The sequence below is a fragment of the Macaca mulatta genome, chromosome 13 (assembly GCF_049350105.2).
Source record: "Macaca mulatta isolate MMU2019108-1 chromosome 13, T2T-MMU8v2.0, whole genome shotgun sequence".
NCBI classification, from domain to species: domain Eukaryota; kingdom Metazoa; phylum Chordata; class Mammalia; order Primates; family Cercopithecidae; genus Macaca; species Macaca mulatta.
The window spans coordinates 70,317,204-70,547,469 of record NC_133418.1 but is presented as its reverse complement, the minus strand read 5'-3'; the positions used below and the strand labels follow the sequence as shown (position 1 = coordinate 70,547,469).

Genomic DNA, 230,266 nt, shown 5'->3' with positions numbered 1-230,266 from the left:
ACTTTCATATTTAAGTCATCTGTTGAGTGAAGGGTCCTAACAGCAACTAAACTGCCTGTCATTTAGGGGTTTAGCATGCACCTAAAAGTATTTTCGAAGTGTGTCACTGAAATGAGAGACATTTAGGTGGCACTAGCTTCCTGAAGACTGAAAGAGTAACCCTACCCACGGGAACTGCCTTGCCTTGGATAGTTGGTAGATGGCAGCAACAGATCAGAAATTATGGTTTGTTAACTAGAGCGCTGAAAGTGTTCTTTTTAAAGTTAGTCTTTCTTTCTTTTTTTTTTTTCCAAAATAAAATGATATAGCTGCAAACCAAGTAGATAGTAAAAATAAATAAGTGTGATGTGACTAGCTTGCAGAATATAGACTACCTAAGCCTTTATTTATTCTATAATCTTTCAACGGCAATTTATTTTTCAACAGCTCTAGGCTTGGTTTCATTGCTATTCTTAACTTGTTTTTTTTTTGTTGTTGTTGTTACAATCTTTATTTCTTCTCTTTGTAAGTATTGAGAATTTTAATGCCCCTCTATTGACAGAAAGGGGTGGCATATTTGAACTTTCATTCTGCCTAACCTTTGTTATATTCCTATTGTGAAGATTTTGCCCCAGACATTGCATTGGTCATAGTTCAGTTACTGAAACAATAATCCATTCCAGACAGTTTAAACAGAAATTGTTTAACACTGGGCATTAAACGGCTTATGAAGTTGTTGGGAGGGCTAATGAAAGAAGCTCTTGGTCACTTACTCTCAATCTGAGCTTCGTATCACAGGCATCTGGGTTGCTTTTCTAGAATATCCATTCGGGAATCCATTGCTGACATAGTGAATCAAAACCTTTAGGAATAAGCTCCCCTGGAAATTCAAATGTTGAGATCAGAGTTGCGATCCACTTTGAGGCTGAAGTTTTAGGATGGACTTTTACTGCAGAACTGGGCCATCGAAGGATCTACTGATTCTGCAGTAAGAAACCATTTGCTTAATTGGGAAGTTGTTGCTATGGCTGCTGGATTCCAAACAATGCATCCCCTGCCACCATCAGAAGCTGCCACGGTCCGGAAACTGCCACATCCAAAAAGCTGCTACTCCGGGACCCACCAAACTTGCTATGATATTAATTAGTAAAACAAATGTCCCGTGCCCTGCCTCTTAGTGCCCCACAAGCCAGTGAACAGTCAGTTAACAATGCCACAGAATAACTAAACTCCCCCGCGACTATGCTTATCACAGAACCAGCAGCAGATGGCCTCTGCCTCACTCATCCCCTCCCTCCCCACCCTCCATATCTACAGTGGTAGTTCTGCTGGTGGAAACTCTATCACATAAGGAATCTTAATTGCAAGAATGTCTAGGGGTTGTAGCTTTAAACTTTCCAGCCCTACGGAAACAGGAAGTCCAGCTAGAAAGAGACTGCAATGGATGTATGTACCAATCCACTGTTTCACCAAGGACATCATGAAGTAGATAAGTTATTTCAAAGACACAAAGGCCGTTGTTGTCACACTATCCCAGACCTGAGGGTAAATCTGAGTCAAGCCTTTTCAGGAGTAAGTGTGTGTGAACTAAGAAGAAATCAGGACAAATCTCTTCCCTGATAGGCTCCTTGCTTCCACAGGAAAAGCAAACCTGTTACCTGCTTAAGTCCACGCCTTGGGGGTATTAGGAAGGGAGGGGTCTGTGGTGTCTACTTTTTGTCTGAGTGGTACCTGGCCCTTTCTCCCCTTCCTTATCTTGGTGCTATAGCTTGGCGTCTGGGCACACTCTGTTCAAAATCTGACTTTGCCATTCGTTGCCTCCTTGATGTGTCCAAGCAGTGGCATCTGTGATTAGTTTCCTCCTTATGTAATCATAACTTTACCTTTTTCTCACTCAGTACCTTCAGATGCATATTTCCTGTTTTCTAAAGGACTCAATGCTAATTATAATGATATTTTCCTTTACTTTTCCTTACTTCTAGATATATTCTTATGCATTTTGTATTATTTCTTCCTCTGGAAATGAAGTATTTCTGTAACACATTCTCTTCATTAATAAAGGTTTTAGTATATTTGATTATCTCCTTGTTCTTCTTTATGTCAGTTAAGATATGCTTTAGTGCTTTGAAAGTAAAGTGTTTGGTCCTGTCTTTGCCTGAACATGACTTCAGAGTTGTCTAGAAATTTAAATTATATGCCCACAATTCACAATTGCAAAAATAAGGAACCAGCCCAAATGCCCATCAATCGAGTAAATAAAGAAAATGTGCATATATATATATGTATATATATGTATACAACATGGTGTATGTGTATGTATAAATATATACACATATACCATGGAATATACACACACACACACACACACACACACACACACACACACACCATGGAATACTACTCAGCCATAAAAAGAAAGGAAATAATGGCATTCACAGCAACCTGGATGGAACTGGAAACTATCGTTCTAAGTGAAGTAACCCAGGAATAGAAAACCAAACATCATATGTTCTCACTCGTAAGTGGAAGCTAAGCTATGAGGATGCAAAGGCATAAAAATGATACAATGGACTTTGGAGACTTGGGGGAAAGGGTGGGAGGGGTTGAGGGATAAAAGACTACATATCGGGTACAGTGTATACTGCTTGGGTGATGGGTGCACCCAAATCTCAGAAATCACCACTGAAGAACTTATTCATGTAACCAAGCATTACATGTTCCCCCAAAACCTATTGAAATAAAACATAAATTGAAAAATAAAAAAAATTGTGTGCCTGTATACTGAAATAGTGAATCTGCTCATGCACCACATTGAGAAATTTATTTTGAAATGTTATTATGAAAGCATATAATAGGATACTAAAATAAACTTTCAGAAAGTAAAATTTTAGTTTTAGAAGTTATTGATTAAACAAAATTATTGTGAATATAGTACAGAGTTCACATATGCCCCATATCCAGTTACCCTATTGTTAATCTTAATATTAATAAACAGTATTTTGTACCATTGTTAATTATAAATGTATATTTGTTGCAATTAATGAACCAATATCAATATCTAATTATTAACTAAAGTTTACACTTTATCCAGATGTCCTCAGTTCTGAAAAAAATAACTTCAAGTTCTTTTTCTGTCCCACGATCCTATCAAGGATACTAACATTGCATCTAGTCATCAGGTCTCCTTAGGCTCCTGGTTGATGCTTCTCAGGCTTTCTGTTTCTGATAACCTTGACAATTTTGAGAATTACTAGTCAGGCATTTTGCAAAGTAAAATTAAATTCTCTTCAATTTTTAGTTTTATTTTTAAACTTCACATAAGCATTTCAAACATACACAAAATTAGAGAACAGTATAATGAATCCCCATCTACCCAAGACCCAGCTTCAAAACTATCACCATTTCCAAGTTTATTCTGTCTAAACTGTCCTACCCGCCAACCCCTGAGGATTTTAAATCAAGCCCCAAATATTATATCATAGTACCCTTATGTATTTCAGTACATGCCTCTAACAGTTAACGCCTTTAAATACCCACGATGCCATTATCACAGTGACAAAGTTAATGATGATTCTGTAATGTTTAGTAGTCAGCCTACATTCAAAGTTCTCCAGTGGTCTAAAAAATGTCTTGTTCAGATTTACATACTCAAATCAGGATCCAAACAAGGTTTATGTATTGAATTCTGTTGATTTGAAAAACAGGACTTTTGTCTCAGCTTCAGCTGAGACCTGTGACCGAAAACAAAACCGTAGTTATAGCTATATTTTGAGATGAGGTGCTAAACTCCCTGTGTTGTACAAAAGGGGCATTTTAAAAGAATTTTAAGATTTTTAGTCCAACACCCACCTGAGGCTCCAGAGTATTTCTCTGGGGAAATGCACTGGGGAACTGTAGCTTTTTCCTCCCACCATGTGAGAGAGAAGCAGGGTGTCTCCTCATCACCCCAAGCTCAGTGAGACAGTCTTTAAGAAAACCTCTCTGAGATCTCGGTGTTTACTCCTCAGAGCTAGAAAGACAGGTTGACCCATACCTGAGGAAAGGCAAGAGGAAAGGCTGTAGCTGGAGATGTCTGAAAAATGACTGCGAAGCAGAGCAAAGAGACGTGGTTGAGTTCAGCGCAATCTGTGACTTCTATCACTGGTAGGGCAGAGATATGAGTCTCCACAACTAGGATGTGATGGGAGAAAGGGATGTGGTCCTGTGGTCAGTTTAAAATGGATCCCACCCAGATGGCCTTCTTGCTGGGGGCTAGTCTCTTTCAGCAGAAAGAGGTTGAAGGTGTAGCATTTAATACAGAAGCTGGGCCAGAGCATTTAATACAGAAGCTGGGATGGGGCTGCAGAGAGAACTGGCATTGCCTTACAAGGGAGCAGCAGTCAGGAATTCCAATTAGGGTGAAGTTCTGAGTCCCCACAAAAAGAATCCTGCAAAATAAGTAATCAGCTTTGGATATTCACCATTCCCAGAGAGCCCAAATGGATTTCAAAAGTATGTTGTGTCTTTCCATTTTCAGCTAGGTAGGGGGAAATGAAGGCAAGGGCAGGGACCAACCATGGCCTCTCCTCACTTTAGCATACTTAGTACCAAGCTGGGAGAGGGAAGATGCTTTAATGTTACTTATCCTTCTGACTTTTTACTATTAAATTGGACAGTGACAAAGAAAAATTGGTTCAAACCTCGGACAGAATATCCTTCTGGAAAGAAATATGCTTTGCTGAGAGAACGCTTAAGCAATTTTCTGATAATTTGTAATAAGATTAAAGCCTCTTCTGGGAAACCAGCTACTTACTCAGTCGATCAACAGTTGCTGTCTAATAATTTTGAAACCAGTTAGTAACAATTATCTAAGCATTTATTTTGACCTATAAAGTGTTCCTTCCACAGGGAATCATTGAATGGCCTGTTTAGGCCTCTTGCCTTGTGGAAGTTAACAATTTGTATCCTGTTGGGTCCTGTACTTTCACCATAATGATTACAAAAATATTTCAGGGATAGAAATGTGTTGACAGATAAAGTAATTTTGCTTGTCCTTGAAATCAATCATATCTTAATATCAAATTTCTAAGAAATAACTAGCAATCACTTTCAAATGACCCCATGTGGTGATGAATTCAAGAGTTACAGGCAGCACCTCTTCAGTTCAAATGTCATTTGGACACAGAGTTTTATCTATCCTTTTTTCACAGGTTCTGTGTATTATCTATCCTTATTAGATATACACATATATAGATGTGTATTATCTATCATATTATCATATGTATTATTATCATATGTATTATCATAGATAGATAATACATATCTATATATGTGTATTATTTCACAGGTTCTGGTGCTTGGTCATCTTTTACAGTCATATTATATAAGCAGGATTTTCCTTTTCTATGTATTACCTTAAACATAATCCTAGATCACAAACAAATTGTCTTAAAGGGTTCAAAGAAGGGGATTGACAGGTTTTAATTTCAACCAGTAGTAACACAAAGCCTAGTTATTCCAAAGCTGTTGCTCAGGTTACAAAACCAAAGCTTCATATAATTTAATCACACATTGTATGTGAAGGACCTGCATACATTTGTTTGTATAAAAAGTCAAATAATCATATACAGTGTTGGTGGTAATATATTTAAATTGGCACAGCCCTTTGAAAAACAGTTTGGCAATATACATCAAGAACAACACATGCTTATATCCTTGATTTGATATTCTAACTTCAATTAAAAATATGTGGGAAGGAAGCTATATGCACAAATATTTTCTTTTCTATGGTAGCCAAAAATGAGAAGCAGCCTGAAAATGTAACAACAGGGACTCACAGTAGGTACATGTGTGGTTTATCCACCTAATGTGATTTATTAAAATATTCATTGGAAAGATAACAACATGGAAAAGAAGAATAAAAGTTGAATTCATATTATAATTACTTAAAACATATATTAGAAACATTTGCTTAAATTTTCTAAAGACTTAGAATCACATATTATTGGCAATCCATGCTGAAATGGTACATAAAAATTTCCGTTTGCTAATGTTAGACTGCTGGCAGACACAGCAAATTTTTCAGCTAAGCAAATGTCAATTGTTGCTACAGCACTTCTAAAATTCAAATAAACCCTACCTAATAATTGGCAGGGGTACTCTTGGGTAAATGTGGAGAAAAGTCAAAGATTGATTAAGAAAAGGAAAATGTCAACCTTCCCAGTCAGTGACTACTTAGAAGCTACGGTATAGTTGTCCTTTGTTATCTGCAGGGGATTGGTTCCAGGACTCCCCTTGGATATAAAAATCCTGAATGTTCAAATTCCTGATAGAAACATACGTACACATATTGTCTTGTATATTTTAAGTCATCTCTAGACTACTTATAATACCTAATGAGATGTAAATGCTATTATATTGTATTGTTCAGGAAATGATGACAAGAAAAAAGAGTCTGCATGTGTTCAGTAGAGATGCCTTTTTTTTTTTTTTTTTGAGAAAGGGTCTTGCTCTATCACCCAGGCTGGAGTGCAGTGGCCCCATCTCAGCTCACTGCAACCTCTGCCTCCTGGGCAAAAGTGATCCTACTCCCACCTCAGCCTCCCAAGTAGCTAGGACTACAGGCACAGGCCACCACACCCAGCTAATTTTTGTATTTTTTATAGAGGCGGGGCTTCACTGTATCGTCCAGGTTGGCCTCTAACTCCTGGGCTCAAGCTATTCGCCAGCCTCGGCCTCCCAACGTGTTGGGATTACAGGTGTGAACCACCGTGGAGGTCAAGATACTTAAAAAAAAAAAAAAAAATTCTGTTTGAGGTTGGTTGAATCTATGGATGCAGAACCTGCTAATATAGATGACCGACTGTACTAGTGGGGAAGGCACACTAAATAACTAGGATAAAATCTGGTAACCACTCGCAGAGGTGACTGAGCGGGATCGAGGAAGATACTGGAGAAGGGGAAGGCATTCCAGATACAGTAGATCCAAGAGAGGAGGTTCTTTGTTTTAAACCTCTCTATTGAAACAGCGGAATAACCGAGAGTGTCTTGACTATAGTTTAAACGCAGGTAGTGGAGGCTGAAGACCTTAGGTTCTATTTTGAACGTATTAAGAAGAATGACTTAAAATTTATGTTGATTCTAGAGTCTGCATGGAATGAACTGGGAGATGGAAGAAGTAAGTTGTGAGGTCTCTGCAGTAAACCAAGACCTTCACTACATAAATTAACTGCATTAGCATTTCTGTAATACATTTTACTTTAAAAGTGATTTAACCATATTCTAACCAAGTTTTAGGTGATTTTTGGTGTTCTCTAATAGAATTGGCACAGTATATTGAATCAGATTGCAGTGGATTATTTTAACTGTGTGGCCAGATGCAGAGAAATATGTAAAGGTATTGAGGCCAACAACTACAGAAATGCAAATTCTCACAAGTAAACATATTTGGAATTCTAGAAGGTGGCAGATTATCAATAGCTGTATCCAGATCCCTTGGAGTGGTGGATGGTTTTATATTAAAACTTTATAATAGCTCACTAGGAAATAAAATCCAGCCTTAACCTTCTAGGCAATTGGGATGTTGCTGAGAATAATCAAGATCATTAAAAAAAAAAAAAAAAAAAAAAGATTGGGTGCGGTGGCTCACACCTGTAATCCCAGCACTTTGGGAGGCCAAGGCAGGTGGATCACCTGAGGTCAGGAGTTTGAGCCCAGCCTGGACAACATGGTGAAACACCGTCTCTACTAAAAATACAAAAATCAGCTGGGTGAGGTGGTGCTTGCCTGTAATCCCAGCTACTTGGAAGGCTGAGGCAGGAGAATCTCTTGAACCCAGGAGGTGGAGGTTGCAGTGAGCCGAGTTTGCACCACTGTACTTCACTCTGGGCGACAAGAGCGAAACTCTGTCTCAAAACAACAACAAACCCCCCCACACAAAAAACTGTATGACTGAACAGCAGACAAGATGACTACAGTGTTTTTCTTTTGTCTGTTTCCACTAGAATAAAATACTTCATATTTTTAAAAAGTTTCTTATCCCAGAAAAATATCACAATCCATTTAGAATATGAGTTCAGGCTCAGCTACTTCCTAACTCTACAGAAGAGTTCAAGATGTTGCAGACCTTATCTTAAAAGCTGGCTCAAAATCGCCGGATTTGGTAGTCATCTAAACATTTCATAAATAATTTACTAACTCTCAAAACACTAAACCAGCAGGCCCTTGATTTCAAAAGCAAATCTTGCCGGGATGGAGTAGGGCGGGGGACCTGGGATGGGGGATGAAAGGGGTTGGAAATGGGCAGATATTGGTCAAAGGGTACAAAGTTTCAGTTAGTGTGAACAGGAAGTTCTGAAGATCTGATGTGTAACATGGTGACTGTAGTTAATGTATTGTGTCCTTAAAAATTGATGAGTAGATCTTAAATGTTCTCTTCATGAAAAAATGGTGCAATGGATATGTTAATTCCATTGATGTAATCATTTCACAATGCATACATATGTCAAAACATCACCTTGTACACCACAAATATACCCAACTTTTGTCAATTACACTTTAATAAAGCTGGGGGAAGCAACTTTTTTTGGGCACAGCATCCGGCTTTTATTTACTAACTTTGGGAACAGAGAACCTTGATCAATTAAATGGTAGGGAGCGCTGTGGAGAGAGCATCCTCCCCAGTCCGGGAAGACAGGCAGAGAAAGGAGGCCTAGGATGCCTGGGGCCCAGCTGCCTCTTCCCTCCTGGCGTCCCCGGCGGCCCTCGCTCCCAGGCCCCGCAGTCTCATTTGCCGCGTCCGACGCGTGACCCCGGCGCGCTAGCGTCCGGGACCGGTGACAGGCGCGGGGTGCGCCAAGCGGTCCCATGTGTCCCCTCCCTCTCGCGGCCGCCGCAGTCGCCGCGCCCCGAGCCCTGCTCCGGCTCCTCAACAGAGGGCTCGCCGCAGCCATGTCTACCGCCGGGCCACTCAAATCCGTGGACTACGAGGTGTTCGGGAGAGTGCAGGGTAGGAGGCCCCTCCACAGTGGGAGATCAAAAAGGTTATGGGAGGAAGGGGAGAAAGCTGTGAAAGCGCCTCCCACCTATAGTATGCCTTTTCCCGTTGTGGCTGGGACTTCCGCTCAGCCATGACACAGCAGCCGCGATGGGGAAGGAGGCGAAACGCGCATGCGCCCGAGGACTTGGACGGGCGGAAGTAGGGGAATAGGGAGGGAAGTAGGGGAATGGGGAGGGAAGTAGGGGAATGGGGAGGGAAGTAGGGGAATGGGGAGGGAAGTAGGGGAATGGGGAGGGAAGTGGCGATGGGGAGAGAAGTGGAGAGGGGTTTGCTGAGGATCAGAAGCGGGCGGCTGCCGGGTGCGGGAGTAAGCGGCACAGAGGGAAAGGTTGAAGTTGGGTAGGAAAAGAAGAGGGTCTTTGAACTAGTGGTCTCGTTGCTTGCCACTGAAGCTACCTGGTCTTGACTTGGGTTTTAGGAAGGACGCTTAGATGGTTTAAGGTTACCTTTTCAGAGGTCAAACCTTTTTTTAGACCTCTTTGTAGCTCTTAAAAGAATTAAATTGTTACCTAATTTTTGTTTCATCCTAAGTTTAAGTAGTTGCAAAGTTTGTAACGTCTGGCTTATTTAAAATATTGATATTTATAAATGAAAATATTAAGTCACTCTGAAATGTATTCAATGGAATGTAAATACGGTAATGATTTAATATCCACCATCTTAATTTGAAATAAAACTCTTCAACAATGGGAAATTTTACTCATTTCTTTTCCTCTTTGACTTTGATTTACATTCCACTTCTCCCACAGAATTACCCCCTTGTTTCGCTTGAGGGTTTTTTTTCCTTGCTCACCCTATCATACTTTTCTGCTATATGTGTGTGTATATGTATATATATATATGCACATGTATGAATAAGTATAATGCTTTTTCTTAATTTCCTTTGACAATAAGGCTTTGTTAGAAACAAATGATTGTTCCTTGGTGCAAAAACTCAAATAATTTTTTCAGCAAGGCAATTTTACTTCTATAGAAGGGTGCGACTCTCGGATGGAACAATGGCAAGAGCACACCTGAACAGGGGAGGGGAAGGGGAAGTTCTTATTCCTGATGCAGGTAGCCCCTACTGCTGTGTCTTTCCCCTAGTGGCTAGGGTTGGACCGCACAGTCTAAGTTAATTCCGATTGGCTGTTTTAACCAGCCGGGGTGTGAGCTGGAGTGGCGGGGTGGGTAGTTTGGCAGGAAGGGTGGTTACAGAACAGGTGACTCAGGATGATTCGGGTCAGAGCAGGTGACCACAGGTGACTCAGGACGGAGCAGGTGACCAGGGGTGACTTAAGATGGAGCAGGTGACCAGGGGAATAGATGTGAACTACTGATTAAAACTGGTGGAAAAGGTTGTTTACCGAAACTAGGGGTGAGGAGAACGAGGAAGCTAGACTTTAAAATAGAGCACAATGAACCGAGCATACTGACATACTGATTCTTTGAAGAGAAATTTAGAAGTCATTGTATTCAACAGCTCCAAGTATTAAATTTTTTGTCTGGATTGAATTATTATTGAAATTATTATTAGAACACTAGATGAAAATAATATGAAAAGTATGATAAACATTATTAAAATTTAAAGGTAAATTTGTGTTAGAAGTTTATTTTTTTAATTCTATTTTTTTAAGAGAAGGAGTCTTGCTGTCACCCAGGCTGGAGAAAGTTGAGTGGCACAATCATAGCTCAATGCAGCCTGGAACTCCTGGGCTCAAGTGATCTTCTGCCTCAACCTTCTAAGCAGCTGGGACTACAGGCCCGCGCCACCGTGCATGGCTAAGTTTTAAATTATTTTATGTAGAGAAAGTGTCTCTGTTGCCCAGGCAAGTCTCGAAATCCTGGCTTCAAGTGATCCTCCTGCACTTGGCCTCCCAAAGTGCTGGGATTACAGCGTGAGCCACTGTACTCAGCCAGAAATTTATTATCAATGAGAAGGCTGGGGATATTTATTTAACCTTGGTCAGAGGAAGAGTTGAATTATCCTTGTATTTGGAACTCTAGAGGTTTTTACACTTTGGTGCAGTGTACCAGGGTAAGATTAAGAATGGATAAAAGTGTGCCTTTTGTAAAGAGATCTTTCTTTTTTAAATTTAATTTTATTTTTATTTCCAATAGGTCTTTGGAGAACAGGTGGTATTTGATTACATGAATAAGTTCATTAGTGGTGATTTCTGAGATTTTGGTGCAGCCATCACCCAAGCAGTGTACACTGTACTCAGTGTGTAGCCTTTTATCCCTCACCCCCTCCTACCCTTTCCCCCTGAGTCCCCAGAGTCCATTGTATCATTCTTATGCCTTTGCATCCTCATAGCTTAGCTCCCATTTATGAGTGAGAACATAGAATGTTTGGTTTTCCATTCCTGAGTTACTTCACTTAGGATAATAGGAGACCTTTCTTTCAAAGGGTGATTGTGCAAAGGGAGATAGGAAAGCAGTCTCAGGTCAGTTTTGGGAAAGAATGTATGTGGAAGTTGAACATCTGGAAATTAGTTCCCTGAACATTATGCATGGATCTGAACAAGGCAGAGAAGAATTTTACTGAGTGACAGAAAAGCTCTCAATAAAGAGAGGGGACCTGAAGTGGGTAGGCCTCTGTGTAAGAGGGGGCCTGAAAGTGGATAGCCATCTGTGAGGCTGAGTCTGGGGTTTTTATGGGCTCAGAATGGGGTGTATGGTAATTGTTCCATGGTTGGGCTGGGAAAAAGCACCATTCAGTTGGCTAAAAGACATCGAGAAAATTCTCACTCTGGTTGTGGACTCCACCTGGAACTGGAAACTCAGTTTCAGGTTTCACCTGAAGGTTGGGTTTCACTAGAGACCCATCCCTGTCTACCTAGGGAATTTGTCTGTCTCCTACTGCTGTCACTGAGATGAATACCATATTTGTTAAATATTGCTTAAAATGAAAACTGGGATGAATTATTAAATGACTTTGTCAGATAATGCATGATTTAGATGTACACATTTTTTCTTATGTAGACAAGTAAATGGAAAAGCTGTGTTTTAGAGGCTGAAAATATAAGTACACCATTAAAATCAAGAAACATAAATATGGTTAACTCTAATTCCCTCTCCTGTCTTTGTTCCTATAGCATTTTATTTATAGTTGTTACACTTAGTGTTTTTCCTTTTAATCATTCTGCTTTCAGCTACAATTATCTGTGTACACTTGTGTCTCTCACTAGAAAATAATGACAATATTTTGAAGGTCAGGCTGGTGGCTTGTTTTCATATCTCCTACGGGGCTACACCTCTTGGAGAATAAATAGTAGTGTGATGGCTGTCTTAACTGTTTGAAAGATGCCATGGTGTATGGCTCCAGGGAAGAGACCCTGGACTGATGGCGAAAGGTTAAGTAAGGCAGAATTTTATTCCACATAAGGAAAGCTTTGTAACAATTAAAGATATTTATAGCCATTAAGGTCTGCTTTGTAAGGCGGCATATAGATCACTTCCTGCATTCAAAATTGACACTGCAGTCAGATCCCAGGATGAAATGGTAGGTTACAATATAAAAAATATGATTTTACGTGAAAAGCTGCTGACATTTAAAACTCATCACAGGTTTCTTTAAATATCAGTGTTTGTTTGTCAATTCGAAGTATGATTTACTTTGCAAATATTCCCCTCAGGGTTTCTCACTGACACCCCTTTCTACAAAGTGAGGTACAGTTGTAGTGGACTGGACCTTGACTGAGCAGCATATTGTGCTGGAGTCTTTTATCACCAAAGGGGCTGATGTCTGCCCCAGTTTCCAGATCAGTGTATCTGTGAAAAACCTGCATGTGTTATATCAGCTTTCCTTCTGTTCAGCAAGTGAGGTGGAAAAAGTATGGGGAAGCCACGAAAGCCCATAGGTAAATCTCCTACAGAAGCCCTGTCCCAAGAGGGCTGTGTTCCAGCCAACACTGATAAAGTACAGAAAAATGTCTCCATGTCCGCCTTTTCTTTCTATATAGATGTCTATTACTTCATACTAGGAATCAGGACTCTCAGAAAGATTCTGGGAAGATTCCAGGTGGCATATCAACTTCGAGCAGTTGATTCCTGCATGGTTCACTGCCTTGCAGAGTTAATGGGCTAGAAGTCTTGAGGCTCCTTGACATACATTCCTCCCAAAGCTTTAAAATAAGGGTTGTAGTTCGAGGGGCCCAACAAATAACACCTCTCTTCATTGTGTGAGTTACTGACAAGGAAGACAAAGAGTAAAGCAGAGTTTTAGGAATGTGGTGTCTATCTGCAGGTAAGTGGACTTTATAATGACCTGTACTACAGAATTAAACACTGGCCACCCCCAACTCCAGGCACAGGGAGGCTGCTCTAGGGCAGAGCCAGAAGTATGATCCCCGTGGGTAACTTGCTTCCAGCGGGAGGAGGAAGAGGACCTGCCTGGGCTATGCATGTTTCTCCTTCTAAATTTACCCAGTAGATGAGTCACTGCTTGTCCCTGTGACAAGGGCAGGGTAGAAAGTAGCCAGGAATGACACACTAACGATACTCCTCCTCACAGAAGGAATTTCTGCTAGAGAGAAAGATGCTTTCTCCTGCAGAAATAAGTTACAAAATCTAGAGAGATCTTAGTCATTTAATTCTACTTGCAGTACTTCAAGAGGATCTTCACTGCAGTTGTTTTGGTATGGAGTGATAGGAAAAAGTCAGGGAGGTTGAATGGTAAGCAAAATTGGAGAATGACTGCCCTTGTTCTACAAATAGAGGTAGGAAGGACTACATCATAGTCCTGTTTTCTGCTTTCCTTTTTTTTTGTGTGTGTGTGGCATTAACAAAATTGAGATGTAATTTACATAACACTAAATACACAGTAGTTTTTAGTATATTCACAATGTTTTGCAGCATTAGCATTAATTCCAGAACATTTCCATCACCCCTCCTTCCCTTTACCAGTTGTTTCCCATTCCCCACCTCATTCCCCCATTCCCCACTTCTTCCTCCATCCCCTGGCATGTTAAAGTGCCTCAGGGAAGTCAGGGCCAATGTCTCTGATGTTCTTGGCCTCTCCCTTAAGGTTTCAAGGTTGCTGCTTAGCTCCAGTCATAATATTCACACCACGATTAGAAGAAGGGGTACCAGTGCAATACCCCAACATGGAGAAACCATCACGCCAGGCCAAGTCAGCCCCTATTGAAGAGTTATCTTGAAAGTCCTAACCAGTGACTTGGCTTACATTTCATTGGCCATTCACACTATAAGGAAGTCTGGGAAACATCAACTGGCACATTGCTGCCCCAAGTAAAATCAGAGTTCTGTTAGAAAGGAAGAATGGGAGAATGGATTTGGGGTATGTGCCTGTCACAGTTGTTCATATATTAAATAAAATTCTAAACAATTATTACATTTGATTTTTTTCCCCAAGTAGTGACACAAAAGGACACGTTACAAAAGATCGTGATCTTGTGTCCATGACCTCTTCCTCAAAACATTGAATCCATAACCAAAACCACCTAAATTTCTGTTAAGTTGATATTGAATCTTTTTTTTTTTTTTTTTTTTTTTGAGACAGAGTTTCATTCTTGTTGCCCAGGCTGGAGTGCAATGGTGCTATCTTGGCTCACTGCAACCTCCACCTACCAGGTTCAAGCGATTCTCCCGCCTCAGCCTCCTGCGTAGCTGGGATTACAGGCATGTGCCACCATGCCCAGCTAATTTTTTGTATTTTTAGTAGAGACGGGGTTTCTTCATGTTAGTCAGGCTGGTCTTGAACTCCTGACCTCAGGTGATCCACCTGTCTCGGCCTCCCAAAGTGCTGGGTTTACAGGCGTGAGCCACCATGACTGGCCCATATTGAATCTTTTATATATGATTTATTTCAGCCTTGTTTATTTCCATCTATCACTGCCTTAAGCAATGGGTAACACTTTTATTATCCACCCAGTTCATCAAGAAGTATGAATTTAACCAAAAATTATGCCTCAAACTTAAGTGACATCCTGTAGCTCCACTGTTTTAAGATTTGATAAATCCATGTGTGTATCGTTACCATTCATAGTTAAAAATGCTTTTATTTGTTTATTTATTTGAAACAGAGTCACCCAGGCTAGAGTGCAGCAGTATGATCACAGCTCACTGCAGGCTCAACTGATCCTCCCTGACTCTATCCTCCCTAATAGCTGGGACTAGAGGCATATGCTATCATGTGCTATCTAAGCACATGTGCTATCATGTGCTATCTAAGAGGCATGTGCTAACTAGAGGCAAGTGCTATCATGCCCGGCTAAGTTTTGTATTCATAGTTTTTGTAGAGATGGGGTTTCACCATGTTGCCCAGGCTGATCTTGAACTCTGGACTCAAGTGATTCATCTGCCTTGTCTTTCCAAAGTGCTGGGATTACAGGCATGAGCCACCATGCCCTGCCCCAAATGCTTTTAAATTTACAACTTTGAAAATATAAATCAAATGAAGATATACACATGGATTTTTAAAAAACTCAAATAGTATAGAAAAGCTGGTAATTAAAAGCAACAGCCACCATATCCTGCTCCAGTTTCCAGCCCCAAGTCCTGTATATTCTATAAAACAACCTTTTTTTAAAGTCTTTTGGGTTTTTAAAATTATTATTATTATTATTATTTTTAGACGGAGTCTCGCTCTATTGCCCAGGCTGGAGTGCAGTGGCATAATCTCGGCTCACTGCAAGCTCCGCCTCCCGGGTTCATGCCGTTCTCCTGCCTCAGCCTCCCGAGCAGCTGGGACTACAGGTGCCCACCACCACGCCTGGCTAATTTTTTGTATTTTTGGTAGAAATGGGGTTTCACCGCGTTAGCCAGGGTGGTCTCGATCTCCTGACCTCGTGATCTGCCTGCCTTGGCCTCCCAAAGTGCTGGGATTACAGACGTGAGCCACAGCACCTGACCAACTCTTGTGGTTTCTATGTCTTTATAATGTATATGCTATATGTGTTTGGGCCATAATCCTGAAAGATACAATTGCAAACGCCATAATCTTGCATGTTGAAATTCCAAAACATCAAAATCCCTAAAGTCTAAAATCCCCCAAATCACAGTTTTGAAAGATCAAAATCCCAAAAATATAATCTGGAAAAAGTCATTCAAAGAGTATTTAAAATACTAATTTTTGGTCAGGTCCGGTGGTTCACACCTGTAATCCCAGCACTTTGGGAGGCCAAGGCGAGCAGATAACTTGAAGTCAGGAGTTTATGACCAGCCTGGCCAACATGGTGAAACCCTGTCTCCACTAAAAATACAAAAATTAGCTGGACGTCGTGGCAGGCGCCTGTAATCCCAGCTACTCGGGAGGCTGAGGCAGGAGAATCGCTTGAACCTGGGAGGCGGAGGTTGCAGTGAGCCGAGATTGCACCACTGCCCTCCAGCCTGAGTGACAGAGTGAGACTCCGTCTCAAAAAAATAAATAAATAAATAAAAAGGAGATTTATTTGAGAAACACATACAAACATAATAGAAACTTCATAAGCCAGTTTGCACAAGAAGATAGGTAATAATAACATGTATTTTTGTGACTGTACATACTGCGGTATACTGATGACAGTCACATAGGTGTAATAGTTACAAGCAGATGAACTATATTCATAAGCAAGTAGGTCAAAAAGCAAAATGTATAAATGCGTATCACCACGGTTGGTAATTGTGTGCAACCAGTTTTGTAACTGGTCATCTGACATACCTTGATGGACAACCTAAGTCTTTGATGAGATTGATCAAAAGTTGTGATGGATCACCACTGTATATGCAGTCACTCAAAAAGCCAGGATGTCAAGAAATTTTATCTTTCACAGATGTACATATACAAGAAGGACATCTCTTTATTTATTTAGGAAGTTTCCACATTTTTACATACATACACAATAGTTACTAAGTCAGCGTTACGGTGACACACTTGTAGGGTCAAATTTGCCAGAAAAAAAAAAAAGCCTAAAACAAATTAGAACTCTAAAAACCTTTACAAAGTTTATACCTCTGGCCGGGTGCAGTGGGTCATGCCTATAATCTCAGCACTTTGGGAGGCCTAGGCGGGTGGATCACCTGAAGTCAGGAGTTTGAGACCGGCCTGCCCAACATGGCAAAACCCTGTCTTTACTAAAAATGCAAAAAATTAGCCAGGCGTGGTGGTGTGTGTGTGCCTGTAATCCCAGCTACTCAGGAGGCTGAGGCAGGAGAATCACTTGAATCCAGGAGGTCGAGGTTGCAGTGAGCCGAGATCGTGCAACTGCACTCCAGCCTGGGTGACAAGAGTGAAACTTCATCTCAAAAAAAAAGAAAATTTGACATACAAAAAAACTGTATTACAGTGATAGATTATAGGCAGTTGCACGGAGATAGTCCATAAGAATTGGCCAACTTTTCACAATCGTTACCTATATTTTGGAGTCTTCCATCATGATGAATAGCTGCTTTTTTTTTTTTTTTTTTTTGAGGACTTGGCTCTTTTTGGAAAATACATTTATATCCATATTCTACAGGGCACTGCTCTTTTTGAAATTCTTCTGTGATTTGATATACACTGACGTGAGCATCCCCTATTAAGGTTTTCCATCTTCAGTGCTATGCTTCTATGTTTTACATACATGAAAATTCATTCTGCATGCACTCATACAGATTACAAATTTAGTGTAGATGATACTTGTGATCAAACAACAACACCGTTATATGTCTTCTAATCCTACCATGTGCATAATTGTTTTTAAACCAGTCAGTAACTTTGCTGGTTTCTTCAGGCAAATGCAGATTCAATACATTAAAAGCTGGGCCGGGTGCGGTGACTCAGGCCTGTAATCCCAGCACTTTGGGAGGCTGAGTTGGGTGGATCATGAGGTCAGGAGATTGACACTATCTTGGCTAACATGGTGAAACCCCATCTCTACTAAAAATAAAAAATTACAAAAATACAAAAAATTAGCTGGGTTTGGTGGTTTGCGCCTGTAGTCCCAGTTACTCTGGAGGCTGAGGCAGGAGAAATCGCTTGAACTTGGGAGGCGGAGGTTGTAGTGAGCCGAGATCGTGCCACGCCACTGCACTCTAGCCTGGGCGACAGAACGAGACTGTCTCAAAAAAAAAAAAAAAAAAAAAAAAAAAAAGCTCCTGGAATTTCATCAACTGGAAGGAAAGCCAATCCAGACAAATGACACATTTTTAAATTGAAGTTTTCGTCATTGTCATATCTCACGGCCAATCGACTCATCTAAGTTTTCCACTAAATGCATCAGAGTGAATGGAAAAAACAAACTTTGTTAGTGACATCTTGAAATTCACTTTAGAAGCTTTGATTGCTCCTAATCTGTCATTATGATTTGGGGATTCAGTTGAATCCATTTTCTTTTGCAGCATCCACCAAATCTTCAAGTAAGTATTTTACAAAGTGCTTCCCTTTTGTCCAGTCATTCGTACATAAATGAGTGGTTAAGTTCTAGAATTTTGAGATCCCACAGGGGGATGAATTGTACGCAACTGGTAAAAAATAGGGTGGTTTTGAAAGTGCCACACATTAGCCAAAATGAAGCATGCACTGGTTTTTCTTTGTTAGATTGAGTGGTTTAAGAAATATAAGAAGTCTATCTTCTTTGATGGACAGATCCCTAATCAAGAATAGTTCATCATTTAATGTGTTTTGTATCACCGGAGGAACCTCTGTATCAGCAAGGTCACTGAGCTTTTCAATTCATTCAGAAGGTCACTGAGCTTTTCAAATTCCATTTTTTTTTTTTTTTTTGGCTGGACATAGTGGCTCATGCTTGTAATCCCAGTGCTTTGGAGGGCTGAGGCAGTTGGATTGAGTGAGGCCAGAAGTTTGAGACTAGCCTGAGCAACATAGTGAGACTCCATCTCTACAAAAATTTTAAAATTATCCAGGCATGGTGGTGTGCACTTGTAGTTCTAGCTACTTGGAATGTTGAGGTGAAAGAATTGGTTAAGACCAAGAGTTTGAGACCGCAGTGAGCTATGATCACACCACTGCACTCCAGCCTGGGCAGCAGAGCGAGACCCCATCTCTTAAAAAAATACCTTTTATTCTCCGATGAAAGTCATTTCTTTTTTCCTTCTTCCACCTTTTTAAAAAAACATTTGGTTGGTACAAAAGAAGGACATTTTTTTAAGGCAAGCGTGGTACTATGTGTGAAGATGCAGAAGTCATACACAATTAAGTAATTTGGCAGGGAAGATTTCTTGTATCTTTTGCTTGCATTTTCACTTCTCTGAAACACTCAAAACGTTGAGGGCAGATCTTCCCCACTTGGTCTACTCAGACTCAGTAATCTCTGGAAACACCCTTACAGACACACCCAAAATAATGCTTTATCAGGTTTCTAGGTATTCCTTAATCCAGTCAAATTGACACCTAAAATTAAGTTCACAAATCCAGCCCTTGTCAATTTGGCACCCATATGTGTCTCCTTAAACCATAATTCACTTCCAAATAAAGACAATAACAAGGTAATAGTTCTGTTTAACATGATGCAACTAACATGATGCAACTGTCATGCACACAATCAAACGTATACTAATCCCATCCCCAGAATTAGGCTTTCTAGATTTTACCATTCAGAATTTTAATCTTTCAGGATTGTCATTTTCAGGCTTTTAATCATTAGGGATTTTCGACTTTAGAGATTTTTAATTAAAATTTTTATTTTTCTTTCAGAAATGAAGTCTTGCTATGCTGCCCAGGCTGATCTCGAACTCCTGGACTCAATCAGTCCTCCTGCCTCAGCCTCTCAAAGTGCTGGGCTTACAGGTGTAAGCCACCATACCTGGCTGACTTTAGGGATTTTGATCTTTCAGGATTTCAACATTTAGGATTATAGCATTTGAGATTATGATTGGCACTAATACTATGTATATGCCTAATGTTATGTATATGCATAATGTCAGTTTAGCATTATTAGTAACTTCTTGCTATCTGTTATGGTATATATACTATCTATTATATATAATAGATATGTATTATAGGGATATATGTGAGCATATAAGCATATATGTGTACATAGATATGTATATTATATATTCAGTCACTGTATATTATCACTGTGGAAAGTTCTGCTAGAATCAACATAGAACTATTGAGATTCTTTCCAGAACTTTGAATGCTGTAAATTTAGCATCACCACTTTGAAAGTAAACTTAAAGCCTAATAAATATGATTATATGTATATTCACAATATATGTTAACAATAAATATAATATATAATCAATATGTTAATATTAATGATACATTATATTATAAATGTGTAATATATATAACAAACACATAATAATTTATATGATAAATTATTATAGGATAGTTAAATATTTCACATAAATATTTATCAGCTGGTTTTTAAAAATTCATTTATTCAACAACCATGTGCCAAGCTCTGGTCTAGGTGTTGGGAACACAGTAGTAAACAAGACAGAAAAATTCCCGTTCTTCCGGAACTGACAATCTACTGTAAAGATAGGAAATGAAAAAGTAAACAATGCATGTGCAGGAAACATGGGGTGCATTGCTGTTTTAGATAAATTGGTTGGGGAATATTTCTTTAAGGAAGTGACATTTGTATAGAGAGATGAATAATGGGAAGGAGCCAGGAATGAGAATATCAGGGGACAGAGGATTCAGGCAGAAGGAATAGTCAGTACAAAGGCCAGGGAGCTTGGCATGTTTAAGGGGCCAAGGGAGGCATATCTGGCTGGAATGGGGTGAGTAAAGAGGGAGAACTAGGATATGAGGTAGAGGAATTAGGAGGCTGTGGCAACCAGAATACATTTCATTTCCAGTGTAATGGGAGCCCCTGCGGGCTTTTAAGCTGGGGAAGGAAATGATTTGATTTTACTTGAAAGAAAACCATGTTGGCTGCTTTATGGAGAATATGCTATAGTGGGGCAGAACTGGAAGCAGGGAGGCTAGTTAAGGAGGTTCTTGTAGTAGATGAGTTGAAAGATTATGGTAACTTTAAGTATATAAACATTATCACCCATTCTTCTAGATAAAGTTGGAACAGAATTAAACTATTTTTCAGTAAATCTTCAGTAATGACAGGGGCCTAGAAATAATTTAGAAAATGAGTACAGTGCATGGGTTTGAATATTTAACTATGCGTGGTATCCAGATATGCCCTGATCTGAAACCTCGGGCCTTTGAGCATGCTCTTCTATCTGTAATGTTCTACTCTCATCATACTAATTTTTGCTCATCATTGAAGTCTCAGCTCTAAGACTGTTTTTCAACAAGCCAGCCTTAAAATCACCCAAGAGTGATTGTCTGTCATGTGGCTGTCTCATGAACTCTAATTTGTATCAAGGTTTATGGATTTTACAGCTCCAAATTGTCCGTTATTTTAATTGCAACATTTAATTGCCAGTTTACTTGTCCATCTTTCCCACTAGATTGTAAACTCTTAGATGCAGGGACTGTGTCTTACTCATCTCATTCTTTGCACTTAAAATTAGACAATTGAAAAATGCTTGTTAAGTGAATAATCAATGTTTACCTGTGTGCCTGTTAGATTTACCTGAGTTACCAGATTCTTAGATTATGTTAGTGTGAGTAAAATATTATATCAATAGATTGGAGTAGGTAATTTCCTTAACACTGCAACACATAGTGGAATATCTGTGTTTGATTCCACTTTAAAAATTTTCTCAAACCCCATCACCATAAGCGAATGGTCTTTGACATCATCAATGAATAGATGGTGGAAGGGCTGCTCGAGATTCGGAAATGTTGAAAGGACGTTGCTCTTCACTGAGGGGCATGTTGTCAGTTTCCCTCTTTGGGCAGCTCCAGTATTTCTAGTAGTAAGTGGTACAGATGGAGGGGGAAATCTACGTGACAGGCTGCCTAGGCTCTGCCAATGTCAGGTCCCTTTAGGGTGCAGGAGGGGAGAGTTGCCTTTTTATCATCCATGGTTTCTTTCATGTAATGCTTCTGAATTGTGAAAAGGTGAGGCAACAATGACATGCAAATGCATGAGTTATTATCAACAGCAACTTGAACAGTGTGATGGAGCGCGCATCAGATCTTTGGTACCCTACGAGATTTTAATTTTCTTCTTTTGATGCAATTCTTGACCTGAAATATAAACCCTTTTCAAATCTCTCCCAGACTTTTCTTTAAGGGGGAGTCAGCCATTGGCTGTAAACATTAGTGGGCATAAGAATTGCCTGGAAAGCATGTGAAAACAGATTACTGGGCTCCACCTGAAGCATTTCTGTTCCTTGGAGCAGGGGCCCAAGAATTTTATTTTCTAAACAAAACTCTCAGGTGCTGCTGTTTCATGGACCACTCTTTAAATAGGAAAGAGATGGACCACATGTTTCTAATTTCTGCTTACTGCCATTGCACGTGCTTTCTCTTTTCATAACGCTCATATTTGGGCCTGTTAGTGGTTGAGGAACTCAGCGGGCATATACACAATACAGCCTAGACCAAAACTTTCAGTCTACTTACTTGGTCAGTGTCTTACTGTGTTCTGGGATCCCCTGACTCTTATGATAAAAAGACTGCACACTTTTGCCTGCACAGTGCAGCCTGTCTTCTCTCCTGTTTTCTCTCTCTCTTCTACATGGTCTGGTTGACCTGAAGTTTCTGGAATTTTCTGCTAATTCCTTTTATATCTACTAGCTAATGTCTTTCTCTCCATCTATGTAACAGATTGCCTTTCTGATTCTCTTTCAGATCAATACTTCCCACTCATGTTATCTCCACATTGAACATCTATCTTTTGAAATATTTTATAGCCTTATAAAAATTCCATTTGTGATACTATCCTGTCTTTATTGCTTTGCTGCTTTTTTTCCTTCATATTTGTTGGGTACCACAGTATACTACCATCAGGAAATTATCAATCTGCTTGCAAGACTGCATAAAATATCTAAGCTACCGATCCTTTCTTCTGTATCCTCTTAACCAGACTCAACTGCTGTATGTAGAATCAACACCTCTTGGACTCTTTGGAGATTGATCCATCCCCTGTGACTTCCCAATGTGTTCTTTTATAATTAGTTTTCAATTGAGATAGAATATAAATTCAGCAACATTCACCTTTTATAGTGTACAATTGAATGAATTTTTTTTTTTTTTTTTGAGACAAAGTCTCACTCTGTTGCCCAAGCTGGAGTGCAATAGCATGATCTTGGCTCACTGAAACCTCTGCCTCCTGGGTTCAAGTGATTCTCCTGTCTCAGCCTCCCAACTAGCTAGGATTACAGGCACCCGCCATTATGTCCAGCTAATTTTCGTATTTTTGTAGAGATGGGATTTCACCATATTGGTCAGGCTGGTCTTGAACTCCTGACCTCAGGTGATCCACCTGCCTTGGCTGTGGAATTTTCTGCTAATTCCTTTTATATCTACTAGCTAATGTCTAGTAATCTTTGGGATTATCTAGTAATCCCAAAGGGATTACAGGTGTGAGCCACCACGCCTGGCCCAGTGAATTTTTAACAAATGCATACAGTCATGTAATCCTCACCACAATTGAGATATAGAACAGTCCCATCACCCTGAATTTCTTCACCCCCCATTGTAGCACTCTCGCCTCTACTCCTGGCCCTTGGCAACTGACAATCAGTTTTCTGTCCTTACAGTTTTGCATTTTCCAGAAAGTGGAATTACACAGTATGTGTGAGTCTGGCCTCTCTTACTTAGCATAATGCATTTGTGATTCATACATGTTGTTGCTTGTATCCATGGTTCATTCCTTTTTATTGCTGCAGCTGCATGGTATTCCATTGTGTGGATCTACCACAGTTTTTTATCCATTTCCAGTGTTTTTTAATTGCTATGTCCTCTCCTCTAAACTGAAGTGTTTTTTTTTTCTCTCTTTGTCATTTGGCTTCTTGAGTACTGAAAAGTAAATTTCCAAATTTACCATGTGTTCTAGGTAGAAATAAAAACTAAGTTGCAATAGGTACTAACAAGCTCTGAATTTCTGCACCTGATACATTCCTGATGTTTCTTTACTTAGGCCTATTTTAGCCAACTCTCAAGCAGAAGCTGAGATGTGGGGGCGTATCTATCCCAAAGAAGCCTGTTCTAATTCATCCTTTTGGATCAAGAGTTTTCCAACTTGCAATTTGAAGGACTGACTTGAGATCTGTTATTTAGGGTCATTGCTGCAATTCCCAGGAGAGATGTAAGAAGGCCTTCCCTTTCCCTCAAGGGGTCCCATATCATAAATACATATCCCTGATAATTTGGAACCAGCTTGCCTCTTGTGTCACCCCCACTCTAGGGCCCAGTTCTCTATGTATCAATGTTTGGTTCCAAACAACCCAAGGTATGAAGTCCCATAGTGTTCTTGACCTCTGTCTGAGATGAGACTCTCATAGTTTTGCAGGCTGGGTAAGCAAAGTATAAGATACCATCATAGTTGGCCAATATAGAACAGCTTATTATGGTCTACATAGGGCAAACATAACCAAGACCAACAATACTTCTCAACCTACATGGTTCAAAGTCTGAACATAATGTAATCTACACTATAGAGATTCTAAGAATCATTTCCATCTCAGTAAGTTTCCATTAGTACTGAGGCTTCAGAGCCAGGGACAGTGGCTCATGCCTGGAGTCCCAGCTACTCAGGAGGCAAGGCAGGAGGATTCCTTGAGCCCAGGAGTTCGAGGGGGCAGTGAGCTATGATTGCACCACTGTGTTCCAGCCTGGGCGCAGAGCAAGACCCTGTCTCTAAAATAAATAAGTAAGTAAGTAAATAAATAAATAAATAAATAAAAGGACTGAGGCTTCAGAAGCCAAGTTATGGTCAAGCATATCATTTCATGATATGTTTCATTGGTTCTGTAACTAGCAATAAAATACACGGATGTTTTATTACATTTAAATTTGTATTTAGTCCTTACATTTTAAGAAGATATCTTAAAAGTTGAGGACAGCTAAATTTTATGCCAAGTATACTCAACTGTACCTGTAATAAGTATTTTGTTTTATTTAGCATTTAAAAATAGAGTGAGGCCGGGCGCGGTGGCTCAAGCCTGTAATCCCAGCACTTTGGGAGGCCGAGACGGGCGGATCACGGGGTCAGGAGATTGAGACCACCCTGGCTAACACGGTGAAACCCCGTCTCTACTAAAAAATACAAAAAACTAGCCGGGCGAGGTAGCGGGCACCTGTAGTCCCAGCTACTCCGGAAGCTGAGGCGGGAGAATGGTGTAAACCCGGGAGGCGGAGCTTGCAGTGAGCTGAGATCCGGTCACTGCACTCCAGCCTGGGGGACAGAGCGAAACTCCGTCTCAAAAAAAAAAAAAAATAGAGTGAATATGTGCTTCAGCATTTTATTTATTTGGGTTCAGAATATTACTATTTTTCTCCAAAAAGTCTTCCTTTTCACATTTCATTTTTAAAGAAACTACTTTTCAAAAACAGTTTCTAAATACATTCAGATATTAAACATTTTACTTATTTCATTTACTTACGACATAATAAATACAGGGGTTCGCCCTTGTTCTCGGATCGGGATGCAGTCCAAGAACCCCAGTGGATGCCTGAAACTGTGGATAGTGTAGAACCCTAGATATTCTAAGCATTTATCATTCACTGTGGCCATAACTTTTACAGTTTGAGGTGTAACAGCAAAACTAGCACAAATTTCTTTTTCCTTCTTCTCAGTTTCACAGACAGAAGATTGCTTTACTTTAGATCTTAGCAGCGTCAGCATACAATGTTTTTCTTTCCTTATCAAGTCGAGAACTTTCACCTTTTCACCTAAAGGAAGCACATGATGGTTTCTCTTTGGCACATTTGCCAGCATCACTACTCTTGTGTTTTGGGGGTCATCGTTAAGTAAAATAAGGGTTACTTGAACATGAGCACTGCAGTACCACCAAGTCAGTCGATCTGATAACCAAGAGGGCTACCTAGTGACCAACGGGCAGGGAGTGTCTACAGTGTGGATCTGCTGGACAAAGGGATAATTCATGGGTGGGACAGCGTGAGATTTCACTATGCTACTTAGAAAGGCATTCAATTTAAAACTTATGAATTGTTTATTTCTGGAATTTTAAACGTAATATTATAGGACCGCAGTTGATTGAGGGTTAAGTGAAACTGCAGAAGGTGAAACCAAGGATAAATGGGGACCACCTAGATAAAAGTTAAGTCAGGAAATACATAACTTTTTAAAGGCGGACAAGCTGACAATTCTTTTTATCTTTCTTTTTTACAGGAGTTTGCTTCAGAATGGTAAGTCAATACAGTCTTTATTATTTTGCCATTTTTTCAACTGTTATTCCCAATTACAGAGATACGGCACTTTTCTACTTGGCGCCAGTCTACTATTTACTCCCTGTCCTTGACAGCAAATGAAGAAATATGTGTATTTCTTTGAAATTACTGATTGAGATTTTTATTAACGCTAAAAACATTGTACCCTTCTTCGTATTTACTTAACATTTTCTACATTCAAAAGTACCTCTCTTTGGGTGATTTTAATGAAACGCTTTGATTAGGTGTATTGAATACAAAGTATGGGATTTTCTACATGTTCTGGATGGAAGAAATCCTATAGGCCAAGGTACATATGTCGCACTGCAAAACAAAACACGCTGATGTTGTATAATGAAGTGGTTCCCAGGATTTAGCAGATTAAGCTCCATGTTGCGTTTTAAAATTTATTTATCTTTTTATTTATTTATTTAGTTCGGAGACAGAGTCTTGCTCTGTTGCCCAGTCTGGAATACAGTGGTACGATTTCAGCTCACTGCAGCCTCCGCCTCCCAGGCTCAAGCGATTTTCCTGCCTCAGCCTCCCAAGGAGCTGGGATTACAGGCGCCTGCTACCACATCCAGCTACTTTTTTATTTTTAGTAGAGATGGCATTTCACCATGTTGGCCAGGCCGGTCTTGAACTCCTGGCCTTAAGTGATCCAGCCACCTCAGCCTCCCAGAGTGCTGGGATTATAGGCATGAGCCACCATGCCCAGCTCAGCTAATTTTTTTTTTTTTTAATTTTTGTAGAGACAGGGTTTCACCATGTTGCCTAGGCTGGTCTTGAACTCTTGACCTCAAGTGATTCACCCTCGTTGGCCTCCCAAAGTGCTGGGATTACAGGCTGAGCCACCATGCCTGGCTCCATGTTGCTTTTAAAATTTTAACTTTTTTAAAGTACTCCTTTCCTACAAGTTAATTGTGGCATGCATTTTCACCTACTATCTTAGCTGGGTCACTAGATTAGGTCCCTGGTTCCCAACCCCTGAGGGTTCCAATATTTTCCCATCAGTAAAGTCTCTATTATGAGGCAGCCCCATCCCCCAAAATTCAGATTGTCTCCCTTTTCATTATTATCTAGTAAGAAAGTGACTTATTTTCAGGGCCACCTCTTACATCAGTCTTAGCTGTTAGCATTTTGATTTATGTTGTTTCATACAGCTGGGGCTGTGGAGTGTAGAGATCTTGATCACCCTGGCCTCCATACAGGAGAAGAGTATGTTTTTGAAAAGTTCTAAGGCTGGGTGCAGTGGCTCATGCCTGTAATCCTAGCACTTTGGGAGGCCGAGGCAGGTGGATCACCTGAGGTCAGGAGACCAGCCCGGCCAACATGGTGAAACCCTGTCTCTACTAAAAATATAAAAATTAGCTGGGTGTGGTGGCACATGCCTGTAATCCCAGCTACTTGGGAGGCTGAGGCAGGAGAATCGCTTGAACTTGGGAGGCAAAGGTTTCAGTGAGCCGAAATGGCACCACTGCACTCCAGCCTGGACGACAAGAGTGAAATTCCATCTCAAAAGAAAAAAATAGTTCTAGTAGACTGGATTGATAGGAATTTTAGTATGATGCAGTTAAAATAATTCAAAATCAAAATGTTGCTACTTACATAGCATAACTGAATTTGGATCTAGAAAAAGGAAATTTTAAAAGACTATTAATAATAATAGGAGAGAGAAATCTACCCATAGACAATTATAACATTTCTGTGCCAAGTCCAGAGCCAACAGAAAACATCAGAATCTTTTAGTCTTGTAATAACTCTGCAAACCAGCATGTTTATGCTAGTGTTCTTGCTAGTTTAATTTTCTTTCTTTTTTAAAAAAAAATTATTTTAGGTTCAGGGGTACATGTATAGGTTTGTTATGTAGGTAAACTTGTGTCATGGGGGTTTATTATACAGAGTATTTCATGACCCAGGTACTAAGCCTAGTACCCAATACTTATTATTTTCTGCTCCTCTCCCTCCTCCCACTCTCCATCTTCAGGTAGGCCCCAGTGTCTGTTGTTCCCCTCTTTGTGTCCACGTGTTCTCATAATTTAGCTCCCACTTATGTGTAAGAACATGCAGTATTTGATTTTCTATTCCTGTGTTAGTTTGCTAAGGATAATGGCCTCCTGCTCCATTCATGTTCCTGCAAAGGACACGATCTCATTCTTTTTTATGGCTGCATGGTATTCCATGGTGTGTATGTACCACATTTTCTTTATCCAGTCTACCATTGATGGGCATTTAGGTTGATTCCATGTCTTGGCTATTGTGAATAGTGCTGCAGTGAACATATGTGTGCATGTGTCTTTATGATGAAACAATTTATATTCTTTTGGGTATATACCCAATAATGGGATTGCTGGGTCGAATGGTAGTTCTGTTTTTAGCTATTTGAGGAATTGCCACACTGCTTTCCACAGTGTTTGGACCAATTTGCACTCCCACCAACAGTTTGTAAGCATTCCCTTTCCTCTGCAACCTGGCCAGCATCTGTTATTTTTTGGCTTTTTAATAATCACCATTCTGACTGGTGTGAGATGGTATCTCATTGTGGTTTTGATTTGCATTTCTCTAATAATTGGTGATACTGAGCTTTTTTTCATATGTTTCTTGGCCACACATATGTCTACTTTTGAGAAGTGTCTGTTCGTGTCCTTGCCTACTTTTTTAATGGGGTTGTTTATAATTTTCTTATTAAAATGATTTTCCTCATTTTTTACTGGAAATTTCAAACTGTTTTAGTCTCTATTTCTGCTTATCAATACTCTATGCTGATCACAATTGTATATTTTTTTCTCAGTGATTGAGAATCTTGGATCGATTATCATTTGGAACTCAAGTTAACAATGTGATTTAGTGTTAGCAGTCTTAAGGGCAATACAGCTAAATTTTATGTATCCAAAAACACATCATAGAAACTGTTACTGAAATAATTCTCACTCTAAGCATATTTTTTCATAATGTTTTTATCAAAGTGGAATTGTTTTTACTGAAAGTGGAATTTAACAAAAGATACCATTTATGTGAAGATTCTTTTATAAATAGAGGTGTTACTGTAGGTCATCTATACAATTGTTGGCATAGACTACAAAGAATGATTATTAGGTTAGCATTTTTTGGATATTAGAATCAAGTATGTTATGAATTCAGACTTTTGATGCTGTGCTTTCTTCTTCTTGTTTTTTCCTGAAACCAGTATACAGAAGATGAAGCTAGGAAAATAGGAGTGGTTGGCTGGGTGAAGAATACCAGCAAAGGCACCGTGACAGGCCAAGTGCAGGGGCCAGAAGACAAAGTCAATTCCATGTGAGTAGTAAAATTAATAACATGTACATGAACTTTGTGAGGTTGCTCTTTTTTAGTTTTTTAAGACATGGCCTTGCTCTATCGCCCAGGCTGGAGTGCAGTGGCATGATCTCGGCTCACTACAACCTCTGCCCAGTACAACCTCTGCCTTCCAGGCTCAGATCCCCCCAACTCAGCCTCCCAAGTAGCTGGGACTACAGGTGTGAGCCACCATGCCTGAACTTATGAGGCTATTTTAATGTTTCATTGGACAGTAAGAATAGTATTGATGGACCAGATTTTGTTTGTAGACTTATAATCAAACTAATATGTTTGTAAGCAGGCCTGTGAAGAAATTCTGAGTTGGGAGTAGCATTTCTGTGTTTAGGAATGGATTTCCAACTTGGACTGGCCTGGAGAAGAGTTGTGGCTTTACTCTCCAATCTGTGTGTCCTGTTGCAACTCCTCCAGTGTTATGGAGATGTCCAGGGCCCAGGTAGTTCTCATTTGAAGTGTTGTGACAGATGCATAGTGCCTCTGGATGGTTCGTGAAGTTCTTAGGGTAGCATTCCAGGCAGAAAGATTGCCATCTCCTTTTTATTGTTAAGCGCCTTATTTGTCTAATTGTAATTTTATTTTTCCTGCCAATGAGAATGTGTTTAATGAGCTGGATGGTTACCAAACTATGAATCCTGGAAGTCCAAAAGAGTCCAGATTCAGGAATATGGGGGAAAATGCCTTGTGTACACGATGTCATTTTCAAAAGCCTTGTGTTTTCAGCTTCATAATTTCCACTGCTCTCTGTAGTCTTTTTTTAAAAAAATTAAAAAATAGCTAACATTTATTGAGCATTTACATGTTAGGCAATATGCTAAGCACCTGACATGAATTACCTCACTTAATCTTTACAACAGATCTTATGAGGTAGGTACTAAGTAACACTCAATTTATTTTATTGTTTGTAATTTATCTTTGTTTTCATTACTTAATATTTTTAGATTTCCAAAGCAATAGTTTTTTGCTTATTATAGTAAGTGAAGTAACATAACACCCAGATGTATAAAGGTAAAACTTGTAATGTGTACTTTTCAATTCCCTTCCTTTATTAACCTGTGACAAGGAATACTTTCCACAGCTTTCTCTTTCACTTAAAAATAGTTAAGTATGCATTTATAACTAAGGTTTTGCTGATTTTTACTGAAATGGAATACCTTATGCATATTTTTCCATAGTTTGTATTTTCATTTTCTGGACATTTCAGTAAACAGTAAATATATAATTAATCAACTCCTTATTTTTCTAATTTTTTAATGTTTAGGTACATACTTGCGTTTGTGTGTAAAACTGCACCTCAAATTGAAAAGTGGGGTCCAAAAATTCAGTTTGATAAACTGTGGGGTGACTGTTAATGAAAAACAGTATTTTTAAGTAGAATCGTCACAAAATGTACAAGAAATTTTGGGACTTCCGTTGTACAGAACTGACAGTTCAATGGAAGAGAATATGCCAAATGATTGTGACGAAGTTTTAAAGTAGAGGCTATGTCCCATGATGGGAGGGAGCCTAGAAAAAAATAATAACATAGTTTTTAAAAACTGGGGACTATGTGGAAGATAGAAGCTCATACCAATCATGTTATATTCCTAATCCACATTATAGAGGGTCATTGATTAATTTGCTTAACATAAATGAAATAGTTTCATACATTGTGCTCATGTTTTCTTTTCAACCCCTGCATTCTCCACCACCCTTCTTAAGTAACTTGTGTCAGCAAGCTAGTGTGTATTCTTCTGCTTGTCTCCATGTTCACATTCTGTCTCTCACATACACATGTCTGCACACACACACATTTATGGGTTTTGTTCAATATTTGCTTTTTTAAAAATGGGATCATGGTGTATTCCCTGCTCTGCATCTTACATTATCACTCAAAGATACATCCAGGAAAATCCTTTCAAGTCAAACGGTAATCTCTAATTCATTCTTTTTATTGGCTGCTTAATATATTCCACAATATATAGATTTATTATTACCTTATTGCTGGAAATTTATTTTTTTCTTACTTGTGTTTTGCAATAAGAACAATGCTGCAATAAACATTTTATTGGCGATTTTATTTTTGTTGTATAGATTCCCAGGAGTGTGATTTGCTGGTTGAAGTGTCTGTGTATTTTTAATGTAAACATATTTGTCAGACTGCTTTACAAAACAGCTGTAAACAATGTACATTGTTTTCCTCCTCATCCTGTCAGCAATTGTTATTGTGCTCTCTAATTTTTCTTTTATCTGATTGGTTGTGGTGATTATTTTTTGCTGTAATTTGCATTTCTCTAATGACTAGTTCGCTGGAGCCTCTTTATGCTTATGTCTGTCGATTTGTTCTCGTGAACTCCCTTTTCACATCCTTTACCCATTTTTCTATCGAGTTGCTTGTCTCTTGCCCATTTTTAAAAGCTCTTTGTATATTGGTCATGGTTACTAACCCATTATCTGTTATCATTTTGCAGGTATTTTCCCAAGTCTATAATTTGCCTATAGTTTCATCTGTGATAGCTTTGCAACATCAATTGTTTTTCACTTTTATTAACTCAAATATGGCTATTTTTTCTCTCTGGTTAAGAAACAGATTGTAAGTATTGTCTCCCAGGTTTTCTTCTAACTTGATGCTCTATTTATTGCGTGTAAGCATTTACTCCATCTGGAATTTGTTTTTTATTTATAAGATGAGATATTGGACCAACTATTTTCTACCAGATGAATAGCCAGTTGTCCCAGCACCTCTTACTAAATAATCACTCTTTCCCCCATTGCACTGAAATACATTTTTGTTGTATGTTAAAATCTCATATAAACTGGGTTTTATTTCTGAATTCTCTACTCTGTTCCCTGATCTATTTCTCTGTTCCTACATCAGTATACCGTATTGATTTAATTATACTATCTCTACAGTATATTTCCTCTCACTGTTCTTTTTGATTCTTTTACTTGCTTTCTTGGGCATTTGTTTTCTCTCTAAACTTTAAGATACTTTTACTTATTTAACTGGAATTCTATTCTGTTTATTAAAAAAAACTTACGTGATTGTCTCACACATATGCTTTTGAGGTAAACTTTATGTATTTATTTACTTTTTGAGACAAGGGTCTTGTTCTGTCTCCCAGGCTGGAGTGCAGTGGTCTGATTAGACTCTCTGCAGCCTTGACCTCCTGGGCTCAAGTGATCTTCCCACCTCAACCTCCTGAGTGCACATGCTGGCTAATTTATATATTTAAAAATATATATTTTTTGTACGGATAGTGTCTCACTATGTTGCTCAGGCTGCTGTGGGACTCTTGGCTTCAAATGACCTTCCTGCCTCGGCCTCCCAAAGTGCTGGGATTACAAAAATAAACTTTATTTTTCAGAACAGTTTTATATTTACAGAAAAACTGTGAAGATAGTACAGACAGTTTCCATATACTGCCCACATAGTTTTCCTACTATTAACATTTTACATTAATATGATACATATGTTAACAATTAATGGACCAATATGGATACATTAGTATTAACTAAATCCCTACTTTATTTAGATTTCAATTGTTGCCTAATGTCCATTTTATGTTTTAGGATCCCATTATTGTATTTGCTTTTTAATTGGGCATTCTTGTGAAATTAAGACAAGTGACATTTTGGCCAGGTGCAGTGGCTTATGCCTGTAATCCCAGCACTTTGGGAGGATGAGGCGGGCAGATCACTTGAGGCCAGGAGTTCAAGACCAGCCTGGCGAACATAGTGAGATCCTGTCTCTACAAACAATACAAAAATTAGCTGGGGTTGGTGGTACACGCCTATCGTCCCAGCTACTTGGGAGGCTGAGGCAGGAGAGTCGCTTGAGTCTGGGAGGCAGAGGTTGCAGTGAGCTGAGATTGCACCATCACACTCCAGTCTGGGCAACGGGAGTAGCCTGTCTCAAATAATAAAAAAAAAAAAAAAAGAGAAGTGACATTTTTATGATATTAAATCTTCCCATTCAAGAACACACAGATGTTGTTCCATTTGCTTAGATTTTAAAATTTATCCTTCAATATGATTTTACGGTTTTCTTTATATAGATTTTTGCACTTTTCTTGCTGAGTTTATTTCTAAGTATCTTAATGACTTTTCACGATTGTATGGATTTCTTTCCCATTTATGTTTCTAGTTGTTCATGCTTAAATATGGAATATCTAATGACTTTTGTATATTAATTATATATCATGGTATTACCTTATCAAATATTCTTATTAATTCTATCAGTTTTTAAAAAGCTATAGTTTTTGGGTTTTTAAAAATATAGTTATGCAATTAGTAAAAATGGTGTATCTTTTTTTCAATGACTTTATTTGTCAGACCTGCCATGACAATGTTGAATAATAATAGCAATAGCAGACATGCCCGTTTGGTTTCTGATTTTATTTGAAATAGTTTTATTGTTTCACCTGGTAGAAAGATGTTTGCTGTTGGTTTTAGGTAAATATACTTTATCACAATACATTTCACTCTTGTATTCCTTGAATTAAGCTTTGATTGGTTACAGTGTGTTATTCTTTTGAATTATTGCTGAATTGCCAAGTACTGCTTGCCAATATTTTATTTAGAACTTTTGTATATATATAAGTCATGTAAGGTTTTTTTTTGTTTTGTTTTGGTTTTTTTTTTTTTTTTTTTGATGGAGTCTCGCTTTGTCGCCCAGGCTGTAGTGCAATGGCACGATCTCGGCTTACTTCAACCTCTGCCTCCTGGGTTCAAACAATTCTTCTGCCTCAGCCTCCCGAGTAGCTGGGACTACACATGCATGCCACCACTCCCAGCTAATTTTTGTATTTTTAGTAGAGACAGGGTTTCACCATATTGGCCAGGCTGGTCTCAAACTCCTGACCTCGGCCTCCCACAATGCTGGGATTACAGGCATGAGCCACCGCACCCAGCCGGGTATTTTTTGGGTATTCTATTATGTTTTGATTTTCAAGTTTTATCGTCTTCATAAAACATATTAGGAAGTTTTCCATCCTTCTCTTCATTCTGGAATAACATTAAAATATCAGAATTACTGTTCTTAGGTTAGCGGAAACAAATTAGGAAATCACCTGGTCCTGCCTCCTTCTCAATGTTGACCTTTAACCACCTTTTCAATTTACTCTGTGGTAACTGGTATGTTTGTTTTTTGAGAAAACATTTTGCTCTGTCACCCAAGCTGGAGTGCAATGCACAATCACAGCTCACCACAGCCTTGACCTGCTGGGTTTAAGTGATACTTCCATCTCAGCCACCCAAGTAACTAGGAATGCAGGGATGCACCACCATGTCCAGCTAATTTTTAAACATTTTTTTGTGGAGGTGAGGTCTTATTATGTTGCCCAGGCTGGTGTTGAACTTCTAAGCTCAAACGATCCTCCTGCCTCAGCCTCCCAAAGAGCTAGGATTACAGGTATGAGCCACTGCACCCAGCAAGTAACTGATATAGTTGAGTTTTTCAGATGATCTTGGATTCTTTTTTATTTTGCTGGGAAATTATCCAATTTTTCTAGGTTTTTGAATTTGTTGTGATACATTTTATAATTTTAAAAATATCGTCCAGGTGCAGTGGCTCACTCCTGTAACCCCAGCACCCTGGGAGGCCAAGGTGGGCGGATTATGAGGTCAGGAGTTTGAGACCAGCCTGGCCAACATGTTGAAACTGCATCTCTACTAAAAATACAAAAATTAGCTGGGCGTGGTGGGGTACACCTGTAATCCCAGCTACTGGGGAGGCTGAGGCAGAAGAATCGCTTGAACCTGGAGCTGGAGTTTGCAGTGAGCCAAGATTGTGCCACTGTACTCCAGCCTGGGCTCCAGAGCAAGACTTTGTCTTAAAAAAAAAAAATCTCTTTTGTATCTGTGCTTACATTCCCTTTGAAAATTCCTGATTTTGTATAACTTCATTTTCTCCTCCTTTTTCCTTAATCAGGCTCTGATAGAATTTATCTATTTTATTGGTATATTTTTTAATAACAGCTATTTCACTTTTTATTTCGTCTTTGAACTAATATTGTAACTAATGGGATTCTGAGTTTGTGTTTGTAAAATTCCCAGTTAAAACTTTTGAGGTAATTTTTTATTATTTATTTCTATTTTTATTTGATTATTATCGGAGAATGAGGCCTAGAAGATTTCTACTTAAAAATTTTGTTCAATCCTTGTGATAAATGACATGATATATTTTGGATTGATCAGTTAGGATCTATGATTCAATTAGGATGCTTTAGGCTGCATGTAACAGGATACCTGATTAAAGTGTTTGAATGAAGGAACTGATTTTTCTCACTTTCTAAACAGGCTGGGGCAAGCAGTCCTAGGGTTGGTTCAATGTCTGAAAGATTATTGAAATGTACATTTTGGTGTTGCCATACTTTTCTCTTTTTATATTTTTTTATGATGGGATTTTCAAACACATACATGAATAGAGAAAAGAGGACAGTGAAGCTCATGTGCCCATTACCCACTTTCAATAACAGTATACTTTCAGACATTCTTGTTTCATATATTCCTCCAACTTATTTTTTGTCATTGTTAGAGTATTTAAAGCAAATTTCCAGCATTATATTATTCACCTATAAATTTGGTCAAATGATGTTAAACTATCAATACCTGACAAAATTTTAACCTATAAAACAACAATTTCATGTTCTTCAATCTAATGTTTGATTATATACAGAAAACAGAAACTCTATATACCCATCAATATGTATTCTAAATCCCACACAGATCTATGTGCAAATGTCAAAGTGCATCACACAAGCTGTCTGTCATGCTTTTTCCTGGAGGCCTGTCTTCCAGTCTGGGTCTGGGTTTGCTGCACAGGTGTCACTCTGGTGTTTCTCTTTGCTGCTTTCTTGTGGAGCAGACTCCTGTGTCCTTAATCATGTGTTTTAATCTTTCTTGATTCATTCTCTTATTTTGCAGAAATGTAATTCTCTATAGCGCTTCCCAAGGAAAGGTGTATGAGAGACAAAAAGTTTGCATTTCTGCATGCCTTCATTTACCCTTGTGCTTGACTGATTGACTTACAGTTTTCTATGCCAAAAATAATCTCTCACTAAGAATTTTGAAGGCATAGTTCCATAACTTACAGTGTTGCTGTTGAGAGGTTTGATGTCATTCGAATACAAAGTATTGGGAGTTATACCTGTTTATTCCCTCAGGAAGTTTGTCAGATATTCCACTTATCTCTCTTCTCCATTTTCACAACCATCTGCCTTTGTGCATGTTTTAATTTTGCTTTAAATGCACTTGGAGGAGAATGTTTTTTCTTTGACTGTTTTCTTCTCTATCTCTTTTGGGCCCTCTTCTTTTAGAACTTCTATGTGGACCTGATCCTCTACTTTATTTTATTTTATTTTATTTTATTTTATTTTATTTTATTTTATTTAGTAGAGACTGGGTTTTACCATGTTGGCTAGTCTGGTCTTGAACTCCTGGCCTCAAGTGATCCACCTGCCATGGCCTTCCAAAGTGCTGAGATTACAGGTGTGAGCCACCGTGCCCGGCCCCTGATTTTAAACTTTTCTCATCTAGTTTCCATATGTTATTATATGGGAAATTGGCTCAACTTTGTCTTCCTACCTTTCTATTATTTGTATTTGTTTCTGCTGCTGTATCTTAATTGTTTCTCTTTCATAGCATCTCATTCTTGTTGTTTTCCCCAAATCTCTCTGAGGATATTATGTGTATGTTTCTTTTCAAAGTATTGTTCTGCTTTTTGCATTGTCTCTCTCTCTCTCTTTTTTTTTTTTTTTTTTTGAGACAGAGTCTCTCTCTGTTGCCCAGGCTGGAGTGCAATGGCATGATCTCAGCTCACTGCAACCTCCACCTCCCAGGTTCAAGCAATTCTCCTGCCTCAGCCTCCTGAGTAGCTGGGATTACAGGCATCCGCCACCATGCCCGGCTAATTTTTGTTTTTTTAGTAGAGATGGAGGTTTCACCATGTTAGCCAGGCTGGTCTCGAACTCCTGACCTCAGGTGATCTGCCAGCCTCAGCCTCCCAAAGTGCTGGGATTACAGGTGTGAGCCACCATGCCCGGTTGCTTTTTCCATTGTTTCTATTTCCCCTAAATTACTTTTCTTTTCCTTCTCTTCTTCTTTCCATTTTTTCCTGTTTGCTTGTTTTGCTTATCTTTTATATTGCCGGCTTTCCTTACAATCATATTTTCAGTAACTTAGTTATAAATCGAAACAGCCAACAATAAGCAGAACTTAAGGAAATTTTCCAACATGTAGACTTGTGGACTTGAGGAATGGTGGTGACTGGGTGGGGAACTGACAGTTTTGTTAGTGAATCTCCAAATGTCAGATCTATGTGTCCTGTCTTCTGCAGTATGTGGTGTCTCCAAATCCTAAGTCTTCTGTGAGATCCACAGGGGTGAGCTGACTTGCTTCTCATTATTTTTGCAGGCACTTAGTTTGTAACATCCTTTGGTTTACTGTATAGTTATTCCTCCTCCACTTGCTTTCCTTCTTTATTTTTGTTTTTAGGCAGAATCTTGGTTTGTTGCCCAGGCTGGAGTGCGGTGGCGTAATCATAGCTCACTGCAGCCTTGCTCTCCTGGACTCAAGTGATCCTCTTACCTCAGCCTCCCGAGTAGCTAGGACTGCAGGTGTGCACCACCATGCCCGGCTAATTTTTTAATTTTTTGTAGAGACAGGGTCTTGCTATGTTGTCTAGGCTGGAGTTGAACTCCTGGCCTCAAGTGATCCTTCTGCCTCGGCTTCCCAAAGTGTTGGGATTATAGGCGTGAGTTACCACACCCAGACCCTCTGCTTTCCTACTAATTATTTGTTGAAACTTCTTGTTCAGGTTATAGTTCTGTACCAGCTAGGAATATTTTCAGCTACAAGTTAATAGAAAACTGGACTTAAACATGGATCTAAAAAAACAGGTTCGTTTTTCTCAGTAATAAGAAGTTTGGAGGTAGATGGTTACTGGCCTTAGTTCAGTAGCTCAATAATGTCTGGACCAATGTCTCTGTGATTGTCTTGGCCTTTTCCTCATGTTCAAAAAAGGAAAAGGGCAGCTGCACATAATATCCACAGTTAAGGCAGGAATAAGTAAAGGATTGTGTTACTTTTCCTGACCCACCCCCAAACAGATATCTACTTGTGTTCCATTGGCTCAAACAGGGTCATATGGCTACTCCTTGCTGCAAAGGAGACTGGGAAATTGGCTTGGTTTATTGATGCCCTGAAAAAAAAAATTCTCTTGGCCAGGAAGAAGGGGATGGGGATGGGTGTATACTAGGTAGTCAGTGAACAATGTCTGTTACATCTTTCATATTTTGATGCTATCATTTTAATGGGGCTTCAGGTAAAAGAAGATAAACATGCCATGTATAACTGCATGGTGAAAATTAAGTGAGAAAATCCATATAAAGCACTTAGTGCAGTGCCTGGCATGTAGTAATAATCAATAAATATTTGCTACTATGTTATGACCCATATGCTCCACTTTGTACGTGTTGTCTTGTGGCAGTTGGACTGATCAGGTAGAGACGCCACTAGGCTCCTAGATAAATGGGTCGTCCCTGCAGAGAAATTGGGCTAGAGAAATTAATTTTGTTGTCATCAGTATGTGGATAGTATTTGAAGCCACATACATGGATGGGATTATCCAGGGAGAAGTTGTGTAGTGACAAGCAAGCAGGAAGAAGACACTGGAGAACGTAAATTAAGCTTAACCGCGACATGTTTAGGTTTTAAAAAATGAATTTGTTCCTCTAGTGCAATAGATTGTTTAAGGTACTGAATTATCAAGAAATTGAATCACAATAAGAGATGTTACAAAAATAGTTGCAAAGTCGACTCAGTGTGGCACATTTGCAGCTATATATTAGGTTGGTGCAAAAGTAATGGCAAACACCGCAATTACTTTTGCACCAACCTAATAGTGCCAGGCCGGGAACGGTGGCTCACACTTGTAATCCCAACAATTTGGGGGGTGAGGTGGGTGGATTGCTTGAGCTCAAGAATTCGTGACCAGCCTGGGCAACATGGTGAAACCCCATATGCACAAAAAATACAAAAATTAGCCAGGCATGGGCCTTATTTTCTTATAGCTATTATTAAAAAGAGAAAACTTTTTTTTTTAATGCAATGACAATAAGTTGAGAAATCTGAATTAAATTGCCTTTAAAAAAACCACAGGTTTGTTTCTTCCCAAACCATGAAAATGTGGAATACAACAGGGACCATCATTTAGAGATGGCCTGGCTGTGATTATAGCAGCCCTGCTCTGTCTTTACTAACAAGCCAGCAGCATCCAAGAACACACTGTGGATGTGTGTGTTTTCTTCCCCTTCCGTGTTTTATTTTCTCAGAAAGAATGACTGATGACTTTCTTTTGCAAATTGTACTACATAATTCCAATTGCAGAGGTAAGTTCTGCCAACATTTTTTGATGCATAAGGACTGTTTTGAATCTATCGTTTTATTATGTCTACCTTTTTTTTTTGCAAAATTAAGAATATTTTCTGTTTCTTAGTAATCATGTTAAATTAATGTACAGTGTTATGACACTGAGCATAAGCCTTTGAATAAGTCCTCAGAACATATATTTTTCATAAAGACCCAATGGTAATTTTGTAAAACAAAACACATTTGTATTTGGAGACAGCCAAATTCTAAAATTAAAATTACATCTTGATTGCTATATATTTTTTAAACCATATGTCACGTATCAGTCCTCTGCACTTCAAAGGATTATTAAAGGGCTGGTATATGTATACAAGAGGATGACCAAATGGTTACATGGCCTGGAAAACTATGTCATAATACAAGGAATGCTTGAAGGCATTGGGGATATTTAGCTGGAGAAAAGAATACTTGGAATCATGATAGCTTCCTTCAAGTATTTGAAAGGCTGATACATGGGAAAGAGTAAATGTTCTCTTTTGTTCCAGAAGGCAATAATCTTGATTGGAGCAATGGGTGAATTTGCTGAATTTGCTTATTTCAGCTCACCCTGACAACAAATTTTCCTGAAAAGTCATCAAATGTATATAATGGTGGAATTTTATCAATACCTAGGAGTAGTCTAGATCAGGGATTGGCAACCCACGGCCTGTTTTGTAAATGAAGTTTTATTGGAGCACAGCCACACCCATTTATTTATGTTTTGGCTATGACTGCTTTTGTGGTACATGGGCAGCATGGAGTTGTTGCAACAAAGACTGGATGGCCTCAAAGCCTAAAATATTTACTACCTGGCCCTTTATAGAAAATAGTTTGCTACCCGCCGTGTAACAGATGTCAGACAAGCCAAGAGTGTGGTAGAAGATCTAACTCATCGAATGGTATGTTAGACTAGATGACCTCTGAGGTCCTGTCTAGCTAAGATTCTGTTTCTTTTTTTTTTTTTTTGAGACAGAGTTTTGCCCTGTGGCCCAGGCTGGATTGCAGTGCCATGATCTCGGCTCACTGAAGCCTCTGTTTTCCTGCCTCAGCCTCCCGAGTAGCTGGGATTACAGGCGCAGGCCACCATGCGCAGCTAGGTTTTGTATTTTTAGTAGAGACGGGGTTTCACCATGTTGGCCAGGCTGGTCTTGAATTCCTGACCTGAGGGGATCCGCCCATCTCCGCCTCCCAAAGTGCTGGGATTACAGGTGTGAGCCACCGTGCTTGGCCAGATTCTGTGTTTCTATAGTTGATGATTGTGCATGTACTTAAAATATGTTCAGAGTTCAAGAGTTAGAATTAGAATAGAGGTATTCACTAATAGTTGTGTTTACCTCTTCCACAGATATTAATTCTTGACATTTGTGTGAAATATGAAATTTGAACAGCTTTATGCCTTAACTATGAATTGACATTTTTTTGAATTTCCAGTTGTTACAATAGTAGATTGAAATGCAACAGTGGATTTTGTGAACAATTAGGTGGTGTCCGATTCAAAGTTATTTAGTATTTTTAAAAATAACTTTTCTCCAGCGGACCATTAGTGGCATGAATGCGCAACCAGAGTAGCTAGCTTTTCCTTGCTTTTTCATCTGAGAAGCTCAAAGCGCTTTGCGAATATTTTTATACTTTATTCATCAAGTTCCTTCTTACACAAATAGATGGGGTTATTAAGAAAGGTTCCATTGGATGTTCTATTGAAATATAGAAGGTATTTTTTTTAGGGGAACAAAATTCATTGAGGAGCTATAATTTTGGAAAAAGAATAGGTTAGTCTAATTGATATAAATTAATGGGAAACTAGGAACATGTAAAATATCTACAGTAGAGTTGGAATTCTAATACCAGTCTTTATACCTCAAATACTAAATCATTTATTTTCCTTTAGAACATAACAGATCTATATTAAAATGATTTAAGGGTATAGCTTTTACTTTAAAGTTCACATTTAATGTATGTATATTTAGTAAGATAATCATTTAATAAAAGAAATGTATAATGCAGTACTAATTACTTTTATTCTTTTTTTTCTTTAATCAGCTTTCTCAGGTAGCAACTAATTACTTTAAAAAATTAATAGACTCTCTCTTTTAGAGCAGCTTTAGGTTTACAGAAAAATTGAGTGGAAACTGCAGAGAGTTTCCATATATTCCCTCACACCCACTTCCCTAGGTCCCTCAGTTTCCCCCATTCTTTTTTTTTTTTTTTTTTTGAGACGGAGTCTTGCTCTGTCACCCAGGCTGGAGTGCAGTGGCGTGATCTCCACTTACTGCAAGCTCCACCTCCCAGGTTCACACCATTCTCCTGCCTCAGCCTCCCCTGTAGCTGGGACTACAGGCACCCGCCACCGTGCCCGGCTAATTTTTGTATTTTTAGTAGAGACGGCGTTTCACCGTGTTAGTCAGGATGGTCTCGATCTCCTGACCTCATGATCCACCCGTCTCGGCCTCCCAAAGCGCTGGGATTACAGGCGTGAGCTACCGCGCCCAGCCAGTTTCCCCATTCTTAACATCTTGCATTATGTAGTATATTTGTTAAAAGTGATGAGCCAATATGGATACTTTATTAACAGCTAAAGCCCATAGGTTACATTGGGGTTAACTCTTTTTTTTTCTTTTTGAGACAAGAGTTTTGCTCTGTTACCCAGGCTGCTGTGCAGTGTCATGGTCATAGCTCACTATAACCTTGAACTCCGGGGCTCAAGTGATCCTCTCTCCTCAGCCTCCTGAGTAGCTGGGACTAAAGACACATGCATGATGCTCAGCTAATTTTTTTATTCTTTATTTTTTGTAGAGATGGGATCTTGCTGTGTTTCCCAGACTGGTCTCAAACTCCTGGTCTCAAGCAGTCCTCCCACCTCGGCCTCCCAAAGTGCTGGGATTATAGGCATGAGCCACTGTGCCTGGCCAGAGTTCACTTGTGATGTTGTACATTCTATGGGTTTTGATAAATGTGTGATGGCATGTATCTACCATTACAGTATCATACAGAATTGTTCCACTACCCTAAAAATCCCATGTGCTCTGCCTATTCATCTCTCTTTCTCTCCCTCTAGCCGCTGACAACCACTGATGTCTTTATTGTCTTTATAGTTTTGCTTTTTCCAGAATGTTATGTAGTTGGAATAATACAGTATGTAGTCTTTTCACACTGGCTTCATTCACTTAGATATATGTCTTTAAGGTTCCTTCATGTATTTTTGTGACTTGACAGTTCATTTCTTCTTATTGCTGAATACTATTTCATTGTGTGGATGTACTACAAGTTGTTTATATATTCACTTATTGAGAGACACCTTGGTTGCTTCCAAATTTGTTATTTTATTTGTTTATTTTTTCAGAAATAGGGTCTTGCTGTGTTCCCAGGCTGGTCTCAAAACCTGGCCTTAAGTGAGTCTCCCACCTCAGCCTCTCAAGTAGCTGGGATTACAGGATCAAGCTACCATATTCAGGTGGTTTCTTCCAAGTTTTGTCAATTATGAGACTGATTACTTTTTAAAAATTGTATTTTTTCAAAATTATAATCATATATAATTATGGGGTACATAGTGTTCCCCCTATGTTTTCTTCTGGTATTTTTTTTGGGGGGGGGGCCAGTTTCAGGTCTTGTGTTTAAGTCTTTAATCCATTTTGAGTTGTGTTTTGTGTATGGTATGACATAAGGGTCACATCTCACTCGTCTCATGTGGATGTCTAGTTTTCCCATTACTGTTTATTGAAGAGACTGTCTTTGCTCCATGGTGTGTTCTTGGCACCTTTGTAAAAAAATAAAAAACAATTGACCGTAAATATGTGGGTTTATTTCTGGGCTCTCTATCCTGTTCCACTGGTTGATGTTTCTATTTTTATGTCAGTGCCATGCTGTTTTAATCACTATAGCTTTGTAATATAGTTTGAAGTCAGGTAGAATGTTGCCTCCAGCTTTGTTCTTTTTGCTCAAGATTGCCTGGGATACTTAGGGTTTTTGTTTTCATGTGTGCATGTGATTCTATATAAATTTTAAAATTGCTTTTTCTATTTCTGTGAAAAATGTCATTGAAATGTTAATAGGGATTGCATTGAGTCTGAAGGTCATTTTGGGTAGTATGGACTTTTGAACAATACTAATTCTTCCAACCCATGAACGTGGAATATCCTATTTATATGTGTCTTCTTCAATTTCTTTAATCAATGTTATATATTTTTCAGTGTATAGAGCTTTCATCTCATTGGTTACACTTATTCTCCTAAGTTTTTTTTTTTTTTTTTTTTTTGATAGCTGTTGTAAATGAGATTGTTTTCTATATTTCTTCAGCTTTGTGTGTTGATTTTGTATCCTTCAACTTTACTGTTTGTCACTTCTAACAGTTTTTTGATAGAGTCTTTAGGGTTTTCTCATCAGCAAACAGTGACAATTTTAACTTTTTCCTTTCCTATTTGAATGCCTTTTACTTCTTTCTCTTACATAATTGCTCTCACAAGGGCATCCACTACTACATTAAATAGAAATGACGACAGTGGGCATCCTTGTCTTGTTCCTGATCTTAGAGAAAAAGTTTTCAATTTTTTACCATTGAGTATAATGTTTGCTGTGGGCTTTTCATATATGGCCTTCATTATGTTGATGTACATTTCTTCTATACTTAATTTATTAGTGAAAGGATGTTGAATTTTATCAGATGCCTTTTCTGCATCTAATGTGGTGATCATATAGTATTTGTCCTTCATTCTGTTAATATGGTGTTCTCTATTTGTAGATTTGCATATGTTGAATCATCTTTGTATCCCTGAGATAAATCTCACTTGATCATGGTGAATGATCCTTTTAATGTGCTGTTGAATTTGGCTTATTAGTATTTTGTTGAGGATTTTTACATCTATGTTCATCAGGGATATTGGCCTGTAATTTTCTTTTCTCATAATGTTCTTGTCTGGCTTTGGTATCAAGGTAATGCTAACCTCATAAAAAGAGTTCAAAAGTGTTTCCTCCTCTTTGATTTTTTGGAAGAGTTCAAAAAGGATTGATATTAGTTCTTTAAATGTTTGGTAGAATTCATCAGTAACACTTCCAGTCTTGGGCTTTTCTTTGATGGGAAACTTTGTATTATTGATTCAATCTTTTTGAATGACCAATTCAATTATTATTGGTCTGTTCAGATTTTCTATATCGTCTTGATTTAGCATTGGTAGGTTATATGTGGTAGGATAAATTCTAGGAATGCCTCCATTTCTTCTAGATTATTCGATTTATTGACTTATGGTTGTTTGTTCATGGTAATCTTTATGATTCTTTGTATTCTGTGGCATAAATCACAGTGTCTCCTCTTTTATTTCTGATTTTATTTATTTGAATCTTTTCAATATTTTTCTAGGTTAGCCTAACTATAGGTTTGTTGATTTTGTTTATCTTTTCAAGAAACCACTGCCGGTTTCATTGATTTTTCTTTTATTGTTTTTCTAGTCTCTATTTTATTTATTTTAGCCCTGATCTTTGTCATTTCTTTCCTTCTGCTGTATTTGGGCTTTTTCTTTTTCTGCTTCCTTGAGGTATAACATTAGATTATTTGTGATCTTTATTCTTTTCTGATAGACTGCAGGGGTCCCCAATCCTTGTGACCTGTTAGGAACCGGACTACGCAGCAGGAGATGAGCAGCAGTACCGCCTGAGCTCCCCTTCTTGTCAGATCAGTGGGAGCATTAGAGTCTTATGGCGGAGCGAACCCTATTATGAACTGCTCATGCAAGGGATACAGGTTGTTCACTCTTTATGAGAATCTAACTAATGCCTGATCATCTGAGGTGGAAGTTTCATCTTGAAACCCTACCCACTCCATTCCTGTCTTCCACTGGTCCCTGGTGCATAAAGTCATTTATTGCTATAAGTTTCCCTCTTAGAACTGCTTTTGCTGCATCCCATAAGTTTTGGTATGTGTTGTGTTTTCATTTTTGTCTCAAGATATTTTTAAATTTCCCTTTTGATTTCTTCTTTGACTCATTGATTGTTTAGTAACATGTTAATTTCTACATATTTGTGAATTTTCCAAGATTTCTCCTGTTATTGAGTCCCAGTTTCATAGCATTATGATCAGAAAAGATACTTAAAATGATTTTACTTCTCTTAAATTTGTCCAGACCAGTTTTGTGGCCTAACATAGATAATAAATGTATGTATTTTTCATTTATTAAACAATTATATATTTGATACCTTTTATTTATGCCAGGCACTGTTTTTGGTACCCGGCCTGGAGAAAGTTCCATGTGCTCTTAACAATGTGTATTCTGTTGGTGTTGGATGGAAAATTCCACATATGTCTGTTAGGTCTATTTGGTCTAAAGTGTAGTTCAAGTTCAGTGTTTCCTTATTAGTTTTATTTATTTTTAATATAATCTTAAAGTTTGCCTACAGTATAAAAACTTTAGCATGAAATATATATATATTTTTTAATTTAAATTCCAGGATATATGTGCAGAACATGCAGGCTTGTTACATGGGTAAACATGTGCCATGGTGGTTTGCTGCACCTATCAACCCATCACCTAGGTATTAAGCCCCGCATGCATTAGCTATTTATCCTGATGCTCTCCCTCCCCTGCTCCCCGACAAGCCCCAGCGTGTGTTGTTCCTCTCCCTGTGTCCATGTGTTCTCATTATTCAGCTCCCACTTATAAGTGAGAACATGCGGTGTTTGGTTTTCTGTTCCTGTGTTAGTTTGCTGAGGATAATGGCTTCCAGGTCCATCCACGTCCCTGCAAAGGACATGAGTTCATTTCTTTTTATGGCTGCATAATATTCCATCGTGTATATGAGCATGAAATATTTTCATTTTTATTTATTTATTTTTATTTTTTTGAGATGGAGTCTTGCTCTGTCATCCAGGCTGTAGTGCAGTGGTATGATCTTGGCTCACTGCAACCTCTACCTCCTGGGTTCAAGCAATTCTTCCTGCCTCAGCCTCCCAAGTAGTTGGGATTACAGGTGCCTGCCACCCATGCCCGGCTAATTTTTGTAGTTTTAGTAGAAATGGCGTTTCACCATGTTGGCTAGGCTGGTCTTGAACTCCTGACCTCAGGTGATTCGCCTGCCTCAGCCTCCCAAAGTGCTGAGATTTACAAGCGTGACCCCACTGCACCTGGTCTGAGCATGAAATATTTTAAATAAATATTTTTTTAAAAGATATCTCAATTTTCCAAAAACTTGAAATCTGTTTTAGTTTATCAGTACAAAATAAATGTGATCTTTTAAAAAAATTTACAAAAGATTTACATGGTTGTTCTAAAATTTAAATGATGTGGATTTATGTGGAGTAAAAGATGTAAGTTCTTTCTGTCCTCTTAATACCATAGTCCTATACATTTTTTCTAAGCATATAACATATATATATTGAAAATACATATAATATAATCCCTTATTATTTAAAAAACCCTATACATTCCCATGTAGTTACATTTATCTCTGTCATTTATGAAGATGGGATCATGCCACACATATTATTCTGCAACTTAAAATTTCATGATATTGTATATTGTGGATATCTTCTGATGGCAGTAAGTGTTCTTTTAAATCCCTGCAGAATATTCTGATTTATAGACGAATTATAATTTATTTAATCATTCGTCTATTACTGGGCATTCAGCTTTCTGCAGTTTTTTGCTATTATACATGTTGTTGCAGTGAGTATCCTTGTATACATATATATGTATATCTTTTTCATTTATGAAATGATTATATATTTGATACCTTTTATATATGCCAGGAACTGTTTTAGGTACTAGAATTCAGCAGTGACCAAGAAGTAAGGTTTCATTTCTTGTGTGGGAAGACCCTCAATAAACAAACAATAAACTCGGTATTTTCAAATAGTGGTAAGTGCCAAGGAGGACATAAAGAAGGTCTTGTAGAAGAGAGTGGTGCTTTTCCAACTCTACATGGGATAATCAGGGAAGGGCTTTCCGTGGAGGTGACTTCTAAGCTAAGAGATGCATGGTGAAGAGGAGGCTGCCAGTGCAGAGGGTCTGGGAAGAGCTTTCTGTGCAGAGGGAACAGCAAACAGCTGTGCACCAGTGCAGGTAGTGGGATCATCTGCCTGCTGCATTATGGGCACATTGTATATAGGGAATTTGAAAACAACAGGAAAACCAACTAAAAGTTGGCCTGCTTTTCTTCCTTTCCTTTTTCTTCTTTTTTTTTTTTTTTGAGACGGAGACTTGCTCCATCGCCCAGGCTGGAGTGCGATGGCACAATCTCCGTTTGCTGCAACCTCCGCCTCCCAGGTTCAAGCAATTCTCCTGCCTTAGCCTCCCAAGTAGCTGGTATTACAGGCACCCACTACCACGCCCAGCTAATTTTTTTTTTTTTTTTTTTTTTTTTTTTGTATTTTTAGTAGAGACAAGGTTTCGCCATGTTGGCCAGCCTGGTCTCAAATTCCTGACCTCAGGTGATCCACCTGTTTCAGCCTTCCAAAGTGCTGGGATTACAGGCATGAGCCACCATACCCGGCCTGCTTTTCTTTTCTTTTTTTTTTCCTCTTTTTGCCCTTATTTTACTTTTGTAGAGATGGGGTCTCACTGTGTTGCCCAGGCTTTTGTCAAACTCCTGGCTTCAAGCAATCCTCCAGCCTTGACCTCTCAAAGCACTGGTATGACAGGCGTGAGCCACTGCGCCCAGCATGGTCTGCTTTTGATTACCACCATGCCTCAGCAATTCTAACCAATAAAATACTGTGCCTTGTTTCCCTTGCGCTCCATGCCACTGACGTGAGGTATGTGCTATTCCCCATATTTTTGAAGTGTTGATTCCTGGATATGGGTCAAAGGCTGTCTGCAATTTAAATTTAAACTTTGGATTCACTTTTAATTATAAAAAGTATGAAGCGTTTTTCAAAACATACTGAGTAAACTAAGGCCTCGTGGCTGAAGAAGTTTTGCTCTCCTCTGTGCTTTTGTAAGTAAAAACATTGTATTGATTTAAGTAATTTGAGTGAATCAAGCAAATTATAAAATATTAAGAAGTGGAAATTAAATAAAATCACCCATAAACCTACCGTTTGAAAACAAATTTGGATAATATTTTGATGCATAATGGAAGTTTCTATTTCTCTTCCTCTTTTTTGGGGCAAGGGTCAGCTAACTAAACATTTGGTTTGATATTCTTCAGAGTCAGATTGTAACTCTGTATATACATAGTTGTATATATACTTTGTATATATAGTGTAGGCTTACTACTATAAAACCATATATACTACTATAAAACCACTCCTGGTTGGACCTTCATCTGTAGCAGGTACTTTTGACTGGGCTGCTAAAGTCAAGCTCCCTGTGCTTTAAAAAAAAATAAAAAATCAGTAAATATTGCCTGAGATCACCTGTTTTAACTCTAGTAAGGTTCTACAGCAAGCATCTCATTCAGTCATGTGAAGGTGGCATACCTGGGTGGTGGTGGAACTCAGTTACAGAACTGGGCTTCAAAAACATTCATAAGTCAGCCCTCATATTGGATTATGACTTTTTAGGATTTTTTTTTTTGTTTTAAACGAGACAGGGTCTCACTATGTTGCACAGGCTGGTCTCGAACTCCTGGGCTCAAGCAATCCACCTGCTGCTTCGGTCTCCCAAAGTCCTGAGATTACAGGCATGAGCCACCGCGCCCAGCCAGGATACTTCTGGATAGTGAAAGTATTATATGATAATGTTTTCATTCAATAAATGTTTATTATGTGTATTTCCACGTCCCTCTGCTAGGTGCCAAGGGGCATAAGATGATTAAAGGGGTTGTGAAAAGTCCAGTCTAACTGGGGTGAAAGAGGTAGGCAGGTAAATTAGAGCAGGGTGGAAGGACAGGGGTAGAGTTTGGGGATGAAGCTCTGGGGCAGCACAGTGGGAGCAGTGTTCCTCCTGCCTTGGGGAGCAGGACAAGCCTTGCCTCTCCTTCCGGCTTCCTCTGTTGCTCCTCATCTTGCAGGCTTTTCTGTCCTCTGCCACAAGAGCTCTCCCTCCCTGAGGACTTTTGCAGAAGCTCTTTCCTCTGCCTGGAATGGATGCTTCCTTCTTGCCTCCACGCCTTGCTGATTGCTCCCCACTCTTTCATTCCCCACTCGCTGTGTTGTAGCCTCTCACTGTGTGCCCTGCTTCCTGACATCACTTAGCACAGCTGCTGTGAAAGGATGACTTGCTGGATATTTCCCACCTCCACCCCAAGAGAATGATTTCAGCTGTCAGTAACAGAAAACCAATAAACAAGTGGCTCAACAAATGGTGGTTTATTCTCAAATATAAAGGAGACTGGAGGTCAGTGGCTACTGGCGCTTGTTGAGCTGATCATCAATGTCAGGACCGTGTCTGTAGGTTTCTCTTGTCCTTTCCCTCATGGTTGTAAGATGGCTGTCCCAGCTTCAGGCGTTGCACCCACACTCAAGGCTGGGGGAATGGATGGCTCTGGGTCTTTTCCTTTTTATCTGGAAAGCAAACCCTTTCCCAGAAGCCGGCAGCACATTTCTATGTATGTGCTATTGTCCATCCCTGGCAGTAATTAGCTTTTTCAGCCACTCATAAGGATGAAAGGGAGAAGGGGGAGAGGTATTAAGACTAGTGTTGGGTTTGCCATTCAACAATGCCTTCTACACTTCTCAAGACTGTACGCTCCTTAAAGGCAGGGATTGTCTGAACTTCTCTTTGAATTCCCAGTGCCTTGCACAGTACCTGGCCCATAGAGTGAATGGTGACAAGTATGTCAGAAAGAGAAGGTGGAATGAGGACCTTTCAGGAGAAGAGAATGTCAGATACGAAGGCACTGTGCTGACAGAGCCTTCATTGTGTTTTTGGGAACATGTGACTGGAACATAGGCAGATGACAGATTACTGGAAACTGAAAAGCTTTGCATGTCATGTGAATTTGTCCTTGTGTCAGCAATGGGGAGTTGTTGAAAAGTTTCAGGCCAGGGAGTGACACAATAGCATTTGTGGGTTAGGTTACTAACTGTTGAAAGGATGGGCTAAGAACTGGAAGAAGGGAGATTGGAATCAAGGAGATTAATTAACCATATCATACTGTGGCTTCATCAAGGAGAGTAAGAATAATTTGGGAGATTGGCAAATGTGATTTTGAAATAGTCTAGAACAATGATCTCAAAATAGGACCTTGAATCAGTAGCATCAGCATTACCTGGCACCTTGTTAGAAACGTAAATTCTTGGGGCCTACCTTGAGCCTACTGCATCCGAAGCCAGTGGTAAGGTCCAGCTGTGTGTGAGTTCACACGCCCTCCAGGTGACTGTGATCCACATGAAAGCTTCAGAGCCACTGAGCTAGAGCTATAGACGCTTAAGGGTGAAAGACAGCTTGGAGATCACCCAATATGGTACAGCCAATCTGCATGTTAGAATCACCTGGGGAGCTTTTACAAGGCAACTAAATTGCCCACACCTCCTACTCCACACAGCAGAACAATTAAATCGTGATCGTGGGGGCTGGGACCCGTGCATCAAATTATTTCCAATGATCTCAAGTGTTTACAATGAGCAGCCGGGTCTGAGAACCACTGGTCTTACTAACCCCTGTTGAGGCGAAAACTCAGGATTCGAAGAGGAGTTACTCAAGGACATACAGCAAGCTCAGGTAAGAACTGGGTTCTTGAATCAATTTCATAAACTGTCATCTCCATGAATTCCTTAAACACTATCCCAACTTTTTAATTTTTAATTATTTAAAAAACTTTTGTGGCTACATAGTAGGTATATATGTTCTATCCTAACTTTTTAGTGATTTGCCTGAAGATAATCATTCACAGTGGCAAATACAACTGCCAAATTCTTAGAAGAAAAATAGGTTACAGACATGAAAAAGTCAGTTCTCCTTTACATTAACAGTATTACACACTTTAAAAGGTTATCCTTTTTGTAAAGATTTTGTAAGAATACATATTTTTAACAGTAACGAAGAGAATATAGATACAATAGGGTAGCTAGTGCTTTGTTACTTGTGTGTATAAGTAATAACCCTTTTTTCAAACTCTAGGTGGAACTCTTTGGTTTTTATATATTCTTTTATTTATAGTTTGGAAACTCTTTGTTTTAAAAGAAGAAGCTATTTTGGGATTTTTAAAAAAACATTAAAAATTTTATAATAAGTATTCTCAACATTTCTCAGCTCTCCTTTTCTTGTTGTTTCACAGCCATAAAGACTTACTTTTATTTTTGTTTTTGTTTAATTGCTGGACCAAATCCAAATTCAGGCATCACAGAGTCATTTTTCAAATCCATCTTAAATTTGTATTTTATCTCATAGTGTTTGACGAATGGGATGAGTTTCCCATGTTTATTGTTTGTGACAGGTCTCCAAGTTGAAATAGAATTCGTGTAAGATGGGTCTCCCTTTATGAATAATGCCAGGAGAGAAAGTCTCTAAGGATATTATAGCTGTTGCTATAGTAATTCCTTCAGCTATTTTTACCCCACTGTGTACAAAGGAGTGTTAACAGCTACCTTCTTGTAACATAAATGAAACATTTTGCTGCTGCCTCTTTTTCTTTTCTGTTTTACTAGCTCAGTATTCTCTCTTGTATTGGAAGTGCACTTGGAGTAAAATTCCCCAAAATACGAGGCCTGTTGTTTTTAATGGTATAAACCTGTGGTGTGGTTCCTAGGCCAGCAGCAGCACCATGGATATCATCTAGAAGTTTGTTAGAAATGCAGATTCTTGGCTCCCACCCTAGGTGTACTGAACCAGAAACCCTGGGGATGGGGACCAGTGACCTGTGTTGAACCACTGGTATAGGCTGTTTTGAAAGGATAAAAATCCTGTACTCACCGGAACCTACATAAAAATATTTCCTCCGGTGCAGGCTAGGCATGGTGGCTCACACCTCTAATCCCAGCACTTTGGGAGGCCAAGGTGGGAGGATTGCTTGAGCCCAGGAGTTGGAGACCAGCCTGGGCAACAGAGGGAGACGCCTGTCTCAAAAACAACAACAACAACAAAAATAAAAAAGTTAGCCGGGCGTTGTGGTGCACACCTGTGGTCCCAGCTACTTAGGAAACTAAGGTGGGAGGATTGCTTGAGCCTGAGAAGTCAAGGCTGCGGTGAGTCGTGATCGCTGCACCCCAGTCTGGAGCCAGAGTGAGACCCTGTCTCATAAAAGAAAAAAAAAATTCCTCTGTACAGTCACTTTTGATCATTTTGCGTTTGTCCAGTGCTTTTCAAATCACCCAGGGCTTTTGTTAAAAGAAATAATTCTCATTCAGTAAATTTGAGGTGGAGCCTGATATTCTGCCTCTAATGAACTCCCAAACAGTACGGATTTTGCTTGTCCCTGGATCACGTTTTGAGTGGTGAGGCCACATAGCACATAGTAAGGCCATACCCATGCCTGCATGTGAGTTATCTGTGATTTATGTGTATATGCTTTTGATTTAGTATACCTAAAGTCAGTTTTTCCTTTTCAATTACAGTGGGAAGAGACAATTTCTAGAATGTAATGCTTTCTTGTCTAATTGAAAGTGACTCAATCATATTAAATCCTACAAGATGGTATTGTTGCCAGGATCTGTCTCTGAGACCGTCTATTATAGTCAGCAGTGGGCACCCTTGAAAATTACATTATTTTAAAAATCGAGACTCATTCATAGCATTATGAAGTCAGAGAGAAAGTCCTGAAGTTTGAAGATGTTTTCAGACAAAATAATTTGAGACAAAAAGAAGTGGTTCATAATGTTTGTTATCGGCTGGGGGCAGTGGCTCACGCCTGTAATCCCAGCACTTTGGGAAGCCGATAGGGGTGGATCACCCGAAGTCAGGAGTTTGAGACCAGCCTGGCCAACGTGGTGAAACCCTGTCTGTACTAAAAATACAAAAAATTAGCCGGATGTTTTGGTGGATGCCTGTAATCTCAGCTACTAAGGAGGCTGAGGCAGGAGAATCGCTTGAACCCAGGAGATAGAGGTTGCAGTTGGCCGAGATTACACCACTGCACTCCAGCCTGGGCACCAAGAGCAGAACCGTCTCAAAAAAAAAATGTTATTCACTTATTTTCATTATTTATTGAGCATCTGCCATGGGGAGCATTGTGATAGGCACTTTAGGACATTTTTTAAAAAAGAATAAAGTCCTTGACCTTGAGGAGATACCAGTCTAGCTGCGGCAATAAAACTTATGCTCGTGAAAGTTAATTACCAATATAGGGGGTATTCTGTGAAATGGTAAAGAAGCGTGGTAGAACCTCAAAAGACCAAAGGATAGCTAATGGCTGGTACGGCTGAAAGAGGGATCTGACTTGGGCTTTGGAGCATGTGTAGAACTGAGACATTCAGAGGAGAGCGAAAGAGGGGGACTGCTTCATGGAAGAGAGATGGCATGGGTCAGGGTACAGCTTCTAGGAGTGAATCATGGATGCATACAGGAACTGGGGAGAAGTTCAGACGACATGAAGCTTAACTTCTTGTCTAAGAACCAGACTGGTGAGGATTTAACTCCCAGGCTTTTGAGTTTTGACTTAATCCCTTGTGCACCAAGGAATCATTGAAGAATGCTTTCAGCTGGGGGCAGGGTGACCCAATCATAATGATGACTTAGGAGGAGTCATTAATGGAATATTTAGGATGAATTGAAATGACAGACTAGAGGCTGAAACACTTGTTGGTAGGCACCTGCACTGGGTACATAGGGAGGAGAGAAGACTGCAGGAAATACAATAAGGAAGAGAACTGGCAAAGGGGCACTATAAACTGAAAATATAACAGATTAATGAGAAGTTAAGAAAGATTAATTCATATAAAGGGGAACCAGGGGTGTTTGGAACCACATGTCTGTCCTTTTGAGGTGCCTCTGTGGTAAACAGCCTTTCTTTCTTCTTTTTTTTTTTTTAATTTAAGTTCTGGGATACATGTGCAGAACGTGCAGGTTTGTTACATAGGTATACATGTGCCATGATGGTTTGCTTCACCTATCAACCTATCATATAGGTTTTAAGCCCCACAGGCATTAGGTATTTGTCCTAATGCTCTCCCTCCCCTTGCCCCTTACCCCTGTGACAGGCCCGGGTGTGTGATGTTACCCTCCCTGTGTACATGTGTTCTCATTGTTCAGCTCCTACTTATGAGTGAGAACTTGGGGTGTTTGGTTTTCTGTTCCTGTATTAGTTTGCTGAGAATGATGACTTTCAGCTTCATCCATGTCCCTGCAAAGGACATGAACTCATTCCTTTTTATGGCTGTATAGTATTCCATGGTGTATATGTGCTATATTTTTTTTTATCCAGTCTATTATTGATGGGCATTTGGGTTGGTTCCAAGTCTTTGCTATTTGCTATTGTAAGTAGTGAAACAGCCTTACTTTCTAACTAACCATCTTGGAGACACTATAGACTAGTTGATTTCAGTGGTATTACCTTGCTAATGATTTGAAGTTGATATATTATTTCACTCACGTTCACCTTTTTGTTTTTGTATCTCTCTTTAGGGTCCTCTGCCTTATTTCCTGCAATCATGAATATGTTTTGAATACTGCTAGTCACAAATTCCAAAGCTGGCGATTCATTGTTAGTACCTTCAAAACAACTGTCTTAAAATTTTAGATCTAGAAGGGACCTGAGAGGTCATCTGGTCTCTGTCTGTCTCCGTCTCTTTCTGTCTCTCTCTTTCTCACACACACACACACACACACACACACACACACACACACACGAGACAACCAAAGTCCTCTAAGACTTGAGGCAGAGGAAAGTACACTTGAAGGCAATACCACCTGATGCCCCATCTATGTTAAGATTGTTCACAGAGCTGATCTGAATTGGTCATTAGTGCCTTAGACTGGAGAGGAGACTGGGTGCCAGGAGAGCAAACCAGTCTTCCTGTGAGTTTCCTCCCTACCCCTGCCCCGCCAAGGGAAAGTCAGTGCGTCTTGGACTCTGGATGAAGGAATCTTCTGGTAGGAAATCCAAGGAATATATATGTGTGTGTGTGTGTGTGTGTGTGTATATATATATATATATATATATATATATATATAAAATGAATGATTAGTGGCCGTTTTGCAGAGGGTTATCTCTCTAAAAGTCCCAGAAACCCATGTGAGCATATTGAATCAGAGCTATCCAGCCTGACATGTTGCAGAAAACATACTGCCTTAATCCACCAAAACATACTCATGTGACACTGTGATCTAAAAGTTTAAAGTCTTACATTCAGTTTAAACAACCATCCAGCAATATCAGACCCTGGTCCATTGGCTTAGTGATGCATCATTCTTAATGCTCTTATCTAGGTGCAGCCTCAATTACTGCCTGGTTGGTCAGTCAAGGAGATCAAAGTGTGCTCCACTTGGCCATGCTGTTGTCGGAAAGCACCCAGAGGGCTATGTAGTCTCCGATACAGCATGAGCTGATGCATTTGATTGTTACCTGTGTCCTCTGGGCAAGCATTGATTCATTCCACAAATATTATAAAGTATCTGCTATATGTCAGGCAGAGTGTTGGGAACTGTGGATACAAAGATGAGTAATATAGTCTCTGCCCTCAAGAACTTGAGGAGAGATGGATGGGTAGACACAGAAGAGTATACATAGAGAATGAAGCAAGACATGGAGGATTTGATTCAGAAAACTCTTCAGACTAAATAAAGAATTTTAACCTTTGTACAAACTGAGATCCTTCTGTTTCCCTTGTGAATGCCAAGGTGATCTCCATTCAGATACTATGACTTTTAAAAAATTGCTCATTAGCATGTCTGCATCTCCAGTTTGGCTGACACATCTGTCCTTGTGAAATACGCCAAGCACAGGATAAGATATTCTCTGAATATCTGAATATCAGTTTAGGTGCTTGAATTCGATGCCAAGATGGTTAGTCTACCTTGCTACTCACCTTGAAGATTTCCCGTAACGATGGAAACTTCCTTCAAGATTCTGTAGCAATTTGGCTTTTGTATCCCCACCTTTCATGCCCCTCACCTCCATTTCCTAGTCTCACATTTGCCACCTCAGTTTGCTGGCAATGCTCATCTCACAAGGCTGACAGATGTAGCTCACAGGCCAGGAGGGCAGCAGGCCCTCTTGATAAAGGACTCTATTTTAAAATTTATTTTAATTGTTCTTTTTTTGTGTGTGAGGTATTTTCCAGTAAAAACCAGAAAACCTGCTGGACAAATTCTGAAAGAGCTGTAACTTTATTATTATTATTTTTAAATGCTTCAGGCAATTCCATTTGACCTGGCCATCACCAAAGCTACTGGTAATCCGTAGGACCCTTCCTCATTACGGCATCTATCGACCTGTGACCTTTTGCCTCCAGCTCTTACTGAACATAAAAAGGCATCCAATGTATCGCCACTCGTTTCCTCAGCAGTCTGCTATATTTAGTTTGTCAAAGTGTTTTTGGCTCTTGATTCAATTATCTAACATGTTCATTATTTCTCCTAGCTCATCAAATGAGAAATTTGATAAGGATCACGTCTATATCATTGTCCAAATAACTGAGGACAGCTTTGAACAGGACAGGGCCCAGTAGCACAGTCTAGACAATACCCTCCTCTGTTACATTTATAATCATATCTGAAAAGATATAATGGTGTCAATCTTTTGGACATTGTATTACAAAAAATCTCAAATCCAGAGAAAAGACAGGGAATAGTGTAATACACACATTTAGATTTCACAGTTGTAGTATTTTTCTATATTTGTATCACAAATATTATATAGACGCAGATTTTTTTTCTGATTTGGATAAACTTGCTGTAAGAGACATTTGGGGGAGGAACTATTGAGGCATTTGAATATGACTTGGGTATGAAAGAACATTAAGGAATTAGTATTACATTTGTTATGTGTTATATCATCATGGTTATGTAGGAAAATGTCTTTATTTTTTATAGCTGTATACTGAAGTATTTGGGTGAAATGTTATGATATCCATAATTTTATTTAAATACTTTGGGCTTTCATAAACAATAATCCAGTGGGAAGAGAGTTATGTAGGAGATACCTAAACAGGTTCAGAGAGAATGGCTAATTGTTTATCAGTCTGTGATGGAATTGTTTTGAGTCTGGAATATTTTGATAAGTTCTAAATAATAAGCCAATTTAAAAAAATTACCACATAATATGAAAGATAGAAATCTTCATCCTGTTCTTGGACTCCGTGCCACCCCAGAGCCTCATTCCATCCCATTTCCCCATCCCAATTATTACTGTGGTTTTTTATAAAAATTGTTTCTATATTTTGATGTACATTTCTCCAAACTGTTCTGTCAAAATACTCATTTTTCTATTGTCTTCAGACAAAAACCATGGTGTCAAATCTGCCATATCCAGGCCAGGCGCAGCGGCTCACGCCTGTAATCCCAGCACTTTGGAAGGTTGAGGTGAGCATATCACTTGAGGTCAGGAGTTCAAGACCAGCCTGGCCAACATGGTGAAACGCCGTCTCCATTGGGGGAAAAAAAAAAAAAATCAGCCAGGTGTGGTGGGACACGCCTGTAATCCCAGCTACTCGGGAGGCTGAGTCAGGAGAATGGCTTGAACCGGGAGGCAGAAGTTGTAGTGAGCTGAGATCACACCACTGCTGTACAGCCTGGGCCACAGAAGGAGACTCAGTCTCAAAACAAAACAAAATAAAATAAAATGGAATTAAATAAAATAATCTATGTCCAAATGTCCAATAAAGGAAAAAAGCCACATGAATGGTGAGTTAGAAACCATAAAAAGTAATTAGATATTACCAAGAGAAGTGTTACTAATATAATTTCAGATACATTACTGGGATAATATTTAGACAGGTATAGTAGAGCCATTATTGTTATATATCAGCTGAGTTATTTTAAAATAGATATAATAGTAATCATTTAATTAAAGAAACTCAATGAATTTTAAAAAGAGAGCAGTGAAAATGAACATACGGTATCTCTTGGGAAAATGTAAAATGGATGATAAAACAGGAGCACTGTAGAGGGTGTATTATAGATAACACATTAATTGTAATTCTATTAGAAATAGAATTTTAAGTATTGCCATTTCCTGGATAGCTGAGGATGACAAAGTCAACATTTTTAGTCCATGCTTTCACTTAAATGGCCTATAAAATAGACAATTGAAGTGAAACACTGGTAAGATAAGCCAAAGCTTTATTTTTGGCATCATTTTCCTTTAAACCTGTTGGGATTTGTAAAGCTTGGTTTTGCTGCCCAAAGAGCCGATCAGGAGTGTTACAGAAGAATTTTTCTGCCTAAATAATTTTGAATGCTATTCTTTCTAAAGTACATTATACTTACCGCTTCCTTTTCCCCCCCACAGGATGGAAGCTATTTAGCAGAGGTTGCCCTTTTTCTGATGACTCCAGTAGATAATTTGAGCAGTGAATCTTCCAGGGCTAATTAGCATGTGTAGTGCCATTGGAGTTGCAGGCTTGCGTTCTTGGGTCCTGGCGTGTTGTTTCTCTTTCTTAGGTCTGATTTTGATTTGTTTCTTTCATGCTTGGAGTACACCCATGAGAGCCTCCCTATCCCCCTTTGGCTTCAATTTCAAATCTATGGATGTTACTGAAATAAATACACACATTCTCACCTTCATTTGGATCCTACATCAAAATATGTGATAAACAATCCTCAGCCTCTGGAATTTTTTTTTTAAGAGAGAGGAGGTCTTGCTATGTTGGCCAGGCTGGCCTCATGCAACCCTCCCACCTTGGATTCCCAAAGTGCTGGGATTACAGGCATGATCCACTTCGCCTGGCCAACCTCTAGGAATTTGATGTAAGTCTAGCTACTACTTACCAGCTGTATCCATGTACTCTAGACAACATTTCTGACAAACACCGCACAGGAAAGGCCCATGAAATTTGTGTTTTTTTTTTTTTTTTCCCTAGAGAAAAATACTGCCTTCTATAAGTTAATTTTATTTTTAAATAATTCTAATAATTAATGAAATAATACCTGCATATTAAGAGTCAAACAGTGCTAAAAATATTTAAAAACCAGCAACTCCTGCCTCTTTAACCCATCCCATCCCACTCTTCAACAGTAGTTTTAGTGATTTTTTTGAGTATTCCTCCTAATTTCAAAATAACTGGTATCTCTTATATCATTAACTTTAGATATTATCTAGTGACTTTTTACTGTGATAGACAAATCTATTGATGTCCTATTATGGTAGATGAAGATGTGACTCTTACACTACTCTTTCCTTCCCTCATTTCCCCATTATGCTTTTATATGACTTTTGGTTAATGCATCAGCAGTCAGTTTTTATATTTTTAGAACTATGTAAGTTGTGTCCTAAGGTGCCCTCTAGGAGCAGTCTGGCTCCAGTTGTTCATTTCTTCTTTTTATTTTGAGACACACTCTCACTGTCACCCAGGCTGGTGTGCAGTGGCGCGATCTTGGCTCACTGCAAACTCCACCTCTTGAGTTGAAACGATTCTCCTGCCTCAGCCTCTTGAGTAGCTGAGATTACAGGTGTGTGCCACCATGCCCGGCTAATTTTTGTATTAGTAGTAGAGGTGGGATTTCACCATGTTGGCCAGGCTAGTCTCAAACTCCCAGCCTCAAGCCATCTGCCTGCCTCCGCCTCCCAAAGTTCTTGGATTACAGGTGTGAGCTACCATGCCTGACCAGTTCATTTCTTCTTTTAGCATTCAGTGATACTTAGTGATACTTGGTTGCCAATTCTAGGTGATAGAAAAAAAGCTTTACTTCCAAATCCTGTTACAAAAATTTTTGTTTAAATAGTTTTTTTTTTTTTTTTTAATCACAGAATAGACACAATCTCTTAGGCGGTTGGAAGCATATTCATATCTCCACCTAGATGGGAAAGTCTTGTGGGCAGGGATTGTAATATGACTTCATAAAGCACAGGGATTTTTAAAAGGAAAGATTAGGTTTTGGATAGGCAAAAGGAAGGAGGATATGCTTTATACTTTCGGTCTCTGGACCTTAATATCTGAAGGCCTGGAACTCCTGTAATAAAGTAGTTACGGAGTCAAAGGTGGGAGGAAGGTCTCTTAGCATCTGATTTTAGTGCCCTGCAGACCTCGCTGCAGGTCTCAGTCATTCTCCACTGCCTGACACAATCACCTCCTCACTGCCCCGTGAGGTGCAGCGCCATCCAAGTCCATCACAGGGAAATGCCAGGGCTCACTTTGTTTATTTACTGGAGTGGCTGGTTGTACTGGGAGGCTATCAAGACTATTGGGAGGGCAGGGCTGGGCATTTCATACTCTTTGGGCTGCCTTCTGTGTGTATGTGACAGATCCTGGGCTGGGACCTCTGAGCCAGAGCTCCTCTCAAGGTTAACCTTGTACATCCCCCTCCCCATATGTGATCAGCAGGGGAGAGGCTGGAGTGCTTGAGCCAGAGTGCACATTCCCAAAGGTTCATGCTGGCCTTCCTTCGTGTCTGCTGTCCAGCCCCAAATATGACCATTTTAATCTCATAAAACTACTCAGAAGGGCTTCAGACATAAAGAAATACAGTCCACAGGTTTCCTCCCCATACCGAAGATACCAAATGGAATATGGGAATGTTACCAGGGGACAAGCTGTTACCCATCTACTAAGAGCTTTAGTTCCTGATGGCCAAATGCACATCTTCTCTATTAAGCAAATTTATCTGCCAAAAAGCTATGTTATGCCAAAAAGTTAAGTCCACAAATTTAGGAGACTATCTTGTGTCATTTGTGGTTGTATAAGAATCACAATGTGGTGTTGGTTGCTAAATATATTATTAACCTGTTTGAGAGCAACTCTGTTGTTTTCTTTGCTCATGAAGGTCAATTTTCACTAGTAGAAGCATTTAACTGGAGGAACTTAGTTTTTTTCCTGTAAGAGCTTTTTTCACCCCTTTCATTAGTAATTCTAAAAAATTTTGAACTGGAAATTTTAATAATAGAGTAAGTAAATCTAAGCTTCTTTGGAAGTTGTACTTGTCAGTTCTATTTTTTGGTTTCTTAGGAAACAAGTTAAAAACGGCTTTTTAGTTCTTAATACCTTTCTAATTACAGTTCTTTCTCCTCTCTAAGGGGCTTTTCTTTAAAAAGGTGCAGTTTTCTTTCCCTGTACTAATTGGAATGTTGGTTTTAAAAATTGATATTCTTGGGTTGGGTGTGGCAATTCACACCTGTAATCCTACCACTTTGGGAGGTTGAGGGAGGAGGATCACTTGAGCCCAGGAGTTCAAGATCAGCCTAGTCACCATAGGGAGACCCCATCTCTACAAAAATAAAAAATACAATTACCCAAGGATGATGGGATGTGTCTGTAGTCCCAGCTACTCAGGAGGCTGAGACAGGAAGGATCCCTTGAACCCAGGAGTTTGAGGCTGCAGTGAGCTATGATTGTACCACTGCACTTCAGCCTGGGTAACAGAGTGAGACCCTTTCTCTAGAAAAATAAAAATTATATTCCCTCTAACCATGGTCATTAAAAAATATGTATATAAATATACACATGTGTGTGTGTATGTGTGTGTGTGTATATATATATGTATTTGCTTGCTAAGAGACAAAAGTCAGTTACTTGAGGCAAAGCTTTTAAAATTAAAGATGTTTCATATGATCATGTGCTTTGTTTATGAACACATTTGTACCAACTGAAGTGTTGGCCTTGGTTGAATTTCCTCCTTTTCCCTGATTCATCAAAATTGATGAAATGTCAATCATGCTGACTGATTTTTCACAGCAATGTGTGTAACCTATGACAGTGAAGGGTGTGGAGACAAATTTAGCTTCCACATCTGGAGTGGGAGCAGTATGTAGATGAGTAGAATAAATTGAACTTTACTAATCTCTTTTTTCTTGTATTTAATAAGTTCTCGGGTACATGTGCACAATATGCAGGTTTGTTACATAGGTATACATGTGCCATGTTGGTTTGCTGCACCCATCAATTTGTCATTTACATTAGGTATTTCTCCAAGTGCTATCCTTCCCCCAGCCCCCCACCCACTGACAGGCCCCAGTGTGCGATGTTCCCTGCCCTGTGTCCACGTGTTCTTGCTGTTCAGTTCCCACCTATGAGTGAGAACATGCGGTGTTCGGTTTTCTGTCCTTGTGATAGTTTGCTGGGAATAATGGTTTCCAGTTTCATCTATGTCCCTGCAAAGGACAGGAATGCATCCTTTTTTATGGCTGCATAGTATTCCATGGTGTATATGTGCCACATTTTCTTAATCCAGTCTATCATTGATGGATATTTGGGTTGGTTCCAAGTCTTTGCTATTGTGAATAGTGCTGCAGTAAACATACGTGTGCATGTGTCTTTATGGTAGCATGTTTTATAATCCTTTGGGTATATACCCAGTAATGGGATAGCTGGGTCAAATGGTATTTCTACTTCTAGGTCCTTGAGGAGCCGCCACACTGTCTTCCACAATGATTGAACTAATTTACACTCCCAACAACAATGTAAAAGTGTTCCTATTTCTCCACATTCTCTCCAGCACCTGTTGTTTCCTGACTTTTTAATGATTGCCATTCTAACTGGTTGTGAGATGGTATCTCATTGTGGTTTTGATTTGCGTTTCTGTGATGACCAGTGATGATCATTTTTTCATGTATCTGTTGGCTGCATAAATGTCTTCTTTTGAGAAGTGTCTGTTTATATCCTTCACCCACTTTTTGATGGGGTTGTTTGTTTTTTTTCTTGTAAATTTGTTTAAGTTATTTGTAGATTCCAGATATTGGCCCTTTGTCAGATGGGTAGATTGCAAAAATTTTCTCCCATTCTGTAGGTTGTCTGTTCACTCTGATGGTAGTTTCTTTTGCTGTGCAGAAGCTCTTTAGTTTAATTAGATCCCATTTGTCTATTTTGGCTTTTGTTGCCATTGCTTTTGGTGTTTTAGTCATCAAGTCTTTGCCCATGCCTATGTCCTGAATGGTATTGCCTAGGTTTTCTTCTAGGGTTTTTATCGTTTTAGGTCTAACATTTAAATCTTTAATCCATCTTAAATTAATTTTTGTCTGAGGTGTAAGGAAGGGATCCAGTTTCAGCTTTCTACCTATGGCTAGCCAGTTTTCCCAGCATCATTTATTAAATAGGGAATGCTTTCCCCATTTCTTGTTTTTGTCAGGTTTGTCAAACATCAGATGGTTGTAGATGTGTTATTTCTGAGGACTCTGTTCTGTTCCATTGGTCTATATCTCTGTTTTGGTACCAGTACCATGCTGTTTTGGTTACTGTAGCCTTGTAGTATAGTTTGAAGTCGGGTAGCATGATGCCTCCAACTTTGTTCTTTTTGCTTAGGATTGTCTTGGCAATGCAGGCTCTTTTTTGGTTTCATATGAACTTTAAAGTAGTTTTTTCCAATACTTTGAAGAAAGTCATTGGTAGCTTGATGAAGATGACATTGAATCTATAAATTACCTTGGGCAGTATGGTCATTTTCACAATACTGATTCTTCCTATCCATGAGCATGGAATGTTCTTCCATTTGTTTGTGTCCTCTTCCATTTTGTTGAGCGGTAGTTTGTAGTTCTCCTTGAAGAGGTCCTTCACATCCTTTGTAAGTTGGATTCCTAGGTATTTTATTCTCTTTGTAGTAATCGCGAATGGGAGTTGACTCATGATTTGGCTGTTTGTCTGTTACTGGTGTATAAGAATGCTTGTGATTTTTGCACATTGATTTTGTGTCCTAAGACTTTGCTGAAGTTGCTTATCAGCTTAAGGAGATTTTGGGCTGAGATGATGGGGTTTTCTAAATATACAATCATGTCATCTGCAAACAGGGACAGTTTGATTTCCTCTTCCTAATTGGATACCTTTTATTTCTTTCTCTTGCCTGATTGCCCTGGCCAGAACTTCCGCCACTATGTTGAATAGGAGTGGTGAGAGTGGGCATCCCTGTCTTGTGCTGATTTTCAAAGGGAGTGCTTCCAGTTTTCGCCCATTCAGTATGATATTGGCTGTGGGTTTGTTATAAATAGCTCTTATTATTTTGAGATACGTTCCATCAATACCAAGTTTATTGAAAGTTTTTAGCATGAAGGGCTGTTGAATTTTGTCAAAGGCCTTTTCTGCATCTATTGAGATAATCATGTGGTTTTTGTCTTTGGTTCTGTTTATGTGATGGATTACGTTTATTGATTTGCATATGTTGAACTAGCCTTGCATCCCAGGGATGAAGCCCACTTGATTGTGGTGGATAAGGTTTTTGATGTGCTGCTGGATTTGGTTTGCCAGTATTTTATTGAGGATTTTTGCATCCATGTTCATCAGGGATATTGGTCTAAAATTCTCATTTTTTGTTGTGTGTCTGCCAGGCTTTGGTATCAGAATTATGCTGGCCTCATAAAATGAGTTAGGGAGGATTCTCTCTTTTTCTATTGATTGGAATAGTTTCAGAAGGAACGGTACCAGCTCCTCTTTGAATTCTGGTCAAATTTGGCTGTGAATCCATCTGGTCCTGGACTTTTGTTGGTTGGTAGGCTATTAATTATTGCCTCAATTTCAGAGCCTGTTACTGATCTATTCAGGGATTCAACTTCTTCCTGGTTTAGTCTTGGGAGGGTGTATGTGTCCAGGAATTTATCCATTTCTTCTAGATTTTCTAGTTTATTTGCATAGAAGTGTTTGTAGTATTCTCTGATGGTAGTTTGTATTTCTGTGGGATCGGTGGTGATATCCCCTTTATCCTTTTTTATTGCATCTGTTTGATTCTTCTCTATTTTTTTCTTTATTTGTCTTGCTAGCAGTCTATCAATTTTGTTGATCTTTTCAAAAAAACCAGCTCCTGGATTCATTGATGTTTGAAGGCTTTTTTGTGTCTCTATCTCCTTTGGTTCTGCTCTAATCTTAGTTATTTCTTGCCTTCTGCTAGTTTTTGAATTTGTTTGCTCTTGCTTGTCTAGTTCTTTCAATTGTGATGTTAAGATGTCAATTTTAGATCTCTCCTGCTTTCTCTTGTGGGCATTTAGTGCTATAAATTTCCCTCTACGCACTGCTTTAAATGTGTCCCAGAGATTCTGGTACATTGTGTCTTTGTTCTCATTGGTTTCAAAGAACTTCTTTATTTCTGCCTTCATTTCATTATGTCCCCAGTAGTCATTCAGGAGCAGGTTGTTCAGTTTCCATATAGTTGAGCAGTGTTGAGTGAGTTTCTTAATCCTGAGTTCTAGTTTGATTGCACTGTGGTCTGAGAGGCAGTTTGTTATAATTTCTGTTCTTTTACATTTGCTGAGGAGTGCTTTACTTCCAACTATGTGGTTAGTTTTGGAATAAGTGCGATGTGGTGCTGAGAAGAATGTATATTCTGTTGATTTGGGGTGGAGAGTTCTGTAGATGTCTGTTAGGTCCACTTGGTGCAGAGCTGAGTTCAATTCCTGGATATCCTTGTTAACTTACTGTCTCGTTGATCTATCTAATGTTGACAGTGGTGTGTTAAAGTCTACCATTATTATTGTGTGGGAGTCTAAGTCTCTTTGTAGGTCTCTAAGGACTTGCTTTATGAATCTGGGTGCTCCTGTATTGGGTGCATATATATTTAGGATAGTTAGCTCTTCCTGTTGAATTGATCCCTTTACCATTATGTAATGGCCTTCTTTGTCTCTTTTGATCTTTGATGGCTTAAAGTCTGTTTTATCAGAGACTAGGATTGCAACCCCTGCTTTTTTTTTTGCTTTCCATTTGCTTGGTAGATCTTCCTCCATCCCTTTGTTTTGAGCCTATGTGTGTCTCTGCATGTGAGATGGCTATTCTGAATACAGCACACTTGTGGGTCTTGACCCTTTATCCAATTTGCCAGTCTGTGACTTTTAATTGGGGCATTTAGACCATTTGCATTTAATGTTAATATCGTTATGTGTGAATTTGATCCTGTTTTTATGATGTTAGCTAGTTCATAGCATTGATGGTTTCTACAATTTGGCTTGTTTCTACAGTGGCTGGTACCAGTTGTTCCTTTCCATGTTTAGTGCTTCCTTCAGGAGCTGTTGTAGGGCAGGCCTGGTGATGACAAAATCTCTCAGTATTTGCTTGTCTGTAAAGGATTTTATTTCTCCTTTACTTATGAAGCTTAGTTTGGCTGGATATGAAATTCTGGGTTGAGAATTCTTTTCTTTAAGAATGTTGAATGTTGGCCCCCAATCTCTTCTGGCTTGTAGTGTTTCTGCCAAGAGATTTGCTGTTAGTCTGATGGGCTTCCCTTTGTGGGTAACCTGACCTTTCTCTCTGGCTGCCCTTAACATTTTTCCTTTATTTCAACCTTGGTGAATCTGGTAATTAGGTGTCTTGGGGTTGCTCTTCTCAAGAAGTATCTTTGTGGTGTTCTCTGTGTTTCCTAAATTTGAGTATTGGCCTGCCTTGCTAGGTTTGGGGAGTTCTCCTGGTTAATATCCTGAAGAGTGTTTTCCAGCTTGGTTCCATTCTCCCCGTCACTTTCAGGTACACCAATAAAATGTAGATTTGGTCTTTTCACATAGTCTCACATTTCTTGGAGGCTTTGTTTCTTTTTACTCTTTTTTCTCTAATCTTGTCTCCTCGCTTTATTTCATTAATTTGATCTTAAATCACGATGACCTTTCTTCCACTTGATTGAATTGGCTATTGAAGCTTGTGCATGCATCATGTAGTTCTCGTGCTATGGTTTTCAGCCCCATCAGGTCATTTAAGGTCTTCTCTACACTGTTTATTCTAGTTAGCCATTTGTCTAACCTTTTCCCCAGGTTTTTAGCTTCCTTGTGATGGGTTAGAACATACTCCTTTAGCTCGAAGAAGTTTGTTATTACCAACCTTCTGAAGCCTACTTCTGTCAAATTGTCAAAGTCATTGTCTGTCCAGCTTTGTTCCATTGCTGGCGAGGAAGCGCGATCCTTTGGAGGAGAAGAGACGCTCTGGTTTTTAGAATTTTCAGCTTTTCTCCTCTAGTTTCTTCCCATCTTTGTGGTTTTATCTACCTTTGGTCTTTAATGTTGGTGACCTACAGATGGGGTTTTGGTGTGGATGTCCTTTTTGTTGATGTTGATGCTATTCCTTTCTGCTTGTTAGTTTTCCTTCTAACAGTCAGATCCCTCAGCTGCAGGTCTGTTGGAGTTTGCTGGAGATCCACTACAGACCCTGTTTGCCTGGGTATCACCAGTGGAGGCTGCAAAACAGCAAATGTTGCTGCCTGGTCCTTCCTCTGAAGGGGCACCTGCCTGTATGAGGTGTCTGTTGGCCCCTACTGGGAGGTGTCTCCTAGTTAGGCTACATGGGGGTCAGGGACCCACTTGGGGAGGCAGTCTATTCTCAGAGCTCAAACGCGGTGCTGGGAGAACCACTGCTTTCTTCAGAGCTGTCAGACAGGGACGTTTAAGTCTGCAGAAGTTTCTGCTGCCTTTTGTTCAGCTATACCCTGCCCACAAAGGTAGGCTCTGTGGAGGCAGTAGGCCTTGCTGAGCTGCAGTGGGCTCCGCCCAGTTTGAGCTTCCCGGCCACTTTGTTTACCTACTCAAGCCTCAGCAATGGTGGACGCCCCTCCCTGTGCCAGGCTGCAGCCTCACAGGTCGATCTCAGACTGCTACACTAGCAGTGAGTATGGCTCTGTGGGCGTGGGACCTGCGAAACCAGGCATGGGAGAGAATCCCCTGGTCTGCTGGTTGCTAAGACCATGAGAAAAGCATGGTATTTGGGCAGGAGTGTCCCATTTTTCCAGTTACAGTCTGTCACAGCTTCTCGTGGCTAGGAAAGGGAAATCCCCCTATCCCTTGCACTTCCCGGGTGAGGCAACTCCCTGCCCTGCTGTGGCTCACCCTCTATGGGCTGTCCAACCATTCCTAATGAGATGAACCAGGTACCTCAGTTGGAAATGCAGAAATCATCCGTCTTCTGTGTTGATTATGCTGGGAGCTGCAGACAGGAGCTTTGGCCATCTTGGAACGGACCTCACTAATCTCTTAGCTCCCTCCTATGCCAAGAGCATAGCTCATGGACCTTGCATTGTGCAAGGGTTACAAGTTACCAAACTGATTTCCACTCAGTTACATCTTTTCTCAGATACTTTGAAGAGGAAAAGTGGGGAGATAGAAAGGAATTTTGCAGATTAATTGCTACTTCTTCTAGGGTATGAACTGAGAGAAATGGTGCAATCTCTCAGCCTCTTCCCTTCTGATGCTGTGTCGTTTACACTGACCAAGTGGTTATTAATAACTCTTCCATGGCTTTTGCCAAGTTCCAGAAAGATTTGTTACTGTGTCTGACAATCTATAGAGGAATGAAGAGTAAGCATATTCTTCTGTCAGTCACCCCATTTCCCACCTTCTTGCTTCCCTACACTCTAAGCTTCAGGAGTTCCCTGAGGGACTTCATTTGGAACATTTTACCTATCTTTACATGGTAGCCTCCTTCTCATCATTCAGGTCTTAGCTGAAATATCACATCCCTAGAAAGGACATTGCTGGTGTCCCTATCACTTCATTCTTATTTTCACCATAGCACTTACTGTTGTTGGATATTTTCACATCTATTTGTTTATCATCTGCCTCCCGCAGGATTCTAAGCCCCATAAGAATTGAGCCTATATGCTGGCTTGTTCAGTGGTATATCGCCATCATCAAGAAAAGGGCCAGCAGACTTTTTTCTATGTGAGGGATCAGATAGCAAATAGTTCAGGTTTCGGGGGCCAAACATTCTCTGTTGCAAACTCAGCTCTGCCACTATAGCACCAGTGCAGCCAAAGACCTATGTAAACAAATGGATGAAACTGTGTCCCAAAAAAACTTTATTAATGGATGCTGAAATATGAATTTCACATAATTTTCCCGTGTCGTGAATATTATTATTTTCTAATCATTTAAATATGTGAAAACCATTCTTAGCTTGTGGGTTATAGAAAAGATGAAAGGCAGATTTAGTCTGTGGGTTGTAGGCTATTGACCTTGTTGAAGAACATCGATTTTCTGGCACTTACTGCAAGTTTATTATAATGAACGAATTGATAGAGTGAAAGGTAGGAATTTTACCATGAAGAAATTAATGTATTTATTCCCAAAAGTGGAATAGTAAAATATTCCCCTAAACTAATTCTGAATAAATAGATTATTCTGGAAAGATAAGAATCATATCTTCTCTTTTGATATCCCCCGGATTTGGCCTGGTTAGCAGAGTGTGTGTGTTGCAAATTGAGACTAAACCAATTTGGCATGCATAACTCAGGTTCTTTTTGAGGAGTAAGAATAACAATCAAGGTTTGAGGGAGCGTGTTTAGCTACTCTCTCACAAACCAGCTACCAGGTAATAATAAAAACAAGATTCAGGCAAAACTCAGTCACACATACAAGCTTTATTTTTTGTATTTAAAAAAAAAAAACAAAAAACTGTTAGTGCCTGTAATCCCAGCACTTTAGGAGACCAAGTTGGGCGGATCACGAGGTCAGGAGATCGAGATCATCCTGGCTAACACGATGAAACCCCGTCTCTACTAAAAAAATACAAAAAACTAGCCGGGCGAGGTGGCGGGCACCTGTAGTCCCAGCTACTCGGGAGGCTGAGGCAGGAGAATGGCACGAACCCGGGAGGTGGAGCTTGCAGTGAGCTGAGATCCGGCCACTGCACTCCAGCCTGGGCGACAGAGCAAGACTCCGTCTCAAAAAAAGCAAAAACAAAAACAAACCTGTTAGTTTCAGGGATACATTGGCGGGGGGAGGGGGGGGTTCTAGAGATAAATTGCATATCGTGGGGGTTTGGTGTACATAAGATTTTGTCACCCAGGTAATAAACATAGTACCCAATAGGTAGTTTATTGATCCTCACCTTCCTCCCACTTTGCATCTTGAAGTAGGCCCCAGTGTCTGTTGTTCCTTTCTTTGTGTCCATGTGTCCTCAATGTTTAGCTCCCACTTACAAGTGAGGACATGAAGGGTTTGGTTTTCTGTTCCTGCATTAGTTTGTTTAGGAAAATGGCTTCCAACTCCATCCATGTTGCTGCAGAGGACTTTATCTCATTCTTTTTTATGGCTTTGTATTCCCTGGTATATATGTACCACATTTACTTTATCCAGTCTACCGTGGATAGGCATTTAGGCTGATTCCATGTCTTTGTTATTGTGAATGGTGCTGCAATGAACATACATCTTTATGTGTCTTTGTGTTAGAAAGATTGATATTCCTTTGGGTATGTACCCAATAATGGGATTGCTGGATCAAATGGTAGTTCTATGTAAGTTATTTGAGAAATCTCCAAACTGCTTTCCACAGTGGCTGAACTAATTTACACTCCCACCAGCAGTATATAAGGATTCCCTTTTCTCTGTAACCTCACCATCATCTGTTATTTTTTGACTTTTTAATAGTCATTCAGAGTGGTATGAGGTGGTATCTCATTGTGGTTTTGATTTGCATTTCTTTTTATTTATTTATTTATTTTTTGAGACTGAGTCTCGCTCTGTCGCCCAGGCTGCAGTGCGGTGGTGCGATCTCGGCTCACTGCAAGCTCCGCCTGCCGGGTTCAGCCGTTCTCCTGCCTCAGCCTCCCGAGTAGCTGGGACTACAGGTGCCCGCCACCACGCCCGGCTAATATTCTGTATTTTTAGTAGAGACGGGGTTTCATCGTGTTAGCCAGGATGGTCTCGATCGCCTGACCTCATGATCCGCCCGCCTCAGCCTCCCAAAGTGCTGGATTAAAGGCGTGAGCCACGGCACCGGGCGATTTGCATTTCTTTAATGATTAGTGATGTTGAACATTTTTTCATGTGCTTATTGGGTGTGTATGTGTCTTCTTTTGAGTAGTGTCTGTTCATGTCCTTTGCCTACTTAGAAAAATTTTTAAATAGTTTTTGAGGATACAGGTGGTTTTTGGTTACATGGATAAGTTCTTCAGTGGTGATTTCTGAGATTTTGGTGCACATATCACTTGAGGAGTATACACTGTGCCCAATATGTAGTCTTTTATTCCCCACCCCGCTCCAGGGCTTCCCCCTGAGTCCCCAAAGCCCATTATATAATTCTTATGCCTTTGCATCCTCATAGCTTAGCTCTTCCTTATAAATGAGAACATACAGTATTTGGTTTTCCATTCTTGAGTTACTTCATTTACAATAATGGTCTCCAGCACCGTCCAAGTTGCTGTGAAGGCCATTATTTCATTTCATGGCTGAGTAGTATTCCATGGTGTATCTATACCACATTTTCTTTATCCGCTCATTGGTTGATGAACTTTGCCCACTTTTTAATGGCATCAGTAAATAATAATTTAAATTCCTTATAGATTCTGGATGTTAGACTTTTGTGAGATGCACAGTTTGAAAATAGTTTCTCCCATTCTGTGAACTGTTTACTCTGTTGATAGTTTCTTTTGCTGTGTGGAAGCACTTTAGTTTAATTAGGTCCTATTTGTCAATTTTTGGTTGGGTTGCAATTGCTTTTGGCGTTTTTGTCATAACGTCTTTGCCAGGGCCTGTATCTCGAATGGTATTTCCTAGGTTTTCTTCAAGGGCTTTTAGAGTTTTAGGTTTCAGAAGTAAGTCTTTAAGCCATCTTGAGTTGATTTTTGTGTGTGGTGTAAGGAGGAGGTCCAGTTTCAGTCTTCAGCATATGGTTAGTGAGTTATCTCAGCAACACTTATTGAATAGGGAGTCCTTTCCCCATTGCTATAAAAACATTTATTAATCAAGCATTGATTAGCAAGTGGCCCAAAGAAGTTCATTCAAACTTTCTCCAGAGCAGTGGAGTCCCAGTGCTCTGGATGTCTTAATTTATTTGTGCTGCTCCAACAAAATACTTGAGATGGAGTAATTTTTAAAGAACAAAAATTAATTTTCTTACAATTCTAGAAGCTGGAGAGTCCAAGATCAAGGTGTTGGCAGGTCCAATGTCTGATGAGGGCTGCTCTCTGTTTCCAAGGTATACCTTGTTGCTGCCTCCTCTGGAGGGGAGGAGTGCTGTGTCCTCACAGGAAGAAGGTAGAAGGAGCAAGAGCTCTGAACTCTGCAAGAAGCCTCTTTTATAAGGGCCTTAATCTCACTCATGAAAGAGGAGCCCTCATGGCTTAATCACATTTTAAAGCCCCCACCTCTTAATGCCATCACATTAGCCATTAGATTTCAACACCTGAATCTGGGAAGGGACACATTCAAACTATAGTATTTATGTTATATGCAAAACTCATTGAAGGTAGACATGACATTCTAGGAGCAAGAAAGATCATCTAGTCAGAACTTCTTTGAAACCAATAGCTGGTTATGGGACCAGTTAGAGTATGCACCTTCTGATGTTATCCCTTATGGTACATGTTATAAGCATCTCTGGCTTCTTATACCATGTTTGTGAAAGGATTGGTGAGTGTTTCTAAGTCTTTGGAGCCAATCCACTTTTTTTTTTTTTTTTGAGATGGAGTCTTGCTCTGTCACCCAGCCTGGAGTGCAGTGGTGGGATCTTGGCTCACTGCAACCTACGTCTCCTGGTTCAGACCATTCTCCTGCCTCAGCCTCCTGAGTAGCTGGGGATACAGGCGCCGACCACCATACTTGGCTAATTTTTTAGTAGAGACAGGGTTTCACCATGTTGGCCAGGCTAGTCTTGAACTCCTAACCTCAAGTGATCTGCCTGTCTTGGCCTCTCAAAGTGCTGGGATTACAGGCATGAGCCACTGCGGCCAGTGTAATCCACATATTTTGAATACTTTTAATTTCACTAGTGATAATCCATTTCGAACATTTATTATGCTAATTAATAAGTCAAGAAAAATCTATTTTTGATAAGATAGCATGCCAATTAGCAAAGCAGAAGGATTTATAGAAGCTGCCTCTGGAATGTGGCTTTTTAAATATAATGTTAGCTGACCCCCGTGGACTATGATTCTTGACAGCAAATTACCTGACCATCTGAGCATTAAATGTTGAACCAACTGGCAACTACTTAATATCACACTGATTAAACTGCAGTATTACTAGACATTGTAGCAGTAGCCTTTGCCCTGACTTTGGTCCTTACACCATTCTATGGAATGTATACACAAGGGGATAGATCTCTCACATCTGCATCCCATTAGGAATTACAAGGAAAAAGAATAGTTTTTTCTAAGCCTGCTGGGAGTATACAGATTAGCAAACAACTGTGTTTTTTGTTTGCCTGTTTGTTTGTTTGCTTTTGAGACAGAGTCTCGCTCTGTCAGCCAGGCTGGAGTGTAGTGGCACGATCTCAGCTCGCTGCAACCTCTGCCTCCCGGGCTCAAGCAATTCTCCTGCCTCAGCCTCCTGAGTAGCTGGGATTACAGGTGTGTGCCACCATGCCCAGCTAATTTTTGTGTTTTTAGTAGAGATGGGGTTTCACCATGTTGGCCAGGCTGGTCTTGAAATCCTGACCTCAGGTAATCTGCCCGCCTTGGCCTCCCAAAGTGCTGGGATTATAGGCATGAGTCACCGTGCCTGGTCTGTTTTTGCTTTTTTACTGTAAATTTACTGATTGTCAAACTAATACATATTGTGGTAGAAACTGCCAGTTATTTCCCAACGTGCAACTGTTCCCTTCTTTATTTAGTCATAGAAGCCCTGAACTTAAGCTTGTATACATGGTCCCTGCTATGGTCTGAATGTTTATGTGCCTCCAAAATCATATGTTGAAATCTAGTCCCCAATGTGATGGTATTAGGAAGTGGGGCCTTTTGGTAGATGATCAGGTCCCAAGGGCAGAGCTCTCACAAATGGGGTTAGCACCCTTATAATAGGCCTTGGAGGGCTCTCGCACCCCCTTTACCATGTGAGGATACATAGAAGGCACCGTCCGTGAGGAACAGGCCCTTATCAGGCACTGAATCTATTGGTGCGTCAATCTTGGTATTCCTGGCTGCAGAATTGTGAGCAATAAGTTTCTGTTGTTTGTAAATTACCCAGTCTAAGGTATTTTGTTTAGTAGCCCAAACCGACCAAGACATCCCCCTAGCATAAGGACCATATTTCTTAGCCTCTTTGAAGCTTGTATGGCCACCAATGAGATGTCAATGAAAATAATGCATTCAGTGTCTGGGTTATGCCCTTAAAGGGCAAGGGTGTGCCCACCACTGTTTTCTTTCCCCTTTCCTGCTGAAATGTGAAGACAGGAATTGGAGCAGCCATCTTGAACCGTGAGATGGAAGCCATACATTGAAGGTGGCAGAGCGACCAGATAGAAGGACCAAGTGTCCCTGGTGGTGGTTGAGCTGTCATGCCAGCTGTGGACTGCTGTCTGAACTTTTGCAGGACAGAGGAATACACTATTTAAGTCTCTGTTGTAACATCTGAATTGTTCTGTATTCTAATATAATACTTGTTTTAGAACACTTGGAACAACAGAAAGTTATTTATGTTAAGGCAGGAAAAATCTTAGGTGTAATTCTATCACCCAGAGTCAGTCATGTATTAACTGACATCTTAGTGGATGTTGTAGCATGCTTCCCTCAGCCTCATCCCCACCTCTACCTTCACGATGACTTGCTCAGTTGCTCAATGCCTGGAGCATTAGCTGCTAATGGGTCCGTCCAGGAATTGACCTTGGCCTCACGGGGGCAGCCTGCATCCAAGAATCTGTTGTTGAGAGGGTACCAAAGTCCAGTCTTCTTGCTTCAGTTTGGACAACTCTGAAGGGCCATCTTAGCTCTAGAACTCGATGTAGAAATGGCCAAGGTCTCTGTTGCAACCGCATTACAGTTCACTTCTCCCTCTGTCAATCCAGCCTCCCTCTCCTCTCACAGGCACTGTTCCCAAGGGTGCTTCACAACAAACCCACATGCAAATCTCAATCTGTGTGCTAGGGAACCTGACCTATGACACATATAGATTTAGAGATTTGGGATTTTAATACTTTGTTTTTCACTAAATATTTTGCTGGGTAGTCTCCATTTGCCTTGCCAGACACATTCCACCGCCTTCCATCCACCTGTGTTCTGGGAGGCTGACCACGATGGGCTACATTACTGAGCTCCTTTGCCCTCTGCCTTCCAGTCGAATGCTGCCAGTGGAAGGCACTGATAGGAGATCAGACGGTGGGAGGACAGAGCCTGGGATATCGCTTGTCACCAGGCTGTGTGTTGGAAGAGGCATCATCCTTCTGCTAAGTCCACAGCTCGTGGTGTGAGGTCTTCTCCTAGAGCTACAAGTTTTATTGTGTTTTGCTGGTAGTTACTTCCTCTGGCCCTTTCATGCCTAGGAATGGAAAGAAATCCCCAGTGCTGCCAGCCCTGGGGTGCTTCTTCAGCTCTCCCTGGTTTCTTATCCCTGCCCACACCTTTGCAATTCGTCACTCTTCTCAATCACTCTGTTTGAGTATGTCATCACTTTCCTAGCAGGACCAGGACTGATACACAGATGAACTGAAAGCATTTCCCTATTTTATTTATTTATTTATTTTTGAAACAGAGTCTTGCTCTTGTACCCCAGGCTGGAATGTAGTGGCAGGATCTCGGCTCACTGCAACCTCCGCCTCCCAGGTTCAAGCGATGCTTGTGTCTCAGCCTCCCAAGTAGCTGGGACTACAGGCATGCGCCACCATGCCTGGCTAATTTTTTGTATTTTTAGTAGAGATGGAGTTTCACCATGTTGGCCATGCTGGTCTTGAACTCCCAACCTCAGATGATCTGCCCTCCTCGGCCTCCCAGAGTGCTGGGATTACAGGCATGAGCCACTGCGCCTGGCCTCCTACTTTTTTTTTTTTTTTTCTTTTTGAGACACAGTCTCACCCTGTTGCCCCGGCTGGAATGCAGTGGCACCATCTCGGCTCACTGTAACCTCTGCCTCCCAGATTCAAGCAATTCTCCTGCCTTAGCCTCCAGTGTAGCTGGGATTAAAGGTGCGTGCCACCACACCTGGCTATTTTTTATATTTTTGCTAGAGACAGGGTTTCATTATGTTGGCCAGGCTAGTATTGAGCCTCCTACTTCTTAATGTTTCTTCTAAAACATGATTTTTATTGGTCATGTATAATTTCATCATGTAGACTTACAAGGATTTCTTTAATTCCCTATTGTATATGTACACTTTTTATATTGATTTTTATCACAATATATCAAAACATTTATTATGCCATTAAAAACTTCCAATAAACACATTTTTAAATGACGGTTATGGCTAGACCATGAACCTTGAGTTGTTTATTCAGTAGTGGTAAGAGATTTGTTCTAATCCACCTGATTTCTTTTGTGCAGTGTTTATAGTGACTAAAGAAATGTATTTTCAAGATGATTGGGCTGGCTATACTGTGTAGCTACCACAGAAGAAAGCAAGGCTGTGCCCCAGTCCCACCACATTAAGATCCCCAGTTCAGGGTCTTCATTAAAACAGCTAAACAAACTGGTGTAAACAGTACTTTTACTTGAATCTAACATCTTTTATGTTTTCTGGGCCAGACTTTGTGCGGATATTGGATAATAGGCTTGGTGGCCCTTTTATATTCCTTGTGTACTTGCAATTCCAGGAAAAATACAAAGCATTTAGTGGGAAGGATTTGAAAGAGAATACAGTTTGATCACCATGTAACTTGAGTAAAAATAGCACCATAATTGAAAACACTAAGAGTAGGGTTTTAAGGAAAGAGAATAAGACTGGAACAAAGTAACCATGAACTTTTCAATTCTGGGCTGCAAGTTCTCTTCATTATTCAGTGACCCTTTGTGAGATCTTGTCTTAGTCCATTCAAGCTACTATAACAAAATACCATAGACTGGGTGACTTGTAAACAACAAAAATTTATTTCTCATGGATCTGGAGGCTGGGATGTCCAAGATCAAGGTGCCGGCAGACTCAGCGTCCTGTGGGAGCTTCCTTCTTGGTTTGTAGACAGCTGTCTTCTTGCTGTGTCCTCACATGGTGGAAAGGGTGAGGAAGCTCTCTAGGGTCTATTTGAAAAAAAATGAAGTTTTTTTGAAAAAAAACTCAAAGTGCTTTCTAAATTTCTCTCACTCAACAACAATCAATGCAGACCTGTGACCAAGTGTAAGTGGTGTGAGGGGTGGGTGGGTGGCTGGGGGAGGAGCGTCTCTCCACCAACAAGCAAGCAGTTAGTTTTGTGACAGATACCAACTGGGTATCCTCCAATTAAATTCTGACACTATCTACTTGGAGATAGCATCTGATGGTTACCGGAAAGCGGTCCTGATCCAGACCCTCAGAGAGGGTTCTTGGAAAGAATTCAGGGCAAGTCCACAGAGTAAAGTGAAAGCAAGCTTATTAGGAAAGGAAAGGAATAAAAGAATGGCTACTGTTGCCCATTTTTCTTATGATTATTTCTTGATATGCTAAACAAGGGGTGGATTATTCATGCCTCCCCTTTTTAGACCATATCGGGTAACTTCCTGATGTTGCCATGGCATTTGTAAACTGTCATGGTGCTGGTGGGAGTGCAGCAATGAGGATGACCAGAGGTCACTCTCATCACCATCTTGGTTTTGGTGGGTTTTGGCCGACTTCTTGACTGCAACCTGTTTTATCAGCGAGGTCTTTATGACCTGTATCTTGTGCTGACCTCCTGTCTCATCCTGTGACTTAGAATGTCTTAACTGTCTGGGAATGCAGCCCAGTAGGTTTCAACCTTATTTTACCTAGCTCCTATTCAAGATGGAGTTTTTCTAGTTCAAATGCCTCTGACAAGATCCCACAGGTTGGAGGCTCAGTCCCCAAGGTTCCCTCTTAAGCCCCAGAAATCAGTAGCAAGTCTGAGCCTCTGGAACTTCTGACCAAACTGGCTGGGTTCCAGTGGAGGTTCCCGTGACCCCCTCTTTGAAATCAATTAATTTTCTAGGGCAGCTCATAGAACTTGGAAACTTATATTTACCAGTTTATTATAAAGGATATTACCAAGGATACAGAGTTAGAGATGCATAGGGCATGGAGCTTCCATGCTGTCCTGGGCATACCACCCTCCAGGAGTTTCCAGGTGCTTAGCTGTCTGGAAGTTCTCCAAACCCTGTTTGTTTATTAATTTCTATTTTCATTTTCAAAAACCTTTTTTATGGAGGTTTCATTCTTATAGTAGGCATGATTGATTAATCATTGGCCATTGGTGATCAGCTTAACCTTTAGCCTCTCTCCTTTCCCTGGAGGTTAGTGGGTGGGGCTGAAAATCTTAAACCTCTTATCATGCCTTGGTCTTTCCAGTGACCAGCCACCATCCTAAAGCTACCATCTGGGGGTTGCTGGGCATCAGTCAATCATTAGCATACCAAAAGACATCACTTTGGAGATTGTAAGGATTTTAGGAGTTCTATGCCAGAAAACTGTGATCAAAGACCAAATATATATTTGTTGTTTTTCTTTCTTTTTGAGACAGGGTCTTGCTCTCCTGTCCAAGCTAAAGTGTGGTGGCATGATCATGGCTCACTGCAGCCTCAACATCCTGGGCTCAAGCAATCCTCCCACCTCAGCCTCCTGAGTAACTGGGACCACAGGCATACACCACCATGCCAGGCTAATTTTTGTATTTTTTTGTAGAGATGGGATTTTGCCATGTTGCTCAGGCCTGTCTCGAACTCCTGAGCTCATGCAATCGTCTGCCTCAGCCTCCTAAAATTCTGAGATTTCAGGCATGAGCCACTGCGCCCAGCCAAAATATGTATTTGTCAATATCACAGACATTAATCCCACTCATGCAGGCTCAGCCCTCACAACCTAGTCACTTCTCAAAGGACCCACCTCCAAATACCCTCACATTGGGGATTGGATTTCAAGACAGGAATTTTGGAGGGACATAAACATTCAGACCATAGCATATCTCTTTACTTAGGTTAACCTTGTTTTAATGTTACAAAAAGCACTTAAGTGTGTTCATTCATTCATTGTATTCAAAATATATTCATCAAGAACCTACTATGTTCAAAGCACTAGGATATGGCTGTGAACGGCTGGAAAAATTACCCACTCTCATATCAGTAATATTTCTCAAGGGAGTCAGATAACTAACAAATAAACAAGATAATTGTGAATTGTGACAAGTCCTAGAAGGAAATAAACAGGATGATGAAAGAGAGTAAGTGAGGCAGGACACTTTAGATTGGATAGTCAAGGATAATACAAACCTCTTATGCGTTACGGAAGGTAGTGTGTTAGAAGGAGTGAGAGAGAATTAGAACTGAAGTCCAGCTTTTTGACCTTGTACAAGTTTCTTAACCTTGCTGAACACCATGACAGGCTGAATATATAACAAGAACGTAATAATAATCGCTACTACTCATAGTAGTAGCAGAATTAAACCAGAGAAAACTCCTAGCATTGTAACTATGACTTTCCGCCAGGCCCCACATAAATATTAATTTCCTGTTAACTTTCCTAAAATTACGTGTAATCTGAATTCTGTAATACCCATTTCCAGTGATGTAATTTTAAGAAACTGTTTTACACATCTTTGAATCAATTTAATTCATCAGATATTTATTGAGCACTTACTATGTGCCAGTCTCTGGTGACATGATGGAGGATAAAATAAACACTATCCCTGCATGGTCAGGGTTTAATTATTGATCTTATTTGGCTCTGACTCACAACGCCACTTCTGGCCACTGGTTCTCCTGACTAATAGTAATGACTTTTTACCCCACTGGTATGTACATTTTATATTAAACTTATTTTTTGTTGGGAAATAAAATAAACATTTAAAAAGGTTCATACAACATAGGCCATAAATCTTAAAATCTGATGGACCCTCTCTTACAAAACCCTATATACTTATTTACGTGTCTAATAGAAACTTCTACCATTCTGCCACTAAAAATAGCAAAGAAAACAGAAAAATAGATAATTTTTTTTTTTTTTTGAGATGGAGTTTCGCTTTTTCACCCAGGCTGGAGTGTGGTGGCACATCTTAGCTCACTGCAACCTCCGCCTTTGGATTTCAAGTGATTCTCCTGCCTCAGCCTCCTGAGTAGCTGGGATTACAGATGCCCGCCATGACACCAGGCTAATTTTTGTAGTAGAGACGAAGTTTCACCATGTTGGCCAGGCTGGTCTCGAACTCCTGACCTTTTGATCCACCCGCCTCGGCCTCCCACAGTACTGGGATTACAGGGAAGATAAATTTTGTTGTTGTTGTTGACAGAGTCTCACTCTGTTGCCCAGGCTGGAATGTGGTGGCACAATCATGGTTCACTGAGCCTTGACCTTTCAGGCTCAAGCACTTCTCCCACCTTAGCCTTCTGACTAGTCGAGACTACAGGCATGCATCGCCATGCCCAGCTATTTTTTCTATTTTTTTTTTTTTTTTTTGTAGAGGCGGACTCTGTTTCCCAGGCTGGTCTTGAACTCCTGGACTCAAGCAGTCCTCCTGCCTTGGCCTCCCAAAGTCCTGGAATTACAGGTGTGAGCGACCACCCCTGGCAGAAGATAAAATTTGTGACCTCTGTTTGGTATCTGGACAGCCTTGTCTCTTGGGCCTGGAGAGGTAAAGCAGAGTCAGTCATGTAAAGTCACACAATTGGCAGAGACTCCTTGAATTTAGAACAGTTTGTTTAACCAAGTGGAAATTGTTTTTTTCTTTTTCTTAGCTTGTTATTTACCTATAGTGGCAGTGCCCATCTTGGAGCAGACCCAGGGTTCACAAAACTTGCCAGGGAGACCTGGCCCCATAGCTCTGGAAATAATTCATATGGAAAGGATAAAGGATATCTATATTAAGCCAACATCACCATGATAATGATGAAATGCTAAAGGCAAATATAACTCAAGCTAGGAACAACTTGCAGATATTTGCCATCACCACCATTTAACATAAATGGCCCACAATCCTTATTTCTAAATCTTGAGTTTTAAGTCAACTTAATAAGCTGTTAAAGGAAATATGTTCTGTATCTCTGCCTTGATAAATAAACCTTTCATGACATATGAATCAAAAATACAAATCAAAACTGTAAAGCTATGGTTTCCATATGACTATAAGTTAACAAAATATAAAAAATGATTGAATTTAATAATTGTTATACATGTCTGAGTGTTATGATGTAGTATTTTTAGATGAGTGATAAGATAAAATGAGTTATAATTTATTCTATAAAATTTTTTTTCCTTGCTTTCATTTCAGCAAAATCATTAATTTTATTATAATCAAGATATTCATATCAGGCACATGGCTGATGCCTGTAATCCCAGCACTTAAGGAGGCTGAGGCAGGAGGATCACTTGAGCCCAGAATGTTGAGGCTACAGTGAGCTGTGATTGCACCTCTGCACTTCCGCTTGGGCGACAAAGTGAGACCCATTCTCTTTTTTTTTTTTTTTTGAGACGGAGTCTCGCTCTGTCGCCCAGGCTGGAGTGCAGTGGCGCTATCTCGGCTCACTGCAAGCTCCGCCTCCCGGGTTTACGCCATTCTCCTGCCTCAGCCTCCCGAGTAGCTGGGACTACAGGCGCCCGCCACCTCGCCCGGCTAATTTTTTTGTATTTTTAGTAGAGACGGGGTTTCATTGTGTTAGCCAGGATGGTCTCGATCTCCTGACCTCGTGATCCGCCCGTCTCGGCCTCCCAAAGTGCTGGGATTACAGGCTTGAGCCACCGTGCCCGGCCAGACCCATTCTCAAAAAAGAAAAAGAAAAAAAGATTTAACTTCGTTTTTTTTCTATTCACAGTAATGATCTCAAATATTTTAAAAATGTAATTGTGTTAAAATGTGCCCAATTTGAACGTTTTCATAAAAGTAAATTATAGCAATTGTAAAAATGTGAAAGATTAAATTCTGTATTTTTCAAAAATGTCATTTATCTTCTAAAATATCTCAAGTTGTCTATTCTAAGATGAACTACAAATTATAATTTATGAATATGTTTAATCTGAACATTTCAACTTTAATCTTTTGAAAGTCTTATAATTTAATCTTATTATATTTTCATGAAAATAAAATTATTCTTAATTTTAGTGCCAAGTGGTCATCTAGTTATCAAGGTAAAGAACTGGTATCACACTTGGAGCATGTTATAGCTGCATGTACAAATGTTCACATTTAACAGTAATGCGAGTTATTTCTCTAGAAACACAAATTGGAAACCAAAGAGAAGCAAGATGATAGATGCTCAACACTTCCAGAAAGATACTTCCTTATGCAAGAATCGATTGCATTTGTTCTATCTAAGAGAAAGGATTTGACAAGGTAATTTGTCATTTCTTTCACCTAAGCATTCCTACTTAGCTCCTCCCAGTAGTTGGAAGCAGGGTCTGTCTCCAAGGCCACAGTAATACAGCATTTAGAAACAGTTATTTTTTATTTTGAGAACACAGGGCGAGACATACAAAGAAACATTTCCCAGGGACCTGAGTGGGTAGTCAAGAGAGTGAATGTTTAGCATTGTGGGTTGCATTTGCCAGTTCTAAGCGCCACATTCTGAGTGAGAGAGGCTCTTACATATATTTCTTAATAAGTTAATTTTTTTTATGTCTTTGTTCATGGGGACCTTATACAGTGTGGGCCCCAAGCAGCAGGCCTCTTCCTTGGCCAAGGGCTTCCTGGCCAGGACATCCAGTTATATAAATCAGTAAACGTTTTCATGCTTAAGCTAGTTTAAACAAAAGAAAATGAAGAAACCCTTCATCTTACAAGTAGGTAGAAAATATAACAGAAAATAAGATCCCATTCATGGTAGAATTCTAAATAAAAATACCTAGAATTAAATAAACATAGGTGTTAAATACAAATATGATAAATAGAATTAAATAAACAAATGTGGTAAATAAATTATGTGCAGAATATATGGGAAGACAATTTATAAGCCTTTGCTGAAATACGTGTTGGAAAAGCAGAAAAAAATGAGAAGAAGTGCTGTGTTTTAGATGAAAAGACTCCATGTTATAACAATATCAATTCATTTCAAATTAACTAATATATTTAAGCAATTCTTTTTTTATTATTATTATTTTTCTTTTTTGAGACAGAGTTTCACTCTGTCGCCCAGGCTGGGGTGCAGTGGTGCCATCTCAGCTCACTGAAACCTCCGCCTCCTCGGTTCAAGCAATTATCTGCCTCAGCCTCCTGAGTAGCTGGGATTACAGGTGCCCACCACCACACCCGGCTTATTTTTTGTGTTTTTAGTAGAGATGGGTTTTCACCATCTTGGCCCGGTTGATCTTGAACTCCTTAAGCAATTCTCATTGTAATGAAAATTGTGATTGTCTCCCCACTATCCATTCTATGCCAGGTCTATGGGTGCCCCTGATTAATCCAAGCAAATAATTTAAATCCTTTCCTTAGTTATGATTGATAAGAGAATGGACAGGTGACAGGATTCAGATGAATGACACACAAAAAATGGTTTGCTGGTAGCTTTTACTCTTCTGCCAGATGTGAATGAGGATACAATGATCCAGACTGCTTCTGGCAGCCATTCTATGCCCATGAGGAGATCTAACTGCAGGGTGAACTTGACACAGTGGATGGCAGAGCTGGAAGATAGGACATGAAAATACATGTGTTATTCAATGGTATTGATGGCCGTTGTTTTGGGAAACCCTGAAATTTTGTTATCAATGGTTATCAATGCCAACAAATCTCTATTGTTTAAGCCTCTTGGAATTGAGCTTTTGGTTATTTGCAGCTTAAAGCATAAGGGATTTTTTTTTTTTTTTTTTTTTTGAGACAGAGTCTCGCTCTGCCGCCCAGGCTGGAGTGCAGTGGCGTGATCTTGGCTCACTGCAAGCTCTGCCTCCCGGGTTCACGCCATTCTCCTGCCTCAGCCTCCCGAGTAGCTGGGACTACAGGCGCCCGCCACCTCGCCCGGCTAGTTTTTTTGTATTTTTTAGTAGAGACGGGGTTTCACCGTGTCAGCCAGGATGGTCTCGATCTCCTGACCTCGTGATCCGCCCGTCTCGGCCTCCCAAAGTGCTGGGATTACAGGCTTGAGCCACCGCGCCCGGCCGCATAAGGGATTTTTTAAAAAGAAACAGCAAAAATTTAGAATGAAGAATTAAAAATCCTAGTGTAATTTTAACAGTCTAACTTAATACAGATATAGGCCAGTTAGGTTAATGAAATAGAATAGAAAGTCTAGATAGATAAAGATGCATTTATTTGGTGAACAATGCTGAGAACATTGATAATTATTTGGAAAAATAATAACTTTGCTTCCTCCTACAAAATAAATAATATCCAGATTAAAAGATTAAACTATTAAAGAACTGGAAGAATATACAGACACCCAGTCTTAGAGTGAGTGAGGGCCTAATAAGTTGAAAGTTAAATGAAATATGAAGGTGTGGGATAGTCTTGAAGTATTTAAAACTTTATATGCCAAAGAATACTATAAGTAAAAGGTAAATTGTTAAAATATAGTTGAAATATATGTATTATAAATATATTAAATATTTGAAATAAAAAACACTGCAAAAAACACCCAAATAGAAAGAGTCCAGGTAGCTCACAAGAGAAGAAAAAACATTGATCTGCAAATACATGCGAAATGTTTAATATCCCTAGACATTTTTCTTAACCTAAAGGTTAAGAAGATTTAATATAGAGAACTTTTTTAAACCACTAAATTGGCAAAGATTAAAAAGAATGCTAGCACAACATTGTGAATGTACTAAATGTCATTGAATAATTGTTCACTTTAAAATGTTTAATTTTAAGTTACATATGAAATTCACCTCAACTTACAAAAACAAGAGGAGAAAAAAAGAATATAATGTAATAGAGTGGGAAATATATAGAGAAATAGCTTCTCTCAGGCACTGCAGTTTGTATTATAAATTGGTATGAAAATTTTGCAAGACTAATTAACAGTATGTAGATAAAGCCTTGAAAATGTTCATATCCTTTCCTTTCTTCCTATAATTACACTTATAGAAATAGGTACCTAGGAAAAAATCAGATATTAGATTTATATATAAATAGTAGGATTTTTTTGTTTTTGTTTTTGAAATGGAGTTTCGCTCTTGTTGCCCAGGTTGGAGTGCGATGGCCCAGTCTCAGCTCACTGCAACCTCCGCCTCCTGGGTTCAAGTGATTCTCCTGCCTCAGCCTCCTGAGTAGCTGGGATTACAGGTGCCCGTCACCCTGCCTGGCTAATTTTTGTATTTTTAGTAGAGATAGGGTTTCACCATGCTGCCCAGGCTCATCTCAAACTACTGACCTCAGGTGATCCACCTGCCTCGGCCTCCCCAAGTGTTGAGTTTACAGGCGTGAGCCACCACACCCAGCCAATAGTGTTATTTTTAAACCTTGAAAATTGTAATTCGTATTCAGTCATAGCATAGTAGTTAAATAAATTACAGTATACCATATAGTAAAATATTGTTCATTAATTTTTAAGAATCATATAGCCAACTAATGTTTTTGGATTACTGCACCATGCGAAGAAGAAGACAAAGGCACATTGTCCAGCTTTAAAAAATTTCAAAAAATTAGATTTTTTTTTTCATCCATAGGGAAATAATAGTCTTAAAAGCCAGCCTTGCTTCTAAGTTCCCAAAACTGTTCTTCACATGTCAGGAGGAAAATTTGGCAGTCTGAATACGTACTTTTACTATAAGCCAAGATATAAGGGCACATGCAATCTGGGGCAGGTAGCTTCCCCCTTCCAAAGGAGGGAAGGAATAAAGCCTTTTAGGGGAGCCTGTTACAGAGAGCAGCAGGGGTTCAGATTGCAGTGTGTCTCTCTTGCCCTCCCAGAGTTACAAACCTCAGGGATGTCATTGGCATGATCCATGGTGGTAGGCCTGGGGGAACCCAAGAACCCAGGAGACGTCTGTACTTCCTTGGCGTAGACTGCACATCTTGGGAGTGGCAGGGCATTGTTGTTGGAGGGAGATGTCTACATGGATGGCCTGTGACTGTGTCCAGGGACTCACAGGCTGTGTGTGTGATGCAGAACTAGGGGCTGCTTATGAAAGGGCTGAGGGAAAAGGTAACAGAAAGAGATGTGGGGAAGGATAAGAAGGTCACAGACCAGAGCAAATAGCAATATCTAGCGACATACATCAGGGCTGCCATGTGCCTATGAAGTCTTGGCAGAATCAGCCACTGCACAGCAGGCAGCACTGCATGGCGCCTGGTAAGCACTGGGGAAAAGAGGCTTCTTAGTAGAGGCTGGTGAGGACCCAGCGGGCCACATCCAGAGAAGAGGCCTCCCACCCCTTTCAGCATAAGTCAAGCTCTCCTTTACACCCTGCTAGATCTGAACGTGTCCTCCAGAATTCATGTATTAGAAACTGAATCCCCATTGCAACAGTGTTGGGAGGTGGGGCCTAATGGGAGGAGTTTAGGTGAGATCCTCACTGATGGATAATGCCGCTATGAAAAGGGCGTGTGGGAATGGGCTCTACCTTTTTTCTCCTCGTCTGCCATGTGAGAACACAACATTTCTTCCCACTGGAGAACACAGCCTTCAAGATGCTGTCTTAGAAGCAGAGAGACTGGGCACTAACCTGACGTAGCCTTGATCTTGGACTTCCCAGCCTCCAGAACTGTGAGAGAAATTAAATTTCTCTTCTTTATAAATTATCCAATCTCAGGCATTTTGTTACAGCAGCAGAAAACAAACACACCCAGATGTCATCTTGGGGGAAAAGGAATGGGAAGGGAGCTTTTTGGAAGGGAGAAAATACAGTTCTAATAGAGAGTGTGAACCTTAAATGATAGCATATTTACTTAAAACACACTCTTTAAAACCTTTTAAAAATATTTAAATGATTCTTTGAAAAATGTTACTCATTTTAAAGAGTAAGATTCCACCCCCACTGCATTACCAGAGATGGGAACTACAGAGCAAACTGTAGTCCTGTATAGCAACTCAATAAAGTTACATATTTTTTCCATATCTCAGTTTGTATACCTTGATTTCCTTGAAATCATATTTTTAAAAAGTTTAAGGAAATGAGAAGATGCTCACTATTATAATATATTTTTAAAAGAGCAAGCAGTAGATATAATATTCTAATTTTCTAAAATAATAGTTATTAATATACACACAAATTTGTAAACACATTTTTAAAACTTTGACAAATACTTCTAAATATTAAGGATTATTTCTGGGTATAAAATTTTTTATGTAGTATTTTTCATAAGATGAACATACATTTCTTCTTATAATCAGAAATTGTTGTTTAAAGAAACAAATCAATCATACAGCCTTGCTACTCACAAGTATGGTCCATGGCCAACAACCTTGGGAGCGTGTTAGAAATGTGAATTCTCAGGTCCCACCCCAGACCTCCCAAATCAATGTCTTCATTTTAACAAGATCACCAGGATTGTGTGCTTGCCAGCAGCACTAGTGTAGGCTTCACACTGCCATCCCCAGCCTACTGATGTCCATACCTGATGCTCTGCTTTCTCCTGTTCCTGCAGACAAATAGCCCCTCCACTTGTGCTCTGGATCCTAGCCCATCTGCCTACCCAAGGACTTTATCTTGCACCTGTCACCTCTGTCTTCTCCCAGATCATTTCCTTTGGCAAACAAACATGCTGTGATATCTCTCCTATAATTTTTTAAACCAAATTTTATTTTGTATATTTAAAATATACAACATGATGTTCTAAGATACATATGGCTAGTAAAATGTTTACTATAGTGAAGCAAATTAACATACCCATCATCTCACAGTTGCCTATTTTGTGTGTGTGGCCAGAGCAGCTATAATCTACTCATTTAGCAAAAATCCCAAATATAACATGCTATTATTAACTGTAGTCATGTTGTCCATTAGGTTTCTAGACTTGTTCATCCTAATATCTACTACTTTTTGTCCTCTGACCTACATTTCCCTGTTTCCTCCCCCCTACCCTTCACCTAACCACTGCTTTATTCTCTATCTTTGTATATTTGACTTTTTAAATATTTCACACAGTAAGGGAGATCACATAAAAATTTTCTGTTTCTGGCTTATTTTATTTAGCATAATGTCCTCCAGATTCATCCATGTTGTGGCAAATGGTAGGACCTCCTCTTTTTTAAAGGCTGAATTAAATATTCTATACTATTCTATAGATCCTGTATTCTCTCTATAATTCTATTATATTTAATATATATATATATATCTGTTTTTTTCCATTCTGTCAACGGACATTTAGATTGTTTCTCTATCTTGGCTATTGTGAATAATGCTGCAATGAGCATAAGAGTGCAGATACATTTACAAGGTGGCAAAATCATTTCTTTTGGATGTTTACCCAGAAGAGAGATTGCTGGGTAGTATGACAATTCTACTTTTAATTTATTTAGAAGCCCCCCTACTGTTTTACATAATGGCTGCACCAATCTTCATTCCCACCAACAGTATGCAAGGGTTTTCTTTTCTCCACATCCTTGCCAATACTTGTTAGCTGTTTTTAGTAATGGCTAGCCTAATGGGTGTGAGATGGTATCTCATAGTAACTTTGACTTGTGTTTCCCCAATGATTAGTGATATTGAGCATCTTTTCATATACCTTTTGGACATTTTTATGTTTTCTTTGGAGAAATGTCTATTTAGGTCCCTTTGCCTATTTAAAAAATCAGGTTATATGTTTTCTTGCTATTGAGTTGTATGAGTTCTTTATAAATTTTGAATATTAATCCTTTATCAGACACCGGGTTTGCAAATATTTTTTTCCAGTCCATAATTTGCCTTTTCATTTTGTTGATTGTTTCCTTTGCTGTGCAGAAGCTTTTTAGTGATGTAGTCCCATTTATTTATTTTTGCTTTTGTAGCCTGAGCTTTTGGTGTGATATCCGATCTCATCCTTTAAAACAAACAAAACCCCAATCCACTTTCCAGACCTCTGTCTTCTTCACATATTGTCCTATTTTTTTCTTCTCTTCATGTCTAGGAAAACTTGAAAGACTTGTCTATCTCTCATTGTGTCCCCTTTCTCTCCTCCCTTTCTCTCTCTCTAATCTACTGATACTGCTCTTGTTAAAGTCACTGATGACCTCCAAGTGTTAAGTCCAGTGGCCAGTTATCTGTCTTCATATCTCACTTTTACCTCTCAGCAACATCTCTTACCTCTCTCTTCTCCTTGGCTGCCAGGATACCCTACTGCCATGATCTTCCTCCTCTCTTACAACCCCTTCCAATCTCCTTCCATGGTTCCTCCTCATTCCCTGTTTCTGGATAGGCTGGAGTCCCAGTGTATAGTGCTTTTCTACCGCTACAGTTCCATGGCTTTCAGTCTCCTCTATAATTGGATATACCCCAAGTGTTTATATCTAGACTGGAACTCCAGAGTCACATGTCAAGCTGCTTCACTTGAGTGTCTAACAGGCATATTAAACTTAGTATGTTCAAAACCAAAGTCTTAATTTTCTCCCCCAACCCATTCCTTACCCAGTACTCCCTATATGGGCAAATGCATATATGAGCAAAAGTCCCTTTCTTATAGTTGCTCAAGTCACAACCTTGGTGTAATCCATGAATTCTGTTTCTCTCCCATCTCTCAGCTGTTACTAAATTCTGTTCTACTTTCAAAATATATCTAGAATCTAGATATCAATTTCTCATGCCCCCACTTCAGTGATCCGCTTTTCAGCCTGAGTCATCATCACTGTCTTCTGAGACGATTGCAGTGGCTGTAAGACTCAGCTCCCTGCTTTCCCCTGTGCCCCCAACAGTCTCTTCTCTGCACAACAGCCACCCTAACCCCCTTTCACTCAGAATAAAACCCAAAGTCCTTGCCATGCAGCAGTTCAAGGCCCCATGTGAACTGCCCTCTGCTCTCCACTGTACCATGCTGTCTCTCTGATCTGATCTTTTATGCCCATCCACCTTGCTCCCTGTACTCCAGCCATGCTGGCCTCTCCTTGCTATTTCTTGATCTTGGTAAACACACACACAAATGCTGCCTCAGGGTGGCACTTGCTTTTCGCGCTGACAGGCAGTAGAACATAGTGGTAGTGGTTAAGAGCAAGACTCTTTGGAGCCAGACCCTCTGGGGTTCACTTTTCAGCTCTGCTCTTCACTAGCTGTGTGACCTTGCACAAGTTACTTAATCTTTCTGAGCCTCAGTTTTCCCATCTATAAAATGGGGATAATAAATATACCTATATACAGTCCTTAAGAGAACTGAATGAATTGATGAGAAGCAGTTGGAGTAGTCACTGGCACAGGAGTAAATGCTGTGCAACTGTTAACCATTATTATTACCAGAGGTGTCCAAATAATGCTTTCATTTCATTCAGATCTCTGCTCAAATATCTGCTGGTTGAAGACTTCTTTGAGTACCCTCCCTCGCCCTCCATTATTCTCTGTCATCTTAACCTGCTTCATTTTTCTTCTTACCACGGATCAATATCTAAGCATATGCTTGTTATAAGACAGATAATAAACATATGTAGACAGATTTGTCTATTATCTGTCCACCAACAAGAATGTGGGCTCCACTGAGACAATGCTCACAGTCCTGGTGTATGGTGGGTACCAAATATATGTTTATTGAGTGAATTTCTGACCAGTAACGCTTCCTTCTTCAGTAATTGATAAATGTAATTAATGACATAAAATCTTGAATTTGTCAAAAATCTTGTTTGTACTCAAGGACTCCCAAATTTAAATTCAAGAACTAATACACGGAGAAAAAAATTTAGGATACATACACGGAAGATGTGTGTATATATGCGTGTATACACATACACACATATCAATGTATGGAAGCCAGCTATTCTTTCTTGGGAAAGACTTTTTTCTCCTGTATCTGTAAGTATGTCCTTCTTTTTATAGTGTTAGAATATTCTTTCTTTAATTAAATGCTCTAGATAGTAGATGACAGTTTTAAAAATTTCCCTAGTATCCCTATTTTTATTACTGTTTTAAAATATCTCTATTACACAGTACTTATTTTTAATTTTTTAAAAATTTATATAAAATGTTGTCAACCTTATGGTGCTTTTCAAAATTAAAAAAAATTACTAGTCTGTGAAATCCAAAAGTCTGAGCACTGCTTAAAACACAAATGTGGATAACATATCCAATTTTATTGATATAAGATTCTAATTCCAGCCAGAACCTGGAAAGTTGTGTTATTAGTCAAAAAACTTTGATGCCACTTTGTTCATTGTATCTTTCCCGTTATATATAAAAAAAGGAGGCTTGTAATATTTTTTAAATAGAAGAAGAAATATGGGCTTTGTGTTAGTCTCTTCTCACACTGTTATAAAGAACTGCCTGGCCGGGCGCGGTGGCTCAAGCCTGTAATCCCAGCACTTTGGGAGGCCGAGGCGGGCGGATCACGAGGTCAGGAGATCGAGACCATCCTGGCTAACACGGTGAAACCCCGTCTCTACTAAAAATACAAAAAGAAATTAGCCGGGCGTGGTGGCGGGCGCCTGTAGTCCCAGCTACTCCGGAGGCTGAGGCAGGAGAATGGCGTGAACCCGGGAGGCGGAGCTTGCAGTGAGCCGAGATCGTGCCACTGCACTCCAGTCTGGGCGACAGAGCGAGACTCCGTCTCAAAAAAAAAAAAAAAAAAAAAAAAAAAAGAACTGCCCAAGACTGGGTAATTTATAAAGAAAAGAGGTTTGATTGACTCATGGTTCTGCGTGGCTAGGGAGGCCTTAGGAAACTTACAATCATGGTGGAAGGCACCTCTTCACAGGGCAGCAGGAGAGAGAATGAGTGCCAGCAGGGGAAATGCCAGACACTTATAAAACCATCAGATCTCGTGAGAACTCACTATCATGAGAACAGCATGGAGGAAACTGCCCCCATGATTCAGTTACCTCCACTTGGTCCTACCCTTGACATGTGGGGATTATTACAATTCAAGGTGAGATTTGGATAGAGACACAGGGCCAAACCATATCAGGCTTCAATTAGTAGTTCCTATGAGAATATTGCAAATGTGACTTAAACATGAAAACAGAATTGAGCAAAGCCTTTCACATAATCCTACACTTGGTTCAAGTTGAAGTCCTGGTTTAAATTGTTTTAAGACCTATTGAAGTGTTAACTGTCCTTTTAAAGGGGAAAAGAGACCTCCATTCCCTGTTTGTCAAGTATTGTACTTTTTAGTTTTATTTTGTTCTAATAACAGAAGAAGAATTGGTAACATTTGCTGAATACGTATGTATCTGTTATCACATTAATATCTTTATTATCTCATTTAATTCTTACAACAAGTCTATAAAATGGAAATTATTATCAAATGTTGTTAGTAGAAGGAAATGCAAGTTTAGGGAGAGTGAAAGAATTCATTTAAAAAGATACCATTTGTTAGATGGCAGGGCTGGGATGAGCTCCCAGAGCGGACTCTACCCTCCATCTGAATCAAATGTGTATTTCTTGAATTGGCACACACTTAGTCATGACAAGTACTCAAAAGATAAAATGTATTGACTGAATAAAATTTAGCTTTGTATTTGTTTTTTTCTTTCAGTTGTGTTCTTGTTTTGCTCAAAAGGCCAAATTTTCATTTAATAATAATTATGTGAATTTATACTCATGATGAAAATCAACCTTATATTTTTAATCTATAATATAGGTTGGATTGTAGCCTGGAATGACTGACAACTGTTATTATACAAATAGCGCATGCTGGCAAAATGGCAGCAATTTTTGTGATCTGTAATTAGGATTGTCTTTATATCTGCAAATGATAAGTAGTAATATATTAGAAAGTAATTGACATAATGAGTTGGGAAAAAAATAGAAACACTCTCATTTATGATTCATTTAAAATTTGTTTTAAAATTATAGAGTAAAATATTCCATTCATTTGATTTTATTTGTGCTGTGCTTAAAATATTAAAAACCAGATTTCCAAGTAGGCATGATATATAAAGCCTCAGGACTGATCATCTTTCACCCCATCAACATTTTCTTTTTTTTCTTTTTGAGATGGAGTCTCCCTCTGTCGTCCAGGCTGGAGTACAATAGCACGATCTAGGCTCACTGCAACCTCTGTCTCCCAGGTTCAAGTGATTCTCCTGCCTCAGCCTCCCAAGTAGCTGGGATCACAGGTGCATACCACCACACCTGGCTAATTTTTGCATTTGTAGTAGAGATGGGGTTTCACCATGTTGGCCAGGCTGATCTTGAACTCCTGACCTCAAGTGATCCACCTGCCTTGGGCTCCTAAAGTGCTGAGATTATAGGCATGAGCCACTGCACCCAGCCCCCATCAACATTTTCTTTTGGGAACACTGTGTAATGGGTTTTAGTCAAGTCTACCGGAAGTCAGACATCAATATTTAGAAGTGAAAAAAATTAACGGCATACTTTTATTGAGTTAAAGCTTTTCTCATCTCAGCTTTTTCATCCAGGAGGCATGCTATTCAAATCTTGAGTGTACTCATTGATTTTTTTTTTATTAGGAAGTCCATATTATATAATAATATGATATTACATGAACATATAGTACAAATTATATCTATTGACTAATAAGTACCATCAACATCAATGACTATGTTATTTTTTACCTTTAATTTTGTTCTTTTTTTCTCTTTAATATATTTACAAGTTCTGCAAATGCTTTCTGTTGCTTTGTCATGTTATCAGTTTCTTTGCAAGTGTAATGTTTGGTATTTCTAACTAGATATGAAAACTATTTACGTTAGGAATGAACTCTTTCCTTGTTTTATGAACCTTTATACCTTCTTACAATGCTATCCACATAGTAGGCGGTCACTTGACTGTATATTACTAAAAGTGTATATATTCAGAGTTGGTATCACTAGTGGAAACTCTAGAAGCTATTTTAGGATGTTGTGTTTTCTGATGATGAATATTCAAATGAAGGTAGGAATAGAGAGAACCATATGCATTGACTTATTTTTGGTATCTCCCCAAACTAGGTCAGAATAGAGACCTCAAAATTCAGTGGCTAAACTGCTTCACTCTTTCCTGTTTAGTCATATTTACAATGGCAGTTTTTGATCTTCACAGAACTTTGTGTGCATCTGCCTACAGGTTGTTTCTCTTCTGTTGGCCTCATTAGCTCCTTTGGGAATGTGGTCACTGCTATAAAAGGGCCTCGTGTTAGGTTCTGTGGTATAGAGGGCATTGCCAGTCACAGACCAATTTAGCCATCTTCATGGACCTCCACAGATCTTCTCAGATCCTTAAACTTCTTTGTTGCTAGTGATAATTAACTGAGAGACAATATTAATATTTTAGATATCCTCTGACAGTCAATCTTCTTTAATGACTATAGTTTATCAATTTAATCCCTTAAGTAAGTGTCACTGGGAGCCCAAGTAATACTGGCTGAAACAAAAGAGAGGGTGGTTTTTCTCTTTTGTAAGAGAAGTATAGAGATACACAGTTCTAGGCTCGCTTGGCAGTTCCCTGCTCACAAGGATCCCAAACTCCATCCTCCAGGGCACCTCATGGTTGCCATGTGGCCCCTCCAGCCCCAGCTATCACATCTGCAGCCAGCCTGCAAGAATGAAGACTGGTCAAAGGCAAAAAAACAAAACACAAAAAACAAAAACAAAAAAAAACACTGTACTAACTGGGTCAACTGTCTTTAAAGCTTTTTCTTAGGAGCTGTTATTCAGTGACATGTGCTTCATTTAGTTGCAAGAGAGAACGGTTAAATAATTCTTTTAGAGGGGTACATTGTCATCTTTTTTTTTTTCTTTTTTTGAGACAGAGTCTCGTTCTACACCTAGGCTAGAGTGTAATGGTGCGATCTTGGCTCACTGCAACCTCTGCCTCCTGGGATTAAGCGATTCTCCTGCCTCAGCCTCCTGAGTAGCTGGGATTACAAGTGCCTGCCACCACACTCAGCTAATATTTATATTTTTAGTAGAGACAGGGTTTCACCATGTTGGTCAGGCTGGTCTCGAACTCCTGACCTCAGGTGATCTACCCGCGTCGGCCTCCCAAAGTGCTGGGATTACAGGCATGAGCACCACCACGCCTGGCCCACGTTGTCATCTTAATTAAAATTGGATTTTATTACTAAGGAGAAAGGGCTGAATGTGTATTAAATGGGCATCTAGAACTTCTGCCATACCTTGATATTTAACATATTTTATTTTTAGAGATGGGATCTCACTCTGTCAGCCAGGCTCAAGGGCAGTGGCACAGTCTCAGCTCCCTGAAACCTCCGCTCACTGCAACCTCCGCCTCCCAGGCTCAAGCTCTCCTCCCACCTCAGCCTCCCGAGTAACTGGGACTATAGGCTTAACCTATTTTAAGATTTGTCCTTTAAAAAAAAGATTTGTCCTTTTTCCCAAGTAAGCCATGGATGTGTGCTTTATATGGCTTTGTTTCTGTGGTCAGCATACACAGACATCCAGCCAAGATTTAATTTTCTTCTTCTGATGTGATTATTTCAATTTTTTAAAAGACTTGGTGAATTACATTAAATAAGTATTTATTAAGCTCCTTTCATCATCAGGATACTGTGCTAGGTAGGGATTTTCAGCTTTGGTGCTATTGGCATTTGGCGCTGGATAATTCTTTGTTGTGAGGGGCTGTCCTGTGCATTAGGATGTTTAGCAGCCTCTCTGGCCTCCACTCTCTAGTTGCCAGTAGCAACCCCCAGTTGTGGTCACCAAATTTGTCTCCATATATTGTCACATCCCCGGTGGGGATGAAATCGTCCCCAGAGGACCGTGGTGCTAGAAGATAGCCCCACACTTATTTGAATTTCCTGTTTGATATCCTGTGAAAGTGTATCACGGTAGATGAAGCGTTGCTTCAAGTGTTGCTCACTGTTGCTGTTATGAGTGAAGTAGTACTGGTGGAATTTTGACGTGTGCTGGACACCATGATGCAAACTGTCCACGTATCACTTCATTTAATCCTCATAGCACAACACTGAGTTAAAACAGCCTTGTATTAGGAGAAGATACTAACAGGATTAAGTAGTATTATAACCCCCCTTTACAGAGGAGAAAAATTGAGGCTTAGAGATTATTTTAGCTGAGATTTCCCTGAGAGCAAGCCTGAGACATAGTCTGGAGGGTGAGTGGTTGGTTGGGAGGTGATTTCAGGAAGCAGAATGATGGAGAGGGGAGAATGAAACAGGGAAGGAAGAAAAGCTAATACAGGAGTTGATGTTGGGTTGAAAGCTACCTCAGGGGCCACCCAGGGCACTGTGTATCTGAGGACTCTGAGGAACAATGAACAATGCATCTCAGAATTACTTTTCTCTCCCACTCCCTGTGGGGGCTGTCGGGGAGGAAGCTGAAACTTCTCCACCGACTCCCATCTTCCCCAGGGCATTAACCTCCTTTCCTTTTACTGATAAGAGTAGTGACCAGTATACACAAAGATCCAGCTTTTGAGGAGTTTATAGTCTTGAGGAGAAAGCAATAAGTTAGTAAGCAACATAGTAGCAGATAGCAATGCATGCTCTTAAAAGACAGAGCGAAGGTTGTGTGACAGGAGTGCTTGGGGGAGCTGCTTAGATGGGGTGGCCAGGATGAGGGATGAGCTGAGACCCCAATGGCAAGGAGAAGCCAGTCATACGAAGATCTAGGGTAAAGACATTCTAGGCAGAGGAACTACATGGTGCAAAGGCCCCGAGGCAGGAACACATTTTATTTGAGGAATAATTAGGCTAGTGGGGTAGAAGGCTGAGAGGAAGGGGATGTGTGGTGGAGGCTTGGGCTGAAAGATTGGGGAGGCACAGTCAGGTCTTGGGTAAGAAACTCATATTTTATTGTGGGTACTTCTTCCTACACTGGAGGGTTTTAAGCAGGGTTCAAGTGATCTACTTAGGACATTTTATTTTATTTTATTTTATTTTAAGACAGAGTTTCACTCTTGTCACCCGGGCTGGAGTGCTGTGGCACGATCTTGGCTTACTGCAACCTCGGGCTCCCAGGTCAAGTGATTCTCCTGCCTTAGTCTTCCAAGTATCTGGGATTACAGGCGTGCGCCACCACACCAGCTAATTTTGTATTTTTTTATTTTTATTTTTTTGTATTTTTTAGTAGAGACGGGGTTTCACCGTGTCAGCCAGGATGGTCTCGATCTCCTGACCTCGTGATCCGCCCGCCTCGGCCTCCCAAAGTGCTGGGATTACAGGCTTGAGCCACCGCGCCCGGCCTAATTTTGTATTTTTACAACACAGTTTCACCATGTTGGCCAGGCTGGTCTCGAACTCCTGACCTCAGGTGATCCACCTGCCTCGGCCTCCCAAAGTGCTGGGGTTACAGGTGTGTGTGTGCCACTGTGCACGGGAAACTTACAATTTTAAAAAGAACACAGGCTGCTGTAGAGAAAGGAGTGTGGCAGGCAAAGAGAGGAAGCCAGGAATCAGGAAGGAGGCTATGATATGGTTCCCACAGGGCCAGCTACATAGTTTGTGGGGCCTCTTGTTCAAAAAGCAGGGGGAAGAGAGTACCATTAAAGGTACTAAACTATAAAACTTTTTGTTTCACAGTCCATCAACTTTCTGTTTGTTTTGTTGTTTAATGTCATTCTAAGTAAAGGAAAATTAAAGCTTAAAAATATTAGTATGAATTTTACTATTCATCTGCATATTGTGCAATGCTGGTTTTAAATGCAAATATAAGAACACTTTTAGGGATCAAAGACTTTTAAAAATGAACAAAAATCAATAAATAAAACATTTAGCTCATATCCAGAATCACTGAAATTACCCAACTCATATTTCATAGTTGATACATCATACGTACTTTATTCTTACCAGAACTGTAGAAGTGCAGCACAAAACAAGTACAACTGTTTTATTTCACTTTTCGTTTCATGCCCATTCTACCAACACTCTCTCCCCTCAGCTTCCTGATAGATAAGAGATGGACAAGGAAAAGGAGGAGCTCTGGGTTGCCCTATGGTTCCCTTTCCTTTTCTTGTCATTTTCAGCATAGGTGGTAGGTTAACACAGGGAGGTAACACAAATAAGAGAGGATATCATAGGGTTTCTTGGTCATTTAGGTTTCTCAGAACACCATTGCCTTTTTTCTGTGCTCAAAGTCAATTCTGGTTCGAAAGGCCCATCAGCCCTGTGAGCAGTTCTTTCTTGCTGAGTTGTAGACGTGACACTCTTATTTCATACTTGCTTCCAGGCTCACTAAGCTCCCATGCATTGCGGTCAACTAAAATCCTATGCTCATGGAACATCGTGAACACCATACCCACATGGGGTCGTGAGGAGCCACAGACACACATGGCACATGTCTCCTCTGCTCATGCACAGCGTCATTGTCCCAACAGATTTCACTTACCCAAGGTCAAAGATTATTAAGATTTTCAGGATGGTGACAGCAGAGCATCAGACTAAGTCTGGGTCCTGAGTGAGGGGCTCTGAACCACTGCATAGGCCACACACCCATGAGGCCAGGCCTAGAACCTGGTGAGAGAAGACAGGATAGCACCTTGGCTGGTACAAGTGGAGAAAAACAAAGTGTTGAGTAAGTTTTGCATTTAGATGGTATTCCCAAGACTTGTGGATTGGATCTGCTTTTGGATAGGGACAAAATAGAAATCGAGGATGACTCACTTCTAGGCTTATTACTTAGGAAGATGGAAAAGACTATAGGAGAAATAATTTTTGAAGTGAGGGAAATAGAGTTGTGAAGTTTGAATTCACCTCGATTTAAGAACTAAGGAGCTGCAGAGCCAGGATTTTAGCCCAGGCAGCCTGACTTCAGAGTCAGTGCCTTTAACCACTGCACTGCACTGTTCTGTCATGCAGGAGCCATGCTGATGGGTGCCTGGTGATTGTTGGGATGGTTCTGTATCTTACTGTTCTCTGACCTCTCTAGACAGTCCTACCAACTGTGTGCAATGAGCATCCGTGCAGAGGCATGCTTGAATTTAAACACAGTTTTATATTTAAACCTAGTTAACAAAATATTCCTTTAACTTGCAAGCTTCTCTTTTGCATCTCAATTATATTTGCTTTTATAGAAAGGATATCTTTATACAGCTTTGCTCATTCACATGAAAAGGAAAGTGTTTTCATTTGGAAGATGTGGAGTCAAAAAATCTGAAGTTGAGTTTGGTATCTCTCAATTGCTAGCTGTGTGTCCTTGGGCTAATTAATTGCTTTGATCTTTGGTTTCTTCATCTATAAAGTGCAGATGATTTTGTGTGGGTGTATGTGTTTATATGTGTGTGTGCATATATATATATGCGTATATTTACATATATGCACATATTTGCCCTCACTGTATACAGGGCTGTTGTGAAGATTAGAAGAGATTATAGAGGAAATTGACCAATTTTCAACAAGGCTTGAGTTGGATACCCATTGGCAGTCACTCTCTATTTCCCTTTACCCTCAACCCCTGGCAACCACTAATCTACTCTCTGTCTCTATGGATTTGCCTATTCTGGACATTTCATATAAATGGTATCATACAATATATGCCCTTTGGTGTCTGGCTTCTTTCACTGAGGATAATGTTTTCAAGGTTGATTCATATAGGAGCGTGTATCAGTGATACATTCTATTTTATGGCTGAATAACATATGAATATGCTACATTTTGTTGATCCATTCATCAGTTGATGGATATTTGGGTTCTTTCCACTTTTTGGCTATTATAAATAATGCTGCTATGAACATTTGTGAACACACTTTTGTGTATACATATGTTATTTGTCCTGTTGAGTGTATTCCTAGGAGTAGAATTGCTGGGTTATTTGGCGACTCTATGTTAACTTTTTGAGGAACTGCCAGGCTGTTTTCCAAAAGTGTCTGTATCATTTTGCATTCCCGCTGGCAGTGTATGAGGGTTCTAATTTCTCTGCATCCTCACCAACACATGTTATTATTGTCTTTTTTATTGTAACTATTCTAGAGTGGGAAGTGGTATCTCATTATGGTTTTGATTTGTATTTCCTTGATGGCTGATCCCGTTAAAATCCTTTCATGTGCTTATCAGCCATTGGTATTTACTCTTTGGGAAATGTCTATGCAGATTCTTTGCCCATTAAAAAATCTGGGTTCTCTTTTTTTAAATTGTCAAATTGTAAGAGTTCTTTATATATTTTGATTACTAGACCTTATCAGATATAGAATTTGCAAATATTTTCTCCCATTCTGTGGGAGAATTTTTTCACTTTCTTGGTCATGTCTTTTGAAGCACAAAAGTTTTAAAATTTGATGATAGCCAGTTTCTTTCTTTCTTTCTCTCTCCTTTCCTTTCCTGTCCTGTCCTGTCCTTTCCTTCTCTTTTCTTTTTCTGAGACAGAGTCTTACTCTGTCACCCAGGCTGGAGTGCAGTAGTGCATTCTCGGTCACTGCAACCTCCACCTTCCAGGTTCAAGAGATTCTCCTGCCTTAGCCTCCCGAACACCTGGGATCACAGGTGAGCGCCACCATGCCCGGCTAATTTTCTGTTTTTAGTAGAGACAGGGTTTCTCCATGTTGGTCAGGCTGGTCTTGAATTCCGACCTCAGGTGATCCGCTCGCCTCGACCTCTCAAAGTGCTGGGATTATAGACGCAAGCCACCGTGCCTGGCCCACTTATTTTTCTTCTAAGTTTCTACTTTAAGCCCTGACATTTAGGTCTTGGATTCATCTTGAGTTAACTTTTGCATACAGTGTAAGGTAGAGATCCAATTTCATTGTTTTATCATTGGCTATCCAGTTGTTCCAGTCACCCAGGCTAGAGTGCAGTGGCACGACCTCAGCTCACTGTCTGCCTCCCAGGTTCAAGCATTTCTCCTGCCTTGGCATCCCTAGTAGCTGGAACTAACTACAGGCATGTGTCACCATGACCAACTAATTTTTGTATTTTTAGTAGAGATGGAGTTTCACCATGCGGCCAGGCTGGTCTTGAACTCCTGACCTCAGGTGATCCACCTGCCTCGCAAAATGCTGGGATTACAGGCATGAGCCACTGTGCCTGGCCTTTTTTTTTTTTTTTTCTTAGACAAAATCTTGCTCTGTCACCCAGGCTGGAGTGCAATGGCTCAATCTCAGCTCACTGCAACCTCTGCCTCCCAGGTTCAAGCAGTTCTCCTGCCTTAGCCTCCCAAGTAGCTGTGATTACTGGCACCCACCAATACACCTGGCTAATTTTTGTATTTTTAGTAGAGACAGGGTTTTGCTGTGTTGGCCAGGCTGGTCTCGAACTCCTGACCTCAGGTGATCCAACTGCCTCAGTCTCCCAAAGTGCTGGGATTACAGGTGTGAGCCATGGCACCCGCCCTTTTTTTTTTTTTTTTTTTTTTTTTAAGATGAGTCTTGCTATGTTGCCCAGGCTGGCCTTGAACCTTTGGGCTCAAGTGATCCTTCCAAGTAGCTAGGATTACAGGTGAACACCACTGTGTCTGGCTCAGACAGTCTTGATTACTGTAGTTTTATAGCAAGTTTTCAAATTGAAAAGAGTGAGTCCTCCAGCTTTAGTCTTCTTTTTAGATTGTTTTGGCTATTCGTGTTGCCTTGCAAATCCATATGAATTTTAGGATCAGCTTGCCATTTCTGCAAAAAAGGCTGTTGGAATTTTGATAAGTATTTTATTGAAACTATAGATCAATTTTGGGAGTATTGCTATCTTAACAGTATTAAGTCTTCCACTCCATAAACATGGGATTGTCTTTTTATTTATTTAGATCTTTTTACATTTCTTTCAACAGTGTTTTGTAGTTTCTGGTTTATAGTCTTGCACTACTTTTGTTAAATTTATTCCTAAATATTTATTCTTCTTGAAGATATTGTAAATGGAATTATTTGCTTAATTTTATTTTAAGGTTGTTTATTGATAGTGTTTAGGAAAACAATTGATTTTTGTATTTGATCCTGCACCCTGCAAACTTGTTGAACCTGTTTACTAGTTCTAACAGGTTTTTGATGGAGTCCTCGGGATCATCTATATATAATACCATGTCACATACAAATAGAGATAGTTTTACTTCTTCCTTTCTAATATGAATGCCTTTTATTTCTTTTTCTTGCCTAATTGCTCTGGCTGGAACTCCAGCAATTGATGAACAGAAGTGACAAGAGTAAACATTCTTGTCTTGTTACTGATTGTAGGGGAAAAATAATTTGTTCTTTCACAATCATGTTAGCTGTGGGTTTCTTGTAGATGCCTTTTATCAAGTTGAGAAAGCTTCTTTCTGTTAGTAGATTATTGAGTGATTTTTTCTTATGAAAGCATGCTAGATTTTGTCAGGCGCTTTTTCTGCATCTATTAAGTTGGCCAGTTGGTTTGTTTTTCCTTTTTCTATTAATATGATATATTACCTTGATTGCTTATCATATGTCAAAACTGGAATACTCTTCTGATACCTCCCCCCCCTTTTTTTCCAAAAAGGATAAGTGGTGATTTACTTTCTGAATGCTTATAAATATAAAATTTCTTGCAATCATCTTATGGATTATATTAAGCTTGTCTAACCCATGGCCCAGGATAGTTTTGAATGCAGTCCAACACAAATTCACAAACTGTCTTAAAACATTTTGAGGTTTTTAAAATTTTGTTTTGTTTTGTTTTTGTTTTTGTTTTTTTGTTTGTTTGTTTGTTTTTGAGACGGATTCTCGTTCTGTCACCCAGGCTGGAGTGCAGTGGCACGATCTCAGCTCACTGCAACCTCTGCCTCCCGGGTACCGGGTTCAAGTGATTCACCTGTCTCAGCCTCCTGAGTAGCTGGGACTACAGGCATGTGCCACAATGCCCAGCTATTTTTTTTTTTTTTGTATTTTTAGTAGAGATGGGATTTAACCGTATTGGCCAGGCTGGTCTCGAACTCCTGACCTCATGTTCCACCCACCTTGGCCAAAGTGCTGGGATTACTGGCATGAGCCACCATGCCCAGCCATGGGATTTTTGTTTTGTTTTGTTTTGTTTTGTTTTTTTGTTTTTTCAGCTCCTCAGCTGTCAGTAGTGTTAGTGTATTTTATGTGTGGCCCAACACAATTTTTATTCTTCCAATGTGGCCCAGGGAAGCCAAAAGGTTGGACACCCCTGGATTATATCTTGCCTGGACACAAGATTCTTGGAATGCAGTCCTTTTATCTTAAAAGTTTATGTACTTATTCTAGGTTCCAGTGTGGTATGTGAAAGGTCCAATGCCCGTCTGATTATTTTACTTTTATAAGTAAATATCCTGTTCTTGCTGTCTTGAAGCCTAAAAGACTTGTTCTTTCTAGTTGGAGTTTAAAACTTCACCATAAAAAATGTCAAGAATGTGTCTTTTATTTCCCTTATAACTGCCTGGCATTTGGTGAGCTCCTTTGATCTGAAAAACTCAGTTCTTTCTTCACTTCAGAGTTTTCCTATTTGATTATTGCTTCTGCCCTTTTCTCTCTTTCTGGAAATGCTATTTGCTTATTAGGCCTCCTGAATCTGTCCTGTATGCCTGTTATATTTTCACTACTGATTGACATTTCTTAATTATTTTTGCTTTGTGATATGATAATTCCTTTGCTTCATATTCCAGTTTACTAGTTTGGTTTTTAATACCAGCCATTCATTTTACATCCTTTTGGAACTTAAGCCTTAGAGTTCGTGTTTCTCATAGGCACCTTCTCTTTGAGTTTTTGTAGTTATTCTCCTTGTGTATCCCCTTAAACATTCTTACTGCATTTTTATTGTTTCTTCCATTAATTTGGCTTTTGTAAAAGTTGCTTATCTCTCCATTCTGGTTTCCCTCCTTTGAACTGCTAAGTCCCTTAAATGTCTACAGAGTTTCTTTGCTTTCTTAGGTCAGGGAGTGTGTATTCTCAAGCACCTGCATAGGCGTGGTGAGTGAGGTCTGTGAGGCCATGGTGGATATTGCCAGTAACCCATGGGAGCTGGTCTAAAAAATTCTGAGACAGCATCTGGGACTGGAGAGGGAACAACCAGAAAAAGCAGTCAGCGTCTGAGATGATGCCCAGAGAGAAGCAGATAGACCATCTGCAAGGAAGAGAAGGCTTGGTTTCTTATAGGTTGACTTACTGTTTTCTATCTAACAGTAAGTAACTCAACTTACTGTTGACTTACTGTTTACTATCCTCTTATGATACCAGTTATACATTCTCCTCTCCTCACCTACTCCTATTATACATCTACCCTTCACCTCTTTGAGATGGCTTGAGTTGATCTGTCTTTCCAGATGAGGCAGCAGTCACATCCTGTTGCTGTGGGGTATTTTCAGCTCTTCCACAGAGGGCCCAGATGGTGAAGACGCATCTCTTCAACCTTCTTTCTATAGTGACTTAGATTTACCTTCCCAAGTATCTCCTTTTTACCAGTGTCTTCCAAATATTTTCATCCCCTTATAAATCCCTTTTCTGAAATTCTCCTCCCCTCTACCCCTCTGAAGTTCAACTCTCTTCTCAGAGCCTTTAGTCTACACAGATTTACCAAAGTGTCTTGCATAATTGGGTCAGGATATTCATCTGCAGCTGATTTTGCACTTTTCACGTGATAGAAGCTTTGGTTTAGGGTTAATGTATATCGACAATTATGAATAATGTACTTATCAAACATAAACTCCTTTTTTGAGTGTATATATTTCCTGTATATTTATGGCCATGTTCTCTTTAATAATTCCTGTATTTATCATTCTAATTTACTTCTATTTTCTAGTCCAAGAATCACAAACTAGCAGTTGCTTGTTGAATTCTGCCTAGCACTGATGCATTCTGTTGAGAAGGAATAAAGTTGTTGCATTATTTTAATGTAAGCTTGCTTTTTGATGGGGCATGCACACTGCCTCCTCACCCTCTTCTTATACCTAAAACTTTCCACATTTTTGTTAATTCTCGTGTCCTTGAAGAAATTTCGGTTTTAAGTTTGGGGCCTTGGGCTCAGTATATCATTGTAATTTGTTTGCAAATAGTTTTCTTAAATATTCATAATGAATGACATTGTGCATTAGAGGCAGATACCATGAATCATAATTTAGATCTGTTATTTACTGCCATTGCTGGTCGTGCTTGGAAAACTACTTTGAATTATTCTCCTATCCAATTAAAATTTATTTTCAAGTCCTGTGATTCTAAAATGCTTTTATTCAGATTATGTTATCATGTGTTCTTGTTTAATTAGGTTGCCTATCACTTAGATAAAGGTCTAATTAGAAACGGTATCTCTATTGTGTTTGATTCAGAATGAATGTATTAAAAGGCACTTTAAAAATAAGATAATGTCCTCGATGCTTTGACAGACCTAAGACTCGTGGTTTTCACAAATGATATCCTTTATTTAGGCCAGGTGCCTATTAGTATTTTATAAACTCTCCATCGCATTGGTGTCTCTTTTTTTGTTTCCCAGAAACAGGTGTACCGACCCATTTTCACTTTAGCTCAATCTAATCCTCTTTGTGATTTTTTTCCATAATTGTAGAGTAAATAAAATTCACCTACTCACTCCAAAATGTAATTTAGAAATGCAAACTAAATGTTCCCCTGTAGGGGGTGCAATCTGTTTTAAACTCTCAATATGTGTAATAAAAGCTATAAACCATAGAGGGAACTTTCGTGGACTCCATCCATATTGTTTGGGGCAGGCTTTTTGAGTGATCTGAAAACTTTGTAAATTTGATGGTAGTCAATGTTTTTCTCAAGTTATAGAATTTACATAATATTAGGATGAATGCAGTGCTTTTTTTTGTTATGATTTGGGGGCATTGTATTAGAGTTCTCTAGAGAAGCAGACCCAATTGTGTGTGTATATATGTATGCATGTGCCTGTATATATATGTATATATGTAGAGGGAGAGTATATGTGTCTGTATATATGTATATATAGATATCTATATAGAGATATATATGGGTATATATGTGCCTATATCTCAAGTTATTATATGTATATATGTGTGTATATACATGTATATGTGTATGTGTGTGTGTTTGTAGAGAGAAAGAGAATGTAAGGAAATGGCTGATGCGATTATGATGGTGGGCAAGTTGGAATTTGTAGGCAAGGCTGGCGGGCTAGAAATTCAAATAAGAGTTGATATTGTAGTCTTGATTCTGAAGCCTGGAAATGGGTAGAACTTCTACATTGTAGTCTGGAGGCAGAATTTCCTCTCTCAGAAACCTCAGTCTTTGCTCTTTACATTCTTCAATTCGTTGGGTGAAACCTACCCACATTATGGAGGGTAATTTGCTTTACTTAAATTCAACTGATTGTAAATGTTAATCATATCTACATAATACCTTTACAGCAACTTCTAGACTAAAATTTGACCAAACAATTAAGCACCATAGTCTAGCCAAGTTGACACATAAAATGTACCATCACAGGCATCTTGCATATGTTATTGTCAATGAGCCAAATTAAAGATAATGGTAGTTATCATTTTTACTAACTTGGATTCAATATTTAGTGCAACTCTGCAGTAATAAAGATGTGAATTATACTGTAGCACTCCAAAATTGAGTGAATAGGACATGAAACATAAAAGTCATAAACCATAATTCTTATCAGTTTGGATTTTTTCCAGAACATTTTTTGGGTCAGTCTTCTGCAATGGTATTGTTCTAGTTTGTTCTTTGAAACTCAGCTTTCAAGTTCTGTGTATGCATTCAATATTGGGTAATTTTGAATGCATACTTAGAAGAGTGGCCAAAATGTAGATTAGAGAGAGAAGGTCAAACAACTTGTCATCCTGTGCAATTTGTACAATCCTAAGCCTGTTACAACACAGAGTGTTCCAGGACCTCACACAGATCCGTGAAATGTATTCTCTGGGTTATGATCTGCATGTGATTTGCTGTTCCTTGACGTCAAGCTTGCTTTTCATCTGACCCTCAAGATCCAGTCTGAGTCTTCTAGTTACACTCACCCTCTATTTTTTTTTTTTTTGTCACCAAGTTTTTGTCTTCTGTAATTCAATTCACACTAAAAAAATCTTTTTAGTTATTTTCCCCCTGAATTCCTAAAGTGGTTCTTCCTCTTTCCCTCCCCTTTTCTTCCCTCTGTCTCTCTGATTTCTGAGTTCGATCCTAATGTGAATAACATACTACTCTTAGTCTTACATTTCTGATTTTTACTTTCTGTGGCAGACTTCCATCTATGTTTTTCTTTTTTCTTTTTAGAATCCTTAGCATAGTGAATGGAGGTTTGTTGTGTGGCTGTGGGAGCCGGGGTGCGGGGTTGGGGATGCGGGTGTTTCTTTTTCATTGTTAGAGCTTGATCTCTACATGACTTTCCATTAGCTTAGAATCATGTGACTCCCAGGGTTGGGCAGGAAATTAGCTTTTGTCCAGAAGAGCAGGATACAACAAAAATTATTTTCTTAGCTCCAAAGGCCTCTTTGCTGCAGAAGCACAAATTGAAAGAGTGGCTTAATGATTCACTTAACTCATTAGATAGCCTGCTGATAAGAATTCGTTTAGATTTTGAACAAAAAAGGGAGATTTTTTTTTTTTCAGGGCTCAGTATAGGTTTCAGTTATAGAGAAAAGTAAGAAGAAAAATTGTTATATGTATACAATATTACATAATATTCTATGTCATAAATTAAATGTTATGGGAGTAGGCATTTGTCACACTGTGTCCTCATACCCAATTGTGTGATTTTGTGTGTGTGTGCGTATATGTTCATTGAGGCAACTTGTAATATAAAGTTTATTGGATTTTACTTTTGATTTCTTGTTTATTAAAGTATTGAGGAAATGACAAAAACAATTTTTTGCTTTTGCTTTTTTTTTTTTTTGGCAAGCTCCGCTTTTAAAACTGTTTATTTTTACAGATGTATTTCATCAGTTCTTAAGAATGAAGCTAGGAATGTTTGCTGGCTTCTCAGTTAGTACCACCCAGAAACTGAAAAAAAATCTGTTTTCTTAAAATATGACATTGGGGGGAGGTAGAGAAACTTTTCATTTTTGTGAACTATTGGATTTAAAAATATATATTTAAATAATGCATTTTTAATATTGCTGTTTAATGTACTGCTTATCTTAATTCCATATTGCCTTCTGACTCTTGGTTGTTACACTTACTATTTTATAGTCAATAATTTTAATGGAAAGGGGATAAAAGTTCATGTTTTATTTTCTCTGGAAAATTTGAATATACTATTCTTACCATTTTAGAATTGTTTCTTATCATTCAGAGAGCCTCCTCCAGAGGTAAGTCTCTAAGAATCTTGACACTTAATAACCAATTGTGACTCTTTGATCAGTCAAGAAGTACACTTCTTAGAAGGTATGTCTTATATAATTAAAATAACAATATTAAGACATTGTTTGGATGCATTTTCTTTGGACCAGACTAGAATAAGCTAAGTGAGAGAATGACCTGGAATGGTTCATTCCTTCATTTGGCAAACCCCCATTTATTAAGCCTCTCAGTTGTAACGGGTGTTGGCACCGTCCTATCTCTTCAGAAACTGACAGTTCAGTTTGAGACAAAAAAAGGAAAGCTTTTACAATTCAGTATAGAGACTTTTAAAAAAGGGGTTCTTTTTCCTGATCACATCCCACCATTTCTGGCCATCTTGACTCTATTCCTGCCACATTGAGCTTTGAAGTTGGGCAATAAAGCAGAAGCAAGGATGCAAAACACTTACTCTGCAATCAAGAAATAAAATTTAAATAAAGGCCGGCACAGTGGCTCACACCTGTAATCCCAGCACTTTGGGAGGCTGAGGCTGGCGGGTCACTTGACTCCAGGAGTTCGAGACCAGCCTGGTCAACATGGAGAAACCCCGTCTCTACTAAAAATACAAAATATAACTGGGTGTGGTGGCTGGTGCCTGTAATCCCAGATACTTGGGAGGCTGAGGCAGGAGAATTGCTTGAACCTGGGAGGCAGAGGTTGCAGTAAGCCGAGATTGTGCCCCTGTACTCCAGCCTGGGTGACAGAGAGACTCTGTCTCAAAAAAAAAAAAAAAAAAAAAAAAAAATTAACAGAGAACCATGGTACTACATTCCTTTTCTCTTAAATCCTTGATAAAACTAATGTATATCATAAAGCAGAGTCCCCCAAGTTGAGAAATATATCTCATCCTCTTTTAGAAAAATAAAATTCCTGGACTTCCAGTGTGGACCAAAATCACTTTTATTATGTTACTTATATTACTTATATTGTTTATTACATTACTTAATATATACAAACATATAATTTCTGTGCTTATAACTCTATACAAAGAAAACTAAAATAATAAATATAAACAGGATTACAAAACCATTATAATTCAAATGAACAGTGTTATAATTCACTTCCAGTATGTTTTAGTGGGATGAGTGACTCTGCTTTGCTGAAATAGTTGTTGATTTAGGGGATTACAGTAGAAAGATGTTGCCACAAATCCAGTTGGATGGTTCATCTGTTTCTGTATTTGAATTTTGATAATACATATCTAACAAATATCCATTTGCATAAGTATTTTAAGTACCTGTATTGTTTATTCAAAATAATATTAATAATTTTCAGTCTCTAATTGGAAATTAGGCTCAGTAAGTCTTTTTTTTTAGTGAAACTCTGCCAGTGAGCAGTCTCGGAATAGCAGGTGAAAGATGTATCACTTGGTAACTCTTTAAAGCTCCATTGCTTGAAGGTAAAGTTAGCCTAATTGACATCTTCATTACATAGGCATCTGACGCAATTGCTGCTAGGCTCAGGAATAGAAAAATTCTTTTTTTGCATACTTATGACCATACTTATTTCCAATAAATTGATATGAGTTGGTACAGGCAAAGATGGCACTCGTCTTTTCACTTCTCTGCTTATTTGGACCATAGGGCCTTCCTTCTGGTTATACAGATTTCCCTGAAGTCAACTGATGTAAACGCAATTGTACATACAAACGACTGCACAAAAATCTCATGAAGTACGCAGTTGCATGGGGTCATCTGAAAGACGCAGACTGTCCTTACATTTCTTTTTATCGATTGTCATAAAAATTAAAACAGAAATATTTTTTAAAACATCAAGAATTTGAAGACCTTTAATAATAGAGTCATAACTTTTTGTTTAAGAAATACTGTTATAGAGTTTCCTGATGGCAAAAAATAAATAAATACTTTGGGCTCCAAAACCAAATTTCAATGTATTTAAACATGCAAATAGTTTTTCAATTCTAAAGACAAAGTATAGCATTACAGTGATATTTAAAGTATGGCATTACAATGATATTTAACTTACATGAAATATGCATTATATGTAAGTTTGATATGTGTTTTATTTTAAGAGAAAAACCTAACTGCTGTTAGCTCTTGCTCTGCTAATCCCATCTACTTGGCATCCTAATCTACTTAGTTTGATTTAAAGTATGATTGGGAAGTTCAGCTTTGGTGTCTTTTATATCCAGTCCTGGCTGTGGTTAGTGTTGTCAGTTCTGTGTTTGAGCGTATTATTTTTATTTTATTTTACTTTGGAAACTATGATGTTCAAATCTTCATGTATTACCGGTTATATTTAATTTTAATATTTCAATATTATAAGAAGTAATTTATTTACCAAACTCTAGACTCACCAGTGTTTCAAATATCTAAATGATGTCTACCATCTATTTGTCTATGTATTGCATTATAGTGCAACTTTAAGGCTTATTATTTCATCTCTAATTGACCAGCAGGGTAAGACATAATCAGTGCTTGAAAATGCAAATAGAGCAAACTTGTATGCTTCATGATGCCAAGAACTCTGCTTTCTCTCTCTCTCTCTTTTTTTTCTGACTTATTTCTAGCTAATTTATTTGGGGCAGGATTTCAACCAGGGGCTGATTGTAAGCTCCACTCACTGCCTGCCATAGTGCTTGGCACATAGTTAGGTGTTCACTGCAGATGAATGAAGGGATAAACAAATGAAGAATGAATGAATTTGGTATACTAGTAGTGTTGATGGCATGGTAGTGTTAGTTTTTTAGCAGAGGCAAATTTTGGATTTTTTAAAATCTGAAGCTGGAGACTTTTATCTCAGTGATCTTCATATGGCCCAGGTTTTATTTATTTTTGGGGATGCAAAATCTTTTAGAAAATTTGCTAATTTCATTGCCTAATACACATAGGGTGAGCGTGATTTTTGGATAATCAAGTGGATGGATTGCCTTTCACATTATAGAAAATAATTGTCATAGATTACATATCAAATTGCACATAGAATTTCTGCTTTTCAATTTTAATTTGAGTTCACCTGTCATCCTGGGACCTCTGCTGTAATCTCCTTTTCCCTGCTTGGCTGACTGAGAATGCATTTCCTTGTGCTTTACTAGGACTGAAAAAACCCAGTTATGATCATCTTAGGTAGTGGTCTGTCTTCCAGGCTTTATGATCTGCTTGCCAGCTCTCAGCATCAAAACAGGAGTTACCATATCCAACGAATACAAAGAAAATGGCTTAATTTCTGACACATAGCTTATTGAATGTGACCCAGGCAGCAAGGATGTGGTACAGAGGAGCTAATATGCATTCCTTGTTAGTCACCTCATGCATGTGGTCAGCAGATTCCTTTTCTAAAGTAGTGTGTAATCTGCAGCAGCACAGTAGCCAAACACAGTTGATAAATTATGTTTATTTCATTTTGACAAGAAGAGTAAATATGTTCTTGTATAAAAATATTCAAAAAGTTTATGTAAAGAAGTAAATGTAAATCACCTGTAATCTCACCATCTAGAAATAAGCTCATTTAAATAGAAGCTGCCACTCACTTTTTTTTTTTTTTTTTTTTTTTTAATGTCATGGGTTTCTTCTGCAACTTTTGTTTTAGGTTCAGGGGTTACATGTACAGATTTGTTACATGGGTAAATTGCATGTCACAGTTGTTTGGTGTAAACATTATTTTGTTGCTCAACTAATGAGCCTAGTACCTGATAGTTTTTCAATGGTCATCCTCCTGCCACCCTCCACCCTCAAGTGGTCACCAGTGTCTGTCGTTCCCTTCTTTGTGTCCATGTGTACTCAGTGTTTAGCTCCCATTTTTAAGAGAGAGCATGTGGTATTTGGTTTTCTGTTTCTGCATTAATTCGCTTAGGATAATGGCCTCCAGTTCTATCCATGTTGCTGCAAAGGACATTATTTCATTCTTTTTGTGACTGTGTAGTATTCCATGGTGTATATCTACCACATTTTCTTTATCCATTCCACCATAAATGGGCATCTAGATTCCATATCTTTGCTCTTGTGGAGAGTACTGTGATAAACATATATGTGCATGTATCTTTATGGTAGAATGATTTATATTCCTTTGGGTATATACCCAGTAATGAGATTTCTGGGTCAAATGGTAGTTCTGTTTTAAGTTCTTTGAGAAATCTTCAAACTGCTTTCTAATTTATTCCCACCAGCAGTGTATAAGCATTCCCTTTTCTCTGCAGCCTCTTCAGCATCTGTTATTTTTTGACTTTTTAATAGTAGCCATTCTGACTGGTAAGAGGTGGTATCTCATTGTGGTTTTGATATGCATTTCTCTAATGATTAGTGATGTTGAGCATTTTTTTTCATGTGCTGTTGGCTCGGTGTATGTGTTCATCTGAGAAGTATCTGTTCATGTTCTTTGCCCCCCACCCCACACCCCCTACTTTTTTTTGAGGCAGGATCTCACTCTATTGCCCAGGCAGGCTGGAGTGCAGTGGCATGAACACTGCTCACTATAGCTTCAACTTCCTGGGCTCAAGTGATCCTCCTGCCTCAGCCTCCCAAGTAGCTAAGACCACAGGTGCATGCCACCACTCCTCATTATTTTTTTATTTTTATTTTTTTGTAGAGACAGGATCTCCCTGGTCTTGAACTCCAGGGTTCAAGCAGTTCTACCACCTCAGCCTCCTGAAGTGCTGGGATTACAGGCATGAGCACCCATGCCTAGCCATCTTTGCCCATTTTTTAATCGGGTTGTTTTGTTTTTGCTTGTTAATTTAAGTTCCTTATAGATTCTAGATATTAGAACTTTGTTGGATGCATAGTTTGCAAATATTTTCTTCCATTCTGTAGGTTGTCTGTTTGCTGATAGTTTCTTTTGCTGTACAGAAGCTCCTCAATTTAATTAGGTCCTACTTGTCAATTTTTGTTGCAATTGTTTTGGAGTCTTTGTCATGAAATCTTTGCCGGGGTCTATGTCTAGAATCTCATTTCCTAGGTTTTCTTCTAGGGTTTTTATAGTTTTCGGTTTTAGGTTTAAGTCTTTAATCCGTCTTGCACTGATTTTTGTGTATGGTGAAAGGAGTCCAGTTTCAATCTTCTGCATACGGCTAGCCAGTTATCTCAGCACCACTTATTGAATACAGGGAGTCCTTTTCCCATTGCTTGTTACTGTCAACTTTGTCAAACATCAGATGGCTGAAGGTGTGTGGCTTTGTTTCCTGGTTCTTTAATCTGTTTCATTGGTCTATGTGTCTGTTTTTGTACCAGTATAGTACAGTTTTGGTTACTGTAGCCTTGTAGTGTAGCTTGAAGTCAGGTAGTGTGATGTCTCTGGATTTGTTTTTTCTGTTTTTGTTGTTTGCTTAGGATTGTTTTCGCTATTCCAACTCTTTTTGGTTCCATATGAATTTTAGAAGACTTTTTTCTAATTCTGTGAAAAATGTCATTGGTAGTTTGATAGGAATGGCATCAAATCTGCAAATTGCTTTGGACAGTATGGCCATCTTAACAATATTGATTCTTCCTATCTATGAGCATGGAATGTTTTTCCATTTGTTTGTATCATATCTGATGTTTTTTCAACAGTGTTTTGTAATTATTGTTGTAGAGATCTTTCACCTTTCTGGTTAGCTGTATTCCTAGGTATTTTATTCTTTTTGTGGCTACTATGAATGGAATTGCATTTTTGGTTTGGCTCTCAGCTTGGATGTTATTAATGCATAGAAATGCTACTGATTTTTATATATTGATTTTGTATCCTGAAACTTTGAAGTTGTTTATCAGATCTAGGAACCTTTGGGCAGAGACTATGGGGTTTTCTAGGTGTAGAATTACATTGTCTGCTAAGAGAGAAAGTTTGACTTCTCTCCTCCTATTTGGAATCCTTTTCTTTCTTTTTCTTGCCTAATTGCTCTGGCTAGGACTTTTCTAGCACTGTGTTGAATAGGAATGGTGAGAGAGGGCATTCTTGTCTTCTGCCAGTTTTCAAGGGGAATGGTTCCAACTTTTGCCTATTGGGTATGATGTTGGCTGTGGGTTTGTTATAGATGGCTCTTATTATTTTGAAGTATGTTCCTTTGATGCCTAATTTGTTGAGTGTCTTGGCTATTTTATCATAAGACCTTAAAAATACATTCCATTTATTACCCAAGTAATACATATTTACTTTTAGAAAAATCAGAAGATACAGATTAAATCAAAAGAAAAATGCCTATTATGATACCATCTTGTAGATAACTGTGGTTTGGGCATATATTCTTCAAGACTTGTAACTGCACAATAAATTGTGTAAATTTATAACAAGGTATATAATTTCTTATAAAACTGGAAGCATACTGTGCATAGTTAGGTGTAATCATTTTTCTGACTCTATTTCCATGTCAGTAAATATATTTCCCTGTTATCATTACTAATGGCTGCACGATATTCCATTGTATTTATGTATAAAATAAATAAATGCATTTAATAAAGCTTATGCTGATGAAAATTAGGTCATTTAAAAATTGTCTTTATATGGAGTTTGTGCCAAAAAACACAAACATTTTACATTTATGTTTCACATTTCTGTGAGTCCAATCTGTCAGTCTTGTTATGGTTTCTGCATTTGGGATCAGGCTTAGGAATTCCTCCCTGATACAAATATTTTTAAATTATTCAGCTCTGTTTTCATCTGTTTCTAACACTACAGACTTTAGCCAATGTAGAATTTTTCTTACGTGTTATGAGCCAGGAATCTAACTTTAATTTTTTCTAAAAAACTTTGTTAAATAATTCATTTCCCTGCTAATTTAAGATGCTGGTTTTGTCATAAACAATAATCCATATAAATAATTGGGTCTGCCCCTAAACTTTTAAATTTAGTTCTATGATCTATTTCTGTGCCAGAATTATACTGTTTTGATTATTGAGGGTTTATAATATGCTTCAGTTGATGTCTGGTTAAGCAAAACCCCTCTTTTTCTCAGTTTTTTGGCTAGTCTAACAGCTGATTATCTTCCAGATATGTCTGAGAATAATTTGTCAAATTGTAGAAGTTTTTGCAACTTGACATTTTATTAGAATTATGTTAAATGTGAAGATTAATTTGGGGAGAGTGACATATTTATAATATTTTACCATCAAATAATATAAAATATGTCTCTATTGATTAATTTTTCTTTTTAGCTCCTAATCACATTTATTTTTTTGAGACAGAGTATCACTATGTCACCTAGGCTGGAACACAGTGGTGCAGTCTCAGCTCACTGCAACCTCGGCCTCCTGGGTTCAAGTGATTTTCATGCCTCAGTCTCCTCAGTAGCTGGGACTACATATGCACGCCACCACACCTGGCTAATTTTTGTATTTTTGGTAGAGACAGGGTTTCACCATGTTGGCCAGGGTAGTGTTAAACTCTTGGCCTCAAGTGATCCACCCGCCTTGGCCTTCCAAAGTGCTGGGATTACAAGCGGGAGCTACTGCACTGAGGCCTAATCACAGGTTTAGCTTGTCATATAGCTACTGCACATTCTTGTTAAGTTTATTTTAAAATATCTTATTCTTTGTTTCTATTTTAAGTGGAAGCCCTTTCTCACTTGCTCTGATGATTACTAGTGCAAATATATGTGAATCTGATTATATTTTTTCATATCATATTTTTAAATCATTTATTTGTTCTAATATATATTTATTTTATTTCCTTGGGTTTTCCAGAGACAATCATTCCATTGTTTAGATCTCATTTTCCTTTCTTGACCATTGCATAGATTCAAACCTAGTCTAGACAAGTGCTGAAAAACTGGTGCTATCAGGGCTTCCTTTCCTTATTCCCAACTTCAGAGAGGCTTTAAGTCATCACTGTCCAATAGAACTTTCTGTAATTACAGGAGTATTCTCCCAATGTCTAATACTTGTGGCCACTAAGCACTTGAACTGTGGCAGATGATATTGAAAAAATTATTTTATTCGATTTTAAGTAAAATAATATTATATTGGACAGCACAACTCTGGGTTTTTTGTTTGTTTGTTTGGAGACAGGGTCTTGCTCTGTCACCCAGACTGGAGTGCAGTGGTGCAATCACAGCTCACTGTGGCCTCCACCTCCTAGGCTCAAGCGACTCTCCTACCTTAACCTCCCAAGTAGCTAGGACCACAGGTGCACACCACCATCCCTGGCTAATTTTTTTGTATTTTTTTTTTTTTTTTTGGTATAGATGGGGTTTCACTGTGTTGCCCAGGCTGGTCTTGAATTCCTGAGCTCAGGTGATCCCCCTGCCTTGGCTTCCCAAAGTGCTGAGATTACAGGCGTGAGCCTGTATACCTGGCCACGTTTTCATTACTAATTATATTATTTATTTCAGATGAATCTTTAACATGATAAAGTCAGCCTGGGGAAAAGATCATGAGTTAAAAAAATTTAAGAGTATTATGTAGATAATTGTCAAACACATGCCTTTAGCAGAATGTGAAAGGGAGTAGAGAATAGCATGATAACTGGAGTGAGATGAGGGTTGAAAGAAAGTTTGTTTTTTGTCTGCATTGTTAAGATTAAGTATGGCTCCACATCCACATCTTTATTTATCCTCCCCAAATATACCTTCTTGCTGTATTACCTTCTGGTAATATTGCTACCATTATGCTACTCCAAAACCTTGTTATCACTTTTTGAGTTCTCTTTCTCCCTTGTCCCCTAATGATGCAAACTCTCCTTCATTCTACCCCCATTCCCACAACCTATATCTCACCCAGTTTTCAAGTTCCTTCACAAGTGTACCTCCTGCATGAAAAAACTTATTCCTCATCTCCTCAATGAAAAGTAGTCTTGTTCTTCATTAAAGGTAGAATTAATTTGTATCCTTTTTATACCACTTAGTCCTGCACATTGTCATCTTGCTATTTGTTAACATATCTATGAGATTGTACACTCTGAGGATCTCATCCTTGACTCCTTGACTGACCTTTCTATTGCTGGTGTGCTGCATATATATTGTATACCTGTGCTCAGTAAATATTTCTTACATGAATCACAATTCAACTTGTATTAATCATTTATGTCTTGTATTCAATTGACAACTTCTGGAGAGCAGGGATCATATGTATTTATTTTTGTATCTTCTGTGTTATGGCATGATACTAAACATTGAACAGTTGTTTGGTAATTATTTTAAAATTTTTATTCATAAAAATCGTGTTAAGATGTTTTATTTACGATTGCATTTTGCTTCATTTGGTGGAAATCCAATTAAAGTAACATAACCAAACAGGAAGGTTTTTGTGTTTATTTTTTCACTTTCAAATAACAAGAAGCCTAGAGGTAGTCAGTCTAGGGGTGGTATAGTGGTACTAGGTTCTCATCAGTGTCCCCAGTTTTTCTGTCCTTAACATGTAGCTTTTGTCCTTGAGATCACATGAGGCTTTTCTACCTCCGGGCACCCATATTTATGTTGTTTCTGTCCCTTTCTATTAGGAAAACAGTAGCTTTTCTGGAGGTCTCTGCAAATCAACTTCTGCTCTTATCTCTTTAGTCAGAACTAGGGTCAAATGGGCATCTTCCAGGGAGTTTTGAAAGGTATTTTTAACTGGGTGCTTTCCATCCATGTTAAATTGAGATTTTTTTTTTTTTTTTTTTTTTGTAAGGAAGAAAGAAAAAAATAAATCTTGGATGGGAAACCTAGAGTATACATCTCGGATGTGGAATTTATACTCAAAGTCATTAGGATCTACAAGCGCGTGATATGATACATGTGAAAATTTCAACAAATCAAGACAATTTTGTAATAAATTCCATATGCACAGCTGGACAGTAAGTGCTATCAAAGATTAGGGGTAGATGACCTCCCTGGAAGGTGGAGTTGACTAGAAAATCTTCAATGTAAGAGGTGGGACTTGAGCAGACCCTTAAGAGATAGGTCAAATATTAAACAGAGGCATTGAGTGTTTGTTTTGCCAGTGAGAAACAACATGCTTAAGCCATGTTTTTGCATCATTAGACCAGCTTAGCAAGAATTAATGCACTCATATTATAGGGCAATAGAAAATAAGGTTGGAAAATAAGTTGAGACAACATAATGGAGGTCTTTGCATGCCACCATGAAGAGTTTGGGTTTGAGATTGTTCAAGTCAGCAAATCTATTGCAGGTTTCTGAAAAGAAGAATAATATGAGGGAGTAGAATAGAAATGATATATATTAGAGTTTAAAAGAATCATTCACAGATTAGTTCATTAGAATTAATCACTAATGTTATATCTCCTACCCAGTAGTTAAGTTCATAGCACTTTTATTTATTTATTTATTTTTGAGATGGAGTCTTGCTTTGTTGCCCAGACTGGAGTGCAGTGAGGCAATCTTGGCTCACTGCAACCTCCGCCTCCTGGGTTCAAGAGATTCTCCTGCCTCAGCCTCCCAAGTAGCTGGGATTACAGGTGCGTGCCACCACACGAAGCTATTTTGTGTGTGTGTGTGTGTGTGTGTATATATGTATGTATGTGTATGTCTATATGTGTATGTGTGTGTGTGTGTGTGTGTGTGTGTGTATTTTTTTTTTTTTTTTTTTTTTTTTAGTAGAGATAGGTTTTTGCCATGTTGGGCAGGCTAGTCTCAAACTCCTGTCCTCAGGTGCTCCACTTGTCTCAGCCTCCCAAAGTGCTGGGATTACAGGCGCGAGCCACCATGCCTGGCCAAGTTCATAACACTTTTGACCAAAGCAGTTGATCCTAATGGGTCCAATACCTAAAACAGATATTTGATATTGTCACATTTGAGGCCCTGAGTAATAGAATAGTGAAGCTCTAGAAATAAAATTTTCTGTTAAATTTATTTTTTATATTACCAAGGAATTCTTTGCTTCTGTTATCATTACAACATATTTTAAATATTGTGTCAGCATATTTTATATTAATACACAACTTTAATCTTTTTTAATTAAAGCTTGCACTGAATAATTTATAAGATGATTAAAAACACTTGTGTGCTTTTGACTAAATGTGCTTTATTGTCTGTTATTTTCTCAACCTAGAATGTTAAGTTTATTGAAAAATACTTAAATTTCAATGCACTTATGTTGACTGAATGTTTTTTCCTTTTTAAATCAATCAATAATTCTGTAGTTTCTTTCAAGTGAGGTGTGCTAGAGCATTTCCCAGATACAATTATGAATTTTTTAAATGACAGATATTTATTCAAATGTAAATCTCATAAAATAGTAAAGATTTTTGTATTCTATTTTAATAATAATATCAATTATTTCTGATGGTTTGACATAGTTTGAGTAGAGAGACAGTCCGATTCAATTGAAACACATAAAATATGCTTGAAGTAATTTCCTACATAATTATAAATGAATATCTGAAGCCTAAGTTACCTCATTTAGTATTTGGAATATCAGAAATTTTCATTTCAGAACATCAAAATTAGTGCCTTGTGTCTTTAGACTCTCCTCCTTAATTACCGTAACATCTTCCTTTTCAGGGTCTCATTAATATGAATTTGACTCTATGTAAAAATGCAGATGTAGAAATAATTTATTGCAGTTTCTCCTAATCAGTTAAAATTTTAGTATTTATTGTTGGGTACTTTTTGATGATTGTTCAGCCCTATCCCACTGATGCTGGGTTTGGCCATAGGATTTGCTTTGGTCAATGGAATGAATGTTAGTGATGTGACATAAAGCCTTAAATATGCTTGCATGGTTTGGCTTTGGTTTTTTTCACTGGTTATTTGTTATGAGAAGAGCTTTCCCTGGGCAGCTGCTGCCCCTTCACCTTGGGTTCCAGAATTAGCATAGGTGAAGCAAACCTGAGCCCAACCCATAGCCTGAACCAAGCTACCCAACCAAGCCCAGCCTAGATCAGTCAAACTGCAGTCAACATACAGACTTGTGAGCATGAAAATAAATGTTTGTTATTGTAAGTCACTGAATTTGAGACGCTTTATTATGTAGGATTATTGTCACAATAGCTGACTGATATGACCATTACTATTTCAAAAAGCGCCATCTATATATTTTCATTAAGAAAAAGCAAAATTATAGATGGCTAACCTATCAGTTCTCTATTAATTGAAAAGTAATAACATTTAAAACACTGATTGTAAAACACCAATTATTTGAGAGTTTTTCTGGACTAGTGGCCATTACAAATTTTATTGAATAAATTTTATTTATTTATTTTTTTGAGACAGTCTCTCTCTCTGTTGCCCAGGCTGGAGTGCAGGGGCACGGTCTTGGCTCATAGCAACCTCCGCTTCCTAGGTTCAAGTGATTCTCCTGCCTCAGCCTCCTGAGTAGGTGGGATTACAGGTGTGCACCATCACACCTGGCTAATTTTTGTATTTTTTAGTAGAGACGAGGTTTTCACCATGTTGGCCAGGCTGGTCTCAAACTCCTGACCTCAGATGATCCACTGGCCTCAGCCTCTCACAGTGCTGGGATTACAGACATGAGCCACCACATCCTGCCGGAATAAAATTTTGAAATGGACCTTGAGGTATAAGTTGTTGCGGTACTTATTATTAGTTTTAAAATAAACCTGGCTGGTACTACAAGTAATCACAAAATGAAATGACATAGGAACCATGGCTAGCATTTGTTAAGGGTCTGGCCACACATGTGTTTGGCATTCTTCTCTTTTCCTCACAGCAAATCTGTCCAATCTGTCAAGCAGTCAACACATATTTATTGAGCCCTTACCATATGCCAGGTATTGCAAAGTATGTATTATCCTATTTTTGTTGCATGAAGAAACTGAGGCTCAGAAAAGTTAAATGACTAGTTGAAGCTTCACAGCTAGGAAAGGGCTTGAGTTTTAGGATTTGAGCCAAGTCTATCTGATTCCAAAAATCATGCTCTTATCATCATTGTGTTATTTGTGTTTGGGTGGAACTAGAAGAAAAATAGACTTACAAGCTGGGCGTGGTGACTCATGCCTGAAATCCCAGCACTTTGGGAGGCTGAGGCAGGTGGATCACTTGAGACCAGGAGTTAAAGAGCAGCTTGGTCAACATAGCAAAACCCCGTTTCTACTAAAAATACAAAAATTAGCCAGTTGTGATGGCACATGCCTGTAATCCCAGCTACTCGGGAGGCTGACGCATGAGCATTGCTTCAACCCAGGAGGCGAAGGTTGCAGTGAGCCAAGGTTGGGCCACTGCACTGCAGCCTGGGTGACAGAGCGAGACTCTGTCTCAAAAAAAAAAAAAAAAAAAAAACTACAAACTGATTTACCTAACATTTGTTGGTGTGCTATCTCTAGTCATTTGCTACATAACGCAGATGTTACCCAGAATCACTTTAGCATTCAGAAATGTACATATAAATTAGCTCAGACTCAAATTGCTGTTTCATAGCATGTGAAAGTCTGAAGCTGTCTGTACAATTTCTACTAATTCCAAGGCCTTACAGTCATGTGGTCCCCTTCACGTGTCCTTGGAGGCCACCTTGATTTGCCATGTCAATCTAAGTGTAAAGCTCCACCCTTTACAGTTTCTACCAGACATACCTTTACCAAGCATTTTCTGAGTTTTGGTGAGGACCTCCATGCAAAACACAAGATCTTCCACCATACTTTCCCTCTCAATGTTGCCCCTTGATTGCAACACCCTGCCCCTTTTCGTATTCTTTACTCTCTATTTTGCAGAATAGCTTTGCCCTTCTATTGAAGCTTTGATAACCCAGACACCAGCAACTTTGGGAGTCATGCCTCTACCCTCAAGCTGGAGTGTCAGTGAGTGCCTTCCTTGACTCTGTCTCATTACAAAGCAAAAATAGTGGGATTCTCGGGAAACAGCATCAGTTGGAATTAGTCTCATCAGTCAGACAGCCCCCATTTAGCTCAATTTTAATGTTTAAAATGGAATTTCATTGAATTTTCAACATTGACAATTTTGTTCAACTAACCTTAAATGGTGAGAACCGAAAGCATCTAATATAAGAGCTACTCTTTTCTTCTTAGATTAGAAATAAGATATTTGACTTTACATAACTAAGAAAAAGTCTATCTTTATAATTTTAGTTACTTCCTACCTCTTTCCAAAAATGCGACTTATAAAAACTACAGAATAAATCTGGATATAAGCTTTTTCTGTAGTTTTTCCCAGACCACTTTTCCTATTAGCTATTCAGAGTGAATTTTAGGAGCTTGAAAACTTGATATGTTTATGAGCCCAGAATGTAGACACTGGTATAAATTTAAATAGTCTGAAGCACTTGATTCTACAACACTGTGTTGGAAATGGTTGAGGAACTGATTTCCACTTCTGGATAAGCCAGACTACTCTCTTATCTTGCAAATTTGCCACTAAAATCTTAATTCCTGTCAGAATTATTTTCAGCAGGAGAAATCTGAATACGAATTGACCAAAAGAACTTTAGTTCGCACTCATTTCTACTATAATTTTAATTAGTTCATCTTTAATTTAGGAAACAATTTTTCTAGCAATTTGGCAGACATTAGTTTCTTGCCAGATACTACCTTAATGCTTTTTGTGGGAAACTCATCTTTAATATTCCATGAGTATAGTAACACTGTGTTTTCAATGTAACAAACATTGTTTTATTTATTAAATAAAACATTTATTCACACCTTATTAAAGAGAATGAGTGAAAGATGAGGCAGACCCTGAATGTGAGATGCATTTGAAATTGCGGTGTCTCAAGATTCTGTAATGGAACATTGGGGTTAGGCTTCCAACTACTGTTAGTCCAGTCTTATTACTAAGATTGTATAAATAGCATTTTATTTTTGTGTGACCTAGACCAAATTATTTTGATGTGGGATTTTTCTTCTCGGTCACTTTGCAAGCTCCCGGCCAGCAGGGCCCCACCCAGGCCTCACTCAGCCACACTGGCGTGCTCCAGTTTCCCTGTGGTATAGCTTGTACCTGTGTTCAGCAGTTCCCGAACTCTTGTCCTGCACCCAAGAAGAATGAGGATGTGCTAAACATTGAAGGGTGAGGAAGGTAGAGAAGAATTTCATTGAATGATAAACAGTTTTCAGTGGAGAAGGGACGCAGGGGTGGTCCCCCTACCCAAGGTGGGAATGTCCCCTGTGCAGCTGGGCATGGGGCCTTTTATGGATTCAGAATGGGGAGTGCGTGCTGATTGGTTTGTGAGTATGCAAAAAAGGTTAAAGCAAAGACACCACTCAAAGGTAGGCATGACAGTGTAGAAAACCAATTAGGAAAGGGTAGGTATATATAAAATAGGTGAAGGGTGGGCATCAATCAAAGGAAAGCATGCCAAACTGGAAGACAAATTCTTAATCCAGTCTGAGGATTTCACTTGTAGCTTGGCTTTCAGGCTTTAAACTGTCTTCGCCTTGGAGGTGGGGTTTCACTGGGTACTGGCCCCTATCTGCCTAGGCATTTGGCTGCCTCCTTTCTCTATCAATTTGACCTTCCTAAACTTCTCATTCATTATCTGTTAAATGAGGATTATGTCTGCCTTCCCTACCTTAAAACATTGTTGTAAGGTTTAGATGAAAGCAATATATGTGAATGTACTTTGTAATGTACAGTACCTACAGACATTAGTGATTATGTTTGTGGGGCAAAAAAAGTAGACAGGATGGAAGAAGGGAAAGCAAGGTTGCTCTTATATTCATTCCAGTGGTATGGCTGGAAATGAATAATCTTCAAATCCTGAACAGTTGCAAGATAGGGAAAGGATTACCATCCTCGGGGCACAGCAATGACAGGGCCCTTTAACTGGCCACAGTGAATGCCAATTCCAACCACTTCAGGTAATACTGGAATGTCTACAGTGTGCTGAGTGCCATGTTAGTTACTAGGGATACACATCACGACAAGAAACAGTCGTTTGTTCTCAAGAAATTCTCAGTCTGACTGTGGACAACACAGCTGTGTGTCTCTAGCAGGGGTGAGCCAGGATATGGCAGGCTGGGTGGAGCATGGTTGGAGCAGAAAAGGAGCTGGTTATTGTGACTGGGTCTGGCATGTTTTTTCCATCATTAAATGGAGTAATTTAAAAATAATACACCATATTTATATTTTAAAATCGCAGAGAAAAAATACAAGGGTGTTTTAAAGTTTGGTTAATTACAAAATCCTGTAACACTTTTCTTTCTTTTAATACATGGGGAGTGACAGCATCAGCATGATCTTCTTTACAGTTTTGTCATGTTTTGGAATTTTAATATGCTTGTTTTAGGTTTCAAGGACATTATTGTCACAATGAAGTTCTACTCTGATGCTTAATGGTGTTCTAGTTGTGTAACACTAACTCTTTGGATGTCATTTTTAACTTCGTCTTTTGTATTCAAGAGTTGAATTGCTAGTGATCTTTATTTTGGTAGTTTTTAAAGGAAATAAGTATATAATATATTATCCATACTAAATGAGAGGACCCATTGACAAAGATTACTCCCAATTAATGGTAATCATTTTGGGGTCTGGAATACCTTAAGTATTTTTTTTTTTTTTACTTGTTTCCTAGACAAATAATAAGCTTTTACTTTCTGAATATACAGCAACAGGGAGGGAAGGGGAGACATTCCAGAAGATTCCAAGTAATATAAGGTGCTAACCTAGGATTAATAACTCATTGCAGAAAATTCAGGAGATGATGGTCTAATCTTTTAGGAGATGATGGTCTAATCTGGTAGTGAATTAAATTCTCTACAATGTTTAATGCTTTTACTCTAGTAGATTTGCTAGTTTGGTGCCTACCTTAACTTAAGTATTTAGATTAAATATGGGAAAGTTTGTGAGAAAATGAAGTCTTGTATAAACAGGCTGGTCCTAATTGTTTGCCCTTACTGCAGAAATCCCAGACTGGCACCAGTGTGGCCCAAGTTCTCACTGTGTTACTATAAATGTACATGATGTAGTGGATGTTTTGAGAGGTGGAGGCAATCCCATATTCAAAATCATAAACAAAAAAAATTAAACACCCAAGTAAGTAAAAATGGACTGTCCTGGATAAGTCTGGACCCATCTTTCAAATATATTGAGCATCTGGAATTTTTATGTGCATTTCGAGCCCGCAGTTACCTCTAACAGACAGTCCATTGTTATTACTGGCTGTAGGCAGTCCTGAAAGGGCAGAGTCAGGAAAGACAAAGAATTTACAGTACAGAACTTTCAATAATGTGTTGATGTCAGGAAAAGAGTTGAGCCATTTCTGATAAGAAAGAAGTGTTCATGTTAAGCAGCTGTGAATGTACTTTCTGTGATCTGCTCCTGCAGAGTAACAGCAGGATAATTCATAGGCTTGGGTCGCAAGATGAATTTGCATAATCCTCAAGTGAAACCAAAGAGAGGAGAATACTGGAAGATGTGACAGAGGTCAGCCCTGGGAATGGAACATGGAGTCTTTTCCAATTTGATGTTCTTGTCCCAGGTTTAGATTTGGCAGCGGCTACCTCCCTCCTTTAAGTCCCCAGCACCAATCCCTTAGAGCAAATCAACATTTATCAGTAACTATGACAGCACAGTATCAAAATTATTTCTAAATTAGAGTTTGAGAAATGATTTTGAAATTTATATAGCATTCCTAGTACTCAGGCCAGCTCTTCGTAGTAACACACTCATTTTGATTCTTAAAGAAATGTGATGTATTTTTCCTAAATAGATTTAAAATTTTAATCAGCACATTTGGCTGGTATAATGAACAACTGCCTGAGTCTGTGGAATTGGGTGAGAACTTGTTATTCTGGTGAAGGTGCATATATTCTGAAGATGTATCTGCAAGCCATTGGGTACACACACTGAATGTGACTTAAATTTGGAAGTTGACTGCTTCAGGTTTCCAAATTGGGCTATCAGTATCAGGATATATGGAGTTTTAAATCCAGTCTTAGTACCTGTGTATGTTTAGAATATCTTTTTTCAAAGAGTGAGTAATAAGTTTCTATTTTTTCCAAAAGCAGCTTAACTAAGTATTAGGTGTTCAGGGACCAGATTCTTATTCAAGTCTTATTTCTAAGAGTTTGAAGTCAGTAACTTATTTTCTCTGTCCCTCATCTCTTTTATTCCACTTATAAAATATGCACACTAGGCCGGGCACAGTAGCTCATGCCTGTATCCCAGCATTTTGGGAGGCCAAGGCAGGTGGATCACAAGGTCAGGAGATGAAGACTATCCTGGCCAACATGGTGAAACCTCCTCTGTACTAAAAATTATCTGGTTCATGGTGGTGCGCGCCTGTAGTCCCAGCTACTCAGGAGGCTGAGGCAGGGGAATCGCTTGAACCCGGGAGGCCAAGATTGCGCCACTGCACTCCAGCCTGGCAACAGAGCAAGACTCCGTCTCAAAACAAAAACAAAAACAAAAAAAAGCACAGTAATTCTGGCTCTCCTGCTTTTGAAGGTATCACACATATAATACTCTTTGTGATAAAGCCTTTGAAAGTATCAGAGTGGTAATACTTTGAGACTTTATTAATCCAAAGTAAGTTGTGATATTTTAAGGCTTTATCAATCTAAAGTATTGTTACAGATCCAAATAGTGGTACATACATTGCATAGAATAAGAACTGAATCATGTAAATCAATGCTACATCATTTGAAGTCTTGCAGGAATGGACCAAGCCAGTACTCAAAGCTACCACCATTTTGGCTTGATTTTATATAACTTTCAAATCATCTTCTAAGAAAGCTAAACCCCAGCTGCTCTTCAAGACAAGCCATGATGACAGAGTAGCTATAAAAGTAGTGTCTCATAGATATACAGAAGTATGACAGGTTCAGGCTGGTTGAATGATAGCCCTTTTCTCTTTGAAAGGAAATGGAAGGAATGTAGCTATATTTGCAGGTAACGAATTTCAATCCCTTATTACTTTCTTTGGGAAAGTGATCACATTTACTATAAACTGCATTAGGAAGGAGGACTTTACATTTAAGTATGGAAGTGGATCAGAAATTAGTAGACATATAGGATCAGGCAGATCTTTATCATCGAGCAAAGGTCTAAAGATAGTAAGGCAGCCTACAATTCTATAAGTGGATATATAGGAACCATAACAATAACAGCAATGGCTAATATTTATTGAGTGCTCATTATTTATTAGATACAATATTATGTATCATCTGTAGATTATTCAAGTGTGAGGCAGGCAGTGTCTTTATTCCCATTTTGGAGCTGAAGAAATGAAAGTATACAATAGTTAAGAAACTTACTTAAGGCCATACAGATCTGTGCTATCTTTCAGATTCAGGGAACTTGACTTCAGAAACTATACTCTTAACCAGGATGCCAGACCACTTCCTATGAATTTGAAACCACCTCCTATGAATTGATGAATTAATAATTCATCAGTTGGTGTTAATGGAAGTGGTGGAATATATCCCTGAGGCCAAGTTCTAAATTGTTTAGGAAGTGACCCAAATACTGAGATAATCATAACAAAAAAAGCAAGAGAGAAGGGGAAAGAAAGAAAGAGGAGAGAAAAGAAAAAAAAAAAGGAAGGGAGGAAGAGAAAGAAAAAGTCCATTCCAACAGGCACTGGGTATTGGATATTATGAGAGTCTCCCATAAAGTATTAGGGGCCCATAACCAGGAGACTGAGACTTCACAGTAAGGAACCCAGCCAGTAGAAACTGGGATACCGGGCAAGGAAACTTTCCAGTAACAGTGGACTGGAATAAAATCAGAGCAAAATCAGAGATAAAATAATTCAAGGTAGAGGCAGCATTTCTTGACAAAAGATTTCTTACGTTATCTCCCCTACTGAGGGCTGAAGTTGGCCCGAGTCAGATGCATAGCTATAAGTCAGGGTTAATTTAATAGATTTAGCTCAGAGGCAAGGAGAAGCAAGGGCACCGAGCCAGGTAGGCCATTACAAAATGGCCCAACTGGGTTAGAGTTCCAGGCAAGAGACTTACTTTATTAACTTTACTAACATTATTTCTCCATTGTGGCAGCCCCTGCTTCTGTGGGACATGGAATCATGTAGCAGTGACATTAGATACCCAAGGCTGTGGAGCAGGGAGATGAAGTTTCATACCATAATTACAAAATTTAATAGCACCCTTTCACATATTTTATGGCCCAATCTATGTTGTTATTCTTTTATTATTTTTTAAAAAACATAATATCTTATGTAATATACTGATTGCCCAGTTCATGAAGCCATTTGGGAGATTACTAGGAGGAATAATTTGATATGAAATTATTATTTAATCATATCACTTGTTTACTCTGACTTATACTTTCGCAGAATGTATATTATTTGGAGAGCCTTGTTTGATATCCTTAACAGATAAACATTCAAGATAGTACGTTTAGCAGAGTAGTTTGAATAGTTTTCATTTGCTACTTCTGTCTTCTTTTTTCTGTGAAAGACAAAAACAAAAACATTTTATTTTGTTTTCTTTCATGTAGTGTTTATCCAATTGCCTCCATATTTTATAACAACACCAAAGACTACAGTTTTTCTGTTCTGTTTAAAGCTCATAGTTTCTTAGAACTAGTTGTAAATACTGTTAAGTCTCCCAAACAGTTTTTTAAGAACCCAATTTAGTTTCATTTGTACCAAGAAGCTGTTTTCTAGATGACTAACATCATATAGGGTTGTTTTCATCAAAAGTATTAGTCTGGCATTTGTCATGTTCTGTCCACTAAATAGCTTTGTTATTGTTGAGGTCTGAGCTCTGATTTTTTTCTTACCCGAATTCCTACCTTAGGGGTCTAGGGAGTCATGTCCTACAAACCATAAATTCTCATGAGATGGGTTTTATTTGACCTTATATATTGTGACTTACTTTTCAGTCTGACTCTGGCATAACATTATGAGACAAGGAAAAAATATTTAACCCCAAAATATATTTCCTTGTCATACCTTGAAATTGCCCTGCAAAGTCTCTTGTGGGAAAAATCCACATTCTATAGAGAATCCCCTTCCCCTTTTGTTTTCCTTCCTTTCTTTCCAGATATAGGAGTTAATCAACTAAGTGCCAGGCACCCTTTTAAGTCCCATAAGAAACAATTTACAACCCCCACTCTCTCTGAAGTCTGCTATTGTGAGAGCTTCCTCTGCACAATAAAAGTTGGTCTCCACAATCCTTTACCTGTTTTTTTTGTTTTTTGTTTTTTTTTTGAGATGGAGTTTTGCTCTTGTTGCCCAGGCTGGAGTGCAATGGCGTGATCTCGACTCACCACAACCTCTGCCTCCCAGGTTCAAGCAATTCTCCTGCCTCAGCCTCCCGAGTAGCTGGGATTCCAGGCATGCGCCACCACGCCCAGCTAATTTTGTATTTTTAGTAGAGATGGGGTTTCTCCATGTTGGTCAGGCTGGTCTCGAACTCCCGCCTCAGGTGATTTGCCCGCCTGGGCCTCCCAAAGTGTTGGGATTACAGGCATGAGCCACTGAGCCTGGCCCAATCCTTTATCTTTGACCTGAATTTTCTTTTCTGTCAATCCAGATCTTTAGACAAACTTGACCAATTGTCAACCAGATGTTGAAAGTTATTTAAAGCCTGGAAGGCCCCTGCTTTGAGTGGTCCCACCTTTCAGAATCAAACCAGTGTATTTCCTTTTTTTTTTTTTTTTTTTTTGAGGCAAAGTCTTGCTCTTGTCCACCAGGCTGGAGTGTGATGGCACAATCCCGGCTCACTGCAACTTCCACCTCCCAGGTTCAAGTGATTCTCTTGCCTCAGCCTCCCGAGTAGCTAGGATTACAGGCGCCTGCCACCACGCCTGGCTAATTTTTGTATTTTTAATAGAGATGGGGTTTCACCATGTTGGCCAGGCTGGTCTCAAAGTCCTGACCTCAGGTGATCTGCCCGCCTTGGCCTCCCAAAGTGCTGGGATTATGGGCATGAGTCACTGTGCCCGGCCAAACCAATGTATTTCTTAAATGTATTTGATTAATGTCTCATGCCTTCCTAAAATATATGACAATAAGCTGTACCCCGACCACCTTGGGCAGATGTTCTTAGGACCTCCTGAGGGCTGTGTCACAGGCTGTGGTCACTCATGTTTGGCTCAGACTAAATCTCTTAAAATATTTTATAGAGTTTGACTCTTCATCAATATGAAATGTGTCTGACATATATATACAAAAGAAAAATACTAAGATACAGCATGCATCCAAGAAATGCAGTATCTTTCTGTTACATAAATTATCTAAATTGATGTAATTCATGTGCATCTCTGAGTCTCATCTCATGTCAGAGAGGCAGCCTGAGATGAAGAATGAGCACGGGCTCAGGTTAGGACCTGGTAGAAACACGCATCACCATTGAAGGAGCAGAGACCTCAGGTAGGTTGTTTCACCTCGCTGAGTTTGTTTCGTCTTGTATCAGTTGTGAGTGATAACGAATTTGTATCATCCTTATGAAAAAACAAATGTATATAAAGTTGCAAATACAGGTTTTCAACAAAAGTTAACAGCTATCACTCATTGGCATCTGGACTTTAAGATGATTCCACTCAAGACAGCGACAAAACTTTAAGAAAATGCTTTTGATATAAGAGTCCATTTCCTGCCTCTCGGGCACGCTACCACAGCCTGATGCTCCATTAGCTGTTGCTATCTGCAGTTAATGATTTAGCTTGGAGCGTATCTGGCACTGTACTAAGTGATCTACATATGTTATTTCATTTAATAACAGCAATCCTGTTGGGAATTTTTGGTTTCTGACTTTCTACCATGACTTTGACCTATGTACATTTTCTTTTAGACTATGTATTCTATTGACTTTTGTCTGCCTTATTCTAGCCATTGCTTTGCATGAATTATGGCACTTTATGCTATCAAACCATATTAGTTAGGAGGCTGTGGGATGCAAATAACAGAGAACCAGACTTGATCTGTCGAAAAATAAAGGAAATTTTTTTTCATATACACAACTGGATAATTCTTCACTGGGTTCTCTCTCTGTGATTCTTTTCACTCTTGTCTTCCTCCATGGTTCTGCTCATTGTATGAGAAATGGCTGCAGCAGTTCCTGACATGACATCTTTATACTACACTCTCCAGAGGAAATGGAGAGTTTGTTTTCCCAGGTAAAAGCTCTTGGCTTTCTTCGACAGGACCAGTGTAGGTCTTGTGCTACCTCTGACACCATCACTTAGACCAGGGGGTTGGGGTCATTGACTGGCTTATCCCTGCCCTTCCCTGAGTCAGTCAGTGGACAAGAGGAATGGTGTTACATTGCTTAGTTCAGACCTATACCCGAGGTTGTAGTCCATGTCACCCAAATCACATGGGCATTGTGGAGCAGGAGGGGAGGAGGGGAAATGGGTACAGGAAGGCTCTCTTGCCCCCAGTGTCAAAGGGAATGGGTATCAGTCCATTTTCACACTGTTATAAAGAACTATTTGAGACTGGGTAATTCATAAAGTAAAGAGGTTTAATTGACTCACAGTTCTGCATGGTTGGGGAGGCCTCAAGAAACTTCCAATCATGGCAGAAGACAAAGGGAAAGCAAAGCACATCTTAACCAGGTCGTCAAGAGAGAGAGAGCAAGGGGGGAAGTGCCACACTTTTAAACCATCAGATCTGGTGAGAACTCATTCACTATCACAGGAACAGCAAGGGGGAAATCTGTCCCCAAGATGCAGTCACCTCCCATCAGGCCCCTCCCCTGACATGTAGAGATTACAATTTGAGATGAGATTTCGGTGGGGACACAGAGCCAAGCTGTATCAGAATGCTTACAACATTTCACTTTTAATTATGATATGTTGCTAGAGGGTTTCTTTAAAAAAATTTTTTTTATCAGTTTAAGGAAGTCATCTTCACAATTAAGTTTTTCTTTTTAATCATGAATGGAAGTTGACTTTCATCAAATGTTTTTTTCTAAATCTGTTGAGATGATCATGCGGATTTTTTTCTTTATTAATGTGATAAGTTACAGTCATTTTTAAAAACAACTTTAGCTATAATGGCATATAATAAACTGCACATATTTGAAGTATATAGTTTGATAGCTTTTGAAATATGTATATACCTGTGAAACTATTATCATAATCAAAATAATAAACATATTTATCATTCCCTTCCAAACTTTTTTTTTTTTTTTTTTGAGCCTGTGGCCCAGGCTGGAGTGGCTCACTGCAACCTCTACTTCCCTGGGCTCATGTGATTCTCCAGTTTTAGCCTCCTATGTAGCTGGGACTACAGGCATGAGCCACCACAGCTGGCTAACCTGGCTAATTTTTGTGTTTTTTGTAGAAATGGGGTTTCACCATTTGCTCAGGCTGGTCTTGAACTTCTGAGCTCAAAGTGATCTGCCCACCTTGGTCTCCAAAGTGCTGGGATTACAGGCGTGAGCCAACATGCCTGACCCCAAACATTTTCTTATCCCTCCTGTAATCCCTGTCTCCAGCCCCTTCCCTCCTACCCTTGCTTCATACCTGATCTACTTTGTCACTACAGATTAGTTGTATTACTAATTGAAGTTTTGAATATTAAATTAACTTTCCATTTCTGAAATAAACCAGTTTGATCATTATGTATTAGCTCTCTCTCTTACATATAAGGGAACTTCAAAAACGTCATGGGAAAATGGAATTAACAGATACAAATAAAAAATATAAACTTTATTTTTCATCATAAGCTCCATCAAGTTTAAGACACTTTACAAGTGATGGTATCAGCCATTTAGTCCATCCCTGAAGAACTGAGGGTCCTGGGATTTAATCATGTCAATGCTGTCTTTTTTACATTAGTAACTGAAGAAAGTGGATGCCCTTTAATGATTTATTAAGATTAGGAAACAAAAAGCAGTGAGAAGGAGCCAAATCAGGTCTATAGGTGGATGTCTAATGATTTTCCTATTGAAACTCTGGCAAAATTGTCCTTGTTTGATGATAGGAATAAGAGGAGTATTGTCGTGGTGGAGAACGACCCCCTGTTGAAGCTTTCCTGGGCATTTTTCTGCTAAAGCTTTGGCTTTCTGAAAACACTCTCATTGTAAACAGATTTTATCATTCTTTGGCTCTCCAGAAAGTCAACAAGCAAAATGCTTTGAGCATTCTCAAAAACTGTTGCCATGACCTTTGCTCATCACTGATCCACTTTTGCTTTGATGGGCCATCTCTACATCTTGGTAGCCATTGCTTTGATTGTGCTTTGTCTTCATGATCGTACTGGTAAAGCCATGATTCATCTCTTTACAATTCTTTGAAGAAATGCTTTGGGATCTTGATCCCACATGTTTGCAACATCCATTGAAAACTCTGCTTTTGTCTGCAGCTGATATGGAGTGCAGCGGTTTTGGCACCTATGAAGTGGAAAACTTGCTCAACTTTAATTTTTCAGTCAGAATTGTGTAAGCTGAACTAACTGAGATTTCCACGGTATTGGCTATTATTTTTTCTGTTAATCATTGGCCCTCTTCAATTAAAGCATGAACAAGATGAATTTTTTCCTGAAAAATTGATGCAGATGGTCTGCCACTGTGGGCTTCATCTTCAACATTGTCTCATCCCTTCTTACAATGAGTTATCCATTTGTACACTGCTGATTTCTTTGGGTTGTTGACCCCACAAAGTTTCTATAAAGCATCGAGATTTAGCCATTCTTCCACCCAAGCTTCATCATAAATTTAATGTTTTTTCTTGTTTCAATTTTAGCAGAATTCATGTTCCTCTAATGAGGCTCTTTTCAAACTGATGTCTTATCCTTCTTAGTGCCTCAAACTAGATCCTATTCAGACATTTTATGACAAGTTAGCATAAGTTTATTCTGATGCAAAGAAACTGAAATCTATGCATAGGTTTTTCAAAATACACATTTTCCATGAACGTTTTGAAGACCCCTATTATTTCTCTATTTGTTTAACCAACAGTTTGCTCCTATGTTTATAAATGAGATTGGGCTGTAAGTTTTCTTTCTAGTAATGCCCTTCTCATGCTTTAGTATCAAGGTTATGCTAGCCTTTTAAGATGAGCTGAGGGTGGGGAGAATGTTTCCTATTCTTTTTTATTCTCTGGAAGAATTTATATGAGATAGGTTTTTGGTTTTTTTTTCTTAGAGTTTTGGTTTGAATCAACCAGTGAAACCAACTAGACCTAGAGGGTTTGCTTTGGAAAGTTTTAAGTTATTAATTCAATTTTTAAATAAGGGGTTTTTCACATTCTGTTTCTTCTTGCGCTGTTAGTTTTTGTAAAAGGTATGTTTTCTTGACTTTTTAATTGACCATATGCATGTAATATGCATACAGCCTGAGCCATGAGAGTGAGACCCTGTCTCAAAACCAACCAACCAAACAACCACAACAACAACAAAACTCTATAAGCTCTGTAGTGACGTTTCCTCTTTTATTTCTGATATTGGTTATTTAAGCTTACTTTGTCTATTTCTTCATGATTCTCCATAGGGGTTTATAAATTTTTTAATCATTTCAAAGAACCAACTTTTACCCTTATCGATCTTCTCTATTGTATTTTTGTTTTCTGTTTTACTTGTTGCTGTTTTTTATTTCCTTCCTTATATTTTCTTTAGATTTCTGGGGGTATTTTTTGGTTTGTTTTTTGAGACACGGTCTCACCATGTTGTCCAGGCTGGTCTCCAACTCCTAGGCTCAAGCAATCCTCCTGCCTTGGCCTCCCAAGGTGCTGGGATTACTAAATAGGCATGAGCCACTGTGCCCAGCCTGTTTTATTTAGATTTAAGTTGTTCTTTTTATAACTTTTTATCAAGGATGTTTAGCTTATTACTTTTCAGTTTTTCTTCTTCTCTAATATATGAATTTGGGGGCCATAAACTTTACTCATAGAATAGTTTTAATGATGTACCTCATAAATTTTAAGGAACATTTACTTCAAAATAGGCTCTAATTTCCATTGTGATTTTTTTCTTTGGCCCATGGGTTATTAGAAAGTATATTTCTTGGCTGTATGAATGTCTTCTTTTGAGAAATGTCTGTTCATATCCTTTGCCCACTTTTTGAAAATGCTTATCATCACTGGCCCTCAGAGAAATGCAAATCAAAACCACAATGAGATACCATCTCACACCAGTTAGAATGGCGATCATTAAAAAGTCAGGAAACAACAGGTGCTGGAGAGGATGTGGAGAAATAGGAACACTTTTACACTGTTGGTGGGATTGTAAACTAGTTCAACCATTATGGAAAACAGTATGGCGATTCCTCAAGGATCTAGAACTAGATGTACCATATGACCCAGCCATCCCATTACTGGGTATATACCCAAAGGATTATAAATTATGCTGCTATAAAGACACATGCACACGTATGTTTATTGCGGCACTATTCACAATAGCAAAGGCTTGGAATCAACCCAAATGTCCATCAGTGACAGATTGGATTAAGAAAATGTGGCACATATACACCATGGAATACTATGCAGCCATCAAAAAGGATGAGTTTGTGTCCTTTGTAGGGACATGGATGCAGCTGGAAACCATCATTCTTAGCAAACTATCACAAGAACAGAAAACCAAACACCGCATGTTCTCACTCATAGGTGGGAACTGAACAATGAGATCACTTGGACTCAGGAAGGGGAACATCACACACCAGGGCCTATCATGGGGAGGGGGGAGGGGGGAGGGATTGCATTGGGAGTTATACCTGATGTAAATGACGAGTTGATGGGTGCAGCACACCAACATGGCACAAGTATACATATGTAACAAACCTGCACGTTATGCACATGTACCCTACAACTTAAAGTATAATAATAATAATAAATTTTTTAAAAAAAAGTATATTTCTTAATTTATAAGCATTGTGAATTTTCTAGGAAAATTTTTGTTAGTGATTTCCAGTCTAATATCTTTATGGTCAAATAATTTGTTTTGTATAAATTCAATTCTTTGGAATTTGTGGTAATTTGCTTTCACATATGGTTGATTTTGATAATGATCTATGCATACTTGAAGCCAATGTGTATATTCTGATGTTTCAAGGTAGAGTATTGTATGTGTGACTGTTAGGTCAAATATGTAAAAAGTATTGTTCAAATCTTATATATCCTTATAAATTATCTGATATACCTGAGAGAGAGAGATGTTCAGATTGCTCACTATGATTTTTAAATTTCTCTGTTTTGTCAGTGTTGTTTAATATATAATTTTGAGCTATGTTACTAGGTGAATTAAAATGTAGAAGTATTATCTCTTAATAGAGAACTTAAACTTGTATCATTTAAAAATGCATTTGTCCCTCCATGTGCATGGGTTCCACATCTGTGGATTCAATCAAGGATCAAAAATATTTGAGAAAAAATTGCATCTGTAGTGAACACATACAGACTTTTTTTTCTTGTCATTATTTCCTAAACAATACAGTATGACAACTATTTATATAGCATGTATATTGTATTAGGTATTATAAGTAATCTAGAGATGATTTAAAACATATGGGAATACATTATATGCAAATACTATTCTGTCTTATATCAGGGACTTGACTGTCCATGGAGTTTGGTATCCATAGGAGGTCTTGGAATCAATCCCCCATGGATACCTTAAGGCCTTCTCTGTCTGATATAAATACAGCTTGTAAGCTATTGGCACATATTTTCATTTTATATATACTTAAAATCTCCTAATGTATTATTATAACTATTGCTATATTCAGTTAAAAATTTAGGTTTATCCACGTTTGCCCTTTTCATTGTTCTTTATGCCTTCCTGCATCTTTGAGCTCCCATCTGGAAGCTGAATATACCCTTTAGTGTTGTCTTTAGGTTAGACTATTGATGACAAATGCTCTACATGAACTGAAAAATGTTTTTTTTTTCCACTTCATTATTGAGGAGTAATTTTACTGGGAGAGAATTTTAGGTTTATAGCTATATTCCTTCAGCACTTTGAAGATACCATTCCATGTTATTCTGGCTTCTGTTGATTCTTTCGAGAAATCAGCTGTCAATCTAATACTTGCACCTTTGATGTTAATCTGTCTATGTCTATTCTCTCAGGTTTCTTTTAATATTTTCTCTATAACTTTTATTTTTAGCTTTTTTTTTTTTTTTTTTTTTTTTTTTTTTTTTACTATGCTGTGCTTTTCTTTTTCCTTATCTTGGTTTAGGTTTAGAGATCTACTTGAATCTGTGCTTTTGGCCAATTTTTGGAAAGTCTCAGTCATTATCTTCTTAAATATGCCTCTTTCCCATTCTGTCTTCCCTCTCTTCTAGATACTTTCTGTCTAACTTTCTGGACATGCATGAATGGGCCCCAGCAACCTACCTGACCCCATCCCCTGCCATACTCTCGTTACTCACTTGTCTCTATCTTGCTGTTTTTCTAACATGCCAAGCATGCTTCTTACCCCTAGATTTTTAAAAATATTGTTTCCTTAGCCTGGAACACTGTTTTCAAGATATGTGTAGGACTCATTCCCTTACATGATTCAGGTCTCTGCTCAAATGTGGTCTTATCAGAGAGGCTTTCCCTGACATTTATTCAAAATTATCATCCAGACCTCTCCTCTCCCATATTGTTGTCTAACTCTTTACCTGGTTTTATGCTTCTTCATAGCACTTAATACAATATGACATTATATTTCCAATATTTATTTGCTTATTCTTTGTCTCTCTCCATTTGAATAGAAGTTCTGTGAGAGGAGAGAGCTTTTTCCCACCCCCTCCTCACAGCTGTATCCCAATCCCTGGAATAGTGCCTGGATTAGAGTAAATGTTCAATAAATATTTGTAGGAGAATGAATGAATGATTAATATATAGTAGCTATAGGAAGAGTTCTCTATAGGAAGTGAAGAAAGAGAAGGCAGAATAACAAATTAAGCAAGTCTTTTAATTTGTATGGTCTATATTTTAATCTTTTGAATGTAAAGATAGTATCATTGATCATATTTCTGTTCATCAATGTGACCTAAAATAGCAAAATGAAATATTAATATGTTTGAAGACACAACTTTCATTAGTTTAAATTAACTGCCATCTCATTTAGTTTAGGCATATGGTCCACACATTTTTAAGAACATTTAATTTTAATTAAAAAAATTAAACCTACCAAATAAGATGCATTATTTTCCAGTGATTTAATATGTATATTCAAGACTTTTTCAATGTTTTTTATAGTATAAAATTATTGAGATTGCACATGAAAATTTATTATTTTAGCAAAATATTATGAGTGCTTATAAGTACAAAGGCTAAAACTGATATCCCTACCAACCACAAAAAAATAGGCCAGGCTGCTGGGTACTGCCTAGCCTATTTTTTTGTGGTTGGTAGGGATATCTCTTTATTGTGTAGATATTTAAGGACTCATATAGAACCACCATTTTTTATGGGTAAAAAAACCCAAGTCTGGTCTTCTAAATGTCTTTTTCTTGCCCTAAATAAATCATAAATCCACCTATAATACCTAGACCCACACAATGTGTATTCGTCATAGCTGCTCAGAAGGAATCCACAGTGTAGGTCAGAGCTACTTGACAAGAGAAAGTCTTGACTCTGCTAATAATGTTTTTACCTCACTGGCACCCACAGTCTTTTGCCAGATTGCCTGAAGTCAGCATGCCTTCCTGATGGTCATGGACTGTTCTGCTTTTCCAAGAATGTCTCAAAGGGATCCTGCCTGAAAGGAAAGAGGCCATACTGTGATATTTCACTGCTTATAAAGAGACCAAGAATGGCCTGTCTTGTTCTTTTAGCTAGCTTCAAACAAACTTAGCCAGCTTAAAAACAGAAATGGAACTGATGAAGTCATCAACCTAGAGCCTCCTGCTACTGCCCATGTATTTTCTAGTCTAGAATGAAGCTAATAATCTCAAGAACTGCTTCCTAGAAAGGTTAAGGAGAAAAGCGTGCCCCATCCCACTTCTCCTCCCATTTCCCACTCTTGAAATAGTATTGTTAGCATCTGATGTGAGCCAGAGGAGTATTTGAGGCTGTGCCATATGTCCCTGTTAGAAACACTGAGCTTGTAATGACTAAGAAACTCCAGGGGGTTGTCTAAACCACCAAGGTTATAAAGGGCACAGCATTATCACAGCTGAACTAAAATTTAGTATGATTCTTACTTTACCACCCATGGTGACCTAAGAAGGTGGTATGGCACACAAACTCTAAATAGAGAGCTCGGTTGTGGCTCACCAAGAAGCTAAATATGCTGTTTTCATGGTAGAATAAGGAAGAAGAAACTGGTAAATATTTCCAAATGTCATGGGTTTACATATGAATCTATTCATTTCTTTATTTTTAAAATTCTTCTGAGAAGTACTTTAGAAGTAATCCCTAAATTTAAAGTATTTATAACAAAAATTATACATATTCTCACCAGTTTAGAGCATTACCCAGAAGGAATTGTGACTCCATGGTCCAGGGGATTAGAGTTCGTCATTAGGGGTGGGAATTTCTTCTCAGAATGAAGTTAGAGCTGTAACTATCTTATGTGACCAAGTAGATGTTTGAGAAAGATCTGGAATTACTGTAATGAGGGTGAGTAGCACTGAGAATGCCCATAGAGTCTGTAGCTTAGATGGCGGTGGGTGTCACCATGATCTTAGTGTTGCACTTATTGGAAACTAAATTTAGGTGAATGAAGTCACAATCCCCTGAGAAGGGAATAATGGATAAACTAGTTATCAGTTTATTACTTTAAAGTTGAAAACAGACCTCATGCAGGAATCATTCTGCATATGTGGTGAAGCCTTCTTGGTGAGCAAACAAAAAAGAAAATTCACTTTTTCCAAAAAAATAGCACATCAGACTTTTGTAGGCTGGAGAACTCATTCTTCTCTACTTTAGAGATGTTTCTTTTTCTAATAACTGGCAAGGGCTGTCTCTAATCAGAGCTCCTGTACCACCCCTAAAGACGTCAATACTTTCTCTTTCTCCAACTTTTAGTTTTCCCATTTTTAGTGGTCCTCAAAACTTTGTCTTTGCAGCACTGCCTGCCTCATCATACTTGTGACAAGTTAAATTCCTAAGACTGAGGCTCATATTACAAAGGATGCAATTTAGATGAGCACCTCCCTGGTGAGATGAGTGGCTCTCTGGCAAACAGGGTGGGGAACATAGAGAACTAAGAGTCAGGAAACTTGGGGCCTGTATCTAGGGCATCTGTTACCTAACATTCTGACCCAGACTATGTTTTTCTTGCTTCAGTGGGCTTAGGCTGCAAAATATGGTCCCTTTCACCTTTGACACATAATCCAGATCTTGTACGTTAGTAATTTTAGAAGAAGACATTTAGGCCGAGGAGATGAATCTCGGTTCTCATTGAGGTAATGAGATTCTGTACCATTTTATTTTTCTTGGTAAAGTCTTTGCTTATAATCTGGCAGCCTTTATTTGTATTCCTTTTTCTTCCTTTGGCTGGCTGGAGAGTAAGTGCCATTGACATGGCCCAAAGAGTATCTTCTTTTCAGCCTTGGAGCAAGGAGTCCCAAGAGTAGAGCAGCCCCACTCCCTCCCCAAATGCCTGTGAATGACAAGGCAGGAAAAACATTTTTTAATTAAGTCAATTAAATTGTTACACGTTGAATTAATCTCTAATTTAGGGATATCATGGGGAACTAGTTATAATATATGCCAGCTGACCCTTATCCAAATTTCCATGGAAATAGCAATGTTATAACACAGGGTGTTCTTGGACTGCTCTAAAAATTCCAGCTGGTTTAAGTATGATACTGAACTGAAAAATGAAGCCTTCTAACAAATGTGTTGAAGTATGCACTCAGGTGCTCAGGAGGTACAGGCTTAGCTTGAAAAAATTCAAGGCATGAAACCCTGGGTTTTCCCTCAAAACTCGTTAATTAAGACCTCTGATATTGTTGTGTTGTTTCTATCTGACGTCAAATAGGAACTGCAGAAAGTTTTGCAGGTTTTTTTTTCTCCTCCATGAGGTAGAGATTCATCTATGCCAGGAGAAGTGAAGATAGTCATATCTTTCTCTTGAATGATGTAATAAAGTTTTGCAAGTGATAAACCGTGTTTCAGTTGTACCAGATTTATTTATCAAATGTGTTGCCATTAAGAGTATGAAAATATTGCAGCTGAGGTCGGCTCAGTGGCTCACGCCTGTAATCCCAGCTCTTTAGGAGGCCGAGACAGGCGGATCACCTGAGGTCAGGAGTTTGAGACCAGCCTGGCCAACATGGTGAAACTCTGCCTTTACTAAAAATATAAAAATTAGCCGGGCACGGTGGCAGGCGACTGTAATCCCATATACTTGGGAGGCTGAGGCAGGGAGAATTACTTGAACCCAGGAGGCAGAGGTTGCAGTGAGCTGAGATCACGCCATTGCACTCCAGCCTAGGTGACACAGCAAGACTCTGTCTCAAAAAGAAAAAAAAATCACCTGAAATAATAGCATATGGGAGAAATTAGCCATGTATTTATAATATGCCTAGTAAAAGTACAGCCACCATGACTATGTTGCATGCTTGGTGAAAGTAACGGCAGGTTTGCTATATTCAAAACATTTGAGTTAATCTGTTCAAACCATGCACAGCATTACAGAAATGACATTCCAACGCAGTGACTGCAGTCTGCAGCAGCTGGAGTTTTGTCATCTATACAAAGTCAAGCAAGATGCAAACAACCAGGCTTGGTAGATAGAATATCCTGCGAGAATTGTGTAATCCTGAGATGACTTTGCTCATCACTGATGTCCTGTGACATCAACTGAAGGCTTATCTTGCCCATTTCACCTTGTCATTGTGGCTATTGGTTTTCTCCATTAAAATGGAAAATTGGCATTATATTTAGCAGAATAAACATATATTTGATGCTTTAGGTAAAATATATACAGTCATGTGACACATAATGACTTGATGTTTTAGATAAAATGTATACAGTCATATGCCACATAATTCAACATTGTGATCAACGATGAACTGCATATATAACAGTGGTCTCATAAGATTAAAATTAATATTTTTACTGTACCTTTTTTATGTTTAGATGCACAAAAATGTCATTGTGTTACAGTTGCTTACACTATTCAGTAACATGGCATACTATACAGCATTGCACTCCATATGCGCCACTGCACTCCAGCCTAGGCGACAGCCTGCATCTGTAGCCTAGGAGCAAATAGGCTACACCACATATCCTAGGTGGGTAGTAAGCTATACCATCCAGATTTGTTAGTACACTCTATGATGTTCACACAACAATGTAATCACCTAACGATGCATTTCTCAGAATGTATCCCAGTCATTAAATGATGCATGACTCTATGTATAATCTGAAGTTAGCACCCTTTAGCAAACTCCTGAATCATTAATTTGCAACCCTTTGGTTACATCTTTTCTTACCATTATTAAGAATTTGCTTAATATGAATTTGTGGACTAAAGTGATTTAAAGTGCTCTTTATATTAGGGAGATTAGCCCTTTGTCTATGAGATGACAGTATTTTTTTCCTAGTTTGGCATTTTTCATTTGAAAAATTTTTTTGTCATGTAGATTAAAATTTTTTTTCCAGTACAATCACGTGTTTAACAATGGGGATACATTCTGAGAAATGCATCATTAGGCAATTTCTTTGTTGTGCAAATACTGTAGGGTAGACTTACACAAACCTAGATGGTAAAGCCTACTACACACCTAGAATGTGTGGTATAGCCTGTTGCTTCCATTTTACAGACGTATATGGCACGTTATTGTACCTAATACTGTAAGCAACGGCAACACAATGGTAAGTATCTGTGTACCTAAACACAGAAAAGGCACAGTGAAAATATGGTATTATAATCCTATGGGACCATTGTCACATACGTAGCCCATATTTTTTATTTTTTTTGAGATGGAGCCTCGCTGTGTCACCTAGGCTGGAGTGTAGTGGCGCAATCTCAGCTCACTGCGACCTCTGCCTTCCAGGTTCAAGCGATTCTTCTGCCTCAGCCTCCTGAGTAATCCCTGCAATCTCAGCTTACTGCAACCTCTGCCTCCCAGGTTCAAGTGATTCTCCTGCCTCAGCCTCCCAAGTACCTGGGATTACAGATGTGTGCCACCACACCTGGCTAATTTTTTTTTTCTTTTTTCTTTTTAGTAGAGATGGGGTTTTACCACGTTGGCCAGGCTTCTCTCCTGGCCTCAAGTGATCCACCTGCCTCAGCCTTCCAAAGTGCTGCAATTACTGGCAGGCCCATAGTCCATCATTGATGGCAACACTGTTATGCTGTGTGTATGACGATAGTTGGTTTTTTTAAATCCACAGCTAACCTGAAAGCCTTTTATGTCTCCAGATTTTAACAGAAAGTCTTCCCCACTCTGAGTCAGTAGAGATAGTTTCGTTTTCTTCTAGTATTTTACTTATTTCATTTTTAAAACTTAAATTTTTACTCCTTTAGAATTTACCTGGTATATAGTATAAGGCATGAATTCAACTTAATTTTATTAAAAACACCTCTCCAGTTTTCTCAAGACAATTTGAGTTGTTCATCTTCTCCTCACTGATTTAACTTATGTATATTTGTATTTATTTATTTATTTAGAGATGGGGCCTTACTCTGTCACCCAGGCTGGAGTGCAGTGGTGCAATCTCCGTTTGCTGCAACCTCTGCCTCCTGGGTTCATGTAATTCTCGTGTCTCAGCCTCCCAAGTAGCTGGGCTTACAGGTGTGTGCCACCACACCTAGCTAATTTTTTTTTTTTTTTTTTTTTTGAGACCGAGTCTTGCTCTGTCACCCAGGCTGGAGTGCAGTGGCCGGATCTCAGCTCACTGCAAGCTCCGCCTCCCGGGTTTACGCCATTCTCCTGCCTCAGCCTCCCAAGTAGCTGGGACTACAGGCGCCTGCCACCACGCCCGGCTAGTTTTTTGTATTTTTTAGTAGAGACGGGGTTTCACCGTGTTAGCCAGGATGGTTTCAATCTCCTGACCTCATGATCCGCCCGTCTAGGCCTCCCAAAGTGCTGGGATTACAGGCTTGAGCCACCGCGCCCGGCCTAATTTTTTTTATTTTTAGTAGAGATGGGGTTTCGCCATGTTGGCCAGGCTTGTCTCGAACTCCTGACCTCAAGTGATCTGCCTGCCTTGGCCTCCGGCATGAGCCACTGTGCCTGGCTTAGATACCCTGTATATCATATACCAAATTCTGTATGCATTGGGATCTATTTCTAAATTTCCTGTTCTGTTTTCTTGATTTGTCTATTCCTGTGTCAGGAATACACCTTCAGTTATTATAGCTTTATATTATTTTATAATACATGCTAGGAATTGTCACCCTCATTTTATTCCCCTTTAGAGATTTCCTTGAAATCCTTGTTTTATTTCTTTCTGTATAATGTTTATTTTTGAATTGACACATAATAATTGTACATATTAATGGAGTACATAGTGATGTTTCAATATATACAATGCTTAGTGATCAGATCAGGATAATGAGCATATCCATCATCTCAAACATTTATAATTTCTTTGTACTGGAAAAATTCAATACCCTCTCTTCTAGCTATTTGAAAGGTTTTTTAGCTTCTTTGGGTTGGAACTTCCTCCTTTAGCTCGGAGAAGTTTGATCGTCTGAAGCTTTCTTTCAGCTCATCAAAGTCATTCCATCCAGCTTTGTTCCACTGCTGGCGAGGAGCGGTGTTCCTCTGGAAGGGGAGAGGCACTCTGATTTTTAGAATTTTCAGCTTTTCTGCTCTGTTTTTTCCCCATCTTTGTGGTTTTATCTACCTTTGGTCTTTGATGATGGTGACGTACAGATGGGGTTTTGGTCTGGATGTCCTTTCTGTTTGTTAGTTTTCCTTCTAACAGTCAGGACCCTCAGCTGCAGGTTTGTTGGAGTTTGCTGGAGATCCACTCCAGACGCTGTTTGCCTGGGTATCAGCAGTGGAGGCTGCAGAACAACAAATATTGCAGAACGGCAAATGTTACTGCCTTATCATTCCTCTGGAAGCTTCATCTCAGAGGGGTACCCGGGGGTCAGAGACCCACTTGAGCAGGCAGTCTGTCCGTTCTCAGATCTAAAACTCCGTGCTGGGAGAACTACTACTCTCTTCAAAGCTGTCAAACAGGGACATTTAAATCTGCAGAGGTTTCTGCTGTCTTTTGTTTGTCTATGCCCTGTCCCCAAAGGTGGAGTCTACAGAGGCTGGCAGGCCTCCTTGAGCTGCAGTGGGCTCCACCCCGTTCGAGCTTCCTGGCCACCCTGGCCACTTTGTTTACCTACTCAAGCCTTAGCAATGGTGGGTGTCCCTCTCCCAGCCTCACTGCCGCCTTGCAGTTAGATCTCAGACTGCTGTGCTAGCAATGAGGGAGGCTCTGTGGTGTGGAACCCTCCGAGTCAGGCCTGGGATATAATCTCCTGGTGTGCCGTTTGCTAAGACCCTTGGAAAAGTGCAGTATTAGGGTGGGAGTGACCCAATTTTTCAGGGGCTGTGTGTCACGGATTCACTTGGCTAGGAAACGGAATTCCCTTACCCCTTGCGCTTCCTGGGTGAGGCAATGCCTTGCCCTGCTTTGACTCTCGCTTGGTGGGCTGCACCCATTGTCCTGCCCCCACTGTCAGACACGCCCCAGTGAGATGAATCCGGTACCTCAGTTGGAAATGCAGAAATCACCTGTCTCCTGTGTCGCTCACGCTGGGAGCTGTAGCCTGGAGCTGTTCCTATTCAGCCATCTTGGACGGAAATCTCCTTGCCCTTTTTTTAATCAGATTTTTTTTTTTTTTTTTTTTTTGCTGTTGCAATGTTTGATTTCCTTGTATATTCTGGATATTAATCCCCTGTTGGATGAATAGTTTGCAAATATTTTCTCCCATTCTACAGGTTGCCTTTTCACTCTGTTGTTTATTTTCCTATGCAGCTTTTCAGTTGGATACAATCTGTTTATTTTTGCTTTTTTTGCCTGTGCTTTTGAGGTCTTATTCATAAAATCTTGCCCCAGCCCAGTGTCCTGGAGCATTTCCCCTGTTTTTGTCTAGGAGTTTTATAGTTTTAGGTATTACATTTAGGTCTTTAATCCACTTGAAGTTGATTTTTATGTAGAGTGAGAGATGGAGGTCTAGTTTCATTCTTCTCCATGTGGCTAGTTTTCCCAGCATCATTTATTGAAAAGATTGTTCTTTTCCCCAATTAATGTTCTTGGCATCTTTGTCAAAAATGGGTTGTCTGTAAATGGATTAATTTCTGGGCTCTCTATTCTGTTCCACTGATCTATGTGTTATTTTTTTTTTTTAATATATACTTTAGAATTTGTCTGTCTCATTCTCCCCCTAGCCCTGCCCTTCTCCAATTTTTGGCCTTGTTACTCTAACTATAATTAATTGCTAAATTAGCTTAGGGAGAACAATTTTATAAGGTTGAGTCTTCCTATCTAACTTGGTATGTCTTTCCCTTTACACAAGTCTTTGTGTCTTCAGGAATGCTTTAAAATTTTATTAGTAAATATGGCACATTTCTAAAGCTTTTTCTTAAATATTTCTTATTTTGCTGTTGCTGTTGTAAACAGTCTTCCCCCATTTCATCTTCCAACTTTGTGTTTGTAATCTAAAATCTATTGATATATGTAGTAATATTGTATCTTGCTGCCTAAGTTTTCCTATTGTTTACTTTTTCAATTGAATGTCACAAGTTTTCTATATTCATCACAAATTGTAGTAGTTTTATTATGTTCTCTAAATTTTTATACTTCTAGTTTCTTTCTCTTAGTAATTATATTGTCTAATATCCAGGATGTTAAGTAATGAAGGTGACAAATAACCATCCTTCTTTGTTCCTGAATTGAGTGGGAATACCTCTAGTGTTGTCCTGGTAAGCATAATGGTTACTTTGGGATCAAGGTATATTTTATCAAGTTAAGAAGGTATACATTTACTTCTACCTTGACTTCAACATATTTCCAAATCATAGTAAAGCCCCAGGGCTATGTACCCGTACCATGATAGGATAAAAGCTCTAAAAGGAAAGAAACTTAGGACCCTCTAGTCTACCTTCCTCCCATCATGAGCAATGAATTCCAAACACAGAAAGGTTGTAACTACTCCCTGCCCCAAAGTCCTAAAATTAGATTCGAAGATAAGTTGGAACACTCTCTCTTAGGTCTTATACCAGTGTTTTTTGGGGTATGTTACACTAACACTTTTTCTCTATAACATTATTTCTCTTCCATTATGCTCTTTCCTTGAGATTTTCCCATTTTATCCATCTCTTCTCATCCCACTTCTGGGACTTCACATGTGTTGCTTGGCTGTGCATTCTTCCTCCAGACTGCCATTGCTGACAAGCCAAGTTTATTGTAGGAGATTTCTAGACAGTGACATAATCCCTTCCCCACCCAAAAAGACTCTTTGCTATTTGCTCTTCCTGGACAAAGTACATTGTCTTCCAAATGCTGTTGGTTACATCTGGAATTAAAGCAGAAAGCTCATTGGAGCCACTGAACACCTCAAAATATACTTCAAATTTTTTTTATTATTATTATACTTTAAGTTCTAGGGTACATGTGCACAATGTTCAGGTTTGTTACATATATATACATGTGCCATATTGTTGTGCTGCACCCATTACCTCGTCATTTACATTAGATATATCTCCTAATGCTATCCCCCCGCCCCCCAGTAGGCCCCGATGTGTGATGTTTACCTTCCTGTGTCCAAGTGATCTCATTGTTCAATTCCCACCTATGAGTGAGAACATGTGGTGTTTGGCTTTCTGTTCTTGTGATAGTTTGCTGAGAATGATGGTTTCCAAGTAATTTTAAAGGGTCCATTTTGTGCTAGATATAATACCATGCTCTAGGAATACATAGATGAAAAGATAGCCCCCTACTCTGAAGAAACTTAGAGTCTACTATGGTGTCTAGAATGGAACTTAGAAGCCACTTCTTATAGGAAGCCTTCCCTAACCTTCAGGTAGGGAAAATGTCCCTCTTATGTGGTCCCCTAGCCCCATGCTTACACTTAAGTTTGGAATTGGTCACACTGTAGATTGTCTCCTATGCTAGGCTGTAGGCTGCTTGAGAACAGGGACTATCTCTTACTCATCACAGAAGAAAAGAAGATAACTAAAACATAATCTTGGCCCTTGAAGAATCTTGGCCCTTGAAGAACTTAAAATTGAGTGACAAATATAAACTACTAACATATGTAACGAACTAAGTTCAATCTACATTTGTATGAATTATAAATTCTACAGAATATATGCTACAAGAGGTAGGAGGTTTTGGAAAGGTGATTTAGAGGATATGGCCTTGAGTTTAGAAGAAATGGTGTGATTTCCATAGTTGAGGTGGGCAAGTGAATCCAAGGTTAGGGAATATCATGAGCAAAGGCACAGAATTGGGACAGTATATGGGCTACTTAAGGAACAGTAAGGCGTTCCATGTGAGTGGACTCTGGTAAGAATGTTAGGTAGGGGCTTGGTTGTAGCTGATCTTGGATGCAACCGTAGGGTGTTTAGATTTTCTTCTGCAGGCAATGGTGCATTGACAAGGACATCTGAGCAAAAAGGACATGATTACTTTGTCAATAGTGTAAATGATGGGAAAAGAGAGATAATATTCAGGAAGGGGACTCCTCAGACTTCCAATAATGTAGACAAAAGATATTAAGGTGAAAATAGATATGAAAAGGGAACAATTCTGGAAGCATCGTGCAAATGGACATGTCAGACCCTAATCTGGAATAAGGGAGATTCCAATTTAAGAGTCCTTATTTCCTGCCTCGGCAGAGCTTGCAGTGAGCTGAGATCGCGCCACTGCACTCCATCCTGGGCAACAGAGAAAGACTCCGTCTCAAAAAAAAAAAAAGTCCTTATTTCAAAGGTGATGGCTCTAGTTTACATTCTCTGTCATTTACATGCTCTGGCCATGGCATGGGTAAAGTCACTTAGAAAGTGCATAAAGAAAAGCCAGAGCGAGGTCACAGAACCTTATGGAAAACTGTTATTTAAGGGGTAGGTAAATCTTTAGATTTAGAAGAAATTATATTTCAAAACTTATTAAAAAGACGAAAATGGGCCAGGCACAGTGGCTCATGCCTATAATCCCAGCACTCTGAGGCCGAGGCAGGAGGATTGCCTGAGGCTAGGAGTGCAAAACCAGCCTGGGCAACACAGCAAGACCTCATCACTACCAGAAAAAAAAAAATTAGCTGGGCATGGTGGCATGTGTCTGTAGTCCCAGCTACTAGGCTGGCTGAGGCAGATCACTTCAGCCCAGGAAGGGTGAGGCTGCAGTGAGCTGTGATTGCACCACTGTACTCTAGCCTGGGCAACAGACCAAGACCCTGTCTCCAAAAAAAAAAAAAAAAATCTCACAGACATAGTTTTCATCCTTAAGTGGTTTGCTTAAGTTATTATCTGGTTTATGGCAGAGACCCCAACCCCTAACTTGTAGCTCAGTGCACTTTCTATTTTATGCTCTAGATTTTAGTTTAATGCTAAATGTTAGGATATCACCTACCTTTTCCATCCTCATCTATCTTAGTAAACCAGATTAAATTTGAATTCTGGACCCCTTTTCTTAAAATATCTTCTATCTTAGCTGGGCACGGTGGCTCAAGCCTGTAATCCCAGCACTTTGGGAGGCCGAGGCGGGAGGATCATGATGTCAGGAATTCGAGACCCACCTGGCCAACATGGCGAAACCCCGTTTCTACTAAAAATACAGATGTTAGCTGGGCGTGGTGGCGCATGCCTGTAATCTCAGCTACTTGGGAGGCTGAGGCAGGAGAATCGCTTGAACCTGAGGAGGCAGAGGTTGCAGTGAGCGGAGATTGCACCACTGCACTCCAGCCTGGGCGACAGAGCAGAACTCCATCTTGGGGCAGGGGAGGGGGGCTGGGGGGAAGTATCTTGTATCTCATATATTTACAGCTACCAATAGCAAAGAGAAAATTGTGCCACTGGAAAACAGGGCAAGTCATCTATATGGATGCCACTTTATATTATGTGATATGAATTCATATAAAAAGCCTAATTAAACCTACCTTATGTTTCAAAGGCAGTAAGTTAATCTTATATATTATTGTTTTCATACTCTTTATGTAAAAGAAAAACCTCATTTTCAATGGTAAATTATTATCCCCCAAATACATTGCTGTATACAGAAGTGGAAATATTTTGCTCAAATAAGCCAAAGCAAATGATTTCATTGTAGTTCTACAGAAGTTTTTGTTGGTACTAATACTGTAATCGTCTATAGCATATGCCATAGGTATTGTTTGAAAATTTCTCTCTTAATTATCAAATGAAATATTTATACCTCAAAGAGGGAGGCCTGAAAAGACATGAAACTTAGAAATATAGACCATCTTACAGGCTTCAGAATAGCATCATCCCTGTTGAACAACATTTAAAAATGTGGATTTTATGATATATTTGGCTGGAAGATATAAAAATGAATCATCATGAGCCATTATTAAAGAACTGTTTATAACTGAAAAACCCTTATGAAGGTCAGTTGACAAAATGAGTGGAGCACTGTAAATACTGAGTTGATGGCCCATGCCTAGATAATTCAGTGTTTCTATTCTTAGAAAATGGATTTTAGCCATTTGAATGTGGCCTAGTAAATGATCCTGTTACAATTTTCACATATCAATTCATGGTTTACCCAAAAAGATCTGCAGCATACTTTTAAATTGGCCTTTTTCTGGCAGAGGGGTTCCAGAAAAATAATGTGTTTTTTTTGTTCTGTTTTGAATTTATTTGCTTACTTTGGGTTTCTTTTGTTTTTCTTAAACAAGAATATTAAAGTACAATATAAATACAGAGAAGTACGTTTTCTAAATGTACAACTTGGTGAAGTTTCACAAATTGAATATACTTATTTATCCAGCACCCAGAGCAAGACACAAAATATCACCAGCCCTTCAGAATCTACCATCTCATACTTCCTTCCAGTCAATAAGTACTTATCACCCCAAAGTTTACTGGGAGACAGTTCTCCCATGTGTCTCATATTTCTGCATATCTTGTCAGCAAAGGCACTGACTGCATGTGTGCAGAATGTCTTTTCGAGTCAGCCTTGGAAGACAGTGTCTCTAGAGCAAAGCACAGGTGTGCTTAGAGTCTTGAAAATAGAGATTATGTCCCTTAGAGAACAAAGAACAGGTTTACTTACTATTTAGTATAACAGAGATGTCTCCCTTCAAAGCGAAAACGACAGGCATGCTTACTGCCCATTATAAAAGATTCAGCTTCCCTATGTTCCCTACGGGAGTTCCTCTCCTGTAACACAATCCACTGTATGTACAGATGTCACCTGGCTTTATGTTGCCTTGTGGGAATTAGAGCTCAGGGAACCAGTGCAAATACTGACACTCTTTTGACTATTGAGTTGTAAGGTCCTTTGTCTCTGACCTAGCACATAAGGCTAACTTGTTAAGGTTAAGCTTGCAAGAAGGGTAAATCTCAGACCCATCACTGTCCTTGGCAGTAACCACTATTGTGACTTCTGCCACCATAGATTAGTTTTACCCGCTGTTACACTTCATACATAAAAGAATTATATAGCATGTACTCTGTCTGGCTTCTTATATTTATCAACCTATTTGTGAGAATCATTCATATTATTGCATGTAGGCATAATTCTTTCTTATAGTATTCCATTGCGTGAACATTTTTAAAAATTGGTTTATTTTTTCCACTATTGATGGACATTAGGGCAGCTCCCAGTGTCAGCTATTAAAAATGTGTTGTTATAAATACTTTATGCATGTCTTTGAGTGAATATATGTATATATTTCCGTTGGGTATATTCCCAGAACCAGATCAAAGGGTACACACTGATACTGCCAAACAACTTTTTTAAGTATTTGTACAAAGCTACTCTCCCATAAGCAGTATATGAGCCTTTTGGTATCTCTGTTATTTTCAACCTCTGTTATTTTCCAACATATTTGTTTTGTTTTTTTTCAGTGATATGCTTTAATTTTACCATTCATCCATTCATAAGGAAAGATGCCATTGGCATAATAGAATTATACCATGGGCATAAGACAAATATGCCCATGGTATAATTCCAGTTTCACAAAGCAATCTCACAAGTACTTCCCCTCTTTAGGCTGAGGCAGGTGGATCATGAGGTCAGGAGTTCAAGACCAGCCTGGCCAACATGGTGAAACCCCATCTCTACTAAAAATATTAGCCGGACGTGGTGGTACAAGCCTGTAATCCCAGCTACTCAGGAGGCTGAGGCAGGAGAATTGCTTGAACCTGGGAGGGGGAGGTTGCCGTGAGCCAAGATCATGCCACTACACTCCAGCCTGGGCAACAGAGCAAGACTCTCTGTCTTGATAAACAAAACAAAACAACTGAAAAAAAGACATGTCAATTACTAAGTTGTTACCAGGACAAATTATCAAGAAAGACAATGAGAGCCATAAATTTTTTGTAATTTATTTATACATGAACACAATAGTTTCCAGTCTTCAGCGTCAGATAAGACCAAGTTATTCAAAATAAAATGTTAAAGATACGGTTTTAACAGAAACAAGATCAGGCTGAAAACACTGTCATGAATATCCATATCCATATAATGTACAAAAAAGAAAGGCTGATATTATTCCAAATGTTCCTAATTGAAAGTAAAATAAAATCTGTACAGCTGAATCTTCCCAGTAAACAGAAAGAGAAAATATTATAACACAGTATTAATCTTCCACACAAATAAGGCCACATGCAAACAAGAAAGAGAACACCCAAAATTACAGTGTTTCTTCAAAGAACCCTTCTCTAGGCAACATATTTAACACTCCAACCATCTTCTATTCTTCTATGTGAATACTAAAAAAAAAAAAAAGTACTTCTCTTCCCATCATAACTAGTCAACCCAGTGTTAATTCTAGGCCTGATTTTCCCCTGAATCATTTCTGCCTTTTTGTTCAGTTTTCCCTGCTTAGAGCACCCATCACAATCTCCTTCATTCTTCTATCCACTCTGAACTAGAAATCACCTTTCATTCCATCCAGCTCTCTATTCCTTTAAACCCTCTAGGAATTGCTAAAGAGGGATGAGGGGCTGAAAAGAAAGGAGAATGGGGAATAAGAGGTCTGGCAGTCTATTTTACAGAACAGCCTGCTTCTGGACATGACAAAGAAACTAAAAAGCCTGCTTCTGCAGATGTTTCTGAACTACTACTTTTTTTTTTAAAGGAAGACAGAAGAGATTTATGAGAGATGAGAGAAAAGAAAGTGTACACTCACTCTGGCACTTCATTAGGTTCAGGAAGGGAGGAAAATAAAAGTACCTAGATTTTCAATGAATCCACTGGTTTTGGCTGAGAAAGCTTGGTACTTGTCAAGAACACCAACATATTAACCTTGCCATGAGGATAGGGTCTGACATGTCCCCTCAACCATTTGTCTGACAGTAGGGTTTCTGAATGACGAGGGTGGTGGTGGCAAAGAATTGAGAGGTCTTTTGGAAGAGGAAGGAGTCTTTTGTGTGCTGACAGGAAACCTGTGTCCACCACCAGTGTTGTGGAGATCCCTGTTGATTAGAAACCACAGAGTGGAGCTGGCAATGGTCTGGGATATGTTCACTCAGCAGGGAGCTGCCCAAGGTGGTGGGCATAGCCAGTAGCAGGCAGCAATAGGTGACCAGAGTCTCAGGAAAAGTAATGGAGTCCCATAATTCACACAGACCAAGTTGCCCCCTGCTGTTCTCCCTTGACTTCATTAATGCCCAGCAATTGTCCACAGTCCTTGTGCCTGTACTGTCAGATGCAGAGCAGGGTGAGCCGAATAGGTTCTTAGACACAACTAGAAATCCAAATAGGAGCCAGACCAGAGGTCTTGGGAACAAACAGAGTCCAAACAAAGGTAAAGACAGTATAATCTACAGCATCATTCGCTTCGCTTAGAAAGATGTAACCCATCGGCTGGGAGCATGTGATGTTAATGCAGAATAGCAAGACAACCAGGTGAAAGGGAAGCAGCATAGCCACCAAGGTATCAATCTTCAGGTTGAGAGAACGGAAAGTTTAAACAGAGGGTAGGGGAAAGTCAGAACAAAAAAAAGGGCATACCTAATGCTGTTGCCCAACCACAGGTCCAGCTCGTGGTGGCAGGGGACCTTCTGCAGGAGTAGTTCCAAAGGCAAAGGTTAACCAGACTGGAACCCAAAGGGCCTGGGGATCTCCACTGGCTCCCTCATCGGGCGACGTCTAGCTCTATGGGCGTCTTCATCCAACAGGTAGTACTGCAGTGGATTTGGCCAGAGGTCCTCTTTAATAATCTGAGCAATCCTGTCGGACTCTGGAAGGCTGTGGTCTGAAAACCAGGCGAAGAAGCTGCAGATGACATGTCGGTTCCTATGAATGAAGGACTGGGGTCCATGGCCCTGGCGCCACATGATTAGAGTGGAAAAAGACACCACTTGGCCGAAGGATCTGACCTCATACACCTTGACAATCAGCTTGTTTCTGAAGTAAGGGTTTCTTCGAAAGAAGAACTTAAACTTGCAGCCTGTCCTAGGGTGTCTGAGCTCCTTCACTTCCAAATTGGTTAAGTAGCTTAACATCTCGGCATCTTGGCCTCTAATCATGGCAGACAGCTGTGGGTGGTGGCGGAAAGCAGTGACCCAGAAGCCCGGGATATTGCGAATGATGTCATTCCTCTGCTCTAGGTAGTATTCATGCATCTGCCCAAACCTGCGTTCCACCTGCAGGAGGGCCCTGTCAGCCTCGGCATTCACGGAGTCCAGTTCCAGCTGGATGGACTCCAGGGGGTTCAGGTGGAGACCCACGTTCAGGGGCCCGGGCCCAGGCCCTGCATCCTTATTTACCTCATCTGTTGCTCTGTTTCCTTCCGCCATGTCCATTTCCTCGCCTCCTAGCTTCTCATCCACTGGGGCTGAGAGCATGGCACACTCCTCAGGCTTCACGTCCTCGGCCTTCCCCTCTGCAATCACTTCAGACTCCGACCTCCCTGCACCACAGGTTTCTACAGCCTTCTCCCCATCTAGGCCGGGCGTCTCTTCACCCGGAAAGCCATTTTTGAGGCTGCCGTCAGTTGTCAGCGAGATAGAGGCTGCTTCTAGGCCCTCCGCGGGTGGTAGAGTCACTTCCTGTCCAGCTTTGATGGCTCCACGACTGCGACTCCCATCGACCAAGATGTGGAAAGTACGGCCACTATCTGCGGGATCCTGGGGTGCGACCCCCTCCTCTGGAAGCTGGGGCGGTGGGAGCACGACTGGCTCCAAGCGGCCCTCAAACACATCTGCCATTACCTGTGTCGCCTTGCTCTTCTCTCGGGACCTCTGGCCCTGGTGCGGGTCTTCCGGGGCACGGTCGAGAGTAGCAGGCCTGTGAGGACTCTCCAGGAGGCTCATGTTGGTAGCGGCCAGGGCGGCAGTCGGTAGAGGCCAGGCCACAACGGTGGGTCCCGTCAACGTTCCTCACACAAAATGGCGAGTAAACACCTCGACTATTTGCACCGCCCACTCTTCAGTCTCGCGACACCCACCCCTCAGTCTCGCGAGTCTGTGGTGGTGTCCTGTGCATCGTTATTTTAGCCATTGTGCTGGATGAGTAGTGGTATCACATGGCGGTTTTAATTTGCATTTAGCCAAAGCCTAATCAACTGAGAACCTTCTCATATGTTTTTTGGCCATTAGGATATTCTCTCTTGTGCAGTATCTGAGGCTTCTCCCTATTTCTCTGTTGGGCAGGTGTTCTTTTTCATATTGATTTGTAGGAAGCCTTTGTACATGCTAGATACTAGTCATTCTTCAAGTATAGATATTACAAATATTTCCTCCCACTCTGTGGATTACTTTTTCTGTTTTTTGAGGTTTTTTTGTTTTTTTGTTTTTTTGAGACGGGCTCTGTTGCCCAGGCTAGAGTGCAGTGGCGCCATCTCAGCTCACTGAAGCTGCTGACTCCCGAATTCAAGCGCTTCTCCTGCCTCAGCCTCCCAAGTAGCTGGGACTACAGGTGCCTGTCACCATGCCCAGCCTTTTCTTTTTTTTTTTTTTTTTAGTAGAGATGTGGTTTTGCCATGTTGGCCAGGCTGTTCTTGAACTCCTAGCCTCAGGTGATCCGCCCACCTTGGCCTCCCAAAGTGCTGGGATTACAGGCGTGAGCCACTGCGCCTGGCCTACTTTTTCATCATCTTAATGGTACCTTTTGAGGAACAAAAGTTTTTCATCTTAATATGTGTCAATTTGTCATTTCCCCCTCTACCTTAGTGTTTTTCTGCTCTGTTTAAGAAATCTTATCTCTTGCCTGGGCACAGTGCCTCACACCTGTAATTCCAGCACTTTGAGAGGCGGAGGTGGGAAGATCACTTGAGCCCAGGAGTTGGAGACCAGCCAGGGCAACATAGGAAGACCCCATCTCTATTTCAAAAAAGAATTTAAAAATGAAGAACCTTATCTCACCAAGATTGTTCAAATTTGTATCTGCCATCCAGCTGGAATTCATTTTTATGAGTAGGGTCACAATTTGTTTTTTTCCATATGAATATCTAATTGACCCAGCCTTGTTTATTGAAAAGACCATTCTTTCCACATTCATAGGTTTTTAAATGTTTCCATCAAAAGTGACATAAATCATTGGCCAGAGCTAGTCAGTTGACCTTGTCTAACTTTAATAGGACAGGGAGGTGTAACCTCCTCCTGAGCCTGGAAGGAGGAAACTGGAAATATTGGCAACTGCTGTATCACTCATCATGAAAAATAATTTGAGTAATAAACAAAAGACCAATAGAGTTAGGCCAAAGGACATAGATAAAAGGTAATAATAAACAGAAATTTATGTAAGACAATACAGAGTATCAACCAAAGATTAATAATAAAAAAGAGAAACAGTATTTGGAAAGGAAAACATAGTCACATTGATTATTTAAAGAAATATGACAGGATGTTAGACAGCTTTATGCCAATACATTTTCAAACTTAGATGAAATATATGGCTTCATAGAAATGTATAATTTATCAACAAGGACTGAAATGCAATAGAAAATCTAAATAGACCTAGAGACAGTAAATAAATGGAATCAGTAGCTTAAAAAAATCTTTCCACAAAAGTAGCGTGAGGTTCAAATGATTTTGAGGCAACTACTACCAAACATTCAAGGTACACATAATCCATTTTTATATTTATTAAACATTCAACAAATGTTTATTGGGTACCTACTGTGTGCCTGGTACTCTTATGGGCCCTCTGGATATAACAGTGAACAGAACAAGGATTTCTTCCCTCTTGGGGTTTACATTTTAGCAGAGGAGAAAGATAACAATAACAGGAAAATAATAATTGCACATTAGAAAGTTATAAGTGTTAAGGAAAAAACAATAGAGTAAGGAGATGGAAAGTTCTGTGGGTAGGGAGCGGGGAGCAGATTGTAGTATGAAATAGGGTGGTCAGAGGAAGCCTCATTGAAAAGATGAGATTTTGGCAAAGAGTCAAAGAAGTTGAGGGAGTCAGCCAGTAGAAATCTTGGAGAAGAGCATTTCAGGAAGAGAAGTGCTAAGCAGAAGCACCAAGACAGGAGCATGCCTGGAATGTTCAAGAAATAACAAGGAGGCCAGCATGGATGGAGCAAAGTGAATGAGGGAGGCTAGATCAAGTAGGTTCTTGTATGATAGTGTAAGAAATTTGGCTTTTATTCTTAATGAAATGGGAAATTACTACAGGATTTTGAGCAGAGGACACAAAATGTGACTTTAGTTTTGCATGAATCACTCTGACTCCTGGGTGAAAAATAATCTGTATGGAAGCAATGGTAGATTTAGGGGGATCTTTTAGGAGGCTGCTGCACTAACCCAGGTAAAAGATGTTTCTCAGACCAGGTGGTAGCAATGGAGGTAGATGGTGGATATAGTATGATGGTAGAGTCAGCCTGATTTCATGGTAAATTGGCTATGGGATCTCTTAGTTCATTTTCTGTTGCTGTAACTGAATACCTGAGACTGGGTAATTTATAAAGAAAAGTTTATTTAACTCACAATTCTGGAGGCTGAGAAGTCCGATATGCTATGCTATGAAGTAGCATGACAAAAAAGCAGAAGAGCTAGCAAGCACCTGGGAAAGAATGGACAAAAGAGGCTGACTCAGCATTATAGCAACCCACTCTCTCAAAAACTAATCCATTCCCATAAGAATTAATCCAGCCTTGCAACAAAGACTTAAATCCATCTTACCAACCTGATCATCTCTTAAAGGCCCCACCTCCCAGCATGGGGTATGAAAGAAAGAGAGAAGTCGAGGATGACTCCAAGGATTTTGACCTGAGCAACTGTTAGGATGGAGATACTGGAAGCAGAGTGGTGAAGGCTATAATGAGGAAGATCTTTGCAGGAAAATCGGAGTTATCTTTTTTAAAAAAAAAAACATATTGTTTGAGATGATTATTGGACAACAGAGTTGAGATGCCAAGTGGGCATAATGAGTTTAGAGCTCAGGAGAGGTCTGAAATAGGTATTCACATTTTGCGATAATCAGCATGCATGGAATTTAAAGCCAAAGGGTTGGATAAGAACACTAAGATAGTGAGTCCTGATAAGCTAGGCCCTGAAGACTCCAAAATTATAAGGTCAGGAAAAAAAGGAAAAACATCAAGGAAGACTGAAGAGAGACCAGCAGGGTAGGAAGGAAACCAAGAGAGTGCAATGTGCTTGAAGCTGAATGTGTAAAGGAAGGTGTTCAGCTGTGTCGCAGGGTGCTCACAGGTCAGTTAAAATGAAGTCTGAGAACTGACCGTTGGATTTTAAAACAAAGAGTCACTGGTGACTCAACAAGAGCATTTTCAGTGGAGTGGTGGGGGTTGAAATATGTTTGAAAGGGAAAGGGAGGAAATAAATTGGAGATTGAATATTGACAATTCTTTTGAGGAATTTTTCTCCAAAAAGAAAGAAATGGGATCATGACAAGAGTAGTCAAGCTACTTTCAGTGCAGTGGTGGGGTAATAGCTTGGCTGGAATAAGTTTAAGAGAAAACAAGAAGCGAAAAAGTGAAAACAGCAAGATATACAACTCTTTTGAGATGTTTTGCTTCAAAGAAATGGGATAATAGCTGGTGGGGAAATGGAGCAAAGAACGTGTTTTTAAAATGGGAGAAGCAGCATGTGTAAAGAAGCAGGTTGATGTGAATGATCCAGTAGGGAGCAGAAACTAATGATGTAAGAGATAGAAGGAAGCATTATTGGAGGGATGTCCTGGAATAGACAAGAGGAGGTGGAATCTAGTACCTAAGTGGAGGAGGAGATGTCAGCTTTAGGTGGGAGCATGACAAATTCACTAGTGGTAACTGGCAGGAAGTCAAAGTATGAGGGTGTATGTGCTGGTAAACAGGTAGAAGTGATAGTGAGATTTATGAAATCTTCCTCTGATTGCTTCACTGTTCTCAGTGAAATAGAAAGCAAGATGATCAAATGAGTATGAGGAAATGGGGCAAGAGGCAGTAGAGTCTGAGGACAGAGAAGAAGGTACGAAATAGTTGTCTAGAGAGAAGAGTGACTAGAGTATGACCTAAAGTATTGTCAGACAACATTAAAGTCATGAATTCAAAGTGAGACCCATCAGCATGGCTATGAATTTTTCTCTAGCCACATTCAACTTACAGGTGCAGTGTGAATACGCAGAGTTGGATTTAGAGCTGAAACAAGAAGGACAAGAGAATAATTATAAGAATTGATCTTAGAGTTTAAGCTGGAGGAACAGAAGACATGCAGGATAAGATCAGTGAAAAGGTGGTCTGATCAATGAATTGGAAGATTCAGGCTACTGAAGGTCTCCTGGGGTCAAGTCCTAGGGAGAATAATCTAGAGGGCTGAGAGACAGTGGTTTGAGAATGACCTGCAAGAGATTAGTCAGAATCCTATTCATGAATCCAAGTTGGTCTCTAATGAGGCAGATAGAGGATAAGGTCATTGCAGGGGAGGTCAATGAGCCAACAGGACGGGGTGGGAAGGATAGTCTATGTGTATACTGAAATCACTGAGAGATAAGACAAGAGAGAAGTGAGAATGAGGCAGGAGCTAAAAAACATGAGAAATGAGAGGGAATGACATGAGGGTAGCAACGTTTTCGAGCAATAGGTGGTCCAAACCATTGACAGAAGACTCAAAGCTGGATTTGTATTCTAGGGCCAAGGTATATCACCACCACCTTTGGATAAAATCAGTTAGTGGGAAGGCAGACACCTTTAGAATTTTATATTTCTTAATGTCACAGACCCTGGTATTATACATCTCAAAGGTACACATATATTAGGAAATATTTTTTAAAACTGAAAAGTGAGTAGTAATATTATTCTTTGAGTTCATTGTAAAGTATTACTTTCTTTTGCGGTTCCATTCTGCTTTGTTCTAAGGCATGGACTAGAAACTATTGAAAAGAATAATACACAATTTCAACTTTGGAGTCTGAAATATTCTGGCTATAATTTTTTTTTTCCTTAAAAAAGGGAGAACAAGGAGAGCTATATAAAATCTCTGAAATGTTTTGTGAACTAGAGGCAGAAATAGAGATGTGGAGAAAGAGGGAGAGGGAGAAAAAGGAAAGAAAAAAGAAAAATGAGTAAAGGAAGGAAGAATAATATGGCTTCTTGGAAAGAGTACAATTTAGCCACTAATCTGCACATCATAGAGTTGTAAAGAGTTTAATTCTCTGGGAAACAGAAAAAGCATGATGTTTTAAAAGATAAACTGTATATTAGATGATTGAAAGGAGCCTGTGAATTGTATAGTCTTGTTTTCCTTGGACTCCTGAAATACTCTTTTTCAGTTCTTGTTTTGAAAGGAATCCCTCTCTCTTAAATTCTTTATACAACTTTGTTTATATAGTGATTTAACATACAGAACTATTTTTCTTAGAACTAGGCCACCCAGTTTAGAAAGCTGAGGGCCTGAATACAATATGTCACTTTCCTAAGATTCAAAAGAATGCTGGTAAACAAGAGAGGGAGATGTACACTTTGCTAATTTCTTCTGTTTCCCATGGAAAGTCTATCAAACTGTTTGCAAAGGAAATGGTCAAAAAGAAGTTTTAAGTGATTAACCAAGTAGCTTTACAGCTGCAGTCATCTTTATTGTATGTAAATATAGATAAGAGGGGAGAAAAATATTTTGAGTTACCAGGGCATGGGAAATGATTTACCCTACCAAAGTTAATAAATTATGATTTAATCATTTTCTACTAAGGTAGCACTCATAGAAAGAAAATATACATTATTGTGCCTGGTGAAACTGTAAAAGTCTAAAAAGTCTATGTAGAGTCCTGGCCTGATAGACTGGCCCCAGAGTGTTTCAGTCAGGGGTGAGAAGAGCCACAGGCTTGTGACTGGACCTGTGTTCTGGCTAGTGCCAAGCGTCCCCACCAGTGAATGCAACACAGGAGCAAAATGACACAACCACTGTTACAGGGTTTATGTTACACAAATCCAAAATACCAGTATTTATGTCAGACTTTTATTTTAAAAGTGTTCAGAATTCAGGAAATACAACAGTGTAACTAAATAATACGTTTTAAATGCAAATTTTTAAATAGATATTATAAAATATATTTCCAATATCTAAGTGTTAGACATATATAATCACTCTAGCCTAATTTAGATAAAATTTGTTCAGTATTAGAAAAGAAATTGATACTACAGTAAATGCATAAGTTGGTTAATCATAGAAAATGGAAAATGAAAAAAAACAAAGTGCATTGATAATGTCATCATTACCATAAGAGTATTTTTTGGAGCAAATTTTTTCCAGCTGCTATAAAAGCTTTCAGGTTCTACACTGGTAGCAGAGAGGTGAACAGAGTTTTGCTCTAATTCCTAGTATTTTCTTGAGTTGTCATTTTAGAATAATCTCTCTTAATTATTTCTTAAAAAAAAGTAATCACAATTTTTATGGATGGCAAACTGTAGTTTTTGTTTCAAGTAAAGCATTTCTAGTTTTATCTTTATCTTTAATTTATCCTGTATGGATATAGATTAGGTACAGCTATATCAACCTAATTAATTACTCTCCCATTCACATTCCATTTTATTGAAAGGTCTTTGAAATAGGGGTAAGATTTATGTATGTGATAGAAGGTTTAGGGGCTGGGTGTGGTGGCTCATGCCTGTGATCCCAGCACTATGGGGGGCCAAAGTGGGAAAATCACCTGAGGCTGGAGTTTGTGACCAGCCTGGACAAGGTAGTAAGACCCTGTGTATTAGGTTATTCTTGAATTGCTATAAAAAAAAAAAAAACCCTGAGATTGGGTAATTTATAAAGAAAAAAGTTTAATTGGTTCAACAGGCTTTACAGGAAGCATGATATGGCATCTGCTCATCTTCTGGGGAGACTTAAGGAAGCTTACAATCATGGCAGAAGGCAGAGGGGGAACAGGCACATCACATGGCAAGAGCAGGAGAGAGAGGGAGGTGCCACACACTTTTAAGTGACCAGGTCTTGTGAGAAATCACTCACTGTCAAGAGGACAGCATCAAGGGATGGTGTTAAACCATCTTCACAAGAAACTGCCCCCAAGATCCAGTCATCTCCCACCAGGCTCCACCTCAAACATTGGGGATTATGTTTCAACATGAAATTCGAGCAGGGACAAATATCCAACCATATCACCCTGTCTCTACAAAATAATTTAAAAATCAGCCAGACATGGTGCTGCATACCTGTAGTCCTAGCTACTCAGGAGGCTGAGGTGGGAGGATTGCTTGAGCCCAGGAGTTCGAGCTTACAGTGAGTTATTATTGCCAGTGGCACTCCAGCTTGGGTGACAGTGACAGTGACACCCTGTCAAAAAAAGGTTTGGGTTGTCAATTGTTATTTTCTCTTTCTTTTTGAGGAGTATAGAGTTACTCCTTCATTCTTTTCAAATTTTAATACAGCGTATAACTCTTTGCATATGTTTCAAGATGATAATTCAGCACCTTTTAGAGTATTGAATAATCACAGTAAAATAAATATACCAGAATTTCATTATTTTAACATACACCGTATACTGAACTGCCAGAATACTGAGAAAAGATATTACAATCACTAGTTGAAACCAGGAAGCCAGATTCTGTCATCAAATCCAAATAGCACAGGAAAAGCAGTAAGTGCCTATTTATTGACCACCTTTTGTGTGGTAGGGAGGTGATAGATGTTTAGTAGTGAATGAAACAGGCATGGATCTGTGTCCAGAATTGGTTCCTTCCAGTGGGTTCTTGGTTTCTCTGACTTCGAGAATGAAGCCGTAGACCCTTGCAGTGTTACAGTTCTTAAAGATGGTGTGTCCAGAGTTTCCTCCTTCAGGTGGGTTCAGGGTCTCACTTGATGTCAGGAGTGAAGCTGCAGACCTTTGCAGTGAGTGTTACAGCTCTTAAAGGTGGTGCGTCCAGAGTTGTTTGTTCCTCCTGGTGGGTTTGTGGTCTTGCTGACTTCAGGAGTGAAGCTGCAGACCTTCTCAGTGAGTGTTACAGCTCATAAAGGTAGTGCAGACCCAAAGAGTAAGGAGCAGCAAGATTTATGGTGAAGAGCGAAAGAACAAAGCTTCCACAGTATGGAAGGACACCTGAGCAGGTTGCCATTGCTGACTTGGGTGGCCAGCTTTTATTCCCTTATTTGGTCCCGCCCACATCCTCCTGATTGGTGCATTTACAAACCTTTAGCTTGACACAGAGCACTGATTGGTGTGTTTACAATCCTCTAGCTAGGCAGAAAAGTTCTCTAACTCCCCACCTGACCCAGAAGTCCAGCTGGCTTCACCTCTCAGATCCTGCTCAGGGAGCTTAGAATGAAGAAGGCAGAAACAGGAGACTAGCCAGGAAGGGCAGAAGCCAGGCAGACAGCACAGCAAACTCAGATGTAAAAAACAAGGTGGGAGGAAAGGGAGAAGGTCCAAGGTAATTGCCCAAAAAGGGATGCTGGTCTGGAGATGGGTGGATGCATATTATATAGAAACAAGTAGAAATCTTAATGCCCTTTGAAAAATATAAGTATAAATTTAGGTGGTGAGTTGTTTTAACAAGATATATGATCCTTGTTTGGGGTAGGGGATAGGAAAGCTCTCAAAAGCATTCTTGGGACAGGGGAGGAAATTTAAAAAGGGCCTGGATAGTAAAATGTTTAAAAGAATTACATGAGTTTTCTTAGGTGTGATAAATGGCATTATAAGTATAGAAAACAGCATTCTTATTCTCAGAAGAGGAATTTTAGCATTTAGGGGTCAAGTGTTATGATATTTGCAACTTACTTTCACAAAGTTCAACTACAATGCCAAAAACAAACTTCTGGGGAGAGAGGGAGGAAAAGAAAGAAAATATAGCAAATTTTAACTAGGTGGAATTATGTAGCTATTTGATTATACTATGCTTTCTATATATGTATGAAAATTTGTATAATAAAAAGTAGGGGGTCAAAAGATAAGCATGTGTATTAGTCTGTTTTCTCACTGCTGATAAGGATATACCTGAGACTGGGCAATTTATAAAAGAAAGAGGTTTAATGGACTTACAGTTCCACGTGGCTGGGGAGGCCTCACAATCTTGGTGGAAGGCAAGGAGGAGCAAGTCACATCTTACATGGACGGCAGCAGGCAAAAAGAGAGAGCTTGTACAGGGAAACTCCCATTTTTAAAACCAGCAGATCTTGTGAGACTTATTCACTATCACGAGAATAGCATGGGAAAGACCCACCCCCATGATTCAGTGATCTCCCACCAGGTTGCTCCCACAACACATGGGAATTATGGGAGCTACAAGATGAGATATGGGTGGGGACACAGAGCCAAACCATATCAGCATCCTACTCTCCTTTTGACAATGGATGAGGCAGTTGAAAGGAATACCCAGGAGAGAGGGGAAGAATGCAGGGAGTGGCCTATTATGACTTTGGGCAAATGCTTAACCTCTTTGAGCCTGAGTTTTCTTTCTCTGTTTCACAGATAATATCTACATATAGGGGTGATATGAAGATTAAGTAAGTTGAAATGTAGTGGTTAAGAGTGGTGAGTCCAAATCTCAAACTGCACTTAGTTACTAAATAACCTTGGGAAAGTTACTTTTGTGCCTCAGTTTCCTTATCTGTAAAACTGACATAATAATAGTGCCTACCTCCCAGAATTGTTGTGAAGCACAGAATTGTTCTAAAGAGCAAAGCTTAGCATGTATTAAGTATTTGATAAATATTAGCTCTCATTATTTTTGCTATCTAGGACTCAGCATCCTGAAAATAGAGAATACCCCTTCTTTTCACATGCCCATTGGACATTCACAAAAATTGAGAATTTATTATGCCCATTAAAAAAACTTCAATATATTGCAAAAAGTAGAGTGTGAGCAGCATGTTCTGAGAACAGTTTTGTAATTGCTGATATAAATAACTCTAAATCAACTCTTGGGTCAAAAAGGAAATAAATAAATTACAGAACACCTTCAAAATAACAATAATGGAAACCTCATATACCAGAACTTATGGTCCGCAACTAAAGGACTTTTTAGTATTACTTGTGAATACTGATACAAAAATACTGAATAAAATATGAGTAAACAAGATCCACTAACACACTCAGTCATTTACCACAACCCATTGGACATGCCCATGCCTTTTCAAAAATATAAGTATATGATCCTTGTTTGGGGTAGGGGACAGGAAAGCTCTCAAAAGCATTTTTGGGACAGTGGAGGAAATTAAAATATGGACTGGATAGTAAATGTTTTTCCAACAATTTTGTTTTAGCAAATTACATCCTTATCACAACACCCTATAAAGCAGGTACTATCATTAGCCCTGTTCAACAGATAAGAAAACTGAGGTGCAGAATTTCTTTTTTTTTTTTTTTTGAGACGGAGCCTTGCTCTGGCGCCCAGGCTGGAGTGCAGTGGCGCAATCTCAGCTCACTGCAAGCTCCACCTTCCGGGTTAACACCATTCTCCTGGCTCAGCCTCCCGAGTAGCTGGGACTACAGGCACCTACCACCACGTCCGGCTAATTTTTTGATTTTTTTTTTTTTTTAGTAGAGACGGGGTTTCACCATGTTATCCAGGATGGTCTAGATCTCCTGACCTCGTGATCTGCCCGCCTCGGCCTCCCAAAGTGCTGGGTTTACAGGCGTGAGCCACCGCGCCCGGGTGAGGTGCAGAAATATTAATTTGCAGATGGACACATAGGAAATGGCAAGGTCAAGAAATGAACCCAGGCAATCTGCCCCTAAAGCTCTTCCTTTTAAACTCTGCGGGCTACTCTCTGAGCCATTCTCAGCTACAAAAGAGGGTTAATAATTCTTATCTCTTGTGGTGGACATGGTAAGATATGGAGCTGAGTGGGGAGAGGCATTGATGCTCTCTTTATCTGTTTCTGTACTGTTGAGTTGTTATAATGAACATGCATTATTCATGTACTTTTTCATCAGGAAAATGTTTTTTAGGGGCCTATAAGAGCGCCTGGCACAAAGAGGCTCCCAATAAAAACATTATTATGTCTGAAAGCAAATTCAGAATTTCCATTTGACTTAATAGGAATTCATCAGCTCCAGAAGCTTGGTGAAGAAAAGAAACAAGATAGGGCAACAGCTAGAGGAGAATTCAGGTGGGAGGTTTTTACTTTCAAATGAGAAAGGCTCATACATCCTAAAGTAAGGGGTGGGAACAGAAGGAGGGAGAAGGAATTGGGAGCTGGGGGGAGAGTGGTCCTAATACCTCCCTAGATGAATTTAATTATTCGGGGAAAGGTTAATAGTGACCAATTGTTGACATATAAGCCCCATTTCATACACACCATGAATAGGCCTCCCTGGGGTAACAAAAATGTAAACGTCATTTTGGAAAAAGACAGCAATTAAAAGAACTCTATGGCTTGCTTTCTTTATCTACCTGATTCTGGCGATGTGAGAATAGGTTTTCTGAAGAGGAGCCAACAGTTTGTTTTTCCACTTGTGGGTTACAATGGTAAAATGATTGTTGGCAGAAGAACATCTTTTCAAGCAGCTTCCCTTGGTGTAGGTCAGAGGAGCAACAAGCAGAGTTATTTCTGCAGCTGGGAAAAAGGTTCAGAGCTATCTTCCTGGAATCGGCTCTTGTTTCAGAATCTAAAATAGATTCGAAATATTGTGCTACTTGGGAATCGGGGCCTATTCAGGCTAAGCACATCTGTTGGTAGCTGTTGAAATTCAAATAAATTCAAATAAAGTCCAAGTAATGCTCATATTACACTTACCAATTTCAAATTTTAAAAATACATATATACAAAACCTACACCCCAGTTGCTATCACTACCTAAGACACAATATGGAAAGCCTTGATTTTCTGCCAGCCATAGTTGCTTTGAACCTGAACCACAACATTTAATTCCTTTGGAAATGCCCCTTCCTCCCTACCTGAACTTTTCAACTGAGATTCATTTTCAAGAGTTTAAATATGAACTATAACAAATAGTTCTATATTTTGGTTTTGATCATTTGACAGACTTCAGTAGTTGAAATGAGGTTGTTGGACTACTAAAGTCATAAAGCCAGAATTCAGTAAATGCATTTTCCTTCTTGTCATCTTTCTGTTTTTAGTAAATACAGTTTACTTAGGTGCGGTGATTAAGGAAATCTGGTCGATTTATTTATATACTGTTCCATATTCAAGGTGTCTTTTAAAAGGCAAACAAAGGACAGCAAAGTAAGGGAACTTGCCTTTTTAAATTAAACCATGACTTTCTTATAGTGATCTACCCAATGTGTGGAAAGAAGTAGAACTGGCTGGGTGCACTGGCTGACACCTGTAATCCCAGCACGTTGGGAAGCCGAGGCAGGAAGATCACTTGAGCGCAGGAGTTCGAAACCAGCCTGGGCAACATAGTGAGACCCAGTCTCTACCAAAAAAAAAAAAAAACTTAGCTGAGAGTGGTGGCATGTGTCTGGAGTCCCAGCTACTTGGGAGGCTGACGTGGGAGGATGCTTGAGCCCAGGAGGTTGAGGCTGCTGTGAGCCATGTTGGCACCACTGCACTCCAGCCTGGAGCAAGACCCCATCTCAAAAAACAAAACATAGAACAATTATTTTAAGGTTGTGAGTTTTTCTTTTTTTTCTTAATAGTTAAAAATTTGAAAGGCACTTAAGTGACATATTCATGTCATAACCTGAGAGTTTACAATGTTATAAGTAGGTAGCACACTAAGCACATTACATGAATTATCTCTTAATTTAAACCTCATAATTACCCAATGAAGTTTGTGTCATCATTTCCATCTTACTTATAAATGTATCCAAGGCTTACAAATAAGTAATTTGTCCAAGGTCACACACTGAGTCAGGATTGAAACTGTGCCCATTACTCAAGTTATTAACTCTTTTGATTTTTATTATTATTTGTAGAGACAAGGTCTCCCTATGTTGCCCAGGCTGCTCTTGAATTCCTGGCCTTAAGCGATTATCCCATGTCAGCCTCCCAAAGTGCTGGGATTACAGGCATGAGCCACTGTGCCCGGCCTGAGCTGTTAACTCTTAATCTATAACAATGCCTTTTACATGAGAAACAGTAAACAGGAAGGCAGAGGATGGTAAAGAGGATATTGAAATATGTTAGGAGCTACATACAAGAAATAAATTCCCAGTTAAAATATGAAGACCTTTATCTAAATCCAGGCAAACTGCAAACTTTAAAAAGAATTATGATAAGAATAAAACATCAGGAAGGAGGAAGACAAACTGATGACACTGATATCCCAGAATAAGGCTCCAGAGACAAAGGTATAACCATCATCACATATGGTTGGTGACTCCCACAGCGCGTTCCTCACTTTGCCCAGCGCCTTTGGGAAATGTGAGTGTTCTCTGTAAAGGTTCTGGCATGGCAAAAGATCCTAACTCTAGGAAGCTGAATAACTTACCATTTGGCACTGATATCCCTGATTTCTTCTGTTTAACTTTTTTGCTATCATATATATGTTGAAAAATGCAAGTATTAAAATCAATAATAATGTTCAATAACTAGTACAGCTGTTCCCTTGTTCCACCTCAATGTTATTTATAGAAAAGCCATTTTTCCACTATTCTGTATCAATAACAATTTTCATTTTTGTTTTTCTGTGTGTATATGTATTATATTAAATAACAAAATTTCCCATTTTCCTAATAATTCTAATGACTACATAACACTCTGTTGAGTTGATGCACTGTAATTTATACTGGGTATTTTCTTTCCAATTTTTTTGCTATTATAAATATCCTTCCAAGAACTTATTTATACATCTAATTTACTCGAATTTCTTCATATACAAATACTATGTTTATGTCCTCTGACCATTTATCTCTTGAGGTTTTAATATTTTTGAAGATTTGGATAAGTCCTTAAGTTGTTGTAGATACTAACTCTTCCCTGTTTTCTAATTATGTTTATCTTCTTGTGTGTTTCAATCATTGTTAGTTTTTATGTTAAAATCACTTTTTCTTGATGTTTTTAAGCTATTTTTTTCTTTGTGATTTCCATTGTTGCCACAAGCTTTTCAAAAATATTGTCTAAAGATTTCATAAATATTTGATGCATATTTCTCCTAGCTTTGCTAAAAATTAAAGGAAATATTTAACTCTTTAATGCACTACGATCTTACTCTGGTATGTACTGTAAGTGCTAATTTAAATCACTTGTTTTGTTTTTGTGTTAGCCAGTTATCCTGGCAATTATTAAAACATAATTAACCAGGCATGGTGTTACACATCTGTAGTCCCACCTGTTTGGGAGGCTGAAATGGGAAGATCATTTGAGCTCCATAGATGAGGCTACAGTGAGCCATGATCACACAACTGCACTCCACCCTGGGTGACAGAGCGAGATATGTCTCAAAATTTTAAAAATAAAGATAAAAAATAAAAAATGAATACAATGAATGAACAAAATGTAATTACTAAATTATTTTTTCCTAATTTTGTGATAGTATATATTCAATGTATTTCTACATGTCTTATGCTGCTTTATTCAATTAGTATAAAAACTTACACTTTATGTTTTAGGATTTCCTGGGGAAATTCTGGAGACTAGAGCAGCATCATGAGTCACAGTTTCTTTGTTAGTGTGGAATTTCAATATTTAACAAACAGTAAATAACTTTACTTGGTGAAAATTGTTTTTCTGTATAATAACGTATATATCTCAATCTGTTTATCTTGTTTTGTATAGTCCATTAAAGCGTTGTACTTTTTGTACATATGGCACATACAATTCTTTATAATTTTCTTTATAAATGTCATAGTTTGAAACCACCTTTGCAGAAATGATGACAGAGACTGAGGCGGGATGCTTCTCACCTCACAGGTGGTGCTCCTGGCTCATTCCAGGGCATAGGCCAAGCTAACTATAGAAGAAATTTAGTTTATAGTTTAACTTTGAACTAAGGATGATAATAGTCCCTCCCTAAAACTGATCTCCTCCTTGTCTGGAACTGAAGCCACCTTTGTAAAACTAATGAAAGGCCACAAGATTATTATTATTGGAGGAGCCTGAATTCTGCTCAAATATAGGCATACTTTCTATAATCCCTTACTGCCCAGTACTCATGTGGCCAGAGATCACAGGATTTAAGACTTCCCCAATTGCTCCCATAGATAACATCACTATTGTAGAACATACTTTTGGGTTTTTGAGATGTTTTTTTACTTTTGTATTCTGGCAACTGACCAACCCTATCCAGCCAGTGGCTCATGACTCAACCAGTGTGTCCTGTGCCCCCGCTGACCTGCCCCACCCAAAGGAGGACTCCACACCGGGATCATTTTCCATACCCCTGTGATTTCATCCCAAATCAATCAGCGGCACCCATTCCCTATCCCCCTGTGCACCAAATTATCCATAAAAACCCTAGCCCCTTATTAGAGAGACTGATTTGAGTGTTAACTCCAGCCCTTCTGCTTGGCAGCCTTGCATTAATTAAACTCTTTAACTGCAATACCATGATCTCAGTAAAGTGTTTTTTTCTGTGTCCCCCCACCCTTTTTTTGTGGCTATGTTAAATGGGATTTCTTCTCTTTTTATTAAACTAGTGGTTACCACAATGAAGAAATCCCCTAATTATGGTGGATTCACTATAAACTTAATCACTTTGATAAACTCACATAGGCTAATAAACAGATTTCCTAGGATTTTTAGACATGCAATGCTTTCTGCAAATAATCAGTTTTCTCTCATCCCTTAATGTATCATTCTATTGTCGCAAAGTGAATCCAGTTGCCATTATTCGTGTATTAGAAAGAGTGCTAGGCTGGAGAGGCAGGAAACGTGCATGTTACTTTCAGTTCCTCAACTGAGGAAGCCGCTGATGAAGCACCTTCCCTTCATGGATCAAGCACCATGCTAGACACTTCATATCGACCATCTTGCCCAAGGCTGAGAACAAGCCTACCAAGTATACAATTATTAAATATCAGTGTTGAGGAAACTGAAGTTTATCAGATGTAGACTGCTCATGTTAGGCCCCAAGATGCAATAAGAAATGGAACACTAAGGGGCCTAACTATGGGGGTCTGTGAATGAAAGGCTGTGGGTCTGTGGCTCTGGGCTCCTGTGACCTGGCCGGTTTATCTCTACCCAGGAGCTGCACTGACCATGAACTTTGGCTGGTGATCTATGAGGAACTAGGGAGGGATCTCAGAGCTGAATCCGCTCACTTGCATCTGTACCTTGTGCATATGCTTCACATTTCCTGTTTCTGGGTCATAGTAATCTATGTGAAAGTAATCCTGAAGGTAGTCTATGTTCTTGTTTCCACCTGCCCTCCAACCATCAGCCCTTTGAGGTTAAGTAATTTATCTCAGATCTAAGAAATAGCAAACGATAGAGTAAGTGGCTTCCTTCATGACTAGTGGTCTTTCCATTGTATCAATGATGTCCTCATCTGAATGTAAGTCAGATAAGATGATCCAATTTTGACAAGCTGACTGTTCTTGAATATGCATTATACAAATCTTGTCTCTTCTTCAAGACTGCAAATCTCAGAGGCTATACTTTCCATATCCTTGAGTTGCTCATATTGCTTTGCACATAACCAGTATTCAATAAATATTTGTTGATGCAGAATGAATGAATAACGCAAAGACAACAGTCTTAATGCTTTTCCTACAAGAGAGACTTTCAATGCTAGAATACAAGCTCACGTGGTATCTCCTAAAAATCTCATCATTTCACATTTCAAATGTGGAATCTTCTATAAAGACTGCATTTGTCATGAGCCTTTACACAAGAAGATGTTTAGTATCGGGTCAGCTTGTTTTCATCTTGTTTTCAAAGAATTGGGGTTAGGAAAGCAGGAAACTAGGAAGGATCAAGGTAGGAACAGTGGTAGGGAGGCTTTTCTCTGACAAAGTTGTTTGGGTTATTTTTATCTTTCTGCTTCTGTTACAGCAACAATATGAGAAAACTGTTCAAATTTGATAGAGTCTGTCCAAACCCAATTTTGAACAAATGACAAACTATGGTGCACATGTGTTAACATTTCTGTTAGGGTATGCAATGGGAAACTAAGTCTTATGTTCTCGTCTTTAAACATACAATGTTTTAATGCTCCATTAGAAGATACACTACAATACTGGTACATTAATTGAATGTTCTTTGTTATGCCAAAAAATTCCAAAGGAAGGTACATAGTCCCCAGGAGCCATAGAATCTATAGATTTTGTAATTACATTTTTTAAACTTAAAACTCTCATTGAAGTCATTAGTTAACAAATCTAAACTTTTTTTTTTTTTTTTTTGAGACAGTGTCTGGCTCTGTTCCCCAGGCTGGAATGTAGTGGCACAGTCTCACCTCACTATAACCTCTACCTCCTGGATCCAAGCAGTTCTCCTGCCTCAGCCTCCCGATTAGCTGAGATTACAGGCGCCCACCACCATGCCCATCTAATTTTTTGTGTTTTTATTAGAGATGGGATTCCACCATGGTGGCTAGGCTGGTCTCAAACTCCTGATCTCAGGTGATTCACCTGCCTCTGCCTCCCACAGTGTTGGATTACAGGTGTGAGCCACTGCACACGGCCACATTTCTAAACTTTTATGCCTGAATATTTCTGAACAGATATTCCAATAACCTTCCTGCCCTGCACCTCATCCCAGCCAAAGATGGGACAGAGGGAAGACCTATACTACCAATAGTTACAACAGTTATTTTTGGAATAAAAACAGGAATTTGCACCATGCACAAGTGTCTCGTTTTGTCTTTTGAGCTTCTCAAAAACCACCATTATATTGAGACTATAAAATTGTTCTCTAGTCTGGGCAAGATGGCTTATGCCTGTTGTATTAGTCTGTTTTCACACTGCTGATAAAGACATACCTGAGACTGAGCAATTTACAGAAGAAAGATGTTTATAGTGGACTTACAGTTCCACGTGGCTGGGGAAGCCTCATAATTATGGTGGAAGGCAAGGAGGAGCAAGTCACATCTTACATAGATGGCAGCAGGCAAGAATAGAGAGCTTGTACAGTAAAACTCCCCCTTATAATAACCATCAGATCTTGTGAGACTTACCATCACAGAAATAGGGCAGGGAAGACCTGCCCCTATAATTTAATCACCTCCCACCAGGCTCTTCCTATGACACGTGAGAGTTGTGGAGATAAGATTTGGTTGAGGACACAGCCAAACCATATCACCTGTAATCCCAGCACTTTGGGAGGCTGAGGTGGGAAGATTGCTTGAGCCCAGAAGTTTAAGACTGGCCTGGGCAACATGGTGAGCCCATTTCTACAAAATATAATAAAAAATTAACCAGGTACGGTGGTACACACCTGTGGTCCCAGCTAGTGGGAAGATCACTTGAGCCTGAAAGGTCAAGGCTGCAGTGAGCCATGTTCATGCCACTGAACTCAGGCTGGGTGACAGAGCGAGACCCTGTCTCGAAAAAAAAAAAAAAAATTCTCTGAAACTAAAAGAAAAATCTGGGGAAATTAAATATTTTTTCTTGCAAATCACTTAACCTTAGAATGTCAAAGATTTTCGCTGTTTTTATATAAAAGGAAGCATAGGGATAGAGCCATAGGGAATCAAACTTTTATGAGCCACAGTATTTGCAAGAAGAGAAAACATTACATCAGCCATGAACGGTTTCTCCAACATGGATACAAAGCAGAATGATGTAATACCAGCTGCCGTTTTGTGCTACCACATTAAAGAGTGGTGCTTTCAATATCATTTAACTAAACCAAAATATGCAGTTCAACCTCACATAGCTCAAAATATTCAGTTCAGCCTGAGGTGGTCCTGAGTTCTCTAGACCATGTTTCAGGCTTCTGGATATTATTTTTAAGTTCTGTGTAAGGTAAGGTATAAAAGAAGGAAAAAGAACCTCCTTGCCTCAATAACTTTGGTTTTAATAAATGCACCAATAAATTTATTTGGACCTTGAGTTGAAATGATTCAGCTCTACTGGATGACCAAATTGAAGCTGCTTTTCTGTATTTATTCAAGTTAGATTTCATGTAAACCCTTAAATTGTATGAATTCAACCATCATTTCTAAAGGAGCCAGACTAATATGAACCTAAATCCAAGTATACTTTTCCAGAAACAGTTGACTATTTAGGTCTCATTATCTGTACTGTATCTCACTATCTTATTCCCAACCACAGGAAACTGAGGACTGGCTACTGACTATTTGAAATTGGCTATTTCAGAGAGGTAAAAATCTCATCAGTACATTTTCAACAGTCTTTAAATTTGAAAGAGGAATAGTACCACTTGACTATTTCTAGCTTCCAGTATTAGGTCAGGAGAGAAAACATTTCTTTAGAACCTTTTCCATAAAATCAGGGAATCACTTAGGAATAGGGAAATCTTCTAGTGTTTTGTTTCAGCACTCCCAGGGATGTGCTTCCCAAGGCTCTCACAGGGGAGAAACTGATAGCTATCAGTGTGGATCAGCTTCGTATCTAACAATTCCTTTTCTAAGGAACATCAAGCATAGAGAAATGATTAAGCATATTTATAGAATCTAACATATTAAGTGAATTACATTTAGGTGAATGTGGAAAGTCAGCACATTGTTTTATAATGAACATCCAAGCCCTGCTTGATTTGCCTAATCGATTATTTGATAAGGGCAAAATACATTCTGATTTAATATTTCTAATTAGTTTATATTTAGTCAAAATGCAACATTAAGAGTATCCCTAATTATATATATGAACTGCTATGGGTTTTATATTTATATTTATATATCATGTATCTTTTTCTGGAAAAAAGTTGGAACTAGAACTTAAATAGCTTACATGTTTATCCTTTCTATCCTTGTTAGGAAAAATTCCTTCAAAGAGGTTACAATTATTACTGTCCTCCGATAATTATTATTATCCTTGTGCTTAATTTTCATTCCTCTAACCTATCCCTTACCTTGAGCTTTTATCCCAAAATACAATTTGTGCATGTCTTTACAAAAAAAAGTCAAAATCCTTAGCAAGCTGTGCAAGACCCTTCCCCATCTGGCCATGGTCCCAATAGCATATTTTAGTTAGTAAAAGTCTCTCACTCAACATGTCTGGTGTCTCCATGTTGTTAGTTTAGGTATTTCAGATAGCATTCTCCTTTGTTAAACATCCTACATACATTAGTCTAATAGTTGTCAATGTTATAACACCTATTTACACACTGGGGGAAAAATTGCCCTTGCATTACCATGATAGAGTTACTAAACCCACTGAAAAGACTTAATACCATGGGTAGAATCTTCAATAGTATTTAACTCTGTATGTCATTACCTCCCAGCTAGAGACACTGTCAACAAAATTTCAGCATTTATTGTAATGACTTTGACTTTGATCATGAAAACCACATTTCATCTTTTTCTTTGGGTTCAGATTGTTCTTTCACACACGCACACACACACACAAGAAAAATTGTTTTTGTTCCTTTAGGGACTTTCTCAAACCCTTTCATAATCTTTTGTTAATTTTAAATTAGTATTTGCTGGAGAAATTTGAAAATAAGTAAAGAAAAAAGTAAAGAATGAAAGCCATCCTTGTTTCATGGAGTAACCACTATTATCCCTTTGATGCACATTTCCCAAATATTTTCCTGTCCATATATTATTTTCTCACAAAAGTGGGGTCATATACTACATCCTGTTTTGCAACTTGCTTTTTAAAAAAACTTAATACCATATTACAAACATCTTTATATATTAGTAAAATTCATCTTCATAAATTTAATGGCTATTATTTCTATATATGGAAATAACATAAAAATACCTAATTATTAGACATTTGAATTGCTTGAAACGCTTTCCTGTTACATACAATGCTGTAATGACCATTCTTGAGGGAAAATCTTTACCTACATCCTTGATTATTAGGATAGAATTTTAGGAGCGGAATCGCTGAATCAAAGTGCATGCTCATTTTATTTGTTTATTTAATAAGGCAATACAGGCAAGATGTACAAATATTCAAAAGGAACGATGGGAGATTCAGTAGCAAATAACTCTCCCTCCTTTTTTTCCCTCCTAGGAGACAGCTGCTTTCAATAGTTTCCATTTATTTTTCCAGAGATGTTTAATGCATTTATATACACACACACACACACACACACACACACACACACACACACACAAATCCCTTGATATGCCTATTAAGAAATTACTAAAATGGGCCAGGTGCAGTGGCTCATGCCTGTAATCCCAGCACTTTGGGAGGTTGAGGCGGGTGGATCACGAGGTCAGGAGTTTGAGACCAGCCTGACCAACATGGTGAAACGCCGTCTCTATTGAAAGTAACAAAAACTAGCCGGGTATGGTGGCATGCACCCATAATCCCAGCTACTCAGGAGGCTGAGGCAGGAGAATCTCTTGAACTTGGGAGGCAGAGGTTGCAGTGAGCTGCGATCGTGCCACTGCACCCCAGCCTGGGCGATAGAGTGAGACTCCATCTTAAAAAAAAAAAAAGATTTCAATAATGAAATTTGTTTTATAATTTCATATGCTAATCATAGGCACAAAGCTTTCTACAATTAGACAACATTATTTCAGTTCTATATTATTTCTTAATTTAGATTTTACCTTACCTTTATGTAATAATATATTACTTGTCATCTACCATGATATTTTTATCTTCATTGAACACTTTAAATACATTTTATTATAGGAAGTTTCAAACGTACCCAAAAAGAGAATACAATAAATCCCCAAGTCTCCAACTACTATGCACATTTTAAGTCTTTTAATAAACAATGCCAAGTTTTTCTCTATGAAAGGTTTTTAGTGACTTTTGCTCCTCTATGCAATGTATGAGACATACCCTATCTTCATTTTCTTGTGTTGAGTTTTATAGCTGCTGAAGCCAATGTTGTATCTTTTTTAGCAAGAATAACTTGATGGTAGGAATAGAGAAAGTATAGTAACTTTTGTTGTACTGTGACAATAGATTTTATCTGGCATGGTAATGCCAATCAACTTGGCATCGTTTCCTGGCTCAGTGAGTTTGGAATAATTACGAGAATCCATTCAGAGTCTGTGGGGAAAACTGCTAGGATTGATTAGCAATGTCTGCCACTGGAAAAGTAGAGAATTGTTGGCTTTTATGACATATACAGTTGCTGATTCTGCTTTAGCTTATATGCATAACAGCATACTTTGTTTTAGAACAATTCTTTTGCTTAGTAGCCACAAAAATCAGTTTGGTTTATTAAAATTTCATAATGAAACATACCTATTTACCTATAGGTTTCCATTGCCAGATACTATATTGACAACTTTTCTTAAAAATAATTTTATTTTTTGAAAGGAACTAAATAATGTCAGTATATAGGTAAAGAAGATGCTGCTGTACTATCATTAGGGAAGCATGTGCTGAGGTTGTGCTCTCAGAAACAAGAATGACATCTGTCCAGTCACAGAGCTCTGTGGCTCCATGCAGGGCCGTACATTTGTTGGTGTCTGTGATGGATAGTCATGGAACAGAGAGAGGCTAACTGACCCATAATAAGTTAAACCTCAACTCTTACCACTTTTAATGCCAGATTTAAATTTTCTAAGCTAAACAACCACAACAAAAGTATATTTAAAAACCAATATAAAGTACATCAAGAATTGAAGAACTGCTGTTTCATGAACCTATGGAATGGCAGATCTGAAAGGCATCGTGGAGATCATTTAGACCAGGAGCTTGCAAATGATAACCAGTGGGCCATCCAGCCCACTGCTTGTTTTTGTAAATCAAGTTGTACTGGAATACTGCCAGGCTCACTTGTTTACGTGTTGTCTGTGGCTGCTTGTGCAGTATAGTGACACAGTTGAGTAAATGCAACAAGGCTATATGGACCACAAGCCTAACACATTTACTGAGGCTATATGAACCACGATGCCTAACACATTTACTATCTGGCTCTTTATTGAAAAAGTTTGCCAACTCCTGATTTTAACTGACTTTTCATTTTAGAATTATGGAAATTAGAAATCACAGAGGTTGTGTAACTTGTTTGGGATAATTCTACCACTTGAGAAAATAGCCAACAGAATCCCGGAACCCCCAATGGCAGGATCCAGAACTGCAGTCTCAAGGTTCCTGAAAGATAGCATTTTCACATCTCTGGAAGCCCTACTCTACCTTGTCAGCCAGGCTGCCGCTCCCTCCCTCCCCACTTCACACACTTAATGCAATGAAGGCAAAATGAATACATGGATGAAAACTCTCCTGTACTCAGAGAACACTTCTCACATTCCTTCATCATTCTTATTATGTGGAATTGTAATCATTTGCCTTTCCCACTAGAACATGAGTGCATTGGGGACAGGGACTATGCCATATTTGTCTTTGTAGCCCAGATGCTTAGCACAGATTACAGAATAGATATCCATCACCTATTTGTTAAATGCTTTGAATTTGCTATCTTATCTTCTTCCATGCCCATTTTAAGATAAACTTCAACTACAGGGAAGATAAATGCAAGTTGTGGTTTGTAATTTTCATCATTCCTGACCAAGACACACCACTGAGACCCAACAACAGGAGATATCCAAAGCCAAACACCATGATAGGAAAAACACAAATCTGTTTTTTTCATTACACCTACTAAGGAATGGCCCCAAGCCTCCAAGGCAATCTTGACCCACAACCCTGGCAAACAGACAAGAACCTGTTGTAAGTCAGGGATAATAAGAGTGAAGAAGAGAAATATGAAAGATTATTAAAATCAAGAGGACATCATGGTTGATTGACTGTCCAGGGGTGGTTGAAAGTCTGTGACTGCCCAGATTCTGCCAAGTTTCAGAATGCAGGAGGAAGATCACGTTGGGTAAGGGAGGTGTGGGTGGGCAGGGGGCATGGGGGTGGAGGCAGACAGGATACAAGCTGGGAGGTTCAGTAGGCAATGGTATATGAAGCTGCAGCTTTCATGATAAATGTGGGTTCCGATGAAGTCATTCACAGAGTAAATCAAGATCAAGAGAACATAAAATTAATTGTAGAGATCACCAAAAGGATTGAACAAAGTTAAAAGGAACTCCCACTTAGAAGGATCACCTAGAGACACGGGAGAGAGGCAGAAGGGCAGTGACCCAAAAGCCTTGGGCAGAGAAAAGGAGAAATGTCAAGTAAGATGGAAAAACAATATATGCCTTTCACTTAGCAATTTGGAGGTCTGTGACAACCTTCCTGATAGCCATTTTAGTAGAGGGGTGGGCTTGAAAGCCTGATTCAATGGGTTTGAAGAGTTAGTGTGAAGTTGGGAAGTGACACTGAGTGTATTTTACTCTTAAGAAACTTAATTGATAGGAAGAAAGAGAAATGAGATGGTAACTGGAAGGTAGGTTTATGTTCCACTGAGTGGTTAGCATCATTGATTTGTGAATTCTTTGAAGAGAATCTACCAGGTGTCAGAATCATAGAAGGAAGGTATATAAAAGCCAGGTGGGAAAGGAAACATCGCCAAGAAGAGGAATTTATCTCTGTGAGGCTAGGTCTTTTCACTTATAAATGGAAATAATAATACCTTCCTCAGAGAGAAGTTGGAGGTTTAAATGAAATAACATAATTTAAAACATTTTGAAAACAGCAAAGCACTATTCAAAACTAGATTATTCTATGTATTATCAACTCCAGTTGATTACTTTGACTCAATATCTGATTAGTGTCAATCTTAGAGTCCAGTTATGATTAACTTTGTCATTGCAGCTCAGAAGTCAGGGATCAATTTCCTTTTCCTGACAATGGAATATAATCTGATGCCTTGGATGCCAGATAATTCTATTTATCAAATTAAGTACCGCGTTTAAAGCAAATCAGTGGTGCTGCCACGGTGCACATGCACAATCAATGGACATCACAGGGGATACAGATGTCTCTGTCAATAGGCTAAGGGGTGCAAATTACTAGCCTGCATGATGATATTCAGGACAGGTAAAGATGGGCTGATGTTGGTGACTAGACAAGATTTCAGTCGAGTAAGACTTCCCATCTCCTTAGAATTATAGTAGCAAAGATACCATGTGGCAGAAATCACCAAAGCTAGAGTCTGGTGAAACCCTTAATGCTCGATTTTTTGTGATGTGGAAGTTCCTTTTAGGCTCTGGTATTACGAAGTAAAATTAAAAAGCCAAAATCGAATGCTTACTCTTGTGAATGAGAGTGCTACAACTCCTGGTGAGAGAACTGGGAAGGAGATCTTGATTATGGGACCATTTTCTAAAGAGTTAAATATAGATTGTAGCAACATAGATCCTAGATTATAAAAATGCTTTACTAAGTTTTGCTTTATTTCCATTACAAAAATTCAATTTGTTTGAACAAGATTATAAAAATAGTAATTATTCCCTATCGGCTAATTATTTTTTTAGAATGAATGAGTTAGAAGCAAGCAACACAATTAGCAAGCATCATTACTGTTTATTTTCATTTTTTCATGTATACACTTACTTATATCCTATATTCTTCCAGAAAGGAACCAAAGTGACTGTTGCTATTTATTTCATATGTTGTTATTCATAATTCATTACCCAGGAGACACCAGTTCTCTTGGTAGTGAAATATACGTTACTTTTTTTTGCCTCAAACTTTTGACTCAAATAGTAAATTAAAATCTCTCATGAAATAACAACAGAAGAATATACAAGTTCTCCAAATCCGTCAAAGAATAAAAATATTATTTGCACTCCTGTATCTGTTGGGGTTAGGGATTGGGGACTTTAAATAAAATAAACAGCAAATGACCACCAAATCCCACCGTCACGGACGATGGAAAACTAAAATCAGCTTTAATGTTTTCAGACAATTTCCAACCTCTCATCCACTCCTCCTTTGTGTCCTCACCCTGCTCCACACTTTGCTTTGCTCTGCCCTGCTCTAAGCAGATGGCCCTTGTGGTCAAATGTCAAGATCCTGAAACTGTTTCTGACCTGGAACACAGTTCTGCCTGATTTGATCTTAGTTCAGGTCACATGTTTTTCACCATCTATTCCTATGAAGGTTTAAGAAAAAGCACCAAATATTTAATCACTTCCCTTATTAATAGAACAAAAACATTTGGCTTACTCTTACATGGTTAGCCAACTACAATGAACCACTTACTCCTGGGGAAATCACTAGAAACAAAGATTTAATGGATAAAAACACCAGACTAGTGACAATCTTTTCTGATGGAAATTGTTTAGAAGTTTTTTTTCCCTTAAATATGAAAGTAGAACTGTGTGACTTATAATTAAATGCTGATTATCCTCTGTATGGACATATTCACAGGTAGCTATGTGTATACTTGTATATGCACAGGAAAGGTGTGAAAGAATACATCTTCAAAGAGTGGCCATATCTAAGAGTGGGGCTGGGAGATGAGAAAGGAGAACTTTCACTTCCTGCTTCCTGTATATCCTGTTTGAAGTTTTACAATGATCAAATATTGTTTTAGTTAATAATTTAAAGAATAAAAATAATTATTTCTAAAGTTCGCAAATTAAAGATGACAGCATGGTTGATTTGAAATCTTTTTTATATTTTGCACAGTGGTGTTTTCAATTCAGTGATTTATGACACATTTTGGGCTTTATCCTACTGCACAAATGATTGAAAATAAAAAGATGAAACTTACCCCAATTATCATACATATACAATTCCTGTTAGATATGAATATCTTGCCTCAAGATTTTGATTAAAGAGTTCTAATTTAGACCTATCCCTGTGACTAGGATTATAACCTTTTAATATTGTTACCAAGATCTTATACAAATCACTCATTCAACAAGCAATTCATTGAACACCTTTTCAACCCCTGGGCTGAGCATTGAGGGCAGAGATGGGTAGACATGAGCCCCTTCAGTTGTACGAGCTAGCTTTTGTTGCATGCTTTCCATGCCTCAAGACTGTGTATAGAGCTTTCCATATATTAACTCCTTTCATCTTCACAACACTCCTGTAAGGTAGAAATGTTATTAAACCCATTTTACTCAGATGAAGACACTGAGACTCAGGTTTAGAATCCCAGAGGTCTGGCTCTGACTCAACAGCCCATGGTTTTAAACCATGACTTCAGAGTGCCTTCTAGATCATAAAGTAGATGTAATATATTAGGAGTTTTACAAGTAAATATATAAGTATATTTTAACATTTATAATTAATTAACAATTAGAACAACTTGAATTTCCAACAATAGGAAGTTGATTAAGTACAACGGAGTCTACCCATACAATGGAAGACTTAAGAAGCATTTTAAATGATGATATAGAATGTAGATACTGATCTAACATTAAAAAACTATCTTTGTCCTGGTGCACTGGCTCATGCCTGTAATCCTAGCACTTTGGGAGGCCAAGTCAAGTGGATCTCCTGAAGTCAGGAGTTCAAGACCAGCCTGGCCAACATGGTGAAACCCTGTCTCTACTAAAAATACAATATTAGCCAGGTGTGGTGGTGCACACCTGTAATCCCAACTACGTGGGAGGCTGAGGCAGGAGAATTGATTGAACCCTGGAGGCAGAGGTTGCAGTGAGCCAAGATCATGCCACTGCACTCCAGCCTGAGCGACAACTATCTTTATATTAAGTGGAAAAGATTATAACAGTTCTTATAACGTGATTTAAACTTTGTAAAAAAAAAAAAAATCATATGATTAAAAGCCAAAGCCAGACTCATAAAAAGCATCCACATGCTTGTAGGCCAAAGCAGGCTCCATAAACGATTCAGGTCAGAATATTGGGGGACACGTCACTGATCACTGCACTTTCTCCCATGGAGCCTGGACAAAGTTTCACTCGTCTCCTCAACATACAGCCCCAGGCATCCACCACCAGTCTATCTGAGCTGGCCCTCAAGAGAATCCTCTTTGTCTTTTGAGCATTTGCTACCCCTCAATTCCACTGCTAGAATCTATTCATCTAGTATTTCTTCTTAAAATAAGAAGAAAAAACTTCGTCTAATTCTTATCTCCTATTTCATTCTCCTGTCTAAACCCTGTGTGTCTCTGTGTCATTCCTTTTCGTACACTTTTCTTGTGACTCAGTTGTACACTGGATCCTGGTTTGCTACTTCTATTTTTTCTCTCTTCCACATCACCACCTTTTCCTTTTTTATCCCATCATTCCTATAGGCACACAAATATGCTCTTGCATCTACAATTGTTTTTTAAAAGGTATTCTCTAGAGCTAGATCATCTCCAGCCCTCCAGCACATCTCCTTGATAAAGCTATGTTGACTGTTTCTACTTTCTCACCCACCTATTTTTCTCTTCATTCCCTCCCAGCGGGCTTTACTTTCTACCTCTCCATTGTAACCAGACTCAATTAGTGTCCTTGACTTTTAACTTGCCAAATCCAGTCATTGGTTCTCTGGCCTGTGTTACTTAAACATTCAGCAGCCCATGAGACTCCCTTCTTGAAACACCTTCTTTGCTGAGCATCTTAGTTTCTTCAGGCTGCTATAACAGAATACTGTAAACTGGGTAATTTATAACAACATAAATTTACTGCTCACAGGTCTGGAGGCTGGGAAGTTCAAGATCAAGGCACTAGCAGATTCAGTGTCTGGTGACAGCTGTGCTCTGCTTCAAAGATTTTGCCTTCTAGCTGTGCCTTCATAGGTGGAAGGGGCTGACAAACTCACTTGGGCCCTCTTTTCTAAGGGTACTGGTCCCATTGGAATCCTCATGAGCTTGCCATCTCCCAAAGGCCCTATCTCTTAATACCAACATATTAGGAATTAGGTTTCAACATACAAATTTTGGGAGGACACAAACATTCAGATGATAGCCCTGGGTTTGTAGGATACCATGGTCTCCTGGCTTTCCTTCTGCCTCATTCGCTGCATCTTCTCAGCCTATTCTGCAGGATGCTCCTCTTGCTGACCACTTCTTTTCTGTTTCCATTTATTCCCAGGTATTGCCATCTAGCCCTGTGGCATTAAATATCTTCTATAATCAGTTCCCAATTTACAATTCCAGTTTCAATCTCTCCCCTAAATTCTGTTGTTAATGGGTGTCTAAAAAGCATCTCATGCTTATCGTGCCCAAAACAGAGCATTCAATTTCCATCCTGTGGCTGAGACTGCTAGCTGTCCTCCGGTAATCATCCTCTCCTTCTTCTATTGTAATACATGGGATTTTACTGGGCACATAGCCACTCAGAATAAGGCCTACATTGACAACATTTCAGTCTCTTTTGCAGCTGAGTTCTGGCCAATGAGATGTAATCACAAGTATTGTGTGGCGGCTGCTAGAAAACCTTTTTAACATACTGCAAACATACATCATTTTCCTCCTCTTTGCCTTCTTCTATCCTGCTGCCTGGAACACAGATGTGATGACTGGAACTTTAGCATCCATCTTGGGTGATGAGAATGGAGGATAACATCCTAGAAATCATGGAGTGGTGAGTTGGAAAGGTCTCTGAAGGTATGGAGCTGTCATACCCGTTCTGGACTGCCCACCTTCAGGCTTCTTTTATATGATAAAGGAATACAGATGCTTCTCGACTTATGATAGGGTTACGTACCAATAAACCCATTGTAAGTTGAAAATACTGTAAGTCAGAAATGAATTTAATACACCTAACCTACTGAATGCCATAGCTTAGCCTAGCCTACCTTAAATGTGCTCAGGGCCAGACGAAGTGGCTTACACCTATAATCCCAGCACTTTGGGAGGCCAAGGTGGGAGGATTTCTTGGGACCAGGCATTCAAGACCACCCCTACAGTTGGGCTAAACTTTTTGGCAATGCAGTGCACTGTAGAGTATCCATTGTTTACCCTCATGATCTGGGAGCTGTGGTTTGCTGCTGCTGCCCAACATTGTGAGAGAATATCAATGCATATTTCTAGCCTGGAAAAAGATCAAAATTCAACATTTGAAACAAGATTTCTACTAAATGCTTATCACGCTAGCACCACCAGAAAGTCGAAAAATTGTGAGTTGAACCATTCTAACTCAGGGACTCTCTGTAAACTACTTTCTTCAAGCCACTATTACTGTGCTTCAAAGCTAAATCTAACCCTAATACAGTTATCTATGTCTATCAGAGAACAATCCTGCTTTCACATACCAGGCAACTGAAAATATAAAATTAGTAGAAAAGATTATCTGTTTTTATAGTATTTTGCTCAACAGATAACTTTTCTAGAATATAATTGTACTGATTAAAGATTTATACTTCCATTTTCTCAGGTTTTAAATGAATTCTAATAAAAGTCCGTTTATACTGTTTAGATTATACTCCTCTCTAAATGGATTTGTCCTCATCTGACATTTTGTGCTGGTTCGAGCACTTTCAAAGACAGGCCTAAAACAAAACACAACCTTCTCAATACATAAAATCCTATCCAAATGTGAGTTTTCTCAGGCTACAATATCTAGAATTTTTTAACTTTAAAAAGCAATGTTCGTTCAGTATATGGCAAAAACTCCATAAGTATTTGTGAATGAATGACTTAGTAAATAAATAGTATACTATCACATAATTATTTAACTATATAAAATTACCCTGGTGATTTAAAAAACACATTTCCCAATTTTTTGACACTATTCTCACTAAAGGTGAGTCCATTTGTGCTGCTATAGCAAAATAGCTTAGACTGGGTAATGTATAAAGAAACTTATTTCCCACAGTTCTGGAGGCTTGGATATCCGAGATCAAAGTGCTGGCAGGTTCAGTGTCTGATAATGGCCTGATCTCTTCTTCCAAGGTGGCATCTTGAACACTGTTTACTGCAGAGGGGGCTAACTCTATCACCTCTTAGCAGAAGAGATGGAAGGAATGGAAGGAACAGACTTACTCCTTCAAGCCCTTTTTGTAAGTGGCTAATCCCATCCATAAGGGCTCCCCCTCATGACTTAATTACCTCCTAAGTGCCTTACCTCTTAATACTATCACACTGGCAATTAAATTTTAACATATGAAATTTGGGGGATACATTCAGACCACAGTAGGTGGGATCTAATTTCCCTCCCCTTGAACATGGGCCAGTCTTAGTGAGTGACATCAAGCTCATAGAATGTGGTAGAGGTGACACTGAGTGTCTTCCAAGACTAGGTTAGAGCAGGCAGTACAGTTTCTGCCTGGCCCTACTGGAGATGCCTTTGGAGCCCTGTGACAACACACAAAATGTCTGGCTACTCTGAAGCCATCATGCTGAAGAGGTCATGTAGGGATAGAGGGAGACGACTGAGGAACTGGAGCAGTTGCAGAACCCAGCTGACTGAGTTTTCCCAGCATCACCTGCCAGACTTGTAAGTGATTCCAGTTATTCCTCAGCCTCAGAGCTGCTCTTGGCAAGTGTGGCAGAGACAAGCTTTCCCTGTTGATCCCTGCCCAATTTGCAGACTTTAAGCAGGATAAACAGTGTTTGTTATCTCTAGGTGTGAAGGTAGTTTGAACAGCACTCATAGTAATGGGAACATTCCCTAATCAGCATGTTGACTCTCTATGCTGCTTCCTTGATTGTCTTGGAGAACATAATGACCCTTTCAGTCATTCCCTATGGGTTAATTCCCTCTGTGGGAAAGGCGCATTCTTGCACTTGCCTGCCACTCGTGTAGCCACAGTTTAGAGAGGGCTTTGTTCCCTTCACCTTGCCTCTATCCAGGGAAAATATCAGACCTGTTGCCTTCCAAATTGGAAACAAAACCACCTGTTTCACAGCAAGCTGCCTAAGATGCGGTCTGTGAAGATAGTACGATGAAGTGATAGGCTTTCCCATTTCTTTACCCTAGAAACAGACTGCATGGAATGTGTTTCAGCATAATGGAGGTGACCAAGGCATATCCTCCATATAGGAACAAAGCAACTAAAAAGAAAACTATAGCCTCATTAACTTGTCTAAGGTAGTGATTTGTTAAGTGAAAAGCAGTGGGTGCTGTAGTTTTTAAGAAGGTGGGCCATATTGCTGTTTCTTCAGTGCTTCCTGGGGAAAAGGATACTCTAATAATACATATTCTCTAGGCCAAGTTTCACCTAGGCTAGACAAAGAACAGTCTAATGTAATTGTCTCATTAGTGCATTTCCCTCAAAAGGAAAATTAGGTTATAAACGGCTGATATATTTGCCTACTATAAATGATGCATGGTATTCTAGTTTATAAATTGATCTCCTATGAAATTTTGTGTTTGTTCCCCTAAACTTGATCATTCCACAGAAAGCTTTTAGGATCAATTCCTTGACCAGTGAAGAGCTTTGGCAACTCCACCGATGTTCTGATGTTAACAGTGCCTTTTAGGATCCTACAGGAAGCTGCTAACTAGTTTTTTTCTTTCTGTGATGTACATTAGCTGTAGCAGGAAATAGTATGTAATTAGAAGAGGCTCCCAATGGTTGAGGCCTTATTTGGATGATTGCCAAGTCCAAACTGCACTTTCTAGACCCAATCTCAGGGAGTCCAGTTTCTTCCACAGCAGGACCCACCTACCAGCTTTAGTTTCATGGTTGTAACTTCTGTGACCTCAGATTTTAATTCTATTCATAGCCAAATTATCACTCTGGTGAATTTGGGTTTATATCCCAAGATAGAGCCACCTCATCTTCTAAAAGTCATTTGGAAAACTAAAGAATGACAGTTATCAATTATATAAGTAGCTTTCAATTCAAAAGAAGGAGATATAATATAATGAAGTTAAATTACATTTTGATTCTGCTTGCTAGATATTCTTTGATCATTAATGGTGTCAGCAAAATTAAGCACACCTTAGAGTCAAATTACATGTCTCTCAACCTCTTCCATGAAATGTTTCTCTCCTCTTCCTTTCAGCCTCTCATCCTTCCTTCTTTCTACTTTGTCACCTCCCACTAGATAGGCAACTTAGATATATTGATGATGTCCTCTTATTTGTCAAAAATTCACCAAGCTGTTAATAACTTAGACTTATTTATGAAAAGTACAGCAGATTTAAGTCAAGCAACAGGCCCACGCTGTTTACATTCTTTGTTACTAGGTTGACAATTCTATACCCAATTTTAGTTTTCAAAATCCAGGCAGAAACACCTTTATTGGGATTCAGCAATGACTTTGTTTTATAACCTGCAGTGATTGTTACGAAGATACATGTTTTTTCCTCACCTTCTCTTTTGTTTTATATTTTTGTAAAAAAAAAAAAATATGCTGGCATATTTTTATGAGTACAAAAAGGAAAACGTTTTTTATGATCATCTCTGTCTACATAACAGACTGCATTTTTGTGAGCATTTAACACATTTGTGCCAAAAAAATATTGAAAATATTATCATATAAAAGTGCCATTTACAGGCAGCCACCTATGAACTAAAACATTACTATGGCATTCTTACCTCCCATCATGAGCCTCCTATGAACTGAGTCACATAAGATAATCTAAAAAAAAAAAATCAGTCCTGGGAGGTTCAAAAGATAGCCATTTCCCTAACGATGAGACATGTCCATAAAGAAGGGCTTCATTATTTTTGATTCTTGTCAAATATTTAAAGGCATTCTGAGAGCCCCCATCTTCAGGGTTAACCACATGTAATATGCTCAACACCGCCAGCGTCTAACACACAGCCGAACAGTCGTCTTTCCATTAAAATGTAATTTTTGCTTCTCCTTTTCCATCTAGCACATCTCTTCATCTAGCGGTTCTTGTGTCGTTAGCCGCCTTTCCATCTCACCTTCGCACTATTCTTTTGACTCAGTTGTGCGCAAATTGAATCAGGCCTGTCAGGGTGACGCTTTATGAATTTCCCTTTGAGGCCGTGCACTCTCCCCTCTGCGCAGAGGTCGGAGCCGGTGGGTGCCCCGCGATCGATGCAGCCTGAAGCTTCCCCGGGTGAGGCCCCGGCTGCCTGGCTTGGTCCCCGAGTCCATAGCCACAGAGACTGATGCCTTGAAGACATGATTTTTATGACCATAGAACGTTGCATGCCTCACTTTAATGAAAAGGTATCTAGCAAAGTCCGCTGTAAAGCAAAACTCCTTAAATAAATCTCTTCCCCCACCCCTACTATTTCCATTATAAAATCAAAGAAAGAGTATCAGCAAGCAGGGATAACACACAGTTTTTTATGTTTGTGCCTCGCTGTGTTCCCAGCAGGATTTAAAGTGATTTGTAAGCGTGTATTAAACAAAAGCGTGTACATTTAAAATGGAAAAGGGATAAAAACAAGGGTGGGGACATAAAATAGAGCCAGGAACAAAGCTTAAGTGATGCCTAAAATAATGACCTCTGCTATGAGTGGGCCACAGTTTGGCAGTAAATTATCTAGTAGTTCTCTATCAGATAACGGCATCCCCCAGCCCCAACTCAATTTGTTTAGGAGCATTTTTGCCGGGAGGTAGAGAGGTCAGGGTGAGGGTGAAAACGCAGGCGTGTCTGGCCAACTCATTTTTCATTTGCCTTCACGTAGGAGTCGATTTTAACATAACTGGAAGAGAGAACATCCCAGACTGGGCGTCAAAGCAATCTTCCTCAAATATTGCTCTTCTGAGACAAAGGCACTCGTAAATATTGGAAGGCATTGAATTCAAAATCTAGGCAGGCTTGCCTTGCCAAGAACAGAACCATAAAGATGTATACAGCTGCTTTCTCTCCTCTCCTTCACAGGCAGACAGCTCGAAAGATGATCTATTCTTGCTGTCTCTGATTCTTCACTTCCCTCTCACTCTAAAACCATGCAAATCTAGCTTCCACCCCCACCACTTCACTAAAGCTGAGCTTGCTGAGGTCCCCAAAGCACTTTTCAGTTATTTTACCTGGGTCCCAGCAGCGTTTGGACACTGACTGCTCCCTTCTTAAAATACCTCATACCTTGGGTTTTCCTAACAGCACACACTGGTGGCTATCATCTCCCTCTTCTCTGGTCATGCCTTCTACACGTCCTCTGTTGCCTTCTCCTTCTGCACCTGACCCTTCAATGTTAGTGTTCCTCAGGATGCTGTTCTAGTGCTGAGAACCCTATCAGAAAGGGTCCACATAAGTGTGGCCACCATACAGACCAGCAAAAAAATATAATTCCTCTGAATCCCAGAGTGAAGAATTTCATGAAGCTCTTAACTGAATAATGGCTGCAGAAGATGTGGTATATTGGCTTGGTCGACCTCTATTCCAAACTCCTTCTGGGATCTTTCATGTACTGCAGACCCTGGAGAGCTAGGAGCTACATTTCCTGACTGCCTTTGCAGCAAGGGTCTCAAATATGATTTAGTCATTATTAATCAGAGGTATTCCTGTGAAATTTGAATTTGGAACCGAGTTCAGTGGACAGAGAGGCAGCAGTGCGTGAGGCATCCATTTAGCTGGTGTGAGGATCTACCCATGTGGCTCTGGGGCCAACAATTCTGGTAGTGCCTTCCTGATACCTGGACTGATAGGGTAGTATATTCATAAACTCAATATTTTTCCTGGCAGTCTCCTGATTCCCCTAATAGGCCTATCAGGAAAACTTGTCCAAGGCTTGAAATTAGATCATAGAGATCGGCAGTGTCTTCCAGGAGAATTCTAATATTGTCTGGTAGAAACTTTAGGAATTTTCTAATTCTACAGGGGTGTGCACTGGTGACTTCCTATTAACTACACTATTTTACAACTCTGTAAGGTAGAAATTTATTTGCAGCAAGCTATAGAAATCCAAATAGTTTTGTTTCTTACTTTTTAATTTTATTTGAATGTAAAAGAAACAGGATCTCATTCTGTTGCCCAGGCTGGTCTCAAACTCCTGGGCTCAAGCAATCCTCCTGCCTTGGACTCCCAAAGTGCTGAAATTACCAGCAGGACCAGCCACAAACAATTCTTATCCATAGCAAAACAAATTTTATTTTTGGTAGATATAAAATTGATTTTTGCCCTGAAGAAAAGATAATCCCAAACATTATTTTTACTGCCTTAAAGCTACGTGGTCTAATAATAAAGCTACTAGCTATGTAGTTATTGAACTCTTATAATGTGGCAAGTTTGAATTGAGATGTCTTATAAGTATAAAATATCTACCATATTTCAAAGACTCAGTATGAAAAAGTATGTAAAAATATCTCATTAATTGTATGTATTATATAGATTACATCTTCAAGTAATTATATCTTGGATAGAGTGGGTTAAATTAATAAATAAAGATATATTATTAAAATTAATTTTAACTATTTTTACTTTTTAAAATATGACTGTTAGAAAATTTAAATTACAGATGAGGCTTGCATTATGGTTCAGTCGGACAGTGCTGTCCTGTAGAATTTTCGCCAGTTTTGCATCTATTAACCAGTTGATTTAAACATTTCTGATTGTGTATGTATCTCTGAATTCTCCTTTGAACTGGACTTAACATCTTACAGATTCCCTTATTAGTTAGTGTATTAAATATTTGTGACTTGTCATTTTATACTTGTATGAGAATCACAGTTTTAACATTTATACTTTAGCAGTCAATTCTGCAGAGTTGCTCCAACAGGCCCAATCTAGATTTTTTATTCCAGTTCTTCCAATTATTTTGTAAGTGCCTAATTCCCTATATTAAATTCCATTCTAAAGTAGCTAAGGTGGTTTTAGTTACCTGCTACTGTACCCTGACTATACCCTGACATTAGCTTAAAATTGAACATTTACTGTTTTCCTGACACAGTGTTAAACACTTTACAGATTATTTTATTTAATCCTCACAGCAACTCTCTGTGAGGTAGGCAGTATACTCCTCATTTTACAGATGAGGCACTAAGAGTTTAAGAAACTTGTCCAACACAACCAGGAAGTAGTAGCTGGACTCACACCTAAGCACACTGACTCTAAAGTCTACTTCCATCCATTACCACTGTGCCGGCACCTATTCTGTTCCACCAAATAAAACAGAAAGAAGAGGATATCTGTCACTGTGTTGACCTAGAAGCTGTGGTGCGGCAAGGAAGTTACAGGTTATAGTCATCCCCTCACTTGTTCTGCCGTCTCTGCTCCCAGGCCCTTTGATTCAATTAACTGGTTCTCAGAATCCTGGGCATAGCTCAAACCTCAGTGGCTCTTCCAGACTCTCACCCAGCCGAAGAGGTTGAATGATGGGTCATTTTCCACTGCAAGATGAGAAGCACCTCTGCCAAGACCAACAGGTCTTACTAGTGGAGATGCACTGGAAGTATGTGACTCTGAGGGTCACAGAGCTTGCTAAACAGGCTGTCTACCATCTTTGGCAAAGGCAGAAAATAATTACACTGTAATCATAGTTATTAATGACCAGATGTTGCATTAAGTGATTTACATACATTCTCTCTAATCCTTTCAATAGTTTAGTGGGTTGAGTAGCAGTATCATCATTTTAAACATGAGGAATCTGGGTCTTAGGTTAATTATGGATGCTCTAGGATTCCCTGGATAATCACTGAACTCACTAATCGTGGGCTACATATCTGACAAATATTTCAGACATTAAAACATTTGATAATAAAGGAGTCTATGGTATTATTTGCCCACATGTAACTGAATAAGGAAACTTGTTAAAGAAAGGAGAATGGCAAAAATTTTATATATTATCCATTATCCTTCCATTATTAATGCTAGTTTAAAAGCCTGAAATGACAGGCAACTCAGTATTTTCCAACATGCATCACATTAGCTTTTAATTCATTATCTGTCTTTTTTTTTCTTTCACTGTCTCCTTTCTTGCTGTGGTCTTCATTTCATACTGGTGCTGAAGAGACATCTGAAAGGATTATGCCACCCCCCTTTAGTCCCAGGAAATAGAACTACTATGAATTATTGATAGTGTTAGCTTTCTAGTGCTTTAATTTCACCTCTGTTTCAGACAAGGATATTAAATGGAATTTTTAATATTACCCCAGGAGCTTACTACACAGGAAATACTAACTGACTCGAATTATAGAAAAGACAGTCCTATGTTGATTTCCATTTCTACACAGGGTGAATTCTTCATATATTCCACTCCACTATAGTTTTGCTTAGTGTTAGATTAATAGGGCAGTTTTCAAATGGAGTTCCTCAGAACCCTTGGGATTCCTCAGAGGTGCTTGCAGTACAACTGGAGAAGCAAGAGGGCTAGGCGGGGTGGTAGCTGCAGGTGGACATACACACGGGTACACACATATGGCCCCAACCATCCCCTTGCTTCAGAGAAAAACTTGTCTACTGTAAGTATGAAGCCTTTGTGCAAGATTATGTTGAAAGAAAGGATTCTCCTCTTTAAAAATCTTGAGGCTGGGCGTGGTGGCTCACTCCTGTAATTGCAGCTCTTGGGAGGCTGAGGTGGGAGATGTGAGTAAGGCCAGGAGTTTGAGACCAGCCTGAGCAACATAGTGAGATCCCATCTCTACAAAAAAAATTTTTTTTAAATTACACAGATGTGGTGGCACACATTTATAGTCCCAGCTACTCTGGAAGCTGAGGCGGGCAGATCCCCTGAGCCCAAGAGGTTGAGGCCAGAGTGAGTCATGATCATACCACTGCATTTCAGCCTGGGTGACAAAGTAAGACCCTGTCTCTTAAAAAAAAAAAAAAAAAGGAGTAAAATATCCTGAGTTAATACAATAAGTACAATAGATGTTTGCACATCTTTGAGATACTAAGAAAAAATGTCTAAGGATTTTTATACTATATAGTTGAGCATATACAGCTGTGCACTGGACTTGACAGAAGCTGATGGCATGTCATGTGACTCGGCTTGCAGGATGGACTTGGCCCTCTTGTGGTGTTGTAAGAATTACCTTGAACTCTGAGTAAAGCCAGTTACCATGTATATTTATGTAATGAATAAACTCACTCACAAGCACAAAAACATGCAATAATATTGGGGGCTGGCACAGATAAATGAACCAATTGCACAAGTAATCTTGGTTCACCTGTTTCTATTCTGGTCACTAGGTCCCTGAATCCATAGGTCTCCAATGTCCTTTAAGAGCAAGAATATAGTCATTGCTTGTGTTCTTCAGAAGGGACTACCATGAATAAAATATTTTATGAGTTTCTGTAATAAGAGCAAATATTTCTCTAACTTGCAGAGTATTTTAAAAAGTGAGGGTTTTGTTTTTTGTGAGATAAAAATCAAAGAGTTAAAAAGTAGCATTCAGGGTTCCTTTCTGTGTGTGGACGGTATAGGTGCCTAGAAATCGCCCTCCTACCACGCATGGAAGCTATAGACCTGAAGAAGGCAGGCAGATGACAAAGGCTCATTCATTCAATATACATTTATTTCTTCGGGGTCGGGGGATGTTTCTTTTTTAAGTTTTATTTTATTTGTAATTGACCTATAATTGTACATATTTATGAATATGTATTTATTGAGTACCCACTATCAGCAGGCATCACGCTAGCTGTTGGGAATCTAATAGTAGGACCGATCCTGCCACCTTCTTTCTGTGTGTATGTGAGACAGAGTCTCCCTCTGTCGCCCAGGCTGGAGTGCAGTGGCGTGGTCTCGGCTCACTGCAACCTGCGCCTCCCCAGTTCGAGCAATTCTCGTACGTCAGCCTCCCAAGTAGCTGGGATTACAGGCACCCACCCCCATGCCTGGCTAATTTTTGTATTTTCAGTAGAGACAGAGTTTCACCATGTTGACCAGGATGGTCTCGCATTCCTGGCCTCAAGTGATCTGCCCGCTTCCGCTTCCCAAAGTGCTAGAATTACAGCATGACCCACGGCACCCAGCCTGATCCTGCCACCTTCTTAGAATTTGCATTATATTGTGGAAGAGGCATATAATAAACACATAGACAATGACATAAACACAGCAATTACAGAATGTGATCACTGTCAGGATGCACGCAACAGAGTAGGGGTGGGGCCGTTTTCACATAGGGGCAGTCAAAGAGGAGGCCCTAAAACGGTAGAAACCTAAGTGCATTTTAGAAGGCCACAGCTGGCCTCTCTGCTGGCTTCCAAAGCAAAAAATGTGTGGTGCTTACTGTATTTGATGGCTAAATATGTGCCATCTGTACTAAAGGATGAGAATGCTGTGGAAACCCTGAGGGGACTAGTAGTTAGTGACTGCCTGTATAGGAACAAAAAATATAGCACAGTTAGTTTATTACACAAATAGATTTTTCCTTGGTCATTTAACATTTATCAGCACTGTGTTTTATTTATTTCTTAATGCAAAGGTGGCCTGAGGGATAATTAAAAGTAATACACCCAAGATCATTGTCCTTTTCCATTCCATAAAAAATTGTCTTCACCACTGTCTATGATCCTCATCAAACATAGAAAAAATGCATCCATAGTGAAATCTCCTCTTATATTGTTACTTCATAATTAAAAGCAACGTGATTTTTGTAAAGGAATAAAATTAGACTTTACAAAAATTAGTTTCATTTTCAAAACCTTTACATAAGCATGTAAAATATATTAGAGTGAAGTGGGACACGTGGTTATCAAACAACCTGACTTCTATCAACAGAAGTTTCTAGTTTACATTATTATCCTTTCATTTTTACTAGTTGAACCTTCTGTTTTGTTTGTGTAAGCTTATCAGTGGACCACCCTTCTTAAATAGAAATACCTGAAAGATACATGCACACAAAACTGATTCAGATTTATCGCAGAAATACCAGACTTCAATTAACACTTGCTTGAATGGGACATTCAAGCAAATATAATTCATCCACCTACCCATCCATCCATTCAATATTTATTGAGTAAACTAAACTTATAGGTAAAATATGCTGGAACCAGAGCAGTGTATTATGGTTGTGTTGGCTCCTTGGGTAGGTGAACACTGTTCCTGTTTTTTCTTTCTTTCTTTGCACACTTACTATAGAAATTTTCTGAAACGCAAGTAGTCAAACTGGCTGGATAGCCTAAGAGATTTGAAATTATGTGGCTGAGTGCAGTGGCTCACACCTGTAATCCTAACACTTTAGGAGACCAAGGTGGGAGGATCACTTGAGGCCAGGAGTTTAAGACAAGCCTGGGCAACATACAGAGACTCCATCTCCACACACACACACAAATTTTTAACTAGCCAGGCATGGTGGCTCATTCCTGTAGTCCCAGATACTTGAGAGGCTGAGATGGGAGGATTGCTGAAGCTCAGGAGTTCGAGATTATGGTGCACTATTATTGTGCCACTGAGTTCCAACCTGGGTGACAAAGTGAGACCCCCATCTCAACAACAAAAAATGAACAAACAAAAAAATTATGCAGTCCAGCGAATGTGGTAAAATGAACTAGCAGAATGAATTTGGGGAAAATAATTCAGGAAAAATACATGGGGTGGTTTACCTAGCAACCCCAAGAAAGAGAAAAACTATTATACTACTAAAGGAGTTCAGTAAGGCATCTGATTACAATATAAGACATCACCAGTTTTCCTGTATCTTGTTTAAAAGCATAATGATTAAAAAGCATCTTGTTCAAAATAGCAAGAAAAATATAACTGAGTATAAATTTATCAAGAAATACACAGGACCTGAATTAAACAAACTATAAAATTTTCGTGAGAAACTTAAAGACTTGAGCAAAACTGGAGAAAATTTTCACTCTTGATGACAAATGTTAGAATTGCCACTTCTCTTCAAATTATTTTTAGATTTAAAAGGGGATGTGAAAGGATTGGATAAAATTATACTGATAGAATGTATGACACAAAAAAGGACATTTAAAACTAGAAGAATAATGAGGTGAGGGTATAGGGACTAATGGACATTAAAATATATTCTAAAACTATAATAATTAGAATAGTTTGGTACTGGTTTAGGGATTAACATGTCAATGGGGTCAAATAGAATGCCGACAAACAGACTCAGGCATATGCACAAATTTAGTGTAAGATAACAGTTACATTTGGAATCTGTAGAAAAGGATAAGTTATTTAGTAAAAGATGCTGGGGGAAATGTCTATTCAAAATTAAGACATCTTTTTCATATAAGGCAATCATATAATTCCAGATGTATGAAAGATTTAAATATAAAGGATAAAGCCATACTTTCATATAAAGATGGCATATTTTGAACACATGCATTTGCCTCTGCTCCCTCCTCAACCCTACTTAAATATCAGTAAAAATGGTTTTTAAAACACTTAAAAACATCCACAAGGACAAATAATGGGAGATAAAGCTACAGCAATAAAACTTTGGAAACTAGAAAACACATGAGCAGGTGGTAATGCAAATTTGATTGTAAGCATTACAGGCTTCCAAAGCAGAAAAATGGTCCAGTTAACACAGTGGAAATCCCTCAAGGCTCAGGCCTCTGGAAGTGGGCATGAAGGTGGGGCTAAAAATAAGAGTACTGATACCAAATCTGCTTACTAAGCAGTTGTCCCCCATGTCAAACAGGAGAGCAGCTGCCCTGCCTGCTCAGGCAGAAGCCAGAGTTCATTTGTTTTGAGACAGTCTCACTCACTCTGTCACCTAGGCTGGAGTGGAGTGGCGCGATCTCGGCTCATTGCAACCTCTGCCTCCCAGATTCAAGCGATTCTCTTGCCTCAGTCTCCTGAGTAGGTGGAATTAAAGGTGCACACCACCATTCCCAGCTAATTTTTATATTTTTTAGTAGAGATGGGGTTTCACCATGTTGTCCAGGCTGGTCTTGAACTCCTGACCTCAACTGATCCACCTGCCTCAGCCTCCCAAAGTGCTGGGATTACAGGTGTGAGCCACCACACCCAGCCAGAGTTTCATTTTTATAGACACAGTTAAGAAAATGATGCAGTGCTGAAGACAGGGATTTATCAAAAGTTAATCCCTGCATGTTGAGGCCTTAACCTTCTTCCCAGATTCTCAGGGCACATATAACCAGACGCATAGCTTCTAGGCAGGAAATAGGGTGTATCTTGCCTAGAGAATATGACCAGTCCAAGGGAAAAGATATCAAGATACCAACATCAGAGGCTCCCAGATGCAATGGTCACCCTAGAAAACTTAAGACCGACTGGGTGCTGTGGCTCACTCCTGTAATCCCAGCACTTTGGGAGGCCGAGACGGGCAGATCACGAGGTCAGGAGTTTGAGACCAGCCTGACCAACACAGTGAAACCCTGTCTCTACTAAAAATACAAAAATTAGCTGGGCATGGTGGCGCATGCTTGTAATCCCAGCTACTCAGGAGGCTGAGGCAGAAGAATTGCTTGAACTTGGGATGTGGAGATTGCAGTGAGCCGAGATTGCACCATAGCACTCCAGCCTGGGTGACAGAGCAAGACTCTGTCTCAAAAAAAAAAAAAAAAAGCCTGAGACCACAGCTCAGCAGTAGGGCGAAAGAGAAATCCATTGCAGATTGGTGGATAGGGAGGCTCACACTCCTTCACCCACTCCAGGAAACATCTGATTGAATTGTTAAATCTGCCCTCTGAAATGGATTGTCCCTACTGAAAAAACTCTGGCCCAGGCATTGATCCCAAGCCCCACTGGTTTGGACCCTGCTTGCAGGACAGGCATCTGACGAGCACACTGCATTGCAGGCAGGTGTGTTTGCAGGTCTCTGGTCACCTAGACTAACTTTAAGGATCCTCATTGCTCTTTCACAATTCCTTTAACATTTGTCAACTCTTTTAGCGATTATTACACCTTTTCACTTTATTCAATCCTTCAACTCTTCCTCCACCCCACTTATTCTCAGTAAATTACCTTATCTCCCACACACTGAGAAAATGGAAGCTATCTCATGTGAATGCCTCTTCCTATCCAAATTGCTCTCTAGTTTTTAAAATCTACTGTCTTCTCTTCCATACAGAGAAAATGTGTCCTCTTTTCTATACCAAATGAGTCTACTCATCTCTTGATCCTGTTTCTTCTGACTGCTCTGGGCCTTGTTCCATCAATTACCACTCATTTGCTTGAATCTTCAATTCATTCTCTTTGGCTTCTTATGAGAGTATGTGTAAAGGACACTGATCTACCACTCGGATTCCCTTTCAAGATTGAAGGATTCAGTCCCCCAGATGCCAGGAGTGCTGCTGGAAGATGGCCCTTAGCCATCAGCCTTCTTCAGGAATTGCCTCAGCAGAAGAAAGTAACCTCACTAAAGTTCACGTATTCTTCCCTGGGCAGCTCTCCTCTAACGACTGGGTTAATGTGGGGAATATAAAGACCAGTCCTCTCACCTTAACTTGAGACAACTCTGAAGGGTCTTCTCAGTTTCAGAGCTCCTTAAGTCTTGGCCAAGGTCTTCATTGAGACTGCATCATTGCCCAGCTTCTCCCTCAGTCCAGTCTTGTCTCCTTTCCTTTCCTTGCCTTCCACAAGTTGTTAAACCTGACAGCACTCCCTGATTAACTTCATGCTAATCATCTCAGAGCCTGAATCCCAGGGTACCCTCCTTATGACAGTATGTTTGTAAGATGAGAACATTTAATAATTTGTTAGGTAGTACCAAGTTGCCCTTTCAAAAAGCTGTACAAATTTGCACTCCCATCACCAATGTAGAAAAGTGCCTCTTTTCTACATTGCCTAACTACACCCTAACTGCCACTACTGGATGTTATCAAGTTTTTAAATCTTACCATTCCATAAGTGACAGATGGTGGCTTATTCTTGCTTTATTTGTATTTTTAAAAAGTATGCGTATGAGTAAGAATGTTTTTACATATTATTTACTGGCTATTTATATTTCTTTCCCTTTCATTTGCTTGTGTTATTTGCACATTTTTCTATTGCACAGCCATACATATTGGTAATATACCATATACCATACATATATTTTCAAGTACCGTTTGTATAGTAAGAAAGTTGCAAATAAGTTTCTTCAGTTTGCTGTTTGTTTGGCTTTAAGACGTTCTTCCAGTCATTCAAGTGTTTTGAATTTTTAAAATTTGCTAACATTACCAACATTTTTCCTATGCTTCTTGGTTTTCTGTCATGCTTAAATTGGCATTTCCCATTCTAAGATTTGGGGAAAAAACACTAATATCTTCTTTAAAACTTAGCTCAAATGCCATTGCTGTCACCAAGATGTCTGTGAGAACCTCGACCAGGTTAACCCCCCAATTCGCTTCTCCCTTTGTATAATATAAATCACACTGCCCATCATATTCTGCCTTAACATTATGGCCATTTTTATTATTCTCCAGCCTCTTCTATTGGAATGTAAGTTACTGAGGGAAGGAATTCCATTTTAAATCTCTATGTATGCCCTCCAGCATCTAGAATGACTTGCGTAAAGTCCTACTTAAATATTTATTGAATTGTATTAACTAGTACTGTTAGGTGGCGCTGATACTAAGGGTGAGTGATTTTATATGTATGTATACATACACACATGTGTCTGTATATGTATACATACACGTATATATGTATATTTCACACACATTCTCATCAGCCATAAATTTTGTGAAATTTTGTGACTATTTTAGTGCTTGGATAACTCTTAGTTCTGCCCTCTTTAGACCTGAGCCACACTTACCAAAGGCTGACTGCAAAAACACCACTTGAGAGTGAGGTCTCAGGGCCTGCCAAGTGACAGGTGACCAGAACACTCCTAGCTGAGGAGGCAGATCAAGCAGAGTGGTTCCTAGCAATAGGGGAAGCATATATGAAGCCATGACACAAAGTGGCCATCCTCCCCCAGGGGAAGCAGAGCCCAGCCTCCCAACACCATGACCATCCGCCCCATCAGTGGCATAGATTCCTCCAGGCCGTACTTTCGGCTGGGGAAGAAGTCCCTGATGTTAAGGACAAGATACAGGCAGGTATCTCAACTAGGTCAATACATTGAGTTATCAGCTCAGGTGGATTAGTCATTGCAGTTCCAATGCCCAGTAGTCCTAGTCTCGGATTCCATGGTTTCATTTTCTCCCTTATCATTCTCTTGAGCCCATTCAAATATGGCTTTCATGCCACCACAACTGCTCCTGCCAAGGTCACTGGTGACATCCACGTGGCTAAACACAATGGCCAGTTTGCATTTCTCACCTCACTGGCCCTGCCAGCAGCATCGGCCTGGTGGATCCCTCTCTACTTCCTGAGGGCTTGATTGGGCTCCCTGGGCACCAGTTTTTCTCATACCTCACTGGATGCTTTATTCTCCTCCTTTTCTGGTTCTTCCTCTGCTTCGTGAGCACTTAACATTGGAGAACCCCCAAAGTACAGTCATTGGACCTATCTTTTCTATCTAGATTCATTTTCTTGATGATCCCAGCCAATCTTATAGCTTTCAATACTGTCTACCTGCTGACAAATTCCAAATTTTATTTCCTCTAACCAGACTTGTAGGTCCAGCTGCCTACTCAACATCTCGCTTTGGATGTCTAACAGACATCTCAAATGTAACATTCCAAAACTGAGCCTCTGATCTTCCCCTTCCCCCAAATCTGCTCCTCTCACAGTCTCTCCATTTCAGTAAATGACAACCCTATCCAACTAGTTACTCACACCAAAAACTCTGGTGTCATCCTTCACTCCTCTCCTTTTCTCACACCCACATTCAATCTGTCAGCAAATCTACTTTTACTATATCTTCAAAATATACTCAGAATCCGAATCCTCCTCACAACCACTCTGCTAACCACCCTGTGCAAGTTACTATCTCTTAAGTGTCTCTCTTTTCTCATCAATAACTGGGGGCAATAATAGCCTATGACTTACAGGGTTCATATGTGGAATGAAAGACACGTAAAGAACTTAGCATAGTGCCGAACAAATTGTTAGTGCTTGGCCAGGTGCAGTGGCTTACACCTGTCATTCCAGCACTTTGGGAGGCTGAGGAGGGAGGATTGCTTGAGGCCAGGAGATCAGCCTAGGCAACATAGTGAGATCTTGTCTCTACTAAAATTCAAAAAAATTAGCCAGGTGTGGTGATGCATGCCTGTAGTCCCAGCTACCTGGGGGACTGAGGCTGGAGGATAACTTGAGCCCTGAAGGTCAAGGTTGCAGTGAGCCATGATCATGCCACTGCACTCCAGCCTGGGTGACAAAGTGAGATCCTGTCCCCCCACCCTCAAATAAAAAAGTTGTTAGTGCTTAATAAATTTTAGGTTTCAGTATTATTTGTGGTATCTCTTTTCTAGGAGGTTTCAAGAAGATGTGACTAGTAAAGTCAAAGCTATCAGCTCCTTTTCATAAGAACTGAGTTTTTCCTTCAACACATGAAATTTTCATTTTAAAGATTTCGACTGACTGAGCTAAAGAAAAAGAAAAAGAAGTCTAAATTAACCTCAGCCAGTAAAACTGTCACAAATAAGATCCAAATAAAGGGTTAAAAAGCACAATAGCAATTTGAATCATTGGAATTCTTCTATAGCCTGATTAAGAGGAATTTTCAGCTAACCTAAAAAATATTTTAAATCTAAAGTTATATAAGATTGTCACATATCATACTGCATAGCTGTATACAGCCCTAGCTTCACAACCTGAAATAATTTGGGGATATGAGGAAACTCATAGGATGTTTCTACAACAGCAACAGATATAACAGCCATCATTTGTATAAAACAGCCCTATTTTATAAACCCATAGTCCCAACAGATCTATCATCCCAACTAATTAGTAATAGGTAGAAAGATTCTGGAAAGTCCTCAGTGTTATCTGAGATATCAGCAATATATAATAGGCCCGAACCATATAGGAAACATCTTGGGTAAGTGCTCTAATGCATGAATTAAATACATGGATATCACTAATAAGATAAACCATTGCACTAAATAATCAGAAAAATATTTCAGAGCATTCAACTTGTCCTTTAATGCAATCGCTTTGTTAATCTGTGATAAGAAACAGTATTTGAATAGATAAAAGTAGATGAGCAATTTTTCTTACTTTAATGTGTTTGGAAAATCATGTTTCTTCTTTATTCTTTTAGTATGGATCTCTCTCACCATATATATGTGTGTGTGTATATGTGTATATATATATTTACATATATATAAATATATGAAACATCTACCACGTGCTGAGTAATGAGGAAACAATAGTAAATTGTTTTTATTACTAAGCTCCTTATAAAAATATTTTGATCGTTTTGAGTATAAGAGCTAGGTAACAGTGGCCTTGGAGTGTTTTAAGTTGGGGGGCGGGGGATAACCCTAATATAAAATCATCAGGAATTGACTGTGCTTAATTTATTAGATTTTCTTTGTCCATATTTAATTATACATTATACTCTGTGGTATTCTTAGAGTGCTATATACAATGTAAACAAATTTAAATATCACATATATGCAAAAAGTTGCTTAGTAAAGGTAAACTCCCATTAATACCTACTGTGGGATCATTTTAGCTGATCCATGTTTACTTTGTATGCTAATTTGATTTATTTATCTGTTTTTTGTAGGAAGTCCTGGCTGAGCAAGATTGGAAGCCCTAGTTCTCGCATTGACCGCACAAACTTTTCTAATGAAAAAACCATCTCTAAACTTGAATACTCTAATTTTAGTATTAGATACTAATAGAAGAGAAAAATTGTAATGCTTATACTGCACAATAGATACTATATGTTCTTAAGACTATGTATACTAGAATAATAGTAGTAGAGTAGGGTGAAAAAGGAACTTTCCGTTCTGAAAGCTAAGCGACTGTGTTACTAAAAATGTCTGACACTGAAATAATTTTACTCAACTATGTTTTCAACAAGCAAAAATGTAGTATGCTAAGATTAAAATGTCATTACAAAATATTTAGTATGAACAATTTAAACTTGTCTCATGGAATCTTTAATTTCAATGAACATTACAGCATATATGACATATGTTATTTGGCGAGACATAAAATAAAGTTAACCATTTAAAAATTATTTTCACATACTGTTGTCTGTGTCGAATTATAAAATCCTCTGAATAATTTGTTACTACAGTTGAGTAATTTGTTATTAAACTCTTTAAAAAGAACCAGCAATTAGAAATAAATGTATGTGATGATCAATATAACCATAAAATATTATCAACAAAGAGTTTTTAAAATTCTGGTTAATGTGAACATTATTCAGTTGGAGCTACTTAATGCCTTCTATATTGCTGTGTACAGTGAACATTCAGGCTGAATGATGGTGGCTAACAAGAACTCACAATTTCAGTATAGCAAGCATCAAGATTCTCAACCACCACCCACAACAGATATCCTATTAACCAGAAAAGAAACTGAGAGTCTAAATGAATCATACAATACTGTCCCCTAAATTTGGCCTATCACTTTGGAAGCTTCACATGTAACTGATAAAGCAACGGAGAATATAAAGGGGTAAGTTTTTTTCTATAGCATAAAATTATATTAAAAGAGGCAGACCTTTAATGCAAAAGACTGGGGAATTTCCAGTGTTGTAGGCATATACTTGCACATATTCCATGATTCTCAAACTTTTTATAGCAATGGAATCCTTCCTTAAACCAACATTTTATATAGAATTGAATACACAAGTTTTTAGAAAAGCAAAAACAAAGCACAGCTGGTGTAATTAAAGTGGGGATAGGCATCCCCAGAGCCTTGCACACTTGGTGTCCCTCTCTCTACTTGGACAATTTCAAATACCTTGCTAGTACACTTTGAAAACCACTGTTCTATTTAAGGAACAAATCTCTATTGCTATCCTCCATGGCCTGGAGAACGAATGCAGGCCTCTTTCTCTTCTACCTACTGCAAGATAAGAAATGAGGAGAGATGAAGGGGGCGGAGTGAGTTTGTTCATTGGAAAGGTTAACTCCTTGATGATAATATTGAGATCAAATGTATATAAAACAACATGACATTAGGGAATGACTTTCCAAATAAACAAAGGACTAAAGAAGTTTCCTATTATTTTAATACCATCATCATGTTAAGTATTACATGTGTGAAATGTCACACAGGAGAATCTATTTAAATATTATTTGGATTTTGCTCTCCTTCTGTTTCCCCACTCCTGATTCAAGAAAGGTTGACAAGTCTTTGTGTTCCCTTATTTCAGGGAAAGCTTTGGGTGCCAGATCCCCCTGAAGACAACCTTTCTTCTATAATTTCATTTTAAAGAGGGCATTATCCTGTGGGTCGAAGAGAAAGACAAATGCTGGGCTCTTAGGGGGTAAAAGAGAAGCAGAAGTTGTGAGAACTAAAGAAGACAAGGAGATTATCCAAGACTTTGGAAAGGAAACAAAGGCTGTGGATTTCCCAGGTCCTGGAGACCTGCACCTTTCTCCCCAGTGGCACCTCTACCTATAGCTAAACCTGAAAAGGAAGCAGCTGTAGTTCCCAGAGAAGCCAGATCCCAGGCCCAGGGGCTCTCAGCATTAGCAAGATTCCTGTCCCCATAAATGCTTCAAAGCATCCTACAAACACCAGGGTGGTTACAAGGGGCCACGGTGGTTTGAACAGTGATCATAGCAACTGGTATGCGCTGGACACCAAGAGGTCTTTCCTTAATATTTTCTCTGCATATGACTCTTTGCATGTTCTTTCTGAGAGAGGGAACAAAGCACCAGGGATGACTAAGATACCCACCTCCAGATAGGATGAAGTTTGAAGCAGGCTCGCTTTGGAGAAAATAAAATAGACATTTTTTTCCCCCGCAAGTTTGAAAACAAAACCTATATCTCTCTACACAGAGAAAGGCTAAGTGATTGAAAAAAATGTATGATCTCAGAAGTGACACCAATATGTTACTTCTTATTATCCTGATATCCTTTGGTAGTTCCCTTCCCTGCTCTCTCTATAAGAAAATCACACATCGCTAGAACAATCTTCTAACTACACCAAATGAATCACACTAGTCAAGATTACTTAATGATTAGTACATAACTAAATTCTATTATTGGATGAAAAATGTACATTATAATTGAAAAATAGGTGTTCAGGAGTGGGTAGAAAGCAAGAGAAATCAGGATAAAGCAATATAAAAATATGGGGACCAGGTAACACATCTCAATGGTAAACTTAATATGTCAAATTTCATATTGAATTTATAGTGAATTTTTAATTTACATATATTTTAGATAACGAATTTTTATACATTTATTTGTATCAGAATTAGACATTTTAGAAACCAAGAAAACAATTAAGCAAAAACAGATACCTACATTTTAGTGACTATCAACCAGCGATATCAACACTCCATGTGCCCATGCTGTTCCTCTGAAGATGCAGCATATCAGAATTAGGGGAGAAGTGTGATTTCTAAAATCATATTATTTTTCACATTTATACAAAAATATCTATCTTTTTGTTTTTGAGACAGGATCTTGCTCTGTTGCCCAGGCTGGAGTGCAGAGGCACAATATTGGTTCACTGCAGCCTCAACTTCCTGGGCTCAAGTGATCCTCCCACCTCTGCCTCCCAAGAAGCTAAGACTACAGGTGCATGCCACCATACTAGCTAATTTTATTTTTTGTAGAGGCGAGGTCTCACTATGTTGCCCAGACTAGTCTCAAACTCCTGGACTCAAGTGATCCTCCTGCCTCAGTCTTCCAAAGTGCCAGGATTATAGGCGTGAGCCACTACTGTGCCCGGCCTTTTTTAAAAATTTTGAGATAGAGTCTCGCTCTGTTGCCAGGCTGGAGTGCAGTGGCACGATCCCGGCTCACTGCAACCTCTGACTCCTGGGTTTAAGTGGTTCTCCTTCCTCAGTCTTCCAAGTAGCTGGGACTATGCGCACCATCACGCCCAGCTAATTTTTGTATTTTTAGTAGAGACGAGGTTTCACCATGTTAGCCAGGATGGTCTCGATCTCTTGACCTCGTGATCCACCTGCCTCGGCCTCCCAAAGTGCTGGGATTACAGGCGTGAGCCACTGCACCTGGCCAAAATGCTGAGTTTTTAAATCAAGAAGTTCAACAGAATCTTCTCGACTGGAGGAAATGTGCCAGAAAAAAAAAAAAAAAAAAAAGACTCTTTACCGGTAGGGCACATAGGAAAAACAGGGGTGTAGGAGGAACGACAGGGGTGTAGGAGAGAAATGAGATTTTTATCTGAGGAAGGGTGTGGGCCTCTCAGGTTGAGGAGAAGCAATGCAAATTTCATCCAGGAGTGGGAATCGTTAAGTTCAGGGAGTACCCTCTTGCCTGAAGAATGCAGCATAGCACCTCACAGCACAAAGGCAGAAAACACTGAAGAAGGCACGAACAGGCAGTGGGTGGAGACAGACAGCAGTTATCGCTTAGTTTGACTTTGCTGCAAGCTGGTCACCATTTTTTATGACTAAGTATTTTTAACTTTGTCTACTGAAGGAATTTTTCAAAAGCATGTATCACTAAACTCATAATTAGGGACAACAGAAAAACAGAATTCACTTCTAAAAATTAGCTTGTAGTTGAAAGTATACAGGCCACAAATGTATTTTATACAGTTTATCTCCTTTGTGTTGATAAAAAATGTTATCTGTTTGGTTAAAAGGAAACATTTTAATGTCTGGAACTAATTTGAGGAGCTCAAAACAGGCAGCATGGTATAGTAGAGAATGCTCTACTCTAGGAAGCAGAAGACTGCATTCTGGCCCAGGCCATCCATTGATTACCTGTGTGTCTCAGGTTCCTCAACTGCAAGTCAAGAAGTTAAACTAAATCAGGATTTTGTACAGGATTCCACTGAGCCACAGGACTCCCAGGAGGTGGTACCAGGAGGGCTACAGAAAGGTAGTCAGAAAGATGGGCAATTTGACCTTGGCTCAGGACCCCGATCCCTGCTCCAATCAGAGTTGCTCCACCCCCATCGCTTCCATACATTAGGATTGTCCATAAGACATCTTTTGAGAAGAATTCTGCCTCAAAGAAATCAAAACAACTACAAAGACACTGAATTTAATATCTAGGGTCTTCTTTTCTAAATGTCTATAAATGCTGAATTCAAATGCAGTTCCTATTCTCTGCATTACTTCTGTCAAGCCCATGTGGTATGTATACTTTACCTTAAGCTATTTTTGTTGAAAACATGCATAATTCATGAAAAGTACTATTGGAAAAAAAAATTCTTCTTCATAATGGCTCCCATAAAGGTCCACAGTGGCTAAGGTGGTTAAAGTCTTTTTTTTTTTTTTGAGACAGAGTCTCACTCTGTCACCCAGGCTGGAGTACAGTAACATAGTCAGGGCTCACTGCAGCCTCAACCTCCTGGGCTCAAATAGCCTTCCTGCCTAAGCCTCCTGAGTAGCTGAGACTACAGGTGCCACCAGTAATCCAGCCTACTTTTTTAAAAGTTTTTTTTGTAGAGACAGTGTCTTGCTATGTTGCCCCGGCTGGTCTCAAACTCCTGGCCTCAAGCAATTCTCCTGTCTTGGCTTCCCAAAGTGCTAGGATTATAGATGTGAGCTGCCATGCCCTGTCAGCTAAAATATTTCTGAAATTAATTTTCTGTTGTCTTTCATTCCTATTCTTATCTTACTATGATAAAAAAAAATGCAAGAGGAAATACACATATATAATTTGTGGGTTAATCAAAAAGTGTTTTATAAGCATGTCTTGGAGATCTTAACCTAACATTTAGAATCATACGTAAGAACTACTTTTCCTTTTCTTAACTAGTTCAAATGGTTTTGAATAAAACTGACATCTGAAAAATTTTTAATTTTAGAATTAAAAATTCTAGTCACTGTGTGATCTCTTTAGCTGGTTTTTCTATAGAAATAGAGTGTTTTTTATTTGCCTTTTAGAGAGCCTGACTTATGCTTTATTCTCTGCTGGAAATATCAGTATACATTTTTGGTTGGATGTTCAAGGTACTTCTTTCATCCTCAAACCACATATTTCTTTTATTAGTTTTATTTTCCATGTTGGCAAAATGGACTTTGCAAGTAGCAGTGAATACAAGCCTGTAGTACAGCTTTTTCTCTCATTCCCATTTTTTACAAAAATTAGAAGACCTATAGAGAAAATGAGAAGAGGCAGGAGATTTATTGTACTGAAAATTTAGTTGTATTTCAAAACCATTATAAAGAGCAAGAGTCATAGTCATTTCATCATTTGTAAACATCAAGGCAGAATTTCTACCAAATTCAGTGCAGATTAATCTGCATTAAAAATATGCCTGCAACGGTTAACCAGGAAATTGACAAAGTGAGCAGATATTGTGTAATATTACATCAACCAGAAAAAAAAAAATGGAGCAGAAATCATTCTACTCATCAGGGATGATTTTCTGAGGCAGCAAAAGAAGAATCAACCATCCTCTCTCTTCCCACATCCCAACTACCCCTGCTTCTCCACCGAGTGGGCTGACATGACTCGTAAGTCACAGCACATAGGAATGAGGTCACAGGTAGTGGGATAGTGGGTAGTGCCTTTTCTCAAAGCACGGAACTGGAGGCACAGAAAAGAGCCTCAGTGGCAGAGCATGCTAGAAATTGCATTGAGAGATGCTAACAGCAATAACAGAACTATAAACAAAAGTAAAGGGGTGATTATCACAAAACAAGGATAATGGTTATTCTGGGTTAGAGGAAAGGTGTTGTGTTCCAGGACAGGTACATGACGGCTTCTCAACTAGCTGGTGGTCTTATGTTTCTCCACTTGAATGGTAGCTCCATAGGTGTTCACTTTATAATTATTTAAACTCTACAAAATATTTTACACATCCTTTCATATGTACATTTCATAGTTTTTTAAAAAAAATGTTAAGGCTCCTAGAAATCTCATAGCAAAAAACCTCTAAAACACTGGATTACAGTAGATAGACCATTCTAAGGTTTTAGACCTCAGGAATACTCTCTATTGGCAAATGTCAGTATATTATCAGTCTCCTCATTAAAAGATGAAGAAACAGCAAACAAAAACCAGCCTTGTAATTCACAAAAAGCACTATACAGCCCAAGGTAAAGGGTGCATTTTCCTTTAAAATCAGAGGAAGTACATACCTCTAAAAATTACTACACAAAAAATATTTCAGGAAACATCTGCTGATGTCCATTGTATATCCTGAAATGCATACAATAAAAGTTGATCTCTGTGAAACAAGAGAAGGAAGACTTTAGGAAGAAAACGTGCAGGTTAAAATATATAGATGAAGGAATATTAGTTGAGATGTGAAGAGCATAGACTGAAGAACAGGCAACACACACATACACACACATTTAAAGACAAACTGTAGGAAATACTAAAGAGAATAGAATTACAACCCATTCTGGAATTAGCAGCTGATAAATTGAATTAGCGTACATAGAGCTCTGGCTGCCAAACCCAGTTGGTTTCAGAATTACCTGGGGAGCATTTTAAATATGTGTCTTACCAAACCCCACCCTAGACCTAATGAATAAGGATCCTCCATTGTTTTTGTCTCTAAATCTCGATGCAAAAAAAAAAAAACCCAAATAACTGACAATCAGGCAGGCTTAGAAAACAATGGTGTAGAGAATAAATTTTAAAAGTTCATCAGGAGAGTAGAAGAAGGAACAAGAAATAAAAGTGTGAGAGGAAATAATTTGGAAGAGAGAGTACGTATCTAAAGCACCAATAAATCAGTGATAGAAGCTCCTGGGGGAAAAGTCAGGATAATTGAAACAGAAGGAGAAACTAGCTGTGATAGAAGAGAAACTTCCTTGAGTTAAAGTTTATGGCCTTGACAAGGCTGGGCACAGTGGCTCATGCCTGAATCCCAACACTTTGGGAGACTGAGATGTATGGATCACCTGAGGTCAGGAGTTCAAGACCAGCCTGGCCAACATGGTGAAACCCCGTCTCTACTAAAAATATAAAAATTAGCTGGGCATGGTGGTGGGCACCTTTAGTAGTCCCAGCTACCCAAGAAGCGAAGTCAGGAGAACTGCTTGAACCTGGGAGGCAGAGGTTGCAGTGAGCTGAGATCGTGCCACTGCACTCCAACTCGGGCAACAGAACAATACTTCGTCTCAAAAAACAAAACAAAAGAAAAATAAAGTATATAGCCATAAAGTAAACAGTACAGTATTAAATTACACAGTATAAACAAAAATGCTTTAGGCATTCCACCTCAAGAGGAACCTAACTTCTACCCAGGAACTGCTGTTTCTCTAATCCATTCACTCCCCGCCCTTTTAGACTGCCATTTCATGCTTTCTCCTCACTCCTCAAATCTCCACACCCTCTCCTTGACTCGACGTGACCTTACTTCCTACTTCCATCAGAAAGAACTTCCATGAGCACCTTGCATTGCATCTGCCCACCTACCTCCATCTGTGCCTCAGTTCTTGCTCTATCATCCTATTACCATAGATGAATTATTTATGATCCTAATTAAGGCAATGCCTGGATCCCATATCCTCAAAGACTCTGCTCCAGCAGTCTCCCCATCGCTCCTCCATCATCAGTTTTTGTTTCTTACTGAATGCCTCTCTCCCCTCATACATGCTATTATTTCTCCCTGTCTTGGCCCATCTGGCTATGGCCACATATTTCTTCCTTTTACAGATGAAATCCTCAAAAAAGCTGTCTACACTTGCTGAGGTCTAACTCCTCCATTCTCCTTGAACCTGTTCCCATCATGCTTTTGCTCTCCCACACCCACCAGTCTACCAGCCTCCTCTTCCATCATGATTTCATTTCAAGGCTGCTAACTCCACTGACCAATTGTCTTGTCTTCCTCTTACTTAAACTTATCAGCACTTTTTTCACTTGGCTTCTTGGACATCACACTTTCTTGGGGTTCTGCTTTCCTCAGTATTCGCATCTTTTCAGTCTTTTCTGGTGATTTCTCCTCATCTCTCTAACTTCATAATGTTGGAGGGCCACAGAGCTCAGGCTCTGGACACCCTCTCTCCTTCACCTATACTCATGCCTTTGGCAATATTATCCACCTCATAACTTTAAATACTACGTGCATGTTGACAACCCTAAACTTTACATCTACCACTTAAGCTTATTCTCTCAACTCCAGATTCAGATAACCAACAGCCTACTCAACATTTCCAATTGAACATCTAATAGGCATCTCAAATTTCAATGTTCTAAATTGTGCCACACTTCCCTCCTTAGCTGATGGCCCCTCCCACAGACCTCACACCTCAGCTGATGGTCCCTCCCACAATCTTCCCACCTCAGCTAACGGCCCCTCCCACGGACCTCCCACCTCAGCTGACGGCCCCTCCCACAATCTTCCACCCTCAGCTGATGGCCCCTGCCACAGACTTCTCCACTTCAGTTTATTGTAAACACCCCAACTTTTGAGATGTTCAAGGCAAAAATTTTGAAGGTATCTTTACCTTTCTCTTGCTTTCATGCCCCTGTTGTCTCTATCTTCAAATGTCCATAATTTACTTAAAAGTAATCCAGTGGGGTAGAGGGAAGAGGTAGGAGGAGAACGGGACAGAAAATAGAGGTATAGATGAAACAAGATTGAACATGAGTTGAGAACTCATGTTCTAAAATGGGTACATGGGGATTTATTAGACTATTCCCTATTCTTTTATGTTAATATTTTTTATAATACAAAGTTATGCTGATTCTAACCATTTCTGATTACCTCTAAGGTGGCAGCACTGACCCCATCACCATCATCACTGTCATAGCCTTCATTATAATTAAACCCCTTGCCTCTGCCCTTCTTCTGTCTATTCAACACAGCACACATGTGATGCTGTTAAAACGGAAACCAGATCATGCCACACCCCAGCTCAAAACCTCATTGCAATCTATTTTACTCTCAGTAAAAGCCAAAATCATTACAATTGCCTACCAGGCCATGCACAATCTGGCCTCCCCTTATGTCTTTGGCCCCATCTCCCTCTACTCACTCTCTCTTGCTCACTCTGCTCCAGCCACATGGAACTCCTTGCGCTTCCTTGACCATACCAGGCAAACTCTGCTCTTAGGCCTTTCCACGTATTATTTTTCTCTCACTTAAATGCTCTTCTCCTAGATATCCACAGTTATCACTCCCCCACTTCCTTCTTGTCTTTGGGTGAATGTCACTTTATCAGCAAGTCCTGCCCTGATCACCCTATTTAAATTGTCAAACATTTACTCCCCAAACTCCCTATCTACTTTTCTCCTTTACTTTCCCTATGGTGCATATCACCATCTAATGAATATGTTTTACTTATTTGTTTTTCATTCCAACGTAAGCTACACTGGGGCAGGAATTTTTATAAGAACGTACCTTACTACGTCTGTAACACTGAGAACAGTGCATGAACATAGGGAATGATCACTAGTATCTGTTGAATTAAATAAAAGAAATACTCCTCCAAGAGCTTAAGCTGACAGAAGTCAGAACCCATATTCATGATAAATTTAAAATGATTAAAATTATACTATAATAATTCCTCACATAATCCAAGCATGTGCTGATTACAAGAGACAGACTTAAAAGTGACAAAAATGACGATCATTCATAATATAGTGACAAACCCTGGACTGAATCTTCTATGGTAAATAACTGAAATGTTGAACAAAATACATGGAACAATTGTTTTTGGACACAGGGCAATAGCTAGCACAAGACTGTGGTCCCCGAGAAAAGGGAAACAAAATAAAGAGCCCTACAAGTGCCCTAGTTTTGTGGACAGAGGCAGTTTCCACATGGCAGGAGCAGGAAAGGAGAATTAAAACAGTGCCTCCAAACTGCAGGAGCAAGAAAGGAGAATCGAAACAGTGCCTGGAGATGTTGCTGAAGAGATAGAGAATGGTGCTAAAAGAGACTGAAATCCCACAAAGTTGTGCAAAGAATGCCTGGAGAACTGTAAAAAGAAGAAAATCTCACAGCTAACAGGGAGCTAAGAGAAGTTCACGCCAGAAGTAGATAGTTCTCTGTGACCATTCTAGATCCACCCTAGGGAAGATGAAAAATAGCACTTTAAGGGATCAAACTGATTAACCAGTAACTGCTGGCCAAAACAAAGCACAACATTCCTTACAGAAAGATTTTTTTAAAAATCTGGATTCTAAAGAATATTGAAAGTATCTAGCGTTAAATTTCTGAATGAAAAAACTGAAAACTGGCAATGTAGAATTCTATATCCACTGAGATATGAAAAGGAAGACAAAATTTAAACTTGAGCAGATAAACCAAATTTGGAAAAAACTGTCAGACCTGCACTACAAGAAATGTTATATGAAGTTCTTTCAGTAGATGGAAAATGACACCAGATGGAAACTCAGATTTACATAAAGAAATAAAGAGTACTAGAAAGGGTACATATGGGAATAAATTAAGAAGACATTTTCTTCTCATTAAAGAAAATTGAAGACAGTAGACTACTCACAACAAAAATAACAGCCATTTATTGATGGGCTTATAATACATACAAAAGCAACATGTATGACAATAATAGTGTAAATGATAGGAAGGAGAAATGTAAGTATTCTGTGGTAAGGGTCTTGCACTATACATAAAGTAGTATAATTTGAAGGTAGACTATAAGTTAAATTTCTACATTGTAAGCCTTAGAGCAATGACTCTATAAAAAGTTACAGCTATATGTTCTATATCTGCATTGAGGTGAAGTTTACACAGGTAGGTGTGTGGGTTTGTGTGGACACACACATAAATATGTCAAAATTCATTAACTTATAATCATAAACTAGGTACATTTTATTGTATGTGAATTCTACCTCAATAATGTTTGATTTTTTTTTTTGAAGTGGTCAGGCAGATTTGAAAACCAAATAAAATTTTTTAAATGTTTCAAAAAACATAAATGCTAAAGTTATAAAATTAGACATCATGTTAAACAGATTAGATACAGCCAAAGAGAATATTAGTGAGCTGAAAACAAATTTATGAAAATTGCCAAAATACTATATAGAGAAACATTGAAAAATTGAAATAAAGTAGAGACACAAAAGATAGAAGGAAAAGTCTTAAAAATGTCTTATCAAATTCGAAGAATAAAAGGGAAGAAACAGGATAAGTAATCATGGTGATGACAGATAATTCTGCAAAACTGACCCAAAAAAACTAGAATCTGCACAGAAAGCACAACATATTCCAAGATAACACTTTTAAAATTCATAAACATGTTATAATAAAATTGTAGAGCTTAAATAACAAAGGCAAAATATTTAAAAGCAGCCAGAGAGAAAAGATAGATTACCAAACAGCAATTGGTTTTATAGCTGATTGTTCAACAGCAACAATGGAAGCCAGAAAAAAGTGGAATAATATCTTCAAGATCTTACTATAGAGTAACTATCAACCAAAACTATCTTTTTAAAATGAGAGAGAAAAAAGAATGAAGACGTTTTTGGCAAACCAAATTGTGTGTATGAGAGTCTTCATGGAAACTATAGTTTTACTCTCTGCAGCTTTTTGCATATAGTTTTGTGCATCTAGTTTTGTGTGTACTTGTAGTGTTACATATATGCATAAAATGTTTATTACATAAGATACAGAATATATAGAAATAATTCCATATATGTACATAGAATTATGTTTCATATGTATATATAGTCTAGGTATAAGTATACCTCTAAATAGCTCTACCAATAGAACTTTCTGTAATAATAAAAAATGTTTTATATTTGGGCTAATACCATTGCCACTAGCCACATGTGGCTATTGAGCCCTTGAAATGTGACCTAAATTTTTAGTTTTATTTAATTTTAATTAATTTAAACATAAATAGTTACATGTGGCTAGTGACTACAATACAAGAAAGCACAGCTATAGACTGATGGTGGGAAATGGAAGCAAATCCACTGAAACTGGACAGTGATTGTTTCCAACTGGTAGAATTTTGCTTTATATCTGTATTTATGCATTCCTTTTATAATATGAAAAAACTTATTTAAAATTATGCATTACATTTCTAATACCTAATTTGAAATAAGTAGTGATTTTACCAGAAAATTTTAGAATTAAACTTTAATAGGGTAGAAACTGAATTAGCACTTAATCCTTATAGTGTTTTATCTCTGGATATTTTCATGCCAACAAGGAGTCTTGCAATGGAAACTTCATTTTTTTACATTCTTTTTTCTTTTTTTGGTAGAAAAGAGACATGTTGTCCAGGCTAATCTCAAACTCCTGGCTTCAAGCCATCCTCCTGCCTCAGCCTCCCAAGGCATGAACCACCACACCCAGCCAGAAACCTCATTTTAATTTAAGTAAATCAGCTTTGAGTTTTCACATTACAATAAAATCAGTAGTTTCTTTACAACAATATTTCTTTTGCACTATGATGGATCTAGATAGGATTATTTGTGAAAAATGCAAGAAAAGATATTCTATCTCAGAGACATAATGGATTTATACTCTGAAAATATAAGTTAAAATGATGAAACTTTCACTCATTCATCTAATTGTATATCATAATTTTAAAAAAGAAGGATCTTTGAGTTTGTGGTTGCAAACAATCTAACAAGTATTTTAATAAAGTCAAAAATAAAATTAGTTTAACAGTTAAGATGAAGAAAGGATTTAATATTAGATTTTTAGGAAATTGGGAGGACACACTCTAAATTCTTCCAATTTGCCTATGACCTCCTTACCATCCCTCTCCCACACCAATTTGCTTGAATTTAGCAAGAGTAAGAATTATCTTAATGGGTCCCATTAGTGCCTACAATATGCAGTCTGCATAATACATTTGAGACATCAGCATTCTGGTATTTAGGCTGTAGCTTAACTCTGATTTTAAAAAGAATGCCAATGTTCCATTCATTGTTTCACCCATTGTTTGAAAACAGAGTGGGGGAAAAAAATGAGCTATTTTCAAATGTCAGCAAACCCGGGTAACTGTAAATGTTTAGAGCTGTCAATCCACGGCACATCACAGAGGTTTAATTCAGCAGTATGTGTATAAGCAAGATCACTGCCAGCCATGAGTTCAGACTACTAATGCAAGTTTAATTTCTACTTTGCATATCCTTTAGTACTACAAGTTTCACTACATTTAAAAAATTAACCATATGCAAGGAAAAAACTTGGGTATGTTAAAGGCTCTCTTCATTCGATCACATTTGAAAGTATCACTTTGAGATATTACAAAACAGATCATTTTCATGATAATCATGTTTTTCCAAACCATAATGTGCATTATTTTTTAAGTGGAAGACTTAAATGCTAGCTGTCCTTAAGTAGCCCACAATTTGACTGGGACACAAGATAGTCACAAACACACATCTAGAGTAAAATTCTGAGGTAATAAACAAATGATGCTATGATACTATAATCTGTGTGGTGTAAATCCTAAAATTGAAGGTCAATATTGTGTGTTGCCTTGACATCTGGTGTAATTGGGAGGGCCTCAAATGGTTTTCCTGAAGTTCCCTAGCCCCCAACTCTGTTCCCATGAAAAAGGTTCCCTACCCAAACAACCCTCCCTGCTTATCACTAAATTCAGTTCCTTACCAGCCTGCAGAATTATTTAAAGAAGCCAATCACATCCTTGGGCGGAAACTGCAGGTCATCCCATTTTCTTGATACCACACAGCCTGCTTCCCACGGCTTCTGGTTCCTCATTCTGTTTTCAAATGCAATCCCCATGTGGCCCTGCATGGCGTCCTCTTCCCCTTGGCTATTAGTATGTGTGATTAATAAACTGCTGCCAATCACATCTGCTCAGTGTCAGGTGTCGTGAGTTTAACCATTTCCCCTAACACTAGGGCAGGAATCTCTCCCTCATCAGCAGGGTGGATAGGAGGTGATTAAAACAGAATATACCTCATAATTCTGTAAGAGGTGTAGTTTTAGAAAAAGACCCTTATAATGGCTGTCTGAAAAGGTTTTGTGAAAGAGGTTGGTCCGGATGGAGATTAGTATTAGGATCTTACCTCTGGGATTCTCTGAAGGAGCATACAGGCAAGAAATGATGACAAAATAGTCAACAAAACACTGATTTCATTAACTAGACAAAGACCCATTGCAATACTAAAAACTTGAGTAAAAACTAACTACAGAAATTGATTTAGGGTAGGAGGTCAAGACGAACTATCTTATTTCTTATACTCTCTGCCTTGAAGTCTATACCCTCTCTCCAAATAGTTGTGTGATTATGGATGACTGGTCCATCAGCTCCCCCAAGGTGCAGGTAGGACAAAGAGAGTTGAGATGAGGAGGCCAGCTAAGACAGGCCCTGCCTGCTTCATCTAATCACTGGACACAGGAAGTGAGAAAGGGCAAGATTGTGTACCATCCCTGAGCACAGACCTTTAATACAATGAAAATGGTCCCAGTCAAAATCTGCTTCTTAATATCTGATTAGCAAGTTCGTTCTCCAGTGGAATGAAAGTGGGTAAAGAGAGGGATGCCAGAAATGAAGTGACAGTTTCCTTCTAATCCATGAACTAAGGCAAAAATAAGTCCATTCCCCACAAATAGGATAGAACATACCCCAGAAAAGTTAATTAGATCAACAAACAGAGTAAAGCAGAAATGAGGATTGTTTGTGGAAAACCAAAGTACAGTTTGGAGCAAGGAATCCAAATTGTGGAGGTGTGGAACCAATGGAACCAGTGTTAAGATATTCGTATCTTTTTGACTGTGTGAAATCCAAAGCCAGAAGAGAGCTAAAAAACCACCCAAGAAAAAAACATGAAGTCTCATCATAAAGATGAAATCTTTTTTGCCTATCACCAACGTCTCAGGATACCCTTGGTAAGTCCAATCTCTGGCACTCACAACTTCAAGTGAACAATTCCAGAAGCAGGGGGATACCAGTGGGCTGGAGAGGAAGAGAGGGGTCTGTATAAAACTTAACGAGATGCTTTTGCCATTCATTCAGGAAATATCTACTGAGAATATGCCAGGTACCAGGTACTCTGCATGGCGCTAGGCACAACAGAGAGGAGTAAAGACAATCTCAACTTTTAAAACACTTATATTCTGTGAAAATACTGATGGATAACAAGTCAATGAGCACTTGCTTTGTGCCAGGAAGTATACTATGGACCACCTTATTTTTATCCTCACGAAAACTCTATGAGGAAGGCAGGGGCTATAATTATTATCATTTTATAGATAAGGAAGTATCAGAAACATACAACTTGCTCAAGGTCATGCAGCCAAGAAGTGGCTCCAACTCCAGAGCCCAGCTTGTAACTATTATGCTATAGTCCTTCAAATACTGAATGAGAAGCAAAGAGAATATTAAAAATAGGAAGTAAAATTCAGTTCTAGCTATATTCAGTTCAGAAAAAAAGACTAAGAATCTAGGTTTAAAAATGTTCATAGAGAAGGTAAAAATAAAAAGTTTCAAGAGTAGTAGCCATAAGAAGTAACATAAGCCTCATGTTACTATATATGAATAGAAAGTGATAGACGATAATAAGTTTGGAATATGACCTATGAAATATGTGCAAGATAAAATTAAATAACTTAAGTTTCCACTACTTACATAACTTCAAGCATTCATTAGGAAAATAACATACTTACAATCATTATATTTTACTCTTGTGAGGTTTTCTGCTCTCATCCAAATTAACCAAACCACAATCAAGTTAAAGCAAAAGTCTAAAATTAGTTCTTTGGTCCTATATTCTACATTATTCAGGCTCATGTTTAGAGAGACAGATATGAGTTTGGAATAGCTGAACTCATGAGTGGGCTCCTCAGCCTGATATTCTTACAGAAATGAAATGTGGTTTAAAATAAGGATTAATAGCAGGCTCAGCAAACAAACAGAATCTAAAATATAAACAAAAGAGCAAGGGCAAGCAACAGTTTTGCAGGGGAGGCTGTTACCAAAGTGCATGCTGATGGAAACATAGTTTACACACCGGAAGTTGTCTCCTCCTGGGAAACTAATCCCAAGAGGGTGAGGTTAGGACATTAGCATAGCCAGCTACTGGATTTCATAATGATGACGTCTCCCACTTGTTAAGCAAGGGCAGTTTAACAAAGTTCTTTCGTATGTAACTGTTCCTTCAAGCTTGCTATGTAGGTAGGGTAAATGGTAGCATCCCAGTCTACAGATAAAGACAGAGGCTCAGAGAGTTCAGACTTGCCAACTGTCTCAGGGATGATAAACAAAAAGCCAGCCCCAAATCTGGATTTCCAACAGGAGAATCTCCTGCCCTTGTTCACTGTGGTGGCTTAGACAACAACGGCTTGCAAGGCTTAGACCTGAGGCAACAATAGCCCCCCAGGCTTTCCTGTAGTCCCCATAAGGTTGACTAGCCATGACCTAGGTGAAGCAAGGTCTGTGATGCTTTCCATATCTATTCTCTACATGACAAAAAATTGTAGAGATGCTGCATTTCTTTCTAATGGTCATTTCTTTTATAAATAGAAAAGGTTTTCTAAGATTTCTTTTCCTGAATCTTACAACTCATTATTGAAGTCTTAGAGGTTGGCAGAGAAAGCAAGAAAAAGAGAAGCTCACATCAGCTAAACAGTTTGCTCCCAGGCTTACTATAAGAGGATAAAAAATATGGCTAAGTTTCCAAACTCTTGAAAAGCTTATAAATGCTGCAGTAATTACCTATAACTTAATGCCATTATAATTAAATGCCATCATAATTAAATAAGGGGAAAAGTGTAGGCTAGAATAATAGTTTAAAAGAAATGACTTGCAAAACCTTTATTTGCCACACCATTTTGAAAAGAATGGCATAGGTCTAGGAGATACTTGAGGTAAACTAAACTAACACTTATTAGTGTTATACTTTTCTTTTTAAAAGTTATAATTGACAAATATTCATGGGGTACATAGTGATGTCTCAATACATATAATATATAGTATGCACTTTTCTACTTAAAACCTCAACTGTGATTTCTTTTTAGGCATATTCTTTTAGGTCAAAACCCTCATTGTCCTTTAAATGAAATCTTACCTCCTTACTTCACTTTTTCTACAGAAGGAAAGAATTTTTAAATTTATCATAAAGTCCACCCATCCATATCAATATCACTACCATTGTTTACCAGTTCAGTGGCATAGTCTCAAAATTGTGGCACCATAAAAAGTCATGAGTCAGATTCATGGTGATTTGTGATTATGTGCTTATTCTTGGCTTGTTATTGTCTGTTTTACAAACCTTGCAACCTAAGCTGCTGCATGTGTGTCAGAATGCACTGTGTATGACATTTTGCAAGCAGATGGAGCACACTCACTCCTCCCAACAACCCCATCATTGAATGACTATCATATTCTCCTCCCCTATTACAGCCTTCCTATCTCAAAGCCTTCCACCTATCATCCATGGACTCCTATAACATTGCTGACTTCACTTTATCTACTTATTTTTACCCAATTTCATACCATAGTGTTCCTAACCTTTTCTAGTCTACAGTAAAAAGACTCTATTTAGGATTTTATGTTAATTTTTTTTTTTTTTTTTTTTTTTTTTTTTTTGAGACAGAGTCTCGCTCTGTCACCCAGGCTGGAGTGCAGTGGCACAATCTCAGCTCACTGCAACCTCCATCTCCTGGGTTCAAGCAATTCTCCTACCTCAGCCTCCTGAGTGGCTAAGACTACAGGCACCTGCCTCCACACCCAGCTAATTTTTGTATTTTTAGTAGAGATGGGGTTTCACCATATTGGCCAGGCTGGTCTCAGACTCCTGACCTTGTGATCCACCTGCCTCAGCCTCCCAAAGTGCTGGGATTACCTGCGTGAGTCACCACGCCCAGCAAATTTTTATTTTTATGCTTTACAGCAAGAGGTAGAAAAACTAGATATAGAGGCAATGAGGTATAAATATATAGAGAGACTGGTCTAAAAACAAATCTGGCTGTATTGCTTTCTAGCTGCCCTTAGACAAGGGGAAAAGGTGGGGAGAAATAATAATTACTGGGTACCTATTTTGTACCATGGGACTTACGTATATTATCTTATTTGATATAATAACCCTACAAGATAACTTCTTCTATCCCTACTCTGTTAGGGTCTTCTTTTTTTATGTTTCAAAGATTAACAAGAGAAATATTGAATATCTAAAGCTCAAATAATTTAAGTAACTTGCCTAGAATTACAGAGCTAGGCTTTAAACTCAGGTTTTACTCCTAAGTTCAATAAATATTAGTTATCCTCCCCCAGGAAAAGTACAGAGAATGGCAATTTGTATTAATCAAAGGGATCAAAAATAGATTTTCTGGGCAGAAGTTTAAGAACTTACGTTTTTTTTTTTAGCTTAAAAGGAAGTTCTAATTGCCATTTTTAAAATGAGATTCTCTAAGTATATTGAACAGTTACTATCCATTTCCACAAAAAAACACTTAGAAATTAAAAGTAGTACATATTTTGTGGGATATAAAGGATTTTCTGTCTTATTCACAGGACCTATTTGGAGAATTTTTTTTTTTTTTTTTTTTTTTTTTTTGGAGATGGACTCTCACTATGTCACCCAGGCTGGAGTGCAGTGGTGTAATCTCAGCTCACTGCAACCTCCACCTCCCAGGTTCAAGCAATTCTCCTGCCTCAGCCTCCCAAGCAGCTGGGATTACAGGTACCTGGCACTATGCCCAGCTAATTTTTTGCATTTTTAGTAGAGACAGGGTTTCACCATGTTGGCCAGGCTGGTCTTGAACTCCTGACCTCATGATTCACCCCCGCCTCAGCCTCCCAAAGTGCTGGGATTACCGGTGTGAGCTACCATACCTGGCCCATTTGTAAGATAATTTTTTAGGTGCCAGGAATTTCAAAGAACAAACTAAAATTTCATGTTCCAATGAGAATAGGCCAGAATACAGAAGGTACTCCAATACAGAAGGTATATACTGGCTTGGCTATATGTTAGCTAATAAGATACAGTGATGACCTACAAGGAAGATGATCACATCTCTGGACTTCTTCAAATAGAACGAGGAAAATCACTTTTAAGAGAAGCTAGGAGACATAGAAAACCTTCAAAACTAAAGAACTTAGGCTAATGATATGGTTTGGCTCTGTGTCCCCACCAAAATCACATCTTGAATTGAAATCCCCATGTTTCAGGGGAGGGTCCTGGTGGGAGGTGACTGGATCATGGGGGCGGTTTCCCAAATGATGTTCTCATGATAGTGAGTTCTCATGAGATCCGATAGCTTTAAAGTGTGGCACTTCCCGTCTGCCTTCTCCTGATGCCATGTAAGACATGCCTTGCTTCCCCTTCACTTTCCACCATGATTGTAAGTTTCCTGAGGCCCCCCAGGCATGCAGAACTGTGAGCCATATTAAGTTCCTTTTCTTTAGAAATTACCCAGTCTCAGGTAGTTCTTTATAGCAGTGTAAACACAAACCAATACAGAAAATTGGTACCAAGAGAAGTGGGGCACTGTTATAAAGATACCTGAAAACGTGGAAGCAACTTTGGAACTGGGTAAAGGTTCTTTGGAACTGGTAAACCTATGGGTTGGAACATTTTGGAGGGCTCAGAAGAACACAGGAAAATGTGGGAAAGTTTGGAACTTCCTAGAGACTTGTTGAATGGTTTTAATCAAAATGCTGACAGTAAAATGTACAACAATGTCCAGGCTGAGGTGGTCTTGGATGGAGACAAGGGAGGAATTTATTGGGAACCGGAGCAAAGGTCAATCTTGCTGTGCTTTAGCAAAAAGACTGGCTGCATTTTGCCCCTGCCCTAGAGATCTGTGGAACTTTAAACTTGACATTATTTATGGTATCTGGAAAGAGATTTCTAAGTAGCAAAGCATTGAAGATGTGACCTGGCTTTTTCTGAAGTGTACAGTCATATGAGCTCACAAAGAGATAGTCTGAAATTGGAACTTATGTTTAAAAAGGAAGCAGGGCATAAAATTTTGGAAAATTTGCAGCCTGACCATGTGGTAGAAAACAAAAACCCATTTTCTGAGGAGAAATTCAAACCCAAGCCAGCTGCAGACATTTGCATAAGTAATGAAGAGCCAAATGTTAAGACAATAGGGAAAATGTCTCCAGAGCATTTCAGAGATCTTCATGGCAGCTCCTTCCATCACAGGCCCAGAGGCTTAGGAGGGAAAAATGGTTTTATGGGCCAGGCCCAGGGCCCAGCTGCTCTGTACAGCCTTAGGACACAGCACCCTGCATCCCAGCTGCTCCAGCTACAGCCATGGCTAAAAGGGGCCAAGGTACAGCTCAGGTCATTGCTTTGGAGGGCACAAGCCCCAAGCCTTGGCACCTTCTATGTGGTGTTGGGCCTGTAGGTGCACACAAGACAAGAGTTGAGCTTTGAGAGTCTCTGCCTAGATTTCAGAGTATGTATGGAAATGCCTGAATGTCCAGGCAAAAGTCTGCTGCAGGGGTGGAGAACTCATGGAGAACCTCTCCTAGGGCAATGCAGAGTAGAAATGTGGGGTTGGAGCCCCCATACAAAGTCCCCCACTGGGACACTGTCTAGTGGAGCTGTGAGAGGAGGACCACCATCCTCCAGACCCAGAATGGTAGATCCACTGACAGCCTGTACCGTGCACTTTCAAAAGCCACAGGCACTCAACACCAGCCCAAAAAAGCAGCCGCAGGGGTTGGACCCTGCAGACCCACAAGGACATAGCTGCCCAAGGCCTTGGGAGGACAGCTCCTACAGCAGCTTGTCCTGGATGTCAGACATGGTGTCAAAGGAGATTATTTTGGACCACTAAGATTTAATGAGTGCCCTGTTGGGTTTTGGATGTGCATGGGGCCTGCAGCCCCTTTGTTCTGGTCAATTTCTCCCTTTTGCAATGGGAGCATTTACCCAATGCCCATACCCCCAATATATCTAGGAAGTACATAACTTGCTTTTGATTTTACAGGCTCATAGGCAGAAGGGTCTTGTCTCAGATGAGACTTTGGACTTGGACTTTTGAGTTAATGCTGGAGTAAGACTTTGAGGAACTGTTGAGAAGGCATAATTGTTTTTGAAATGTGAGAAGGACATGATATTTGGGAGAGGCCAGGGGTGGAATGATATGGTTTGGCTCTGTGTCCCCACCCAAATCTCATCTTGAATTGTAATTCCCACGTTATCAGAGAAGGGACCTAATGGGAGATGATTGGATCATGGGGGCAGTTTCCTTATGATGTTCTCATGATAGTGAGTTCTCACGAGATCTTGTGGTTTAACAGTATGGCACATCCCCCCCCCCCCGCTCTCTCTCTCGCCACCATGTCAGATATGCCTTGCTTCTCCTTCACCTTCCACCATGATTTTAACTTTTTTGAGACCTCCTCAGTCATGTGAGACTGTGAGTCAATTAAATCTCTTTATGAAAATGAACTAACACAACTAGTGATTCCTAACCTTTTGAGAATGGTATCACCCCAGCCATGTTTCATTTTCCAATGTTCCTTCTTCAAGAAGCTAAATATCCATAGCCATTCATTCAACTCATCTTCACCCCATGACCACTCTATTTAAAATATCACTGCAGTATGGAAATGGCCCTTCACTATTTTCTCCACCTAAGACAGGCTTTTTCATTCATCCTTTCTTTGGTCACACAAGATCTATACAGGCAACCATATTTGGGATTATTTAAAAATAAACCTTAAGTCATGAAATCATAGAGGGGCCAGATTAATAAAATATAAGCCCTCCAAATTCATAAAATACAAATTTCTTCATTCAATCAGGTAAACTTGCAAACTAGTGAGTTCTGATAATTTTCTGGTAACTCAGGTTGTTTTAATTCTTTCAAGAGATCTCATGGAATTAAGATTTTAATTTATACATCTATATGAATGTAAACATACCCATGCATATATCCAGGATTTGTTTTGTTTTTTTGTTTGAGATGGAGTTTCGCTCTTGTTGCCCAGGCTGGAGTGCAGTGGCACAATCTTGGCTCACCGCAACCTCTGCCTCCCGGGTTCAAGCAATTCTCCTGTCTCAGTCTCCAGAGTAGATGGGATTACAGGGACCTGCCACTAGGCCCAGCTAATTTTTTGTATTTTTAGTAGAGACGGGCTTTTGCCATGTTGGTCAGGCTGGTCTCAAACTCCCAACCTCAGTGATCTGCCTGCCTCAGCCTCCAAAAGTGCTGGGATTACAGGTGTGAACCACTGTGCCCAGAATATTCAGGATTATTTATATCAGAACTGATCTATATGATTTCTACTAGAGATTTTTACCCTTTAGGAACTGTAACAACTTATACTTACTTATTTCGTAATATGTCTCTCTTAAAAGCATGCTACAAATCAATTAGCTTTGAACCTAGACCAGAGGAAAACACAGGGTCCCTTTCATTTCTGTGATTTATTCAAACCCATCCATCCTCAAAGATGGGCAGACCTAACACTACCATTTTTCATTCCCATTATCCTCAAATTCATGTCTATTCTGGTTTGATAAAATTTTTATAGTATAAGATAATGAAACAAAGACAATATAATGCATGCACTTAATGAATCTTCTACTCTACTAGTTATAAAAACAGGAAGACTAACAGCTAACTCTTAATGAGTGCTATGTGCCAGGATAAGTTCTCTGAACATATTTTCTCATTTAATCCTTACAATACATGTATACGAGGCAAATAAATTGTCTTTTAAAAATAGAACTAGGACTAGCTTTTGTTTATGTTGTATTTTTGAGATTCTCACCTGTATCACACGCACATCACTGAAAAAAGAACTGAGAGGAAGCTGGATCTCCCTAAGCCTCAGCTTTCCTATCAGGTTATACAACTGTGTCATTCTTTATTTCTGGAATTTTCCTATGGTTGCAAAAAAATGTTGAAAATTTTCTACATCTATAACATTTTGGATGTGCAATTTTCATCTTATTGTGTTCCCTCACATATGGTGTTCTTGCTCAAAGAGCATCAGTATTTTTAACTTGCACAATATTAGTAACTACTTTGAATTATTCTTCGTTGACAAGTATCCAAATATCTATCACAAATTAGAAAATTACATGTATTATTTAGGCTAGTGTTTTCATTGATCTTTCAGACAAATTTTCCAATAGAATCACTGTATTTTACATTTGGAAGAGATCATGAAGACAGTTTAATATGAAGTTATCTTTGTACAAGTGAAAATCTATAGCGCAGAGAGGTTTAAGTGTCTCCCCTAGGTCAATGCTTAGTTAGTAGTAAAAACCACTAATGGCAGCCCCGTGCTTTTTCTGTATAAAAACATTAAAAGTTATTATAAAATTCCTATTTTTATGCAGCACCCTGCAGAGGATGCACCAGGAATAAATAATTGGCACATTATTATACTATCAGTACTGCAATGTAATAGTTTATCGGTTGTATAATACGTTCATATATCATTGATGTTTTGGTAACAGTTTTTTTTTTTTACTGTATGTCTTATATCCTTAACTAGATTGTGACTTCCCTGTGGTTGGCACAATTTCTTTCTTTCTTTTTTTTTTTTTTTTTTTTTGGAGACTGAGTCTTGCTCTGTCACCCAGGCTACAGTGCAATGGTGCAATCTTGGCTCACTGCAACCTCTGCCTCTTGGGTTCAGTGATTCTCCTGCCTCAACCTCCCGAGTAGCTAGGACTACAGGCACGTGCCACCAAGCCTGGCTAATTTTTGAATTTTTAGTAGTGACGGGGTTTCACCGTGTTAGCCAGGATGGTCTTGATCTCCTGACCTCATGATCTGCCTGCCTCAGCCTCCCAAAGTGCTGGGATTACAGGCATGAGCCACGGTGCCCAGCCCACAATTTCTTTTCTAAATGTTTCTCATAGCTTTTAATAAGTCCTAGACATATGCAAACTACTTAACAGAGACTGACATAAATGTATTTAAAACTAACACCATAATGCTCATTAAGAGAGGCAAATGACTCTAATCCTGTATGGATGCAGGTGAACTTGTCAGGCTGAAAGGAGCAAGTTGAGAAAATGCCCTCATTTCTTATCAAGCCTGAGACTGTTCCTGGGTAAGTGGTTTTAGGATTTGAAGCGATTGGTGAAGGTTGAAACAGAAATTAGAAGGAATGATAAGGGAGTTGTCTAACCCTCAAGGACATGTGGCAGCATAGCAGATCAAATTGATCAATAAAAATAATGACAAAGCACTTACTAAGCATCGGGCCCTGCTCTCAGTACTCTGCCTGTATTAAATCATCACCTCACAACAACCCTAGGTATTTTCCCCATTTCGTGGATGAAAAAAATTGAGGCTCAGAGAGGTTAGGTGGTTTGCCCAAGTGAACTACCTAGTAAGTGGTAGAGCCAGGTTTCAAACACTGACTGCTCCCAGGCCCTAAGCTCTTAATCACAGTGTGATGGTTAGGATAAGACCAGGTAAGCAGGTGGTGGTTAATACAATGCCTAACAAATGCATGGTCCCCTAGTGGAAGCTCAACTGATATTAGTTCCCTCTGCTTTCTGGTTTTCAACCCTCTCACCCCATATTTATTTACTCATCCACTCCTCACTCACCAAACACACACACACAATGACACACTCACACACAGTCCCGTCTTTAACAGCAAAGTCCACACTCAGGTATCTAGGTCACTAGGTGTCAAATCTATACATATATTCTTCTTCCTGATAGGATTTCAGGTCACATACATAAAATGAGTCCTAGGACCAACCTCCGCTCTCCCCATCACTCTCCAAGGTGAATGTAAATACACACACGAACACTGACTCTGGATTCCAAACATATGCATATGCATAGCCTAGTATAAGGCAGTATTCAACTCCGCACTTTTCGTTTTCCGTTATCCAGGGAAATGCATGAGTTACCATGACAGATGCCAAAGACTTTTGGCTCTGGTAGTGGAAACTGGGAGGCAATGGTGAAATAAAGTAAGAAATTCCAGGGCCAGAAGGTGGATGCAAGTCAGCAACGGCTTTTCCCAGGAGCTTGCTCTTTTGGGGTAAGTGCTACACGTACATGCCCCAACCCGCTGCATAAGCCACCCTATTCCGAACTCCGCTCAGGCTGCAACAGATGCACACACTGCAGGAAGCGTCATTTGCAGGAGATGAGTGTTCCCTTGCTCTATTTTAATCCTGGCAGCCCAGCCGGGGAAGGTTTTGTCAGAAATGGTGGAAAACAGTGACAACCAAGCTTTCTGGAGTAAAGGCTAGGCAACTCAGGAGCAACGAATCACGACTCGCACAGTATTTAATAATTCAAGGGAAAACAAGTATCCTTTCCGCAGGCCCGCACTTTTGCAGCCAGCTTGGGCAGCCGTGGTAGCGCCTGGGCCACGACCTTCCGGGCGCGGCGGAGACGCGAGCAGCGCTGCCCGGCGGCTCCGGAAACACCCCTTCCCCAATCCTCAAGGACCAAATCCGTCCTGATAAACACCCCTCCTGGCCCTACAGTGGGAAGGGCAAGTTCAAACGCAGGGCGTCAAGCCCACACGCCTAGAGACCCGGCCAGGCATACCCCGCCCTCTTCCCTGCGCAGTCGCGCATGGTGAGCAACAGTCCCCACCAACCCCGCTTACTGCGCCTGCGCACTTCAGGGGTGCCTCCACGCCCCTTTCCGAGGCCTAGCGCCTGTCGCTTAGCAACGCGCGAGTCATAGTCGCTGCGCTTTGCGCGCGCTTTTCCTGACAGGGCTGCGTCCTTGTTCCTCCCGGGAGGCTCCTCGCTGCCTGGTCCCGTAGAGGCCCATGGAGGGAAAGGAAGATAAGCATCAGTAAGTGCTGGGGTTTCGTGTCTTATTTCCCCTTCCAAAAACTATTTTCCTCCTTCAGGGGGAGGCCGGGGTCCAGCACGGACAGTCCAGGCCAAGCTCAGACAGTCCTCTTGCTTCTCTAATTTCCACTTGGCTGAGCGCTTACAACAATAATTTTTAAAACACACCGTTTTACTGAGCACTTGACTTGCATTACTAGGTCTAAAATTCTTGAAGTCATCCACAATTCTCACAATTATTAGCAGATTTTGTAGGCTTTACCTTTAAAATTATCCAGAATCTACCACTGTTCATCACTTTCAGTACTGTCCCCACCCAGTCCCAAGTACCAGCTTCTCTTGCCTGGATGCTGCAACAGCCCTCCAGTTGGTGGCTTTGCTTTTCCCTTTCCCCTCTGCAGCCTCCTCAACACAGCAGTCAGAGCGGTCCTTTTACAGCCCAGGT

The 230,266-nt window shown here is 39.2% G+C and overlaps 2 protein-coding genes and 1 non-coding gene across 4 annotated transcripts; 1 reads left to right on the top strand and 2 right to left on the bottom strand.

Annotated features, from left to right (window-relative positions):
• Nucleotides 1–8,813: 8,813 nt before the first annotated feature.
• ACYP2 (acylphosphatase 2) lies at nucleotides 8,814–204,284 on the top strand. Of its 2 annotated transcripts, none has more exons than XM_001114543.5 (4): nucleotides 8,814–8,965; nucleotides 26,152–26,168; nucleotides 29,377–29,486; nucleotides 203,829–204,284. In XM_001114543.5, exons 1-4 carry the CDS (start codon nucleotides 8,824–8,826, stop codon nucleotides 203,941–203,943), a joined length of 384 nt encoding a protein of 127 aa, XP_001114543.1. In that variant the 5' UTR covers nucleotides 8,814–8,823; the 3' UTR covers nucleotides 203,944–204,284. The 2 variants fall into 2 exon arrangements, with proteins under 2 accessions (XP_001114543.1, XP_014967852.1); XM_015112366.3 differs by lacking the exon at nucleotides 203,829–204,284 and adding an exon at nucleotides 58,151–58,234 and having other exon boundaries at nucleotides 8,824–8,965.
• Nucleotides 56,980–57,043, bottom strand: LOC114671999 (U7 small nuclear RNA). Its single transcript, XR_003722201.1, has one exon. It is a non-coding gene; the product is annotated as a U7 small nuclear RNA (small nuclear RNA).
• TSPYL6 (TSPY like 6) lies at nucleotides 152,442–157,589 on the bottom strand. Its single transcript, XM_015112364.3, has one exon. The coding sequence runs from the start codon at nucleotides 155,665–155,667 to the stop codon at nucleotides 154,441–154,443; it is 1,227 nt and encodes a 408-aa protein (XP_014967850.3). The 5' UTR covers nucleotides 155,668–157,589; the 3' UTR covers nucleotides 152,442–154,440.
• Nucleotides 204,285–230,266: the final 25,982 nt, after the last annotated feature.

Bases quoted from the DNA above. Each gene is read 5' to 3' on its own strand.
- ACYP2 (XM_001114543.5), top strand. From the start codon at position 8,824: ATGTGTCCCCTCCCTCTCGCGGCCGCCGCAGTCGCCGCGCCCCGAGCC. The intron at 29,487-203,828 runs GTGAGTAGTAAA...TGTTTTTTGTAG, and splicing joins GAAGACAAAGTCAATTCCAT to GAAGTCCTGGCTGAGCAAGA.
- TSPYL6 (XM_015112364.3), bottom strand. From the start codon at position 155,667: ATGAGCCTCCTGGAGAGTCCTCACAGGCCTGCTACTCTCGACCGTGCC.